This window comes from Xenopus laevis, chromosome 4S (genome assembly GCF_017654675.1).
Source record: "Xenopus laevis strain J_2021 chromosome 4S, Xenopus_laevis_v10.1, whole genome shotgun sequence".
NCBI classification, from domain to species: domain Eukaryota; kingdom Metazoa; phylum Chordata; class Amphibia; order Anura; family Pipidae; genus Xenopus; species Xenopus laevis.
In genome coordinates, this window is record NC_054378.1 from 42,549,208 (window position 1) to 42,816,726 (window position 267,519).

Below are 267,519 nucleotides of genomic sequence, written 5' to 3' on the forward strand. Positions count from 1 at the left end.
AAACGTAAAGGGCGAGTATTAAGTGGAGTCAAGGTGAAGGGGAGGTTTACCTTTAAGTTGACATTTAATAGTATGTTAGATTGGCTACTTCTAAGCAACTTTTTAATTGGATTCCATTTTTTATTTTTTTATAGTTTTTGAATTATTTGCCTTCTTCTGACTCTTTCATGCTTTCAAATGGGGGTCACTGACCCCATCTAAAAAAACAAATGCTCTGTGAGGCAACACATTTATAGTGCATGCCAGGCTATACAAACATCTAATAGATCTACATTATATATACATTATATATCTTTTTCAAATGATCAATTTTGTTCTGAAATAATGTTTTTTGAGTAGCGACATAAGAGGACCTGTTCTTGCCTGTAGCCACATCAGTATTCAGTCCTGATGCTATAATTGACATGAGAGGATGTCAGTGTAGCCACAAAATGGGTAACTTAGCTATTTTTGGCTGGCTTCTAAGGTAATGGACAAAGACAGTAACGTAACTAGAGGGGGGCGGGCCCTGGCGCAGGACGCGCAGCCGGGCCCCCACCCCCCCTCCATACACTATATTTCGCCCAGAATCCAGTGGCACGCAAGCTGCCGGGGGGGCCCTGAAGGGGTGCGGGCCCTGGCCCAATTGCACCCCTGCTCCCCCGTTAGTTACGCCACTGGACAAAGAAAGTTAATTCACTAGGAGGGTGGCAAAATGTTATTGCCAAGTTCTCCAGTGCTCCTGGGGAAAAATGAACAAAGCACCACACCCAAGCGCCCCTCCACGGACTTTCTGATTTTACGCTATTGCAGAATGTCAGTCATTATGGGGACACCTGGGGGAATACAGAATTTAAGGTAAATTATACATTCACAAAAAAATTGTTATAGAATGAGGTGCATCATTTTATCTGGCATAAGAAAGTATCAGTTTAAACATGTCCTTTTTATTTACAGTAGGAGACCTGATCAGTTAATTTCCATTATTTTATCAGAGGTGCTCCTGCCATAAGGCTATGTGGGAACCTTGCCTCAAGCAACATCACCCTGCAAGTTACCAGGGGCACCAGTCTGCTTATTTCTGGTTGATGATTTCAGTTATTAAGAGCCAAATCCAGCTCAGGAAAGGTAAGTGCTGGGGGGAGAGGGGGCAGCATCGCAAAGGTTGTAAAACTTACAACACTCTTTTAAAAGTGTGCATAAGCTTTTTCTGTTGATTCAGTAAAATTGTCTTATTATTTGTTTATTCACTATAAAAAGTACAGGACATACTGTATAGAAAAGACTCAAATTGTGCTGCCCTTGAAATTAGTAGAGAAGGTGCCAGGCAAAAAACTAAAATATTTCATTAATTCTTGAACACAGTTTCAATGGCACTTTGTGCACCTGTAGCTGTATGTGAGTGCGTTGCAGAAAGATCATATAATACAGGTATAGGATATGTTATCCAGAATGCTCAGGACCTGGGGTTTTCTGGATGACAGATCTTTCCGTAATTTGGATCTTTATACCTAAATTCTACTAGAAAATCATTTAAACGTTAAACAAACTCAATAGGTTGGTTTTGTTTCCAATAAGGATTAATAATATCTTAGTTGGGATCAAGTACAAGCTACTGAGAAAGGAAATAATTTTTCAAAATCTGGATTATTTGGATAAAACAAATTCTATGGGAGACAACCTTTCCGTAATCTGGATAATGGGTTTCCAGATAACGGATCCTATGCCTGTACCTAACAATTAAAACTTCAAGGCAGAATATTTACACCTTGTGCTTATTATGACATGATTTTTGTCTAATATATAACTGCTGTTCTTATAACACCTCCCTAACAGTGGCATCTGTTATTGCTTGTTTGCTGTGTCTGAATAGGCTCCCATCAAAGTCCTTCTATAGGTATTAGAACAAATTTAAATCCAGTGACCTTTTTAAAGTAATTTAGCTTTGTGCTGCTATATTATGTAATGCTTTTTTGGGCTATCCTGCCAATTAGGGGTTAAGGGTGTCCAGCTAGTGTATGAGCATGGGTTACACTGTGAAACTACACTCAGGGCGGAGCCTTCGCTAAATGGAAGCTTCCCCTTTAAGATGGTGTAAAACTACAACCCACAGGCTAATTAGTGTTAAAGATAGATAAATTGGACGCCAGGAGGTTCTTAAATAGTGAAACAAGTGAGATGGTTTATTGGCACACAGAGGAGGAAGGATAGCATGATAATGATGCAGCATGTACAGATGTCACTCCCATAGTCAAATAGTAGGCAGGATTTCTCACTCTCAAAGACCAGTCACCAGTGTGAAACAGGATCAAACAAGTAGGGGTCAGGCAGTGCTCTGCTAAACTGAATTCCCTATCACTGAGTTCCCTACACTAAAGGCAACCTTACTACCAAAATCTGGCTATCTCTCTCTCCTAGAGAGAATATTACAGATCTGCCCTAATGATAGCTAATCCTCATTCACGGGAGAGCCTGGTTCCCGACTTCAGCACCAAAGGTACAGGTCCCTTTGGGGTAAATGGCTTACTGGGGCCTTGGTGATCCCAGGCTCAATGGGAAACACCTACAGACACAGGAGCCAAAGAGGAAGAGGCCACTCCCTGCACAACACTATATAGCAGTGTGGCAGGGGAGTGTCATTACACTCTTTGTCCAATAGGTGAAGATGTTACACTTAACCAGTATAAAGGGCTGGGACCAATAACAAGGGATAAGAGAACTGAAGGAAAGGTAGGGGATTATCGCTATAGGAGCCTAATAGATCCTATAGGTCCCTACAATTATTAGGAACTTCTTATCTTTATCATGTAGGTGCAGTGCACATCAGTCTCATTACCTCAAAAGAGAAAGTAGAGTGAACATCGGCCCGATTGTCTGAATTAAAGAGGTTGTAACCCTAAGGCTCAATTATGCTAATGAAATATTTTTTTTAAAAAATTTTAAAGTAAATGTTAAAGTTAAACAACTTTTTATTAAACATTCATTACAAATTTTCAGATGTTTCAAAGTAGCTTGTAACTGTAATTCCTAATGTCATTGTAAGTGAAAGCAGTTATTGCTTGCCCCTTTCTATTCTGTGCACTGTTGCTTTTCACTGTACATAAGCCAGCTAACAGACCTACAGTATTAAGAAGCATGCATGGCATTATGGGAAATTGAGATGACCTCTGTTACATTATTCAAGAGTCAGAGCCAGCAGTGCTTAAATGGACAGGACAGTGGTAACAGATTGATACATATACAGTATCAAAGCCGATGAAATTGTCAAGTCTACTCTACTCCACTTTGAGCAGTCAAACATTAGTTTTGAATGGAGTGTTAGTGCTCACTGCAGCTCAGCAGTAGAGCTGAGAACTAACACCCCTGCAATGCTAACAAGAGTTGTTAAAGAGGAGCACATGGTTATCTTTTTTTATACGCAGTTCAAAATTGACCATACACAGGCCAATATAAGGTGCTAATTTGCCCCCCCCCCTTAAAGCTAATTCACCAACTTATTGACCTGTGTGTGGGGCCCTCATATGTGATAAGTCATATGTGAGCAAATATCAGGTAGATATACTGTATATGGGGCCGGTTAGAAAATCCCATCAAATAAAGACTGCGTCTAGGCTCACAATATGACCTAATGATTCGCCCCCCGGGAGCCATCCACATGCAGGGCATAATTGGGCTTAGATCTGCTCAATTGACAACCTTGCTAAACAAATGGATCCTAAAATATATGGAAAGTTTTAATTTGTTTCAAAGTCCTTTGCTGTTTCTGGGAGATGCTTTATTCAGCTGAAGAACAGTACTGAGAACTGTAACATGCCTCATGAGTTTTGTTTAACATAGGCAACACATGCTATGATTGGTGCAGCTTTATATTTCCTACAAAACAGATATTTCAAATCCTAAGCATTGTCTACTAGCATCTTCCCATTTCATGTCTGAGAAACACCGTAGCCATGGTAATATTCCACCTCTTTTATACTTTGTTTAAACAGCTTATTTCATTTTTATGAAAGGTGATCTATGCATATTATTTTTATTTTCAGCTAACGTTAGGCTTTTTTTTACATACCGCAGAAGACATTTTCGTCTGTTGATTACAGGTTTACAGATTATATTTGAAAGTCAATACTAATAATTCTTTGAATTTACTGCAGTTAATCGCTGAATAGGAAAGTTTCCCGTTTCTTATGCTTTATAGATATGGACGACCATTTTGGGTAAAAGCCCATTCCAGTGTTTGAGTGTAAATCCTTTTTTTAAGATAATTCTAATCTAATAAAACTCAAGAGTGCTCAATATTTTTCTCTATATATTATACTTTAAACAAGAAGTCAATGAAAGTTAGAATTCTAAAAGATGTTGGGATATGGTAACAGGTGCTTCAACAACCAATCAGAAGGCTGCATATTTATGGGTTGTTGACATACATTTCACTATCTGCAGAAGACAACACAATGAAATAGAAAATAGTTTCTAATCATAACTACCTTTAGCTCAAGCATCTTTGTATAATTGTAATGGGCAATCATGGGCAACTAGGGTTGCCACCTGGAAAGTCCAGTTTTTGACCCGGAAAGTCCAGTTTTCAGAAGGGCTGCCCGGGTCAATACGTTCTGCCCGGTTTTACAAATAAGAAAACCAAGCAGGATCCCCCTTGATTGACATCATTGACCCGCCCCTGTCATGCCCCTCCCCGGATTGTGGGCCATTGAAAGGTGGCAACCCTATGGGCAACTTATGACTCTCCAAATGTTATTAAACTGCAGTCTTGTCATCTCTTCAACAGATCACAACTAAAAGGCAGCAGGTTTCTATTTACTGCTATGTTGAGATAATATACATTATTCTTAGATCATATAAATCAATGTATAATTTTGTATGTTTGAATAACAACTTTTATGGTAATTACCGCAGAAACAATGTTCAGAACATTTTCTATCAATTTAACAAATTTATCACATCATGCAATTTAAATGTTTTGAAATGTGGAAAAGTTAAGTTTCTATGGCATCTAAAGATTATACACATATTGACCTCTTATAAGATATAATAAAAAATAATCTTAAGCATTATGAAAATTTATCTGAATACCCAATGTGGAATTACTGGCTATTTTTTTTATAATAACAATTTATTATAACTAATTGCAGAAAAAATAACTCATATTATTATTGTACAGGTATGGGAACTGTTATCCAGAATGCTCGGGACCTAGGGTTTTCCGGATAATGGCTCTTTCCGTAATTTGGATCTTCATGCATTAAGTCTACTAGAAATTCATTTAAACATTAAATAAACCCAATAGGCTGGTTTTGCTTCCAATAAGGATTAATTATATCTTAGTTTGGATCAAGTACAAGCTACTGTTTTATTATTACAGAGAAAAAGGGAAATTATTTTTAAAAATTTGGATTATTTGAGTCTATGGGAGACCTTCCATAATTCGGAGCTTTCTGGATATCGGGTTTCCGGATAAGGGATCCTATACCTGTATATGGTTTGCAACTTTATTTTTCTAATATTAATTGTCATCAACAAAGGGTATATAATAATTGTGAAATATTACTGATTGTACCTTAAAGGAGAACTAAATCCCAACAATATGGCTAAACATCAGGGGTGTAACTACAGAGGAAGCAGATCCTGAAGTGCAGGGGGTCGCAGGAAGTATAGGGGTCCAATGAGGCCCTAATTTTTATACAATTGTAATAAATATTGATAATACAGGTAGATCTCTAGACATTTTAGGGGCCTGAATAACAGTTTGCTGTGGGGACCAGTAAATTCTAGTTACGCCACTGCTAAATATGTCATATTTTATATACTGAACTTAATGGGGTTGTTTACCTTTGACTCTTACAATGATGTATAAATTGCTATTCTGAGATCATTTGTAATTGCTTTTCATTTTTTATTATTTGTGGTTTTTGAGTTATTTAGCTTTTTATCAAAAAGTTGCTTTGAAATGACCATTCTATAACATACTAAGGGGCAGATTTACATATGGTCGAATATCGAGGGTTAATTAACCCTCGATATTCGACTGCCGAATGTAAATCCTTCGACTTCGAATATCGAAGTCGAAGGATTTACCGCAATTAGTTCGATTGAACGATTAAATCCTTCGAATCGGATGATTTTTCTACGATCAGAAAATTGCTAGGAAGCCATAGGCTTACATTGCATCTCGGTAGGTTAGTAGGGGGTCAAAGTTTTTTTTAAAGAGACAGTACTTCGATTATCGAATGGTCGAATATTCGAATGATTTTTAGTTCGAATCATTCGATTCGAAGTCGTAGTCGAAGGTCAATGTAGCCAATTCGATGGTCGAAGTATCCAAAAAAAACATTTTTTTCGAAGTATCCAAAAAAAAACAAGTTTTTTTTATTCTATTCCTTCACTCGAGCAAAGTAAATGTTCCCCTAAAAGTTAACTTAAAGGTGAAACAAACCTTTAATGGACCAGGTTCAACATCTCTATAGAAGTAGTGATTCACACTTTAAAATTTGTCATTTTGGAGTGACAAGCGGATCTGGGCAGCATAGAAATTAAGCTTAGTGATTGTCGTAAGTTACCAAACAGCAAGTTAGGCTGGCCTGTCATGTATTCTGACACTTCTGGGCTGACTATTAAATTCTGATGTTAATTGTGCTGGTTTCTGAGCTGCCATGTAATGAGAATCTGAATAAATAACTAACCCTATTTATATTCTATGTATATACAGTATATTGTGAGTCAGTCCCTAAGCTCAGTCAGATCCCTCGTATCAGAATCAGCAGAAAAGAAGATGGGGAGCTACTGGGGCATCTTTAGAGGCTCATATCTTTACTGCTAAAGGGCTGTAGTTGCCTTGGGCTGGTACAAAATCTTTAGTTCTCCTTTAAAACAGTTAAGAATCATCAGCAAGGTTTCATATTTTATATATATATATATAGAGATAGACAAGCAGACATATATATATACAAATATATATGCAGATGAGTGATAGACTAAGGACAGTTCAAGAGAGAAATAAAATAGAGAGAGAGAGAGAGAGAGAGAGAGAGAGAGAGAGAGAGAGGCAATACAAAGATAGAGAAATATTGAGATAAATGATACGAAAAACAGATAAACATGTAATTAAAATCTGCTTTACTGACTCATTGCTGCAATTTAACAACGGTATAATTTGTAGGATATTCCTGAATGATACAATAATTAGAAATCTAATAATGACAACAATTGATTTGAATTCAGCTGTGGTATAATTGTTTTATTACCACCAGCTGCTATTATTATCATTATCAGCAAAATGCTAAAATTAGCGTAAATTATGCAGTTTGGTATATTTTCTGAAGTAATAATGTTGATCATAAATCCCAATTATATCAATTTCAAGTGTTTTCATGCTGTGATTTGGAATTGTTTGTATTGTGTGTGAATATAACCAGATTGTAAATAATTCTGATTACACAAATGAAACAAAATAATTGATATTGTAAATAGGAAAAACAATATCATATAATTATTTTACAGTTAATAATAACATGGCATGGAAAAATCACAAATGTTTGTTAATATTTATATTATTATTATTATTACTACTTATTTTCTATCAATACTGGTATGGGATCCATTATCTGGAAACTCCTATAAACTCAATTTTAAGCAACAAATTATTTTTCTCTGTAAATAATAAAATAAATAAAAAAATAGCTTGTTTTTAATGGTAAATAAGCTGCATGAATCCATATTGGTGCCAAAACAATCCTATTGGGTTTACTTTAATCCTATGGGTCTTCAAATATGGTGATCCAAATTACAGAAAGATCCATTACCTAGAAAGCCCACGCATTGAAGGAAAGCTGAATCATACTAAAGCATATTTCATATGTCTTATAATTTATCATAGTTAAACATTAAGCCATATACCATATGATATATTAAGCTATATTGGGTCATCTAAAGGTACAGTTAACCAGCAGTGATAAGCACATTTTGACGCCGTGTCAATTTTGGCGCCCGCATTAAAGTCAATGGTCGTCCGAATAATGTTTTTCTGATGCCGGCCTACTTTTGCAAACGTATTTGCCGGCAGCAGAATGCGGAAAATAGCTGCGAATTCGCTCACCAGGGGCAAGGCCCAGGAGGTATAGGTGCCCCATGAGGCCCTAATTGAAATACAATTTAAATAAATATTTGTAAAACAGGTCAACCTCTTGACATATTGGGGGCCTGAAAAACAATTTGCTGTGGGGCCCAGTAATATCTAGTTACACCACTAGTAAATAATAATAATACAAATCTAGGCTTTCTGGTTGCCATGTGATCACAGACCAAGTAAATTGTACCATACTAAAATACAAAAATTGAATTTATGATTTACTAAATTCAATCAAGAAATGGAGGGAAGCCAAAATTCATCAATTAAAAATGTTAATTGATTACAAAATCTTTAAAAATTTGCATGCCTCAGACATCCCGTGGGCTGCACGCTTAACGCGTTTTCGTGGCTACTTGCCACTTCCTTAGTAGATGATTTACTGCCCATTTAAAGCATCACTGTTTTGTGCTATACCACCTTTGCTTCTACCAGCAGAATTAGCAAAACTGGAAAATGGAGAAGAGCTGATGCACATGAATTTGTGATGATTACCTCAGCATAGAGCCTTGGACTTTTGCACAGAAGGCAAATCTAACATAACATATGTATAAAGCCAGGCTTTTACAATATCTGATAGAACACCAATTATGAAACACTTTATTTTATCACTGCTATATTTTCCTCTCCGACAACAGCTAGTAGCTGATGCACAAGTGCTGAGACAGCCTATCAAAATGAGCCTTCTTGAAATTTCAACAATGATGTCTCATGTATTCACTTCAATCACTACCCATTCACCTGCTTAAAGGAGAACGAAAGGCAATTTACAGTAGTGGGCAGGGTTGGACTGAAGCACGACCCTGCTTGGGGGTGCCAAAAGTTAGTTCTGCTCCTATCAGCAGAAAACTGCACTGGCCCGGGGTTCTTCCAGCGAGTACCAGGAGCGATCCTCTTCCTGCTTCTACGGTCTTCTCGCGGCTGCGCATGCACAGTAGAGTAAAAAGCCAAACTTTAACAAAAAAGTCAACTATTTTGTTCTACAGCCTGCTTGCTGTGATTGTGTAATTCCAAGACTGAAGGAAACAAAATGTAAATAATAAATGTAGTTTAAGTAAATTTTAGTAACATGATAGAAAATAATTTTGAATTATTTCTTACGTTGGCAGGTCCCCTTTAATGTATGGTTTGAAATATTCCACCCTTAGAGGATCAATTCGTATAACTTCAAAAAAAATCTAAGGGCATATAGTGGGCCCCTTTTATTGATAATGGGGACATTGCCTTTTACTATCCTACCAGATAAAATCTCTGTTACTTTGGGTTACAGGAGACTCAAAATTCAGAGGCTCTTACAGGACTAATCAAATGTCCAAACTAAGAAGCTGAAGGACTAATCAAATGTTCAAACTAAGAAGCTGATGGTCCTGCTAATGGACCATTGTCATTCAATGAGTAAACAGGATTCAGTAAGTGATTAAAATCCCATTTTCTATGACATCAGAGATCCACTTTGTTGGACTAGAAGACAGAAGAAATGCATATGGGACACATCAACTACAGAAAGTTAGCAACACAGGAGTAGAGTCCCTATTTGTGATTATGAATTTAACTAGTACCTGTGTGTTTCCCTGTGGTAGAAGTATGCGGTTAGAGAACTTACAGCACTTTACAACATAACAGATCATTTGTAAATCCTTTTCAATTGACACTAGGGGGCACATTTACTTAGGGTCCAATATTGAGGGTTAATTAACCCTCGATATTCGACCGTCGAAGTAAAATCCTTCGACTTCGATTTACCGCATTTCCTTCGTTCGTACGATTCAAAGTATTTTAATCCATCGATCAAACTATTTTCCTTTGATCAAAAAAAGCTAGTAAAGCCTATGGGGACCTTCCCAATAGGCTAACATTGATGCTTGGTAGGTTTTAGGTGGCAAAGTAGGTGGTCAAAGTATTTTTTAAAGAGACAGTACTTAGACTATCGAAATGGTCGAATAGTCGAACGATTTTTAGTTCGAATTGTTCGATTCGAAGGTCGAAGTAGCCAATTTGATGGTCGAAGTAGCCAAAAAAAACATTTTTTTCGAAGTATCCAAAAAAAAACAAGTTTTTTTTATTCTATTCCTTCACTCGAGCAAAGTAAATGTTCCCCTAAAAGTTAACTTAAAGGTGAAACAAACCTTTAATGGACCAGGTTCAACATCTCTATAGAAGTAGTGATTCACACTTTAAAATTTGTCATTTTGGAGTGACAAGCGGATCTGGGCAGCATAGAAATTAAGCTTAGTGATTGTCGTAAGTTACCAAACAGCAAGTTAGGCTGGCCTGTCATGTATTCTGACACTTCTGGGCTGACTATTAAATTCTGATGTTAATTGTGCTGGTTTCTGAGCTGCCATGTAATGAGAATCTGAATAAATAACTAACCCTATTTATATTCTATGTATATACAGTATATTGTGAGTCAGTCCCTAAGCTCAGTCAGATCCCTCGTATCAGAATCAGCAGAAAAGAAGATGGGGAGCTACTGGGGCATCTTTAGAGGCTCATATCTTTACTGCTAAAGGGCTGTAGTTGCCTTGGGCTGGTACAAAATCTTTAGTTCTCCTTTAAAACAGTTAAGAATCATCAGCAAGGTTTCATATTTTATATATATATATATAGAGATAGACAAGCAGACATATATATATACAAATATATATGCAGATGAGTGATAGACTAAGGACAGTTCAAGAGAGAAATAAAATAGAGAGAGAGAGAGAGAGAGAGAGAGAGAGAGAGAGAGAGAGAGGCAATACAAAGATAGAGAAATATTGAGATAAATGATACGAAAAACAGATAAACATGTAATTAAAATCTGCTTTACTGACTCATTGCTGCAATTTAACAACGGTATAATTTGTAGGATATTCCTGAATGATACAATAATTAGAAATCTAATAATGACAACAATTGATTTGAATTCAGCTGTGGTATAATTGTTTTATTACCACCAGCTGCTATTATTATCATTATCAGCAAAATGCTAAAATTAGCGTAAATTATGCAGTTTGGTATATTTTCTGAAGTAATAATGTTGATCATAAATCCCAATTATATCAATTTCAAGTGTTTTCATGCTGTGATTTGGAATTGTTTGTATTGTGTGTGAATATAACCAGATTGTAAATAATTCTGATTACACAAATGAAACAAAATAATTGATATTGTAAATAGGAAAAACAATATCATATAATTATTTTACAGTTAATAATAACATGGCATGGAAAAATCACAAATGTTTGTTAATATTTATATTATTATTATTATTACTACTTATTTTCTATCAATACTGGTATGGGATCCATTATCTGGAAACTCCTATAAACTCAATTTTAAGCAACAAATTATTTTTCTCTGTAAATAATAAAATAAATAAAAAAATAGCTTGTTTTTAATGGTAAATAAGCTGCATGAATCCATATTGGTGCCAAAACAATCCTATTGGGTTTACTTTAATCCTATGGGTCTTCAAATATGGTGATCCAAATTACAGAAAGATCCATTACCTAGAAAGCCCACGCATTGAAGGAAAGCTGAATCATACTAAAGCATATTTCATATGTCTTATAATTTATCATAGTTAAACATTAAGCCATATACCATATGATATATTAAGCTATATTGGGTCATCTAAAGGTACAGTTAACCAGCAGTGATAAGCACATTTTGACGCCGTGTCAATTTTGGCGCCCGCATTAAAGTCAATGGTCGTCCGAATAATGTTTTTCTGATGCCGGCCTACTTTTGCAAACGTATTTGCCGGCAGCAGAATGCGGAAAATAGCTGCGAATTCGCTCACCAGGGGCAAGGCCCAGGAGGTATAGGTGCCCCATGAGGCCCTAATTGAAATACAATTTAAATAAATATTTGTAAAACAGGTCAACCTCTTGACATATTGGGGGCCTGAAAAACAATTTGCTGTGGGGCCCAGTAATATCTAGTTACACCACTAGTAAATAATAATAATACAAATCTAGGCTTTCTGGTTGCCATGTGATCACAGACCAAGTAAATTGTACCATACTAAAATACAAAAATTGAATTTATGATTTACTAAATTCAATCAAGAAATGGAGGGAAGCCAAAATTCATCAATTAAAAATGTTAATTGATTACAAAATCTTTAAAAATTTGCATGCCTCAGACATCCCGTGGGCTGCACGCTTAACGCGTTTTCGTGGCTACTTGCCACTTCCTTAGTAGATGATTTACTGCCCATTTAAAGCATCACTGTTTTGTGCTATACCACCTTTGCTTCTACCAGCAGAATTAGCAAAACTGGAAAATGGAGAAGAGCTGATGCACATGAATTTGTGATGATTACCTCAGCATAGAGCCTTGGACTTTTGCACAGAAGGCAAATCTAACATAACATATGTATAAAGCCAGGCTTTTACAATATCTGATAGAACACCAATTATGAAACACTTTATTTTATCACTGCTATATTTTCCTCTCCGACAACAGCTAGTAGCTGATGCACAAGTGCTGAGACAGCCTATCAAAATGAGCCTTCTTGAAATTTCAACAATGATGTCTCATGTATTCACTTCAATCACTACCCATTCACCTGCTTAAAGGAGAACGAAAGGCAATTTACAGTAGTGGGCAGGGTTGGACTGAAGCACGACCCTGCTTGGGGGTGCCAAAAGTTAGTTCTGCTCCTATCAGCAGAAAACTGCACTGGCCCGGGGTTCTTCCAGCGAGTACCAGGAGCGATCCTCTTCCTGCTTCTACGGTCTTCTCGCGGCTGCGCATGCACAGTAGAGTAAAAAGCCAAACTTTAACAAAAAAGTCAACTATTTTGTTCTACAGCCTGCTTGCTGTGATTGTGTAATTCCAAGACTGAAGGAAACAAAATGTAAATAATAAATGTAGTTTAAGTAAATTTTAGTAACATGATAGAAAATAATTTTGAATTATTTCTTACGTTGGCAGGTCCCCTTTAATGTATGGTTTGAAATATTCCACCCTTAGAGGATCAATTCGTATAACTTCAAAAAAAATCTAAGGGCATATAGTGGGCCCCTTTTATTGATAATGGGGACATTGCCTTTTACTATCCTACCAGATAAAATCTCTGTTACTTTGGGTTACAGGAGACTCAAAATTCAGAGGCTCTTACAGGACTAATCAAATGTCCAAACTAAGAAGCTGAAGGACTAATCAAATGTTCAAACTAAGAAGCTGATGGTCCTGCTAATGGACCATTGTCATTCAATGAGTAAACAGGATTCAGTAAGTGATTAAAATCCCATTTTCTATGACATCAGAGATCCACTTTGTTGGACTAGAAGACAGAAGAAATGCATATGGGACACATCAACTACAGAAAGTTAGCAACACAGGAGTAGAGTCCCTATTTGTGATTATGAATTTAACTAGTACCTGTGTGTTTCCCTGTGGTAGAAGTATGCGGTTAGAGAACTTACAGCACTTTACAACATAACAGATCATTTGTAAATCCTTTTCAATTGACACTAGGGGGCACATTTACTTAGGGTCCAATATTGAGGGTTAATTAACCCTCGATATTCGACCGTCGAAGTAAAATCCTTCGACTTCGATTTACCGCATTTCCTTCGTTCGTACGATTCAAAGTATTTTAATCCATCGATCAAACTATTTTCCTTTGATCAAAAAAAGCTAGTAAAGCCTATGGGGACCTTCCCAATAGGCTAACATTGATGCTTGGTAGGTTTTAGGTGGCAAAGTAGGTGGTCAAAGTATTTTTTAAAGAGACAGTACTTAGACTATCGAAATGGTCGAATAGTCGAACGATTTTTAGTTCGAATTGTTCGATTCGAAGGTCGAAGTAGCCAATTTGATGGTCGAAGTAGCCAAAAAAATACTTCGAAATTCGAAGTATTTTTTATTCTATTCCTTCACTCGAGCTAAGTAAATGTGCCTCCAAATAACTAAATCTCTTGTAAATGGCACAACCATGTTACTCTCTGCAGGGTGTATTAAGAAAGAGAATTGAGGTGGTGTACCCAGGTCCCAGAATCAGTCAATGTCTGGGTGGGAGAACCCATGAATTATGCTTAGCTAATGCAAGTTTAGAACCCTTTATTCAGTCACTGTAGGGACATTAAGAGATTGGGATATGGTAACCCAGAAATTTAGACTTAAAGTATCAAAGTTAAGTTGCAACCCCAATGACAGGGTTATCAGTATAAGTGATAGTAATAAGGGTAATTATTACCCCCAAAGTGTCCACCATACTGCATGGCTATCCATATATTGTTTTGCACCATATTGCTTACTGTTTTTATACTTATCTACACACACATATATATATATGTTTGTTATAGTTCTACAAGAGCAGTGACCAGCTCCATGTTGTAGCTCCCACCCTCTCCAACTATAGTCAGGTGATCCCACTGGTGTCTAATAAAAGGGCAGCCAAGTTTGGGAGTTTTACTTTGAAAGCAGCTAGTAAGTTGCAGGTAAAACGTATTCGTCCCTTTTATAAAATGTATAATTAAATCATAGAATTCTTAATGAATCAGATGAAAATTGAGCATAGGACTGGCCAGATATGGGATGACTTTGACGTAGTTGGCCAGCTTAAATATATTGCAATATATGGACAAACAATCCCTGTTTTGTTTAAAGGGTAAGGCATTTTTCAGTAGCAGTATGCACAAAATGTCTCTGTCTTAAATATATTGATAATGGGTTGAGTGCAGAGGAATCTTGTATTTGTCTATATATATATATATATATATATATATATATATATATATATATATATATATATATATATATATATATATATATATAAAAATAAAAGTCCCACAGTGCCTGCACTCAATCCGAAAAATGAAGCCAGAGGTGCACGATCCAAAATATATATAGTATGAATGGAGTGCAGTTGTTTTACAAGAACAGTACAAACTCACTAACTGGTCATAATTAGATGTGTGATTGGAGAACTTAACAATTCACAGTCTTTCTATACTAAGCCATTATATCCTCTTGTTATTTTCTTGTTATCAGCTCTTGTTTTCCTTATTCTTTCAGTACATCAGATAATTTTTTTATGAATGAAAGCAAATCTATCGCTGGAAACCTCGGGACTGCAGCCCTGCAGAGCTTGAAAAATATCACTTCAATAAACTCCTTGTTCCCCTACTGGATCAAGGTTTCCTATATGCCATCACCCCACTGTATATGTCAGATATATGGCTGGATCTGCATGTAGCATCATGCAACCCAGGCAGTGTATTGCATAGGAGCTTCAGTGGGTACAGGAGTGTAAAAAAATTTGCCAAGCTGGATGTAGAGGGTGCGTTGGAATAGATTGGGTATGCCATAAACTGCACAGAACTGATGTAACTGGAAGGAGAAACACCAGCCCTTCCCTGCCAGAAGATTCTTGAACAAAACTACGTTTGTTGTAACAGTGCCTTTTTGAGGTTTTGTTACATACAAACAAGAAAATGATAAACTGCAAACAGGACCAGAATGCAGAAAAATGTTCCCTTCAACTTGTTTGAATGATGAAGATACACTTTCTATTAACTTCTATTTCAACATAGAGTCCTGCCCGGGTTCATTTTTTGGAACCCATACCCGACCCCGTACCCACAACCTTCAATCCGCAACCCGGACCCGCAGCCCACATTCTTACCTGCTTGGACCCGCTACTCAACATGACCCGCAAGTACCTTATCCACAACCCGGACCCACGACCTGCTGACCATCAAGAATCAGAAAGTGCTGTCATTGTAAACCTGAAGTGACATCATCGGAAGACCCGCGGCCTGACCCGCAGAACAGCCGACCTGCGTCTATACCCGCACCCAGAACTTCTACCCGCAACCCGCAGGGTACCGCAGGTTTTTGCGGGTAACCCACGGGTACCCGACCCACTGCAGGACTCTATTTCAACATGTTTTAGCTGTTCTAATATTAATATTAGTATATTAATATTTGATCATTTTGTTTGATTAATCATACAAGATTTTTTTCAAAAAAAGTGTTGTGTATGTTCACAAACACAATAAAGAATTTGTTATGATTTTTCCAAAATCCTTTTCGCGTTTTACCACAATATTTAATAATTTAGCCCCTTAGTATTGGTGTATAGGATATCCCCATGTTGTCTGCATGGCAGTAAGTGTCATTTTGGGCCCCTGAACATGACAAAGGATTTTTTGTCTGCATTGCGACTGTTCTCTCTATGATTACATTTGTGACACAGAACCAACAATTAATTATCTATGAAATCCATCTCTCCCCTCCCATCTCAGGATAACTGATCCTTCCATTGCACCGTTGTTCCACTAGTCTGAGTTTTAGTACAGCAGTATAGAGATGCATACAGTACTTCAAAATGTTTTAAAATGCCTCCAAGACTGGCAGCCTACCTGATGCATGTGACTCTCTCTTCTTGGTTGACATTTGTCAACATACTGTAGACATTAAACATTTAGGGGGTTATTTACTAAAACAAATTTTTTTTTCTCATATTTTACCAGAAACAAACTCGACCTAACTACCATCTACAAATTTGACCAACTTAGTAATAATTAAACTCGATTTATGAATATCCCACATTTTTTCACTTTATATCCTCAAACACCTACAATTTTCAAATTTGTAGGCTTCGAATACCTCAAATTTACCCCAAAACTCCCGAAATTTGTAAAGGTTAAAAACATATTCAAATGAATGAATATCTGTACATGAATTTGACAGGTTTTAGATGGAGTATTTGCGGATTCAGACTTTAAGCAGCTTTGGGGCATAGTAAATCTAGAAAAAATCAAGTTTTAATAAATAACCCCCTTATGGTAGCTCTGAACAAGTAATACTATAAGAGCCCATCTGAAGTTTGGTTACACAGTTTTATTGCCATGAAATGCTAGATAGCAATATGACAGTGCTAGTAAGGACGATTCTCCCTGGAGATTCCTCTTCCATAGTGAGGTCAAAACAGATTTTTTGGGAAGCTTTATATGTCATATATATCTACAGACTTGAGAGTAGAAATGGAAGTCATGGAGGTAAGGATGGAATAGGAGTTGGTGATGTCTTTATGTAGGCTTACAATTCCAAAGACAAAATAGGGAAATGGTGTATTTTAACACAAGAAATATTAAGAAGGCTAAGCCTTCACAACCAACAAAGTCTGAGATCAAGATTTTTAAGGCAATTTCATTTTTTTTAATCACCAGGAAAAATACATTTTAAAATCAGTTAATGTCTCCAATAGTAATTAACGTATTGAAGGAAAGAGAATTACACATTTCATATAAATAGATTGAGAGTTAGCCATTTGTCACTGTGTGCCAAACTCAAGTAATCTAATTAACTTCTGAAACAATACTGACAAATGATAGCAACATAATTATGTTTATCATCTTGGGATCTCCTTCATCAGTAATTCCCCAGTATGGATCAGATGATTCTACATCTATTTATAGATCTGCAGACACCAGGAGTTTTCAGAAGTGGAGACAATACTGTTGATTTAATTACCATGTGCTGTGTATTCCATGTGTTCTATGAGGCAGATGTTATTAAATATGTTGACGTCTGTCTGTTCAAGAGGGAGTATATAATTGAGAAACATAAGGATCATGTGAACTAATATATTGATTTGGCTAATGTGGTACTCCGTCACCTTTTTTTCACCATGAACAATCAAACCAGCTGATCTGCTTTGACTCAATTGTCTAGAATAATTATTGATTTATGTAGAAGAATTTGAAAGACTTTCTGTAGGCAATGCATGTTCAGCATGTTGCACATACTGAGCCTATTTGGCAGTAGCACATTACTATCCTTTATTTGTATGTTGCCAGCTGCACATTGCTAGGGTTACTACCTTTTCAAGAAAAATGTACCGGCCAATGGTGGGGTGGCAACAAAAGGGATGGATCGTGATGTAAAGGGGTGGACCGTGAAACAAAAGGGGCGGTGCCAAGGGGCTGTGGTGCAAAACACGATGGCCAGAAGACGAAGAAAAGGTAAGTTTGGAGTGGAGGGCCAAGGCTTTTGTTAAGGGTATTACAAATTTACCGGCAACTTACAAATTACAAAAACTTACAAATTATAAATTTACCTGGCACATACCTTTAACTGCTGCCTACCCGAGTCCGGTCTGTGGTCCTGTCAATTGTGCGCATGCATGTGCCTAAATTATGGGAGGATGGCGTGCTCTGTGACAAGGCAGCCAGCCATTTGCGCCGTGATGCAGCGGCCATCGCTCATGGACCATGATGCGACTCCATGTTTTGTTATCTTGCCCTAATGTAATTCAACTATATCAAAACACGCATTCTGAAAGTTTTAATTTACTGCTCTGTCTTATATGGCTGCATCTGTATTACTAAACAAGCGGTTCTAGAGTAATTTAAATATCTTATGATTCTTAAATGAGGGTGGATATATTTAAGGCAATGACCATCGAATAGGCCAAATTCGACTTCGATTCAAATTGAAAAACCTTCGAAAATTCGACCACTCGAAAATCGAAGTACTGTCTTTTTAAAAACCGTTAACTTCGACACCACCTTAAACCTGCTGAATTGCTTTTTAGCCTATGGGGGACCTCCTAGGACCCATCTGAGGCTTTTGGGCAAGTTTTGAGAAGTCTAAGTTTTTTTTTAAATCGTTTGATCGTACTTTGATCGTACTTCAAAAGAATACGCCCGATAAATATGCCCCTAAATAAACACAACAGTAGCAATGGGCGAATTTGTCCCATTTCACAAATTTCCCATGAAATTTGTGAAATAGTGAAAATTTTGCGAAATGAAGTAAAGTCAATGGGCATCAAAATAATTTTGACGTGCGTCTACTTTGTCCAAATGCAGTAAAATCAATGGGCATCCGAATAATTTTGACGTGCAACTATTTTTATTTTTATGGAAACCCATATTCCAGGTACCTTGGAAATACCTTGGAAATACGGTAGTGCTATATTCAGTCTCACTGCTAAGACAATTTTTTACCATCTACTAACATCTCAGTGGATCCGTTTACTCATTTCTATAACATAGCTACACAAAGAAAGCAGATATTTGGGTCCCTGTAAAATGCAAAACAAACGTTTAAGAAGAGATTGAAAAGCATCATTGGACAGTCCAGTTCATGTTAGAACATTTTATCAAATTCAAAGCACCTGGCCAGTCACTGGGTATTTACAGGTATTGGCACTCTTGGATATATGTAAGTCTTCCCTTTAGCAGATGTAAGCTTTTTTGGGTGGACATCAGAGTCAAGTTCAAACTGAGAAAAAAATAAGCCACTAAGTGAAACAAACATTTATAATTTACTGCCTCAGTTTATCATGTTCTTACATCCCATCATTTATAATGCAAATAAGAGCAGGAAAATGTAAAGGAAACAAATTCTCCAGTATAGTGAAACCCCTCTCAGGCAAGAGATAAGATTAAATATTAGGAGGACTGAAACAGAAAATTAGCTGTCTGTACAATAACTGGGAGGGGAAAATGTTTTATTTAGCCTGAAGGGATTTTTGTTGCAAACTGACTAAATTAAAATCCAGTCTATTAAATCCTGTATCATACAGGAAAATGGCTTTTCCATGCACTTTTGGATACATTTTCATTTATCTCATTTTACGCATGATTACAATTTTAATGAGAGTTGTGCAAAATTTCCAGGCTAATTTTAAATCTCCTTTCTCTATTTTCCACTTACTGCTTGCTGGATTAACATTTGTGATAAATTGTTGGACCAGAAAAGAGCATTACCAACCTGAAATAAATGAGTTCATTTTTTGCAGCTCAAAAGTGGTAATGTGAGAAAATAACACACAATGTCTAATTATGCTATCTGCCAACTCATTTCAGAAAGAAAATTATTTGTTTCGTGTATCGGAGAGAGTTAGATTCTTTTTTAACATTTTACATAGACATTGCTTTGTAATTCACAGCAGAGAACTCACTTTTTGTTCACTTTTTAAAATTGTATTTTTTTCCTGTATTGTCTACTATTTAAAACAAGAAAAATATACCTGCATTTTTCAGACCACAGAAAAAAAAGAATTTTAATATTAATGAATATTCAGGAAACCAATTTGTTTGTATTTAATTCAGGACTAAAACGATTTGAAGGTTTGCTGTTTGTTTATTTATAATCTTTAGAATTTATCTCTATTTATAGCTGTTTCAAAAGACAACACTGAAATAAACAATGCTAGTGAGAAATAGCAAGTTAGAATGTCCTTCTCCAGAGAGAATGACGTCTGTAGACCTCCTGTCCCTTTTTCATTGAGGTTACAGGGTTCAGGAGAGGAGAAGCAACATACAGTAGTAGCAGCTCTTTCCTTCACAAAGTACTTCTAATTAGTGGTCAGGCAAAAAGATTTTAAACCATGGAAACACTTCTAAATCTATATGGTGCTGTTCATGCTAAGACAATGAAAGAAGAAATATATTTAAAATTAAAAAGCTAAACATTATAAACCTTATTATCTCTCAAAAAAGACATGTGCCTTGAAACCTATAGCGACCAATCAGTTTTTGAAGTTAGAATCCAAAAAACATCAATCTCATTGATTGCTATGGGATTCTAGAACACATTGTTGGCAGATTTAAAAATAAAATATTTGAAAGCTCAAAAACTTCATTACTTCAGCAAATTTGAAAACCGGCAAATTATTTATTTGAAGCCCCTATTAGATTTGTAAATGTATGGACAGACAAAGGACCAAATAACACTACCACTTTTTTATAAGTATATATCTCTGACTAATATAGGTGTTATTCATGTCATTTTGCCATTAACTATAATAGAGTAATGTAAATTTGCCACCCCATATAATAGAAAACACATCCCTCCTTACCTCAATTTTCCTGGCTTCTTTAAAGAGCTCTTCGACATTTTTTTGCATTTTGCACACTGCCTTCCTAATTGTAAATGAGCCCTATGATTTTCTTGGGTCATAATTAATTTGCATTAATTACAGACAATGTTTTAATTTTGCAGTAGCTGAAGTGACAGCTATGACAATTTGTATTTTTATTTTAAGGTCTCTGTAAGGGTACCTGGTGGCCTAGTAATGCTGCAGGGATGCCTGTTCCCCGTCCTACCTACATTTGGTTCCCTTGTCTGTCCAAAACTCACTTCTTGGTCCTCTCACTTTAAGACCTGGCGGCATCCAAGTAGTGAAGGGCTCCTTCAGAAGTGAAAGGCAGCTGTTATAGGCAGAAGCTGTGACCATGGCCTTGGTGTTAGTTCTGGGTTTGGGATACCTTACATTACAGTTTCTATATGCCACATAGTTTGGTAAGCCTATGCTTATTGGTCTCAAACTGTTACGAAAACCCCTGCCATTCATTAATCTTTGTAACAAAGGACATGTGTAGCCCAGGAGTGCCAATCTGCAGTATTTGCCAGGTAGGCTCCTGTTAGATGCCATAGACATTCAACATTTTTGGGGGCCTGCAAGGTTTGTTTGGGCCTCTGTGTATCTGAAATGTTAGGGCTTGTTTTGAATCTCAGTCTAGACCTGGACATATATAAAATGTATGTTTTCAAATGCAAGGAGCATGACTGGTAAAATGGGAGAGCTAGAGGTGCTGGTGCTGGAGGGGAAATATTTACATGAATGTTGTTGCTGGAATATGGCTGAATGAGTCGCATGACTGGGCAGTTAATATGAGTGGCTATACTTTGTTTTGTAATCACAGAGGCAATAGAAAAGGTGGAGGATTAGGATCTTAAAGACAGGGACACAGCATCTTCAGGCAAAAACACAGGTTTACTTAGGAAAACTCTTCCAACATAAAGTCAATGGCATACAGGAACGCAGTTCATCAGCATTTTAACAGCATGCATTCAAAGACTTTTCCCCACACTGGGGTTCTCAACATACAGGATGCCATATGCGGAGGCTGAATTTTTTCCCCCTAAATTTGTGGTGAAACAGGAAAATTCACCCATCACTAGTGGTCATAATGGTCCCATAATGGCTGCATCCCACCTGCACACTTTTTTTTTCAGTTTCAGCCAACACCTACTTGAATAGTTCAATGGAATTGCCATTGGCCATTATATTTTTTGCCAGTAAGTCCTTGCACTAACTCCAAAACCACTTATCCAGGATGAGTTCAGATACAATGTAAGTTGCACATACCAGACAAGCAGGAGAAGGATGAGCAACTGCTTTGTCTCTTGGCCCTGATCTCCAGCACAAACACCCATCCTGGGTACACCTATCCCCCTAACTGTGCTGGGCTCATAAGCTTCCCCAACCGAAATCTTACAAGTTTTAAGTGCAAAATCTCATGATGATGTCACTGGAGTCACCAGGTAGGGATTTTTTCTAAAGACATTAGTCAGCAGCACCCCTCTGCCCCTCCCCCAGACAAGCTCAAATAGATACATTGGTGAGACAAAGGATTCATTTTTTAGGCAAACAGGTTTGGAGAGGCTTAGCCTCTCCAAGCCTTACTGAAAATATGCCTATGCAGGTTGGTTTCCACACTCTGGAATATTCAGGCTTCTCACTAAGCCCCTTTTACTCTCCCCTCCAGGGATACAAATTGACTAGTCTCTTAACCTTTCTTCCCTCACCAGGGATTTAGGCTCACCAGCCTCTGAAACTCTCTTGCTGGCAGCAAGACCTCCTCTGCCAGGTACTGTCTCTCCCAGCAGCACCCACTTCCCTCCACTCTAGGAGGTGTCCAGGGAGCTCTGGGAACACACCCCTTTTACATTTCCAGGTAGTTTCTTTCTCATCTGCCACTTAATTACTTGGCTAAGAGGGAATATTAACCCTACCTGTGCTGGGTATTCCTCTGCTACACATATCATGCAGTTTAAATGCACTCTTTTCAGTTCACTTTCCTCCAAGACAGTGGTGTTACCCTGTCACACTAGATATTGACTGGAGCAACAGTACTGCCAGGACACTTAATGGGAACAAATTATAAACTTGCTGCATGACAATTTTATGGCACAGGTTGTAACAACCAGAAATCCTGCTATACTGGATCTAGTGATCTCTAATGACCCAGGAGGTAAATCAAATGTGCAAGTAATTGAACTCCTGCATAATAGTGACCATAATTTGATTTAATTTAGTATTTGGTGCATTTTGTTTCTGATTTTCTCAGACTTTCTTTCATTTGGTATGGTACCTATGGATTGGAGGAAAGTTGATTTAATATTTAAAAAGGGATTACGATCTCAGCCTGGCAATTGTAAGCCAGTAAGTTTGACATCCATGGTGGCCAAATTATTTGAAGGCTTCTTAAGGGATCACATTCAAAATTTAAACTGAAGTTTAATAGTATTGGTGGGGACTGGTGGCATCTCCTGAGTAAACCCTTACCTATATCCATAGAAGACTCTGATCCGGCAGAGTGGAACTAGATCTACAGACTTAAAGCAAGTCCCCATAAATATCAAGAAATATTACAGATATGGAATATGTTATCCATAAACTTGTTATCCAGAAAGTTCCAAAATAATGAAAGGCCGTCTACCATATTGTATCCAAATAATCCAAATTTTTAAAAATTATTTTCTTTTTCACTGAATTATTAAAACAGTACCTTATACTTGATTCAAACTAAGCATTAACCCTTACTGGAAGCAAAACCAGCCTATTTGGAGTATTTAATGTTTACATGATTTTCTAGTAGACTTAAGTTATGAAGATCCAAATTACAGAAACATCTTTTATTCAGAAAAAGCTAGATCCTGAGCATTCTGGATAACAGGTTCCCGTACATGTACCATATTTACGCTATTCATATTTCTTTTTTTTTAACCCTCTTTGCCATTTAACATTATTAATTATTATTAATTAATTAACAACATTAATTCCTGGAAACTCAACAATAGCTTGATAGAATGTGGCAGTAACTTTGAGCAACAATCCAGAATTTCCATGGTATATTTTATCCCTTATTTGGAAGCAATTATCTGCATCTGTGGCTCCATATTTTTCTGAATAGTAGTTAATTTTTAACATTTCAGTAGCACACTCCCATAACATTTGTAAATGCAGCCAACTGGGAATAACATCCATACTCACTTTGTATTCTGAGCTCTAAGGGAAGCTTGTTTTAACCAGAAACATATGACACAGTTAACTCAGCTCCACTTGGCAATCGGTACATTGGGTTTCCTTTGAAGAAATTCGTTGTGCTTAAATGTATTTTAACAGGGGCTTAGTGGAATTGTTTCTGGAAACAAAAATTATTGCTGCTGAAATAATTATATTCGTTTTTATTACAAACCTTTTTTTTTTTTTTTGCTTATTCAACATTTTGTGCTTCCTGGATATTTCAAAATAGCTGGAAAAAAAAAAAGATCTTGGACTGCAAAGTATATTTAAAATTTCCAGTGATTTACACATCTCTTTTTAACTACATTATGAAAACAATAAAACTAAAGCTTTTAAAATAGAGGTTACTTACAATAAAAAAAAAGAAAAGAATACAAATCACGTGCTTTAGTAGCCCCTTATTATTTATCACTTACAATGAAATTCTCAATATTCGACACACTCACGCACCATTTTCCCATAAACAAAATGTTGCTCTTGTTTTAATAAAGAGAACAAACAGTATCTAAAATAATGCCACATTTATCAAGAATTTGGCTTAAGGGAATGTGTCTTTTATATTTCACATCTCAACTAACGTGCTAACATAACAGTTGCTAAAACAGTATCAGAAGGAAAATGAAATAAAGAATCAGCTCTAGTATCTAAATACAGTGGGTTACATGATAACACTGTTTAGTTTCCAGGAGACTGAATACATCTGGGTTTATGTTATGGAGGAACAAGACTGGCCATTTGCTGGATAATACTGCACTCTCTAGAACTGTTTTGAAATAGATTTTACCCTAAAGAACCAGCATTTGTTTGCCTAATTATTTTCTGCAGCCAAAACCTTAGATGAACAGGGATGCTGGTCCTTCCACTTCAATGGAAAAACAGTTTTAAATGTCCCAATATAAAATGACACATACAGTACAGCAGAATTCTAAGCTGCCCTCTTATGATAACTATAAATTTTACTAAAAACACTATAAAACATAATTAGACTAAACCAAACAGTTTTTCCTGGATAACCATCTACAGATAGCATGTTTAATATCCTTCATTAAATACTTAACATTAAATAAAAACGATATTGAAGAAGAAAATAATTTCCTGGCGAAGACCATGACGATTATAAAGTAGTTTTCTGCCAGGTTAACTTACTCCTTTGAAGTCTCTTGTGCTACATTCTCACATTCTTTGCCAATATTTCAAAGTATCAATATTTTTGTCTGCGCCGCGTCTTCATTATTCTACTTTCACATAAATAAAAAGTGACAGAAAATACCATAGTCTTGATCATACGGATATTTGTTTTTATAGGCACATCATTGCATTAGATATATTCTCTAGACCTTTTAAGCCCATTCCAAGTTCCAGGCTGCATCACATTTCCTGACAGCTGCATTCTTTATTGTTAATAATTGATCCAAGAAGACAAACGCTGCTACTTCTTCGATGTCTCCACCATCAACTCCATGTTACAGAAGTTTGTTCTCTTTATTTAATATATTCAATCTGTTCAATCTTTAATCTGTTCTTTAACCTTCCTTATTTGGTTCTTCAGGTCCTCTTCATGTTGAGTGCAGTGTAAACTATCTTATAGGAATGTATTACTTGTCCCAGTATGGAATACTTTGTCATCTTTATCTAGCTTCAGCTCCTATATGTTCAGTGTACAATTTGAATTGTCAAACTCATTTGCCAATGTGGAATTAGTCTGTTTATCTATTTTCTGTAATAACTTTGTTTTCTTGCTTAATTTTGAACATTTATGTTGCTCACATATACACATTATCTTGATGAAGTTCAATAACTGTACATGGTCCAGACAAGTGAAGACTTTTACAGGAGTTTGGCAAAGTTACATACAAGGCTTCATCACTTTTGAGGCTAACAGGGTCCATACATTTTTGTGTCTTTGGAAACTTCTTTGGTAGACAGCAGTAAAAAGGTTAAATAAACACCTTGCAAAAGGGCTTTCCTTTAAATCACTTTTTTTGTGACCATGGTGAAAAGGAGAGACTCAAGTTTCCTTAGGAATCCATGTAATAGCGTATCCCCTATCTTTGAAATTTATGGTAATATTAAATTATAATATTCGGATTATCCAGTGAGCTCCAGCCTGTGCCATGAGCATAAACATATCTGAAAGATAGTTTACTAACAGACACATATTCTTTACACTTTAACAGCCACCAATAATGAATTCTTAAACCAAAATTAAAAAACTTGTTGCAGCCTTCTTCTCATGTAGTAGCAAGCTATGCTTGAACTTTGTAGCCTTCTTCCCAAATTTAGATTTAGTAATGAGGCAACTGGCAAGTAACATGAGGGATTCAACTGACCACCCTTCAACTTATCTCTACTGCCCATGAAGGAACTAGGATACTTGGTGCTCTACCATTTGTAACTTATGACTCCAAAACTGTGAGGTTACCCCCCCTGAGGGGACCTAGTGGTGGGAGCAATGGAAAAAAATAGCTACTCACTGACATTGTGGGCAGGGAGAGGCATTGGCAGAATTCGCTAGAAAGGGGATTGTGGTTGTGGGTCCCATGGGGTTTGGGCTGGCCTGCATACCACTGGTCTGAATTGATACATTTTAATTTTTTAGAACTTTGCCATGAGCTAATTAGGTTTCCATTCATCAAAGCTACTTACAAAAACATGCACTTCTTGCACTTCTGTTTAGTTGCACTTGGCACCATTCCTCCTCTAGTATTGCTTTGCCTATTGACCAAGGGAAACCCTGGAGCTGCCGTGACCTTTGTACCAGGTCATAGCTTTAGGGTTCCTGCAGAGGCCTGTGTCAATAAGTGCAACACAATGCACCAAAAGAATAGGGTCCACATCTCGCTTTCATGCTGAATGCTTGAAATTAAGAAAACCAAAATTTTAAGCGTAAAATTGCAAGCAAAATTGTGTCAGCTTGTGCCCAGAATTGCACTAGTAAATGAGCCCTAGGGGCAAATTCACTGTGTGCCGAAAATGCGCTAGCGACGAGTTCACCACACTTCCCCAGGCGTAGTTTCCCCAGGGCTGCCCAAATTCACGAAGATCCAAATTTGAGCACAGGTTACCGAACGGTTGCGAAGTTGCGCTAGCGATAATACGATAAGCAGTCCGAAGTTACGTTAGCGATGCCTAATTAGCATACGGCCTATGCTGCACCAACTACATTACACTGCACAAGGCCAGGGAAACTTTGTAAAATTTAACAGAGGTCTTATATTGCCCTACACACGTGCCCAATGTATAGTTTAGGTGCCAAATGTAGGGGGGAAGGAGGGTACCCTAAAAAAAATTTTAAGCCTATGACCTAGTAAAAAACGCCAGCATTTTTTCGGACTTAGAAAAATGTTCAACTTTTTTTTGACAAACTACTATCTACTCTATTGCACTTCGCCTGGTCTGAGCAGGCGAAGTGAAGTCTGGCGCAAGAGGTAACGTTCAGTAAAATCCGCAAGTAGTTACGTCCCTTCACCAGAGCGCAACTTCGTCTGGCGTAAGGGTGCGAAGTAGATCTAGAGTAGGTCTACTTCGCTAGTTCATTTACGCCAGCACCCATTAGTAAATCGGCCCCTAGAGTCTTTTATGTCAATTACAATGCTTTTATTATTTTCCATTTTACTTACTTCCGGCTGTATTTACAGTTCAGTTTTATCACAGAAGTTAAATATAAAAATTAGAGTATGGATTTGGCTTCTGTATTCAGATTCGTTTGTGGAGAATTTCATATTCAAACTAATATTAATAGTATAAAGCTAATAAAAAAGGAAGTTACATTTTTGCATATCCGTTTTTAATTATTGGAACTGGGCATCCATCAATTATACAGTCATTAAAGATTAATTGTATTATTATTAGAATCTGGAATATATTTAATTGCAAATTAAAAAATAAGTTTTAATGAACCACCCATAAAATGACATTGTAGAGGCTCTACGTACTGTACATAATATCTGTGGATTTTTTTGTATTAATAATGTCAGAATTTGCAGATTGTAATAACAGAGAAAATAAGAAATGTGCAGTTTGGCTCCCTGCTTACAGTATATGGTGTAAAAAAACAAGTAGTTAATCTATGGAACAAATGTGGTGTTTAGGAGTGGAAAATTAATACTATAATGATACAAGACAGATTATGTTATATGAAACAGTTTCATGGTATTTAAATGTGTTTATTACTTGCACATGTTAAAGAAACAAAACAGAGAGTATTTGAGCTCTGGCACCAGATTATCAGTATGTAATTATTTCAGATGGAAACTATGAATTGTCCTGACTAAATTGAGGAGGTAAAATAAGTCAGCTAAGCAGAGATGTTCCTAGGCAAGCAGGTCTGTTTTATAAGGTGTTTTAGAAAATACATAATATGATATACAGTATAACTGCTCAGGGGAGAGTAAAATGTATTAACTGTCATACTTGTCTCAGTTTTCTTAAAAACACTTTGACCAAACTCCTGAGCACTTTTTTTCACAGTTTTTATCAATAAATTTTCACAAAAAAATCCGGTGCAGGAAAAGACTTGTCGTGAACAAAATCTGAATCTTGTGATTTTTTTCAGATTTGAAGCCTGGAAAGTCACTTTTTTTCCTACTAAAAAAAATGGCGTTTTTCCCCTTTAAAACCCTGCCCCAAAAAAATGGAGTTTAGTAAATAACCACCTTTATTTGAGAAATCCATGCCATTTTGTCATGCAACAACTGTGACAAACTTTTGTTTCCAAAAGCAGCAAACACTGTAGAAAAGATCCTACAACAACCCTCTTTTTATTTTCCAGCTATTCCAGGTCTAAACATACAGTAAATAAGGCGAAACATTCCGGTGTACTCCTTGCTCCTTAAAAATGGGATTCGTTTCTCTGTGAGGAATTTTTGCCTTTGCTGAAGATATAATATGAAAATGTTGAAAGTAGGGATGCACCGAATCCAATATTCGGTTCGGGATTCTGCCTTTTTCAGCAGGATTCGGATTTGGTCGAATCCTTCTGCCCGGCCGAATCCAAATCCTAATTTGCATATGCAAATTAGGGGCAGGAGGGAAACTGCGTAGCTTTTTGTCACAAAACAAGGAAGTAAAAAATGTTTTCCCCATCCCACCCCTAATTTGCATATGCAAATTAGATTTTGGATTTGGTTCGGTATTTGGCCGAATCTTTCACGAAGGATTCGGGGGTTCGGCCGAATCCAAAAAAGTGGTGTGGGTGTGGTTGGGCAGCATGCCGCCCCTCTAAAATCCTGCCGCCCTAGGCCCGGGCCTTGGTGGCCTTTCCACAAATCCAGGCCTGGTGACATCACTTCCTGCTTGAGTCTCTCCCTGCTCACTCATAGCTCTGGGCTCACATTATAACAGGGAGGGGGAAGCACTGACTGACACATGAAGCCTTAACTAAGTGCTAGATGTTTACATTTATGTAAAATGCATAACCAGTGTAGTTTAAGAACATGCCACTCCAAACCTCGGCCCTGTGCTGTGTACTGGTGATTTTCTTATGCAAAACAGAACTTGCATGACGACAGATCAGAAAAATACTTGAACAAATATCATTGCTCTGACCCATACTGACACCTTTAGCCAACCATAGAATGTATTAAAGTGGAGGCTCACATTTAAGTTAACTTTAAGTCTGAGCAACTTTTCGATTGGCCATTTATTCTTTTTTTTTTTTTTTTTTTTTTTTTTATTGCTTTAAAATTATTTGCCTACGTCTTCTGGCTTTTCCAGCTTTGAAATCGGGGTCACTGACCCCATTTAAAAAATGCTCTGTTAGGCTACACCTTTATGGTTATTGCTACTTTGTATTACTTATTTTTCTTTCCATGCCCTCTCCTATTCATATTCCAGTCTCATATTTAAATTAATGCATGGTTGCTAGGGTAGTTTGGACTGTAGCAACCAGACTGCTGAAACCGCAAACCAGAGAGCTGCTGAATAAAGAGCTAAATAACTAAAAAAAACACAAATAGTAAAAAATAAAACCAATTGCAAATTGTCTCAGAATAGAACGTCATAATCTCTACATCATAATAAAAGTTCATTTAAAGATGAACAACACATTTAATTTACTGTTAATAGAATACAGATTGAATCTGCAATTCTGATAGCAGACTAACAAGGTATTTCTAATAAACATCATTAATGAAAGGATTTCTACTTTCCTGTAGTTTAATTTTCCTGCAGATCATTTGCAGTCATTGCACATTCAAAGTAAGGGTACAGTAATATGGAACATTTCCGAACTTTCAAAGGCCAAAAAAATGATAGAATAAACTTCCAGAACAACACAAATTGCAGTAGAACAGACAGATGCAGTAACATTTTGAACTTGAATTTATCATGGTAAATTATACTAATCATCTATAATCAGATTCCTCTTTCTGAAAGCTAATTAGTCAAAGTTGCCAATGAAATAAGACTTCACAAGACATCATTATAGCATCTAAATTATCGCATGAAAGCATTTCAGATACTTCCCTGTCAGACAGAGAAACAGAATGACAGACCGTAACTCTAATTATCTACCTTATCTATCCATTAATTAGGTGTAAGAGAATTTAAAACTTATATTCGTGTTCACTCAGTAAACAAGTCACAAATACTTTTTAAGGACAACAGCAAGTGGTCCAAAAATTAATTATGCTTAAGGCTCCATTAGCACTGACTGTTTGTTTGACAGTCCTGGAAATACCTGGAACTTCTAGAAACCATTACTTAATGATAAGATCTTCAGTGGTAAGGCAAGAAGTCAATGGTGAGTCTAATGAGAGGAACAAATCATCTTGAGTTCGACTGAATCTTCACTGTAAATTGCTTCCAAAATGCACACAAACATGGACAGGATGCGCCAACATTAAGGGGGTTATTTATTAAAGTCCGAATGCCAAAAACTTGAAACATTCTAGGTTTTTTTTAATATTAAATCTGAATATTTAGTGGGGAAAAAAAATATTATTAAAACCCAAGGATGGAAAAAGTCTAAATCTGAAAATTTGGCATCTCAGACCTACTGAGGTTGTATATGTCAATGGGAGATGTCCCTATCCTATTTGGAAGTTTCTGCGGTCTGCACTGGGATTAGCCCGGAAATCTGACTATTTTGGACTTTTCAGCAAAAATCTGAAAAAAAATCAAGCGAATCTAGAAAAACTAGATTTTTCCAAGTTTGTCCCTGATCTGATTAAATTGTGCTTTTTTAATAATAAATAAGGTCCAGTTGTGGATTCTAGTTTGGTCGGACTTTATTTATTATCATAATCAGAAAAATTCAGATTTTGATAAATAAGGCCCTAGAACTCACAGAATAGTTTGTAGGATTTGGTAAATATTACGAGCACAATTTGCATACAAATAAATTATAGCCAGTTACATTTTCCTGTAATTGGACTGTTCAGGGTGCCTGAAGGGTAAGAGCTGTGAAACTGGTTTAATATGTACGTGGAAGAAGAAACAATAGATTTGAGAGGAATGAATAAACCTGACATAGAGATAGAGAATTCTGTTCGCGACAGGAGTCATGAGTTGCATTTGGAAAGAAGGGTTGTACTGTAACTAAAATAATTTCATTACTACACTCTCTGTCCTGCTGTCAAGTCAAAGTGCAGATTCACCTGTATGTATAAATCTTCAGGTTCATTTTACACAGGGACATTAGTAACAGCTACTTACACCTGTCTGCAAGTATGTATCATTACTTATAAAACTAGAATTGATTGGACGGCAGTAATAAAGCAGTTGAAGTGTGGAAGAGCATTGTGACCAGCACAGTTGCCCTAACATAAAATGTGTTTTAGATGCAACTCTACAAACCAGGGAAAAGTCAGAATTCTTGTCTTGTAGCAAAAATAAAAACAAATAACCAGCATATTTACTCCCCTTCCATAAGGGATGGGATAGGGTGCAGACAAACACCTCAACATCTTGCTATATGTCCTGGCAAAACAGCACAACACTGGAGGCAAGTGCATAGAGTTCTATGGGAACATTTTATAACTTACAGCATATAAAATCAAGCAACATGTAATTGAAAAATATATAAATAACACTAAATATATAAACTTCAATATGTTACCTGTTGCACAAATCAATCTATGCTATTGATCTGATACAGTGATCATGTCAGTATCTCTACTAAAAAAAACGTTGACATTCAAAAAAATCACCCCAGGGGTCCTCATTCAACATTTAAGTCAGTGCACTCATGGTGCAGTCCTCCAGCAGTTTAAAGGGGTTTGTGCCCCATCTTGCTTGATTTACAAACATACCTCTCAGCTGGTTGCTGGATTAACAATGATAATAACACATGATAATAGTGATGTCATTTCTTTTGCATAGATCCTGTCCTGTTGATATTGCTGATATAATCATGTCACTGTCACTTTTAGGGACCATTGCTGAAATATGTCCTGTTTTTTTTCATTCTGTTCAGTACCATCTACCTAAGCCTCTGTTGATCTGTTCCAAGATTCAACTTTGGGTCTTGCTGAGGTGTATCTTTTGAAATGACATCACAAGTCATAGTTGCAACCTGGAATAAGTGAATTCATTAAATCAAATATTAGAAGTCAGGAAAGTGAGGAAAGTGAAGAAAGTCGACAGTCCCAATTAAATGAAAGGTTTCACCTACTAGAGTTACTTAGGAAATGCCAAAAAACAGGTGCCTGCTGCCGTTTTGACCTATAACAAAAGATCTACGAGTCCCTCTGTACTGGTGGAATAACTAATCCTTAGCTCTTTTAAAAAATGGAAAATACATATAAAAGTGTGACATTCCAGTGGGATTCAGGTTCTGTGACACATTTCCACTAGAAACTGTGCGTAATTTGCCATTTCATTGGGGAGTTCGAAAGACGAGATGTAGAAAGTTAATCAAAGTGGAATGTGATGTGGAAGTCAACTAGAATATTTCTCATTATTATATCTCTCCAGTGTTTATAAAGTGCCAACATTTTGCTGTATAGTAATTAAAAAGATGCATATACAGTATAGAGTTTAAAAATGTACATATACAAATATAGGTGGAAACAAAGGATAGTTGGAGCTCTGCAGATGAGAACATATAAAGTGAGAAGGGTAGGCTGGACAGAACTGACAAGCAACAGTTAAATAATAGGAATCTGTGTTAGGTTCTCTAAAAATGTAAATTTCATTACCATATTTTAATGACATGACACTTGATTAAGATGTTAAGATGCAGCTCTTATTTATTGTTTCATGAATGAAGAAAGGACTTCAAGACATAATATTGTCAGGACTTGTATATTGAGCATAGTTAAAGTTTCAGTAAATACTGTATGTTGAATAAATGTATAGATATATATGATTCACAAGACATCCAATTTTGGAGTGATAAAAAGGTTAAAAAGCCACTATATTTTCTGTGGGATCTATTCTGAGTGGGGTTTTGTCCATTGCAGCAAAGATTAAAGGGATATAAAGATATATTGAGCCTAGTCTCAGGTATACTTATGGAACTAATACAAAACAATATAGATTAAAGGGATACTGTCATGAGAAAAAAAAAAAAATTCAAAATTAATCAGTTAATAGTGCTGCTCCAGCAGAATTCTGCACTGAAATCCATTTCTCAAAAGAGCAAACAGATTTTTTATATTCAATTTTGAAATCTGACATGGGGCTAGACATATTGTCAATTTCCCAGCTGCCCCAAGTCATGTGACTTGTGCTCTGATAAACTTCAATCACTCTTTACTGCTGTACTGCAAGTTAGAGTGATATCACCCCCCTCCCTTTCCCCCCAGCAGCCAAACAAAAGAACAATGGGAAGGTAACAAGATAACAGCTGCCTGGTAGATCTAAGAACAGCACTCAATAGTAAAAACCCATGTCTCACTGAGACACATTCAGTTACATTGAGAAGGAAAAACAGCAGCCTGCCAGAAAGCATTTCTCTCCTAAAGTGCAGGCACAAGTCACATGACTGGGGGCAGCTGAGAAATTGCCAAAATGTCTAGCCCCATGTCATATTTTAAAATTGAATATAAAAAAAATCTGTTTGCTCTTTTGAGAAATGGATTTCAGTGCAGAATTCTGCTGGAGCAGCACTATTAACTAATTCATTTTGAAAAAAAACTTTTTCCCATGACAGTATCCCTTTAACTTTACTATGAGTTGTATTTGGCATTTGTATTATCAGTTGATTTCATGAATTCCCCCTCATTAGAATGAGACTCCAGATGAGCTTACTATCATTATCAAATTAACTGCGATACTGCTGTTTCAGATCCAATAATAACAATATCGAACCAGAGCTCAAGCATTACATGAACAAACAAGGCTCAGAAATACTTTTAATTCCTGCCAACATAAAAGAGGCAGAAATTCCTTAGAATAAAATAAAATTACCAAAAGTTACCATTCTGATTTTTTTAACGTGGATCAGGCTCTGGTCCCTTTTTTCCATGGACGACCCTTTTCATGACCCATTGCTGATATCTCTGCGGCCCTTATGTCTACCATGTGCAGGAGTATACGGCCAAATGTGCACGATCAAGGTACTGAAGTGAAAAGGGGTGACCAAGTGCTGGATGGATTTAGAGGTAATTAGATAAAATTTATGTGAGTAGAATTAGGAAGGGGTAAAACATCAGTAAATGGTTTCTCATGCATGGAGTGACACTGTTATATGATTTCCTACTGCACTGGACAAGTAAAGAATACACATTTAACATACAAAAAGTCAAAATAGTGAAAAGGCTTTAGACTTAGACTCATATGACATTAAGGGCTGGGACACACTGGGCGATTTGGGGAGATTTAGTCGCCTGGCGACTAATCGCAGCGACTTTTCTCCCCGAATGCCTCCCCTCGCTCTGCGCCTGGCTAAAATGAAAAATCGCCTGCGCTAATCACACGTGGCGATTCGTTTTCCGAAGTAGCCCGAAGTTGCCTCACGAGGAAACTTCGGGCGACTTCGGAAAACGAATCGCCGCGTGTGATTAGCGCAGGCGATTTTTCATTTTAGCCAGGCGCAGAGTGAGGGGAGGCATTCAGGGAAGATTGGTCGCGGAAAGTCGCGGCGATTAGTCGCCAGGCGACTAAATCTCCCCAAATCGCCCAGTGTGTCCCAGCCCTTAAATATTATGTGTGTGACAATTTTATTGAAGTCATTGTCATCCCAACAAAGGCAAGAGGTCCTGTGCACTCAACCCATTATCAATATATTAAGAACATTGACATTGTGTGAATTAAGCTACTTAAAATGCCCTCCCCTTTAAACATAACAGGGATTGTTTATCCATTTATTGCAATATATTTAAGGTGGCCATCAAACAATCCATGTTTGATCTAAAGGGGATGGTATTTTTAGTAACAACATCCAATTACAAAAAACAAAGCAATTTTTAGTTGGAAAGGAATTAAAAGTCTGAAATATATACATTAAAATTGCAATATACTTACCATATAAAAGATAAACCTACCACAGAGACCAGTGTAACAATGGTAGAGCATTGCCGAGTTATATTTAGATTTTTATCTCCTACCACTTCCAACTGATATGCACATACATTAATCAAAATATAGCTTACATGACAGTTAATGTTGTGCATCTGTGTTCAGGACCTTGAGCCAAATTGTTCCCAGTTTGTTTATCCAAATGATTGCTTTTCACTTTCAATATTATGAGTTTGTCACCTCCCTATCTTAGGGATGCAATTCAGTCAATTAACATGAAATGTAGCTGATTCCCATTATGTTAAATTACACAAGGATGAGCTGGAACAAGTCAACATAACCATTCTTTTTTTAAGGTGGAAGTATGCTGAGTAGTTCTTAAAATCTGCAGAGAGAATGCTGGTACCACCTGCAGCCCTTTTATTTCTATGCAGACTACTTCAATAATTAGCTCCATGGTTAGCATGTTCTAAGCTAGATGTATAAAATGATCAGAAATGCATTTATCATGTGCATGTTCTCTGCTGGCAACAGTCACAGCATTAGGCTTCATGCCATACATGTGCTTGGCTGTTACATGCACCTACTGCTCAGATAGCACTAGCAGTATGAACACTGTGCTCAGCATTTAAATCTGTAAGGGCAGAGACACACACTGCGATTCGGGAAGATTAGTCGCCCGGTGGCAAATCTCTTCTTCGGGGCAACTAATCTCCCCGAACGGCCTCCCCTGCCTTCCCGCCAGTTAGAATGTAAAATGCCGACAGGATGGCACTCAGAGCACTTCATTTAATTATCCGAAGTTGCCTCACGAGGAAACTTCGGGCGACTTCAGAAAATGAAGCGTTCCGAGTGCCATCCCACAGGCAATTTATATTTTGGCCAGTGAGAAGGCAGGGGAGGCAGTTTGGTGGAGATTTGTCGCCCCGAAGAAGAGGAGATTTGTCGCCGGGCGACTAATCTCCCCGAATCGCAGCTGGTGTCTCTGCCGTAAGGAGGCAAAATACATTTTGTATACAGTTTGCACTTGGTTACTTAATGGCAGTAACCCCTATGGTGGCCACAGATAGAAATCCCCTGAAAGATGGGGGCTAGCTTTAGTACCTGTAACCTATATACAGGGATGAAGAGAGAGGATGAACATTCTTGACCTGTCAAAGTGAGAGATGTAGCACCTGTGCTGGGAAATGTTGTACTATATTTTACAACCATGAAGGACTGCCACAAAACTTAATTAATTGTTTGTTTCACCATATCCCCATATTCACAATGTGTTTCATTTAGAGTAAAGGCCAGCAACATCTTTATTCTGACTAGAAATTACCCAACTGCTAACCTTTCCAATCTTTGGACAAACTTGAATGAGATTAAACAAACTTAATCTGGAGGGAAAAAAATGTTAATAATTATATTATTGCTTAGTTCAGGGGTGTCCAAAGTTTTTGCAAGGAGGGCCAGATTTGGTGAGGTGAAAATGTGTGGGGGCCGACCATTCAGCCTGACATTCTTTGAACCATTAACATCATTTAACTAATTTAAACAAGGAATTGCGTAGCCATAGCAGTAATATTTGGGCACATTAATGAAATAATCCACAACTTGGTCTATACTGCTGGCCTGTTATGTGATTGGTCCTTCTAGAGCTGCCTTTGTGGTTGGCAGAATAAAGCAAACCCTGCTCTGTATTTACAACAGGGGACGTTCCCTTTCTGGTTTACAAAGTTGGCTGCCTAAAATTCCAAACTGTTAGTCTTTTTATACAAATGGAAGATCACAGAGACTGCCCTGCTGTAAACCATCACAGCTGTACCCACATGTTCCAGTGACCAGCAGTAGCAGTTTCAACCCTGGCATCATTCGCAGGCAGAACCGCTAACTGCCGACTGGCTACCATCTAGACTCTGAGGAAACCCTGTGATGTTGAAGATACCATGCTACAATAAAGAGCTGCATTCCCTAAAGGAGTGCCCTATGCCCACATCCTCTCTCTGCAAGGTGTTGTGACATTGAACAAATAAGGGCAGCACAGTGGTTAGTGTTGCTGCCTTGCATAGCAGGGGTGTAGGTTTGACTCCAGCTGCGGTTCTATCTGGAAGGCATATTTTATCTTGCGCTTGTATGAGTTCACTGGAAGATTCCAGTAGAAGTTCAGCAAAGTGGAGAGAGGTGGAATAGGGTGACACTAAGTTGGGTTGAAGCAGAGCTGGCATAGGGCACAGCCCAGGGCCAATGGCAGTGTTAATCCACAGGGTACACCAGTTTCTCTATTGTTTCTAAAACACGCAGAAAAGTTAACTGACTATAAGCTCCACATGGAACGATGTGAATAATGTAAAATATCTGTAATGCATTGTAAAATAGGTGTGTGTGTTATATAAATAAAGGATAATATTATTCATTGACTGTGTTAATACCTTGTGTCCACAGTAAACACTAAATGGTCAGATTCTTACTCTGTTCATCGAAAGCATAAAACAATGATGTTATTTCACTGTATTTATCTGAAGCTCAGAAATGGTTCTGTATATAAATATTGAAGCGAAATTGCATCACTGGACATTCCTGGCCCTGCAAACCCGAGGAAGAGAAAAATGTCTTTGCTAATAATTGGAGGTGTTGTTTAGGTGTTGTAACAATGGATATTTACTTCTAGGATCTGCTCTAGTATTCATCTGAATATCAACTCTTTATTTCAAAATCCTTGAGACAGATCTATCTCCTTTAGTTAAAAAGAACCCCATCTCTAAACAGCAAGTGACATTAATGCTCACGTTGTTGTTCAGAGGTGACACAATATAGGGAATATAAAGGGAATGCCCACCTAAATAATGAAGAAAAGAATTTGGCATGCTGAAATGTAATTCTAAGCAGCATATGCATTTGTTTCAAATACTCTGGTGAAAGCAATACAGTATGTGTTTTTACTTTGCTATATCCTTTATAGTATTCCAGACTACAGAAAAGATTTAGCAGAAATCAGCCTTTCTCCAACCAAGACTCTAATATCTACACAGCCTTACTGTAGGTACGTCTGTGATTCTCCTTCTTCCCGGGTTGGTCACAGCACATTAAGATGTTACGGGATTTGGAGTCTTGACTTGAAGACCTACAGTATACAATGTTTCAATGATATGAGTTGACAGAACAAGCAGTGGAGGAAACAGTCAGATACTGCTTTCAATATTCATTTCAATAAAAATGTATATTTTTTTCATTATTTTGGTGGGAATTGTGCTGTATCTCCTTGAGAATTACATTTCCCTGTTTTGTCAATCCTTCTACTTGAAGCACTGCTAAACACATCTCCCTCTTTACTCCACTTCACCTAACTCCACTTCAACTAACCCATCATTTTCCTTTCTACTAGTGGACAGAGGACAAGAACATTCATTGCAAAGGCATTATTGATCAGTCATACACAAGTTTGTGTTTCTTATCATGTCATGCCTTCATATCCAGCATGGAGAATAATAGTAGTACCATTGTGTCAGTTTGCTGAATTGCATGAATAAGATAGATGAGTAGTTGCCGATCCAAGATCGCACATGTTGCTTTACACAATATCTTCTACATTTTAAGAATACTGTGTAAAGCAATAAACATGTGTTTTACAAATATTGCCTTCCTTTATCCTAAATTGCTAGCAGGTGTAATAACTAGTTTATAAGCGTAATTGATGGAATCATTTTCTGGAAAATTCTCTTAAACTGGGAGTCATTCCAAGTACAACCATGAAGCAATAAACAAAATGTGCTGCTTTGTTATGTGGCTTTCTGTTCTAATCTTCTGTTTGAAATATGCAATTTAATTTATTGGTGTCAAGCATTCACCATACTAATCAAGAGCCATTCAATTTGCCTTGATTGGTAAGCTGATGAAAGTTTTGTAATGCTGAATTAAGACTAAGCATTAAGAAATGGCTACTAACAGTGTGTTTAACTCTTTCACAGAAACGTAACTTAGTATGTATCAGGTCTATAAATATATCATTCATCAGAACACATAAGGTGGTCCAGAGAAATTGTGGGTTGCTATTAAAGTAGTTTGCTAAATATAATTTTCATAGCATCACTGATCATACACATGCTTTATGCATAAGCTATCATCCTCTGACATTATTTAGACTGTGTCTTGTACAATAACTCCACCCAAGCATGCATACAGGGTAGGAAGAAGCACTACAGCCACCCATAGATGCAACGATCCAATCGTACGAATTGTGGATTTGTACGATTTTCGGACCGTGTGGAGAGTCCCGACATTTTTCATCCAGCGGAGGTCGGTCGTTTGGTCGATCAGACAGATTAGAAAATTTATGTTGCCTGCCGATAATATCTCTGCGTGTATTGCTGATCGTACGATTTTCAGAGGGAGACTGTCACTAGCTTTGGTCGGACATAACTATCGTACGATAGCTGTCAGGGGCAGAACATTGGCTGATCTGTTCTTTTACTACTTTATTTGATTGGAATGGTAAGACATTGATCTGAATGGTTAGTGGAGGGTCGGGAGATGGGAAAGTCCGATCGTACGTTGATTCGTACGATCGGATCTTTGCATCTATTGCCAGCTTAAGATTTACACTAACAGAATATTTTTATTTTACACGACAAGAGAATGCATTGCTTTTCCGGTCTGGGCTCACTTTGCAGCAGCAGCCGCCTCTTTCCTACATAGAATTGGTTTTTGTTCTTTTCTTCTACTAGCCTTCTATCCCTCGCCCAACTACTGGCAAAACCCCTGAAGTTAGTTGTCTTCCTGATACCTAAATAGCTTATTGTAAACACACACAATATATACAGTGTGTATGTAATTAAATTGCAATGCCCATTATGACCAAATTGGTAATTTACGACCACAGGTGCAGTGAGTAAAGTGCAATTGGCATATTTTTTTTCCTGTAATGCAACATTTTTTCCCCAGAATTCCTGGGTTGTTAATTATTGCGCTGAAAGTTTTTCAAGTCTGGTTGGCATCATTTTCACTGCACCTATTGATGCAAATCACTAAGGGAACCCCACAGCTGCTGCCTGGTCCCGAGGTGGTGATAGCTCTAGGGCTCCTTTGTATCAATATGCAACTGTGCTTGATTCAGTACAGGAGGCAGGAAGAAATGAGCAGCAGTGAGCACAACTATATGAAAGCAGATTTTGATGTAAGTAACTTTAATGGGGTTCTATGCACAACTGACTGTGGGTACATTTGTGCAAACACAACTGCAGTAGCAGACATAAATGACCCCTATAGTTCAAATAACAACCCAATCTCTTAGGAGCACCATACAACTAAAGTAATCTCACAAAAGGTAGAAATAAAACACAATGCATGCTTATTTATTATTTACTTGCCTGTATAATTCCAAAGCAACTCGCTAATAGAAAGAGACCTTTCTATATTACTAGTAAGTAATGTTAAGAAAATGGCTTTATTTGATTTGCCTTCTAGTTTTAAATGAAATCAAGAAAAGATGGGAAAATTAAACATATTTCCGTTTTTAAAAACTCAGTATAAAAGCACAATTAATTGCTTAAAGTCCGGCCCATAAACATTACCATTCCATGTCTTTGTAAAATAAATTGAATCATCCTTTTAAATGTGCCCATGCTTTGTGCTTCACAGCAGTCCAAAAAGATCTCAAATAACGGAAAGCCTCTCAAAATCCCCTACTGGGTTATAAATTACCAGTCTGCAAATTAAAAAAAAAAGAAGAAGAAAAAGCTGTTGCTTGGTAAAGATGAGTTATGGCTTGATATGCACTTGGGCCTTGTGTACGGAAACAGGAGGCAAGCATTCTCTTGTTCTTCCTGCAGCTCAACCAAATAGTAATTCTCTACATGCCTTAAAATGCATTCCTTTAACCAATTTTTTAATTCTAGTAGTTGTGAGGGATTCCTACTAAATTAACTAATCTAAGCACACACACAAGCTTTCCAATGTGTTAACATGTGTGTTTGTTTCACGATAATGTACAAATAGTGGCATATACCATACACTTACGAATAAATTCTGCTGATAGCAAGATAGCACCCTCTGCATGGGTTCTACATTTCATGCCAGCATACACCACAATCAACACATATCTATATGTTTGTTAAAGAAAAAAATCTCCTGCATTTGTTTAGTGGTGCCATAGCTCCACAATAACTAACTAGGCATCAGTTACAGACTGGCTTGTAAAGGATCTCTGTGTTCGTCTCACTACTTGTCTGGATTACTGACCTATTTTAAAATTTGAATAAAGCTCCCCATAGACGCGACGATTCTTCTTGCCGAACGACCGATTTTAGGGAAGCCCGACTAATCCTTCTAAATTATAGTGCGGTTAGTGGGATTCGAACGATCGTACATCTTACGATTTTTCGGCCGACATCTGTCAGGAAATTGATCGGCCAGGTCAAAAAAATCTTTGTCGGTCCCAGTGCAATCGATGTATGTTTGCAGGGCCAAGCAGGCAGCTCCCCTTTGTTTTCCTGGCAAATTGGTCTTTTTAGTTGATGGTAAATTCATACGATCATACGATCGTTCTGAGAAGATCGTGGTCTCATCATGCCAAGAACTACAGAGTGTTCTGCTCCCAGCATCCATCTTGCTGGTCAGTGAGCAGTCCATACACACTGGAAAGCTAAACCGGGATCTTGCAATATCCATTCCGATAAATGTATCCAAGTTGTAAATTTGGTGTGTAGGCAGCTATCTCAGGTCACTGGGTCTGATCATGTGCTTTCAGAAAGAGCCAGCACTTCACTATGCAGCTGCTTTCAGATAAGTTGTTTCTCCTACTCAATGTAGGAGGAGTCATGACATGGGTGAGCCGGACAGTATTTTGCTATTGAGTGATATTCTCAAATCTACCACTAAGTAGAGCATGGGAGCATCTTGTTACCTTCAGGCAGCTATCCGGTTACCTTCCCATTGTTCTGTTGATAGGCTGCTGGAGGGAGGAGGGGAAGGGTTTCATAGCACTCCAACTTGCAGTGCATCAGTAAAGAGAGACTAAAGTTTATAAGAGCAGAGGTCTCATGACTAAGGGCACCTGGGAAACTAAGAACATGTCTACGACCGCATCAAAGGTCAAAATTAAATTTAAAAAAAACAATCTGTTTAGTCTTTTGAAAATTTGATTTCAACGCAGGATTCTGCTTGGGGAGTGTTATTAACGGATATTATAAAGAACACTTTTTATTATAAAAAAACAAAAACAAAACACTTTCTCGTGACAGAATCCCAGTCTGAAAGCTGCCCTTATAAATGAAGGTGACAGCATCTACTCCTTAACCTATGGCTGAAATCCTGAAATGGTCTCCGTACTTACTATTAATAAAGTGGCATTTCTTCTTACAATAGAAGAAATTACATGTCACTTGTAAGTATGGCAAAATTAAATTGTAGGTTTATTTACCTGCCATAACTTCTAAATTCTAATAAAAAAAGACCAACCGAAATTTATTAAAAAAATCAAAGTTTTTTTTTTTTTTGAGTGAATAGGCTGTTTTCGTTTGAATTTGAATCATACGAATCAAAGTAACTTCGTATTCGACCGAAATTTGATTCAAAGTTTTTTCTAAAAACTCCAAATAGGTTCTAGGAGGTCCCCCATTGGCTAAAACAGCAATTCAGCAGGTTTTAGATGGCGAATGGTCAAAGTCAAATTTTTAGTACAGTACATGATAAAGTTCGATAATCTAACTTTTAGTACAGTACATGATAAATTTCGATAATCAAATTTTCAATTTTTTTTCAAATTTCTCAAATTCAAATCGAATTTGGACTATTCCCTAGTCGAAGTACACAAAAAATAAGTTTGAAATTCAAATTTTTTTAATTCTGCCCCCAAGTGTATAGGGCTTTCCTTGTCCTTTAAGTTTTTTATTTTAAGTATCATTTTGAGCTATACAGTATCTTCTTCAACTGGGTCACATTACTCCAACTACACATACAAAATTAAGGGGCAGATTTATCAAAGGTCAAATTTCGAGTTTATGGGAGTTTCTAAAAACTCCCATCAGCTCCCATAAACTCAAATTTATTAAAAAAATCTAATTTTTAATTTGACCCTTGAAAAATCTGCCCCTAAGTATTTCCAACCTTTAGTTGTTGATGTCTGGTAGGTGTGACTAAGATCAAAATGTCAAAATATTAATGGGTCAAAATATCCCTGCAATATATGTTTTGCATAATTACTGCAGCATTTAATGTTCTTATCAATTTGTTCTAGCAGGACAACTGTAGAATTGCAATTGTGTGTGATATCCATTATATTTTGGGGCCCATTTACTTAGTTTCAGTGAAGGAATAGAGGAAAAATAGTTTGAATTTCAAATGTTTTTTTTGGCTACTTCAACCATCGAATGGGCTACTTCGACCTTCGACTACGACCTTCGACTACGAATCGAACGATTCTAACTAAAAATCGTTCGACTATTCGATAGTCGAAGTACTGTCTCTTTAAAAAATTCTTCAACCCCCTAGTTCGCCACTTAAAACCTACCGAGGCCAATGTTAGCCTATGGGGAAGGGGACCTGTTAGGCTTCCTAACAATTTTCTGATCGAAGGAATATCCTTCGATCGATGGATTAAAATCCTTTGTTCGATCGAATGATTATTCCTTGGATCGTTCGATCGTAGGAATAGCGCTAAATCCTTCGACTTCTATATTCGAAGTCGAAGGATTTTACTTCGACGGTCGAATATCGAGGGTTAATTAACCCTCGATACTCGACCCTAGGTAAATGTGCCCCTTTATGTAAGGTAGAAATAACATTTTCTCAGATTTAACAATTTATTGGAGAATGAAGATGACATTTGCAGTGGCTTTAGGAGTATGACAGAGGAGTCATCGTTGCTGTTGCCTGGTATCTTCTTTTATCTATTACACGTATAAGAGGATGGCTGAGGCTGAAAAGAGTTATAGTTCAGCAAAAGCTGAGAAGTAGCAGATTTGACATCCTTTCAACTGAATATTATCAAATGGGACTCATTACTTTTGCATGCAGTAGAGCCCAGTCATTTATATTCACACTTACTACTTAGCACTCTACTCTACAATTGAAATTTAGTCAGGGAAATGTGTGAATTTAATGTCACTCTGAGGTATTTTATATTCTATATTTTTTACTGAAGGAGAACTCATGATTTACACATAACCCTATGTCTTCATTTCTATAAGCATACCTAATAGAAGCCATTTCTTCTATACAATGATACATTATACATAAAAAACACTTGAAATCCTGACTCAGAGGAAATGAGATGCCTTGGGCAGACAAAGTAATAATAAATTACAATTCAAATCTTTTTCACAAAAGGGTAGAAAATGATGACCAAGGCTATCTAGAACATTCAGTCGGCCATTAAAATATTCTCTCTGATATCTAAACCGTAGGAATAAGGTTGTTCTTTTCCATACACACAAAGAGACATTATCAAGGGCTATCACAATTAATTTTTAATGATTTCCAAACTCTGAATAAAAATCAGCCTTGTCTGACCCCTGCTGGGGGAAAATTAGCTTAAAGCCAAGGTGCCTGGAGGAATAAAAACATTCATTTTTCATACATCACCAAACCTATTTATATTCAGAATATATCAATCAGGTACCAGGCATATTGTCTCATTTAAGGGGCAATATTCTGTCCAGTTATGGAGTTTTAAAAGCATTAAAAGGACTGGGGCATAGTGAAAAATCAGGAGCATAGTGCAATTTATACACTATATAACTGGAAATTATGCCTGCCACTGCATGAACCACAAACAGTTGCACTTTACATGGCCACTTTGCTTTTCTACTAAACAGGAGAGTTGGCAAAAGAGTGGGCTCCTATGAGTGGGTAACATAGCCAGCCACAAAAATGTAACCCTTACCTCCCCTTTGTATAGCCACTGGATTTACTCAAGTTTTCAGCAGCACTTCGGGAATTTGTTTTATTTTTCTCCCCCAAAAATAAGTTATTATATAGGCATCCGAGGCCTGCCCCTTAAAGCTGCCACCCTAGGCACAGGCATATAAATATAGAGGAAGTGTCGCACTTGCAGTTCTTATGAATGCTGTGAATTTCAATAGCAGGAGGCTATTATTAATAAACTATAAACCATTAAAGTAAGAGACTTCACAAATTAACAATTCAAAAGTAAAGCAAAAAAAAATAGCAACTAAATATTGTTGCAAATAATACAACGTAAATATATACATTACAACAGTACAAAAGTGCTTACAAAACAGTGCCAAAAAGACATGGTAAAAACCTGAGTGGGAAATAAGCAGAACAAATAAATATCAAGTTAACTGGAAAATAGCTTTTACCCATCGTATTAACTGTCAGCAGGAAGCAGAACTGACCAGATCGTAACTAACATAGTACTGTGTCTATTGATTCATTTACGCAGCACCCAAACCCAAAAATGAGCAATTGTGGACGGATGGTGCACAATGCTGGTTGCTAGGGAAGGTTGTATTTAGCAATGCATCAGATATAACAGCATGGAAGAACAGACAATAAACTTGGATATATATATATATATATATATATATATATATATATACACATACATATATATATATATATATATATATATATATATATATATATATATATATATATATATATATATATATATATATATACACATACATATATATTGAATAAAATACCCCCTTTTGTAAAATATAAGGATATTATAAGTTACCAAGGAGTTTCATGACTATATAAAACTTTTATACAGGTCATGGAACTCCGAGGTGACTTCTTATATCCTCATATTTTCCAACAAGGGCTACTTTATTTTTTATAATACATAAGTTTTAGTGAGTCATGTGACATAAATGACATCACTAATCACTGTTTATAACTGATGGCATCACTAGTCACCGTTTATAAGAATATAATTTACAAGATATTCATGGCTTTTGTGTGTATACAGGTATGGGATCCGTTATCCGGAAACCCGCTATCCAGAAAGTTCCGAATTATGAAAAGGCTGTCTCCCATAGACTACATTATAATCAAATAATCCAAATTTTTAAAAATGATTTCCTTTTTCTCTATAATAATAAAACAGTAGCTTGTACTTGAGCCAAACTATTTAATGTTTACATGATTTTCTTGTAGACGTAAGGTGTGAAGATCCAAATTACGGAAAGACCCGTTATCTGGAAAGCCTCAGGTCCCGAGCATTCTGTATGATAGGTCCCAAACCTGTATACAGGGCAGCCATCAGGGGGGGACAGGGGGGGAGAGTTGTACCCCGAGGGTAAAGGGGGCCCGGCCACGCCACACTTACTTGATTAGCCGGGCCCCCCATCTTTCTGAGAGCTGCTGACTTCGGGAAGGCATGGACGTTTAAGGGGCCACCAATTTTTTTTCTCATGTGGGGTCCTAGCCACCAATATTTTTTAATGGGAATGGGGGGCCCTGGCCACAAATGTTTTTTTTATGGGGGGCCCTGACCACCAATATCTTTTTATTTTTTATTAACATGTGGGAACCCTAGACACCAATATTTTTTTTGTTTTTTTACTGTGTGGTGGGGGGCGGACCTGTGGGGTGAGGAGGGCAGACCTGTAGGAGGGGCTTGCGGTGGGTGCAGCCCAGGGGGCCTAGGAAATTTTGTCGTATGGAGCCCTGCGATTTCTGATGGCGGTCCTGCCTGTATATATATATATATATATATATATATATATATATATATATATATATATATATATATATAAAAGACGGCCAGATCTATGCTGCCCATGATCAGACAGATACAATGAATTGCAGGTTAATCTACCAACAAGCAAAGGCCACTGCACAGGCAAATTGCATGTTTTTGTAGCCCAATCGGTGTTGTTTCAAATTGCTCTTTAGGTGTCTGAAAACAGAATGGAATGCTGAGCTCTAGGGCTTTTGTTTGGTTTTCACCTTGTTCAATACCTGGAAATGGATTTGTTATCTGGAATAGTACAGCTTTGGGAGACAAACATGCATTTACTGTGTATACACCTCCAGGATTACAAAAAAATATTAAGATACAGAAATAGAGCTTTACTAGAGGAATATAGTGCAAGAAAATGAATCAGAAACCGTGTAATTTATATATGTTACATGGCTATGAAAACAGTTAGGGAGACAATTTACAGTAAATCAGTAACATCAAATTTTTTAAAAAAAAATTCGTTAGTATACAACGAAAAAAAACACAAAGACAAATGAAACTTTGAAAGTCTTTATTAAGAAATAACTTACCGAAACTCCGCTTGCGCTCCTCTTCAGAAAAGGCGACAGGGCTGCGCTCGATTTCTCCTCCCTGGCTATCTCCTCTAAGGAAGGCAAGGAGGAAAAATCAAGCGCCGCACGATGGATCGCCTTTTCTGAAGAGGAGCGCAAGCGGAGTTTCGATAAGTTATTTGTTAATAAAGACTTAGCGATTTCAAAGTTTCATTTGTCTTTGTGTTTTTTTCCCCGTTGTATACTAATAAATTTTCCTGTTGTGTAGAATAATATTTCAGACCAGATACAAGCTGGGAAGCTGCCACAGGAGGGACAGTGTACTCATGGTGCAGCTGTCTGATGTACTTGTACAGGTATAGGTCCTGTTATCCAGAATGCTCGGGACCTGTGGTTTTAAATAAACCTAATAGGGTGGTTTTGCTTCCAATAAGGATTAATTATGTCTCAGTTTGGAATAAATACAAGGTAGTGTTTAATTTTTACAGAGAAAAATTGAATAATTTTTTAAAATTTGGATTATTTGGATAAAATGGAGTCTATGGGAGATGGCTGTAGTTCTTGAGCTTTCTGGATCACGGATACCATACCTGTACTAAAACATCAACAGACATTTAAGAAATTTTTAAATTTCCCATTGCTCCGGACCAGATGATGAAAATTTGCACGAATAAAGGGGAGGGGAAAGGGGCGACGAACAGCAGTGGGCCTAGGGGTCGCCCACTATGTAAATCCGGCCCTGAGCTGAACAAGGAGCCAACTATCAGACGTTTTATTTGGTATAACTTTTGATAGAAGAATTTCCCAGATATGATAGACCACTCATTGTAATCAGCTATACATTTTAAAATCTTTTGGGGGGTTTTTCATGTAATTTTTATAGTGGACAATATGTCTCTAATAAAAACTTGGAATCTGTAGTGGAGATTTTTTTTTCCTTGTGGTGTCATTACGGTTTATTCCCTCTCAAAACTGCACACTTGGGGGAAGTAGCTAGAGATGCTGCACATTATGTTTTGGGATACTGCACCAGGCAAAGGGAAGCACAGCGATTTAGCAGTGAAGATCAGTGCTTCTGAATATGCCTCCCTGTAGTGCCCCATCTTCTTTTATGAGGATTCAGTGCACATGTCCATACAGTTGCTGTTACTGTATATAGACACTGTATATAAAATAAAACCCTCATTTTAAGTTTTTCAGGGGTCCGGGAAAATGGTGTAAAATCTGGGAAAATGTGAAATCAGGGAAATGTGTTAAAGCAACTTATTCTTAAGTACTCAGCACAGGGCTCAGTTTTACTTTGAATACAAATATTTACTGTGTTAATAACAAGGATTAGGCATTGCAGCACTAGTGTTACACTATGGAGGGCATGTGCAAGGCATCTCTCTGACAGTCACAAAAAACTATAACTGATATGTATGACTGTATGAGGGGGATAATAATTGGAACTTACTATATGCAGAGAACCATGGCAAAATATGCATCTGGTTAGTATTTGAAACTTATCAATTTCACAAATAACAACATTCACAGAGGACAACCCCATTTTGGGCACATCAGGACAAAATTTTGCTGTAAAATCTAGGAAAACATTATGTAAAATCAGGGAAAAGCATTATAAATTGGTGGGACAAAAAAACAGTTCAAAATGTGGGAACACTTAGGGGCAAATTTACTTAGGGTCGAATATCGATATTAAATCCTTCGACTTCGAATATCGAAGTCGAAGGATTTAGCGCTATTCGTTCGATCTAACGAAAAATTGTTCGATCGAACGATTAAATCCTTCGAATCTTTCGATTTGAAGGATTATAATCCATCATTAGAATGATTTTTCTTTGACCTAAAAAAGCTACCAAAGCCTATGGGGACCTTCCCCATAGGCTAACATTGACTTCGGTAGCTTTTAGGTGGCGAACTAGGGGGTCGAAGTTTTTCTTAATCGAATGGTCGAATAGTCGAACGATTTTTACTTCGAATCGTTCGAATCGAAGTCGAAGGTCGAAGTTGAAGGTTGAAGTCACCCATTCGATGGTCAAAGTAGCCAAAAAAAACATTCGAAAGTCGAACTATTTTTCCTCTATTCCTTCACTCAAGCTAAGTAAATGGGCCCCTTATACATCAGTATATATAGAATATAGTAAAAGTCACAATACAAGGCTGATTAGTAATTCATTCAGATTCTAATTACAGGGCAGCTCAGACACCAGTGCAATTTGCAAGTCAAGTCAATTGGGTTTTATTGTCATTTCAACCATATACAAGTGATAGTACATAGTGGAAAAAAAATAACGTTCCTCCAGAACCGATGGTGCTACATACAGTATAAGACTATAAAATACAAAATTACAATCTATAAAAAGTGGACATGCGCAGCATAAAAAACACAAGACATATAAGATAAATAAAGTGTATGTATGTGACATTTGGATGAGACAAGGCGTGCAACACTGACAAGTACACAGTCCTGCTGGGCAATAAAGTGCAAATAGTGATTAGTGCATAGTGCAAACATGGGCAATACATCCAATAAGTGGTAGTAGACATATATTTGGGTAAATATTTCAGAGGTTATTTCAGTGTCCTTAATTGTGTGTATTTAGTTTAATCCTTGAGAGTTAAGTCACCTGATGGCTTGTGGGAAAAAAAAATGTTGCAGATGACAAGTGAACCTCAGTTTATGTTTGATGATTTGTGATGACACCTAAGCTTAGCTCTTAACAGCTGCTCAGAGCACACTGAGCATGTGCAGTGCCACTGACATTCCCAATAAAATCTAAGATGGTGAACCCCTTGTGCACATTATGAAGGCCTCAATAATTACTGTTATGGAGATTCTGAAATGTTAGGCTAGTGCCCACACATCAGATCTTTGCCATGGACCATCAGATCTTTGCCATGGACCCACTGATACCTTAAATTAGCCCTGCTTGATTGTCATAACATAGACCTGTGCAGTTTAATTGAAAGTCCAACTAAAAGATTTATATGGCACACAGAATGCCCACATATTTATTTCTCACCATCATAATTTTAACATAATCTAGGCCAAATAATGGGCATTTGAACAAAACTGATTTAATTGAACAATGTACTTTTTCTATCAATATAGAAACAGCTTCAAATACTCACATATACAAGCATAGAAGAGTGGCACAGCCATGCAATTATCATATCCAATTGTCACAGGTTTGCATAGTAAAATACATAAGTTTATTGGCAAAAACACAGTGCAAAAAGAAAAAAGATTTTATATATATATATATATATATATATATATATATATATATATATACACCTGACTGATGTCGTTACTTTATTGTTACACTTCTAATACTGTTAATATTATGGAAGTCACTTCTTATATTATTTTTCTACACTTTTCTGTTTCTGTCCTTCAGTTTGATCTGTGCCTACATAACAAACCTCCAGAAAATCAATAGCTGGTTAGGTGTCTGAATGAGTTAAACATTTCTGCTTAAAACAAAATCTGGGAACTATATTCCATTTTTAACATCTTACTGAAAGGTCACTGAAGTTCGCAGTGCATTCATCTCCAGCTCATTTAAAAGCAAACTGAATTTTAAACGTGTTCCGCCTACATGCAGGGTTAATATAATCTACCCATGACCTTAGTAAGCCGTCTTGTTGCACATAAATTTAACTTAATTGTATCATTCTATTTAAATCCCCAACTTGCTGTGGCGTATTTGCATATTAAAATTAACTCTGCGGGCTGTAATCACTTCACCTTAATAAAGCAACTTACTAGGACAAATTTGATAAAGTTATAGTACACCCTTGTGGTGTTACCTTCATACCCCAATAGGACATTTGTTAAAATTACATTTGAAATTATCACAATTCACCAAGCACAGTGGATAAGAAATTAACCTTTTCCGAAATTCAATAAGTGAGAAAAAAATAATAATGAACTATGATCAGTTAAATAAAAAAGAGGGATAAGGCTTAAAAGGAAGTTTAAAATGAATGTGATGACATTTTACTAGGAATTAAGAATAATATAAAACCAAAGATGAAAAAAAATAATGTCATGTCTTTGCCCTGCAGCATCCGAGTTTGCGGGCATCTGCTGCATGTTGTGCTATCCAGCCTGGAAGAAAATATGTGTATATATATATATATGTAAATATATAAAAGCAAGAAAACGAGGCAGTGTGGAGCAAGGCATATTTATATTTTTAATGGCAGGCTACAATTAATGTGAGGCTGGTTTCTTAAAAGAGTCCCTAACAGGTAAAATCAATTCTTTATTCTTAAATGGGTTGGCAAAAATAATGGACCCTGAACTCAGGGTCACACCTCCGAGGCTCCAACCCTTCAGCTCCACTGGTAAGGCTTGGTGGGATTGTTGTAATAATTAGAATATCTGCAAAGCACTCTGTACTTTGCACCATACAAACAATAGTCGAAGGAAGCTGAACTGGAGGATTTTTGTGATGGGCACACGTACAAGGAACATGTAGAGGGGCAATATAGTTACATGGCCTTGCATTCAGAAATTAGCCATTTTATTTAGGTCTGTCACCAAACACTTTAAAATGGTGATCCAAGCCACTTATACCCTTAATGGGACTGCACTAGGCAAAACCATAACAGAAAAGGTCCTTGGAGTCCTTCTCCCCAACCTTTTTTGGACCGGGGTCCGGGGTGGGGTCGGAAGGGGTCAGCAGCAAATTTGGACGTGCCGGCATCCAATTTGGGGCGCCTTGGCGCACCTCGTTTTTGCTCACTGGGCTCGGCGGCCCAGTGCGGGAGTCTCCGCAGCCTGCTTTGGGCCCCGGCCCGGCGGTTGGGGACCCCTGTTTTAGATAATAAACTTGGCTGTAGCAAGCAATGCCAGTCAGCAGCATCAATGGCAAATAAGGTCTTGAGCTGTATTAAAAGGGGCATAGATTTGCGGTAGAAGGGGGTAATTCTTCCACTGTACAAAGCACTGGTAAGGCCCCATCTAGTATATGTTGGGTATAGTTTTGGTCTCCAGCACTTGAGCAGGTCATTAGATTTTGAATTAAAGAGGGTGCAGAGAAGGGCAACTAAGCTGGTAAAAGGTATGGAAAATCTTAGCTATGAGAAAAGACTGGCCAAGTTGGGGTTGTTCACGCTGGAGAAGAGGCGGTTAAGGGTTATATGATAACTAGGTATAAATATATAAGGGGATCATATAATAATCTCTCTAATGCTTTATTTACCAGAATGCCTTTCCAGCTGACGCAAGGTCATCCATTCCGATTAGAAGAAAGGAGGTTTGTGGGTTTTTTACGGTGAGAGCTATCAAGATGTGGAATTCGCATACTGTCGTACTGGCTGATACATTAGATAAAGGAGAATTAAACCCTAAAAATTAATATGGTTAAAAGTGCCATATTTTACATGCTGAACTTATTGCACCAACCTAAAGTTTCAGCTTGTCAATAGCAGCAATGATCCAGGACTTCAAACTTGTCACAGGGGGTCACTATCTTGGAAAGTGTCTGTGACTCAGTGGGCTCTGAGCAGCTGTTGAGAAGCTAAGCTTATGGGGCATCACAAATTTAAGAAAATGAGGTTGGGATTAATATAAACTGCTGCTACAGGGCTGATTATTACATTCTGATGCTAATTGCGTTGGTTTCTGAGCTGCCATGTAGTAATTAGTAACTAATCAGCCTCTATTGTGACATTTCTATTCTGTATATACACTATACAGTGAGTGGGTCCCTAAGCTCAGTAAGTGACAGCAGCACAGAGAATGTGCAGTGAATCAGCAGAAAAGAAGATGGGGAGCTACTGGGGCATCTTTGGAGACACATATCTTTACTGCTAAAGGGCTGTGGATGCCTTGGGCTGGTACAGAAGCTTAAAACATAATGTACATTTTACAGCTACTTCTTTAGTTAAACTTTAGTTCTCCTTTAAGAAGGGGTTGGATGGCTTTTTAGCAAGTGAGGGAATACAGGGTATTGGAAGATAGCTCATAGTACAAATTAATCCAGGGACTGGTCTGATCCCATTTTGGAGTCAGGAAGGAATTTTTTCCCCTCTGAGGCAAATTGGAGAGGCTTCATATGTGTTTTTTTTTTTTTGCCTTTCTCTGGATCAACTAGCAGTTATATATAGACTTAAGAAGTTGTACCTGATGGACGTGTCTTTTTTCAACCTAACTTATTGTTACTGTCTTACAATTACTCTTCACTGTTGCTAATATAGTATAACCGGTTCAATCAGGATACAGGATCCCTGTGGCACATATCTGCAATGGCTATTGGTGCAACCTACTGTGAATTACTTGAATGTCCAGAAGGGTGATAACTCCAAGGTTCCCTAGTATCAATAGCTGTGCTTTTGCATTCATCATTAGAGCAGGCTGGCCAGGTGCATTGGTGTTTAGCTAAAGAACAGGGAACTACAAGGACTGTGTTTGGCCACAAGTGCTTTTTAAAAATATAAATTAACAGCGATAATAATAATAATTTGCATTGCATTTCTAATATTTCTAAGTCATCTCCTACATGCCCTTAGGTACAAAGTAAAACATCAGGAGTCTTGTGCATGTGGCATACAGAGAACCCAAAATAAAAAAAGCACATACACATTTTCATGGCTGACACTTTGGCTGCTGCCCAACAAGCATACCACCTGAGATATATGTGTGGTAAAAGCATAAAAATATAGGTTGACAGTACACATAAGAAGTAAACATTCTGGGAAATCAAAAATGGGTAAATATGTCTCTCTAGCACACACTAAGGGGCACATTTACTATGGGTCGAATATCGAGGGTTAATTAACCCTCGATATTCGACCATCGGAGTGAAATCCTTCGACTTCGAATATCGAAGTCGAAGGATTTACTGCATTTCATTCGTTCGATCGATCGTAGGAAAAATCGTTCAATCGAACGATTAAATCCTTCGAATCGAACGATTTTGCTTCAATCAGAAATTTGTTAGAAAGCCTATGGGGACCTTCATTGCTAACATTGATGCTCGGTAGGTTTTAGGTGGCGAAGTAGTTGGTCGAAGTTTTTTTTAAAGAGACAGTACTTCGACTATCAAATGGTCGAACGATTTTTAGTTCGATTCGTTCGATTCAAAGTCGTAGCCGAAGGTCGAAGTAGCCAATTCGATGGTCGAAGTAGCCAAAAAAAACTTTTGAGTATTTTTTCTTCTATTCCTTCACTCGAGCTAAGTAAATGTGCCCCTAAATCTAAGGTTGTTTCTAAATGTCTCTAATATGTCTCAAAGTATCTCCAATATTTACTTGGGTACAAAGATAAAACATAATACAGGTAAAGGATACCTTATCCGGAATATCCAGAAAGCTCCAAATTACGGAATGGTATTCTCCCATAGACTCCATTTTATCCAAATAATCCAAATTTTGAAAAGTGATTTCCTTTTTCTCTGTAATAATAAGACAGTAGCTTGTACTTGATCCCAACTAAGATATAATTAATCCTTATTGGAAGCAAAACCAGCCTATTGGGTTTATTTAATGTTTAAATTAATTTCTAGTAGATTTAAGGCAAAAAAAGATCTGTTATTCGGAAAACCCCAGGTCCCGAGCATTCTGGATTACAGGTCCCATACCTGAATTGAATTTCAGAGGCATTCTGAACAGTATGATAATCGATATAGATAGGTTTACAAAACTATGGGTTATGTAGAGACCCTGATACAAAAATTTTGCACTTAAAATCAAGAAATCAATACTGATGCAATAATATCAATAAAAGCACAATAACCTCAATCAAAGCAATAAAATATTATCCACCATTGACATCAGTGGTCAATATCCTAGTTCCACTAGTCTGGTTATGTAATGGACACAAACAAGCACTCAATGGGGCTGTGGAACTGCAAATGGAAGTTAAAAAAGCTACATCAAAGCAATGCCTTGTGGCACAATATGGAGGGGATGTTGCTGGGAAACTTCAGATACAAGAACAGGAGCACATGACTTTTGTTGTCCAAGGCCCCTAGGTGGGATTAGGGGCCTTGCACATGTACATCTCCCAGCATCCCCATTCCTCTTCAGTAGGCTGAATATCTCTGCTATGTGTAAGTAATGTGTATAAAACATTTAATTTAGGAAACCCCCAAAAAAGTTGTGGTGTTATTGAATTCTCGACAGAGAAAGGATTCTCAAAAGGACAAGTTTTGCTTGCAATACTGTTATATTGTCTTCAAATGATGCCAGTCCCATCCATTTTTTATTTTCTTTAACTCATTTATCAAGGCAGGAAATATTTCCTGATTCTCATTTCCGCTACATTTTTGTTTCCATGTGTTAAAAGGCTACACTGATACCATCAAGGAACATCATAAAAATCCATCATGGCAATGAACATCAAATTGTTTTTCACGTGAACCAAAACAAATTTGACATTTTAAAAATTATCAGTAATGTCACAGTTAAAGCAGATTACCGCTATCAATTTTCTGTCTGCGTGCAGGCTTCAGTAAATAAGGATGCTTGTAGGCATGCTGAGCTAATAAAAGCCTGGAAAGTACACTAGGGATTTAATATACAAAAAAAAAGGATCTCAAATATCATTCAATGTTATGCATATTTGCTTGAATATAATACCAAGGTGCCTAATATAGGTGCCAGTTTCATATTTTGATCATTAAGAAAGCCTTTTATTAGAGATGTCTGCTTAAGCTATTATTATTTTTTTTCTAGTGGTACAGGATTAATGTTACCCTTTACATCAATTCTGTTGATCATTCAATAAATCAACAACTCAATTCTGGCTATTTATTACTACTCATGGAAGGCAATATTTTGGACTAGGGCTAAGCTCGAAGTCAGGAATCTAGTGCAGGCGCAGAACAGCCAGGAAATAGGTTTTGCTTATAGAACAAAGAAACTCATTTCATCACTTGACTTCAGAAAATGGTTCTTGGTGCACCTCGTGACAAATGAGTACCCTGTCGTTTTTTATTGCCGCTGTAAATCACCAGACTGACAGCAGCTAATAAGAAAGCTTCTGCGTTTTTTTTAAGGGATACTGTCATGGGAAAAAAAAAATTCTCAAAATGAATCAGTTAATAGCGCTGCTCCAGCAGAATTCTGCACTGAAATCCATTTCTCAAAAGAGCAAACAGATTTTTTTTATATTCAATTTTGAAATCTGACATGGGGCTAGACATTTTGTCAATTTCCCAGCTGCCCCCAGTCATGTGACTTGTGCCTGCACTTTAGGAGAGAAATGCTTTCTGGCAGGCTGCTGTTTTTCCTTCTCAATGTAACTGAATGTGTCTCAGTGGGACATGGGTTTTTACTATTGAGTGTTGTTCTTAGACCTACCAGGCAGCTGTTATCTTGTGTTAGGGAGCTGCTATCTGGTTACCTTTCCATTGTTCTTTTGTTTGGCTGCTGGGGGGGGAAGGGAGGGGGTGATATCACTCCAACTTGCAGTACAGCAGTAAAGAGTGATTGAAGTTTATCAGAGCACAAGTCACATGACTTGGGGCAGCTGGGAAATTGACAAAATGTCTAGCTCCATGTCAGATTTCAAAATTGAATATAAAGAAATCTGTTTGCTCTTTTGAGAAATGGATTTCAGTGCAGATTTCTGCTGGAACAGCACTATTAACTGATTAATTTTGAAAAACATTTCCCCATGACAGTATCCCTTTAAAGTTTTTTTTGTAACATACAAAATATCATGTAGGTTAAAGGACCAATAACATAATAAACATATAACATAATAATTTTTTTTTTTGTTTGTTTTTTTTAAAAAATGCGTTCGTATAGAACGAAAAAAAACCCATAAAGACAAAGTAAACTTTTAAATTACTAATTCTTAATTAAGAAATAACATACCGAAACTCCGCTTGAGCTCCTCAGAAAACACGACAGGGCAACGATCCATCATGCGGCGCTCGATTTCTCCTCCCTGGTTATCTCCTATAAGGAAGGCAGGGAGGAGAAATCGAGGGCCGCACGATGGATCGCCAGATCGCCTTTTCTGAAGAGGAGCACAAGCAGAGTTTCGGTAAGTTATTTCTTAATAAAGATTTAGCAACTTAAAAGTTTAATTTGTCTTTGTGGGTTTTTTTCGTTCTATACTAATGAATTTAAAAAAAAAATTTATGTTACTGGTCCTTTAATATACAGCCATTGTGGAATCAAACTGTAGAAAATGTTACCCACTACCAAATGTTGTATACAGGTATGGGATCCGTTACCTGGAAACCCGTTATCCAGAAAGCCCCAAATTACAGAAAGGCTGTCTCCCATAGACTCCATTTTATCCAAATAATCCACATTTTTAAAATGTATCTTCTCTGTAATAATAACTAAGATATAATTAATCCTTATTGGAAGGAAAACCAGCCTTTTGAGTTTATTTATTATTTATATGATTTTCTAGTAGACTTAAGGTATGAAGACCCAAATTATGGAAAGATCTGTTATCTGGAAACCCCAAGGTCCCAAGTATTCTGGATAACAGGGCCAATACCTGTACTTTCTTTATATTTTTTACTTTTTGTAATGGGTTTGTCTCTATAATTATTTTACTTGAAAAATCAAAGTCGCAAGCCTTTCATTATTCACTCATATAAAATAGTATATGACTATGAAGATTTTCATTCATCCAGGTCATGGTATATCTAGTATAGGTAAATCTAAAAACAACTGGATTTGCTGAGTAATCAATCAGCAGCTTCTACACCTAAAAGACAAGGGACACTCCTTTGAACTTAGCAAGGTCCAAATATTGGATAAAGAAGACCGCTGGTTTGAACGAGGCGTGAAAGAGGCGATTCATGTCAAGGTGGAGAGACCATCCCTGAACAGAGACGGGGGCCTTCGACACCACCTGTCTGCTACATACAATGCTGTTCTAACATCTGTACCCCAGCGGTTTTGGAACACTTCACACGTCCATTCATGCAACTCTCACAAGTAACACCTCTTTCTAGGAGTTGCATGACACATTGGATGATCCTATCACAGTAACTACACAGAATCAACACCTCTGTGAATTTCTTCAGATGTCACCTCTTTGAAGAGTTACAATGTGCCATTGTGATTGGATTAGTGGAAAAGTTTATATGCCGAGAACTTTCCACACCAGTCAGTTGAACTGAAGAAGCTGCTCAGATGAGTAGTGAAACGTCTTCATTGATTACTCAGCAAGTCCAGTTGTTTTTAGATTTACCTATACTAGATATACAGTAACATAGTATACTGCTACACAGGTTTCAACAAAACCCTGAATGTGATGTGTTTTCCATAATTTTTTGTAGTCATTTTTAAGAGTTTTGTAAGGTTGTTTATTGTTTCAGGTTAAGTCCTCATTGTGTAGTACAATATAAATTATATATGGAGGTTGATTTTAGTAAGGGCTACAAATGACACCTTTATTGGGGCTTTCCATAGATTTTCGTGGTTTTACAAAAGAGAAGCAAGCGTGTGCTAATGTTGATTACCCAAAACACATTAGGTTGACAACTCAGCCCTCACACAGGGGAAGATAAACTGCAGCTCCCTCTTTGGAAGAGCCTAAAAGAAGCAACCAGGGTGTCAAATGAGATGGGAGTCTGGTCGATTTCCAAAGTCGCCCAAAGTTTACAGACATGTTTTCATTAAAGCCGACAGAAGACACGGGGGAAGCAGTTCGGGGAGATTAGTCGCCCCAAAGAAGAGGCAATTAGTCGCTGGGCGACTAAATCTCCCCGAATCTCCAGGTGTGTCCTAACTCTAAAGGGCAATTTACTTTCATTAGCAAAACTGGTGTAACTCATAAAACATTGCACTAAATCTCCCAGAAATGTGTTTAAACTTTCATAACCTGCCTAATTTTGTAAAAAGGGGATGGTAATTAGGGGGTGTGGCCATAAAATGGGCATGGCCAAAAAAATTGCTGCACCACAACCCCCATATGTAATAAAAGGCACTACGTTTGCCCAGATGCACTAACTCATAGAATAGAAACCAACTCATAGGAACCAACTCATAGAAACCAACAAGATGTTTGTTTTTAAACAAGTGACCAATAAATTCTACCGCTGATTGGTTGTTATAGTTTACCCTTCATTGCTTACTTCATGACACTAACAGTCAGCATGCGCCACCAGACACAGTTTTATACCCTCATTGATAATATACATATGTAGGTTGAAAGAACAAGGAAACCAACAAGGTATTTAGGCTTGCCTGCTATGTTCATAACAATTACTATTGATCTTGCTAGATTTGATACATGATAAACATACAACTAAAGCTGTAGTTTGACACAAATAGTGCATGGGTTGCTATTTGACTAAGCTATGAATTCAAGGTCCCGAAAGGAGTGGAACTGTGATGTGGAAACTTTACTCCTAGAAATATTAACTACTGTATGTAAGCTCAATGACATAAGCAAAGAGCATGGCTAAAAAAAAGTCAAGTAGGCTCAGAGCAGCTCCCATTGACTTCTTTTACTTACCAAAGTTTTATATTACAATTTTTAGGGTTTCAAAGAGATTAAAAAAAAAATAATAATAATTTGTGAAAAAATATAAATTCAAATGTTAGTTAACAGGCTCCTTAGTGTGTATCAGCTTCAAAGCTTTCAAAGGAGTTGAAGAGCTCATATTCATAGGTGCAAAATGTGTACATTTTCAGATGCATCTTTCGTGCATATAAAAATTGGTTGTAACTTGAATATATATACAGGCCAATTACGTCAATTACCTAGTGATTAAAGCCTGTTCATTTTAAACAAACATACTAAATAGATTTTACTGTGGGGATAAGAGATTTTGCCAGATACAACAGCTTGTTGTTTCTGAATTTTTGTTGCCGTCGTGTTTCTCTCTAGTAATCTGAAGAGCTAGCGTTCCACTCATTTAGGGGCTGATTTATCATAATTCGATTTGAGAAAAATGCAGGAAAAAAAAACGTGGATTTGGAAATAAAACCCACGCATTTTCCGAAAAGCATTTGAGAAAAAAAGTTGCAAGACTTTTGTCAGCATTTTTTTTTTCCACGTCCAACTTTTTTTCTCACAAACTGAATTTTTGATAAATCGGCCCCTATGTTGGCACCTACCAGTGTGCAGTGTAGAGTGCCTTCAACCAATTGTGCATTCGCCGGCATATGGCACAAAATACATACATCCCAACAGGACTTTCCTGATTTTGACAGCTCAACCTGCGTCCCGGATTGTTACTGAAATGTCCTGACTTTAGGGCATGTTCACTAAAGGACAAAGTGGCCGACTCTAGCAACAATTCACTAGTAATCCCATCCATAGGTACATCACCAATTTACTCACAGGCGCTGACAACAATTAGCTAGCGAAAGAGACCGTCACTAGAGTACATTCACACTCTATTGCCAGAAGACATTGCGCTCTGGCCAACGGTCGTTACTCTGCAAATTTTACTGAACGTTACCTCTTTCGCCAGAGTTGACTTCACCACCTCAGACCAAGCGAACTGATAAAACAAAGCTACATCTTCAACAAGTCCGCAAGTCATATCCTGTATGCCGGAAATTCATAAATGTAAAAAAAGCTGGTGACTTTTATTTTTTTTAAGCGGGATTGCCTTCAAAAGTCCAAACTATTAAAGAATTTTGTGTTAACGTTTTTTTCCAGACATTTGAGGGGCATTGGTTTTAGGGTGGGCTCATGTGTAGGGCATTATAGAGGATCTTTTATGTCTTTATTATGGTTCATTGGACATTTGTAAAAAAAAGTGGCCACTTCAAGCATTTGCACCAACATCTCTAAGAAATGGATGGGTACATATGACTTTTATGTAGCTGCCCTATTCAAATTGACCGTAAGCGTGAGAGTACTAACGAAGTTTCGCTGGGCAAACATGAACGCTAGTGAAAATTCACTATGAAATTCTCGCACTGCCGAAATAACGCTAGCGGAAATTTGCCATCGTTTGGCTGCTGAGACGCAACTTCGCATTTTAGTGAATTAGCGTAGTGGCAACAAATTTGCGCCTGGTTAAATTGCTCGAATTGTGGCGAATCCATGCTGGCGAAAATTCCCCCTTTCCTGAATTTGCCCCTAAAACTTAATTGGCTTTTGGCAGAGAGCCCAGAATATGTGGCAGGTGCACATTGATACTTTTGAAACAGTTTAAGCAAAGAAACAATTGTTACAATTTAAGATACGCAAGTCTCTTGGGGAAACTGTGACTTGCAGCTTAAAGGGCAATTCACCCTCATTAGCAAAAGTGTAATAACACATAAAAACCACAAAAATGTGAAATACTTTCATAACCTGCCAAATTTTGTAAAATGAACATGCAATTAGGGGGTGTGGCCACAAAAATGTGCGTGGTCAAAACATTGCTCCGCTCCACCCTGCAAATCTTTTTGTCCTTCTTTCTATATTCCAAAATTTGGGAGGTATGCAGAATATAGTGGTAAGTGTACAGGGCTCACAATGCAAGTGAGGAAAGTGCATGAGCATGCTAACACACTGCCTCCTAGATGGAGGTGCAACAATTTGCATCTGACAGCTGTGAGTGAAAAAATGTAGGAGCACTGTGGGCACAATACATGGCATGTAATAAGTTTGCACATTGATTGAAATGAGACCTCTAGTTTCCAATACAGAAATCATAGGTCCTGTAGTATTTACATGTCAGTATTTGGCAAATGTCTGTTATGTGTTTCAAACCAGTAAGGATGTATATAAAAATTAAGAGCCAAACGATCACTAAAAATATCTGCAGATGGAAGAAAGAAATAGAATAGTTTGCCCATTTACTAAAGGGTGATACAATTGCCTAGAACACTGGGAATTTGTACTGCAGAAATTTACTTATGAGGGCTGTTTACTAAAGGCCTATATCATACCTCCCAACTGTACCGTTTTTTTCACTGGACAGTCCAGATTTTGACAGGACCATTTCTCAAGACATCCCATCCTCTTAGCAGGACTGAAACGTTGACCAAAAAAAAAAAAAAAATATATATATATATATATATATATATATATATATATATATATATATATATATATATAGTGAAAAAGGATGGCGGCACTCACAGGGTTTTATTGAAAAAACAAAAAATTTTTTATTATTAAGCCTGAACGTTTCGATCCCCCACAGGGATCTTCGTCAGAAGACGATCGCTGTGGGGGGATCGAAAAGTTGAGGCATAATAATAAAACATTTTTTGTTTTTCACTGCTTATTTCCCATGCTGGCACCCAGGTATTAATTTTGTCCAATAAATATTCTTTGATTTAATTTAAGACCTGAAAGTGCGGATTTTTTTTGGATCGCTATATATATATAGATAGATAGATAGATAGAGCAAAGAAATCCGCACTCATAGGTCTTTTGTGAGGAAAAAAATGGGTTTATTAAACGTTTCGGCTCTTAAGCTCCCCATAGATGCGACGATTCTTCTTGCCGAATGACCAATCCTTCGAAATTATCGTGTGGTTAGTGGGATTCGAACGATCATACATCTTACGATTTTTCGGCCGACATCTGTCAGGAAATCGATCGCCAGGGAAAAAAATCTTTGTCGGTCCCAGTGCAATCTGTTTATGTTTGCAGGGCCAAGCAGGCAGATTCCCTTTGTTTTCCTGGCAAATTGGTCCTTTAGTTGATGGTCAATTCACGATCGAGAAAATTGTGGTCTCACGATGAGGATCGGATCTTTTAAAAATCTCAATATCTATGGCCAGCTTTAGGCTCGAGCCGTCATCAGGAGTCTCGAGTCAGCTCGAGTCTAAGAGCCGAAACGTTGAATAAACCCAATTTTTTCATCACAAAAGACCTATGAGTACGGATTTCTTTGCTCTATTGATATATGTTCCAGCACCTAGGCATTTCCATTGTTTTCTGAATGCACCTATCCAGTAGTTTACAAAAAAAAAAAAATATATATATATATATATATATATATATATATATATATATATATATATATATATATATATATATATTATACTGCTTTTTAATCAATTGCTTTAATTCTTATTTGTCTTCACCAACCTTCCTGGAATGCTGTCGTTTCATATACCATTGAACGCATGTTTATAGTGAGAGGACAATGGAAGAGTGACTGGCACATGCACAACCTGTAAGTCAAAGTTCAGCGCAGCTTACTGGTATACGCGAACAATGTTCCAAATTTTAAACCTTTAAGTACAACAGTTAGTGCCTCACGTGATTTAACAACGCTAATTCTTTGCTTAACAATGTCAAAGGTTTTCGGGGAATTGACTGTATTTCACCAACAATATATTTCTTCTTGATTATCAAGTGGTTAAAATGATTTTAAACCAAGACAGCAAAATAAAGCAGCAATAAAATCAATAATAGGTGCTTAAAGCATTCCTCCTATTAGGTAATGGCATTTAAAGTATCCGTAGCTTGTAATGGCACTTAGGATATGCCCAAAAATCAATGTGCTAAATTACTTATTGAACTAGTTAATTTGAACATTGAGTTTTATATGTACATTGATAAAACAGACAAAAGAAATCAGCACAGCAACACAATCTCATCTTAAGAGCAATATCGCCCTCTAGAGGACACTAGCCCTTCTGTAATTAGACGACCAAAGTGTAGAACAGGTTTTTGTGAAAAGACATCATTATACCAATGTCAGACTGGGACCCCTAGAAGCAACCAGAGAACCTGACATCCAGGGCCCACTCGCTAAACAATGAGATGGTTACAGTGCCAAATGGTATAAATGTATAGGTTTGTGGTAGATATCAGAAAGGGCTACTGGCCATTTTCCTACATTGGAGATCCCACTGAGAGTTCCTATTGTACTCTGATGGCCAGTCTGACCCTGCCTTGTGCTGTATTCTGTATATTGTGCAAAACTTTTTCAATTGCCCTTGTTCACTTTGAATGGAGATCATCTGAAAGTGGCACATAGTAAATAGTTGACTATGTGGGGAGAATGCAGGGAGGGGGAGAATGGTAGTGGATGGAGACTTTCTCACTGGGGTGAGGTTTAGTTCTCCTTTAAAGAGCCAAAAATCATTTTTACTTTACATATATGGCTAACTTAAAGGACTAGTAACATTACAAAGTTTAAATATTTTACTTGTGTAGGGGACTACTAAAGTAGTTATACTTTATGTTTACCTCAATTTTTTCTGGTTTCGTTTTTAAAAGGGAAAAACCCTGGGTGGGATTTATTATGCCCTTAAACTGCTAAAAATTCTAATCCGAAAATACTCCAGCTAAAGCCCATCGAAAGCATGCGGAGGTCAATGACAGATGGTCTCTTTAACAATCCGAACATGATTTTTACCTTCAGGATTCACAATAGTTTCGGGCTGTTGGTGCTAGTTTTCGTTTGATAATCTGATAAATTCGAGTTTTCACAGTGACAATTTGATAAAGTCAAGTTTTCAGATAGACAATTTGCAAAAGGTGTAAGATTCGAAATAACGCTTGATTATGTCACCACTTTTTGTTGATCCAATTTTTTATTGGTAAATTAGGGGGATTCAGGTTTGGGTCAATTTGAGTTTGGTCAATTTTTTTTTTTTTATAAAGTGAGAAAAGTTGAGTTTTAGTAAATAACCCCCTTAGAGTTGCATTATACACTGTGGTAAAGTATTAGTTGTTGGATCATCTATGTCTTTAAAGGTGAACTAAACCTTAAAAATGAATGAGGCTAAAAATGTCATATTTACATACTGAACTTATTACACCAGCCTAAGTTTTCAGCTTCTCAATAGCAGCAATGATCCAGAACTTCAAACTTGTTACAGGGGGTCACCATCTTGGAAAGTGTCTGTGACACTCACGTGCTCAGTGGGCTCTGAGCAGCTGTTGAGAAGACAAGCTTAGGGGTCATCAAATTATCAAGCAGAAAATGAGGTTGGCCTGTAATATAAGTTGATGCTACAGGGCATATATAGCTTTACAAACAAGGGAAAGTTGTGCTCACCACTATATTTTAAAACCATTAGGCGGGGGTGCAATGAGGCTGTGACCACAAAATACATATAGTCAAACACAAGAGTCCTCTGCACTCAACCCATTATCAATATATTTAAGACAGCGACATTTTGTGCATACTGGCCAGATATGGGATGACTTTGACGTAGTTGGCCAGCTTAAATATATTGCAATATATGGACAAACAATCCCTGTTTTGTTTAAAGGGTAAGGCATTTTTTAGTAGCAGTATGCACAAAATGTCGCTGTCTTAAATATATTGATAATGGGTTGAGTGCAGAGGACTCTTCTGTTTGACTATATATATATATATATATATATATATATATATATATATATATATATATATATATATATATATAGATTCAATTTGCCATGCGCACCACCAACAAGCTAGATCATATGCAAAAAATATGTTTGTATCAGTCATATCACATCTACTCAAGGTGTCGGAGAGCACATGGGCTCTATTCTGTTTGTTTCTGCTAATGCACAACTGAACTTGGGAGCTTTGTTACTTTCTGCCCTTCCGACAAAGAAGGGTGAGTGTGAGCGCTTCTGTATGGGTTAAAGTTATTTCAGGCCAAATACTTCTTTCACAGCAACATTTTTACAGTCAGCTGGCCAACTTAGTTTCAATTAATTTAGTATTTAGATACATGCATATAATTGCATAAAGCAAACACCCATGGATGGTAAACTGAGGGTTTTTATTTGGTAACATACATTACATTAGATATTAAAAGTGATAAGAGAATGTGAAGGGACAATCAGCACATGATAGGTCCATCGTATATCCTTTAACAGTACTGATAATTTCCCCTTTAAGCATCCAGTGTTGAAACTAATCCCCTTATCTATTACCCTGCAGGCATATTGGTACTTGCAGGGTAAAAAAATATTTTTCTGAAAGCTTTCCTACTGTTCTGAAAGCTTTCCTACTGACTTGTAGGGCATTATTATCTAACCTTATAGTGTTCTTCCCACAAAAGCTTGACATGGTTGAGATCTGAGGATTGTTTTGCCAAGGCCAGAACATAAAAGACAGTACTCATCCCCAAATACTGTAGGTTATGCATAGCTTAAAGGAGACGGAAAGGTTAAAACTAAATAAGCCTTATCAGAAAGGTCCACCTAAATATACCAGTAAACCCTCAAAGTAATGCTGCTCTGAGTCCTCTGTCAAAATAAACACAGCATTTCTTTCCTTCTATTGTGTACAAATGGGCTTCTGTATCAGACTTCCTGCCTTCAGCTTAAACCTCCTTGCACCGGGTGTGAGCATGCTCAGTTTGCTCCTCCCCCTCCCCCCTTACCTTCTCTGCTGTAATCTGAACCCAGAGCTATAAGTGAGCAGGGAGAGACTCAGGCAGGAAATTATGTCACACCAAGCTAACACTGCAGCTACTATCCTAAACAAACAGAGAGCTTCTAGAGCTTTTTACTCAGTTATGGTAAAACATTCTACATATAAATATAGCATTCTAGCTTGCACTATTGCAGCTAATCTATTGGCAATAAAATGCGTCCGCAGCTTTCCTTCTCCTTTAAAGGGGACCTGTCACCAAGATATAAAAAGCTGTATAATAAAAGTATTTTTCAAATTAAACACGAGATCCAAATTCTTTTTTTTTTTTTTATTAAAGCATTCATAGTTGTTGTAAACTCATTTAAAAATGTCAGATGTCAATCAAATATTACCTGCCCCTCCTCTATGCCTTAGGCATAGAGGCATAGAGGCGGGGCAGACAATTACTTTCACTTTCCATTCAGCACTTCATAAATCTCACTGCTCTCCCCACACTCCCCCTCTCTCTTTACCATTTAATAGTGTAGCCAGGGCATGGGGATAGACATTGGGTCCCCCATTCTGGTGCACAAACAAGATTCTTAGATGATGGAAGGCTTGTCTTAATAACAGTGTCCACAAAATGGTTCTTGCCTGCTTGCTATAATTATGAATTCCCAGACTGAAGGAAACAAGATTGAAATAATTTTTTACAGTGTAATAAAAGTTCTTTTGCTTGACTAATATAATAAAATAGGATTTGAGAATAATTTTTGGGTGACGGGTCCCATTTAAAAGATAAGGAAACCCTTTTTACAAAAAAACCCGTGCCCCCACCCCACGTAGACCCCCCCTCCCTCCAGACTAACTACACCGCCAGGGAAATGCCCCGTACTCCATACTTACCCCTCGGTGCAGATTCTTCCAGCAGAGTTCCACGCATCCATCTTCCGCGTCCTCGGTAAGCTGACTGAGAGATCCACAATTTCCGTGTAATGCCACGCATGCGCAGTTGTCACAAACCAGCAAACTGCTCCAACTGCGCATACGCAGAAATACTGATATCCCAGTCATCTTACAGAGGACGAGGAAGATGGATGCGTTTAACTCAGCTGGCAGAATCTGCACCGAGGGGTGAGTATGGGGCATTTCCCCGGGGGGAGGGGTAGTTAGCCTGGGGGAGGAGGGAAGGGAGGTCTACCTGGGGTGGAGGGGTACGGGTTTTTTTGCAAAAGGGTTTCCTTCTCCTTTAACAGCACAGCTTAGTGCAAGAGGCAGAACTGGCTGACAGGGGGTACTGTGATATCAGGGGGCAAAGGCAATTGGCAGTTTTGACCCCATTAGTCTTAAAAAAAACTGGAGGTTTACATTTACATCGGGACTTTCCAGTACAAACATGGATCTGCGGGTTGTGCTTGCTGTCAAAAGCGGGACTGTCCCGATGAAAACGGGACAGTTGGGAGGTATGCACTACTCAGCCTTTATACCACCCCATTCTCTTTGCTGGCCAGTGCCTGCTTGTAGCACTGTAGCTGCATTGATGACATCCCCACCAGCAGCAATGTCTACCTTTATTTTTAAACTGCTTCATTCCTTGCAGTGAATATGCCCCGACCTGTAGTTAGCGGGATACTGGGGCTGGAACAAAATGTTGATCTACCTGGCAGCAGCAGTTTGTGTGAAGGTGAGGCGGCATATAGCTCATAATGGTATAATTCTGCAGTTAGAGAATAGAACTACAGTCTACGCTGCAGTCACAAACATCTTGTGAACAAAATAACCTGTTTTATACTTTTATTAGACATGTAATTGTTTCATCATCATATGATCCTTCCAACTCAGCTACTGATACATATATAAATATCTAACATCAGACGTTCAAAAGAAAATCCTTCTGACCACCAGACAGGGTTACTACTGCTCGGCGTACTTCTATTTTGATTTGCCTGCAGCAAGATGAAAGTTTAGTCGCTTACATGAGGTCACTTCCGGCGCGCAGTGACATCGGGTTCTAGTCCACCGGAAGTTGTGGAAGCTGTGTGAAGTGTGTGTTTCTGCCGGTTTTTGGTTGTGTGTTACATTGAAGCCGGGAGCGATGCCTGAGCTGGCGGTAGAAAGAGTTGTGGTTCACCCGTTGGTGCTGCTCAGCGTGGTAGATCATTTTAACAGGTAAGAGTGAATGGCATTCTAGTACAGTCTTTTGTATTAACTGCTGCTGACTCATGGGCGGAAGAGGCCCACATGGGAATCACTCGCAGCTGCTCAGGCATTCATGTAGTTCGGATTTACAAGCTCATGCCGGGGTGAGATGCTGATATAAGTGCAGGCTTTGTGCGACAGTGTAACCAAGTACGGAAAGGGATAGACGTGCCAATGTGATGAGCTCTGCGATACTGACAGGTGAAGGTGCTTCAGTATCTAATGGCCGTCCCTGCATCTCCCCTCTGAGGATCCGCTGGTGTTTCTGTCAGACACCAGAGAACCATTACATAAACCAGTTACTTCAAATATGGAAACCCATTCATAAGGTGTATTTAAAGGGGAACTCCACAAAAACACAACTTAAGCCTTTTGAAAAGTAAACATAATTTCAAATACTTTTGCAATATACATCATTTAAAAAAAATATGCAGACTTTTCATGATTTATAATGGTTTCTGACAGTTCCCTAAGCCTAGCTCCCGGCTGATCTGTCTGACTACTTGGCTGAGCTGTCTGACTACTGTTACTTTGTATCAACAGCCAGCTGTACAGAACACATTTTAGGACATCCGGGGAAATCCCTGTCCTACATGCGATGTCCTAAGGCTTAGGAATGCTGCATTGGGTGTTTTTACTGTCACTCAGCGTGTGCTGCACTCACACCTCCGTCCTCTCCCCTCCCTTCTCAGCTGTCAGCCATACGAACCCCCTCCGCCTTCCGTCCTCAGTGCGCAGCCCTCAGTCCTCCGCCTTCCACCCTCCCTGCTCAGCCCTCCACCCGCTCTCCTCAGCACTCAGCCTTGATGACATCACATAAAAAAACGGAAGGTTAAAAAACAGAAGCTTAAGGAAAGGAACATCACAGTGCAATGCATTGTGGGTTATGTAGTTCCTGCATGCTGTCTGTAAGCTGTGGAGAAGTTGTTACAATTTGTAACATCAGTGTTTAGTCCCTCCTTCCCTGCCAGGATTTCAAATGATGCAGAAAGAGAAGAACTGTTAAACAGCTGGATTTCAGCATAGAAAATGGCATTTATTCATACTTTTTGAAATAGCAGTTAACTGTGATGGGTATATTAGGGCTTTCTGTGTTATGTGGGCCTCTTTATCAAATTTTGGTTTGGAAGCCGGAGTTCCCCTTTAACTTCATATTGCCACGGCTGGAAACATTATTGAAATGTATATAATAGAAATGTATGACAAGGAGGCTTATATGTATCACCATAGCACTGCTCTATTGAGTTGTTGCCCTGTCACAGACAGCTGCTGAACTATTGACACAGTGTCAGGATGGTCAGTCAAAACTAATAAGTTATTTTATCACAAAAAAATGTAAGGGGAAAAATAATAAAACCTGTTTATTGAAAAAAAATGTATCCTTTACCGTTTGGGTGCATATTTGTATTAATGACAGTTCTGTTTTTACACCTGGGCCCTCCTGCACTGTCATGGGCAGTTGGACTGCAAATATAGAAAAGATTGGGCTAATAGGTGCATCTGCTCTGCTTTAGTCAGGGCTCACTGTCTTTTGCTTGGCGGTTTTACCCCATAGATCTGTGACATCATTTTTGTTTTAATGTTTATCTTTGTCATACATGCTAGCAATTTACTTTCCACCAGAATAGCTCTCCCTTCACTTTTGTACAGCTTTTATAGCCGCTGAAAATACATGTGTATTGAAGGGCTTCCTAAATATGTCACAAGTACTACATTTTGCTGCAGTTCTGCAAATAGAGGCATACTTATGGAATCAAGGCAACTTTTTCCACCAACTTTGACCCCACAAAACAAAATCATATGCTACAAACCAAAACAGATAGGTATAGTTCAATAACTCACTGCTATTTGTAAAACAGGCTAATTAAAGTGGACCTGTCACCCAGACACAAAAATCTGTATAATAAAAGTCCTTTTCAAATTAAACATGAAATCCAATTTCTATTTTTTATCAAAGCATTCATAGCTGCTGTAAGCTCATTTAAAAATCTCCGCTGTCAATCAAATATAGTCTGCCCCTCCTCTATGCCAATGGCATAGAGGCGGGGCAGACAATTACTTTCACTTTCCATTCAGCACTTCCTAGATGTCACTGCTCTCCCCACATTCCCCTGTTCTCTTAACCATTTAATTGTGTATCCAGGGTATGGAAGTGGACATCGGGTCCCCCATTCTGGTGCCCAAACAAGATTCTGAGATTTAGGGGATTTGTAGTCCTATGCCATCTGATCAATACAGTCTCTGTGTATCTACCTAAACAACGAATCAGTGCATTATCTGTATACAGTTAACATCTTGTTTGTTTATCAATTGCAGAATTGGAAAGGTTGGGAACCAAAAGAGAGTCGTCGGTGTCTTGCTGGGCTCCTGGCACAAGAAAATCTTAGATGTCTCCAACAGTTTTGCAGGTAAGAAGCATTTGTCCTTTCATTTCTAGGCACATCCCTTTATAGATATTAGATCTGCAATGGATGGATATATATACAGTAGAACTTCCATTTTACGTTTTTCAGGGGACCAGGAAAAAATGATGTAAAAACGGAAAATGTTAAATCAGGGAAACATGTTCAAGTAACTTTTTCTACAAGTACTGAAAGGATATAAGCACAGGAGTCCATTTTACTTTGAGATACAATATGTTTATAACAAGGGTTAAACATTGCAGTGTTAATGTTACACTATGGGGGGCATGTGCAAGTTCTCCTTGTCAGTCACATACACAACTAAAGCAATAGGTGTAAGACAGAATTGGGGGCAGACTAATTGGAATTGACCATTTACAGGCAGAACCATGGCAAAATATACATCTGGTTAGTAGTTTAAACCTCTTTATTTTCACAATTTTGATGTAAAATCTGGGAAAACATTACTTACAATTAGGGAAATTCACCCATTGAAATGTATAATAAATTAGTGGGACCACAAATAAAAAATGTAAAATGCAGGAAAACCTAAAATCAGGGTACCTAAAATTGAGGATTCACTGTAATATGATTTTAGTAGTTAAAGTGATACTGACATGCTGCTTTGAATGATGGGAATTACATAAACATGTTACATAAAGCTTTTTTTTTTTTTTATACAGCATTGACTTGATATTCAAGCACAACTTGCAGTTGGTCTTTACATTTTATTCTTTGTAGTTTTTTAATAATTTAACATTCTGTTCTGCAGCTCTCTGGTTCCAAATTTTTACTACTACATGGTTTGCGAGGATCCCACTTAACCTAGCAAGCAGACAGTAGCTTCAGTGAGAGACTGGAATGTGAATAGCAATAATAAAATAAGTAAAATATATTTTGAAGGAGATGATCTCCTTCAGACAACAGCCCTTAAATAATGAAAATAGTTTCCCAACTGATCTAATTTAAAAGAAAAAACTTTCAGGATAAATACTAATGAAACAGCACCTAAGTGATCCAGAAAGTTGCATGCGCCCTCAGATGGGTGTACCCAATCCCTGCCTGTGTCAGTGAATAGGAAGATAGATTTCAGTTCGCATTTGCTTATTAATGCACATACATGGAAAATATGTATTGTATGAACAAGATGGGCAGTAACCTCTTCTATGGGCTGTTTGCAACATGATCATTTTTGTATCTAAGCAGAATATGGTATATTTTTTATGTTATGTATGAATCCCAATTTACCTAAAAACAAAGGTAACCTTTTTTTAAAATATAATCTGAAGCTCCCAAGTCTCATTCATATTTTCCTCCAGCATCTCAACCATGTCAGAATCTGACCTATTGATGTGTTCTATCTCCTACATACACTAGATTCCATCCTAACGAATAGGTCGCCACGGAATTAACCCCTGCAGCTAATAAATAACTGCAGTTTTACTGTGCCAAGTATATCATTAGTGTATATGGCAGCATAATCATACAGATGCTTTCTGCTCGCAGTTCCGTTTGATGAAGACGATAAAGATGACTCTGTCTGGTTTCTGGATCACGACTATTTGGAGAACATGTATGGGATGTTCAAAAAGGTCAATGGTGAGTTCTTTGGTTTTACATCAATTTCTTCTCTACCAGTTTATTGCCACAGAGGTAGATTTAAGGAAAAATTACTAAAGCAGAGAAAACAAATTACAGACTAATCAAATAAATTCATACATTTCCTATCAATGAACAATATAAATAAAAATTAAAAAATATTTTTCACTCTCCGGCACCTGTTTTAACATGAATGATTCATTGCAAAAGGGAAACCATCTGTTTATTTATGCTGGACTTCGATTAAAAACAAATTAAAAAAAAAAAAAAATATATATATATATATATATATATATATATATATATATATATATATATATATATATATATATATATATATAGTTTGCGCAAAAACCATTATAGTTTTTGGTGTAGAAATCATCAATAGCCAAGTATTTTTCATTGGTTTATTATTTAAAAAAAAATAAAAAATAAAAACCAACTCTACATATTGCTGTGTAACTTGTTTCTGTTTTTGCTCTTTTTAGCTCGTGAACGGATAGTAGGCTGGTACCATACTGGGCCAAAGCTTCATAAAAATGACATTGCTATCAATGAACTCATGAAAAGATATTGCCCAAATTCAGTAAGTTTGAAATGTTTCATTATTTTATCATATATTATTATATATACAATGTATCCGTACCAGTTCAGTGAACACAGTGTTCTGTCATTTAAGACGTTATTGGAAACTATTCTTGTGTCACTCACAGATATCCTCATTGAGCCCCAAAATATAAGACTAACATTCTCTACATTTTACTCAGTAAAATTAGGTTTTTTTTATTTAATTCAAAGCAAATCTGCAAAAATTAAGAATCCATTTCCCCATAAATAGAATCGCTAGGTTTGTTTCTGCCTTCCGTCGGCTAAAATGAAAATCACCTGGGGGCAGGCACTCGGAGCGCTTCGTTTTCCGAAGTTTCCTCGTGAGGCAATTACGGGCGAGTTCGGAAAACGAAGCGCTCAGAGTGCCTGCCCCCAGGTGATTTTCATTTTAGCCGGCGGAAGGCAGATCGGGGAGATTAGTTGCCCCAAAGAGGAGATTTGTCGCCTGGCGACTAATCTGCCCGTGTGCCCGACCCTTACGTTGGTTGGCTAAGCTGCTGACTCAGTATGGGGGGGGCCCGAGTCATTCAGATAATACTAGCACACCAACAGCCAGTTTATATATACAGTTGTAGGGTGTCATTTCATTTAGCTTTTTCTTGTAATCACACAGCAAAGTTGAACAACCTGTCTAATATGTGCCCACAAATATAATAATTCTCTGCATTTATAGTTTGTATCCGTAAATGCTGCTGTTTTGTTCGGGGCCCCATTATAAGGTCCAACTTTAGGATTCATAACCACATAACAGGTAGCATAATGAGCTTACCTGAGAAATTTCATATATCCTTAAAGTGGACCTGTCAAACAAACACAAAAATCTGTATAATAAAGGTCCTTCTCAAATTATGAAATCATTACATGAAATCCAAATACTTTTTTTTATTAAAGAATTCATAGCTGTTGTAAACTCATTTAAAAATCTCAGCTGTCAATCAAATATTGCCTGCCCCTCCTCTATGCCTAGGCATAGAGGCGGGGCAGACAATTACTTTCACTTTCCATTCAGCACTTCCTAGATGTCACTGCTCTCCACACATTCCCCCATTCTCTTTACCATTTAATTGTGTAGCCAGGGTATTGTGATGGACATCGGGTCCCCCTTTCTGGTGCACAAATAAGATTCTGAGATGATGGAATTCTTGTCTTAATAACAGTGCCCACAAAATGGCTCCTGTCTGCTTGCTATATGAATTCCCAGACTGATGGAAACACGATTCAAATAATTTATACGGTGTAATTAAAGTTCATTTTGATTGACTAACATGATAAAATAGGATTTGGAATCATTTTTTAGGGTGACGGGTCCCCTTTAACCCTGTTTTGAGGGGGTACTAAGCCTTATATTGTGTGGCACATGACAACTCTACATAAATAAAGGATCATTATTATGGAGTCTTTAACACTGTATGTCTGAGAGTTTATTTCTTCTCGTTTGTATTAAGAGATTCCACTTTTTGTAAAATAACATACATTTGAATTATGACCAAAAAAGTGTAGAAATAGTATGTGATTTATTTTTATATTATCCTAATTGAGTTTGGATGGTGCCAGTAGGCCGCTTTCCAATTCTCTAATCTAAAAATCTTTACTCTAGAAGGATTACAACAACTATAATATTTAGGAGAGGGGTGTGTATTACAAAAAGACCACTTAAAACCCCAAGCATTTGAAATAATAGATACTTAAACTACATCTCCAGCTAAAACCCCAAATACAGCTTCAGTTTTAACTGAATTTGCATGTGCATTGAAAATGACTATAGCCCCCTTTTCTGATTGTGATATCTGCCATATATATGAAATAATAGCAAAAGCTTAATTTCTGTCATGCACCAAAGTTCAGTCATCATTGGGATGCATGATGTGTGTTATTCATGTATTTTAAGCAGTTAAAGATTAATATAAAAGAGAATTTAACCCTTTAAGAAAAAACCCGTACCACCCCACGGATGACCCTCCTCCCCCCAGCCTAACTGTGTCCCCCCTCCCCCCCCCTCGTAAAATGACCCATACTTTATACTCACCCCTCGGCGCAGACTCTGGCATCGGCGTTCCACACAGCCATCTTCCGGGTCTTCGACAAGCTAAGTGGGAGATGGGCATGTTGGCGCATGCACAGTTGGATCAATTTGCCAGTCTGCGACAACTGCATATGCGCCGAAACTCACTAAAATTGCCAAAGCGCTGGTAGAAGACACGAAGACCCAGAAAATGGCTGCATAGAACTCCGATAATGTGCCGAAGGTTAAGTATAAAGTATGGGGCATTTCCCCGGGGGGAGTTAGGCTGGGGGGAGGATGAAGGGGGGGGGTCTCTGTGGGGTGGGAGGTACTGGTTTTTTCCTTAAGGGGTTGAATTCTCCTTTAAGCTAAACAATTTTAGTATTATTAGGATTGCAATATAGTTAGCATGTTGGTGACCCCAAAATAAAAATTTGCCTAATAAAGGAAAACCTAATTCTAAGCAACTTTGCAATACACATTTATTAAAAATTGTACGGTCTTTTAAGATTATGTATAAAAACAATTGCTATTGAAAGCAGAATTTGCTTAACTCCTGGTTGCAAAAGTCTGGGTCCCCCAACAAAGACCAGTCTGTTAATCACCAGTCTGTTAAAGACCAGTCTGTTAATCAACTGCCACAAGGGCAGAGAATAGAATTTTTTGGGTTGACCTAAAAGTATGAGGGTAGGACTACACAGACGTTTTCGGCGCGATCCGACGCGTTGCGACAAAACGCATGTGACAAATCTCATGCAACAGAAATCAGGTAAGAGATAGAAATGTTGGATGAAATCGCAGCATTGACGCAACGCTACTGTCGGATGCAGATGCAGCGTCTGCATCCAACAGTCGCGTCGGATCAACGCTGTGACTTCATGCGACAATGCATTCACTTACCTTATTTCCATCATCGCATGCGTTTTGTCGCAGCGCGTCGGATTGCACCGAAAACGTCCGTGTAGTCCTACCCTGACAGAGAGACTTAGTAATTTGTTTGTAATCATTTTCAATCACGTTAAAATCTTTTGAAATGAAGTGCCTGATTTGATGTTACATTTACTCCTGTCTTTTAGGTGCTGGTTATAATTGATGTGAAGCCAAAAGATCTGGGCCTTCCCACCGAGGCATACATTTCTGTGGAAGAAGTTCATGATGTGAGTGTGGCTAGTTTTAAAGTCTTGCTCATAAACAAGCAGGGTCCATGTGTAGCAGATACTGAAGTTAAAATGATTCACTCTGGATGGGGCATTGTCCCCATTTAGTTCTCACTTTCTGACATCTGTCAGATAATCCATGTTGTGGCGTGTCCATTACAATTGTGGGTGTAAGTAGGTGTCCCTATATCACTGCTTCTGTCCTGAGAGAAGCCATATATGTAGTATACTATTGTGCTAATAGGTACACAAATGCAGGCTTTGGCTGCAAAATTAATTTGCAGTCTGTGTACCTATTAGCACAATATCCTATTTTTACAACCTATTGAGGTGTGATCAGAAACCTGCAATATCTCAAGCTTCACCCCCTGTATTCACAGTGATAAATTACTGTTCGCAATCTGGGTTGAAGCCGAGGATTCGATTATTCTCCATTTATGTGTCCTACAAATATCTTTCTAAATAAAGCTACAATCTTACACATGAATTCACATAGTTCACTCATTTATGACTACAGATGCACAGAATCCAGGCCTTTTTCAGCAGGATTCAGGCTAATCCTTGTGCCTGGCGAACCGAATCCAAATCCTAATTTGCATATGTAAATTAGGGAAGGGAAATCACGTGACTTTTCATCACAAAACAAGGAAGTAAAAAAAAAAATGTCATCAGTTTTTCCTTCCCGGCCCTAACTTGCATATGCAAATTCAGTTCGGTATTCGGACGAATATTAAACAAAGGATTTGGGGATTTGGCATAATCCCAAATAGAGGATTTGGTACACCCCTTTTTATTACACCCATACATTCCTAATCCCAGTCCTTTTAAAGGGGTTGTTCGCCTTTGAGTTCACTTTGAATATGATGTAGAGAGTGATATTCTGAGAAAATTTGCAGTTGGTTTTCATTTTTTATTATTTGTGTTTTTTGAGTTATTTAGCTTTTTATTCAGCAACTCTTCACTTTGCATTTTAAGCAATCTGGTAGCTAGGGTCCAAATTACCCTAGCAACCATGCATTGATTTGAATAAGAGACTGGAATATGAATAGGAGAGGCCTGAATAGAAAGATGAGGAATAAAAAGTAGCAATAACAATACATTTGAAGCCTTACAGAGCATTCGATTTTTAGATGGGGTCAGCGACGCCCAGTTGAAAAGTGGAAAGTGTCACAAAGAAAGAAAAAATGCAAATATTTCTAAAACTATAAAAATTAAATACTGAAAAACAATTGAAAAGTTGCTTAGAATTGGCCATTCTATAACATAACTTAAAGGTGAACCAACCCTTTAAGTCTATAAAGCTTTCAGACTTGGTCGTCTGTAGACTATGGCCCTCCTAATCAAAAACTTTAATTTAGAGGAAAACCTTAAATAGGTGACAAAAGATGTACGACCCGTAGTGCATTTTGTATTTTAGTATCATTTTAGTAACAATATAATTTGCCTGCATGCGATTTGCCTTCTCAACACTGGGCAAATTTGCCCATGGACAGTTACCCATAGCAACCAATCAGTGAATAGCCCTTTAAAGCCAGCTGCAAGCAGAACAATGAACAATTTGATTGGTAGCCATGGGCAAATTTGCCCAGTGTTGATAAATGACCCCCTGTATGTTTACATTAATTCTTACAGTCTCTGGACCTCTATGAACAGGGGATTTACCAAATACATACTGGAATTTCTTGTCACTTATTCTTCTAATTGTTTTATCATGTGCCTCCCTATTCACCCTGCAGGATGGTACACCAACTTCGAAGACTTTTGAACATGTGACCAGTGAGATTGGTGCTGAAGAGGCAGAAGAAGTTGGTGTGGAACATTTGTTAAGGTAATTACAGATACAATATGTATATTGTACAGTATGGTTTTTATAATGTTATAAGGGCCCCAACACAACCAGTCAGCTAACTGCTTTCACTATTTAGCCTAGAATAAAAGAGCTCATAGCTGATTGGCTGCTGTGTTCCTGATTCAGGGAAAATATATTGCACTTTGGCTTTTTTTATAGATTTTTTTTAAATCTATAGAGACATCAAAGACACTACAGTGGGGACCTTGTCACAGCGAATCACAAACCAGGTGCATGGACTGAAGGGACTAAACTCCAAACTGCTTGACATCAGGAGCTACCTGGAGAAAGTGTCCTCAGGCAAACTACCCATCAATCACCAGATCATCTATCAGCTGCAGGACGTCTTCAACCTACTGCCGGACGTCAACCTTCAAGAGTTTGTCAAGTCCTTCTACCTAAAGACTAACGACCAGATGCTTGTGGTCTATCTAGCCTCGTTAATCCGCTCGGTGGTAGCCCTCCATAATCTGATCAACAATAAGATCGCAAATAGGGACGCGGAAAAGAAGGAAGGTCAGGAGAAAGAAGAGAGCAAGAAGGAGAGAAAAGATGAAAAGGAAAAAGAGAAGAGTGAAGCAAAGAAAGAAGAAAAGAAGGAGAAGAAATGAGTCGTATTAATAGTATATTTTTGTTCATGGTATGGGTAGGCCTTATTAAAGCAAATCTTGTAAAGAGAAACTGCTCCGGCTTTTCTTCCCACTGCTGAGGGGTTGGATCTGTAATCGTTCAACATCTGTGGAGGCATGAATGGCACAATGCATTGAAAACGGCTCCACCATTGTGTTCTGTACTACATCTCCCTTTCCAATGTATTCTACAAGTCATATCTACATTCATATCTCCAATTTTGTAGTTTATTAGAAAGATTTGGTTTTTTTTCTTTTTGAGAACCCTGCATGTGATGGAAGAGCAGCGTCTTCCTTGTGCGTTTTGAGATTTAGCTGTAATTTCACTTCTGCGAGAATAAAAGATGCGGTTTGTAATGTGTTCATTTTATGAGAATTTGCTTTTAGGATTTCATTTTCTATATTTTCCTACTCTGGCTGTCAGCGGCTTCAAGAAAATAAACTGCACAGGGAGCTGTCTGCAATAGTGAATGATAATTTGCAAACTCAAGAAAAGTGCCCCAAAAAAAAAGAACTTTTTAACTACAATCCTAAATTAACATGAAAGGGATAGTTCACCATTAAAGGACCAGTAACATAAAACAAAAATGTAAAAAAAAATTGTTTCTACTTAACTGAAAAAAACACCAAGGCAGTTTTAACTTTTAATTCGCAAAGTTTTTATTAAGAAATTGCTTACCAAATCTCTGTTTGCGCTCCGCTTCAGAAATGGCGACAGGGCGACGATCCATCGTGTTGTGCTCGATTTTTCCTCCCTGCCTATCTCCTATAGAAGGCAGGGAGGAGAAATCAAGCACCACATGATGGATCGTCGCCGTTTCTGAAGCGGAGCGCAAGCAGAGAATCGGTAAGTAATTTCTTAATGAAAATTTTGTGAATTAAAAGTTAAAACTGCCTTGGTGGTTTTTTAAATTGTTACTGGTCTATTAAATTTACCTTTGCAACCAGACAGAGGTCTGAATGAGTTGAGAGACTGGAATTGAAATGGAAAGGGCCTGAATAGAAAGATGAGTAACATTGAGGGGGTCCGAATTTATCTCAATATTTTCTGCTACAAACTCTGATCAAATCCGCTCAGGTTTTTTGCGCTTATTTATTATAACATTGTCCCGAAAATTAGCTTTGTGGGAAAAAAATCAGATTTTCAAGATTTTTTTCACTTTTTTTTATCTGATTTTCACGGTTTGTTTTTTTCAGATTTTTTTCAGAATTTTAACCCATAAACTTCGGGGTATTGCACGAAACCCAGTGCACATCAAAAAATCATTGGGACTTCTCCCATTGACTAATATGCAACCTCGACAGGTCTGAGATGTCGGATTTTTAAATTCGGACTTTTCCATCATCGGGGTTTAATAAATCTGAAAAATTCGTGATTTTTTAAAAGTCCGATTTTATCTAAAAACAAATCACACATTTTTTGTGATTTTTGCATTCGAGTTTAGTTAATAACTCCCTAAAATTGTAGCTTTATAAAGCAATCTCTTTTTTTTTTGTACCCTCCCCCCTTCCAGCTGTAAAGAGGATGGAAAAGTAAGGCAAATCATTTAAAACCGTGCATAAAAATGACGGCCAATCAAACCTTAGCTTCAAGCTGAACGACCTCTTTAGGGCTCTTACACATGAGCGTTTTGACCTGCGCTCCCCTGCATTCAGTTTTTTGGCGTTCAGCCGCAGGGGAGCGCAGGAATAGACGCAAGTCATTATTTGAAATGGGGCTGTACTCACTCAGGCGCGTGTAGGCGCCGAACGCAGATTCAGACACAACATGCTGCATTTTTCCTGCGTTCGGCGCCTACATGCGCCTGAGTGAGTACAGCCCCATTTCAAATAATGACTTGCGTCTATTCCTGCGCTCCCCTGCGGCTGAACGCCAAAAAACGGAACGCAGGGGAGCGCAGGTCAAAACGCTCATGTGTAAGAGCCCTTAATAATAAATTCTCTGGAACAGAATTATGTGCTATTCCATTTACTGACCAGTAGGTGTCAGATTCTGTTCTGGGGTTTATTTTTGTGCATTAAACCTATGTCATTCATTTTTTCTTCTATAACCTACCTGTTCTAATCATCTAGGGGCATATTTATCAAGGGTCGAATTTCGAATTCAAAAAGACCAACCGAAATTAAGTTGAAGATTTTTGTGGGTCGAATAGGTCCGTATTCGGCCGAATTTAAATCAAATTAATAGCGCATTCGATTCAAAGTTTTTCCCCCAAAAAACTTTGAATTTTCAAAGTCCACCACTTGATTCCAAACAGGTTCTAAGAGGTCCCCCATAGGCTTAAACAGCAATTTGGCAGGTTTTAGATGACGAATGGTCGAAGTCGAATTTTTAAAGAGACAGTACATGATAAATTTCAATATTCTGATTTAATAAATTTTTTTGCAAATTCGACTCGAATTTGGACTATTCCCTAGTCGAAGTACACAAAAAATAGATCGAAATTTGATTTTTTTTTTTTTTTTTTCATTCGAAAATTCACCGCGACCTTTGATAAATCTGCCCCCTAGTATATAATTTTTTTAAATTAGAACTTTTTATGTTCCCCTGGTTTCTCTTCTTCCCATACACAAATCTCCATTTCAGTCGTTTAAACAATCGTTATTGATACTGTGCTGTATATTACCATTATACTAGTCAAACTCAAGTTCTGAAGCAGAATACAATGTATTGCCAATAGATTAGCTGCAATAGTGCAAGCTAGAATGCTTTATTTATTCTGTAGAATGTTTTACAATACCTGAGTAAACAGCTCTAGAAGCTCTTTGTTTGTTTAGGATAGCAGCTGCAGTATTAGCTTGGTGTGACATCACTTCCTGCCTGAGACTCTCAGTGTTCACTAATAGCCCTGGGCTCAGATTACAGCAGAGAAGGTAAGGGGGGAAGAGGAGCAAACTGAGCATGCTCACGCCTGGGGCAAAAGGTTAAAGCTGAAGGCAGGAAGTCTGATACAGAAGCCCATGAGTACACAATAGAAGGAAAGAAATGCTGTGTTTCTTTTGACAGAGGACTCAGAGCAGCATTACTTTGATGGTATATTTAGATGGACCTTTCTGATAAGGCTTACTTAGTTTTAACCTTTCCTTCTCCTTTAAAATGTTCTATATTTTTATAGGAGTGTGACCAAAAAAAAAATCCAGGCCAATTAAGCCCATCTTCAAAAACCTGTAAATGACTTTGGCAGGTTTTAGGTGGGGAACAGGTCTGGACTGAGAATTTCCGGAACACAGAGGCCCAAACAGCCCCCACCAGCCCACTAAATACTGACTTTCTATGGCACCTTATAGCAGCCCATCTGGCATTTGCCAGAACCCACAGATTGCCAGTCCGGGCCTGGTGGGGAATATATGAATTAGAACTGTTTCCATGGTCGAGGTGTGAAAAATCCTCACATTCAAATTTACATTCGAGTTGGTGCTTTTACATTCGCATTTGTGAGTTTTGAGGCAAAAATATTTAGAAAATTCTAATTGAAATTGATCATTCAAACCTTAATAAATCTGCCCCCCAGACACAAGAGGGCAGAAGTGTCACACAGACAAAGGAAAGTGACCAGCGTGGGATAGAGGCACAATAATCTGAGGGGCGGGTGGAGCAAAGCAAGCTTTGTGGCAGTTGCAGAGACCAACATCAATAGAGAAATATAAAGAAAAGAACTGTAATCTAAGTGTTTGCCTAGAACTGCCTGCTCACACCTGCAGGGCCTTCCTCTAAAGCTCAGTGTAGCTGTGATGTTCATAATGACACCTTCTTTATCCTGATAGGAAATAAAAACACTTGCTCAATATCAATCAAGTCACCCCTTCATTTCTTATATATCAGTGTATTCAATCTTGCTTACTATGCCGTATTAGTGGGCGCTACAGAAACCAGGCAATGGTTATTATGATTTAATTCTACATAGTTCCCACGTGTTTAACCAATTCTTTGCTGCAGTATTATTTCCCATTGACTACTGCTTTCGACGGGTGCCTGCGGATCCTTTGCGCACTGATGGTACAGAATAACAAACGCCCTACTGCTATTTTATTTATAAAGATCAACCTCTACTACAGGGTCTGTAATGAATGTCTCTCTCAGCTGTTAAAGATAGTGTAACATGTTGCAGGCTTACACAAGAACATGTTACTATTTCTATATGACCCTGCCCTATACAGCTTCCCATGCCCAAGTAGCTTCCCAATAGTATCCCAATAACATGCCCTGGTCTCTAAACCCCATATCACTTGGAAGGCCACTCTTCTAAAAGGAGAAACAAACCCCTTATTAAAAAAAACCCTGGTCATGTGCTTTCAGAAAGAGCCAGCACTTTAGGATGGAACTGCTTTCTGGCAGGCTATTGTTTCTCCTACTTAATGTAACTGAATGTGTTGCAGTGGAACCTGGATTTTACTATTGAGTGCTGTTCTTATATCTACTATGGATAGCGTTGCCACCCAGCCGGTATTTTACCGGCCTAGTCGGTAAAACACCTGCCAATGCCGGGGCCGGTATTAAAAATTTTCAGGCAATGTAGCTGCCAGTAAATTTGTAATACCCTTAAAAAGACCCCTCGGCCCACCCCCCAATCCCCTGTAAACGTAGCTTTTTCCTCCGTTTTTGTCCTGGAAGCGCCATGGCCCTGTCCCTTTATGGCAGAACCCCGCCCCTTTTTGTACCCACCCCCCACCAGCCGGTAAAAAAGTTAGCAAAAGGTGGCAACCCTAAAGGTGGCCATACATGGAGAGATCGCCAAACGAGCGGATCTCCCTCCGATATGCCCACCTTGAGGTGTGCAATATCGGGCCCTAGGGCCCAACGATCGGATCCTAACGATGCCTAACGGGCGAATAGATGTGGCCCCGATCCAACTGGATTTTTTGTCCCATCCGATCGAGATCTGGCCGACTTTAGGCCAGATCTCGATCGGTGAAGCCCGTCGGGGGGGCCCCATACACGGGCTAATAAGCTGCCGACACGGTCTGTCGGCAGCTTTTATCGGCCCGTGTATGCCCACCTTAACCAGGGAGCTGTTATCTTGTGTTAGGGAGCTACTATTATTATTATTATTATTAACATTTATTTATATAGCGCCAACATATTGCATAGCCCTGTAAAGTAAATGTCATTATACAACTAAATCACATGAATTATATACATAGAACATATGGAGTTACATACATCACAATCAATACAGGTACAAAAGGTGAGGAAGGCCCTATCACTTGGAAGACCACTCTGTCTGGTTACCTTCCCATTGTTCTGTTGTTAGGCTGCTGGGGGGGGATGGAGGGGTGGTATCACTCCAACTTGCAGTACAGCAGTAAAAAATGACTGAAGTTTATCAGAGCACAAGTCACATGACTGGGGGCAGCTGGGAAACTGACAATATATCTAGTCCCATGTCACATTTCAAAATGAAATATAAAAAAAATCTGTTTGCTCTTTTAAGAAATGGATTTCAGTGCAGAATTTTGCACTTCATAGGACAAAGAAAGATGCGGTTCGCATCGGAGCTCACCCGGATTAGCTGTGTCTGTCTGGTCGCAGCCTGTGCGAGACTCCGGTTACTTCGTGCCGGCATCCATTGCAGAATTCAACATGCTAGTCAGCTTGCACACCCACCGCCAAAACTCTCACCTGTGTGTATGATGAAATAAAGCGTAGAATCTTGCATTTAACGCTGTTGTCCTTGTGATGTCCTGGATCTGCGCCGAATACGCAAGAGCATGTTGAATTCTGCAGAATTTTGCACTATTAACTGATGCATTTTGAAAAAAAAAAAAAAACATTTTTTTCCCATTATAGTATCTCTTTAAGGTCCTACATTTAAAAAAAAAAAAAAAAAAGACCCTCTGCTGGAACTTGCTGATCATGGGTGTTGAGAGCTACAAGTGCTAGAGACAAGAAATTATGGCTACTATACATACCCTGAAGAATCGCTCAAACTGGATCCTGCTGGCATTGAATGTGCCCAGAGTCTCGAAGGCATTTAGAGAGAGAGCTGGCAGGACATAAATGTTCCCTAGAGGTATCTGAAAGAAACAGTAATATGATAAAGAGGGTAGAATTTCAATGAGTGTGACGAACAGAAGCAGAGGCAAAAAGGGGAACACTCACTGTTGATTAGAATTTATAAACATGAACTACAAGCAAAGGAGAACTTACTGTTGACCAGGATATCGACACAAGCATTTTCTACAGCAGCATTAAGGCTCTGGGGATCCCTGACATCTTCTGGGGCAGACAGCCATGACCCTTAGAGATAGGCAGAGAGAAGGGCAGCAAGTGTGAGCATATGCTTGGCATGAATACAGAGCCATCATTTTGCACTGCAGCCGCACAGAGAAGGTCAACTGTACCTAGGCAGGGAGAATAGCCTTGTGGGAAATCAAAACTATAGCAAACAGGTGTATATTTGGTTAGGTTTAGGTTTCAGATGGTCTGGATGCTGGGGTCACTAGTCATAGTAACATATTGATGTGGAGACTGACCGGGGCTGTGACACGGCGAGTCATGACATTGGGGGAGGAGCTATGACAATCATGGGGAATCCTGCCCAGTTTTCCTAATTTTGGAAAACCAGGCAGGAAGTTTTGACCCGGGTCAGAACCGGACAGGTGGCAACCGTAATATCAACCCTAAAACATATCAATCTCTATTTTATGTTTCTGGAAAAAGAGCGATGGGTTTCAAACTCTGCAAATCATGTGATGTCAAGGTATGGTTATCCTCATGTTTCTTTATTTTATTATTATTATTTCAATATCCAGTATGGGTACAATTGTATATATATATATCAATATCTGTGTTTACTGTATTTATCGCTACTTGTATCTGCAATGCTGGGTAGATTTATAATATAGTAACAATAGAAACAAGAAGGAGAAACATGGCAATGAAAAAAACTTAATATACAGAGTAAGTACAATTTGATAAGAGACACAGGAGGAAGGCATTCCCTGTCCCACAGAGCTTACAATCTATGTTGGCAGTTCACTTATAGGCACAAACAGTAGGGCCGTACATGTTACTATTCATAGTGGTTGAAACACTGACCCATAAGTGAAAAGCCTGAATCAGATCTTGTCTTTATCCCCAAAGGGATTTTTTAAATCTAAAAATCCTGTTGTGGAGATGCATGAAATCTCTGACCTATTTGAGACACCATTAGAGTTTAATGCCTCTGTAATGAGCCCGAGTCCCAGGTATTATTATTATTATTATTATTATTATTAACATGTATTTATATAGCGCCAACATATTGCATAGCCCTGTAAAGTAAATGTCATTATACAACTAAATCACATGAATTATATACATAGAACATATGGAGTTACATACATCACAATCAATACAGGTACAAAAGGTGAGGAAGGCCCTATGCAGAAAGAGCTTACACTCTAAAGGGAAGGGAGTAATACACAAGGTGTGGGAGTGGGCAAGATCGAATTCAGTGGGTGAGAAATGTGGTACTGTATGTGGTGTTGCATTTGGTAGTTAGGCAGAGTGAGGGTAGGCTTCTCGAATGAAGTGCGTTTTAAGAGATTTCTAGAAAGCAAAAAGGTTTGGAGAAAGTCGGACAGACGGTGGTATAGAGTGTTCCAGAGGAGGGGTGCAGCCCTTGCAAAGTCTTGAATGCGAGCATGTGAGGAGGTAATGAGAGAAGAGTTGAGTAGCAGGTCAGTAGAGGAGCGTAGTAAGCGGTTGGGTGAGTATATAGAGATGAGTTCAGAGATGTAGGGTGGGGAAGAGTTATGAAGTGCTTTGAATGTCAGGGTCATTCATTTGAATTTAATTCTGAAAGGTAGTGGAAGCCAGTGCAGGGATTGAGAGAATGGCGAGGCAGAGGGGGAGCGGTTGCTGAGGTGTATGAGCCTCGCAACAGTGTTCATTATGGGCTGGAGAGGTGACAGTCTCTGGAGGGGAACACCAATTAAAAGAGAGTTACAGTAGTCTAGACATGATATGACGAGAGAGTGAATAAGAATTTTGGCAGCATTTTGGGTAATAAATGATCGTATTTTGGATATGTTCCTTAGGTGGAAGTGACATGATTTAATAAGTGACTGGATATGAGGAGTGAATGACAGGGCAGAATCTAGGATAACCCCAAGGCACCGGGCCTGGGGAGAGGGGGTGATAGTGGAATTGTTAACTATGATGGATACTTCGGGGATGCTACTGGTGTTAGTTGGAGGAAAGAGAACCATTTCAGTTTTAGAGAGGTTTAATTTAAGGTAGCGTAGCGACATCCAGGTAGAGATAGCGGACAGGCAGGAGGAGACGCGAGTTAGGAGTTCTGGGTTAAGATCAGGCAAATTAATTGGGTAAGTGAGACCTGAGCAAATTTGGGGAACTATTTTTAGTTAAGGTGACAAACTGTGAGATGATAATGATACCATTGTGTAATTTTTGTAGATTCTCCACAAACATACAAAACTAGCAAAAAAGGGCCCTGGTTCTTCCCATGAGACCAGAGGAGCAATTCCTTTCAATAAGCATGAGAGCTTCAAACAAGGAGACACCAGGGATAAGGAAAAGATCCCTGAGATGCAAACTCTATTGGGTAAGTGGGATCCATCACAAACTTCCTGAAATTTGTAGTATAGTTTGTAAGGTACAGATTATGATACCAAACACTTTGGTGATGTGGTGATGACACCATGCTCTTCCATCACTGTAGATTCTCCTGACATACCTGAGCCTCCTAAAAACAAGGAGGAGGCTGGATCTGAGACAGCAGAGAACACAGCGGGCACCATTATTCCCACCGCTTCTAGTGTTCCATCAGCTGTAAGTAGAACCTATGCATTCTTAACAAATGATTCACGTCACCACATTGTCATTGATATTAATTCTGCATATGATCATTAGTCCTTTGCAAGAAGCTGAGAATGTCATAGAGACAAATGCTGAGCTTCAGGGCACTGACAGGTATTGGTTTTACATGTTTTCTGTTGCTGAGCCCTATTTTGCCTGTTACTGTTAGAAGATCATTATAGATTGGCAGCTTTTAAACCTATTCAATCTGTACTAGGGATGTTGATTCACACTTTAGTTCTGAAAGGAATATTAAATATTGTTCTTGCTGTTTTTGTTTGTGATCGAATTACTAATTTCCATCCCTGCTTTATTATCTTTAGAGTTGATCCCAGATCTCCAATGACTCAAGAGTTTGAACCTGGGAAAAGTATTGGGTGAAGGCACCTTTGGAAAGGTGAGCCACTGAGTCCCTTTAAAGTGTAAGTAACATTATAAAACATGCATAGAAACTAAACTTTTATATTCTCTTATTTCAGGTGTTCCTGGCTGAGAACTAGTTGACAATGCAAATATGCACCATAAAAGTCCTGACGAAAAGTACAGTATCATTACATCGAATAGTTTCGACAGGTCAGATAAAGGGGAAAATATAAGGGCAGAGGATCTTGACTCTATCTCAATCCCTTGAGAATAAGATCCCCTGTTCTGGTTTAATGGTGTGACAATCTGATGCTTCTCACCACCCAGTGTTTTCAAGGAGAAGAGGCTTAACAGTATAGAACATCCATTCCTGGATTCAACATGTAAATCTAATTCATTCTTGGAACAGGCATGTTATGTTACCAAAAGAGTTGGCCAAGCAATTACTCAAAACTCATCTTATGTCTGAAGAAGAATGGTGAAGGCTTGGTGTGCCAGGAGGTGAGAGGAAGGCCCAGGAGGGGGTGCTAAGGAGTGGCAGCCCTCATCCTTCTTAGCTGCACAAACCGAACCTGTGCTATCTGACTTTCTTCCAGGTCACTAACCTGACTTCCTGATGCTCAAGGCCTCCTTCATCCTCTGTTCCATTGCCCGCTCCCCCACAGATGTGTGATTAAGCCAGCAGCCGCCTAGCAGATTAGCTATCAGGGTCAGGGCCTACTTAGACTAGGGCAGGCATAGTACTTGCCAGGGGCCCCGTGGGAGGACGTGTTGTTGTGCAAGAGTTGTGCAGCAGTATTGTCCAAAGCTATATTGTCAACTTACAGTTGAAGTGCAACAATAGCTGGAGGGTCGCAGGTAGTTTTCTCTTAGATTCAGGCCTAAACTTCTCCATCGTGAGCTTTAACCGTGGCCCTGTCATGGGGATAAATTGTAGTTGTACTGGAGGGGATGTGGGTTGAATTTATCAGGGGCAGACGCTAAAGGCTAAGCATTGCAACAGTTGCAGTCAGTGGATACTACCCTGGAGAGTGTTTTACAAAGCAGATTACAGATTACTATCGTCATTGATTTTAAAACAGATTGCTAACCTTTAAATGAACCTTTTATTATAACCATTTTATGGACTTGGGATACTTGTTCTTGTGCCGTACGGTAGACAACCCACTATTTTTATCAAGGTAGATCTCCTGATGGCTGCCAGGTGTCAAGAGTAGATCCCATGGTAACAAAGTCTGGGCACCCCTGTATTAATTCAATAAAATAAATGTGTAAAAGGTCTGACGTGTGTATGTATGAGAAACACCAGATGGAGTTAGAAGGTGCCCATATATACTGTGCGGCTTAGAGTAAAAGGGAAACACAGCACATACACACAGATGGCAGCACATTTCCACCCAGTGATACAGAGGGAAGAAGATCTGATTCTATATTACATCCATAGTAACTGCTTTTATTTCTTCCAATTTCAAAGCTGAATAATAAATACAGGGCAGTCTCCCAGGAATTCACCATTGTACCACCTTACAGATCATACGGACAAAGTCACATTAAAGCAGGATTAGAAAAAGTGAATTTAACGTTCTGTAACACTGCTCTAAATACACAGCAGGGGCTTTATCTGCCATTTAAACAATTCCATTCAATCCAAAATGGCCGTATTATTATTTCTAAACTGACTCTAGTTCCTACTGACACTCATGTCACACGAAAGAAAAGTCCATGGACTGCTACTCCCTCACCTCTTTGTATTTCATTTTATGAAGTGGAATCCTAATACTTTCATGTATGGGGGTCACATTGTCTATTTTAGGGGCCTAACGTTAGTCATAACGTTGGTTTAAAGGTTTCATGATCTCCTTTCCTCTAATTACAATCTCATGCATAGACAGCTCCCTGGCCAGCCATTGCTCTGCATGTTTGCAGCTCAACACTTTCCTGCAAAAGAAATTGATTCATTACATTAATACAGGGGAACGATTATAGGGCCAAACTGATGTGAACAATAAATGGGATTACAGGTGTGAACAATGCAGGGGCCACTTGATCTCAGTTCCGCTACATTTTGAAGCTTACACAAATGTAAGCAATCAAAGCAGCCAGACTTTAAAGGAGAACTAAACCCTAAAAATGAATATAGTTGAAAATACCACATTTTACATACTTAATTTATTGCATCAGCCTAAAGTTTCAGCTTCTCAATAGTAACAATGATCAGGGGTGTAACTATAGAGGAAGCAGACCCTGCGGCTGCAGGGGGGCCCAGGAGGTATAGGGGCCCCATGAGGCCCTAATTCATGTACAATTTCAATAAATATTGGAGAAACAAGTCAACCTCTAAATATTTTGGGGGCCTGAAAAATAATTTGCTGTGGGGACCAGTAATATCTAGTTACATCACTGACAATGATCCAGGACTTGACACTTGTCACAGGGGGTGACCATCTTGGAAAGTGTCTGTGACACTCACATACTGAGCAGCTGTTGAGAAGCAAAGCTTAGGGGTCATCACAAATTACCAAGCAGAAAATATGGTTTGTCTGCAATATAAGCTGATGCAACATGGCTGATTATTAAATTCTGGTGCTAATTGTACTGGTTTCTGTGCTGCCATGTAGTAATTATCTGTATAACTAAACTAATCAGCCTTATATTGTGACATTTCTATTATATATATATATATATATATATATATATATATATATATATATATATATATATATATATATATATATATATATAGACAAATACAAGAGTCCTCTGCACTCAACCCATTATCAATATATTTAAGACAGCGACATTTTGTGCATACTGCTACTGAAAAATGCCTTACCCTTTAAACAGATATGGGATGACTTTGACGTAGTTGGCCAGCTTAAATATATTGCAATATATGGACAAACAATCCCTGTTTTGTCGCTGTCTTAAATATATTGATAATGGGTTGAGTGCAGAGGACTCTTGTATTTGTCTATATGTATTTTGTGGTCACACCCTCATTGCACCCCCGCCTAATGATTTTAAAAACTAGTGGTGAGCACAACTTTCCCTTGTTTGTTATAGTTCTACAAGAGCAGTGACCAGCTCTATGTTGTAGCTCCCACCCTTCCCAGCTATAGTCAGGTGATCCCACTTGTGTCTAATAAAAGGGCAGCCAAGTTTGGGAGTTTTACTTTGAAAGCAGCTAGTAAGTTGCAGGTAAAACGTATTCGTCCCTTTTATAAAATGTATAATTAAACCATAGAATTCTTAATGAATCAGATGAAAATTAAGCGTAGGACTGGCCAGATATGGGATGACTTTGACGTAGTTAGCCATCTTAAATATATTGCAATATATGGACAAACAATCCCTGTTTTGTTTAAAGGGTAAGGCATTTTTCAGTAGCAGTATGCACAAAATGTCGCCGTCTTAAATATATTGATAATGGGTTGAGTGCAGAGGAATCTTGTATTTGTCTATATGTATTTTGTGGTCACACCCTCATTGCACCCCCGCCTAATGATTTTAAAAACTAGTGGTGAGCACAACTTTCCCCTGTTTGTTATATATATATATATATATAATTCAATGTGAGACACCTGCACTCTATCCTCTGTAGTTCCTTGCCGGGTGCTCGGTCAAAAGGATATGTATCAATTGAAGATGGACCAGCACTCCGTTTTCTTTATCAAAAGTGTTTATTCAATACACTGTGCATCCAACGTTTCGGCCCGCATTGGGGCCTTTATCAAGGATAAATCCTTGATAAAGGCCCCAATGCGGGCCGAAACGTTGGATGCACAGTGTATTGAATAAACACTTTTGATAAAGAAAACGGAGTGCTGGTCCATCTTCAATTGATATATATATATATATATATATATATAGTATATTGTGAGGTGTTCCCTAAGCTCAGTAAGTGACATCAGCACAGAACATGTGCATTGAATCAGCAGAAAATAAGATGGGGAGCTACTGGGGCATCTGGGAGACACAGATCTTTAGTATTATAGGGCTGTGGTTGTCTTGGGCTGGTACAGAAGCCCCAAACATAATGTACAACATTTAGGCTTTAGTTCTCCTTTAATGGAAGGCCACACAAAGGGGGACTGCCTGGCAGCAGGGCCGCTCCGGCCATAAGGCAAACTGAGAACCTTGCCTCAGATGGCAGCGAGCGGGCAGTTTCAAGGGGTTGCAAAAAGCTGCCTGTAACTTTAAAGGAACAGTTCAGTACAAAAATAAAAACTGGGTAAATAGATAGGCTGTGCAAAATAAAAAAGTTAGTTAGCCAAAAATGTAATGTATAAAGGCTGGAGTGACTGGATGTCTAATATAACAGAACACTACTTCCTGCTTTTCAGCTCTCTAACTCTGAGTTAGTCAGCGACTTGAAGGGGGGCCACATGGGACATTTCTGTTCAGTGAGTTTGCAATTGATCCTCAGCATTCAGCTCTGATTCAAAAGCAACAGATATGACCCATGTGCCCCCCCTCAAGTCTCTGATTGGTTACTGCTTGTTCACCAGGGTAATTAGTCAGTGGGAGCCAGGGCCAGAACTAGGGGTAGGCAGAGTAGGCACGTGCCTAAGGCGGAAAGCTCGGGGCGCAGTGCACATGCTTTCTCTGCCTGCTACCCCATGTCTGGTCCTCTCTCTATGAGCGTCTACTCGAGCATACACACCTGCGTTTATTCGCACATGCGCCCGAGAATCCCAGCCTTTATACATTACATTTTTGGCTAACTAACTATATTAGAAACATTTTTCATTTTGCACAGCCTATCTATTTACCCAGTTTTTATTTTTATACTGAACCATTACCAATTTCTAGGTTTTAACCCAATAAAATCATCTCAGCTAGTGTAGAGAAAGCTGTCTTGCTCATTATACTAGTGATGAGGCCCCTTTTGACCCGCTCCAACACTGATGTTTTAAGTGCGGAGCAGGAGAGGGGGTGGCATCGGGGCTGCTGCCCAGGATCGCCCCTGCATGGTGGAAGCACTGTGCTGTAACATATGAAGGAAGCATCCCTCAGACATGGCAAACCATTTATTTTAATAGGCTGGGAGAAAACTGTAAAGCTCTGCACTTGAAGGACAATTATAAGATCTGTTACTAATGGCAACAGTTTAACTGCGCTCTCAATAGCTGTCGGTTACAGGATCTGCCCAATTACTAGGCATAGAATTTGAAGGAACTGCTCTGACATGAACTCGAGGGATGATTTTCATTTCTTTTCCGTTTTCCTTGTTTTTGTGGCGAGTTGTTTTCCTGTCAATTCTATTTTTAAATGATACAGAATAAATTCTGTCATTGTGTCACAAGGGCTGGTTTGCTTTTTTTGTCCTACTAATGTTCCAAAAACAACCAGCCCAAAACCACAGCGTCTAGGCTTGTTCTCTGAAAAAAAGATACAAAGCTTGTTTCTGAAGAAACTCTCTGCCGCTTTTTATACACGATTAGCTCTGTATTATATGAACAATTTAATGTTTCAGAGAGTACAGCTAAAATAAATGCTCGAGGATGGATCTTGTTGTATAAATACATTCAAATCAATGCAAATCACAGAAGCGTGAGTCTAATATCGAAAGCATATTTTATACAGTGCCCTGCTAAAGTAGGGGGCTATGTAATAAAAGGCACTAAGTTTGCCCAGGAGCAGTAACCCATAGCAGCCAATCAGCTGATAGAATTTACCTCTCACCTGTATTGGTTGCTATGGGTTACTGCTCCTGGGCAAACTTAGTTCCTTTTATTACATATGGTAGTTGGACTCTTGGCCAACTCTTTCATTTACTGAATAACAAATCCACTACTGAAATTGTGGTCTCAGTGGCATTTTTATAGGAAAGCAGTTAAACGTAGTTGTGTTTTTTTTTTTAAAGCAACATTGTTTTATGGTATAACAGCTTACAGGAAAACGAAACCCTCCCCTTTGCTATATCAGTGGCAAGCCAATATTTAATTTAAAACTTTCGAAAAATTGTCCCAAAACATGCTTGTAGATAAAAGATATAAATGTATTCCATGTTATAAAAAATCAAACATTCCCCCTATGGCGCCTAACGCGTTTCATGCTTACCTAGCACTTAAGGTGGCCATAGACGCACAGATAATATCGTACAAAACGAATTTTCGTACAATATTTGTTGCGTGTATGGTGGAAAAAGAGCCGACTGATATCGGCAGAAGACTTGGATGTCGGTCGGCTCGTCGATCGGGCTGGACGGAAAATTTTGATCGGAGGCCTTTGAAGGGACCCAAACATCGGCCTTGTTAGTGCTGAATCGTCAGATACAGGTAGAATTCTATTGTTTCTTCCCGTATATCTACCGATTCAGCTCTACACGTGTGTATTGAAACGAACCATCTTTCTTGGAAAGATCTTTTCCAAGAAAGATCGTAATTGTTCCGTCTATGGCCACCTTTAGTCATAGGCAATTTAATTTAGCCCACGTCTACTCGTCTTGAATTGCAGTAACCGACAACCCAAGGAGAAAACCTCTCAAGACCCGCATGCTCTGATTCTGGTCTATATGAAGTGACGCAGTCAATATGGTGGAGCCTATTTTAATAGCACAATGGTAAAGTATTTGATATGGGCTCTGCAAAACTTTCCTTTCAAACATTCGCCTTGTTTAGCTCAAGAAATAACTAAAACCTGCATGTTTCCTAATTTAAAAAAAATCAGACACCAAAGTATATTCAGAACAAACCCTATTTATTGAGGTAATGTTGAAAAAAAGGGGGTATACTGTCCCCTTCAGTAGTCATTTTGGCCTACTCTTTTATGTTTTGCATTGAGCTATTCAGGCTAATTAGATGATGCTTTTGCACCTCTCTTTCAAATAATGGTAAAGGCTCTCACTGGATTCAGATTAGGATTTTAATGGGGCTGTTATTAAATGTCCACCCTGCGTTATTTTTGTATTATGTCTGGGGCCCGTCTTGCTGAAAGGTAAAATATCTTTCAAGATCCACTTTCTAAGCAGACTGAAATTGTTTACTTATTCAAATGGTATAAAACGGTAAATACAAATAAATAAAGAGAATACAAATGAGCATTTGAAGAAATAACGGCAGTATTATGAACATGGCGAGCTACTATAAGCAGCATCTCACTAGCTAGATGCGCAATAATCCTTTTTAATCTAACAAGGAAAGGGTAACAGTATCATTTCCTAGTCAAGCAATTAATGATATAGAATTAAAGAAAATTTCGAGGAAATGCCTTCAATGGGGTAATATAGGAAGCCTCAAGACTGTAAAAGTCTGCAGATTAAGGGATATTATCACGGGAAAACATGTTTGCTTTCAAAACGCATGCGTTAATAGTGCTGCTCCAGCAGAATTCTGCACTGAAATCTGTTTTTCAAAAGAGCAAACAGATTTTTTTTATATTTGATTTTCAAATCTTAGATGGGACTAGACATGTTGTTCATTTCGCAAGTGACCTCAGTCATGTGACTTGTGCTCTGATAAACTTCAGTCACATTTTCCTGCTGTACTCCAAGTCCCACTCCTTCAGTTACATTGAGTAAGAGAAACAACAGCCTGCCAGAAAGAAGTTCCATCATGAAGTGCTGTCTCTTTCTGAAAGCACATGACCAGGCAAAATGACCTGAGATGGCTGCCTACACACCAATATTATACAACAAAAAAAATACACTTGTTGGTTTAGGAATGAAATTGTATATGGTAGAGTGAATTATTTTCAGCGTAAACAGTGTAACTTAGAATTAAAAACTACACCATAAAAATCATGACAGAATCCCTTTACCTGCCAATACTGGCTTCACTTCCTTATACTCTCAATTCCTGTTACACTGACTTCCTGTCACATGCAACAGCTGAGCTAGCTAATACAGGTTGGGAACACAAAACAGGTAAACTATAAATGGCTGTGCCAGAACATTACTCACTATCCATTCTAGGGATGCACCGAATCCAGGATTCGGCCTTTTTCAGCACGATTCGGATTCAGTCGAATCCTTGTGACTGGCTGAATCTGTATTTGCATATGTAAATTAGGGGCGGGTAGGGAAATCACAAGACTTTTAGTCACAAAAGAAGATTTTTTTCCACTTTTTCCTTTCCTGCCCCTAATTTGCATATGCAAATTAGGGTTTAGTATTCGGCCGAATCTTTCACCAAGGATCCGGGGATTCGGCCGAATCCCAAATAGTGGATTCGTTGCATACCTAATCCATTTTAACAAGATGCCCAGGCTCTGCCACTGAAATGCAGAGTCACAGTATGGTGCTATATGTCATTAAATGCCATTTTTGGGGTGTTTGTGTGCTGGTAAAATTTTTTTTACCATTAACGCATTTCTTCCATTGCAGCTGTGTCACTTTGCCAAGCACAGACCTTGCAAATTTAAAGACAAAGTGACTAATTCAGTCCAAATCAATTTCTCTAAAAACATTAAAATGTATTATTCCAAATTAAAAACCGCAAGAAATCAGTACAGTATATATAGCAGGTAAAGTGCCCACCCTAAATACCTTTCAAGAAGAACTAGCAACAAATGTACATTATGTTTTGTGCTTCTGTACCAGTCCAAGGCAACCACAGCCCTTTAGCAGTTAAGATCTGTGTCTCCAAAGATGCCCCAGTAGCTCCCCATCTTCTTTTCTGCTGATTCACTGAACATGTTCTGTGCTGCTGTCACTTACTGAGCTTAAGGACTGACTCACAAAATATTTTATGTATAGAATAGAAATGTCACAATATAAGGCTCATTAGTAAATAATTCAGATTGTTGGTTCATGTCAGCACAGAAACCAGTGCAACTAGCATCAGAATTTAATAATCAGCCTTGTAATATCAGCTTATATTACAGGCCAACCTCGTTTTCTGTTTGATAATTTGCAATGACCCCTAAGCTTAGCTTCTCAACAGCTAACCTATGTATTTACACTAAATTCTGCAGAAATAGTTTACGAATGCATCCACAAGTGTAGCCGCACTAAAGGGTTATTGTCACCATTCATTAAAGGAAATTACGTCCAAACCCACTCCATAACTTTCTTTACAGTTGCTCCGGGCTTGGAATTACAAGTTGCGTTATGTGGTTGCTGAGGCTTAATTTATTTGTTAGAAACCAGGCAGCAGATATCAGAATGGGAGATGCCTAGTAGAGGAAACTGAAACGAGACATGAGCAGTAAACCCTAACGAACAAGGAAAGGCATATTGTTTCAATATTCCCAGCACACATTAATTAAAAAAGAAAAGCATAAGCTGAAGTGTATGGTGTCCAGAAGCCATTGGAGTTCCACATAAAGTATGTTCCTATTACATTAGTGAGACTATTAAAAAGAAACCACACACTACTTATTTTAAGAATGTGCACCTCTTTAAAGCATAAAGCAGATGTGTCAATCTCCCCAAATTGTAATTTTGGCCACACCAGAGCACTCCACTGTTCCACTGCCAACAGGGACATAAATACACCGCCTAAACATACAGGCAGAGACGGAACTAGGCCCCGCCCCCACCCTCTTCCGTCCGGCGATGCAGCCGCTGCAGTGGGTGCGTGACTGCCGGGGGGCCCTGCGGGGTTGCAGGCCCTGGCCCAATTGCACCCCCTGTTCCCCTGGTAGTTACGCCACTGCATAAAAGAATACCATATAAAGCTTAAAGGAGAACTAAAGTTAATAAAGAGGTAGATGTATGGACTACTCACCGTTCCGGTCCTCTTCAGCAAGACGGCGGCGCCCAGGGCTCCCACATGGCACGTTCTGACTGCAGTGCATCAAAATGGACATGTCATGGCGCCAGCGCGTCAACACGCTGTGTCACCACGCTTGTGTTGGCGCCAAATTGGCCTATATAAGACGCCAGAACGTTAAAGACCTTGCCCAATTATAGGTTCATCTTATTGAGTTCCTGGGTGTGATCTATTGTTATTAACTCTGATTCCTGTTATTGACCTTGGCCTGTTATTTTGACTAAGAAACTTGCTGCCTGGATTTACCCTTTTGCCTGATTACTCTTTTGCTTAACCCTTTGGATACCGCAAACTGTGTTGGACTTGTTGCTTCCTCCTTGGTCCGCAACTCCTAGCAGAGCCTCCGGGCCCTTACATTAGGTTATGTTCAACACTACTTTTTGGGGTTCTCTACAAGCCCAAGGTGACCACAGCCCTTCAGAGGGGAAGATCTATGCCACAGAAAAATGCCCCCAGCAGCTTCCATTCTATTTTTTTCTGATTCACAGCACTTGGCTCTTGGCTATTATCACTTACCTGAGCTTAGGGACAGACTCACAATATATTGTATAATAGACTATACAAGTCAGAATACAAGGCTGATTAGTAAATAGTTTAGATCTTTATTATATGGCAGTTCACACACCAGCGCGATTTGTATCAGAATTTAATAATCAGCCCTGTAGCATCAGCTTCTATGACAGATAAGCCTCATTTTCTGCTTGATAATTTGCCACAATCCCTAAGTTTAGCTTCTCAACAGCTGCCCAGACCCCACCGAGCACGTGAGTGTCACACCTTGTAGTAAGTTCAGTATATAAAACATGGCATCACCATCACACAAATGTCTTGCTGGCGTTACATCATTTGTGTGGTTAAAAACCCTAACCCTGAGTTGAATACTTTACACCTTATTCTGTTGAACTTTATTTAACAGTGTTAATCACCTCAGTCAAGAAAGTTCACGGGGTGCTTTTAGGCAACTGCCAATTAAGTGCATAAAAAAAGGCATTTGGAATTACATTGTTAAAATCATTTTATACAATTTTGTGTTTGTGTAGGACTTTTGAATTATTAACATTTTGCTTGCTATAATTTATACGTTAAAGCATAAAAAAAATTGTTACAACAACATTGTGACATTGAAAACATATTTTTGCATAAGACAGTATAAAAAAAAATCGGAAACTGGAGTTAAAATGTAAAGTCATGTGCTAGATCAGTTTATGGTGTAATCAAATATTTTAAACCACTTTAAATTCAAATTTGTGTTAACTTCATAATTTTATCCATTCACAAAACTGCCAGATTAATAACCCGTATGCATTCAGATATACTTGGTCAACTGCAGAAAAAAAACAGCAGATGCAAAATTCTGATTGGTTGCTGTAGGTTACAGCAACCCTGGGGGTAAATTGAAGTTAAAGAGATACAGGTATGGGATCTCTGATACAGAAACCAGTTATACAGAGAGCTTGGCAACAGGTTGGCAAATGTTACTCACAAATTCATAAAAGTGGTCTATGGAATGACACTAAACAAAGTGCATTGAAAATAAACTGGAGTGAGGATTTTAGACCATAGATCTCATTTACATCAATTTTGCTTTGAATCACCTTAAAGGAAAACTATACCCCCAAAATGAACACTTAAGCAATCATATGAAGTGGCATATTAAAGAATCTTACCAAACTGGTATATATATTTAAGTAAATATTCTTCTTTTACATCTCTTGCCTTGAACCACCATTGTGTGATGGACTGTGTGCTGCCTCAGAGATCACCTGACCAGAATTACTACAACTCTAACTGTAACAGGAAGAAGTGTGGAAACAAAACACACAACTCTGTCTGTTAATTGGCTCATGTGACCTAACAAGTATAGTTTGTTGGCATGTTTGTGTGCACTGTGAATCGTACGGTTCCAGGGGGTGGCCCTTATTTTTTAAAATGGCAATTTTCTATTTATGATTACCCAATGGCACATACTATTTACATGAAGCAGGGTTTTACATATGAGCTGTTTTATGCAATATCTTTTTATAGAGACCTACATTGTTTGGGGGGTATAGTTTTCCTTTAATATATACCCCCACCCTGCACGCAAATGACCTAAAAAATACGTGCATTTGCTGAGCATAACTGTTGTTCTCATTTTAGGCACATATAGAGCTGGAGTTTAAAGAATGTCATGATTTAACCCCTCCACACACACACATACCTTCCCTGTTGAAGAGTATTATGTACCTAAGTCTTAAAATAAAAAGTTTTTTTATTTATTTTTTTTAAACTACCAAATACATGCATGTAGATGTTTTCAAGCTTTGAATTACTTACTACTGCTCTTACACAACATTTTGCAGAGATTGTGAAGACAGCAGAACCAATAAGCTTGTTGCCCTGTATTTACATTCTGTACTATCAAACCTTAGTTAAAACTCCACTTGCAAAAACCTGGAGTATGTTTAACAATGAGTATTACTACGGTAATTGCTTTCTTTGGAGGGGTTAAAAAGTAAATTAGATACAAATTATATTTTCAAGTTTAAGGGAGCATAAGAAAAGGGCATGTGTGATTTTTTTAAGTGGCTTTTTAATAGGCGAACACTGTGGGCGGTTTATACAGAGGAGATGACCGTGCGGTTGTCTCCTTTAACACAAGCGTGCTTTTATACAAGGTGAGACTGGCTGTCAATGCCATCCTTGTAAGGCAGCTGGCTGTGTGTTTGCACAGGAGCTCCTCGCATACTCCACATTTCTGCCTAACATGAAAGCATTTCCTCTCTTACTTGGCACCAGACATAGCAAACCTAAAATGAAGCAAAAAAGCAGGAGGGAAGGGCAATCCTGGGGATAAAGGCAAGAAAAGGACCAAAAAGGAAATGGACATATATAAAAGAATAATAAACTAAGGGGATGTGATAAATAGGGATGCACCGAATCCAGGATTCAGTTCCGGATTCGGCCTTTTTCAGCAGGATTCGGATTCGGACGATCCTTCTGCCCGGCCGAACCGAATCCTAATTTGCATATGAAAATTAGGAATGGGGAGGGAAATCAGGCTACTTTTTGTCACAACACAAGGAAGTAAAAAATGTTTTCCTCTTCCCACCCCTAATTTGTATATGTAAATTAGGGTTCGGATTCAGTTCGGTATTTGGCCGAATCCTTCATGAAGGAATCGGGGGTTCGGCCGAATCCAAAATAGTGGATTCGGTGCATCCCTAGTGATAAACAATGTTTGATTACTACCTCTCTGCCAGTGTTATTTCCAACGGTAACCAGGATTTAAAAAAAAATGCCAACTTTCTAGGAGTGCTTTTCTGAGCACTTCTATTTTTAGTGGTTTCTAAGATATTTGCATGTTTAGATAGCCAATACCAGGCTTTTGCCTCAGCTGGGAGTCAGCAACCCAAGGGTTAACTGTAGACAGTAAGTGCACAGACAATAAGAGTTGCTGCCCCTGTGACCTTAAAGCTTGTTGTTTGAGCTGAAAGCCTGGAAGTAGCAGTCCATAACAGTCTAAAACTGCTAATATCTCAGAAGAAACTAAAAATAGCAAAAATCTACACATGAACTGCAAATGATGTGCTCTCTGAATAAATTTATATTTATTTTGGGAATAGATCTTCTTTAAAGGGATACTGTCATGGGAAGAAAAAAAAATTCTCAAAATGAATCAGTTAATAGTGTTGCTCCAGCAGAATTCTGCACTGAAATCCATTTCTCAAAAGAGCAAACAGATTTTTTTTATATTCAATTTTGAAATCTGACATGAAGATAGACATATTGTCAATTTCCCAGCTGCCCCAAGTCTCCCCAATATCACCCCCCTCCCTTTTTCCCCCCAGCAGCCAAACAAAAGAACAATGGAAGGTAACCAGATAACAGCTCCCTAACACAAGATAACAGCTGCCTGGTAGATCTAATAGTAAAAACCCATGTCTCACTGAGACACATTCAGTTACATTGAGAAGGAAAAACAGCAGCCTGCCAGAAAGCATTTCTCTACTAAAGTGCAGGCACAAGTCACATGACCAGGGGCAGCTGGGAAATTGACAAAATGTCTAGCCCCATGTCAGATTTCAAAATTGAATATAAAAAAATCTGTTTGCTCTTTTGAGAAATGGATTTCAGTGCAGAATTCTGCTGGAGCAGCACTATTAACTGATGCGTTTTGAAAAAAACATGTTTTCCGATGCCAGTATCCCTTTAAGCAGCTTCCAGCTCTCCTTGCCTGGTCAAGGCATTTCAAAGAATCTTTAGACCAATGGCCCTTTTGCAATGAAAAGAAAATATCTAGAAAACATAAGCATATTTCATATCTGTCTACCTTAATGTGACGCTTTGAAAATGCCTGCTCACGTTTCAAGCACACACTCATATTCTTGACACTTAACACCATGAACTGAGCAGCAACGCACTAAACAAATCTCAGCATGTTTATTGCACAGGAAATTTAGCATCATGGACGCAGATCAGTGCTGAAAAAAAAACAAACTTTGGTGATTCATCCAAAGCTCTTGCAAGTGTCGTTTTTTTTTTCAATTTTTATATATAATATAGATCTTCTATATACATTCTATGTACATTTGCTGTTATCCAACACAGTTACAAATATTAACAGATGGCTGTGATTAAAACATACAAAACAACATTCAACAGAGAAAGCAGGACAATTTTAGGAAAGACAGCTACAGTACTTCATCATGGAGGATTAATAGAGTCATATATTTTTTTCCAATACTTCCATACTAACCAACATCCTAGCCAATACCAAAAAGGCTATTATGGTGTTATGAAAGGATATAGTTCAGTTTCTTTAACCAGACCATTCCTTAAAGGGTCATCACATAAGATGGATTATTTCATCACACAAGAGATCTACTTTTATATATTCAGAAATTTAAAAAATGTTAGTGGTATTGGTTGTTTTGCCTTAGTTAACCTTTCTAATTCATCTCACAGTTCTACATACATTTACTAAAGTCCTCTCTAGGCTTCAGACTTCAGACATATAAACAAGATATATGATTATGATTATACATTATACATTATGAGCCTCCCAGAGAAAAGATACTTGTTTTTGTCACAAGCCTTGCGAGACTAGTGAACTGATTCTATATATACAGAAATGGCTACACAACAAAGATGAAAAAAAAACTTCCCTAACAATGAAAGAATATAATGTTACCATAAATTTTTAAAATGCAAGAGAATCTTTTTCCAACAAACCAATCTTTTATAAACACAAATAAAACTTTCAAATATTGATGCTAGTATCCCTTTAAATAAAGAGCATGCCAATCCTTCAATGTTGTTAAATGACTAGTTCCATCATCCTTTGTCAACCAGAGACCAGTTAAAATGGGCCACTAGTTCCTCTAAATCAAAAGTTTAGGTCAGTCTTGCTGCCTTCATGGCAGGATCATCTGAAGATAATTTTGGTGGTACAGGTATGGGATCTGTTATCCGTAAACCCGTTATCCAGAAAGCTCCAAATTACAGAAAGGTTGTCTCCCATAGAATCCATAGTATCCAAATAATCTCATAGTTTAAAAAATATTTAATTTTTCTCTGTTATAATAAAACAATATCTTGCATTTGAGCCAAACTAAGATTTAATTAATCCTTATTGGAAGCAAAACCAGCCTTTTTGGGTTTATTTCATGTTTTTCTAGTAGACTTAAGGTATGAAGATCCAAATTACAGAAAGATCCATTATCCGGAAAACCCTAGGTCCGGAACATTCTGGATAACAGGTCCCATACTTGTACAATATCAGCTTTCTACTTATCTTTCTCCCATTCACCATCTCTATATTTTTAGGCTGCCCCTGAACTGAGCTACAATACTGAATGGATATGGTTGATCCAGTATCGAAAACTCCTCAGATATAATCTAGAAAGGTAATTAAAGATAAAATGTAGAACAATAGGTTACCATAAACTGTATAGAGAGAGCACAAATGGAAGCATTGGTGCTGAATACAACAGAAGCTTATTTGCACAACTAAAATATCAAAATATAGGTAAAGAATCAAGAAGAAGCCTAAGGAAGAGCATTGCGTTAACTAGCCAAAGTCCAAACTGAATCCAACATAATGCAACTTTTTTTGGAACTTTTGATTTTTAGAAACATAAGAACCTGCTGATAAATGAAACACATTGTGCTTCCTAGGGGCTCAGCCTGCTTAAACAGACATACCACACCTATAATATACAGAAATGTCTGTCCCAAATACTACCAGTCAAGCTACACTTATGCAAACATTTAGGCAGGCTTCTTTTATTTCCTCCAGGTTCTTTCATCTTAGATGAGCCATTTTTGATCATTCCTGGCCAAATCCTTCTGTCTCTTCAATGGCAAAAAGCATCTTCTCTTTAAGCTGCTCGTAACTCTTGTAAGGAGGAAGATCCAAACGATTAAAGCTGAAACAGGATGAATGGCACATTGAGTACTTTCAAAAGTGTGCTTCATTTCTGGATGTCATTGCAATAAAAATCCATAAATGAAAAATGCAATTACAGTTGGATGGATACAGCAATGAGTTTTTAAGAGATCATTTGCTTTGCCTCAAATATAGTATTTTTACATGACTGCCATGTATTGCTTCAACAACTGTGAGCAAGGGTAGAAGCTCTGAGACCACTAGATTGCGGAACGCTTACCATGTGTGACTCCGTGGCAGCCAAGTATCTTTACCAACTCTGTCGATGCAAAACTTCTGAGGTCCGTTGCTACCTGCAAGATATGAAAAGTATGGGATGGGATGACACTCAATTAATGATAGTGACAAGACAGGACCAAGCATTAACATAAGAAACGAGAGAGAACAGTCTAAAACAGGAGTGCCCATACTTTACTAATGCGAAGTCTACTTTTAGTGATATTGTCCCATTATGATCTACATCCATAAAAGCATTGTTTGCATTCTGTTCCATGGAAAATAGTATTTAAATATTGATTTATGAGAAAAAAAAGCAATATTATTTCAATATTCATTTATGAGAAAACAACTATTACTTATGTAACCTTAACATAAATATCTGAATGAAAAGCATGAAATAGGAGAGTGATCTAGACAAGCTGTTTGTTGACAGTGTCTTGAGATCTACTGATCAACAGCTAAATGTCTACTGGTAGATCCCAGTCTACTTTTGGGCACCCCTGGTCTAAAACCTGGAATGAAGAGTAGTTTTTCCTAGCGTGGCCAAACTTTTTTTGAAATGGCTTGTATCAAAGGTGAAATCCCTGTACCAGTTTCAGGGGAGAGATAATAATAATAATAATAGTAATAATAATAAAGACTTGCCTATTAATTCTACAAATCCACCCACTGGAAGGCGACATGTTCCAGTTACAAACTGCAGCAGCCGGATCCTTTTTTCATTGTCCATCTCTTTCACCACCTATGATAAGACGTAGGACATTAGGCTACAATATAAATCTACAAGGTAAGATCAAACGTTATGTTCCTGAATTACATGAGGAATTCATCAAAAATTCAGCTAATCTTTATAATATAGATCAGGGATCCCCAACCTTTTTCCACCCGTGAGCAACATTCAGATGTAAAAAGAGTTGGGGAGCAACACAAGCATGAAAATGTTTCCTAGTTAGTGCCAAGTAAGGGTTGTGATTGACTATTGGTAGCCCCTATGTGGACTGGCAGCCTACAGGAGCCTCTGTTTGGTAGGACACTTAGTTTTTATGCAACCAAAATTTGCCTCCAAGCCTGGAATTCAAAAATAAGCGCCTGCTTTGAGACCACTGGGAGCAACATCCAAGGGGTTGGGGAGCAACATGTTGCTCACGAGCTACTGGTTGGGGATCACTGATATAGATATATAGGATCAACAAAAAAAAAAAAACAGATTGAATCTGAGCCATCCATAAAACCACCAAGTAACTTTGCTACTACTTTCCTCAATTCTTTAATATTTTTTTAACTTTAATTACGTAGGCAAGTTATCATTTATCACTTACCTGCCAAAACCACTGAACCTGCTTGCTGTTTTTGGTATAGTGACGATATATTGTATTCTTCTGCCAATCTGCAATATCAATCTCTTGCATGCCGCAGAGCATTAGCTGCAAATAAAAAGGGAAACATTGTTTAACTACCACAGGCATAAATGTGTGATGCCTATGTCCCAAAAACACAAGAGATTTAAGATTTGATTAATACTGGTCTTTGAAACCAAAAAGTTAAGTGGCCTTACACTATAAGATCCTCTCATTTAGTGAGGTCACCAAACGAATGGACAATATTAGGCTTAATCCGATCGTTGGTCATAGGTCATTGATCTAACAGGGAAATCAAACCTGACCGATTGCCAGCTGGAAACTTTATGGCCAGATATCTGTTGGGTGGGGCCTTCGGAGAGCCCCATATATGGGCAGATAAGCTGCCAAATCAGTCCAAAGGACCCAAAACGGCAGCTTAAATCTGATAGTGAACAGCCACCTGTAAAGAAGTATATCTCCTCTAATTATAGTAAATGTGCTGTAGGATTACCTCAAGTTCCTTCTCATCAAAGTACTGGAGCCACTCCAGGGGAACAACCTCTTTGAAGCCATCCAGGAAAGCACTGGTTTGCTCTTCAACTCCTCGAGTGAAACGCCAGTCTGTAAGCAGCCTAGAAAGGTCAGAAATATGATCAGCAAATCAGGTATATTTGTTAAGCCTTCTCCAAACTAATAGTGATGAATGAGTAGAATATTTGGCAATACTTGATTAAATGCAGTCACTGAGGTGTGTCTCAAATAAACAGATAATTTTTGGTTGAGGTTTGTGTTATGTAAATTAAGCAGTCTATCTACTGGCAAGGGGATGCCATTAAAGGAAAACTATACCCCCAAAATGAATACTTAAGCAACAGATAGTTTATATCAAATTGAATGACATATTAAAGAAACTGGAATATATATTTACATAAATATTGCCCTTTTACATCTCTTGCCTTGAACCACCATTTCGTGACTCTATCTGTGCTGCCTCAGAGATCACCTGACCAGAAATACTACAACACTAACTGTAACAGGAAGAAGTGAGGAAGCAAAAGGCAGAACTCTGTCTGTTAATTGGCTCATGTGACCTTACATGTGGTTTGTATGTGTGCACAGTGAATCTTACGATCTCAGGAGGCGGCCCTTATTTTTTAAAATGGCAATTTTCTATTTATGATTACCCAATGGCACATACTACTAAAAAAGTATATTATTATTATAATGGTTCACTTACATGAAGCAGGGTTTTACACATGAGCTGTTTTACTCAGTATCTTTTAATAGAGACCTACATTGTTTGGGGGTATAGTTTTCCTTTAAGGGAGATAACTGGTGACATTTTTGGTTGTCTGCACACTTACCTAATAAATTCCTCTTTGTTTTCTTCAGTCACAAGGATGTTTTCACCCCCTTCCTTCAGCTTATGAGATGTCACTTCACCCAGAATTTCCATGTCCTGCACAAAGTAAAGCTCCAGTTCACATTCCTCAAGATTGTTATCCCTGTAATAAAAATGGTCACCAAATGTTATTTCACATCAACGATGTGAAGAATATGTTACGAATATGAAGAACAAAGAGTAAAACGAATAGGAAAATATCCAAGAGAAGAGTGAGCACTTAAGAAGAAAGCAGGCGCATTGTGATTACATCAGGAGACAGAAGAGAAAGCAGAATGTATTGAATGTAAGGGGGCACAGAACTACATAAAACACGGGAATTTGCTAGTTGGCTACCTTATACAAGGCATTAGGTTAAGTTAAATAAGAGAGAAGTAGCTACTATGTGCTTACACTGGGAGAGAAGCAACCACTAGGCAAGTATACAAGAGACAGTAGGTAAGTACAGAGGAAATGAACCAGGAGCCTAATTAGTACACAGGTAAACATGCAAACAGGCAGAATACAGAAAAAGATAACGCACTGAGTACATTTGCAGAACAGGAGACAATAGGGAAAAAGTAGTACTTACAAGGTTAATACATGGAAATAGGCATAGAAAATAAGTGAACACAGCGGAAGAGAACAAATGTTACACTAAAAGAGAACTGACGAGGGCACAGGAACAGAATCAAGCAGTATGTCCATGTGTAGGAATCAGGCAATAGGGCAGTACATGAAGAGAGAAGTGAGTTCTAGTACTAGTAAACTGAAAGGAAAACAAGTACTCTAAGTACATAGGGACATAATCAAGCAAAGAAGAAAAGAAAAATGTGGCAGATAAGTACAGTACATGGGGAAAGCATAAAGCAAGAGTAAAGAGGAGTACACTGGAACTGATTTGAGGATGTTAGTAAATAAGAAAGGGATAGCAGCTAGGAAGGGAACTGGTAAAAATAAATGATGATAGTTTTTTTTATAATAATGTAAAGTAAAGGCTTTCTATAATAAATACTTGAGTATATGGTATCTGTTCAAGGAAATAAACTAAAGTTCTCAGTGTAATCCAATAACAAAGATAGTGTTTAATGTGTAAAACTGTGTTGAACAAATGATCTAAAAGTAGTAAAATGTAGTATGGCAAAGTAGCAAAGTAGCAAGTCTCCCCTTCTTGTCTTTATTTAGGCTGAACTTACTTAATCCACATAATGGAGTTGTAAAATTCCGGATCGATGGATTCAAGGTCCCGCAAGGATGGTTTCTTGTTTAACATCCTCTTATAAAATGGTAGGGTAAAGCCTGTGTCAATAAACTTCCCATGGTAAAGAGCCTAAAAGAAAAGACAAAAATCATTCAGAGAAGGAACAAAGATTAAGACATCAAATCCCCACCGAGTTCCTACCTACCATGGCAATAAATCGACCAATGAACCTGAAGTAAGTAAGGTGATCAGGGTTAATGGATGAAGCAGGGTTGATCTGTAAACAGTAGTTGTTCTTGCCGGCATACTCAAACAGACAGTACATGGGGTTTAGCACCTCGTGTGACAACAGAAAGAACCATTCCCTGTAATGAGAACATGAGGAAAAGAAAGGGATAGAAAAGAAAGCACAGAAAAGACAGTGAAGACATAAAAAGTATGGAGAAACAGTAGTGGGAAAAAGAATAGGAGGAATGAGAAAGAAAAAATAGATGAGAGTCAGTGAATTTGTGCAGAGTTATATTGACTTACAACATTTTATAGAGCATATAAATCATATATTATGTACAGTCACTGACAGTATTATGTAGCACCATGGTGGGATCTTGCTTTATTAACAACAAGCTACACAGGCAAATCATATCTGCTTCAAGGCTGCACACTGTGTGGAGAGGTGAACTGTTCCATGTTGAGAGCTCCCTGTATCCTGTCCGTGGTTCTACCCTGTGGTAGAACAGCCTGACGTAACCTACCATAGGGTAAAACCACTGGGAGGACACAGAGAGAGGGATAGCAGCCAGGAGCACAGGTACCAGACACAGGAGAAACCAAAAGACCATCAAACCATAGAAGAATATGCTAACAAACATATATGAAAAAGAAAATGAAAAGCTAAACATATACAGAATCTGCATGACTACATACAAATACTAAATAAACTATAAATGAAGACTGGAAGAAAATAGCTACCCATTAAGAAATTGAATGACAAAAACACTAAATGGAAATAGAAAAGGTGGTTGTGCCTTTAGCTGATGCGGCAGCCTCATAAGGTCAGGGAAGTCTCCTGCATCCTACCATTTTGTAGAAACCCTCTAGTACAATTTCAGGGGTATCCTAAAGAGAAATGCCTACCTGGCAATTCCACCATAGTCCAGACCTTCCTCTCCACGCATTATTATGTAGAGACGTCTTCGGAGATCGTATGGCTTCATATTCATTATCTGGTGATACAGTAGGAAAGAACGAAGGCATCATTTAGAGATAACATGAAGCAAAGAGAGGAATATTTAACTATACAACAAAGGGGTTTATTTGTTTTGTGTGTTTCATTTTATGCTCGTTAGTAACAGGTAAATTAAGAAATGGCTTCCTGTATTATATAACTGGTCATTTAGCTGAAACGTAAACTAAATTATCATGCATTGGGTTGCCATCAAAGCCAATGAATTATGCTGCACATTACTGAGAATACTGTAGCAGTGTTAGGTTTGTGTGTAACATAAGTGAGCCTTAAAGCATGGTCAATTTATACATTTAGTGAGACTTAGTCAAACACTTGAAAGAAGATGAATGCAGAAGCTGGAGGTTATACAACATGTGGTAAAAGGATATTTTCTATTACCTGCTGGAAGGAATCCTCAAATAGTGTCTGTCGGGATACACTGATCTTTACATGGCTTGGGAGAGCATTTGACTAAAAGAAAGTATATATTTGAATTAGCAGATATTCACATAAAAAAAGAAGCAGGTACAACCAGGCCTTCAATTCATCTAATGTATCACAAACAAGGATCCATACTTGATGACTTTCAAAATGAGAACATAAGCTAGTTGTCCCTATAATAATTAAAGGGCCCACCTTACCTATATTGTGGTTCCAGAAAAATGTAGATACATGTTTTGGATGTTGTAAAATACATTTAAATATATACAGAATAACTTGGGGCCTTAAAGGACACCTGTTGACTAAATATATTATCCCCAACCAAAGGTACGGGCTAATAGAGCCCACACTCCGGTTGGGGGTAGCAGTAGTTTTTGTTTTAAATGCCCCCTGCCTGCGCTAGGCCACCCAGATTGGGAGGGAGCTCCCGGTTCGAGCAGCCATGTTGGGGCACACACATGAGCATAATGATTGAATGACGCAACTTGCTCACTATGCACATGAGTGTGATGTCAGAAATGCATTATGCGCATGCACTCGGACTGACATGGCCCCTCACACCAGGAGTTGCCTCCAGGTGCAAGTGTCCTTGTGCTGGCGGGGGCATTTTAAAAAAAAAAATTACTGTTACCCCCAACTGGAGTGCAGGCCCTGTTAGCCTAAACATTTGTCCTCCCAGAGGGGAAAAGTTGGGAGGACTTTATGGAGGAGGAGGAGTTGAAAAGAATGGAGAAGGAAGAAGGGAGGGAGGGAGGTTTTGAACTAAATCTCCAAGATGCCAGAGCAGTCCCTGAGCTTCTGAGTAATGATCCAAGACCGTATAATGAATTTATATAATAAGCAAATGTAATTATCTTTTGTTTGTTGTTTATTGATTGTATGTTCTTTCTTGTTGTTAATTTATTATTAATAAAAATTTCCTATTAGCCCACACCTTTGGTTGGGGATAATATATTTAGTCAACAGGTGCCCTTTAAGCAGCACCACTTCTGTATTTCAGGAGGCTTGGGGTTTTAATTTAAACATCACAGCAGCTGCAGCACATGCAAAAGTTAATGTAGACATTATAATTTAATTATAATTAATTAATATAATTTATAAAGTCCAACAGAGGACTTTATAAATGCATCAGCTAAAATCAGTAGATTTCCTTTACACTTCAGTATACTTCCTTTACAATTACCATCATTAAACTTATTTGAGCATCGATTATATGGAGATTTTGTGCCAGATGTTTATGGCACAGCCACTTCTCACAACAGACACTTTATAATCTAAGCTGAAATTGTGGTCAGTGGAAAAACAGACAAAGAAAATATTTCGTCTGTACAAGTATGGGATCCGTTAGTCGTAAACCCGTTATCAAGAATGTTCGGAATTACGGAAAGGCTGTTTTCCATAGACTCCATTTGATCCAAATTTTAAGAAATGATTTCCCTTTTCTCTAATATTAAAACAGTACCTTGTACATGAATTAGACTAAGATACCAAGCCACGCCAAGTAACTTAACTGAATCACTACATTATAAAGCAGCATAAAAGAAGACCTATCCAAAAGCAGTGGAATTATAAACTTCTTTCTTTTTGTAAAACAATTTAAGAAAAAACAATACAACTTTAACTTTATCTTTTATGATGGTTCTTTTGGACACAAGCTGATTTAAGAACTCACATGGCACAGGAAGCGGAACTGATGGTATTTCCAACGGAAACTTCGGTCATATGCTCCAGGTGAGCCTCCCTGCTTGACCCTGAAAGGATGAGGGGAGTAGTAAATAGTATATGTTATTCCTAAGTTTTGGAGAAAAAAAAAAAAAACACAATTGGCTGCCCCATACATTCCTTTGTGTGCATCTCAACATTCTCTTCCTAACTTGTACCTCATTACACACTTCCTTATAATTATCGCTTTCTCCTTATTTTCATCCACAATGTCTTACTTTTCAGCATGGTTGCCAAGCATTTTATTATTATTTCTAAGCCAGTGACTGACACTTTGTATATGGCAGAGCTGCAAATCTCTTTCAACTGAGTTTGCAAAAGTAGGTAGGTTGAAATTTGACAAAATATGGAGCACTAAATGTTGCATATCCCTCAGTGCCTATCTTTATCACTCACTGGAGCTCATTTATAAACACTGGGCAAATTTGCACCTGGGCAGTACCCTATGGCAACCAATCAGATGATTGGTTTCAGTGCCCAACCTACAGCTGGCTGAAAAAAGTGAATCACTGATTGTTTGCTGTGGGTTACTGCCCAGGTGCAAATTTGCCCACTGTTTATAAATGTGCCCCACTGTATTTTTTAAATTGGTCTGTAAATGAAGATTATGGTCACTGTAACCAACCATGTATGGTTTCTTACTATACTGAATAAATGGGTTAAACACCCTTTGTATCTTAAATGCACGTGACTCCTATTTCCAGATATTTGCGTAGATTGTCGTCAACATGAAAACTTTTGTTGGATAGTGTGTGGGAGAACAACTCAGTACTGTTTCTTACTATCTCTGTTATTGAAAAAAAAACCTTATGACCCATTTCCCTGCACTTAACCACCCCATCCTTCCCTTACACATACCCTGAGTCAAAACCTGGACGAGGATCTTTAAAAGTCGTAGCACGCTTGTTATGATCAACAAAGTAGCGTATGCCTTCACTAGTATATTTCATTTCCCAGCCCGGGGGTAGTGCTGGCTCCTGAATCATGCTAAATAAAAGATGGAAATAAGGCTGTCAGTGCAGGCATCAGTGTATATTACTGTGTAATATTGTATGGCAAATGTGATGATTTTTCTGTACACATATATAGCCTTATATTTGATATATCATACCTGTTAATATAGATTTCAGTAACTATTTTCCGAGTGGCCTTTTCAGTTATAAATGTTAATATATTCTATATTGCTCAAACATTATATTAAAACATAATATTGAAATATATATATATATATATATATATATATATATATATATATATATATATATATATATATATATATATATATATATATATATATATATAAAAATATATCTGAGCTGTAACCTAGTTTTGGAAGATGAAAAAATAATACTTCTAATCATTACATATAATATTGTCCATAAATACACAGTGTTCCTCTAACTCACCCCTGAGTCCTTGGATCTTCCCACTGTGTGGTTCGAGTATTATGATTCACGTAATACACCCGGCCATTATCCTGACGCTTCTCTGTTGTTTAAATAAAAAAAAAAAAAAAGTTGAGGTCAGATATTAAGAAGCAACCAGCATAGAGTAGGCATTAAGATATGTGCAAGATTGTGCATTACCAAGGAGCAGTCAATATGTTAAAAAAACATCAGCAGTCCGTTGTATTGCGTCAACCTAAATTCCTAATATGCATAGGGTTATTTGTCCTCATTATTATTATGTTCCTCCTACTTTTTACAACTATTGTAGCGGAGATAGAAGTGATAGGGCCTCAATGAATCTGAAAACGATTGCTGTAGTGTAGTGCAAAGCAGTATCTAACATAAAAAGAACACTGGTTGGGTGTAGGCTTTAGAACTAACTAAACTCACAGGTCTACATGCAGTGGCCTACTTTAGTTGAGCATTGACCACAAAAGCATACCTACAAGAATTCTAAGTTAGCCATTACAGACAAATATGTCTCCTGCTGGACTATATGATATTAAAATAACATATCTAAATGTTATTCAAATAAAAACACATGCATATACATACAAAAGACACACAAATCTCAGATTCCTGCTCATTTTCCCCACATTCCTGGCTCTGACAGAGCAGCATTTAAGTCAGGTGATGAGTGCCGATGCTCATGAGGGATAAGAGAGATTTGGCAGAATCCCAAACAGAAGCAGTCAGTTTATAACTGCTCAGACCTGTAACTTGTTACACAGACATTCTTTAGCATCATGAAGTAAGTCTGGCTCTCTGTTACTCCTCATCCCTCTATCTGTGCAGTGCAGACACTAATGACACAAACAAACAGCTTGGATTTCCCCTGACTCACACTATTCAGCAGCCTTTGGGAAGTATTGCTTTACATTTTAGTTAAAAACAGAACATGAGGCAGCCATATGAGCCGCTCTTCTACAAAATTGAAACCTGCAATTATCTTCCACCTACACGTCTGCTGATTTTCAGGCCTGTGCATTAAAAAATACTGGGGGTAAGATTTAAAATCCACTTTTTCAAAAATGTGCCAGCCAACTGCCTAAATGAGCGGCGTTCCTTTTGCAACGAATGAATAGAATTATGTTTCACAACAAATTGAGATTAAATATACAGTAAACATTGTAACATAAAATAGGACTAACGAGCAAAAAAACGTCACAACAATTATAGTTGTACTGCATGAAAAGATTTCTAGATTTTCAAGTAGTTTTATAAAGACAGATGGATGGCTAGCTAGACTGATAGAACATATGAAAACTCCAACACATAAACGGATCTCCATCAACTGAATAAATACAAGTATGGGACCCTATTCAAAGTGCTTAGGACCTGGCATTGCAGAAAAGGGATATTGCCATAATTTGGATCTCCATGCCTTAAGAGTACTAAAAAATAATGTAAATATTAAATAAATCCAATAGGATGGTTTTATTTTCAATAAAGATTCATTATATCTTAATTAAGATCAAGTACAAGGTACCATTTTGTTAGCTAACTTTTAGTATGTTATAGAATGACTTATTCTAAGCAACTCTTCAATTAGCTTTCATTGTTTATTTTTTATTGTTTTTATTGTTTTTAAATTATTTGCCTTCTTCTTCCAACACTCTCCAGCTTTCAGATAGGGTGTCACTGACCCCCATCTAAAAACAAATGCTCTGTAAGGCTACACATTTATTGTTATTGCTACTTTTTATTACTCATCTTTCTATTCAGGCCTCTCCTATTTACATTAGTTTCTCGAATCAGCGAAAGGTTGCTATGGTCATTTGGACCATAGCAACCAGACGGCTAAAACTGAAAACTGGATAGTTGCTGAATAAAAAGCTAAATAACTCAAAAAACACAAATAATAAAAAATGAAAGCGAATTGCAAATTGTCTCAGAATATCCCTCTTTACATTGTACTGAAAGTTAATATAAAGGTGAACAACCTCTTTAAATATGTGAGTTACTGGATTAAAATGGAGTCCAAGGGACATGGCCTTCCCATAATTCTGAGCTTTCTGGATAATGGGTTTCCAGATAACAGAGCAAAGCCAACACCAAATGTTGTTCATGCTGTTTATCACACAATCTCAGTGGCTGTTTTCTTTATACCAAGTTTCTATACTAAAAGCTAGAAGTACCCACATTCACTGCTGTATTCAGTTCATAACAGAAATAAAGAGGTCTTGTGCGTGGCTAGCCATTTCAGCTAGATTCTAAAATTAAGCTATAAAAACACGAGATGGGGGGAGCATTTGTTCTCCTGGTACTTGAAATGACCTGGTACTTCTATATGGACCTGATAAGTAACAAGCTTCATTCTATTGTCACCACGTGCTGCAGCAGCAGCAGCTATTCCTCAGATTACAAGGCTCCTTCAGCAAAGATTACTAACACATTTCACTCTAACACCGATTGGAGGCAAATCATGTGCTACCGAAGATACTGTGAGCCTTTGGTCTCTTATTAACAAAAAATACCACGTCATATCAAATAGCCTATATTTTATTCTGGAGAAAATGTGGAGAGAGTTTATTGCAGATCAACAAAACTGGAAAATAGTACGGTTGAAGTTTTTTTTTTTTTCTGGAACTAACTTTATAAAATAAAATGGATAAATATTTCCTATAACAATGCTGCTATATATTTTCACACTAAAGGTTTTTATTTTAAGACCCAAACTGTGGAAAATTCCACTTTACAAAAGTAATACCACCCCTCCCTCTCGCCCACAGTGAATTGACATAGGCTGTGGAGACGTTCTGGCAGTAGTCAAGATAACTCCTCATTTTATCCTTTACAAACAACTAGAAAATGAAAAAAAATTATAACCAGTGAATCATGCCAGGAAAAATTAAGCACGATCACTATAAAAAGCAGGTTTCTGTAACATAACAGCAATTAGCCTTAGGCTAGCAAACTCCTTATCCAAGTTATGAGGACATTGATGGAAACCTTATTAGGACCAAGAGTAATTTTTTATGTTCACATCATATTGAGAGATAATTTTCTGTATGTTTCCTAAATTCAAATATTTTATACAGCTGGAAAGAGTCACACAAACAGCTCCATTCAATAATGTAATTCCACTTACCCCATCCATTGGGTAGCGCACCAAGCGGGTCATTGTCAGGAGCAGCAGATGAGGGCTGCAGAGAAATAGCAATGGATAGTGTGAGGGTGTGGAAAGGCAAACAGGTAAGTGCAAATTTCCCCCCTAGTGATAGAATGGTTCAAGACATATGTCTGCTGGAGTGATAGTGAACAGAGCAGGAGATGCCATGTGCTCATCAGATGTCCCCAGCTGGACTCAGCACTCACACGTCCGACGTGCTCCTAAACCAGAGGGGAAAATATTGCAGGCCTTTCAAATGAAATCATTCCCACAAGCCACCAGTAAACGCCCAGCTCTTCCCAGCTCTGGGCTTAGATCCTGGCCCCCCCATCTCCACACAGACCCCCTCTCACCTCCTCCCCTCCCAATCAAGCCCGTCCCTTGGCAGAGCGGTGTGCAAGAATAACCCAAACTGAAGAACATTCAGCAACTTATAGGCAGAGTTGCACCCCCCTTCCCTTAGATCCTGGCTCACAATGTACCTTTCTTCTCCTGCAGTGAGGAGATGCTTAGTGGGAAGGAGGAGGTGTGTAAGGGGGGGGGGGTGTGAAATTGCTGGGAGGTGCAAAAGGGGCGTGTGGCGTGCTAATGTTTATATAACACCCCCTCTCTTACCAGCTCAGAGGCCTCTAGGGAATGAGGACCAGGCTTTACTGTGGAGAGTTTGTATCAAACCCTAAAATGTTCTCTTAAAGATAGTAAAACTGTTAATTTAATGAAAACGCTAGATGTCTGACGAAGGAGACGTGGACAGCTGCCACATGCTAAAATAGCTATGAAGAATGTCTTTATATGTTCTAATGTCATTTTAAGAGTCCTGTGATTTCATCATTATGCCTAACAACACAAATATTGTCCCTGCTTCTTCCCAGCAAGCTGATTTGAAAATTACACTGTTGATAGAATGAGTATCTCATGACAAATTCACAACTCTCTTTGCTAATGCAAAGCATTCTCTGCCAAGGAAAGGTTCGAATTTTCTTTAGAGACCCATTTCATGGCAGTAGTGTTTACTATGCTTTCAGACATTCCAATGTGTTTTATATAATCAGAACTTTATTAGTAGATACAAGGCAATTACACCAGCACACAGAACACATAGGTTCCAATACCATCAATCAAAAAGTGTAATTTGTGTGGCCTGCTATAGCTAATCCTAGACCTATGGAGGCATGCAGGCCCGGACTGGCAATCTGTGGGTTCTGGCAAATGCCAGAGGGGCTGCTGTATGGTTCCATAGAAGATTACCATATAGTGGGCTGGTGGGGGGCTGTTTGGTCCTCTGTGTACTTGGAATGACAGGGCCTATTTTGACTCCCAGTTCAGGCCTGAAGGCATGTGCTGTTTTACCTGATACAGGAAACGCTGGTTCAGCTGTTGCATGGCACCCTGCATTTGATTCCTCTGCGACTGCCATTGCTCATAGTTTCTGACATACTCTGCTGTGGGCCTCTGCCATGTGGTTGTTTGAGTATTGTGGTCAACGTAATAGAACCGACCCCTGTTATCCACACGTTTCTCCCAGCTGCATAAAAAAAGAAAAAGAAATGATAGACACATTTCTGTTAGCAAGATTATTTTTATAGATGTACCATAGATGCAATGACACAGCATGGTGGGGTTTACATTAGCTGTTATGGTGGGGGTCTTACCCGAGGGGTAAGGGTTTCTCCCACGTAGTGCTCTTGGTGTTATGGTCTACGTAGTAAACCCGTCCATTGCTCAGTTCTCTCTGCTCCCACCTAAAATACAAAGCACAGGACTGACCACTGCACTGTATACAGTGAGTGTGTGGCAGGGGCAGCAAAGGGACAGCACACACCAGGCTTAGAACAGAGTATTAATACATCAGCAGATCTGTATTGTAATGGAAGGGTATTTTGATTCTAATATAAAAAAAGAAAGACATGTCCTAGCCAAAGTCATGTGGCAGCTCATTGTTGAATAATTGTTTAGGTGGAACTGGATTCAGTTCATGTTTGAAATGGTGGGTCTCCCCAATGCCCCAGGCAACAAGTGGTGCACGAACGGTGACTGCCCTGGGTCTCTCATGGGGCAATATGCTTAAAGGACAAGAGGTGACAGTAGATTTGGCCTGGAAAAAAAGTTATCTTTTATTTCAACATTGACTATACTTAGCATTAGAGCTAATGAAAAAAAATAAAACAAACTAGTACTGAGGTAGCTGCCAAATGTGACCGTGCGTGTAATCTGTGGAGTGTCTGAAACTGAGGTTTTAACTGGAAGTGTCGTCAAACCAAAGTCTGTAGCACATCCAGCTCTAGCAGAGAACTGGCACCATCATCTGAGCCACTCCATACTCATGTCACATACACTGTGAGCTCCTTGTCTACAGAAACACTGTTCACTGTCCCGATAAGACATTTATTTACACTTGTGAACAAGTATTCTTATCCAGAGTAACAGAAAGCCTGCATCAGATCTGGGGACAAAATACACAACTAATCTATCTTTCAACAGCAAGACACACAATACCACATTAACATACCCAGACCAAAAAATACACAGTGTAAGAACACAAATGTATGGCAGATAAAGGTAAGCATTTGCAGTTATGTTCACAGATCCACACGAACACAGGGATCTTGAAAAAAATTACAGACAAAAAAAGGCCAGCACAAAATACATAAAAAGGCATGGTTTCTGTTGCCCTGCTGGTACAAGGATTCAGCTTAGCTTGTCCACTCTTAGAATCAGGCACAGTACTACAGATTGACTGCCAAGCAGCCGCTCCTAACTGCAGGAGGAAACCGCAGCCCCTGCGCCAGAGCGACAGACAGAGTCTCTTTGTGTGAACTGAAGCAGTGAACAGCAGCCAAGACTGAGGAAGAAAGAATTACCTTGCACATAACACCATATACACATCAGTGACACAGCTACAGACACACAACCCAGAAAATCCATACATGCAAAGACATTGCTCATTCCACACACCAAAGGAATTCTTTATGTCTATCTGTGTGTATATATTATTATTAGCCATGCTGTGCCTATCCAGGTGATGCTGGACTACAACTCCCAGCACTGTAGGTCAATAGTATGGAGGATGCAATCACTGGTAGTTTAGCAATATCTGAGGAACTAGGACTTTTTCCTCTAATATGTACCATTAGATGTAACCACAGGTCCTTACTGCTACTGTCTTTGTTTTACAAAGCAGCGCCGCTTCTGATTCTTTCTATACAACCACTTTGCAACAGGGATTGTGTCGGTCTCGTATTCACTGATATATACCAGACATTCACTGATTTGAATAACAGACTGGAATATGAATAGGAGAGGATCTGAATAGAAAAAGGAGTCATAAAATGTAGCAATAACAATACATGTGTAGCCTTGCAGAGCATTTGTGGCAGTGACCCCGGATTTGAAAGAGTCAGAAGAAGAAGAAGGCAAATAATTAAAAAACGATTAAAAAGAGAAAGTGACGGCCAGCTGAAACGTTAAAGGGATACTGTCATGGGTAAAAAAAATTTTTCAAAATGAATCAATTAATAGTGTTGCTCCAGCAGAATTCTGCACTGAAATCCATTTCTCAAAAGAGCAACAAAATTGTTTACATTAAATTTTGAAATCTGACATGGGGCTAGACATATTGTCAATTTCCCAGCTGCCCCAAGTCATGTGACTTGTGCTCTGATAAACTTCAATCACTCTTTACTGCTGTACTGAAAGTTCCCAACAATGGGAAGGTAACCAGATAACAGCTCCCTAACACAAGATAACAGCTGCCTGGTAGATCTAAGAACAACACTCAATAGTAAAAACCCATGTCCCACTGAGACACATTCAGTTACATTGAGAAGGAAAAACAGCAGCCTGCCAGAAAGCATTTCTCTCCTAAAGTGCAGGCACAAGTCACATGACCAGGGGCAGCTGGGAAATTGACAAATTGTCTAGCCCCATGTCAGATTTCAAAATTGAATATAAAAAAATATGTTTGCTCTTTGGAGAAATGGATTTTAGTGCAGAATTCTGCTGGAGTAGCACTATTAACTGATGCGTTTTGAAAAAAACATGTTTTCCAATGACAGGATCCCTTTAATTAGAATTAGCCATACTATAACATACTAAAAGTTAAATTAAAGGTGAACCACCCAAATTCCATAAAATTTGGGGTCCCTGGACCGACAATTTATCCCCAACGCCCAAGGCAACCTATAGTAGATTAAGTCAAGTGGGTACAGAAAACAGAAAAGGAGAAAACTCCACAAAGGAAACTATGATATAACCCCTCATTGGTGGAAGACCCAAGTAAGGGCATAATTGTTATTAATTAATAATTGCTTATTATTGTCTTTAAAAACTAGACGTGTAACTTGATCCATTGTTTTCACTTTTTGATTAACCTCTGTAAATTGCCTGCTTTTCTTTATTCAATAAACTACCTGAATTTAAAGCTGTGCAAATTTACAAATTCCTTATACTTATATTGTGTGACTGGCTATTAAGTACTAATTTTCATTGCTTGCCCAGAAAGAGAGAGAAATATAAAGTCTATTAACATATACAGTTGTGTCTTCCCATTGGAACGTGAATACAAATACACACAATAATGGGCAGTCCATGAACACATAAAAAAATACAAAGTAAATCACACAGTTTAAGAAACAACATTGAATTATTAATGATTCATACTCGGATGACAAAATGTGTCATTCCAACGAGGCAAACAGGGAGGTGACTCAAGAAAACAGAGGAATTCGCCCCCCAAACCTCCCATGTTCATCATTCAGGAGCAGACGCTCTGCTCATTTCTCTGTTCACATAAAGGGGGTTTTCAGAGTAAAGGCCTCAGTTTTCCAGCAGCTTTGAGCAGGAAGTGCTCAGTGAAAAGAACAGAGCCCCTCACACAGCTCACATAAAGAGCCAGTGAGAGCTCGGCCCTAATTACCTGTGACTGACACTGCTCCCAGCCTCTGACCTCACCAATCAAATAAACAAGCACTCCTGGGCCTCTCTTAACCCTTCTTTGTATAAAAGACATCACTGCAGGTTAACACCCAAGACACAGAACAGAGGCACAAACAAATAGACTGAACTAGAACCTCAACAGCACTAGCCAATGCCAACCTCTGGTTTTCAAGAACTCCCTCAGCTAATAACTATATGCAAAGGTGTTGAAAACAACAAAGACAGCATGATATATATGAAATGATCATTAAATGATATATATGTCCTTGGACTATTTTAAGCACTTAGGAAGTACAATATGAAAACTACATTTCTTTGAAGTAATCATACTCTGCAAGGGTGTTAAGCAAAGTCTCAATGTGCATGAAAAAATAATAAATACAATAATAACGCTGATTCATTAGACTCGGAAAAAACCACAGCGTAGGAAATTTCAGAAAAACCGGTCATCCCGGTATAATCCAAAATCATGAACTGCCCACATAAGACTATACAGAAGCAATAAGTAGGGCGAAGTTGTACTGTAAAATGACCATCCCAATGTAAGCTAGACAAAATTGTCGCCCACCCTAGTGAGGTGAGTTATTGCATAGGATTGTCCCATTTCCACAAATGACTTTACTGTGCTGAAGGAGAAAGATGCCTTTCAGTCGGACACATAATGCTGCATTCATGGCTGAGCAGTCTCCACCAAATCTATACACCACAGTCTTCTTTACACACCAAGACTGACTAATCAACAGGCCTATGCATTTCATTCCTTGAGGTGCACCCACAGATATACCCATTGTTTTCTTACCCAGGTGGAAGGCCCTCTGCAGTGGGGGTCAGAGCAGAAGGCCGCAAGGAATGCGTGTCCTCGTTGTCTACTGAGCGTAATTCTGAGCCCGATGAAGGTGAAGGGCTGTTAACATTGCTGGAAACTTCATCTTGTGCAGACACCCCCAATTCTGATCTCGTTGCATGGGAGCTTACTCCATTGACTGGAAAAAACACAAAAAATACCCCAAAATCGATATCATTTTGCAGTGGTCAGATGAGGTACCGATTAGGACAGCCTATTTTAATTCCAAAGACAGCTTCTTGTAAATTCTATATACTAGAGGGAATCACTGCATCATATAAAAATGTAAAAAAAATCAAAAGAACAACAATAACAAATAAATGATTGGTAGTGCTAAATCTAACTTTCAGTATACAAATAAGATAATATATGAGTCGTGTGATAGTCAAATCAGTTCTTAGAATACTGACTAAAATAGAAGTTATTACATTTTTAAGGAAAATAATACAGTTAAGTGGATGAGGCTATTTTATCTCACTTTTCCTTTCTTTTTGTTTCTTTAGGCTATTGCTGAGACCCACTCAGCAGCTCCAGGGATCAAGTAACAAAGGAGTGTCTGGGTACAATGTTACAGACAGGACTAGGGATGGGCGAATTTTTTTGCCTTGTTTCGCCGCAAAAATGACGCCCATAGACTTGTATGGTGTCGTGCGTAAAAAAACAAATGTCCCGTGACAAAAAATTTTGACGACCATAGATTTGAATGGGTGTCTGCGACATTTCTCTAGTGGCGGATTTTTGACGAAGCGAAACGGGTCAAATTCGCCCAAGCCTACACAGGACTTCCGCCATAATAGGATGTTTCAACCAAAAGCACTTTAGCAAGTGTAAAACATACTCACCTAGCACAGTGATGCTGCTCCTGTTATTCTGGTCCGTTATTGGCTGGCTGGGGCCACTGCTTACACTTTGAGGAGAGCTGTATGAGAAACCATTCTATTTATTTTATTACTACTTTTAAAAGGAAAAGGAAAGGTTAAAAGTAAGTAAGCTTTATCAGAAAGGTCTATATAAATACACCAGTAAACCCTCAAAGTAATGTTGCTCCTCTAATAATGTTGAGTCCTCTGTCAAAAGAAACACAGCATTTAATTCTGTCTATTGTGTACACATGGGCTTCTGTATTAGACTCCCTGCCTTCAACTTAAACCTCCAGGGCAAGGGCTTGAGCATGCTCAGTTTGCTCCTCTCTCTACCTCCCTCCTCCCCTCCCTGCTGTAATCTGAGCCCTGAACTATGAGTGAGCAGGGAGAGACTCAGGCAGGAAGTGATGTCACATCATGCTAATATGGCAGCTGCTATTCTAAACAAACCGTAAGAGCATCTAGAGCTGTTTACTTGGGTAGGGCAAAGCATTCTGCAGAATAAATATAGTGTTATAGCTTGCAATATTGTGGCTAATCTATTGGCAATAAACTGCTTCGGTAGGTTTCGTTCTCCTTTAAGAAGCTGACAAATCAAGAGTCAAAGGCTTGTGGTCCATTGTCAAAGGTACATCAGAAGTAGTATACATTCCTTGCCACTACAATCTGCTGCTATTTATAATATTAGTCAAACTGACTCAGTGAAGTCTGAAGCAAGAAACTCACTTATACTTGTCCATGGTAATGGTTCAAAGAAAAAGTCACCCATAAACTAGGAACTACCCTTTATCAGTTGCACTGAACTACATACAGTATATATTATCTTACCACTGAGCTCTTCCCCATTGCATGTAATAACAACAATGTGCAGCCATACAGAGGTTTTAAATTCACACTTGTTTGTTGGTGCTTTGATATAATTGAAGGCCAAAAATATTTTATCCTTACATAGATATTCGGTAAGAGGGAGTGGCACCGGTTACATTATATATTTGTGTATGAGAGATGCTATGTCCTATGTCTTCATACTTCCAAAGACAATGCCACTAAGTGACACCTCAGTGTAAGGCTGGCCATTCACAACCTATTATCAACCTCTTCTGCATGGGACAACATTGATTTCTTTAGGTTGCAAACCTCTGCATGTGACATAGTGTTTACTTCCTAAACATTATACTTTCAAACTCAAACTTTTAAACTTTGGTCAAGATAAAGCCAACACAGCATTAATACCTTCAGGTTTCTTGTGTGTGTCTCTGCAGGGAGTGAGTGCAGCTCCAACACTCTTCTGCTGATTCTCTGCTATTTCCTTCCCCAATTAAGTGGGCATTAAGCATTTGTAGAGTTATTATTTGTAGTACTATTGGCAGAGCAGGGTAATGTTCAATAAGTGACCCTGAGCAGTGGTAGTTAAAGTGGACCCGTCACCCAGACATAAAAATCTGTATAATAAAAGTCCTTTTTAAATTAAACATGAAATCCAATTTCTTTTTTTTATTAAAGCATTCATAGCTGTTGTAAACTCATTTAAAAATATCAGCTGTCAATCAAATATTGCCTACCCCGCCTCTATGCCTAGGCATAGAGGCGGGGCAAGCAATTATTTTCACTTTCCATTCAGCACTTCCTAGATTTCACTGCTCTCCCCACATTCCCCCAGCTCTCTTAACGATTTGATTGTGTAACCAGTACATGGGGATGGACATTGGGTCCCTGTCCCCTGGTGCACAAACAAGATTCTGAGATGATGCAAGCCTTGCCTTAATAACAGTGTCCACAAAATGGCTCCTTCCTGGTTGCTATAATTATGAGTTCCCAGACTGATGGAAACAATATTCAAATAATTTATACAGTGTAATTAAAGTTCCTTTTGCTTGACTAACATGATAAAATAGGATTTGGAATAATTTTGTTTGGGTGACGGGTCCCCTTTAACAGTAAAACCAAAAAATGAAAGTATCCTAAAGTAATAAAAATATAATGTACTGTTGTGCTGCACTGGTAAAACGTGTGTGTTTGCTTCAGATATACAACTATAATTTATATAAACAAGCTACTGTGTAGCCATGGGGGCAGCCATTCAAAGCTGAAAAAGGAGAAAAGGCACAGGATACACAGCAAATAACTGATGAGCTCTGTAGTATACAATGAAATTCTTTATAAAATCTCTGTTATCTACTATGTGTTCTTGAATTGCTGCCCCATGGCTACAAAGCATTTGTTTATATAAACTGCAGTTGTTTTTCTGAAGAAACACCAGTTTAGGGCACCCGTACATTATATTGTCTTTCCATTAAAAACTTAAATTTTTTTGATGTTACTGTTCCTTTAAGTGCATACGAGAGACAGCTATCCCTTATCCATAATGCCCAGATAGTTATATCAAAAAATTAAAATTCAAACACCAACAATTTAACTCAATTCATTCTCGCGGCACCTGCTGGGTGTGTGCATGCGAGAACCGCTGCTCTCATGCGCATGTTCAAAGCGGCACTCATGCACGCATGTGCGGCCTGCTGCTCTAGTGCACATGCTTGAAGTGATGCTTGTGCGTGCGCAAACTGCTGCTCTCGCGCGCATGCGAGAAGTGCCGCTTGCACGCACATTCAATACTGAATGAATACGGGGGCTAATAGAACACACAGTTGGAGAGGGGACCGGATATGGAGTAGGCGACAGAGAAGTTACGTGCCAGCGCCCCCTAGCTTTTGAGCCATACTTTGCCTACCCCTAATTCCGGCCGTGAGCACTTTCCAAATGAACATAGACATGCATATACATACAATACGCATCAAGAGGAAACCCCCTTGATAGAGAGTATTTTCCTAAAGCATTGGAAGTTCTCCTGACAATAGACTTGCCTATATTTTGCACTATAAATCTAATTTACCTTCCTGCATTTTATTGGGTTTACCAACTCATGAAAGTAAGATGTATGCCTATTTGTTCTTGCATTATTTAAGTGTGTTGAAAGTATACTGCACACCAACACTTTATTTTAGTAGTACAGGTATGGGGGATCTATTATCCAGAATGCTCAGGACCTGGGTAATTCCGGATAATGGATCTTTCTGTAATTTGGGTTTTCAAACCTTAAATCTACTAGAAAATAATTTAAACATTAAATAAACCCTATAGAATGGTTTTGCCTCCAATAAGAACTAATTACTATATCTTAGTTTAGACCAAGAACAAGGTACTGTTTTATTATTTTTTTTCCTTTTAAAGGAAAACTATACCCCCAAACAATGTAGGTCTCTATAAAAAGATATTGCATAAAACAGCTCATGTGTAAAACCCTGCTTCATGTAAATAAACCATTTTCATAATAATATACTTTTTTAGTAGTATGTGCCATCGGTTAATCATAAATAGAATATTGGCAATTTAAAAAATAAGGGCCACCCCCTGGGATTGTAGGATTCACTGTGCACACAAACATACCAACAAACTATACTTGTTCGGTCACATGAGCCAATTAACAGACAGAGTTCTGTCTTTTGCTTCCACACTTCTTCCTGTTACAGTTACGGGGTTATTTACTAAACTCTGAATGTAAAAATTCGTGATTTTTTTATTATAAAATTGGACTTTTAAAAAAAATCAAGAATTTTTCTGAATTTATTAAACCCAGAGGATGGAAAAGTCTGAATCTAAAAATCCGGCATCTCAGACCTGTCAAGGTTGCATATAAGTCAATGGGAGAAGACCCAATGATTTTTTGGCAATACCCCACCAAAATTTTCGGGTAAAAATTCGAAAAAATCTTGAAAATTGGATGAAAGATCTGAAAAAATCGCGAAAATCTGATTTTTCACGGTTTGTTCAGATTTTTTTCTAGCAAACAAAATTTTCTGAAAAGTGTATTAATAAATAAGCTAAAAAAAAACCCATGCAGATTCGGTCAGAGTTTTTTTCAGAAAATATTGAGATAAATTGAGATAAATTCGGACTTTGATAAATAACTCCCTTAGAGTTGTAGTATTTCTGGTCAGGTGATCTCTGAGGCAGCACACAGACCATCACAAAATGGTGGTTCAAGGCAAGAGATGTAGAAGGGCAATATTTACTTAAAGGGGTGGTTCACCTTTTAGGTTAACTTTTAGTATGTTATAGAATGGCCAATTCTAAGCAACTTTTTAATTGGTCTTCATTATTTTATATTATAGTTTTTGAATTATTTACCTTTTTCTTCTGACTCTTTCCAGATTTCAAATGGGGGTCACTGACCCCATCTAAAAACAAATGCTCTGTAAGGCTACAAATGTATTGTTATTGCTACTTTTTTTTCCTCATCTTTCTATTCAGGCCTCTCCTATTCATATTCCAGTCTCTTATACATATCAATGCATGGTTGCTAGGGGAATTTGTACTCTAGCAACCAGATGGCTGAAATTGCAAACTGGAGAGCTGCTGAGTAAAAAGGTAAATAACTCAAAAACCACAAATAATAAAAAATGAAAACCAATTGCAAATTGTCTCAGAATATCCCTCTCTATGTCATACTAACAGTTAATTTAAAGGTGAACAACCCCTTTAAATATATGTTCCAGTTTGGTAAAAGTCTTTAATGTGTCACTTAATATAATATAAACTAGCCTTTGCTTAAATATTCATTTTGGGAGTAAAGTTTTCCTTTAAGAGAATTACTTAGGATATGAGGGAGAAGTAAAGAGACATTATCAGTGGTAGGTTGATTCACATAAATGTATTGAAATAAGATTGTATTAAAGCGATACTGACATCAGCATGAAAAGACAATATTATGATAGATGTAAAAAAGGTTTCATTTCTATCTATAATTTTTCCATAAAAAAATTTGTAGATGCTTTTACATTACCCATCTGATCCCCTATATGGGGGCTGCCATATTTGAGCTTAAGCAGTCTGTTGGCATTAGAAACTCTAACTGACATGTTGAGAAGGGACAGTCAGGTTGACAAAACAGTCCGGTTTAGGTATTTTGAATAATCATTTTTTAGTGCCAGGATCACTTTAAATGCACCCTGAAAATGCAGTGAATTCTCTGCATTTATTTAAAATAAGGAAGGTATTGAGGATGCATGTTACATCTTTGTGAATGCACCTTTCAGTGTACAGGAACCCAACCATGTGATAAAATTCCTGTGGTATGAGCCAAAGAGAACACGAGCACAATGAGCAAATACAGCATCTTACAGTTTTACGTCTGGCTTTGCAAAAAATTAGTAAAAGGAGAAGCTGAAAAATAATAACCCTAATATTTTATCCTTTAGAAAGCACGATGTTGTAACAAGAGTAAACGGAAAAAGATTTTTTTCAAAACCAATGATTTGTTATTTTGCCCCATGTAATGTTTAGTCAGTCATAAAGCATTATGTATTTCAAATTTAACAAGGAAGTACTCGCATTTTATGTTTGCTTGTCCAGTGAATTCCTATTTCAAATGCAAATATTTACTAGTATTCCTCTCATGCTTTATAACCAATATTCTACCCATCTTTATTGCACAGCATAAATCCCAATAGTCAATGCGGAAGAATTAACAGCACTGTTATTAGTTTAAACATTAATCCTGAATTTGGTCCATCCCTATAAACAAGCAATTGCTTTAATTTCACAATAAAATATTTTTTTATTGTGAAATTGTTTTGAAAAATGAAATGAAAATATTTGACCTGGTTAGTGAGGGATATGCTGATATTTTAACAGGGTTGTTCACCTTTAAATAAACTTTTAGGGGCAGAGTTACATAGGGTCGAATATCGAGGGTTAATTAACCCTCAAAATTTTTGACTGGCGAATGTAAATCCTTCGACTTCGAATATAGAATGATTAAATCCTTCGAATCGTTCGATTCGAAGGATTTTAATCCAACGATCGAACGATTTTTCTTCAACCTAAAAAACATTAGAAAGCCTATGGGGACCTTCCCCATAGGATAACATTGCACTTCGGTAGGTTTTAGGTGGCGAAGTAGGGGGTCGAAGTTTTTTTTAAAGAGACAGTACTTCGACTATCGAATGGTCTAATAGTCAAACGTTTTTTAGTTCGAATCGTTCGATTCGAAGTGGTAGGCGAAGGTTGAAGTAGTCAAAAAAATCATTCGAAATTCTAATTTTTTTTTTTATTCTATTCCTTCACTCGAGCTAAGTAAATGGGCCCCTCAGTGTGATGAAAAGAGTGATATTCTGCGACAATGTGAAATAGGTTTTAATTTTTTATTGTTTGTGGTTTTTGAGTTATTTAGCTTTTTATTCAGCAGCACTCCGGTTTGTCACTTCAGCAATTTCATTGCTAGGGCTAGGGTCCAACTTACCCTAGCAACCATGCATTCATTTGAATAAAAGACTGGAATATGAATAGGAGAGGGTCTGAATAGAGAGAGGAGGAATAACAATAAATTTGTAGCCCTACCGAGCATGTGTTTTTAAGATGGGGTCTGTGATCCCCCTTTGGAAAGAGTCAGAAGAAAATAATTCAAAAACTATAAAAAAGAAAAAGTAAAGACCAATAAGCTTAGAATTAGCCATTGTAAAACATACTAAAAGTTAACTTAAAGGTGAACCATCCCTTTAAACATATATTACAAAACAGGATTCGTGCACCAGTAAAATAAATATTTAAGAATGGTTGCTTATGAGTTGTGGCTAGTCATTATTGGTGCTTAAAGGAGAAGGACATTATTAGTTCAACCTACTGACCAAATATAGGGATGTTCCTCCTCACCTGAAAAACAATGTTGTTTTTCTTACATACTGTATGCTTAGTTTTGTCACACTTGCATTCAGAAGTTAGTAAGAATCCACAAAGTTAGTGGTCACCATCTTTAATCCGTGTGACATAATTTCCCCTGCTGCTTTTTCTAACTGCCCATGCTCATTAGACCACACTTATACAGAGCCTTAAAAGAGACTTAATCATTGGTTGTTCGCACAATTCTACTTTGCTTATGGTGCAGGTGCATCTCCATGGAAATGACACTCAATATTGCTTCTTATTCAACCACTCTTTTTGCAAAATTGAATTGTAAAGACAGTAGTCATGCAACTTAAGTGCGCTATATCAACGAGATCTGCACTGATGTTTCTCAATGGAGTAGTGATGGTGGCCAGGAGGTGATCCATACATCATCACTAGAACAGATCAGGGATAGAAACAAGTAAGCATAAGCAGAGCTTGAGAATCTTGCTCTTCACATGCCCCCGCCCTGAAGGATAGATTTTCTTTGGATTACGGGATATGCTCTCACGCCAGCCAAGTCTGCATTTCTAAGTGAAGAGTTTACTTGCTTGCTCTGCCTGGGGACATCAGATAGCTGCATTCTCTATGTAAGGACAACTATTCCAAAAGGCCATTACTATGAACTAACACTTTTTACTTTCATTGTTAAAGTAATGTGCTGCATGACTTGAAGAAAATGCCTAGGTGCTGGTATATCAAATCATATTATCAAACAGCGAAAAAATCACACTCATAGGACTTAATATTCAACGTGAGCTGTCTTCAGGAAGTGCAGGCCAAATACAAACAAAACATTTTTATACACCTAGGGCAGTGGAGAAAAGCTCCAAAAAAGGGCTCAATTGAGTTAGTGACTCACGCCCATTTACTACGTCAATTAAGCACCTTTTTTGGCGCTTTTTCTCCACTACCCTATGTGTATAAAAATGTTTTGTTGATATATATATATATATATATATATATATATATATATATATATATATATATATATATATATATAGTACCCCAGTTATCCATGATAAGCATGTGACCATTTGCCTATAACCTTTATAAGTTACCTTTCTGTTTACAACAGACGCTAAATTATCCCATGTGCAATGTGCAATATGCTACAATATGCTAGTATGAATTTTGGAAAAGTTAAACCAGATCTACAAAAGTGGCATTAGAATGAACACTAGCACCATCAAGTTATATTCCATCTGCGTTCGGCACTTGCCTGTGCAACAATGAGTACAATCTCATAGGAAATACAGGCCTGTGTTTCTTTGTGCATTCCCTTGAGCTCAAATACATGGAAGATCCACTGCAGAGGAATGTGGACAGAAATGCCAATGTGTAAGAGGACAGATTATATCTATTAATGAAGGTAACATTTCACATTTGTACATTTCCACAAAGCCAAATGAGCCTGGCCTGACATTTACCATAGGGACTATGTTTCCCATTCAAATAAATGGGCAGTCAAGGGTGTTTTGACCATTGCAGTTTTACCAGAGAACATACAGCTGTTAAAATACTGCACGTGCCTTGAGCTACAATGTTTAGTGTTATGGCAAGACATTTTAGCCAGTGCCTAAACCTTAACAAACCATGTGGAAAACAGCTTAACCTGATGTTTTAAAGACCCAAATAACACTTAACAACTTGACAAGTTTTGTACCTTTCTGATCCGGAGTTAAGGAAACATTAATGCTGTAGGACAAAGCTAAATATGTGAAAATGCAAAGTGAAACAAAAAGACAGCTTTATACTGTACTACACATGTGCTGGCCTGAGGCAACCGAAATAAGAAGAGGAAGAATGCCGTGCTCACACAGAAATACCAGTTTTCTGCTAACCAGAACACAGGCCTGAGAATCCCACCTGATTTTCCTTCTCCTTTAAACTACAAAGATGAACATAAGAACTACAAGGTGGAGATTCCTGTACCTCTAAGTTCTAGGTTAAGAGAACCTCAATACTCAATTGGAAGAGAACTGCAACAAATTTCTGTAAAAGAGATGCACAATCATGACTGTGAGAACAAACCTCATTTTTTCCAGGGCATAATGACCATTCTCAAAAACCATTTCAGAGTCTGCATTCTCCACTGAAAAGAGAAAGTGAAAAAATTAATGCTATGTCTGCACACATTCATTCCAACATAAATACACATACAGCAAAACCTCATTTATACATACCCTTTATGCATTTTCTGCATTTTTGCTCTATTGATAATTTAGAATGGATTATGGGTGCTTTGTACATCATGTTTTCAAAGATTTTACATTTTTATATTCTCAAAAATGGCTTTGTCCTCTTTGATTGTTCTTATTAGTGAAACAATGAGGTTTAAAAAATTAACCAGGTGCATATTTTGCTATGGTCCTGTCTGTAAATAGTCAATTCCCAGAAGACTGTATCTCATACACAAAATCACAATGCACAAATCACTTATTGCTTCAGGTTGTGACTGTCAGAGAGATCTTGCACATACCCCCATATTGTAAAATAAATGCTGCAATGCTTAACCTTATCATTAACACGCTAAATATTGTATTTCAAAGCAAAACTGACCCCTGTGGTTAAATTCATTTTTTCTGATTTTACATTTTCCTGGATTTTGCACAAATTTTTCCTAGTCTCCTGAAAACATAAAATGGGTGTTCTACTGTATTTATATGGTAGTATATACATAGCAGTTCTAATAATGCAGAAGCCATTTGAGGTCTACTTGAAAATGAGTAAACTTACTTTCTGTATAGATAGGAGCACTCCCTGCTTCCCTGTGCTCATCTAGGGCGATGGTTAGCTCCTCCCCAGACGCCCTGCTTCCTCTGTTTGTTGCTTGAAGGTTAAGTTGCAAAGGTACACTCTTTTCTGTATGGTAGAAGAAAATTGGAGATGTTATTAAATATTGCCAATAATTTTCATAGCCAAATAATGGCATCATTTGCCCCTGGGCTTCCATATTCAACAATATGCAAGGCATGAGAGGTTGGCAACATTATGAGCCTCATTCCCCCTGTACACTTCATTGGACATTGGTGTCATTTTAATCATATTGTTTAAACTCACACACAGGCTCAAAAGTCTTTTTATTGATTTGAAAGAATATTTTTAGACATGACAGAAATCAATAGTTCTAACAGTCTAGCACTAATGGCTTTGAGGATTTGATGTTCTTTTAACTCCAATAATATTTATTACTAAATCACCTCTTCCCCAAAGGAATTTTATAGGAAAACTCCAATTTTACAAAATTTTTTTTACATAGGTCATTGACTGTTTATAGTTTGATTATTTTAGCAGCACATTTCACTTTACTAAACGTGGTCATGTTGACTCACCATAAAAACCACGGGACGTTGCCAACAAGCCCAACATGTGTCTGACTCAATGACACTGTGAATCACTTAATGGGAGTTACAAAAATATGGGGGGGGGTTAGTATGCCCTTTTTATAATGCAATCATACAAACTTAAAATTACATTTTAGTAATAAAAAACATAAGGGAAGGCAAAACAATTTAAGACTTTAATTTGTGCAACCAGGCATAGCTGTATGCAACATGGTACTCATTTATAAGGACATATGGAATGCAAATTGACCACAAGAGATGCCATCCTACAATTGCATTGTCACAGGAGATCTGCAAATTGTGTATCATGCCACCAAAAATAAGGACTTATTAGGAGGGCTCACTGAATGCTCACTATGCATGCACACAGATACTGAAATCAATGAATATTTACTACATATCTGCACAGGCCCTTCTATGTCACTGTATGTTCACTGCATATGTGCACAGGCCCTCCTATGTCACTGTATGCTCACTGTATATGTGCACAGGACCTTCTATGTCACTGTATGTTCACTGTATATGTGCACAGGCCCTTCTGTCACTGTATGTTCACTGTATATGTGCACAGGCCCTCCTATGTCACTGTATGTTCACTGCATATGTGCACAGACCCTCCTATGTCACTGTATATATGCACAGGCCCTTCTATGTCACTGTATGTTCACTGTATATGTGCACAGGCCCTTCTGTCACTGTATGCTCACTGTATATGTGCACAGGCCCTCCTATGTCACTGTATGTTCACTGTATATGTGCACAGGCCCTCCTATGTCACTGTATGTTCCCTGTATATGTGCACAGGCCCTTCTATGTCACTGTATGTTCACTGTATATGTGCACAGGCCCTTCTATGTCACTGTATGTTCCCTGTATATGTGCACAGGCCCTTCTATGTCACTGTATGTTCCCTGTATATGTGCACAGGCCCTTCTATATCTCTGTAGGTTCACTGCATATGTGCACAGACCCTTCTATGTCACTGTATGTTCACTGCATATGTGCACAGACCCTTCTATGTCACTGTATGTTCACTGTATATGTGCACAGGCCCTCCTATGTCACTGTATGTTCCCTGTATATGTGCACAGGCCCTTCTATGTCACTGTATGTTCACTGTATATGTGCACAGGCCCTTCTATGTCACTGTATGTTCCCTGTATATGTGCACAGGCCCTTCTATGTCACTGTATGTTCCCTGTATATGTGCACAGGCCCTTCTATATCTCTGTAGGTTCACTGCATATGTGCACAGACCCTTCTATGTCACTGTATGTTCACTGCATATGTGCACAGACCCTTCTATGTCACTGTATGTTCACTGTATATGTGCACAGGCCCTTCTATATCTCTGTATGTTCACTGCATATGTGCACAGACCCTTCTATGTCACTGTATGTTCACTGTATATGTGCACAGGCCCTTCTATATCTCTGTATGTTCACTGCATATGTGCACAGACCCTTCTATGTCACTGTATGTTCACTGTATATGTGCACAGGCCCTTCTATATCTCTGTATGTTCACTGCATATGTGCACAGACCCTTCTATGTCACTGTATGTTCACAGACCCTTCTATGTCACTGTATGCTCACTGTATATGTGCACAGGCCCTCCTATGTCACTGTATATGTGCACAGGACCTTCTATGTCACTGCATGTTCACTGCATATGTGCACAGGCCCTCCTATGTCACTGTATGCTCACTGTATATGTGCACAGGACCTTCTATGTCACTGTATGTTCACTGTATATGTGCACAGGCCCTTCTGTCACTGTATGTTCACTGTATATGTGCACAGGCCCTTCTATGTCACTATGTTCACTGCATATGTGCACAGGCCCTCCTATGTCACTGTATGTTCACTGCATATGTGCACAGGCCCTCCTATGTCACTGTATATATGCACAGGCCCTTCTATGTCACTGTATGTTCCCTGTATATGTGCACAGGCCCTTCTATATCTCTGTATGTTCACTGCATATGTGCACAGACCCTTCTATGTCACTGTATGTTCCCTGTATATGTGCACAGGCCCTTCTATATCTCTGTATGTTCACTGCATATGTGCACAGGCCCTTCTATATCTCTGTATGTTCACTGCATATGTGCACAGACCCTTCTATGTCACTGTATGTTCACTGTATATGTGCACAGGCCCTTCTATATCTCTGTATGTTCACTGCATATGTGCACAGACCCTTCTATGTCACTGTATGTTCACAGACCCTTCTATGTCACTGTATGCTCACTGTATATGTGCACAGGCCCTACTATGTCACTGTATGTTCCCTGTATATGTGCACAGGCCCTTCTATGTCACTGTATGTTCACTGTATATGTGCACAGGCCCTTCTATGTCACTGTATGTTCCCTGTATATGTGCACAGGCCCTTCTATGTCTCTGTATGTTCCCTGCATACGTGTATGTGCACAGACCCTTCTATGTCACTGTATGTTCACTGCATATGTGCACAGACCCTTATATGTCACTGTATGTTCACTGTATATGTGCACAGGCCCTTCTATATCTCTGTATTATTATTAACAACATGTATTTATATAGCGCCAACATATTGCGTAGCACTGTAAAGTAACTGTGATTATACAACTACATCACATGAATTACATACATAGAATATATGGAGTAACAAACATCACAATCAATACAGGTACAAAGAGGTGAGGAAGGCCCTATGCATAGGCATACAGTCTAAAGGGAAGGGAGTAATACACAAGGTGTGGGAGTGGGCAAGATCGAAGTAAGTGGGTGAGAAATGTGGTGTTGTATGTGGTGTTGCGTTTGGTAGTTAAGCAGAGTGAGGGTAGGCTTCTCGAAAGAAGTGCGTTTTCAGAGATTTTTTGAAAGCAGAAAGGTTGGGAGAAAGTCGGACAGATCGTGGGAGAGCGTTCCAGAGGAGGGGTGCAGCCCTTCCAAAGTCTTGAATGCGAGCATGTGAGGAGGTAATGAGAGAAGAGTTGAGTAGCAGGTCAGTAGAGGAGCGTAGTAAGCGAGTGGGTGAGTATATAGAGATGAGTTCAGAGATGTAGGGTGGAGCAGAGTTGTAAAGTGCTTTGAAAGTCGGTGTCATTAATTTGAATTTGATTCTGAAAGGTAACGGAAGCCAGTGCAGGGATTGACAGAATGGCGAGGCAGAGGATGAGCGGTTGCTGAGGTGTATGAGCCTCGCAGCAGTGTTCATTATGGACTGGAGAGGTGACAGTCTCTGGAGGGGGAGGCCAATTAAAAGAGAGTTACAGTAGTCTAGACGCGATATGATGAGAGAGTGAATAAGAATTTTGGCAGCGTCTTGGGTGATAAATGATCGTATTTTGGATATGTTCCTTAGGTGGAAGTGACATGATTTAATAAGTGACTGGATATGAGGAGTGAATGACAGGGCAGAATCTAGGATAACCCCAAGGCACCGGGCCTGGGGAGAGGGGGTGATAGTAGAATTGTTAACTATGATGGATACTTCCAGGATGCTACTGGTGTTTCTTGGAGGAAAGAGAACCATTTCAGTTTTAGAGAGGTTTAATTTAAGGTAGCGTTGTGACATCCAGGTAGAGATAGCGGACAGGCAGGAGGAGACGCGAGTTAGGAGTTCTGGGTTGAGATCAGGAGATGAGAGATAGATCTGAGTATCGTCAGCATAGAGGTGGTAGTGGAAACCATACGAATTTATTAATTTGCCAAGGGAGGAAGTATAGAGGGAGAATAGTAATGGTCCCAGGACAGAGCCTTGAGGAACTCCAACAGAAAGAGGTAGGGGAGAAGATGATACTCCATTGTAGGAGACACTGAAGGAATGATTGGTGATGTAAGAAGAGAACCAGGACAGGGCTGTGTCACGAAGGCCAAGCGACTGGAGGGACTGGAGGAGGAGAGGGTGATCTACAGTGTCAAATGCGGCTGAGAGGTCAAGCAGTATTAGTAGTGAGAAATGATTGTTGGCTTTAGCGGTTAAGAGGTCATTAGTTAGTCGAGTCAGGGCAGTTTCCTTGGAGTGTTGTGGCTTAAAACCAGATTGTAGGGGGTCCAGCAGGTTATTGTCAGAGAGGAATGAGGTAAGTCGGTTGTAGACTAGGCGCTCAAGTAGTTTAGAGATGAAAGGTAGCAGAGAGATAGGTCGGAGGTTGTCAAGATTGGAGGGATCAAGAGAGGGTTTTTTCAGAATGGGGGTGACAAGAGCATGTTTTAGTTGAGAAGGAAACAGTCCAGTTGAGAGCGAAAGATTAAATAGGTGAGTTAAGGCTTTGATTAGACAAGGATTGGTATTGCGGAGAAGTTTCGAGGGAAATGGATCAAGCGGGCAGGTGGTAAGGTGAGGTGTATGTTCACTGCATATGTGCACAGACCCTTCTATGTCACTGTATGTTCACTGTATATGTGCACAGGCCCTTCTATATCTCTGTATGTTCACTGCATATGTGCACAGACCCTTCTATGTCACTGTATGTTCACAGACCCTTCTATGTCACTGTATGCTCACTGTATATGTGCACAGGCCCTACTATGTCACTGTATGTTCACTGTATATGTGCACAGGCCCTTTTGTCACTGTATATGTGCACAGGCCCTCCTATGTCACTGTATATGTGCACAGGCCCTTCTATATCACTGTATGTTCACTGCATATGTGCACAGGCCCTTCTATGTCACTGTATGTTCACTGTATATGTGCACAGGCCCTTCTGTCACTGTATGCTCACTGTATATGTGCACAGGCCCTCCTATGTCACTGTATGTTCACTGTATATGTGCACAGGCCCTTCTAAGTCACTGTATGTTCACAGGCCCTCCTATGTCACTGTATGTTCACTGTATATGTGCACAGGCCCTTCTATGTCACTGTATGTTCCCTGTTTATGTGCACAGGACCTTCTATGTCACTGTATGTTCACTGTATATGTGCACAAGCCCTTCTATGTCACTGTATGTTCCCTGTATATGTGCACAGGCCCTTCTATGTCACTGTATGTTCACTGTATATGTGCACAGGCCCTTCTAAGTCACTGTATGTTCACTGTATATGTGCACAGGCCCTCCTATGTCACTGTATGTTCACTGTATATGTGCACAGGCCCTTCTGTCACTGTATGTTCACTGTATATGTGCACAGGCCCTTCTGTCACTGTATGTTCACTGTATATGTGCACAGGCCCTTCTATGTCACTATGTTCACTGCATATGTGCACAGGACCTCCTATGTCACTCTATATGTGCACAAGCCCTTCTATATCACTGTATGTTCACTGCATATGTGCACAGGCCCTTCTATGTCACTGTATGTTCACTGTATATGTGCACAGGCCCTTCTATATATCTGTATGTTCACTGCATATGTGCACAGACCATTCTATGTCACTGTATGTTCACTGTATATGTGCACAGGCCATTCTATGTCACTGTATGTTCCCTCTATATGTGTACAGGTCCTTCTATGTCACTGTATGTTCTCTGTATATGTGCACAGGCACTTCCACGTCACTGAATGCTTACTGTGAATAGGCACTTCTGATGTGGTTGCTATTAATGATATGCGGGCCCAACACCCGTGGAGACCACTGTGTAGGTTTACTATCATACAACTTTTGCAGGTGGGTGCAGGCTGAACTTTTCCATGTGCCCATCCCACCATACTATGCCCTGCTTCCACCTCCAGGCTCTCCTCTTTATAGATTTGCGCTTATAAATATGGGGTCATGTCGGGGTTAGGGTTGAGCAAGAAACTGGTGAGTTAGGGTCGGGTGCTCATCAACTACCAGCTCATCACTAGTTGCTATCAGAATTCCACCTTTTCCTAAAGGGTTCCCCATGCCAGGTGAAAATCTGTGACTAAATATTGGTTTTCAGGGACCCTGGAAAATTGTACCAGCTAATGGCCGCATGGCTATGCATACGTGGAAGTATTAAAAGTGTTCTTATTATATGTAAGGCAGCTTTCTAAGAAGTATTCATGGAAAGAGATGCATAAACATGAATACATAGAGCATGACTATAGTCTGTGTGTGTAGCATTGTGCAGTATAGAGGTGTGTCAGGAGGCTGTGAATGGCTCTTTCTCCAGCATTGCTACACAGAGTACATTGTGAGCTGCCCTCCTCTCTCTTAATGACACTAATGGTTTGGAGGAAGTTGTGCTGCCCGAAGCAGACTGCTGCATTTACAAGGTGTATCAAATCGGTGAAAGAAGCCCCCCTCCCCCTCGCTCTCTCACACACACCTCTCTGTTCCCAAAGTTAAATAAACACAACCTAGAAGGGGGGCACCAGGCACAGAGGGGCTTTCTCTGCCCCCCACCCCAGCACACAGTGACGCTCTGTGCAACCCATGCTGCTTACTGTTTGTGGAGCTGAGAAGTACAAAAAAAGTAAAAAAGCCAATTATGGTTTTATTTGGGAGGAGTAGGTATAAAGTTTCCTTCTCCTGCTTCTTCTTAAAGGGGTTGTACACCTTTAAATTGACTGTAAGTATGATGTACAGCGTGATATTCTGAGACAATTTGCAATTGGTTTTCATTTTTTTATTTTTTGTGGTTTTTGAGTTATTTAGCTTTTTATTCAGACGCTCTCCAGTTTGCAATTTCAACCATCTGGCTGCTAGGGTCCAAATTACCCTAGCAACCATGCATTCATTTAAATAAGAGACTGGAATATGAATAGGAGAGGGGCTGAATAGAAAGACGAGTAATCAAAAGTACCAGTAGCAATAAATGTGTAGCCTTACAGAGCATTTGTTTTTAGATGGGGTCAGTGACCCCCCATTTGAAATCTGGAAAGAGTCAGAAGCAGAAGGCAAATAATTCAAAAATTTTAAAAAATAAATAATGAATTGAAAAGTAACTTTTATTGTATAACACACATAGGGGCAAATTTACTAAAGGGCTAAGTGGCTAACGCTGGCGATAATTCGCTAACGAAGGAGGTAGACTCTGGCGCAACTTCACACTCTAGCGCCAGGCAATTTTTCGCTCTGGTGAAAGAGTTTTACTACACAAATTCACTAAGTTTTTGATTTTACTGACCGTTACTACCGTTACGTCGCCAGACTTGCCTTCGCCACCTTAGACCATGCAAAGTGCAATGGAGTAGATAGGACTTACTTGAAATTTTGTCCCAAAATACGCTGCCATCTTTTCCTTTTTACAGGGTGATAGGCTGAAAAAGATCTAAAAATTTTTTTGGGGTACCCTCCTTCCCCCCCCCCCTACTTTTGATAACATATGGCTCCTAAACTATACTGTGGGAACATGTGTAGGGCAATATAACACCTCTATATAATTTTATTAAGGTGCCCTGGCCTTGTGTAGTGTAATGTATTTGCTGCAGCATATGCGGCCATTGTACTTTAACAGCACGCAGTATGCAAATTAGCCAACGCTAGCGTAGCTTCGAACTGCTGATTGTATTTTCACTAGCACAACTTCGCAAGCGTTCGGTACCCTGTGCGCAACTTCGGATCTTCGTGAATTAGCCTTGTCCAGGCGAATTTACCTCTGGTGAAGTGTTGCGATTTGCACGAAGCCAGCGCTGGCCAATTTTCGCAGGTAAGTAAATTTGCCCCATAGATGGTTATTTACTAAAATCCGAATTTATCTCATATTTTAACCCCTATTTGAAAGTTCGAAAGAGTCAGAGGAAGAAGGCAAATAATTTAAAAACTATAACAAATAAATAATGAAAAACCAGCTGAAAAGTTGCTCAGAACTGGCAATTCTATAAAATACTAAAAGTTAACGTAAAGGTGAACCACCCCTTTCCCTCCTCAAATTCCAGAACAATTGGCAAAAAACAAGTATGTTTATTCGTGTAAACAATTCCAATTTACAACACAGCACAAGTGCTGTCCTGCCAAGGTTAAACTATTACGTAACATGAAATGTTGGTAGGGGAGAACAAGTAGACTGCCAAGTGCACATGAGAAGTTGAACACTGCCTGGTGCATGGACAACTTTTTAACATCAGAGCAGGTGCCTTATACACCTGTAAGTATATGGGCCCCTAGAGATCAGTGATCCTTGTAAACTTAGTTTATGAACATGGGAAACAGGGCTTAAAAGTAATCCAAAACAGGAGATATCCACTATGTATAAAGCCCCATTAAAGAGATTGTGTTTTTGTGCTTTTATAAATAAAAAATAAACATACATGGTCATGGGCAATTTGTCAGCCACACATGTATCTGCCAGGTCACAGGCTGCCGCTAAATTAACTGAAATTCCAGGCCAGATACCAGAATGTGACATGAACATGTGGAAGTCGTGTGCCCCAGACTGACTCAGTACTGTGACCTCAGGCTACCTGAAGAAGGCTAACAAAACCCAGTATTGTTCAATGGGTTAGGGGAGAGATTCCTATATGAGGCAGAAAGATATGACAGTTCACATTAAACAGAAACTACTGTGTGCGTGTATTTAGATTCTATGTGTTCTTTACTTTGCACTTACACAATGACTGTTCTGATTTGGCTGCTCCGCTTATCAATAAGGCCTATGTGTTGGTTCAGTAAAAATAAATTCTGTGACATTTTCAACTGATGGCAAATTATCAATGCTAGCCACAGACTTAGAGGGGCAGATGTATGAACTCTTGATGCATAGAAGCAGGGCTGCAGCAACTCCAAAAGCCATAGAAGCTGCTGCAAGGGGCTGGTAATAATCTTGAGTGCTTTTAAAGGGGGTTGTTCACCTTCCAAACACTTTTTCAGTTCAGTTGTATTCAGATTGTTCCCGAGAAATAAAGACTTTTTTCAATGACTTTCTATTATTTATTTTTTACATTTTTTCCAAAATCTTAGTTTAAAGTTGAGTGTTCGTGTCTCTGGTATTTGTCTGGCAGTTCAACAGATTCTAAACTGTTACAAAATTTAATGATACATTTTTTAGCAGCATCTCTGGAGTATTAGCAACTATTGTATCCGTTCTAACAGCTGCCTGTAATATAATCTAAGGATTCTGCTCAGCAGGGACAAAGATAAGAAATGTATCCATTAAATCTATTAATTTAGAACAGTTTGGGGAGGTCAGCGACCCCCCTGCCAGAGCAGAACTGCTCCCCAAGTAATTCAATTATTAATTAATGCACTGCTTCAGAACACATAAATTGCAAAACTGGCATATTTTCACCCCAGATTAAATATTTGAGGCCTGTCTGTTCCAATAACCCTTTTCTTATCACTTGTTTTTGCATTCATCATGAATAGAACTGAGCAAAGCACTTCTGTAAAAAAAATCACCTTTTAGTATAATGTTGACAATAATATTCACAGAAAAATGACAGTGGATATTATGTTTTTCTATTTATTGGTTTGTTTTGTGTTTTGCTTATTTATTTTTAAAAGTTCTCCTGTCTGGCCATGCCTTTGCATTGTGCTTTATGGAAAGAGTTATAATAGAATAGCACAAAACAAAGGCCATTTGCAATGCTACTCTTTACCAAAAGTAAAAGTTAACTTTAAAGCAGTGTTTCTTAACATTTTTTTAAATGAGACCAAGATAACATTCAGAAGTTAACTGCACAAGCCACATATTAATTTTAGATTTATTATGCACCTTATTTCACCTACTATATTTCTAAGTGGCACTGAAATAAAGCAAAACTAAATCCTAAAAACAAATATGGCTAGAAAAGTTGTATTTGATATACATAACTTACTGCACCAGCCTAAAATGTAATAATCTCAGAAATGGCTGATTCCCTGAGGAAGTCATCAACTTGATGAAACATTTATTGATATTTTATTTATATCATGGGTCAGAAATACAAGTTTATGTTCAATCAGCTTTAGTCTACTGGCCCAATTTAGTGGTGTGATAATTGTGTAAAAAGTCGTGATGATGATGTGGGTTTGCTCACATATTCCAATATTTTCCTATGAAATAGCTTTTGAATTGAGTATTCTACAAACTGGCTGAGAACTGTGAATGTCATGCAAACTGTGTAAATTTAGGCATGATCATAAGTTTATAAGTCAGATGTTTTTTGCACTAGATTTAGCTTAGAGACCCAAGATTTAGTTCCAAATTATGTATCTCCATACAACAGGTATGGGATCTGTTATCCAGAATGCTCAGGATCTCAGGCTTTCCAGATAACGGATCTTTCCGTAATTTGGACCTTCGTACCTTAAGTCTGCTTTATCAAATAAACCCAATAGGCTGGTTCTGCTTCCAATACGGATTAATTATATCTTAGCTTGGATCAAGTCCAAGGTATTGTTTTATTATTAAAGAGAAAAAGGAAATCATTTTTAAAATGTGGGTTATTTGGATAAAATGGAGTCTATTCCGTAATTTGGAGCTTTTTGGATAATGGGTTTCCGGATAATGGATCCCATACCTGTACTACTACCACTGGCAGTAAAAACTAAATACATTCTGTTATTGAAGTCAGTAATTACATTATGGGGCAGATTTATCAAAGGTCGAAGTTAATTTACAAATTAAAAAACTTCGAATTTCAAAGTATTTTTTGGGTACTTCGACCATCGAATAGGCCAAATTCGACCTTGATTCGAATTGAAAATACTTCACAAATTCGACCATTCGAAAATTGAAGTACTGTCTCTTTAAAAAACTTCGACTTCTACACTTCGCCACTTTGAACCTGCCGAATTGCTATGTTAGCCTATGGGGACCTCCTAGAACCTAGAGCCAAGTTTTAAAAAATCAAAGCTTTTTTTTTTTTTTTTTTAAATCGTTGCTACGATCGATCGAACGATTTTACTTCGACCAAAAACGGCCAAAATATTCAAAAAGAAAAGTTTGACTATCGAATGGTCGATGGCCGAATTTCTTAAGTTTTTCAACTTTGAAATTCGACCCTTGATAAATCTGCCCCTATATATCACTAGTCTATGCATATATAGGGTTCTGGGGCCTTAATAAATGCAATCTTAGTAGATGAGGGTAAATCCGCCAGAAGACTGAAAGGGGGTAGCAAGCATTGGGAAGCAAAGCCGACATACCTAAATGGTGGACAAACAAAGGCAACCAATCCAGTGACTGCTGCTAGTAAAGAGTGCATGAGTTTGCGATTGATAGTAATGTGTAACACGTAGAATAAGAATCATCCACATATGCTGTAAGCAAATTAACCAACAACTTCAAAATAATATCCAATCCAAACAGGAAACAAGAGGATTACTGATCCCTGCTTGCAAGAGCTTGTAAAATAAATAAAGTAATGGGAAACAGTCAAGTTGTACACAAGGCTCCCTAGACTTCTGCCCAAGTCCATTAGTGTTATAAGGACTCACATGAAGTAGGATAGAAGAAACAATAAACAATAGCAGAAACAGCATGGAACTTAAATGTTTTTAGCCACTAGTACAGCACCAGCATCAATACAAAAATATCTGTATCTATGAGACACAGGGGCAAATTCACTTAAGCGCGAAGCGCCTAGCGTTAGCGCAAATTCGCCAGCATGATGTCATTTCGTTACTTCGCCGATTTACTAATGGGCGCTGGCGTAAATTCGCTAGCGAAGTGGACCTACTCTAGCGCTACTTCGCACCCTTACGCCAGACGTAGTTGCCCTATGGCCAAGGGTCAACGTAACTACGCAAATTCACTAAATTGCGCATTTTACTGAACGTTACCTCTTGCGCCAGACTTGCCTTCGCCACCTCAGACCAGGCGAAGTGCAATAGAGAAGACAGGGATTGCTTCAAAAATAGTTTAAATTTTTTCTAAGTCCCAAAAAACGCTGAAAGGGTGATAGGCTGAAAAAGATCGTAAATTTTTTTGGGGGTACCCTCCTTACCCCCTACATTTCCTTAGATATGGCACCTAAACTATACAGTGGTCACATGTGTAGGGCAAAATAACAACTTTATTTTATTTTATGAAGGTTTCCCATGCTTGCGTAGTGTAATGTATTTGCTGCTACATATACGTCCATTTGACTTTAACTTGGCGCCGTATGCAAATTAGGCATCGCTATCGTAACTTCGCTTTTGCTTGACGAATTAATGCTAGCGAAAATTTGCTACCGTTCGCCTCCCTGAGCGCAAATTCGAATTTAAGTGAATTAGCGGCGCCCTAGAGAAACTTCGCCTGGCGAAGTGCAGCGAAGTCGATGCTAGCGCATTTTCACTGCTTAGTGAATTTGCCCCACAGTATGTTAACAATAGAAGCTAGAAGCTGAAACTATCTAATGAAGTAGCCTTCTATCATTCCATGGTTTGGAATTTGTTCCCAAAGCAGGTCAATGGGGTCATCAGAAGTACATTTGTCCACCATTCATCAGAAGAGACAAGATGGACAAATAAGCAACCATGTGGTACTGCAGAAGCGTTTTTGGATGCAAGTAATAACTAAAATTCCTTCCTCTCCATTGTATCCAGTTTAAATGACCCCTGCTGTCTCTTACTGGCTGCTTGTCTATTTTAAAGGGGACCCGTCACCCAAAACAAAATATTCAAAACCTATTTTATCACATTAGTCAAGCAAAATGAACTTTAATTACACTATATAATTTTTTTGAATCTTGTTTCCTTCAGTCTGGGAATTCAACATGATAGCAAGCAGGCAGCAGCCATTTTGTGTACACTGTTATTAAGACAAGCCTTGTATCATCTCAGAATCTTGATTGTGCACCAGAATGGGGGACCCGATGTCCATCCCCATGTCCTGGCTACACAATTAAATGATGAAGAGAATGGGGGAATGTGTGGAGAGCAGTGACATCTTAGAAGTGCTGAATGGAAAGTGATAGTAATTGTCTGCCCCGCCTCTATGCCCATGGCATAGAGGAGGGGCAGACAATATTTGATTGACAGCTGAAATTTTTAAATGAGCTTACAACAGCTATGAATGTTCTTTATTCTTTAATAAAAAAAAGAAATTGGATTTCATGTTTAATTTGAAAAGGACTTTTATTATACAGATTTTTGTGTCTGGGTGACAGGTCCACTTTAAGTAATACTGACAGTACATTACTGAAATTTCAACAAATGCAAAATTACCCGCAATTTTGAGGCAGTTCTATGTGGAACTGCACTACTGGACGAAGCGATGGACTGCCTCTTATCCCATTATGAAGGGTAACACTGCCACTACCTGCTTGTATTCAGTACTGCCCAGCTAAACTCTCACTGCTTCAAGTAGTGTAGATTTACACTGGTAATGTCTGCTATTATCAGCCAGTGTACATTTACAATGATGCTTTCTGGTTCAATTCAGCAGTGCAGGTTTACATTGCTGTTTCAGGTCATTGGTTAGCAAACTGTGGTGTTGGCTCCCCTAGAGGGGTCACAAGCAGTGACTGGCAGTGATCTAACTAGAGTTGCAAGGGCTCCGTTCCAGGATTTGCCCCAACCCGCTGGACAGATCCTGCATGTCCAACCTCATCCTTTGGAAGTGCACAGTTTACCTCCTATCCTCCATTCTTGCTCCACTGTACCCCATTAGGTAAACAAGCGGTGGCTAGGAGCAGCAGGAAGGCACCATAAAGGCTAATAATGGCGACTGAATGATGTTGTAAAATACAGTTCTTGTTTTTTTTTTAGCCCATTTGAAGTGCTCTGAAGAAGGCAGACATCCTATAAGGAGTGAGTAGCACAAAGGCAGTATATTTATCAAAGAGTGAAGTTAGAGATCACCACGGTCTGCTAGAGTGAAATACCTCCTCTTTATTCTATGGGATTTTTAAAGAGTGTAAGTAAAAGTTCACCATTTGATAAATACACCTTTAAAATTGAATGGAGAGAGGCGGTATTTCACCCTAGAGGACTGTGTGAATCTCTAACTTCACTCTTTGATAAATATACCCCTATGTATACATAACCTAAGAGTAGGACATACTGGATATTTCTGTTTATATCCGGCACTGGAAATCACTTCCCAATGGAGCAAAAAGAAACACAACACACTGAAATAATTCTCTCAATCAATCTTTTCCTGCTATAACTTTGGCCAGAAAATCCACTGCACTATAAATGTGAGGTGTTTAGTTTCAAAGGGATAATACTGTAACCCTTACATTGTCATCTGAATTGTTTTTTAGACTTTTCTAATTTGGAGATCACATTGTGATAACTGTGACAAGTATGACAAAACAGAAAAATAAGAAAGTCAGTACTGACCAACAGAACAGCCATCCCTTTCAAAAAAAGAAGATCAGTATCTACTTAATAAGCATATGGGATCAATGTATTTTTATGTTATATGTGAATATTTAAAGCAGAATTGATTACAACCAGTAAGGTGTTTGCTCAATGGCGAAGAGACCCTACCTATAAATGTTATCACTGAGACCTGGTGGGATGAAACATGTGACTGGACTGTGAATTTAAATGGTTTCACCCTTTTTAGGAGGGACAGATAAAAATGGAGGAGGAGTGTGTTTGTATGTAAAGCGGCTTCACAACCAGGTCAAGTTATGACCATGAGTGACTTCAATTATCCAGACATTGACTGGGGTAATGGGGTTGCCAAGACAGAAAAAGCTAGTAGGTTTGTAAATATGCTGAATGACAACTTTTTATTCCAGCTCGTTCAAGAACCTACTAGTAATAACTCTCTTTTGGATCTTGTAATAACTAATAATACTGAACTTATCTCTGGCATTTGTGTGGGTGAGCATTTAGGGAATAGTGATCATAACATGGTCTCCTTTGACATTCTGTTGCAGAAGCAATTCTATAAGGGCAGGCCCGGACTGGCAATCTGTGGGTTCTGGCAAATGCCAGAGGGGCTGCTGTATGGTTCCATAGAAAGTTACCATAGAGTGGGCTGGTTGGGGGCTGTTTGGGCCTCTGCGTACTTGGAATGGCAGGGCCTATTTTGACTCCCAGTCCAGTCCTGTATAAGGGAGTTACAAAACACTAAATTTCAGACGTGCAAACTTTGACAGCATAAGGGCATCTCTGCAACATATTAAGTGGGAAATGCTTTTCACAGGGTTAATCACAGAACAAAAATGGGAAGTCTTTAAAATGCTGCTTAATAAATATACTTGTCAGTATATTCCCCTTATAAGCAAGGAACGTCGTTGCAAAGCAAAACCTTTTTGGTTCAATAGAAGTGTTGGTGTTGAGGTGGGTAAGAAAAGACGTGCTTTTAAGGCTTTCAAGTTAGCTTGGACAGACAAATCATTTATAAGGTACAAGGAGGCCAATAAATAGTAAAAAAAAATAATCAGGAAGAGGTGGGACCCTTAATATCAGAGGGGGGTCAGCTGGTTGATGAGAACAAAAAAAAAAGCTCAGATTCTGAACTCATATTTCATCTGTCTCCACAAATGAGGAACCAGTTAATGAAGGTTTTCTTCTTAATAGTCCCAGTTCTAATAACACAACTAATAATGCATGGTTCACATGTGAGGAAATTCAAAAGAGACTAGAACATGTTAAAATAAACAAAGGTCTGGGGCCAGATGGTATCCATCCCAGGGTACTTAGAGAGCTTAGCTCTGTGACTGCCAAACCTATTTACTTAATTTTTCAGGATTCATTGAGATCTGGCATAGTGCTGAGAGACTGGCAAATTGCTAATGTGGTGCCGCTATTCAAAAAGGGATCTCGTTCTCAGCCTCAAAACTATAGGCCAGTTATTCTGACGTCCGTGGTAGGAAAGCTTTTTAAAGGGTTAATAAAGGATAAGAAACTGGACTTCATAGAAAATCATAATACTATGAGTTTGTGCCAGTATGGTTTTATGCGTAATAGATCTTGCCAGACTAACTTAATTTCTTTTTATGAGAAGGTGAGCAGGACCTCGATTCTAGGATGGCAATGGATATGATTTACTTAGACTTTGCTAAAGCATTTAATACAGTGCCACACAAAAGGTTACTGGTTAAATTAAGGAATGTTGGCCTGGAACATAGTATTTGTACCTGGATAGAGAACTGGCTAAAAGATAGACTACAAAGAGTGGTGGTAAATGGAACATTTTCTAATTGGACCAGTGTTGTTAGTGGAGTACCGCAGGGCTCTGTACTAGATCCTTTGCTTTGCAACTTGTTTTTTAATGACCTGGAGGCGGACATTGAAAGTACTGTTTCTATTTTTTTAGATGATGTAAATTGTGCAGAACTATAAGTTCCATGCAGGATGATGCCACTAAATGGCAGTGTGTTGGGAGTTTCCTTAAATGAGAAGGATCTAGGGGTTTTTGTAGATAACAAGTTGTCTAATTCTGGGCAGTGTCATTCTGTGGCTACTAAAGCAAATAAAGTTCTGTCTTGCATAAAAAAGGGCATTAACTCAAGAGATGAAAACATAATTATACCTCTTTATAGGTCCCTGGTAAGGCCTCATCTGGAGTATGCAGTGCAGTTTCGGACTCCAGTCCTTAAGAGGGATATAAATGAGCTGGAGAGAGTGCAGAGATGTGCAACTAAACTGGTTAGAGGGATGGAAGACTAAAATTATGAGGGTAGACTGTCAAGGTTGGGGTTGTTTTCTCTGGAAAAAAGATGTTTGCGAGGGACATGATTACATGATTATAGACAAATAGCAGGGGACCTTTTTTACCATAAAAAGGATCACCGCACCAGTGGCCATCCCTTCAGACTAGAGGAAAAGAACTTTCATTTGAAGCAACGTAGGGGGTTCTTCACAGTCAGGACAGTGAGGTTGTGGAATGCACTGCCGGGTGATGTTGTGATGGCTGATTCAGTTAATGCCTTTAAGAATGGCTTGGATGATTTCTTGGACAGACATAATATCAAAGGCTATTGTGATACTAAACTCTATAGATAGTATAGATATGGGTATATATAATTTATGTGAAGGTAGGGAAGGTTGTGCTTACGGATGCTGGGTTTTCATTTGGAGGGGTTGAACTTGATGGACTTTTTCTTTTTTCAACCCGATTCAACTATGTAACCCTATACATACTGCACAAGGCTTGAGTGCTGTCCACTACCAGCAATACATTATTGTATTACACCAGACAGCTTCAATCTAGAAGTACAATGCTGTACTGACATAATGAAAAAGATACTCTGCCCAATGAAACCAATTTTACAATGCACTCTGAAGGCCCTTTGATGAATATCATGGGGCCGTCTCCCATGCAACAGGCAGTAGCCCTGCCCTTGAGACATCTGCTGGTGCAGTTACAAAGGCCTTTTTTTTGTTACTTACCTTTCACGCTGAGCTGTAATTTTTCTTGGGTAAATCCATCACTAGTTTGATTAGAACTTGATGATGCCATTATATAAAACCTGCAAAAAAGTAAATCTGTATGATCCATCATGTTTGCACCAACATGATTCACTCCACATAACGTATTTAAAACTGATGAGAATGTTTTATTTTCTATTGCATATACTGTCTCCACTTACTATAACCCTTATCCCCAGTAAGTAAAAACAGTAAAACTAAAACAGCCCATCTTTTCAATTAAAAAAAAAAGCACAGGTTAGGGGTACTTGGCTGGGGAGCACAGCACTTTCATCTTGTTTTAGCTGCCAAGAATTCCTTATTGCAGTAAGTCCTAGTGTTCTTCCCTTGCGTTTGGTCCAAGCTATGCCATAAAAAACAATCTCCCAGTAAAAAAAATCAGCCTTTACTTGCTTGGCTTAAAAAAGTGAACAAGACCAGGTCCTTAAGTCTTTTTGTGCTCTGCTCTGCTTAAAAAGGTGAACAAAGCCAGGGCCTTATATTTTTCATGCACTTACACCCTTAGTTATAGGCCCAAAACACGCAAGGCCCTGGCCTTTATGTTATCATTTAAGGTGACCATTCACAAGCTGATTGGTATGCTCTCTAACAGATCAGCTCACAGACAAAGAAGGGCCACACATGGTTTGGCAAACTTTTTGTCGTTCCAATTAATTGTGCAAAGAGCACAAACTATTAGAACACCATGAAGAGTCGATAGTTCTTGAACTGTCAACTATTGGTGGACCACCATATACCTAACAATTATTATTCGTGTATCCAGTTATAAGGACAAGTAAGGCTATAGGATAACAAGACCTCCTCTGTGAATACTATAATACTTAAACATTCATTTTATTATGAGCAGATGACATGATTTTTATAATATAGTGAGGGTGCACCAAATCCAGGATTTGATGTAAGATTGAGCCAAGCCATGGTCTTTTTTTTTTTTTTACAGGATTTGGTCAAATCAGGTTTACTGAACTTGAGAATTATTTCAGACAACAGATTTTTAAAAAATGTAAATATGAAAATTAAGGTTTAAATTCAGTTCTGTATTTGGCCAAAATTTTATGGAGGATAAGGTTCAGAGCAAATCCAAAAATTATGGTCTGGTGCATCCCCACAACAAAGCAAAAGTACAAACAGGCAAGACTCCTCCTCAAAGGCAATGTCAATTTTTGGTGCCTAATAAAAAAACAACTTTGCAATACACATTCATTACAAATTGTCTATGTTTTAAGTTATTTGTATATGTATTTGTCTGTCACTTTCTATCCTCTTGTCCTGGTGGCTCAGACTATTGATACAATGTAAGACAAGGCAGCTGATTAACAGACCTGTCTTTGTTGGGGAACTAAGACTTTTGCAACATTGTTTAAAAGTAAGAACTTCTAATCTATAGTGTAATCTTTGAATTTTGGTTACCCTTGGATTGGATTTTTTTTATGAGACCATATTATTATTATTATTATTATTCTTTAAGACTATACTTTTTCACTTAATTTCAGGAACAGGGCCACACACAACCATTTCCTTTACTTAAAATGATATATGGCAGCAAGTTAGAGTTTTGTAAAAAGGAACAGAGGCTCTGAAAGGAACAGAGGAGAAAGACAGAAATATACAGAAACCAGAGTGTAACAAGGAGTAAAGGGATTTAAGGGGATCTTCCACAGTTGTTTCAATCACGCTATACTGGGAGCAACATGATCTTTCCATAGGCTAATTACAAATGAAAACAGTACTCAATTTTTTTGGATGGATCACAGCCCATGGGTGACTGAAACAACTGCAGCACATCCATTAGCGGTGTTGGAGGGTCATCTTCACGAAGGTTTGCTAGGCTAAGGGCAGCTTTGGGGTGCTTTATGCTGCAAATATTTTACATGCTATATCTCTTCATCGATACTGACATGTTACTATGATTTTTACAGGAAAGTGTCAGTATCGCTTTAATACAATTTGGGACAGATACAAATGTTTACAGATAAGCATCAGGCAGCGTGCTGAATCAATAATGTTAATGAGCATGCCATCAGCAGTAATAGTAACAAGATAAGACAGGCTAGATATGGATAGACTACAGTAACTGTTTTTGTGGCAAAGATTTATACGGGGAGGGGGGGATACCTAGGAGTCAGAGATCTAAGCCTTCATGTTGGTGGTTAGTCATACCTCCCAACATTTTGGAAATAAAAAAAAGGGACAAAAAAGTTAGCGCGCACTGTGCAAATAAATTTTGCAGAATATAAAAGTTTGAACATATTGCTGTGTTTTTTTTTCAGTTATTACAGTTTGGCTAATGAAGGTGAATTGCCCTTTAAGATGTGAATCTAACTTCTCCCAAGGGACTTGTTATCTTATATTGTTACAATTACTTATTTGCTTATCCCAAAATTGTTATAAAAGTATCTTATCTGCAGCTGTGGATGTTCTGGGCTCTCTGCCAAAAGCCAAGTAAGTTAGAAACATTGTTTATTTTTCTGGCTGTTCAGTTCAGAGAAAATTGGGACTTTCCTGTACAAATGAGGGACTGTGGGTTGAGCTGTCAAAAGAGGGACTGTCCTTCTGAAAACGAGACAGTTGGGAGGTATGGCGGTTAGTGAAAGGGTTTCTAAATATATCGGAACAGTGTCGGACTGGGACACCAGGGGCCCACAAAAAACCTCAGACCAGGGGCCCACCATCAGTACTATTTTCTTCCTCTCCTCACTCAACCTCTGTTTTCCTAGTCTCTTTTCTTTACATACTAATCTATTATTCCATCTATTTAGCCACTTTGTTCTCATAGAAATAGGGAAGGGCCATGAAATAGGCCAAAAGTTTAGCAGCATGAGGGCCCCCTGACACCTGGGCCCACCGGGAGTTTTCCTGGTATCCCCACGGGAATATTTAAATATATCTGGGTGTCACCTGTATGCAAGTGATTTCTAAGCCAAATAAATTCATGAATAAAGAGAGTAATTTATAAACACTATTCAATTTTGTAGCTGGGCACTAACCAATGGCAACCAACTAATCACGGATTGGTTACTATGGGTTACAGCCCAGGTGCAAATTTGCCCGGTTTATATGTAAATGAGTCCCAGTGTTTACGGGAAAGCAACCTGATGTTTGTGGCAGAGTATTTAAATATATAGTACTCATACCTCCAACTTAACTGGGGACTTCACCAAATTTTCATCTTTCAGGTACAACAGCAAAACCATAATTGACTTATTGCCTTCCCTCCTCAAGCACCTAATATTTTATCATTAATACCATCCCTTCCCCAGATGCCTCCCCTGAACAAAGCAAACGTTCTCTGTACTTTTAGTGTTCATTTCCCACCCCCTTTCATTACAAACGTAATTAAGAGCAAACTGCATAATATATCTCTGCCTGCTTCCCCACTCTCCCAAATCTATTCTACTGTCGACGATCCTATGCTGTCCCACCGAATTGCTATATTGGTATTTACCAGCTACACCACTCTCTTCTTCACTTCCGCCTTCAGCACTTTCGGTCATGTGATCATTGACCTTGTCACGTGACCCGGAAGAAGGTTTAGGTAGTACCGGATGCCGGCCTTCTGCAGTGTGCAGCCATCTTGCGCGGATTTATGTGTAGTTCTTAAACCCGAATTAGTCATTGCTGTGTCAGTACACTAAAACGCTTGGGAGGCATTTATATTCAAGCGGTGTGTGCATCATGCATTCTGAGCACCGTGTTCTTGCCGTGCTGTTGTATTTCACCCTCGTAAAAACAATACATTTAAAAGAAATAAAATGCGTGTATTGGGTTTAATGTATTTTATTTACTACGATGATCTTTTGTACGACTTTTTACATGGTCACTAACCACTGTAGTGTTCTACAATTTGTAGTTCTGAAAACAATGACAGTTCCCTATAGATAGAATAGTCAGAATTTTAGAACCGGAACCGTCCATCTGGCAGCCCCACCGATAATTCCCTATAAATAAGTGGCTATAGGGTAACAGCTCAGATCTGCCACTGTCCCAATAATCTTGTGACCCTCCACTGGCACATACATATATATATTTATTTATAATATGCAAGCACTGACAAAAAAGGGGGTTGTGGGTGCACTGACTCCTAAGGCTAAAATATGTTTAAGTACAATGGAAATGCTACTGATTTGGCCAATTAATCAATGCACATTCAGTATATATATACAAGTGCATGTAAAACAGGGGTTTTTAGTTACAAAGTTATGATCATAAAGTTGATAAGCCACCATAGCACGTCTAGGGTTACCACCCGGCCGGTATTTTACCGGCCTAGCCGGTAAAATACCTGCCAAGGCAAGGGCCGGTATTAAAATGTAGCTGCCGGTAAATTTGTAATACCATTAAAAGGAGCCCTCGGCCTGCCCCAATCGCCCCCAATCCCCTGGAATTTACCTTATCTTTTACTTCTTCTAGTGATGGTGGCGTGGCCCCGCCCCTTTTGATGTCACAACCCGCCCCTTTGTGACCCCGCCCCCAGCAGCCAGTAATACATTTTAAAAAAGGTGGCAACCCTAACCACATCAAGGTTAACCCCACACGGTGCTCCTTAACTTGTTTACCCCTGGTCATAGTTGTATTTCCATTGTACTTAAACACATTTTAACTTAGCCTTAGGAGTGCACCCACAACCCCCCTTTTTTGTATATGCAAGCACTAGGGTTGCCACCTTTTCTTGAAAAAAATACAGGCTTTCCTATAGTTTTATGGATTTTCCCTATTAATAACATTGGGACCAAATTTAATTTTTACCGGCCAGGCCGGTAAAATACCGGCCAGGTGGCAATCCTAGTAAGCACTGACCCAGGGTGGTACAAGGAATCAGGGGGAAGTTCAAATAAGATGGTTGTGCAGCTCTCTAATGAAAATGACCCTGGACCGCTGTGTTTTTTAGGGGAAAATAGCACCAACTCAGGGTTCCAGGTTAGTGATCAAAGTCACTGTGAGCTGCAAAGTGATACCCTACAGTAAATTGTTGTCCTTTGAGTCGTGTGTAACATGGTAGAATACGAGTAGGTAATTAAATGTATTTTGATTTTTGATGTTGTTTTGCATGCAACTTCATGGGGAATGTTGAAAGGGCAACACTGAATAGAACTGTGCAGCCCTGTGCAATACATTTTGAATAATACATGCACCTATGTATGGAAATATTGGTACGAATACACCTTATGTGCAGTACTAATTCATAATGAGTACTGTCAGGATGGCATCTCAAGATAAAGAGACAATCAAAGCATCTTAAAGTGGGCTGAATGTAATCCCGGTTTCACTAGCTTTTATTAATTTGTTCTACTATAATAGTTCAGTTCAGTTGGTTTTTAGATAGATCACCAGAAAGAAAGACTTTTTCCAATTACTTTACATTTTCTATTTGTGACCGTTTTTCTAATATTGTAAGTAGTGTAATTTTTAATTTTTCACCTTCTAAAGCAGCTCTGGGAGGGGGTCACAGACTCTTTATCTGTTCTAATTGGATACATTTAGTTGATATATTTGTTATCTTTGGGCCTGCTGAGCAGATTCCCCGAGTTTTATTAAAGGCAGCTGATAGAATTGATACAATAGTTGCTACTATTCCACAGATACTGCTGAGAAATGTATCAACTAAATGTAGCAAATTGTAATGGTTCAGAATGCTCCTGGATCACTGAGCTGCCAGACTGAGACACTAGAGACAAGAACATAAAACTTTGAACTTACATTTTGGGAAAAAGGTAAAAAAAAAATGTAAATCAATTGAAAAAAGTCTTTGTTTATGGCAAACAATCTGAAAACAACTGAACAGAAAAAAGTGTTTGGAAGGTGAACAACCCCTTAAAGACAGCTAGCAGCACCATGAAATTAAAATACTCAGCATTACAAGCATTTATACAAGATGTTCATCTAATCTGCTAGTTCTGACTATCTGAATCTTTTTTGAGAAACAATAGGTCAGAAATATGGCTGCAGGTTCTTTTGACAGGGATTCTAGGGGCAGCTTAGTAATAGACTGCCGAACTTGTTCGAGTAGGAGAGCAAATATTTTTCTCATATGGCCACACACCCTTTCAGTGCAACCCTATTTTAGGATCTTTCTGACTCATTTTTCCAAATTAACTCTTTTCTGTTGTGCCGTTTTTCCCCTTCTGATCTCTACTTTTCCCATTTCTGTTCTGCATCCAGGCCTGGACTGGTAATCTGCGAATTCTGGAAATGCCAGAGGGGCTGCTGTAAGATGCCATAGACAGTGATTATTCAGTGGGCCTGTGGGGGGATGTTTAGGCCTCTGTGTACTTGAAATGACAAGGCCTATTTTGAGTCCCAGTCCAGATCTGTCTGTGTCTTATCTTTTGTTCTCTTGTCACTTCTCTTGCCATTCTCTTACTCATTCTCTTATTCATTTACCTATCTTATATATGCTTTATGCATTCAAACTGGACCCTGACATTTACACTAAAGACCAAAGAGACCCACAACACTCAAATGTCCAATACATAGGGCCAATCTATGGAAGTTTGGAAGATTGCAGAATCCAGATTGTTAGTCTTGGCCTGACTGAGAGTAGCCCCAACAAGACAGAACAGCAAACTTTGTCTACTTTCCTTAAATGGGAACTGGAAATGAACATTTCATATAAGCTTCATCATACTGTATAAGAAACTTTCTAAATACAATCAATTAACTATGCTGTACTGTTTCTGAAATAATAAAGTTTATATTCACCATCCCTCTCTCAGCATCTGTTTCTCTTCATTATTGCAAACAAGGGAAAGTTGTGCTCACCACTATTTTTTTAAAAACCATTAGGCGGGGGTGCAATGAGGGTGTGACCACATTCATTATTGCATCATGCCGGAGTTTGGCGTCAGATAGTCATTGAGAATTAGATCCAATAGATCTTTGTATTACAACTTACTCTATTAAAATCACCAGAAATCATGTCTCTCTACATGCAGAATTTGTGCAAAAGGCAGTTATTTTGTAGATTTTGTTTGTACTGGAATCAGTTATTTGAGTGAGCTCTAATACATCTGCTAGGAAAGGAAGCTCCCCTGTAAGATATATTGGATCTAACTGTCAATGACTATCTGACACCCAACTGCTGCATGAAGAGAGAATGAAAATAAACAGATGCTGAGAGAGGGATAGTGAACATAAACTTGATTATATCAGTAATGATGCAGAATATTTAATTGATTTTATTTGCAAAGTTTCTTATTTCAGTATGATGGAGCTTATAGTACATTTTCATGATAGTTCCTCTTTAAAATGACAGTGCTTCTATATAAGCCACTAATGACCTTGCTTTACGGGACTTTGGTGTCTTATTTGATAGGACACATTTTATAACCCAGTTGCTCCAAGAAAAGGCTTAAAATGGAGGTTTGTAACTTGTTCCACCATTTAATCACTAACAAACTTGTTAGCTCTCACTCCAGGACAAAAAATGGATATGTAGTACTCTTGTAATCAACTTGTGTTTTGACTTATAAAAACATTATCCATTGGGCCATATTGTAGAGCTAAAGCGTTCAAATGACGCCAATACCCAAATTTCACCACAAGATGGCGATGATCTGGATTTCCTCGGGTTACAAAGATGTGTCCTGTCCACCAGCTTGAAGTGGGTTCGCATTTGATTGGTTAGGGGGCGGGGCGTGTAGGAAGATGGCGCTCACCAAAGTGCAGCACGTTGTGGCTGACGCAGGTGCTTTCCTTCGGAATGCGGCTCTTCAGGTAACAATTTCAATCGAAAACATTAAACCGGATAGCGGTTTAGAGAAACGTCCGCTCCATTAAATATGTTTCCCCCTTAGAATATCGGAACAGATATCTACACCGTGCGGGAGGTGGTGAGTGAGATCAGGGATAAGGAGACCAGGAGGCGACTGGCCGTTCTGCCTTATGAGCTGCAGTTCAAGGAACCGAACTCGGAGAACATTCAGCTCGGTGAGCGTTTGCTCGTGTAATATTTATGATTGTGGCTTATTGTGTTTAAATTAGTGCTGGAGAACTGTCAGTCTGTTTTGTCTTTATTACTTGGTGTCTATGTCAAAGCTCTTCCCCTCTAGATGGTCAACTACAGTTCCCAGCATCCTCTGCTAGTAAACGTACCTTTCCTGCTCTGGAGGGTGTCCATTACTTTTTATAAGTTCAGTTGGTTTCAGATTGTTTACCAGACATTTTGCAGTTGTTTTCTATTTGTGACCATTTTTCTAATATTTAAGTGGAAAGATTCATTTTTCACCTAAAGCAGCTCTGGGAAGGGAGGGGGTCACCGACTCTGTAACTGTTCTAAATTGATACATTTGTTTTTATCTTTGTCCCTGCCGAGCAGAATCCCTGTTTCATTAAAGGATCAGTAACATCAATTTTTTGCTAAGTCTTTATTAAGAAATAACTCACCGAAACTCCGGCTTCCGCTCCTCTTCAGAAAAGGCGACACGGCAATGATCCATCATGCGTCGCCCGATTTCTCCTCCCTGGCTATCTCCTATAGGAAGGCAGGGAGGAGAAATCGAGCTCCGCACGATGGATCGTCGGATCGCCTTTTCTGAAGAGGAGCACAAGCAGAGATTCAGTAAGTTATTTTAAAAGTTTAATGCCTTTGTGGTTTTTTTTTTTTTTTTTTGTTCTACACTAACAAATTTTTTAATAATTAAAGGAGAACTAAACATGCCTCCTAAAGAGAGTCCCCATCAAATAGCTAAGGATGCACCGAATCCACTATTTTGGAACCCCCGAATCCTTTGTGAAAGATTCGGCCGAATACCGTACCGAATCCTAATTTGCATATGCAATGGGTGGGAAGGCAAAAATATATTTTACTTCCTTGTTTTGTGACAAAGTCACATGATTTACCTCCCCGACTTTAATCTGCATATGCAAATTAGGATTCGGTTCGGCCCGGTAGAAGGCTTCGGCCGAATACTGCTGAAAAAGGTCGAATCCCAAACCGAATCCTGGATTCGGTGCATCCCTACAAATAGCCCCATTCACCCCCTCCCCACTTCCTCCCTGCATAGTCCACTATTTAAAAAATTGTTGCAGAAAGTCACACAGACCTTCCCATGCAGAGTAGCACAGCGGAGCTCATGGGCGCCATCTTCAGTATTTTTGGATAGGTTTGCTCAAGGTGCCATCCTCAGTATCTTCGGATATGTTTGCTAAAGGACCACCATTTTCACGCATGCGCAGTTAAAGCAGTTTCCTATACACGTCTACTGCGCATGCACAGGAGTTCTCCATAAATATCCGAAGGGAAGAAGACCCAAAGATGTCGCTCGTGAGCTCCGCTGCGCTACTCTGCATGGGAAGGGCTGTGATACTTCCTGCAACAATTTTTCAAATAGTGAACTATGCAGGCAGGGGGTGAATGGGGGCTATTACATGGGGGACTCTCTTTAGGAGGTGGGTTTAGTTCTCCTTTAAAGGCAGCTGTTAGAATTGATACAATAGTTGCAAATATTCTACAGATACTGCTGATAAATGTATTAAATAATGTAGCAAATTGCACATGAATTACTGAGCTGCCAGACTGAAACCCCAGAGTCATTAAACTTCAATTTTGCAAAAATTATAAAAATTGTAAAGCAATTGAAAAAAACTTATGATTTCTGGCGAACAAACGGAAAACAACTCAAAGGAAAAATGCATTTGGAAAGTGTACAACCCTTTATAGTTACCAGGAGCAGTTTTTTGCTGCTCCTTGTAATTATTTGGTGCTGCCGCCTCCTCAACTGTTCTCATTGGTGCAGGGCTCCTGTCAGTCATGCATCCAGTGTCATAACTAGAAGTCGGTGAACTCCAAAGGAGAATTATTTAGGGCCTCAAATATTCTTTATGAACAAGAAACTATTTCCAAATGCTAACAAACCCCCAGGGCAACCCCCTACCAGGCTTACCTCCCACAGTATGGCACACACAGGAATAGGGAAGGCAGAGAAGGGAGGCAGCATATGGTGGCCGCAGGGGGGGATTATAGGTTTGAACAAATCAGGGTTTTACAGCCTGAGTCTGGGATGCAAACAATGCAGGGGCAGTTAATCTGTGTACTGATACCCTTTAATGCTTACCTGGCAACCAGACTTTGATGTGGGGGCCACACAATAGGGGGACGACACGGGGGCCACCAGTTGGACAGCACTGTTGTAATACATTGGTCTTGTGTTTGACTGACCTCAGCCTGTTCCAGGCCCATATATTTAACTATAATCTGTAATTAAAGTCATGCTAAAAATTATACCTTATTCTGTTGCTAATGTATTTATCCCTATCTGTACCTTTCCCTTTGATGGGCTGAGAATATCATTTGCTGCTCATGTAGTTATGACAGGTTATACTATGAACCTTAGCATCCAACATTCTAGTCATATTCTCTTTTACAATCAGGTCTGTGAACTGACAGTCTATTACACCAATAACACTGTTAACACCAAGGGAATGCCTTTCTTAATAGGTTGTATGATGCTTATATCATTGTAACTTTCTTGCCAGTGACTGAGTTCTCCAAAAAGACAGGAGACTATGCCAGCCTTTCATCTACAGATATTAAGGTTCTTGCTCTCACGTACCAGCTGGAGGCTGAGCATGTTGGGAAGGAACACCTCAAGACAGAACCCTCTCAGAAGGTAATGTAAAAACAATTTGTGAATTGGCAAGGTTTACTCACATATATGGTTTGTGTACTCAATATAATGTCAGTAAGTTTTTCTGTTGATAATGCTGAGATGCTTTTTGACTTTTACTATTATTTCTACTGTGTATATTTTATTGTGCAATTATCTAGTAGTATACTTAAATGGACAGTATACACCTCCTTTTTAACATGAGTATAATGAATAGTGCTTGTGCTGAACATACATTTTATCTATTGTTTTAAATTAAGAAATATCAGTTTTTCTCATTTCTTCTACTAAACAGGAAAAATAAACCAATTTCACTTTTGTAATTCCTGTCACTTCCTGGTCCCGCCAAGCACAGGAAGGACTGATAATTGTTGATATTTACCTGTCCATTGAGAAGCCCTCTGACAATGAGCTACTCAATTACTGCTTAGACAGCGTTGTTTCTTTGGAAAGGGCTGCCTGTGGCGGCTCCTGAATTGCTGCACCACTGCTGCTTACCTTTCTGGGGGGGGGAGGCAGCAACGCTAGTGCGGAGAGCACAACTGTGCTCTCTTGCACTAGTTAAGCCGAATTTCTGGTTTAAAAAACGGAAAATCGGCTACTAAAGGCTCCAGGAGCGTCTTTTTGCCGCCCCTGGAAACCTACCTAGCGCTGCCGCCTGAGGACTCCTGTGCTTAGAGAAGGGAGGGCTTTGTTTTTATTTTAAACATGTAAACTGTATGAAAATACTCCCACTGCATATATAATGCTATGCAGCACTGCACTAGATTGTGTTACAATCAGTAACTAGTCACTGAAACTGCACTGCAAAGCAGGAGGTAAATGTGGGCTGTGTAAATTCATGGGGCCAGTAACTACACTGACTGCTCAGATTTTTAGTGCAAATGTATTGCTGTATTCTCTGCTTGTATTCAGCCAGACCTCTTACACATTTAATGTGATGTTGGCTAGGTCTGTATAAAATATATTCCAAACTGACTGACCATATTGCTTTATGGACCAGCTTAGCTTTTAGCATTCTTGGTGCCGTATAAAGCTATTCTAAACATATATTGAAATTGTAAATAATAGAGATGAAAATCTGTGTGCATTTATTTTGTCATAATAGTGCAGACTCTCTAATGCTATTCTGTGCATTGCAGGTTTCTATCAGCACCACAGCTCGGCATCCAGAGGCTCCTGTTAATGTTGCAGGATTTCATTTCCCTTCTCAGGTAATTTTTTATTTTTTTTTCTTCTTACATTTATTTCAGATGTCAACATACTGTAGGTAGGGATTTTATCAAATTATCCCTGATTTAGATGTGGCCGTGCAGTCAGGTGACACAAAACATCAGTCGGCATCTAGGCTTATAGACCTCTAGGACCTTGTGTGCGTTAAAAAGAAAAACAGTGACGCAGAATTTACCTGCATACATGAAAGCAAATACAACCACTCTAAAATGACAAATGTTATAGATATTCTTCTATTTTTATTGTTTGGGTATCACAAGGTATATGTTACACTGCTGACTAGAGCTGTAGCGGAGCTATTCAGTGGCAATTTAGAAGAGGTAAGTGAGCTTCGGAGCAGCAGTGATTCATTTGCGTGAAATCTGATGTATACGCAGGAATGGTGCCCTGAATGTAGCACAGTACTTTGTATTTCACACTAATGGGAGATTGTGTTTCCCTTAAAGGAACAGTAATTTAAAAAAAAAAAATAGTGTTTTAAAGTAATACAAATATAATGCAGTGTTGCCCTGCACTGGTAAAACTGGTGTTTGCTCCAGAAACACTACTATTGTTTATATAAATAAGCTGCTGTGTAGCAATGGGGGCAGCCATTCAAAGGTATATATTGCACTGCTGTTGCTGACTCCTGAAACAGTGTGAAAGAAACCAACTGATTGGAACTGAATTGGAACAGCACCACTTAATCTTGTTAAATTAAAAATGCCTTTATTGCAAACTTCTAGGGCATTACAGTGACATTTCAGGCCTCACATGGCCTTTTATCACGCTTGACCTTGATAAAAGGCCATGTGAGGCCTGAAACATCACTGTAATGCCCTAGAAGTTTGCAATAAAGGCATTTTTAATTTAACAAGTTGAAGTGGTGCTGTTCCAATTCAGTTCCTGTTATATTTACCAGTGGTAAGTGGCCACTGGGGAAACTGAACCCCGATACAGGAGATTCTACGAGGTTCTGCTGACTATTTTTCTCACAGACACCAACTGATTAACAGGGCTGGAGGAGAACTGACTTCTGCTACATTGCTTCAAGAGTCATTACGTGGAGTAAAGAGAACAAAATGGGATAATATTCAAATCATAATGCTGATAAACTGTTTTTGTGTGGTCACCCCAAGTAGTAAAAATAGAAGCAACAATCTGGTAAACATCTAAAACTGGTTCATTATTATCTGAGTGATACTTTTACTTTTATTCCTTCGATCCTGAAGAAGCATTTTACAGATAATTGGCATAAACTGCCTTATGAATATCTATATTTTTAAGGTGATTGGGAGTAGCTAGTTGAATTATGATTAGCTGGATTGGAAACTGCACCTTTGCTTGGGCCTGTACTCTTGTCACACAGGGAGCATGGAAAATCCCCAATTCCCCAGGCATCTGAAAATACCTTCCCCTGTGCGGAACGTACCATTGAAATTGCACGTAAAACACTTTAACATTTTGAACTGCATTTAATGTTACAAAAAGTAAGAGAAGACTTGCAAAGCTTGTGTAAACAGTGAATGACTTTTATACAAGAGATTTAATTAACAAAGCTGAAACAAAGAGCACGGTAAATTATTGCTAGGCATTGAAAGTGTTGATACATATTTACAAAGTTCTAGAAAATTACTGATTGTGTTATTTGTTTTTCTAAGTATTTCTAGTTATTATATGGGTCTTCATTATATTACACAGAAAATACAAACTTCTTTTTCTATTACTAGACCACAAATAAAAAGGATTGTTGCCCAAGGGAGCCCAATGAAGAGATAAAGTCTGCCTCTCATTTGATGTCCGAAGATACAGAGTTTGACTCTTTCTTGTTCTGGAGAAGCCCTTTACCAAACATTGAGGATGACCTGTTAGAGTTGATGGTATATAATTATTATTATTTTATTTTTAAAGGGGACCCGTCACCCAAAAATTATTCCCAAATCCTATTTTTATTACATTAGTCAATCAAAATGAACTTTTATTACACTGTAAAAATTATTTGAATCTTGTTTCCTTCAGTCTGGGAATTCATAATTATAGCAAGCAGGCAGGAGCCATTTTGTGGACTTTGCCTTTGACAAAGCTCGCTGAGCGAGCGAAACGCGCGTCAGGCGCCTCTCTTTAATTATAGCTCAATTAGGCAGGGAGTTCATTTGCTGAAATTTAAGTTACTTGCGCCTTAACATACCTCAACGCAGACCCGACAGTATCACTGGGGGTGCACTAAAAAAAGGGGGGGTGGCTTAATGGCACCATAGTGGTTGTATTTTCACAATGCCGATAACGTAACCTTTTAAGACAGGCTCTTGCACCTCATATTTCCTGTCGCATGAGGGTGTTTTCGGATAATGTTTGGGACTGATAGAAATGATGCCCACAGTTCTTTTCGATCTGATTAATGATCGCATCCTATATTATTTTTGCACTCACCAGTGAATTAACCCTTTGGGGAATTGAGTGCTACCACGGTTGCCATTTGCCACAATTTATAGAACTTAATGTAGCTTATCCCCATGATGATGCTTTTTACATGATCCTATCAGTTGGAATACGATCAATCTTTAAGCATCTGGGGCAGACTACTGAATCCAGCAAACAATGCGCTCCTCCTTTTTGTAATTTTAATCATTTTTGATTTCTCACCTTTGGTTTATTTTTATACATACGAATAAAGGTTAAGTTTTACCTTCTGTGGTATGGGATTTATGGATTAATAAATGGGGTGGTGCAATGTTTGGGTCATTCTTTTCTTTCCTTTGAACATTTATTATTAACCCTTGACCCTGCACACCATTTATGTGCTTTCTTGATTGGTGGAAGGTGCTTTATACTCCATTCTCTGTATATTGCCATTTTGTGGACACTGTTATTAAGACAAGCCTTGCATCATCTCAGAATCTTGTTTGTGCACCAGAATGGGGGACCCAATGTCTATCCCCATGCCCTGGCTACACTATTAAATGGTAAAGAGAGAGAGGGGGAGTGTGGGGAGAGCAGTGACATTTATGAAGTGCTGAATGGAAAGTGAAAGTAATTGTCTGCCCCGCCTCTATGCCTAAGGCATAGAGGCGGGGCAGGTAATATTTGATTGACATCTGACACTTAAATGAGTTTACAACAGCTATGAATGCTTTAATAAAAAAAAAGAATTTAGATCTCGTGTTTAATTTGAAAAATACTTTTACTGCCTTGCATTAAAAAGGGCATTGACGGGGATGAAAACATAATTTTATAGGTCGCTGGGAAGGCCTCACCCTAACAATACAGTGAAGTTCTGGGCCCCTGTCCTTAAGAATGGAAAGAGTGCAGATTAAACTTATAAAAGGAATGTAATAAATAAACTATGAGGGAAAAACACTGCACCAGCGTTGGTTATAATGACACATTTCTTATAATTGACACAAACTTGCCAGTATCACTACTAATAGTGTTATTCCTCTTCTTTAACATTAAGCAGAATGCCCAAGTTGTGTCTGTTACCCCTAACACTGATCAAGAAGCAGTAGGTCTGAAGGATGAGAGCCATGCTTTAGAGGAATTACCAGAGGCTGAGACATCCAGTGAGGAAGAGGAAAATGATGATGATGGTTGGATCACACCTGGTAACATTAAACAGATCCAGCAAGACATGGGAGTGAGAGAGGCTCCAGTGAATGTTGTTGTTGGTTGTCTGACAACAGATTTTGCTATGCAGGTAATTTAGCTGTTTTATTACAGAGGCTGTGTGTCATGTGGTTTTGCACTACTTAATCTTGAAATAATTTTCCAGTTTTAGTCCATTGACTAAAAGAGACCAGTATTTCTTCTCTTCCCTGAAAGTGAAATTCTCTCTTGCAGAATGTTCTCATCCAGATGGGGCTCCATGTGTTGGCTGTTGATGGAATGCTGATTCGCCAGACTAGAAACTACATTTTGCGATGCCATGGCTGTTTCAAGTCAGTGCCCTCGTTGCTGCTCTGCTTTAACTTTATTTTGAATTTGAATGCTGTTTGAGTGAGAGAGACCACAGATTTGGGTCCTGTTTTATTCTGACCATCCGTAGTATGTATTTGACTGAATACTGGAAATTGAATTGACACTTTTATGAATAAACATTAATTTGTCATGTTTGCTTTTCAATTTCCAAATCTGTGTAATGTCAAAATAAATTATAGAGTGCTGGGGTTATGCAGTAAGTAAGGGTTATGTAGTAAGTATAGGAACTTTGTCTCACCCTGAGTTCATATTTGTGGCCTGGATAAATCTAGATCTATCGATGCACATAGAATGCACTTACTCACTTATGTTATTGACACAGACTTGTGAGCAGTAAGGGTTGCCACCTTTTCTGGATAAAAATACAGGCCTTCCTATATATTTATCTTTTTTCCCTATTAATAAAATTGGGATCAACCATAATTTTTACCGACCAGGCCAGTAAAGTACCAGCCAGTTGGCACCCTATGCACAGTAGCTTATAAGTATGGTGAGAAGCACAGAAGCATGGCTGCTAGACAATGTTTAGTAATATGCCATGTTTTTGATTAAAAATGATAATGGTCACAAGGGATTTGAAACTTATTTAAAAAAAATGCAACTCGCTGCAGTTTAATAGCAGGAAATGTTAATACTTTTTAAGCCCTGAGTGTTGGTGTTTGTTTCCTTAGGACTACCTCTGATATGTGCAAGACCTTCTGTCCTAAATGTGGAAATGCAACTCTAAAAAAGGTGGCTGTGTCTGTCGCTGAGGATGGCAATTTTCACATGCACTTATCCAAAAACCCCAAAGTGCTCAATTCTCGTGGAATGAGGGTAAGTACAAACCTGCAAGTGCAGTAAGGTAGACCTTTCTTGTGATGATTATGGTTGTTAATACTTTAATATTGTGCTACACCAATGCTAGCAAAAACAGAGACTTAAATCTGACCATAATTCTTGCATGTTTGAATTTGCACAGTGATTTAGAAATGTAAATGTATGTCTTAGAATTCTTAAAGGCAGAAGACTGTATGATCACCAAAAAGGCTTGGGGTATAAAAAGACATTTATTTGGGATTATGCAGTATGCTCTGAGCAATAAGTGCATCTGCGAATCCAAGCAATTATCACTGAAATAAATTATTCCAGACTTTTTGTTGCCTGCCCATGGAACCATTAAGTGCTGAAATACATTAAGCCTACGATTAAGCCCCTCTAGTGGCACAAAAGATAGAAGGTTTTTTTTCAGGACCATGTAAGGATGTGGACATATGAAAGTTTTAAGTAGTATGTCTGTGCCAGCCTATTTTTATTTACATTTTTTAACAGACAGTGCTGTGTGCCATTGCAACTTTGTGACTAACCAGAAATTGACATTGAAACCATGGGGCCACACACACACATCTAATATTTCCCTGCATAAGGACAGATGCCATACCAAAATGTGTACCCGTCCCCTTATAAAAGCACTGTTAATGTACAGTATAGCAGTAACTAACAGGAAAAATCCCAATCTTTATAACAGAAGCCAGCGGAATCTTTATACTGGTTCCCCTCAGTCCTGTCTGGCATGTTCTGTTTAGCTATGAAATGACTGCACCCATATTATGCAGAAAATAAACTACTCATTTGTTAATCTCACTGTATTGTCATTTTCTTAAACTACACAGTGTCGTATGCATATATCCAAACACGTAAACTAAAGACGTAATGGGTAGTCATGAAAAGGTATGGAGTAAAAGCCTGTTAACATAGAGGCCAGACTTTTTGATGTTTTTATATGGCCTGTGCAAAGAGCATAACAGATTAAATCAATAAATTATAATAATCTAGATTAATCATTTGCTTTTAATACAGTATCCCCTCTTTATACGGTTCATCTTGACACCAACATTTTGGTCTGTTCTAAATAAAAAGTTAGATCAATGGTGTCTTGGTTGAAACTGTCCCAATTTCTTTTAAAGGGGTGGTTCACTTCAAACACTTTTTTTCAGTTCGGTTGGTTTCAGATAATCACCAGACTTTTTCCAATGACTTTCTATTTGTAACTGTTTTTCTAATACTGAAGTGGAAAGTTTCATTTTTCACCTTCTAAAGAAGCTCTGGAAAGGGGGGGGGGGGTCGTCGACTCTTTAACTGTTCTAAATTGATACATTTAGTTGATACATTTGTTGATCAGAATTCCTGAGCTTCATTAAAGGGGAACTCCGTCTTCCAAACCAAAATTTGATAAAGAGGCCCACATAACAGAAAAACCCCTAATATACCCATCACAGTAAACTGCTTCTTTAAAAAGTATGAATAAATGCCATTTTCTATGCTGAAATCCAGCTGTTTAACAGTTCATCTCTTTCTGCATCATTTGAAATCCTGGCAGGGAAGGAGGGACTAAACACTGATGTTACAAATTGTAACAACTCCTCCACAGCTTACAGACAGCATGCAGGAACTACATAACCCACAATGCATTGCACTGTGATGTTCCTTTCCTTATTGAAATCACGTGCAGGGAATTGTGGGGTTTGGAGGATGCAGTCTAAGGACAGCTGGTTGTTGATACAAAGTAACAGTAGTCAGCCATCTCCGCAAGGTAGTCAGACAGATCAGCAGGAGCGCAGGGGGCTAGGCTTAGGTAACTGTCAGAAACCATTAAAAATCATGAAAAGTCTGCATGTTTTTTTAAATCATGTATATTGCAAAGTTGCTTGAAATTATGTTTACTTTTCCACAAGCTTTTGTTTTTGTGGAGTTCTCCTTTAAAGGCAGCTGATAGAATTGATACAATAGCTGCTAATATTGCACAGATACTGTTGAGAAATGTATCAACTAAATGTAGCAAATTGTAACAGTTATGCTCCTGGATCACTGAGCTGCCAGACTGAAACACTAGAGACTGGAACATTGGACTTCAATTTTGGGAAAACTGTAAAAAATAACGGATGGAAAACAATTGGGGAAAAAAGTCTTTCTAATGCATATCTAATGCAAGTAATTGAACACCTATTGTCCTTGAGTAAAACAATATCTTGTACTGTATTTAAAAAAACAAAACTTGACAATAGAAGGATGTATCATACATACAAATTACTGGCAAATACTGATCAGCACTGGAGATAACGAGGGGTCCTGATCACTATAGATTAGTCTCATTGCTTGAATGTTCTGTTTTATTTTTTCTAGCTCATCTTCCATACTTCTTCCTTTTTTTCAGTATTCTCTGCCAGCCCCACAAGGTGGAAAGCACGCTAAAAATCCTTATCTAGTGGTGGACCAACATTTTCCACAGGAGCGTCTGTCTAAGAAGGCTAAAGCCAAGACTGATGTTTTCAACCCAGATTACATAGCAGGGTTATCGCCCTTTGTAGAGAATGACATTTACAGCCGGGCCGCTAATCTTCAGATCCGTGATGGAGCCCTGGGAGCTGGTCGCAGGCGTGTCAATCCCAACACCTCTAGAAAGAAGGGTGTAAAGAAAAGATGAGCCCCCCCCACACAATACACAGGTTGAGTTGGCTGGTCTGGAGGCTTCTTTCTTATGCAAAGAGAGGATCATATTTATTGGACAAGCTTGTTTTTTCACTGTTGAAGCTGTTCGGTGCTGCCTGTGATTCCGAGTCCAACGTTAGGAGTGCCAATTTGTTTTGTAAATGCAGCAATAAGGCAGTTGGTAATAGTAAGAGCTTGTTATTTTTAGCATAAGATTTATTGTAGCAGTTGAGTTCACATCTTGGCTGTTTTTTTATTGAATATTAAATCTTCAGACTATATTCCAGCGTCACTATATCTTCATCTTTTGCTTGGTTCTTTACATCTAATGACAATATTTAGAGGTGAAAGAATGTTTGCCTCTTCTATAGCTCCAGTGAGCGTTACTGCCTTGTAGTTTTAGTCTTACCTGTCTGGCACAACCTTTATTATTACCGCCTATATCTTTTCTTTTCCTTTATAAGTGACTAGCAGAGGTTGTTGTCCTGGCATCCTGTTGCAACAGACAACACCAGCAGGGAGAAATCCCCAAATTTCTGATATTGGTGATATTTGCATCCCTTGTGGAACAAATTCTCAATTATTTCTAAATATTTTGCATATAAAAGCATGGTGCCTATTAGCCAGAACACGAGGGACTTTTTAAATAATAAAGGGGTGTTTCCTTAATGTGGATTACCAATCCTTAAATCATTTGTTCCCAATCTGTGGGGCCTAGAGCAGTGTCTGGAGTCTCCCATCCTCAAGGCAGGTTAGGGTAAGATTTAGGGGAAATGCCTGTTTGTTCTTCCAGATACTTTTGGAAGCCCAGGTAGAAGGTCAGGTAGGGTGAAATCAGTGTTCCCAATAACAGATTCCAGATCCAACACACACATATAATGACAAACAACTTTTTTTTTTTTTTTTTAAGTAAGACCATGTTCAATCAAAAATGATAGTTAACAGGTCTACTCTATAAACACAAACATACAGTAACCTATCAAACATCCATCATTGAAATTGTCAGTATTTGTATGTTTCTGTATATTATACAGTCCATAAAAATCCTGTATTTATACACAGCCATTAAATTGATTGCTTTTTTTGTTAACAGAAAAAGAAGGCATTTTCATGTTCAGGTCTAATTTATGTAGAAAAGGGGCATAAAAAACATCTGAAATTCAAAAATAAGTATAATTGTCTTGACATAACCTGATTTCAAAAGTCTGCTAGTCTGTCTGCTTCATGGCATTATTCCCCATCCCCCTCATGTACACAGAATAATGTAATCCCTCCCTTGAAGCCCCTCTGCTTTCCTTAGTGGGTGGTGCACAGATCCTTTGGAAAGAAGAGAACCTTCAAACCCCAGAATCCATCACTTAACAATGGAACAAGATGAGGGACTGGTGGATTACACTGTGAGCCTCAGGTGGGGGAACTTGTCTCTGCAGCACGCTGACTATCATGGTTTCCAAAATTCTGTGGGGAAAAAGATTTTTTCTGTTTAAAAAAAAAAAAAAAAAATAGAACACACGCACACTGAAAGAGAGACCGAGATGGAGAGAGAGAGACAGATCGAGAAAACGAGATCAAGAGAGATTGATAGAAGTTCAGTGTTTTTGCACCTTTTTTTTTTTTTTTTATAGACGCCCAACCAACTTAATGTTTGTGTAAATATTCAGTGACTTTTTTTTATTTATAGCATGGTTTTCTGTATAATTGTATTATGCAGAGCAGACACTGTGTTAACTGCCAAGATCTCAAAAGAACATTTCATGGTAACAGGGACACTTTCATTTGCATTACATGAATATATAAATACAGTTCAGGTTTAATCTGCACCACATGATCTTGGATAAAGGTTACATGTACCAAAGTTACTCCAGAATCCAAATAATAAAGTGCTGTTCTCTGATCACAAGCATTCAAATCAAGGGGCCCCATATGACAAATTCTGGGCCCCCTTGGCCCTGCCCACTGCTGCAGGCCCCACCCTAGACCCAACACACCACAGTAAAAAAAGCCACACAGACATAGGCGCTAAAAAACCCATTGGTGGCCATGGTTGCCGCTATAAATAAAAATAAAATGGGTGATAAGGTGCCCCCCATAAAAGTTAGAAACATGTCACAGGTGGTCAGCCCCCCCCTACAAGTTTAAAAACCCATTGGTGGTCAGGGGCCCCATAGAAAATAAAAAACATTGGCGGCCAGGGGCCCCATAGAATATTTGAAATAAACATTGCTGGCCAGGGTTCTATAGAGTATTAAAATAATGCATTGGTGGCAAGGGGTTAAATAACATTTAAAAAAACCACATTGGTGTTCAGTGGAACTTACCTCAGGTTCTTCTTCCTTGTCCTTGGTGATGACCGCTTCTTTGAGTTCCTTTGGCTCCTTTTGTGGCTTTGGGTCTTCAGGACTTAGGGTTTTCAGGAATTCACGCCCTGTCTGGGCATCATGTGTTTTTATAGGTAATTTCCCTGGTAGTCCAGACATTCAGCATTGGGTTTTGTGGAGATAACTATTTATCTATCTAACTTGTTACTTACCCTTCTGCCGGTACGATCTACTGCGCATGCACCAAAAGTACTTTGTGACTTTTGGTGCATGCGCAGTAGATCCGTACCGGCAAAATGCTCCTACTGCGCATGCGCCAAAACGCCGTTCACAGCAGGAAGAAGATCGCGTGGAAGAAGATGTCGTCTGTGAACTCCCTGGACTGGACCTGCGCAGAAGGGTAAGTAACAAGTTAGGGGCATTTGTCCAGCGGGACGGGTAGGCCAGGGGGGAGGAGGGTTTTTGCGCCAACTAGGTTTCCTTCCCCTTTAAATGAGAAGGATCTTGGGATTTGTATATGACAAGTTGTCTAATTCTGGGCAGTGTCATTCTGTGGCTACTAAAGCAAGTAAAGTTCTGTCTTGCATAAAAAAGGGCATTAACTCAAGGGATGAAAACATAATTATGCCTCTTTATAGGTCCCTGGTAAGGCCTCATCTGGAGTATGCAGTGCAGTTTTGGACTCCAGTCCTTAAGAGGGATATAATTAAGGACTTCAAAAAGGCAGTTTAGTTTGAAAGTGAGGTTGTTTAGAAGGCTGCAGAAAGTTGCTTTATTACCCCAGCAAACAAGCAACAGTTTGGAAGTCAGAATGCAAGATGAATAGTAGTTGGTATGAAAGACAAACAATAAAATAATAAAACCTCAGTCTTTTTTTTGGTGACCCTGCCACTGTTTTAAAGGAGAACTAAATCCTAAAAATGAATAGGGCCATATGTTATATACTGAACTTCTTGCACCAGCCTAAAGTTTCAGCTTCTTAATAGAAGTGGTCTCTGAGCAGCTGTTGAAAAGCTAAGTTTAGGGGTCGTCACAAATTATCCAGCAGAAAATGAGGTCTGTCTGTAATATAAGCTGATACTTCAGGGCTGATTATTAAATGCTGATGCTAATTGCACTGGTTTATGTGCTGCCATGTAGTAATTATCTGTATTAATTACGAATCAGCCTTATATTGTGACACATATTACATATTTTCAGTATCTTGTGAGTGGGTCCCTAAGCTCAGTAAGTGACAGCAGCACAGAGCATGTGCAGTGAAAGATGGGGAGCTACTGGGGCAATAGTTTAACCATTTGCCTTCTTTCCCCCAAATAGGGGTCACCCTCAAAGGGTGACATATTCGCCTCTTTTCAGTATAAACCTATCTAATAAATTCACTTTTAGGAATGTTCACAATGCACACTAGTATTTTTCTAAAGATGAGTATTACATTGAGACAGGGAGACATGTTGTGGATGAAGTTCTGATTGTCTCTGTAGACCAATAAATGCAGCAGATAAATCAAACAGAAAGAGGGCTGTTAAATAAACAGAAGCAACAGCATCTCAAAACTTTGAAAGTTTTATTATCGATTTCAGCTCTATACAGAAATATAATAGCAAAGAGTATACAAATGTCCCAATAGAAGCAAAATATCTTTTGTTTAATATTTAACACATTATTACAAGAATGCTAAAAACAATAACATTTCTGTCCTAACAGAACACACTGAGTAGCTGGTATAAAAGCCATCGGAGCCCCTGTAACAAAGCCGCGCACTGCACAACTCAGACAAAACAGGGATGGAAAGAGGCTGGGATACTGGTATTGTACTGGTATTGTACAGTCCTGCTGGGGATTCCTTCATACAAAGTCTAGAGCTCTGTCGTCCCTTGTTTGTACAGTATGTTTCTGGCTGGGGATAAATATGAAGCCTCACTATATGACTTTGGTGATGGAGCAAGCAAATGCCAGTCAGGTAGTCTAGGCTCGAAGCAAATGCCGGTCAGGTAGTCTAGGCCTCGAAGCAAATGCCAGTCAGGTAGTCAAGGCTCAAAGCAAATGCCGGTCAGATAGTCTAGGCTCGAAGCAAATGCCGGTCAGATAGTCTAGGCTCGAAGCAAATGCCGGTCAGGTAGTCTAGGCCTCGAAGCAAATGCCGGTCAGGTAGTCAAGGCTCGAAGCAAATGCCGGTCAGGTAGTCTAGGCTCGAAGCAAATGCCGGTCAGGTAGTCTAGGCTCGAAGCAAATGCCGGTCAGATAGTCTAGGCTCGAAGCAAATGCCGGTCAGATAGTCTAGGCTCGAAGCAAATGCCGGTCAGATAGTCTAGGCTCGAAGCAAATGCCGGTCGGGTAGTCTAGGCTCGAAGCAAATGTAGTCTTGTCACAAAGCAAATGGTGGTCAGGTAGGCTAGGCTCGAGGGCAAGAGCTGGGGGTCACTTTCTGCTTCTCAGCGTTATCCTGGAAAAGTCTATTTAGCAGCTTGAGAAGTGTCAGAGATATGTGGATGTTCAGTTGTCTTTTGCCTGGCAAGGTTGTGACCCTAACTGCAAAAAAACGCACTTTATATGATACAAATACTATTTCCAAAAAGAGCTTACTGGTTTAACCATTTGAGTGCTGGAGGCTCCCTGCTCTGCTGCAATGGGTGCTGCGGATAACTGGAACATGGATACACAGTGTTATCTGTATTATCTACGTCTAATGCAATTATAATTTAAAAATCCCTAAATGCACATTCAGTGGATTAAGAGATAAAACATCTTCTTTGTTATAGTGACCAATACCCAAGCCTCCATTCCTCCATGCTGTGTGAAACAGGGTTGCCAGACAATTGTAAGGTGGTAACTGGTCTTTTTCTATGAAACAAATTGGATAATCCATAGAATACAAAAATATGTGCGTTGTTTAATACTGAAGTGATAGAATTAAACCTTGGTCCCGCGCTAGTTGCCCTTGTTGTGATGCTGTGGGATAACAGAGGATGTTCTCTGAAACAAGAGATGCCGTGTTCACTACCAGGGAACTGTACAACTGTACTATACAAGTAGAAGAAACCAGTCAACCCCAGGATATTTATAGGAGCCAGCTGAGGGTACATACGATGCAGATGACTAAGGCAAATTCTTTAAGCCTGAGAACTGGACAAAAGCTGAACAATCACACTATTATCTGACGTCTTGACCTTGATAAAGGTTAACCTTTTAAAAAATCTCATCACCCAAGTTCTCTCCCTAAGAAGTGCTTAACGTATGAGTGTACCTTGGGTAGAACGAACAGCTGACAATCCTGAATAAGACAGATTAGGCCTCAAACCACCCCCCTTTTCCTTTCAACACAATTTGATAAAGTCTACAGCTCCTGGTCAATTGCCCATTGTACTTTTCTTGGCCTTAATGTGTAATGGCATATCAACATTTTTTTTTTTTTGCATTTATATAAAAAGATACATACCTATATACACGCATACATGTTATTCTTCTTTTTTCACATTTGTGCCTTTCTGGCCATATGAATGTTTGGTGATGTAGTGTGATCATACACTAACAAAAATATTTCCATGGGGCAAAATAACCTTTAGTTACACCACTATTATGTAGTTCCATCACTGCAGATTACTCTCAGTTAAACAAAGAAGAGCAATGTTATTTGTACGCAAGGGTTATCACACTTATAATAATAATAATAATAGAGCAGCATAGGAACCTCTAATAACCAAAACAAAGTAAAAACATGTGCCCAACCTGGAAACCAGCACACATAACAATGGCTCCCACTAAACAGCAAAAAAGTTGATATAGTTAATGAATTCCTGCTTTAGTGTTAGTGAAGACCAGAACTTTATTCAGCTTACTGTTTGTGTAGGGATTTGGAATTGCTCTACCAAAGGAAGGGAAAATGTCTATCTGTATTTGGAAGGCTGAGAAGGCACACAACTGCCTGGTTACATTAGTATATGTGTGTGTGTGTTGTGTGATAGGGAGCTTAGATTGTATGCTCATGTGGTGCAGGAGCTGGTGTCAGTGATGTATAATTTCTTTACAGTACTGCACAAATTGTTGGTGATATATAAATAAAGGCTAATAAATAGTAACATAGCATAAGACAGTGTGGCAAATCGCTGAATTGCATCCAAGAGAATCCATGACACAGGAGATGATACAAAGAAACACCTATACATTGGAATCCTGGGCCCAACTAACAATTTAAACTGGGACAAATGAAACCTCGGGATATTCTCAGTGTTGACATAGTGCTAACCAGAGAACCTGACATCAGGGATCCACCCTAATTACAACCAAATGGAGACAGTGCCATATAGTATACGGCAGAGCTAATGCTAGAGGTTATATAGGCTTTTTCCACTAGAGCCTGGGCCTAATGGAAGAACAACTTCTGGTACTCTGGCAGACCAAAAAAAATATGCAACATCTTGAAAAATGGAGGACACCTGACATTGCAGATCTTTGCTGCAATTAGTATGTATTGGTATGTTACTACACGTTTCAGGCAAATCCCTTTCTCAAGGGCAATATGGTTCAGCCATATTGTAATACTGGAGTTCTAGAGAGGTTTGTTACAATAAAAGATGTATTTAGATTAATGTGCCCAGCAGTCAACTTCCTTTCTATGATACTGGCACCAGACTGAACGGTGTTGCACCCACAATTCAATAATGAATGCTATATAGGTAATATCAGCTGACCCAGCCACTGGTTGTGCTTGTACAACACTAAAGTACAAAAAGACAGAACACAGTAGACTGACTGGTATAAAAAAATAATTGTATCTGGACTGCAAACAAACCTCGCTCTACCAAACCCCCCCCCCCAGTGGAGCAGCACATATCCAGTTCTCACCTTACATCAAATACGAGGAGCCACAGACACAAAAACTTACAAAATCTGCCACATTGTGCAAAATAATATATAATAGAATATAGTATTTATATAAACTTTTAATATGCATATTTATATAGAATTCTGCTAATGCACGTTATCAGTACATCTAGCAATTGCCAGTTGCGAAATACAAAATATAGCTTTCCATAAAATGAAACGCATTCGATTAAAAACCATCCAAAAGTTTAGAACGACCCTAAAACTGTATTCAAAATTAATTTACATGGAACGGATCTCTCTGAGACAGTTCCCTTCATGATGTCTGCAAAAACCCGCACAACTGAAACCTTTAAAAGTCTCCTTTGAGGAGCTATTAATGAAAAGACAGAAAAAAGGAAACAGGAAAGGTAACAATAATTCATATCTACATGGCTCAGGAACAAAATATTCTTTTATATATATATATATATATATATATATATATATATATATATATATATATATATATATATATATATATATATATATATATATATATATATATATATATTCTTATTCTTATTCTTAAAACCCAAAGTGCAGCATTAGTTGTGTGACATGGAGGAGCTTACAACCACCCTCCCATCCCATGTAAAAAGAAGGGGGACAGACAGTGAAATCATTTATATAAGAGACATGAACAGGGTAAGGAATATGTTCCAGCTGGAGCAGCCTGCAGCACCTTGCTTAGACTAAAGGTGCATATTGAAGACAAACACAGGATTAGAAGAAACAGAGGAGACTTCCAGAGCCAGACCTGGGCTTGGGATCAGCTGCCTTGGATCCAGACCTGCTTTACTTAACAAACACTTCACTGACCCATGTGCAATGCTAACTCAGCAGCAGTGACAACTACACGAGTGCCGCATATGTATAACACTGAGCGCTACATGTGACAAACATAGTGTGACATGCTTTTAACGATCACAGCTTCTTAAATGGGCAAAATAGTTTTTGCTTGAGGGAAAGTTCATAGAAAAAAATATATTTTAGAATATTATGTACATACATATTTACACAGAAACCTACTTTACACACGGACATAGGTGAACAATGAACAAACACAATGGTAAACATTACAACAGGTGCAGATGTAGAAAGCAATGACTGCAGAATTCCAGGATTGGAAGCCGACAAAAAAACAGCAGCTACCACAAACCAGGCCTCTCACGGCTATTGCTTTCTGGAGTATGACAATTTATTGGCTTTATAGCCTTGGTCAGAAAATACTAAAGGACACAAACAGGTGACACTACAAACCAATTCTGTTTGGACCATAGTAGCTGTACAGAATAATCCAGTTTTTCTTTGTAAATCTGGCAACTGTCTCATAGTTTCTGCTTTACCTGAAAGAAAACAAGAACAAAATAAAAAAATCTTCAGACACAAATACCTGTAGCATGCAAGGACCAGACTAACATGAAAATTCTAGCTCCTGCCGGATAAAGTGCATGTCATACCCTGTCCTACAAATGCATTAAAAATGTATTCACAACTTAAACTAGTTCTCTAATGCTACCAAATAAAATACATTGAAATTCTGCTCTTAAATGTTTTTCTTGGAAAGCACTGAAACGCTAAAGCATTTTCTTATGTGACATTGGTTTGCTTAAGTATCCAATCCCTATGATTAAGCATCTCAATTTAGAATCAGATATTATCACATGAAAGATCAGGTTTTTTTTTTTTTACTGGGTTTCTGTAGAATATTCAACATTTTGCTCTTGGGCCATGGAGTAGTTACTTTCACCTGCTTTTAAACAAACCATCCCAAGTTTGATTGTTAGCGGACAGTATTTGATGTAAATACTACCACAGCATGAGGCTACCACCATCATGCTTTACTGTAGGTATGGATATTTTTGAGCAATGCAGAGTATTAAACCTGCACACAAATATTTGCTTTGACCATTGGCCAAAGGCCCTGTCTTGGCCTCATCTGACCACAAAATAATTTACTACAATGCAATTGGGACATTCTGGATGCACTTTCACAGTTGTTTTCAAACAATGGCTACTTTTGCCACTTTGCCATACAGAGCAGTGTTATGCAGTTCTTTGATGTGGTTGAGACTTAACTACCGTGGAGTATGGAGGGCTCAGCATCCCGGGAACTGAGTTTTTGTTAAAATAGAAAGCTTGGTGTGGTCTAGTCCAGTGCCTGCTTCCAGCCTCCTATATCTGAGCCAACACTACACTAGATGTTTTGCATGGTTATTGAATCAGTTGGCCTCAGCCTTTGTCCTTTTTTATTATTCTGCAACCTGATTTAGTCTGTCTTCTGCTGTAAGTCTTCACCTGCTTACAGTAAAACAAATAACATTTGCAAGCTCAGAGGCAACATAAATAAGTACAAGGAATAGCAGGAACAGGCCAGATCATACCCAGGAAAAGTCAAATCAAAAGTGTAGTACAGAGGGGGCTAATGAGGAGTGGGGTCCAAAGGTCAGGCACCACAGTCAGGAACATGATCAGGAAACACAGGATACCAGGACAGGAGCCGAGGCTGACTCATCCACTAATGAAGCAAAACAGCTAGGGTAGGGCCCGACCAGATAGAAGGGAAGCAGGCATTGGACTGGCCTGCACCAAACAATTTCAGCTAAAGACTAAAGTATCTAAGATAACATACAATCCAGATATAGCATTGTTAAAACTGTGTACAATGGCTTATCCCCACCAGAGAAATATCTAATCACACATACAGTATATTAATTATGCCAGAAAATTCACTTTGCCTCCCAATAAAAATGGTTAAACAGAAAACATGGGAAAATGCGGAAGATATACTATAATAAATGCTACCGTGGTCCTTGAGGTACCAGTATACAAAAAAGAAAGAATGGACCAACTTACTGGTTAGAAAGAGCTAGGCAAACTGGTCCCCTGGTTCTGCAAAGATTCAAACAAATCGCTGATCTTCTCCATGCTCTGTTCAGAGGTCATTGATTGATTATCTGTCATTTGTTGGGATAGAATTGTTGTTATGGATTGGGCATCTCCTTGAGATTGACCAGATTGTGCCATAGCCAGTATCTGCTCAGATATGGAACCAGCAGCCTGGGAGATAAGCTGATCGCAATCTGAAGGGGGTAAAAAATAAAAAAAATGTTGTAGTATTTGTTTGATAGGTAGGATCTCCCTTTCTCAATATATTGCATGTACACAACCATCTGCTGTTGCTTAACATGAGTGCCCAACAGCTAGTCACACATTTATTGGATAGCTGCAATAGACACCTAGCAGCAGGTATGTATGTGTGGTCCCCTCCCATCCAACAAGGGCCATTATATCTTCATTTTTATTTTACCAAAAGTTTGAATGAATAAAACATTTACAAAATTGAATGTGCTTTATAGTTCCCCTAGGATATATGCAGTGTCAGCCGTGATGCAGTCCAAAACTGGGCTATAATATAATTATATAGGTATGGCTGCCGCAGGAACAGTTTGTTTATTGCCTGCAAAGATACCAGAAAAGAATGTCATTAGATATTTTTCTGTAACAAGCTGAATTCAGCTGGGAACTATACATTACAGAAGGCTTTTCAAAAAGGAAATGGAGTCGCCCTTTTTTCCCCGTTTTCAAAATAAGCTCAATACAGAAAAAGGAAATTGTCATCTTTTTTTCTCAAACAATTATTTTTCAAAATAAACACATACCATTGCTAAAAGTAACACAACTTACTGCTTTGAATCCCAAACAAAAACATTCCTGATGCCTGTGAGGATGATGTTGGCTGACCCTGAATTTGACCCATTGCTCCACCTGTGGAGTTGTGGTATATATTCGACTGCTGAGGAGGAGGCGGTGTACTGCCCTGGATAGACTGTGAGTATATACTGGCTTGCTGCAGGTCTTGCTGGTCCATGCTGCTCTGCAAGGCTGACATTGAAACCGGGGACATAAACAACCTAACATGTTGCTCTGGAGAGGTTGGGGAGGCCTGAACAAGCTGAAGTTGTGGAGAATTATGGAACATTGGAGACTGCTGTTGCTGTTCGTGCTGAGTGGAAACAGAGCTTTGGGACTGGAATTCCATGTTCTGGGAATGAAATAGAGCTTGATTCTGCTGTTCTTGGGTGGACATTGGTTCCTGTCCAGTATTAAAAAGGAGGCTTTGCTGCTGCTCTGGGGATCCCATGTTAGATAGGGAATTGTGTGTGGTGAATAGTATGTTTTGTCTCTGCTCATGAGAAGATGGACTACTCTGAATTCCAACCATTGAGTGAGTTGCCTGGAAAATTGATGTTGGTTGGTTCTGTGGCTGGTATATACTCTGTGAAGCTTGCTGCTGCTGTTCTTGGGAGATTATTGCGTTTTGCATGTGAGACAGTTGGGCTTGCTGTTGAAAGGCAGCTTGCTGTTCTGAGGTTGTAGCAGGTTGTAGCTGAGGAAGTGAATTTTGACTTGTGAAAAAGGAGAGCTGCTTCTCTTGAGACACTGGATTGCTCTGCAGTGAGCTCATAGTGCTTTGGGATAGGAATAGGTTAGAAGAATTCTGTTCTGCGGTGACAGACAATTGGTTCTGTGAATGGAAAAGTGGAGACTGCATTTGATCTTGAGATACAGTGTTCTGATGCTGCGCCATAGTGCTTGTAGAATGGAATAGAGAGCCCTGAGTTTCCTGGTTTATACTATGTCTCTCCTCGATTGTGTTCTGTGAGTGATAAATTGTAGTGTGTGAGTGAGGGGATTGTTGCATGAAGTTACTCATTAACTCTTCAGGGGGGAAAAGCCCACTGCCGTGCTGAACTCCAAGCATGTCTTCATCTGGTGAAAAAAGAGTGACTTGATTCTGGGCTTCTCCACTGTGTTGCATCTGGACCATAGACTGAAACACATTCCTTTGCATGTGTTCTGCTTGTGCTGAAGCATTATCATTATCTGTAGAGCTAGAAGGCTGGTACATAGTTGCACCAGATGTAGATACCTGCTGCTGGCTTGCACTGCTTTCACTTCCAGAAACCGCTGCAGTAGCAAACATATCACACTGCATTGGCATCTCTTCGTTAGTGGACAGTCCAGGGAGTAAGTGAGAACCTTGCTGATGCTGATAGACAGGTGAGTGAATGTTTGCTGTTCCAGAGTTTTGCGTCTGGAAAAGGTCAGATTGAATTGTACTATCAGAAGGAAGAATACTTTGCTGCATCTCTATGACTAGGGCTGCTGTGGTCTCCATGGGTTGTTGTTGATTAGACAAAGAATTTTCAGCCTGTTGGAGAAGGCTGTCGGTTCTTCCCAAAAGCATATTTTCTGATCTGGAATGCACAGATTCAGAGGAGGAAAACAGCCCAGAATTTGCACTGCTTTGTATTGAAGCAACTGGTTGGAATATGTCGGCACTTATCCGCTCCTGAACTTGTCCAACTGGGGCCTGCTTGCTTTCATTTGTACCTTGTCCAGGAAAAAGTACACAAGATAACTGCTGTGAGTCCAGAACCTGCTGGACCAAATCTGCATTTGTATTACCACCACTCACACTGGACTGAAAGTTACCAGACTGTAGCTGGTTCATCGCACTTTGTAATTGGTTTACGCTACTTGTAGAGGTGAAAAAGCCTGTAGTGATTTGTTGTTCTAATGTCTGTGCTTGCTCTTGCATTGTGGATTGCTGAGCTTGTGGAGTGACTTCAGCCATTTGTGAAAGTGTGACAATGGCGTTGTCTGGCTGCATTGTGTCACTGGGTTGGCTATCCATGGTCTGAAATTGTCCAGTCGGCTGCATTATGGAATCATTAGTCTGGCACTGGCTCGAAGAGGTCACGGACTGAAAACTGTCAGGCTGTGCAAGGTCTTGGGTCTGGATGGTGGACAGAGGTTCTGTGCTGAATGACTGCACTTGAATTGATGCTTGTTGATTCCCATCAGCAGGAAGATGGGATACAGTGGGTGAAAAAGGTCTAGCATTTGATGATTTTTCTTGTATAGTTGCTGTCTGAAAATAAAAAAGATAAAAATGTGTAACAATGGCTTTTACTATGCAAAAGACACATTGAGCAATTTATAAAAACCATTTGAGATAAGACTAAGGGAAAGCATCAAGAAAACTTTACTAAGGGGGCACCAGCCCAATACATTAATTGTACTTGATAGTGACATGTGTATCAACTTCAAAGTCAGCGTCAGTTTAATGGCCAAGGCACACACCTTCCCTACCTACAGCTACCAAAAAAAATGGGGATGTTAGCCAAAAAATAAAAACTTAATGAAATAGAAAATATAATTCGAAGCCTTTTAACAATATTAAACATTTTAATGGTTTTAAAGTGATGTGTATCTATAACTGCAATCAGTATCTATAACAAACCAATATTTATCTGCAAGGAGTCCACATAAGGGAAAATTAAGCATTCTGTGCATTAGTCCCTTCCCTGTTGGTCATGAGAATTGACTTGGTTGCAAATACTGACCAGATGGTTTGTTTTTTTTTTTTAGCATTTTTTGCATTTTACATTTTATAGGGTGAAAGAAAACAAAGAGTTGAGATGAAGAGAGATAAGGCAAGGTATAGAAGCAAGAAGCACTTAGTTGTTGAGTGTACATTGTGTTGCATTAGTTGGACACTTCCCTTGCACACCCCAGTAGCCTGACCTTTCTTTGTACAGAAATGTAAACTGCTCAATGGGACCTATCTACTGACTAGACATTTCATTTATCATTCAGCTGCTCACTCTCCATATTATTATAATAAAATATGGAATCAGTGGTCAATATGAAAGTATCTGTGGGGTATTAAAACACCACTGCCCTCACAACCAGGGCCGGACTGGGAGTAAAAAGCAGCCCGGGCAAAAAAATCAAAGCAGTCCACATGTAAACACGCAATGGTCTTGTACTCATCCACACATATATTGGGGTAAAACTGCAAAAGAGTATTTGCATAAAGAGCTGTCTTTCTCACTTAAGTGTAATTAATGTAAAATATGTTAAAGATTCTGCAGCCTGAGCCTTTATGTGGTCACGGAACCCCTCAGTGACTTCTAATATCCTTATCATTTACAGTAGGGGGTACATTATTCCTTATAATACATAAGTGATACTCAGAGTTCCCTGTATAACTCAGCCTGCAGCCTTGTGCATTTATATGGTCACAGAACAACCCCTCAGTGACTTATTTTCGGGAAGTTCAATGACACTAAGGTATGGCCACCAGTAAACCTATGTACTTGAGGGTGTTCACCTTCTTAATTATCTTGCGAGTAGCCCACTTGAACTAAATATAAAGCAGCCCCTTGGGTGAGTCCGGCCCTGGAGGGTCCAACCACAGAGGAGACACGTCATCAGCTGACAGTTACACACCGGCACTTACCACTAATTACTGAAGCAGCAGCGATTCACTGGCAGTGTCGGACTGCGGGGGACGGGACCCTCCACACTGTCCCCCTGGGCCCCCCCCAGCCGCAAACGATACCTCCTCCACCCCCTCCGTATGCGCACGGACGTGCACGCGTGAAGGTAAGTAGAAGAGGGAGACAGTGCAGGAGCGGGTTCAGGGCCCCCAGCTGTAAACTGAGTCTATCTCCTGTATCCCCTCTGCATGCGTGCATGCATACTTGCAAATGTTTTCGTATAGAAGAGGGAGCACAGGATCAGGCCACTTGAACTAAATATAAAGCAGCCCCTCTGGCATTTGCCCAAACAGATTGCCAGTCCGGGCCTGCTCACAACTAAGCATTCCCTAAAAATTTGGGAAACAGTTCCTTCATCTTGAGTCTGCACAGGGGTTTTTTTTTTTTTAGTTTTTAAACAACTGTGGACACACTCTTTCTATAGCACATAAAAAAATACCAAAATCTGACTATCATAGCACAGACTACACCTGCACTGAAATTATGAATTTAATTAAGCAATATTATACAGATTTTATGAAACTAGACTATAAATATTTTTATACTAGTAAAGTATAAAAGTAAATGACTTTCAAAACATGCTGAATTCATATAAAGCAAGTTTATAAGAAAGTCTTATCGACTGACCAGGTGTACTTTCCACCTCAGGATGCCAGGCCAGTGTGTTTCATACAGAAAAGGAATGCTGGTCATTCCTTTTTTCACCTAAGGGAGTCTAAAAATATTGGTACTCATCAGTGAATTTGCCTTTCCTTGTCCTTTAAAGTCTTCTAGCCTTGCCTAATACATCTAAGAATTGCAATGTGTGAATGACACAAGAGCATGATAATTTCTTTGCTTAAGATTCATTTTTAATATTCATCCCCATATTGTAATATGTACAATTAGAGCCCTGTGACCAACCAAGTTGCTGTGTTATCCATCTTTGGTCAAATTGGTGACAATTTAAACATTACATTATTTTCTAGTATGTGGTCAGCAAAACTCAGTTTACAAATGTATGCAGAACTGTTTCGTTTTTTTCATGTAGGGGAGCAGTTATCCAGTATACAACGTTTGTATACTGTGATATGATAAAATGATGGGCCTTTGACGTGGCTGAGGGACACAACAATCTCTTGGAGGGCCACAAGCAGGCATTTTACTTAATGTAAAATGTATGTGAGCAAAAACATGTCTCTCATGTTTTAGCAATTAATCTTGAATGCCCTATACAAAAAAAAAACACACACATATTACCACTGAGTAGATATCATATACTTCCTGGAGATATGCAGAATAGTCTGAGAAGCATGATTTATTAAGAGCTAAACCCACTTTGTACAGAGGGGAGGATCTCTGATCAGCTGTCATCTCCATAGGAGCACTGTCTTCATTTTTAATTAAACCACTTGATTTAAGAGGGAAACCGAGAGTACTTGGAAGCAAACTCACTTGATCAGTGTTGCAGGCAGATGGTGCTGTTGCTGCAAGAAAAATAAAAACATAGAAAAGAAAATCATTAAGGATTAAAAAGATATTTTCAAAAATTGTATTTCTAAATCTGTTGTGACTGGCTGAATTTTTTTTTCAATTCCCATTAAATAAGAAAATATTCACAGTGTGTTCTACCAAACAGTGCCACAGGTGGGATACAGATCACAAACAAAGGAGGCTGCAGAACAAGCAGCAAGATCTTCGAATGACTGTCAAGTATCACCGGTTAATGGCTCTGAAATGAACTTCTTGCTTGCAATATACAAGCTCTCCTGAGTTGAAAGAACATCACATTGAGGCACAGGGAACAGATCTTAGAGCAGAGCTAGCTTTTCTAAGAAATTGAAGGACCAGTTCAAGCATTTAAATTTAGACATATGTATGCTTGTAAACAGACAGTGCTTTGCAAGCAGTACTTAATCTACATTGCGTATCTTCGATGAATCCAGCCCTGAAAATCTTTTCATTCTGGACAAATATTCCTATCCATTGTCCACTTTATTTTAAATTCATCTTTTACTGTGACTGTCTGTTTGAAGAAATTTTTAGGTGAACGTATTTCCTGGCTGGATTGGAAGAGACAGGGGTTTTCTGTGTGCATCTCTGCTTTCCCTGATTTCTCTATGTAAATGAAAAGAATTACAAATAGCTTAGCAAATAGTTCATGTCTGCGTCAATAATCAGAGACTATCCCAGGTTATAACTAGCAGTGTGTGGTTTCACTGCTGTCTGCAGTCAGTAATGCCTCATCAAGCAAACAGAACTAGCTTACATAAAAGTATCTGTCTAGCAAGAAAGCTTTCCGTCAGTGGAGCAATGCATTTATGGACTTTGCTTTGGTTATGGAAATTCCCATCGGTATTTGTAGTTTTAAGCAATTTGTGGAAGCTGTTGGCCCATTTTGCTCCCAGTCCTTTCTTTATTCAAAGTCACAAGTCAACTCCATTACCTCTATCATTCACAAACACACATTCCATAGCTTCATCCTGTGAGAATAAGGAATGCAAATCACTCTACCAAAACAAGTCACATGAGGAGCCTAAAGGGGAATGCTGTAAACAGCTTTTTTATTATCTACAGTTCAAGCTTTGCAAGGATTTCTAATGCATGCACTTGGATAACCCCAAAAGTATATTGTATATTTTTTTTACCAAATGATAGCCGTCATAATTACTAAATTTGTTTTACTAATACCGACCTGCATGAAGGGACATAAGCTGGCCATAGACATGCAGATCCTATCGTACAAATAGAAGATTCGTACGATTTTCGATTCGTGTGTGGAGAGTGCCGACAGCTTTCGTCCGGCGGAGATCAGTCATTTGGTCAGGTTTGATTTTAAACCGACCGATCCCGCCGGAGCCCATTGCAGATAGTAATCGTATCGTTCGGCCATCGGGCCGAACAATCAGATAACCCCCGATATAGCCATACTCGTTAATGGCATACGGGGAAAGATCCACTCGTTTGGCTATGTCGCCAAACGAACAAATCTTTAAGTCTATGGCCACCAGTACAGGGCATTTCCACCATCAGGCAACAATGTAAATGAATTTACTGCTATATGAAATATATGGTATTTAAAGGGGTTGTTCGCCTTCCAAGCACTTTTTCCAATTTGGTTGTTTTTAGATTGTTCCCCAGAAATAAAGACTTTTTTCAGTTACTTTCCATTATTTATTTTTTACGTTTTTTCCAAAATCTAAGTTTAAAGGTGAATGTTCGTGTCTCTGGTGTTTGAGTCTGACAGCTCAGTAATTCAGGTGCAGACTCTAAACTGTTACAATTTTGCAACATTGAGTTAAAACATTTCTCAGCAGCATCTCTGGAGTATTAGCAACTATTGTATCAATTCTAACAGCTGCCTGTAATGAAACCCAGAGATTCTGCTCAGCAGGGACAAAGATAAGAAATGCATCAACTAAATTTATCCATTTAGAACAGTTTACAGGGTCGGCGACCCCCCCTCCCAGAGCTGCTTCAGAAGGAGAGAAATTACACTTTACAACAAAAAGTTGTTATTTCTGGTGATCTATCTGAAAACAACTAGTTGTTTGAAGGTGAACCACCCCTTTAACACATTTACAGTTCTCGTGCGTAGCATTTCAGTGATCTAGCGTACCTTTGAAAAATATGCATACTTTAAAAGTTCCTGGTGTGCACCTGTTTTTTGAAGACAGACAGATAGGATATAATAGCTGGGGTTCTATATGCAATAATTTGAAGAAGGTTGCATACTGTGCCACAACATTGATGCATTTTGAGCACTTGCTCCCCCCACCTATTTAGCAGCTGACCGTCCGGAGTACCCTCAAGGTTACCCAGGTTATGTTTTTGCACCACTCTTTTCCACCTTGTGAGCAATGTTATAGAATGAATAAATCGCCAGACCATAAGTAATGTTATAGCACGGGTTATTCCCCTTCTCCTAAGTAGTGTTCTCCTTAGTAATGATACAATGATACATAAAAAGAGATCCTTTCTGCTAATAGTGTAATGATGCATACTGTATTAATGGCAGTAGAATCAGCAACAAATTAGCAGGAGATTACTCCTGTATGAGGTTGTACGTAAATGAGTTGGAATATATTTTGTGCACAAACAAAACATTGAGAACTTTTGAATCATTATGAAGGTTAAACGTGAAAAAACAAAAAAACAAATACCTTTCATAGTGTCTTCAAAAGTGCAGGACTGTGTTGGGCTGATCTCTTTCTTTATAAGAACATTTACTGGAATGGCTGCAAATAGAAGAATAGAAATGTAACTAAACATGCAAGCCAAACAGATTATGTTATAGAGCTAGAAGTAACTACATGGAATTACTACAGGGAGATATTTAATGTAAGATTACAGGGGTTGCATCACATTTATTAGCAAAGGTAAGCTATACTTTACACTACAGAACTCTTTTATAAAACAAGGGGCCTGTCTTCTCGGTGAGATGGTTCATTGGCAAGTTATGCCGTTTCAAACGGCACCTTGTTATTTGCAGAACATACCAATCTCTGCTGCTGTTCTACAGAAGTCCTATTGTAAAATTAACCATTGGTCAAATTTGTCATAAACAAGTTATAATATATTTTTTGTATGTGTGCTACAATTCCTGTAAAGCATTGCACACTAGAAAGACCAGCTTCTGCCCTGTGTTTTGAGGGATGTGTGAGCACTATTAGACTTGTGCCAAAAACCTCTACTTGTATAACAACAAACACTTCTATGCCTTGACAGTTGAATCATTGCAAAGCTTTTTGGCACACTTCATACTGGATTACTCTTTTGGGTTAGGGATTCTTGAGCTCTTGATATTCTATTCTAGAAAAGGATTACACTTAACTTGGCAATTATAGACCTTAGGCTTGACATCTCTGGTGGGCAAGTTACCTGAAAGTTTGTTAAGGGAACACACTGTTTTGGAGAATAGCATTATAAGCAAGAATCAGCATGGCTTTATGCAGGACGAAAGTAGGCAACTGGATAGCGGGGTTAAAATAGATTTCAGTTGCTTGGATTTTGCCAGTGTTTGATACAGTGCTGTATAAATGACTGCTTTCTAAAGCAAGGTCTGTTGGTCTTGCCAATATTGTTTGTATTGATTTATTAATAAACTAGATAAATGATTGTATACAGAGAGTAGTTGACAATAGTACTTTCTCGAGTAAGGATCTTAGTGGTTACTGCAGAGTTCTGTATTGGGTCTACTGTTGTTTCCTTTCTGTTCGGGGGGCACCTTTAAGCAATGCATTGGTCTATGTAGATGATGCTAAAATATGCATGTCAATTAATTCTATACAAAATGTGTGTTATTGTGAAAGATCTACACAAAGTAGTAATCTAAGCATCTAAGTGGCAGATTAGATTCAGCATTGATAAATGTAAGGGTATTGCTTGGGATTTAAACATTTGCAAGTCAAGTCTTATACCCTTAAGTGGCTTGCAAAGTAGGACTAGTGGGTACCTGAGAATAATTAACTGAGCTGTTGCAATTAATGCCAGTCAGCAGCAGCAAGGGCCAGAAACATTTTGAGCTGAATTAAAAGCAGTATAGATTCACAAGACGAGAGGGTAATACAATCCTCAATTTACAAAGTGCTGACAAGGTCTCATCTTGAATATGCAGTACAGTTTTGGTCTCAAGTGTTCAAATGGAGTATTATTGAATTAGACAATTAAGATGGTTATAGAATGTCAAAGCAAGAAAGGCTGGTCAATTTGGAAATATTTACACTGGCATAGAGGTGCTTAAGGAGGATATAACAACAAAGTAGGGCCTTCCAGTAGACATAAAGGTCAACCACTGAGATTAGATGAAAGGACAGTAACAGATTTTGGAGCAGTTCTACTAGAAGATACATTGTATAGCTTCAAGAAGCGGTTGGATAGCTTTTTAGTAAGGGAGAAAATGCTGGGTTAATGAAATCATCTTTAGCATACAGATCCAGGGGTTTGTCCAGCTGCCATCTTGGAGTCATAAACCATGAAAGCCTGCACATTTTCTAAAATGTTACTCAAAATATTTATATTCACACACACAATCTAAACATTAGTCCATGAGGAGTATATGGGAATTGCAACTAAAAAAGCACAGGGTACTCACATTGATCTGGAGTGTATGTGAAAGGCTGAACTTCATGAGAACGTCCTGCATTTGTCACAACAAACATAACTACTGAAACAGGGGAAGTAATGTGCTCATCGTGGAAAGGAGGAACCTTCACTATAAGGTGATTCTGTGTTGAAATAAACAGACATCATCATTTCAGTATTTCACAAATACTGCAGAATATTTAACTCAATTATGATTTTGCAACAAACTTAAATTTAATTGTTGGAACATAACAGTAATGACACTGTCGCTCAGAAAAATTTTAGTTTTGGCCTGAAAAGTGTACATGGTTTGGTGGATAAGTAGTACTTACAGTCAATGTTCTGCTTTCATTTTTTCTGGCATATACACCAACTGCTTTCTTTGAAGCAGTAATCTGAAACCCTTTGTCCTATTTTATAAAACCTGTGCACCCTAATGATTTGCTTATGCAACAAAAGTTGTAAAAATACAATTATAGTTTCTGTTTTCAATTTATTCCCCACCTTGTAGGCAATTAGACCATTTAGATCCATGACTATGAAGACATAGAATTCTATGAATGAAAATGCCTATAATGTACATTTTATTCAGCATAAGTACTGTTTTCAGAAAAGATTTGCCTATTTAAAGGAGAAGGAAAGGTTAAAACTAAGTAAGCCTTATCAGAAAGGTCCATCTAAATATACCAGTAAACCCCCAAAGTAGTGCTGCTCTGAGTCCCCTGTCAAAAGAAACACTGCATTTCTTTCCTTCTATTGTGTACACATGGGCTTCTGTATCAGACTTCCTGTTTTCAGTTTAAACCTCATTGCCCTGGGCAAGAGCATGCTCAGTTTGCTCCTCTTCCCCACCCCTCCCTTCTCTACTGTAATCTGAGCCCAGAGCAAGGAGAGACTCAGGCAGGAAGTGATGTCACACCATGTTAATACTGCAGCTCCTATCCTAAAAAAACATAGAGTTTCTAGAGCTTTTTACTCAGGTATGGTAAAACATTCTACAGAATAAATATAGCATTCTAGCTTGCACTAATGCAGCTAATCTATTGGCGATAAAATGCCTCAGTAGCTTTCCTTCTCCTTTAATAGCACATAACTCACATATGTGCAAATAGGAAAAGATAAAATACCATGTAAGGAAAAAGAAATTCAAGATGTTTGATATAATGTGAATAATTTAAGATGTAAAATAAATAGATCACTAAGGATAAGACTAGAATTCATATACGGTATCATTCATAAATGGTCTCCAAATTTCTAGTGACCCCAACACCATAAAGGTGCAGCCTGCTGAGGCACACAATATTTAAAAGAGGATGCAATAAATAAAGTAACATTGAGGCTCTCCAGATGTTGAACAGTTACTCTAGGTCTAAGCTCCATCTGGCTGCTTAACTGTGCTCTATTCACTAAATAATATTGCTGATATTACACACTTCATGTAATACTCATAAATCCTATTTGCAGAGTTTTAAAGCACATTTGCTAGTGTAATTTAAAGGAACAAGCAGGAAAGCATCCATAAAGAAATTTTATATAATGCAATTACAAGAAAAATATGGCAGAAATAGCCTAGGCATAAATAATGTGCTCTAAAGCATTTTTTATACTGAATTCACAATGATAAACATTATTTACCTGGTGGAATAACTCCATGTCAATTTCAGCTTCAGCTTTCCATGAATTGTCATCTAAAACCACAACAAAAATAATGAAACAGAAAAGATATTACAGTGTGTAAAACACCCTTTCCTTTATATTTTGCAGGAAAATTATGTTTCGATGGATATATACAAGAAGGACTAAGGTTATGGATACAAACCTGCAATATTCTCTTGGAATACAACTTTTGCTCCTTTCAGAAAGTTTTTGCCAATCAGAAAAACCTCCTCATCCCCTTTCACTGAGCAACTATGTAAACTCTTCTTTAGGATTTCAGGGACACCAGCAGGCTGGGCTGAAGAGTATAGAAATTAAAATATTTTTATTTATTATTTTTAAACATATTTTAAGTGAACATTTTCAAGCAGGCTAGAATCTTGACAATACTGGTATTCCAGTGCACAAGGATGTCCTTGCCATCATTTATTTTTATAACCCAAAGGCATCTCATCTGATAAGAACTTGCCCTTGCTAAGCAGCAAAGATGAGCTTATACTTGTACATACTGCTCATTATCTGTTGAAAATGGTTGTGTTAAAGCTAAGGAATGTAGCGATGTTCATTGCATGTGCATTTTAGTAAAAAGGACAGTCACACGAAATGTTTATGTGTTTAATACATGTAGAAGTAGGTATACTGTACAGAGACTGACCTCTGCATTAACTTCATCGTATTAACTGTATACCCTAAACTAAAGTCAAATCTAGTGCTGACTTGCTTGATAGTAGCGAGAATTGAAACAAGGGGTGAAAGATAACCACATGCGCAGTTAAAACTCCTTGTTGTGTAACGAAAAGTCACGTGATTTTTAGGATTCAGATTCAGTTTAGCCAGGCACTTGGATTCAGCCAAATCCATATTTTGTAGAAAAAGGCCAAATCCTGGATGAATCCTGAACCGAATAAAGGATTCAGTACATCTCTACTTGGAAGCTTGTTAAAACAAGTCTTTCTGCCTCCCTATAGCTACAGGTATTGCAATCTCTTGGTTCAGATGTGTGACTTTTAGTCATTGTAGCACAAGAATGTGAAACTAGGTCATTTGTCAGCTGACTACTCTGGGATCAATTTCACATCAAGATAGAGCACATAGTAGGCTTCCTCTAACAAATGAGCTTTCTTGCATCAAAAGTAAGGTGTGTTGACACATGAAAGCTGTACCTTCTTAAAGCCTAAGATTTCAGTTATTCGTGGCATAGTATACTATATCACAGGAATAATGTCCTGCAACTGCAATATATGTCTGCAACCACCGGCGACGTCCTGAACATATTCACTGGTCATATATTGTGTTTGCCAAGTCCTGGAAGCTAAAATTAATTTAATAAGGTTAGTCTATACTTAACTGCACTCGTTTCACAGTTACAAACATCTGAAAATTCCCCTATGCGAGAAATAATGGATGAGCCAATGCATCACAAAAACTAACTTTGAAATTGGATAAAGTGTGCCGTGCCACACATACCATCTATGACTTGCCAAGAAAGCTTCATTGCTGAAAATCTTAAACAGCAACACTATCCCCAGGACCTGCTGACTTTGGAGACTGCTACCATTGCTACTTAAGTAGCAGTGATAAGTGGGCTACTGAGCTTGTGTGCCTTCTACAGGTAGCCACCACCCAACATTTGAACACAAAAAAAAAAAAAAAAGTGTTGCCATTGTGCAGCTAAACCACTAAGAGAAGTTTTTAATGCTGTTCCTAGCACATCATGCCTGGTGACATGAGCTATACTTATTGAAAAAAAAGTTCATATAACAAGTTCAGATGTATTGCTAGAAAAAATAATCAATAATAAAACCTGAGGAAAAGACAAAGAGAACTATTTTCTGTTAAACACTAGTGTGCAGTTAAGAATTTAAAAACCTGAAAAATTTGATGGGAAAAAATAGAATCATGTATAAGTACTTTGCCTTAAAACTAGGATCATTAAGCAAATTTGCCCATATGAGATATTTATAAAACTAAAAACCCTTAAACTTCTTCCTGTGTAGCTTGAAGTGCTACAAACTTTAGGCAACAAACAAATTCAGTGGTACAAATTATCTTAAAAAACATGCTGTTTCTGTTATATTTGAATGATTTTAAGGAAAAGTAAATCGGGCCCCATAATGATAGGGTCCTTGCCAGATGAGGTTTTCAAACCTGCCTGATAGAGAAGTCTTTATTGAGAAATAACTCACCGAAACTCCACTTGCGCTCCTCTTCAGAAACGGTAACAATCCATCGTGCGGGTGCTCGATTTCTCCTCCCTGGCTATCTCCTATAAGGAAGGCAGGGAAGAGAAATGGATCGCTGCACGATGGATCGCCGATCGCATTTTCTGAATAGGAGCGCAAGCGAGTTTCGGTGAGTTATTTCTTAATAAAGACTTATCGACTTTAAAGTTTAACTTGTTTTGGTGTCTTTTTAAAAAAAAAATTTTTTTGCTGTTACTGGTCCTTTAACACCAGGGAGAAAGCTGTACTCTCATTTAATCTCTTTTATTCTTCTTCTGAGAACTGCCACTTGCAGTTACCTTGTAAATAGCTTTTTGTTCCTCCTGCAGGATAAATGTCACGATCGCCGCCCGGAGCAAGACCAGGAGCTCCGGGCGGCGCAGCTATCACTTCCGACGCCGCTCCCAAAATGGCGGCGCCCATGGCCGCCACGTGGGTAGCGGCGCCGGCGCAGAGACGCCTGCGCGCAAGTGCGCAGGCGCGAAGACGTCACAACGACGCGACGGACGCAGGCGCAGCGCGTCGGTCGCAGACGTGCTGACGCCGACGCAAGGGCGCCAAAAATCCCCTTTAAAAGGACGCCTGAGGCGCCAAGATGGCGCCCGAAAATAGGATCTTGTTCCTGAATAGATTCCTGGGTTCCCTGTTGCTGTTCCTGTTATCCCTGAGTATATTCTTGATTGATCTCTTGTTGTTGACCCCCTGCCTGGACTTTGGACTCTGCTTATATTCTGCCTGCCTTTTGACCTGTTGCCTGAACGCTATTACCCCTTCTGCTAAATCCCTGGATACCACGATCCTGATCCCTCCTGAGGGGCTTCCTCCTAAATCCGGACTACTCCCCAGAGGGAACTCCCGGTTCCCTGACATTATTTTCGGGCCATGGATTCCACTGAGGAAGCTCAGCCAGAAGCTCAGCCAGATTTCGGCAGGGCCTTTCGGGGCCTGCATTCCCGCATGGAGGCGTATGAAGCCCGGCAGAATTACGTGGGACTCACGCTGGAGGCGATCTTGGAAAAGCTCTCCTTGTTGACACCAGCGACCCCCCGGGCGGCACCTCCTCCGCAAGCGGCTGCTGCCATGGCTACCCAGCCCTCCACTTCTGGTCCTCATATTCCTGCTCCGCCTCTCTACGATGGCGATCCTCAAGCCTGTCGAGGATTCGTGAATCAGTGCCAGATTCGATTTGCCCTACACCCCACTGAATTTGACTCTGAACGTGCTAAGGTGGGGTTCGTGATTACTCGTCTGGCAGGGAAAGCTCTCGAGTGGGCATCTCCACACTGGGAGAAGCAGTCCCCACTGATGGATGACGCAGAAGCATTTCTCAAAGAATTTAAGATCGTCTTCGATGCTCCCGGCCGGGTGACTTCCGCTGCGTCCCGTCTGTTCCAAATCCGCCAAGGGAGTCGCAGTGTAGCGGAGTATGCTATTGAATTCCGTACACTTGCTGCTGAGACTCGTTGGAACAACGACGCATACCATACTGCATTTTATAATGGTCTCTCCCTTCGCATCAAAGATGACCTGGTCTCTCGTGAATTACCCACGCAAGTTGAAGACCTCATCGCCTTGGCTGTCAAGGTGGACACTCTTCTGAGAGAGCATCAAACCCTGAGAGTTCGTGTCAGGAAATTTCAACCCATGTTGGCACCTCGCTTCGAGAGGCCTCTCCTGCAGGCTTCTGTCACCTCTCCTGCCCAAGCATCCATTTCTCTTCAGGAAGAACCCATGCAAGTGGGAAGAACCCGCCTCACTGAACAAGAAAGACTCCGCAGACGGATGTCAGGCCTGTGTCTGTATTGTGGCGGACATTCCCACTTCGCTAATGCCTGTCCTGCAAAGGCTAAGAGTTTTGTACCCCGAGGTATGTCTATGGTAACTCATGTAGGGGGCACTACTCAAAAGTCTCGAGATAGGTCTCTGGGGAAGACTCAAGAAAACTCACACAGGTTTCTCCTTCCCTTCCAGATTCGTCTGACCGATAAGACCATCTTCGGGAATGCTTTCCTCGATTCCGGAGCCGGGGGTAACTTCATGGACGCTCTCTTTGCTAAGAACACGGGAATCCCCCTATTTCCTTTGCCTTCTCCCATGAGGATTGTCGCCATAGATGATAAACCCCTGGAGTCTGTACTCACGATGACCACTGGTGAACTATTTGTGCAGGTTGGGACCCTGCATAAAGAGAGACTTTCGTTTCTTATCATCTCTTGTCCCGATGTTCCTGTTGTTTTAGGTCTCCCCTGGCTGCGCCTGCACAATCCCACCATAGACTGGTCCACAGGGCAGGTCTCTCGTTGGAGCCCATTCTGCCTACAGCATTGCCTTCCTGCTAAACCCCTCAAGAAGGTAACTATTTCCTCAACCGAGTTAAAGTCTCTTCCCTCCTGTTATAAGGAATTCTCCGATGTGTTTTGTAAGAAGTCTGCGGAATTCCTTCCTCCACATCGCTCTTATGACTGTCCTGTCGAACTCCTGCCTGGAGCCATGCCCCCCAGAGGCCGCACTTACCCTCTCTCTCCTGCTGAGACTACTGCAATGAAGGAATACATCCAAGAAAATCTCCAGCGGGGGTTTATCCGCCCTTCTACCTCTCCTGCAGGGGCTGGCTTCTTCTTCGTGGAGAAGAAGGACGGAGGCCTTCGGCCATGCATAGACTACCGGGGCCTGAATAAAATCACTGTAAAAAACAGGTACCCTCTGCCCTTGATCGTAGAGCTCTTCGACCAGCTGAAGGGGGCGAAGATATTCTCTAAGTTGGATCTCCGAGGGGCGTACAATCTCATTCGCATCCGTGAGGGTGATGAATGGAAGACGGCTTTCAACACTCGTGATGGGCACTATGAATATCTCGTTATGCCCTTCGGCCTTTGCAATGCCCCTGCCGTCTTCCAGGAGTTTGTTAACGATGTGTTCCGGGATCTCCTAGGAAGGTTCGTAGTCGTATACCTGGACGACATCCTGATCTTTTCTAAAGACCTAGAAAGCCATCGCTCCCAGGTGAAGGAGGTACTCTCTCGTTTGAGGAAGAACTCTCTCTTCGCCAAGTTGGAGAAGTGCGTCTTCGAGGTGTCCAAGATCCCCTTCCTAGGATACATTATCTCCCCTGAGGGATTTGAGATGGATCCCGTGAAAGTGTCTGCCATCCAGGAGTGGCCTATTCCGCTGAGTACCAAGGCAATCCAGAGATTTATCGGATTTGCTAACTACTATCGGCAGTTCATCCGGGGGTTCTCTTCCCGCATTGCACCTATCCTGGCTCTCATCCGGAAAGGGGGTAAACCCAGCTTGTGGCCCCCATCTGCCATTGAAGCTTTTCAGTCTTTGAAAGAGGCCTTCATGTCCGCTTCTGTTCTCCGACACCCCAATCCTGAACTACCCTTTTGCATCGAAGTAGACGCTTCTGAAGTCGGAGCCGGAGCCATCCTGTCTCAGAGACACCCCGCTGATGGGAAGTTGCATCCCTGTGCTTATTTCTCCAAGAAGTTCTCGTCCGCAGAGCAGAACTACGATGTCGGGAACCGAGAACTCTTGGCTGTTAAACTTGCTCTTGAAGAGTGGCGTCACCTCCTGGAGGGTTCTCTGATTCCTGTTCAGATTTACACCGATCATAAGAATCTCGAGTTCATCCAGTCCCTCAAGAGGCTAAACCCCAGGCAAGCAAGGTGGGCTCTCTTCTTCTCTCGGTTTAATTTTATCTTGACTTTTCGCCCAGGTTCCAAGAATCAGAAGGCCGACGCCTTGTCTCGTAGCTTCACTCCGGTGGACCGCTCTCCTGAGAGACAAGAGCCAATCATCCCTCCAGTCAAGATTATTGCCTCCCTGTATCCACAGTTTGCTGATCAAATCCTGGCTGGTCAATCTTCTGCTCCTTCAGATACTCCCATTGGAATGGCATTTGTTCCTCCTGAGCTGCGTCTGCCTATTCTGCAACAGACCCATTGCTCCCGGCAAGCCGGACACCCTGGTCCAGCTAAGACTCTTGAACTCTTACGACGCCTGGTCTGGTGGCCTGATATCCGCAAAGATGTGAAGGACTTTGTTGCTGCCTGTAATGTTTGTGCCACATCTAAGTCAAGCCATTCCCGCCCCAGTGGGTTACTACAGCCTTTGCCGGTTCCTTCCCGTCCCTGGACCCACCTGTCCATGGACTTCATTGTCGAACTTCCTCCCTCTTGTGGGAACACTGTGATCTGGGTTGTCATTGATCGATTCTCCAAAATGGCCCATTTCATCCCTTTGAAGAAGTTGCCCTCTGCGGTGGAGCTGTCCCAGCTATTTATCCAGTACATCTTCCGCCTGCATGGTTTCCCGGTGGAGATCGTCTCTGATAGAGGCACCCAGTTTACTGCTAAATTCTGGCGTTCCCTATGCAAAAACCTGGGAATTGTTCTTCAGTTTTCTTCTGCATACCATCCACAGACGAATGGGGCAGCTGAACGTGTCAACCAAGCCCTGGAACAGTTCCTGAGGAACCACGTATCCCTCTGCCAGGATGACTGGTCTGATCTCCTCCCATGGGCGGAATTCGCTCATAATAATGCTTGTCATTCCTCTACAGGAAGGTCTCCGTTCATGTCGGTGTATGGGCAGCATCCTCAAGCTTTTCCCCAAGACTTTGTACTTTCTGACGTCCCGGCTGCTGACGATTCCGCAGCCCATATGTCTGCTATTTGGGCTGCTACCAAGTTGAACCTAGAGAAGAGCGCTTTGGTTCATAAGACTTTCGCGGATCGTCGTCGAAGATCTTCTCCTCCCTACAAGGTGGGTGATAATGTCTGGCTCTCTTCCAGGAATATCCGGTTGAAGATACCATCTCCCAAGTTGGGTCCAAAATTCGTGGGTCCATTTCCCATCTTGGAGATAATCAACCCTGTGGCTGTCAGACTTCAGCTTCCACCAGAGATGAGAATCCCCAACGTGTTCCACGTGTCTCTGGTGAAACCCGCCATCACCAACCGGTTTTCTGGTGGTCAATCTCCTCCTCCTGCCATCTCTGTGGAGGGTCAACTCGAGTACGAGGTGGAGAAAATCCTAGACTCCAGGATCTCCAGAGGGTCCCTTCAGTACCTCATTCAGTGGAGGGGCTTTGGTCCTGAAGAATGCTCCTGGGAAGGACACCGTGATGTTCACGCTCCCCGTCTGGTGAGGGATTTTCACGCCAAGTTTCCCCAGAAACCTTGTCCCGGTGGTCCTGAGGCCCCCCGTGAGGGGGGGGTACTGTCACGATCGCCGCCCGGAGCAGGACCAGGAGCTCCGGGCGGCGCAGCTATCACTTCCGACGCCGCTCCCAAAATGGCGGCGCCCATGGCCGCCACGTGGGTAGCGGCGCCGGCGCAGAGACGCCTGCGCGCAAGTGCGCAGGCGCGAAGACGTCACAACGACGCGACGGACGCAGGCGCAGCGCGTCGGTCGCAGACGTGCTGACGCCGACGCAAGGGCGCCAAAAATCCCCTTTAAAAGGACGCCTGAGGCGCCAAGATGGCGCCCGAAAATAGGATCTTGTTCCTGAATAGATTCCTGGGTTCCCTGTTGCTGTTCCTGTTATCCCTGAGTATATTCTTGATTGATCTCTTGTTGTTGACCCCCTGCCTGGACTTTGGACTCTGCTTATATTCTGCCTGCCTTTTGACCTGTTGCCTGAACGCTATTACCCCTTCTGCTAAATCCCTGGATACCACGATCCTGATCCCTCCTGAGGGGCTTCCTCCTAAATCCGGACTACTCCCCAGAGGGAACTCCCGGTTCCCTGACAATAAATTAGACTTGATACATTTGTGAAACACATCTCTTATGTTTACTATCAACCTCATCTGCTTATATCAAGCTCATTTATACTAAATAGAAACAAGTAATTGCTGATATTATATTTCATTTGCCCCACGGTGTTTCTTGAAAAGTTGTTCTTTGCTACACTATATATCACATCTCAGCAAATCAATTTCTTTGTTTTATTACAGAATATATACAAACCAGTTCCTGGCACAATAAAGTGGTATACAGCGGGTAAAATAAGTATTGAACACTGCAACGTTTTTCTCAGTAAATGTATTTCTTATGGGGCTACTGACATGAAATTTACACTAAATGTTGGTAGCAACCCAAGTAATCCACACCAAATGCAACACAAATAAATCCATCAATTCAGGGATGTGTATGACATAGGGAATAAGCATTGAACACATGAATAAAAGGAGGTGCAAAAAGGCATGGAAAGCTAAGAAACCTGCTGAAATCTGTCTGAAAGCAATCCTAAGCAAATTAATACCAGTTTAGTGGCCTATAAAAGGTTTTTCATTACCAAGGTATCACACAAGAAGCAAAAAAGAAAGGTAAACGCAAAGAGCTTTCCCAAGACCTTTACAACCTTATTGTTGCAGAAATATATTTACTGAGAAAAATGTTGACATGTTCAATACTTATTTTCCCCGCTGTAAGTGAACTAGACTGTTCTAGGTGAGCTTTGGCAAAGAAAAGAGCTAACTATTGTAATCCAATGTTCCCTATTCTGTCTGTCTATCTCATATTAAAGAAGAACTAATCCCCCCTCCAAAGAAAGAGTCCCCATGCTCTACCCCCGTCACCACCCTCCCTGCTTTTTCCCCACACAGTCCATTATTTTAAAAGGTGTCTCTGAATGTAACGCTGACCTCTCCATGCAAAGCAGAGCAGCTGGGTGCCATCTTCGGATCCTCTTCTTCCCTTCAGCTATTTACAGAGTTTTCCGGCGCATGTGTAATAGGTGCGAATACCAAACTGACTCCAACTGCATATGCTCAAAAATAAGCTCAAAGTCAGCAGTCCTTTAGCAAAAGTACCCAAAGACACCGAAGATGGCAGCCATGAGCTCTGCTGTGCTATTCTGCATGAAGAGGTTGGTGTGACATTCAGACACTTTTAAAATAGTTAACTATGCAGGAAGGAAGCGGGGGGGGGGAAGGGGTTAGTGGATAGGGACTTTCTCTTTAGGGGGGGGTTTAGTTCTCCTTTAAAAAGAAGGCCCCGGCCAAATAAGCATCCTTCTGTTTAAATAGACTTTCATTTTAGAACTGGCAAGGCTTAAAAAATGTATGACTTACTACAAAGAATAGGTGAAGAGAGTGTTTGAAGAGTTAAAACAGAGCCATCTGAGCGAGTGATGTTTACTCGAAACACAAGTCTGGCACGAGTGCTCTTTTTCTTAGAACCTGCAACCCCTATCCGTGTTTCTACATCTGCATTCCGAAGCTTCAGGATCCCAACACAATCAACCCTGTAACAATATACAAAACCTGTTACTACCCAAAACAGTACATGGTTACAGGGTCTTCAAAGAAACCGTTTCGGCCCAAGGCACATGTGGCATTTTAATTTACATTAACACGTTACTACTTAAAAAAGGAACACATATTAATGAAGTATGCAGTGAATATAATATTGTAGGTTGAACAAACTTCTTCTAAATCAGGCAAGAGATCAGCATTTTGGAGATAGTTTTTTTGTATACTATAAAGGATGAAATTATCTGGTTAAGATCCCTTGAAAATATTTAGCCTCATGTGGCTTGTAAACTGCCTTGCTCTAGAATGTATAGCATGCAAAAAAATGAGCTCAACAGGGTCACTCAGTTACATTAGAGCAGAACAGCTCATTCTCGAAGCAACAGAGACCAATGAGTGGAAATTTACCACTTATATAGTGGTTCTTGAATATCTGCATTCTTTCTATGGAACAGTGACGCTAGAATCTTGTACTTCAACATTTTAGATTAAAAAACAGATAAATCAAATTCCTGCAGCAGGCAAAGATGGTTCAACCACACAAACCTGTAACAATAAGAACAACTCATTTACTTACGCTAGTGTCATGTTGCTCTGGTCAAACACAACCTCAATAACTGTTGAGCCCTCTATGTCCACTTCTTTGCAGGGCGTGGTGTTTCTCCCAGTAACCCTACAAGCTTGGTAGAATCCATGCGGCTTCACTCTGCCAGAATCATTACCAACAAACACTTGAAGAACCACAGGCTCATTATGACCTTCCAGCTGGAATAGGAAAATGGAAATTGACATTTGATATATATATATATATATCCCTTTCATTTTAATGTGAGACCTCTTTATATAAAATGGTGATAAACAAACACGTAGAGAGGCATACATCTGTTTTATCCTAATTAATGCAGGATTGTAATACAGCTCTTATTCACAATTGTTTGAGTAATGTTCATTTTCAGATAAAGGGGCATTTTTTTGACACTCTGCATCAAATCATGGCAGCTTATTAGGTCAGACTCCCACACAACTCTTCCAAAATATACAAAATATCAAAAGCGAAATGGAAACAGGACAAAAAGCCTCCACTGGTGTAGTATCAGCAATTATTCTCGACTATTTAATAGACCTACAATTCCTCCACCTACATATGCAGGTAATATAGTGAATAAAAGTACCCCCTATTGTAAAATATAAGGATATTATAAGTCACAGAGGAGTTTCATGACCATATAAAAGCATGAGGCCGAAGGCTTTTATACAGGTCATGGAACTCCGAGGTTACTTCTAATATCCTCATATTTTCCAACAAGGGGTACTTTATATATTATAACACACAGGTTTTAGTGAGTCATGTGACAAAAATGACATCACTACTCAGTTTATAACTGATGACATCACTAGTCACCGTTTACAAGATATCCATGGCTTTTGTGTATTATATTGGTATTAGCATACAAGTAACTTGATATTCAGTTCACGGTGCTTAGACTTTAGCAAGCAACTCACCCTCCATGTGCCTCAATGCTTATTTGATAACTCACTGAATTAGTACACTCAAGAAGAGTTTTATACACTACTCTTATTCAAAACAGATTTAATGGCAACTCCACCAGCCAACATGGATGCTCTGTTTTCTTGGCCAATTTGTTTTTTGTTTCTATTTTGCCTTAACTTTGCATGTACAGTGCAAACCACTCACGCTTTCAAACATTTCAAGAGGATATCCTGGCTTCCTTAGAAGCTGTATAGTGTGAAACTTTTGCTAATAACTTTGCAAAACTCTAGATCACCTTCATTTACAACACTCACAATGGGGATGTCATAGTACATATTTTCCATTACATGGAGTCTCATATATGGCCAGGAAAAGACTGTGCTGCCAATCTTGAATGCTGATCAATGATTTAAAAATGATGGGGTGCATCGTTTTGCATTCGATTCGAATGAAGGCATATTATGGCTCATTATCAACAGAATGGAAAGGTACAAAGTTAAAAAAATACAAGATACAACCTCAGAAAGGAGCCACATGCATATAGCAGTGGATGCCTCCATATAAGTCCTTTCCTTGAGCATCAATCATGCTCAAGGCAGATAAAATGGGTGCCTCTTAAGTCTGTGAGTGCTAAGCTTTGCACATTTTATCATATGCACAACAAAAGCAATGTACCAGCCCTGACATAACTGGTATGCCTGTGCCCAACACATGATTGCTACCATTACAGACAGAAAATGAATTAATACAGACAATAAAAATATATAATAGTTTTGGACTTTAAGCAAATACATGTATTGTTTGAAATTATAGTAGACAAATGATTAATGGTTTTAGGAAAATACCAACCTTTATAGTAGGAAAGCCCTGTTGTGTCCGATCTTTCACAGAGCCCCGACTTCCCTCTGTTAGATACCTGGCGCGGTGCTGGGTTTCTGGTTGTACAACTATTTTCAGTTCTTTTCCCTCAGCTTTAGCTGGATACTGCTCACACAACACCAGGTTCTTTTTTCCTCCCTTTGGAATCTCTGTGGCTCTGAGATCAATGCACAGTAGAAAATTAAGTTTATTTGAAAAATATAAAAAGTGAAAAGCGAGCTAGAGTTTGAAGAAGGAGAACATAGTGGTTAAATGTTACTGGCAAAGTTTATATAAATGTAAAATCTCCTTTTTCTTGTGAAGTTGCAATTGCCTCGTACACTTTAAGGTAAAGGACCTGGGCCTTATATGTACATATTCATTTCATTTTATGAATGGAATATATTGTCAGGCAACAGTTTCTAAAACCAGCTAGTGGAAGCTAAAATACCTTTTGCAAGAGCAAGGGACCGAACTTCTCATACAGATAGGGTCTATTATCCAGAATGCCAGGGACCTGTTTTTTTTTGTATAACTGGTACATACCTTAAATTTGCTAAAAAACAATTTTAGGGTTATATATAAGATAAATGAAAACCCCCTAGGCAAGTATGAATAATATATGGTGTTGGTTTCACATTGTGCTAAAGATTTATATCATTTTTAAAAATGGCACCTTTATTGGAGCACCCCATAGATGTTCTCTGGTCCCTGCCTGTGTTTCAAATGAGGGGTGGGCGTGTCCTAACGGTCCCTGCCAGAAGCACAGTAGGAGAGGGGCAGCCAATCACAGCCCTGCAGTCACACAAGCAAAGACAGGCTTCAGTTCCCTATCAGGTCAGCCTAGCTGTTGGTTCCTATCCTACAGCACAGTGTGCTGAGTGCTGCCGGCTCCACTGCACAGCCTGGGAAAGGAGGCAGCAGAAAGTGGAAGAGATGGGCGGGGCTAGTAGGGATTTAAGACATTTACAATAAACTAAGCTGAAACACCACTTTTTAAAGTACATTCCTTCCATATCTAAAAGAATTTAATGCAGTGGTACATTCTTATTTTTTTTTTTTGCATAATATGTCTCCTTTAACATAAACCCAGTAGGACTGGTTTGGGACACAGTGAAAAACTCATTTTACATCCCCTGATTGAAGTTTTTCTACATTTACAACATTTTTTGTGGGCCCATCACTTTATAATGCATTATAATGGTTGTTTTTCCCCAGACTTTTATACTATATTTTCCCAGATTTGACATCAAAACTTTGTCACAAATCAGATACATCTTACATATGCTTTCCCAAAGTGTAACATTAATGCTGAACTGCTAACACTTTATTATACCTTATGTGTATATCCTTTGAGTACTTGAAGCATCAGCAGCTTAAACCCATTTCCCTGATATTACACACTTTTTATGGTTTTCTGAAAAACTTAAATCGCTGTTCGTTTGTATTTATTAGTGACAAAGACTAATGGTCAATCAATGCCTCAACAAAAAACTATTAAAAGGAGATGCATATTCATTCAGTTAAAGAGCAAATGAGACTACAAAAGGCTGAAGAAAAGACAACTTTAGTTCTTTGCATTGCCGCCAACCTCAAAAAACACATTCCTGTGCTACATGAGTTTAGTCAAAACCCAAAGTTCTATAAAGGGTTAGCTTTGTTTTAACATAAACAATGACAAAGCATCATAATGAATAGCAGGAGGCAAATTTTGCTTGCCATCAATAAATGGAGACAACACAATAAGGTTTGCATGTTTAAAAAATACACAATTCATGAAACTAAGCTCACGCCAACACACTAAAAGGAAAGGTATCCTCAGTCAGTGGCTGTGCCATTTCTGGGACAGATAGTTAGTGACAGAACAGCACTGCTAGTTCTGATTTGTGCAGGACGTGATGTTAAAGATAGAATAACCTGAAAGTAAATCAGTTTCAAAAGTGTCTTAACTCTTTTTTTGAATTGGTTGAAAGAACTCTGCATTATATGTTTATTTCAATTATCTGTGGGAGAATTGGCTGTGCTGGGACAACTGTAGATACAAGTCCTATTCTGTTAACTCTAGGATACTTAAGGTTACAATTATTTAACTTCAGTATTTAAAATTACAAATGACAAATGGGTGACCAGTGAGTTTTTTATGGACCTTCCCAATGTAATAAGCAGCTGATAGGGTTATGAAGTAACCAAGACATTTATACTTGTAATTGTAGAAGATTAATCATGAAACAGAAAAGTTACAGTAGAGATTACACAAGCCTGGGGGTACAAAATAAAGTTTGTACAAAGAATTACATAACATTATATAGAATAGGACAGAGGTAAACTATGTGTAAACAACACTTATACCAACCCATTTCCAGTATGGCCTTTGCTGTCCGAGTTGAGCTGGGAAAGCACATAATGGGGAGCTTTGGCGCTATCAGCATCAAAAACATCCATGTTGGAACCCTGCCGTTTGGCTCCAGGCCTTTGCTTCGGGTTTCGTTTCCGTGACTTACGAGGCACCTCTGTGTTATCATTGTAAGAATGGGTACTCGTGTTGCTAAAATTGGATGTGGAATCTTCCATCCACATACTGCAACTCTGCTCCGACTCCAGTCCATCCCCTTCATCTTGGCAGGACATCTGACTGTTATCGAGCAAATCTTCGGGTGGTGGCGAAATGTTTAGGACTGCCCATCTTAGTGGCTCAGACTGTTGCAGGCCTGCATTACTGGCTAAGAGCTGTTCACTTACCCCTGGTTTACTTACCCCCAGAGCAGAGGAGCAACTCTCCGATTGCATAGTTTTGGTATCGGTGAGTGAGGTAGAGTGAATAGAAGGGCTGGAAGTGGTGGTAAAGGAGCTGCAAGCACCGCCCATTGAGGAAGAGGAGGCAGATGAGGCATCTGTAGTGTACAATCCAAAAGTAAATATACACATTTTCACCTGTACAGGCCAGCAGTCCCAATGGAATTAGGCAATTTTGCATATGTTCCCACAACAATTCCTAAGTCTGGAATCTTTTTAATTTTTAAATACTTTGATTAAAATAACTGGCTGAGCACAGGTGAGTTAAAATTGCCCATATGTAGCTGTAATGTTATTAAGCTGAATTTCAGCTTGTTATATATTTTTGCAAGTCACAAACACCTATTTGGGCATCATTGCTTTTTTTTTTTAAATTTGTTTCCCTAAAACGAGATTGAACAAACAAACAAACATTAACCCCATTAACCACCTGTGCCAATTACAACAGCCAGATCATTTTTTTTCCTCCTTTTGTTTTGTAAGTGGGACTGTCTGTAGCCACAAAATATTAAAATAAATTTCTAACCTATGAAGCAGAGAACTACAGGTCATTTTTAATGCAGACACTCCCTGCTTCAGAGGCAAATCCTGGAATAAAAATATGAGAAAATAAATGAGAAAACAGCTGCTAATCATTCCAGATATCAAAAAAATGTATATAACAAACTCATTGGTTAGCAAAATGGAACTGATAAGCAAATCATGGGGACAAATCTGGGAGAAAAGAACGGAGGATTGGTTCCTTTATGGTGGGTTCTTGCTGACCACCTTGTGATGACTCTATATTGTATTTCCTGTTGATATATGTGTTTGTAGAAGCTAGCTTTTCCCACATATATAGCAGTTTGTTGCATTAGATTGTTTACTGTTGAAGGTGAGCACAACTAGATTTTGTCAAAAGCTGATGCACAGAATAGCTCATAAGGAAAATATTATTAAGGAGACCATCTAAATGAAGCCTGTGGTTGTACTCCAAGGAACAATCTATAGCCAAGACATGCCAATGGCTAGAATACATTGACATTTCTAAAATTTAATTTTTTTTCCTAAATATCTAAAAGTTTTTTCTTACTCTGTTGTGTATATAGATAAGGTGGAACATGTTCTATAGTTGCAGTCTTCTCTAACGCAATGAAATCCTGGCAATCAACCCACAGAAAGCTCATGGATAATAGAAACTCTTTTGGTACAGGCCACAACATTGCCCAAGATTTTCCCTGAGTTCTTTATAAACATCTGTCATCGCTGCATTTTACCATGACCAGTTGTAGGGAAAATCTTGGAGGTAAAATGCCTTAGGGTTTCTTTCAAGGTCATCTAAAAGAAAAACTGGCAGAAAATATAAACATATAATATAAGCTCTCTTCTCCAGATTGTGATTGTTAGTCGACCAGATAAGTCTTACTACATGATTGTCCTGGTTTGCTAGATTGGCGAGCGCAGCAAGATATAAAAGAGGTCCATTCACAATATCATGTATGGTACCACTGCTGACATGTGAGGGGCTGAGCTTGTACATGCCATTAGCATATAGATTAAGCATTCCAATCATAGACATTATAGCAGTAAAAGTCAGTAGTTACTAGTACTCACATCTGCTCTTTTTTTATCACAGAAAAAGCTAATTAGATTCTTACAATATATGTGAGATATATAATCTATATGCTGTGTGAATTGGATGACAAGGAAAGTGTGGAGTCACAGAAATTAATAGTGCCGTTTTTTTCATGCACAGAGAGTGTGAAATAACATAATTGCTGCAAATTAAAACCCCAAACCTATCAGTTCCATTTTACACAGGGATGTGCATTCTGCAAAATTTAGCAGCTGAAATCAAAGTATTTAGTGACTTTCAAAAGCATTCACATGTAAAGAAAATTATATCTTGTGTATAGTTTGCTTTGTTTTTATTAATCATGCATTAATAAAATGCTTAATTGTATATAGCCTCAATAATATATAAATATATATTTATTATCTTTTAGCAGAATTGCAGCCACTTTAAGACCAGCCTTTTTTTTTTATTCCTTTAATCACACCAGTGTGCCACAGACTGCTGTCACTTTAACAATTACAATTACAATCTACACAAAATATACTCAATGCATGGATAGGACTGTGTGAAAAGACTAGGCTATGGCAAAACTAGATTATATTCATAACGAACAGTAAGAGGCCTTCAAATATATCTCATGTTATCTAGCATGCATCACTGGTGCTCTCTAAAGCAGCCTAATAATATAAAGATGACACAAATCAGTAATGGAGGGTAATATATTCCTGTGTTTTATATATCTTAAAGTGATTTTTATTTAAATCGTATATATAACATCTACATTGTCCTTTTTTTTTATAATTTGTGATTACAAATTATATTATTTATCATTTGTGTAATCCAGATTCAATGCATTTTGGGCATATGGTATAAAGCAATAAAAAATTACTTTTTTTTTGTAATGATGATGGAACAATAGCCAACGAAAGAATCCTTTCTTAAGTATTACATCTGACCAACAGGATCCAAATCTAAAAGTTATGGGGCAGGGTTTGCGGCTCCATAGTATTCAGCTAACAATATTTCTTCATTTTAAACCTGTACCGTTCACCAATAAAAGTTGTGTGCTGTTGCGTGTGTGTACAGATTAAATGAATCTCCATGTGCAATTTAAGTGGCTGCAAATCTGAGCTCCAAGCTTCATGCTAAATTCAGGTTACTATGTCTTTCATTGTCTCTTTTTCAGTGTATTTAATTATAAAATGTCAATTTACTATTTACATCTCAAAAAGGAAAAAAAAAAAAAAAAGACATGAAAGAAAACAAATAAAGAGAAAAAAAAGGCTTAGGAAGAAGTCTGAAAACAAGACCGACCTAGACCCTGGGTGAGTTTGGATGGGTTTAGTGTCTCTGGCACTATTTGTCTTCACTATTGATAGACAGACACTGTCACACAACCCACCACACGATGCCTGCCTCTGAGTGGCGGAGCTAGAATGCAAGTTAACTGTATTAATAGAGAAAACAGCTAGCATCCCAGCAAATATTAAAAAAGCAATCCAATTATCACATGGAACATCTTTTGTCAATTTAATGTTAGTCAACATAAATTTTAAAAATATATATTTTTACATACATAGTACAAGCCAAACAAAAATTGATCACCCTGCTAAAAAAAATCTATACTTTGACATTTGTGAACTCATTATTTCAGCACAAACATTTATGTTAGGCAGATTACTAAATAAGCCTTTAAGGAATCTTTTATGCAGGGGGTGACTGTTGTCTCAGGTTTAACCATGTACAACATTATTGTACCACAGTACAGCACATTCATATGTCACCGTTAGGCTTACAAAGCATGATGGATAAAGGAAAGTCCTCATCCAGTATTGCTGTAATCATTTCACCACAGTATACCTCTAAGAAATTAAATTACTTAATTCCAGCCAATTATTTAGAATGAAACATCTTACTACAAGAGAATTGACTGTTAATGACAGAAGACTACTTCAGTGTAAAAAGTAGAATGGGAATTAAGGGACTTAAGTTTTTGGCACATCACATTGTTTTACTGACATAAAGCTGGAGAGCAACTGAGAACATATTTCAGCATGAATATGTTATTATCATGCGTCTACTGAATACATTTATAGATCACATGCCCTTGTCAGATAAAACAGGTTATTAAATATAACCGTCAAGAGAGTGATACAAAAATAAAGCCACAGCAGCAAGATATTTGCAAACAGACTATAGCTGCTTCCAAGGAGCCAGTAAGCTTAAAACACAAAAAGATTTAGATTCACGTTAGTTTTTTTCAAATCATGTCAGAGAAATATATCATTTTTAATGTGTTCCAGAGGCCTATGGAAATTGTTCTTGCATAAGATCACTTCTTGACATGACATTTAAATGTGGCACTTAGGGTCCCAAGAGAGAGGGCCAAAACGCAACTAAGGTGGAAATTCATTGTATAATAAATGTAGTTTACTAACTACTGGGCTGAGCAGTCAAGTAATCATCTACAGTAGTTCTTCAAGTCCAAAAGCTTTAATGATCTTTCACCTTATAAATCTGTGCATACATGCATATAATAAATGTATCCATGCATGCTATTCTTATACATACAGTCATATGAAAAAGTTCAGGAACCCATCCCAGCCTGCATAATAATTTATTCCACTTCAAACAAAAGAGATAGCGGTGGTATGTCTTTCATTTCCCAGGAACATCTTTCATCATTCAGTTGTATGAAATAAAATCAAATGTGAAAACTGGCTGTGCAAAAATTTGGGTACCCTTGTAATTTTGCTAATCTGAATGCATGTAACTGCTTAATACCGATTACTGGCAACACCAAATTGGTTGCATTAGCTCCTTAAGCCTTGACCTTCATGGGCAGGTGTGGCCAATCATGAGAAAAGGTATTTAAGGTGGCCAATTGCAAGTTGTGCTTCTGTTTGACTCTCCCCTGAAGAGAGACAGCATGGGACCCTCAAAGCAACTCTCAAAAGAGCTGAAAACAAAGATTGTTCTGTATCATGGTTTAAGGGAAGGCCACAGGCACAGTTGCTGTTAAACCCAGTTCTGGCAGGCCAAAAAATATATAAGAGTGGCATATGCAGAGGATTGTAAGAATGGTTACAGACAACGACAAGCCACAGTCATTTTGGAACAAAGTGCTTTGGACTGATGAGACAAAAATGTAGTTATTTGGTCATAACAAAAAGTGCTTTGCATGGCGGAAGAAAAACACTGCATTCCAAGAAAAACACCTGCTACATACTGTCATGTGATGTAGGTTCCATCATGCTGTGGGGTTCTATGGCTAGTTCAGGGACTGGGGCCCTTGTTAAAGTCAAGGGTCGGATGAATTCAACTCAATATCAACAAATTATTCAGGATAATGGTCAAACGTCAGTCCACAAAGGCAGAAGTACAATATTCCGGAATGGCCGTCAAAGTCCCCCGACTTGAATATAATCGAAACTCTATGGGATGATTTGAAGCAGGTTGTCCATGCTCGGCAGCCATCAAATTTAATTTAACTGAAGAGATTTTGTATGGACGAATGGTCAAAAATACCGCCATCCCGAATCTAGACACTCAACAAAGGCTATAGGCGGTGTTCAGAGGCCGTTACATTTGCAAAAGGAGGCTCAACGAAGTATTGATGTAATATCTCTGTTGGGGTGCCCACATTTATGCACCTGTCTAATTTTGTTATGATGCATATTGCAGATTTTCTGTTAATCCAATAAACTTTATGTCACTGCTGAAATACTACTGTTTCCATAAGGCATGTTATATATTAAAAGGAAGTTGCTACTTTGAAAGCTCAGCCAATGATAAACAAAACTCCAAAGAATTAAGAGGGGTTCCCAAACTTTTTCATATGACTCTACATTAAACTGATAAGAATACAACTCCTGCTTGCATTGGTTATTGGCCTATAACAATATGAAATACACATATATGATTAAACAGAAGTGATTTGAGAATGTGTAGAATCTGTATTGAACTGTTTCAACAATCATATGTAATTTTCCAGGATATCTGTAGCCTGGAACACTGTAGGGGCACAGGTATCTGTCACATGTATGACTAAAAAATGGAAATGTTGTAAGTTATCTACGTTGTAATACAAAAAAGTGACATAAAATCCTGTTTTTAGGATTTGGAGTATATAAATTCTTAATAATATGTGGTTAATAGGGATAGTCATTAAGACAATACTGGGTTTAACCACAGAATCAGTTCATATGTGAAGGACCCAAACACCAATATCACCTCCTTCCTAACTGGAGTTGCTACAGTTGGAACATTAACTTCCTGAACATGATGTACTCTTATTTATGGTTTTTTTTTTTTTTTTTTTTTGTCACTTACACTCGTGAGTCAGGGCCTTTATAAAACCAGTGATACTTAAAGAAAACGCTTCTTGGTTTCATTAAAAATGAAGCAACAGATATTTTATTCCATGTAATCAATTAGACTAATTGTATTAAAATTAGCAAGCAAATATGGAAAACATCTTAAGTGGGCATACTGTGAAATCGTTCAGTATTAATTTGTCTAATTATACAATATATTTTTTAGAAAAAGCCAACGTTTGCAGTGCTATGTATACCATTCAGGAATAACACAAAAAGCCCACAGACCTAGAGAGAATTACTTGTGGCAACAGTAAAATGAGCAGTGCTGCAAAGTATTTCATTATAAAGATTCCCCAAATTAGCAAAAAGGGTGTGGGCAGGGTTCACAGAGTAGCAGCTCAGTGGCTAATTAACGTAATCTAGTGTTTTCTTATTTGTGACTTCTGTTAAGGGAATAGAAATACAGTTGCCAAAGCTGAGCAGAAGCTTCTACAGAATTTTTGGCCAAAACAAACAGGAGCAAGTAGACATCCTTCTTATATAATACCAGCATGCATACTGCAGCAGTAATGAGAATGCTACATCTGTCAACTCTGAAACATGTGAACATATCAAGCAATTTACTGGCTGTGCTCTGAAAAATAAACCCCCCAAAAAAAGAAATATGCAGACTTAACAATGAACAGAAAGCTGCAACAGTGCTTACAGTTGTGACTAGATTTTAAATAGGTCACAGGAAAATGAGTATACTTTAATCTCTTCTATGTAGAGTACCAAGTGTGATCATGAACCTATTTTCTTTGCTGCAAACATGGATTAGCATTTGCAGATTATAAATGATAAACAAACGAATGATGAGTACATTATGACCACTACAGAGCAATTCTTTGCTGTTTGAAAGCAGTTTATTGCATAAATATGGTGGAATTTTTGGTACTGAGAAATATTCACATTATTTTCCCTCATTTTTAAAGTATGCACCTGATCTTTGACAGCACTGTTCATTTAACCAGTAGCAAGAAAATCAAAACAACTTGTCTATGCAAAAATAATGCCAGCAAGATGCTTACCAGCAGCAATAACAGCCGGAGGAGGTGAGCCTGCCTCACCTCCGCTTGTCTGACTCATTGGGACGACAGATGTTTCTCCTAAGGAGGGCAACTTCAGCTCCTTTGGGAGAAGGTCATATACAAATTCTAGAAAAAAAAGCAAACTCATGTTAGAAAAAAAATCAGTTATCCAATTCAATTCATATTCTTCCGTGAAAGTTCCTTTAGAAGCATCTGTGTGCACATATCCATCTTATCAGAGAGCTCGTTTCACAATGGGTAAAGGAAAAAGAACAGCTGTTCTAAAACATCAGTTGTCCAAAAAAAAAAGAACCTTTTTTAACAATCATGTTGCTGTTTACAGTTTGGTGAGATGTAGTTTCCTTACTTTCAGAGAGCACAATGCATGTGCAGGGGAAAAACTAATTTTTTAATTTGAAATCAGTGACAGCTATTAAAATGCACCCGTAGTGCGATCATTTTTACATCAAAGCCACATGTCCATCACTAGACACTATAAGGTGGAATTTCCGCAACTCCTATTTACTTTGAATGGGTGGGATGAGTAGTTATAGAATTTGTTTTGTCCCATCTCTCCAATCACTAGATGAAAACTCTCCAAACTTCACCATGTACCATTCAATTACGTTCCCCTGCCTACTTAGCAGCCCCTGCTCCATTTGGAAACTATTGCTTATTTTTCTTTACTTGCAAATATTCCACTGTGACTCAACCATAAAAGTCTCTATGAAACTGCTCTGTGAAACACCAGGTATATATAGTCTCAAACAATAACGCCTACATAAAATATACTGGAGCTAATTTATAAGGCTTATTTACTTTTATAATGTAGAAAATGTATCAGTTTTTGGTGGACAACCTCTTTTAGCAGGAGATTGTTTATGTACCAATATGTTTAACAGAAAAAAGTGTGGGACTTAAAGCAGATGGTTTATATTCAAGCACCTAACACATGTTATAGGGACTGTAATACATACAATCACAGTGTTTTTGTTCTGGGATCCATTTTAATAGATATATATTTTTCTTAATAAAAATGACTTACTTCTACTTACAAGTATTTTAACTATGTACATCTGTTTTTTAAAAAACCTGAAATACTGTATGTACTGTTTCAAAAACGTTCAAAAGTTTCAGTATGTTTGCCATTATACCAAGTGAGCGTGCCAAGTAAAATATTTTCAATATATGCATAGCTCACTTTGCATAATTAACCATCTATAAATATATATGGCTAATTGAATTCATGAATTGAAGTGATATTATTAAAATTGGATCTTCATGCTTTAAGTCTACTAGAAAATCATGTAAACATTAAATAAACCCAATAGGCTGGTTCTGCTTCTAATAAGGATTAGTTATATCTTAGTTTGGATTAAGTACAATGTACTGTTCTATTATTACAGAGAAAAAGGAAATCATTTTTTAAAATTTGGATTATTTGATCTATTCGTGTGACCACAGAAAATTAACAAGGACCCATAATAATAACATATAAAACTTTCAAATATATTTCTTTACAAATACACATTTTTTCTAAAACTAAGTTTACATGTACCACAGATACACGTAGCTACACAGGATCCTGTGGCAGCACGGCCAACTTTATGCGGCAAAGATAACCCATATAGAACAATGGTTTTTAGTAGTTACATGACAATAAACAGGGGTGAAATGGCAATATTTCTACTCACCTAAAGAATAACAAACTAGCAGCCATTAACCTCCCTATAGTGCAAAGTCAAACTTGTAAAACCCAGTTTACAACACTTGGGGGCACATTTACAAAGCTCGAGTGAAGGATTCGAATTAAAAAAACTTCGAATTTCGAAGTGTTTTTTGGGCTACTTCGACCTTCGACTACGACTTCGAATCGAACGATTCGAACTAAAAATCGTTCGACTATTCGACCATTCGATAGTCGAAGTACTGTCTCTTTAAGAAAAACTTCGACCCCCTAGTTCGGCAGCTAAAAGCTACCGAACTCAATGTTAGCCTATGGGGAAGGTCCCCATAGGCTTGCCTGAGTTTTTTTGATCGAAGGATATTCCTTCGATCGTTGGATTAAAATCCTTCGAATAGTTCGATTGGAAGGATTTAATCGTTCGATCGAACGAATAATCCTTCGATCGTTCGATCGTAGGATTTGCGCTAAATCGTTCGACTTCGATATTCGAAGTCGAACGATTTTAGTTCCTAGTCGAATATCGAGGGTTAATTAACCCTCGATATTCGACCCTTCATACATCTGCCCCTTAAAGATGTGGTTCACTTTCCAAACACTTTTTTTCAGTTCAGTTGTTTTCAGACTGTTCCCCAGAAATAAAGAGTTTTTTCAATTACTTTCCATTATTTATTTTTTACTGTTTATCAAAAATCTAAGTTTTAAGTTGAATGTCCCGGTCTCTGGTTTTTTAGTCTGGCAGCTCAGTAATTAAGGTGCAGATTCTAAACTGTTAAAATTTTGTAACAAAATTATTTCTCAGCAGCATCTCTGGAGTATAAGCAACTATTGTATCAATTCTAACAGCTGCCTCAGGGATTCTGCTCAGCAGGGACAAAGATAAGAAATGTATCAACTAAATGTATCAATTAAGAACAGTTTACAGGGTCGACGACCCCCCTTCACATAGCTGCGTTAGAAGGTAAAAAATAACACTATACACTTTAATATTAGAAAAACTATGACAGATAGAAAATAGAAAGTAATTGGAAAAAGTTGTTATTTCTGGTGATCGAAAATAGTTGTTTGAAGGCGAACAACCCCTTTAATATAAACAGTAATCCCCTTCCTATTCATTCTAGGCTGCAAAGTACATCATTTCCAATCTCCACAGCTGTAAAATATAAATGTATATAGAAAGGAATAAAGAGAGAAAGAAATATGAATGGACATACCCAGAGACACGTTAGGGAGTCTCTGCTTTTTGCCATTGCTGTATTCATAAGAGAGACGAGGGGAGATACAGTGGCAGTAAGGAAAGGGCTATAATACAACTCATACAATTTTTTATTCAATGTGAATGTGGTCAAGCAATGAAAACTGGGTAAGGCCTGTATCCTTTAAAAAATATTTATTATGCACTCCCTGTTCTGTCATTTTCCCACTTTTTTTTTTATATATCTTTTTTATTTACATTCACTTGGGTGGGTGTGGTAGAGATCCCACTAGTATAATTCCCAAATGCTCAGTTCAACCAAATACGAACACCTTTATTCAAGATTCTGATTATTGCATATCCAGCGTCGGACTGGGCTGGCAGAACACCGGGAAAATACCGAGTAGACCCCAGCCCTCACTAGCCCTACCGGCCAGACAGAATCAATAGACCTAGTTGGTGCTCCTGACCTCCCCCCACCCGACCGTGTAAGGAAGGCACGATGAAGGGGGAGGGACAGGGTGAGCCCGCGACTGGGGCAACGGGGGGTCCTGCTACTGGGGGGGGCCGTGGCGGGGCCCTGATGTGTCAACCTGGACCCCCCCCCTGCAGGCCGACCCTGGGCCCAGATCTGCTCAACATGAACTCCCCCCGTCCAACTGCATAAGGAAGGCACACGTACGATGCACAAAGCAGGTACACACCAGCAGGGGGGCAGGAGCCAGAAGACTGGGGCAGTGGGGGCCCTGCCACTGGGGAGGAGCAGCAGGGGGTCCCTGCTACAGGGCCCTTATGTGTAAGACCGGGTGGGCCCTGCCCCCCCCCCATATCCTTCATTGATGACCAAAACAAAACCTTTCAAGTGACTGTAAGTTTCTGTATAATGGTAAGTGACTTCCTGCATCAGTTATTGGGGTTTTTTTGTACATAATTTGTATGTACACATGTTATTAATAATAATATTGTGTTAAAGGAATAGTTCAGTGTGAAAATAAAAACTGTGTAAATAGATAGGCTGTGCAAAATAAAAAATGTTTCTAATATAGTTAGTTAGCCAAATATGTAATGTATAAAGGCTGGAGTGAACAGATGTCTAATAAAACAGCCAGAATCCAACTTCCTGCTTTTCAACTCTGAGTTAGTCAGTGACTTGAAGGGGGGCCACATGGTACATTTCTGTTCAGTGAGTTTGCAATTGATCCTCAGCATTCAGCTCAGATTCAAAAGCAACAGAAATGACCCATGTGCCCCCCCCTCAAGTCTCTGATTGGTTACTGCCTGGTAGCCAGGGTTACCAGTCAGTGTAAACCAAGAGAGCTGAAAAGCAGGAAGTAGAGTCTGACTGACATGTTATTCATAGAATCACGCCAGCCTTTATACATTACATTTTTGGCTAACTATATTAGAAACATTTTTTATTTTGCACAGCCTATCTATTTACCCAGTTTTTATTTTTACACTGTACAATTCCTTTAATAATAATACAAATTTATGTTCACAGATGCACAGATTTTGTTCCTTGTACAGGCATGGGATCCATTATCCGGAAACCCGTTATCCAGAAAGTTCCAAATTACAATCAAATTAAAATTAAATAATCCAAATTTTCAAAAATGATAACCTTTTCCTCTGTAATAATAAAACAGTACCTTGTACTTGATCCCAACTAAGATATAATTAATCCTTATTGGAAGCAAAACTATTCTTTTGGGTTTATATGTAGACCTAAGGTATAAAGATCCAAATTACAGAAAGATCCATTATCCGGAAAACCCCAGGTCCCAAACATTCTGGATATCATGTCCCATACCTGTATTGAATATACAGAATTCTATTTTTTTGTACCAAATCTAATACTAGTAGGACAATCCAACCCTGCATCCTACAAGCAAAAATCATATTTACAGGAAAATTTGTCAGGTTGGGTGTCGACGGAATAAAGATGTCAATTAAATACAAAACAGCTGATGATTTACCAAAGTGTAAAAAATGGGTGAAAAAAAGAGGACCCTGCAATAGTTCTGTTATATTATACAGGTTTCAGTAATCCATAATATGCATAGGACAAGTATACAAGGTGGGTTGCCACTATTAGATTGCTTATAGATAGCTTAGCTAACTGTAAAATGGTTTGATGTGATACAGACACATTTCTGTAAGTCAGTAAAGTGTCAGCATCAAGTGAAAAGCACATGATTCTAACTAACCCCTTAAAATGAATAGTGCCAGAAATGCCATATTGTATAGATTTAAAAAGTTTAAAGGTATAGTAGATATGATTCAGGCTTTCAAAGTTGTCACTGGAGTTTCACATCTTTGATTTTGTAACATGCACATGCTCATTGGGCTCTGAGCAGCTGTTGAGGAGTGAAGCTTAGGGGTTGTCACAAATCATCAAGCAGAAAATGAGGTTTGTCAGTCAATAATTTGATGCTGCAGGGCTGATTATTAAATAATGCTGCTAATTGTGGTGGTTTCTGAGCTGCCACATCCCAATAATCTCAATTATTTACTTATCAGCCTTATAATGTGACATTTAGTTTGTATATATTCAATATAATACACAAAAGCCATGAATATCCTGTAAATTATATCCTTATAAACGGTGAGTTCTGATGTGATCAGTTATAAACGGTGAGTTCTGATGTCATTTCTGTCACATGACTCATTGAAATTTGTGTATTATAATAAATAAAGTACCCCCAGTTGTAAAATATGAGGATATTAGAAGTTACCTCGGAGTTCCATGACCTGTATAAAAACACTCGGCCTTCGGCCTCATGTTTTTATATGGTCATGAAACTCCTCTGTAACTTATAATATCCCTATATTTTACAAAAGGGGGTACTTTATTCACTATATAATGTAAGTCAGCCCCAAGCTCAATAAGTGACAACAGCACAGAGTATGTGCAGTGAATCAGCAGAAAAGAATATGGTGGGGGCTATAGTGTCATCCTTAAAGGCACATATCTTTACTGATATAGGGCTGTGGTTGTCTTGGGCTGATATAGAAGTCAAAAACATAATATATAACATTTCTGCCCTACTTCTTTAGTTAAGCTTTAGTTCTCCTTTAAGCCACCTCCCAGCCTATTACAACCTGCCTGAGTAGGAAGACCTGTTCCATAATTCACGCTGGACTTTAAGCACCCGATCTTTCTGTAGCTGCAGGACAAAAGCAATACCTCCATTCCAGATTGAGTGACAAAGCCATGTTAGAGATTTGCATTTCAACTACAAGAGTGGTACAGTGTCACTATAAAGCAACTCAACTTTCCCTTCACCTACATAAACCATAGCTGCAATTTAGTGTTGTACAAAGGTGATATACCGTGCATGATTTTGTTGCAAATGGGTGCCCGCACTCTCTTTACACAAAGATAAAGGCGACCATACACAAGTCTATATTTTGGCTGAGCATTGTGCAGTGTGATCATCAATTTGAATGGCACAATGCCATTAGAAACGTTGGGGTCCAGATCAACTAAACTGCCCGATCAAATCCAGGCTTGTATGGCCAGCTTAATCCTAATATTTGCCCAAACAAAGCATAACAGCAAATGATGTATGTGGCAGCAGGTAAGCAGAGCTAATACATCAAGCTGCACAACAGACCTGTACATTCGGGAGGAATGGATCAGCCAGGTCAGTAAAGGTGGTATTTTCATTGGACCCAGAGGACTCCATACCTGTTGTATAAAAACACAAAATTGCTGCTGAAAATTGTTGGCTTTTCTATACGTCCCAAGGAACATTTTTCATTATGATCTTTAATTATAAATGTGATTGTTGTACTATAATTTTTATTAGCCTTGGTTTCCTTTATATATCCTTTAAAGGTGTGAAAACTCTGAGCTCTTCGTTTTCCCAAGTAGACCGAAGTTGCCTCACGTGGAAACTTCAGGAGACTCCGGGCGACTAATCTCCCCCGAATCGGAGCGTGTGCCCTGACCCTAAAGGTGGCCATACACGGGCCGATAAAAGCTGCCGACAGACCGAGTCGGCAGCTTATTGGCCCGTGTATGGGGGCCCCCCCGACGGGCTTCCCCGATCGAGATCTGGCCGAAAGTCGGCTAGATCTCGATCGGATGGGATTAAAAATCCCGTCGGATCGCGGCCGCATCTGTTCGTTGATGCGGTCCCGCGATCCGACCGCCCGTTTGCGAATGCTAGGATCCGATCGTTGGGCCCTAGGGCCCACGATCGGATCTGCCCGATATTGCCCACCTCAAGGTGGGCATATCGGAGGGACATCGCCAAACGAGCGGATCTATCCATGTATGGCCACCTTAAGACTACTGGATATTTACTTGGATTCTTTCTGCTCTGTTCTAAAGATATCCACAACACTCTTAGGGTGGTGTCAGAAAGGGAGATTAGTCACCCAGTGACAAATTGTCTCTATTGCGGGTGACAGCGGATCTCCCAAAAATGCCTTCCTGTCAGCAAGAATATGAATCGCCAGTGGAATGGCATAAAAATCACTTCGGATTTCCGAAGTCGCCCAAAGTTTCCTTGTGAGGCATTTGCGGAGATTAGTCGCCCACAGTAGAAACCCAAAACATAATGTGCAGCATTTCTATCCTACTTCTTAGCCTTTAATTCTCCTTTAAGGAGGGTGATGTATTCACATGACTACGAGGAAGCACAATTCTTTACAATCTATAAAAAGAAACGTTTTTTTCATCTGCTATTTAATCAGCTCTAGAAAACACAAAATCATGAGGCAACTTCGGGTGACTTCGGAAAATGAAGCGCCACGAGTGCCTTGCCGCAGGTGATTTTTCATTCTAGCAGGCGGAAGGCAAGGGAAAGCAGTTCAGGGAGATTAGTCACCCCAAAGAAGAGGCGATTGGTTGCCAGGCGACTAAATCTCCCCGAATCTCCCAGTGTGACCTTACCCTAAGGGGTGTGCTTTTAATACTCATATATAGAGAAGTGAACTGTGAGCAATTAAATTATTTATTCCTTCCACAAGAAGGAATAATGTTTCTGCGCTGCAATCCCTCTTTCCTCTGCTATGCATTCAAAGAAAAGCCAAAAGTGTTCCACTGCCCTCATACTTTCAATAAATTAAAAAATTTCAACTTAAAATTGTTTTGAGAAACCTGAATGTTGTCTACATGTAATATGGTTAATTTGGCTATAACCCTTAAAAATCCCAAGACCAGCCTTGTTTTTTAAAGATCACCCAAGCAAAATACACTATTGTATTTGACAGATTTTATCCCAGAAAATATACCTGGTAAAGTTCACCATAATTTTTTAAACAAAATTCATGATGTTTACAATACAGAGAAATTAACTCATGTGAAAACTGCCAATTTCTTTCTATTGTTACCTCTCATTATGGACTCCCCTGACTGGCTTAAGAACCTCAAATACTAATTCAGTGGTTTCTAGAATTCTGCTTCAACCCCTAATATACACTCCTTGTACGGAACCCATAAGTTTAAAACAGACGCAGTTGGTCTGCCTTGTCCTAGATCTTTTTGTAATTTGGAACACCAAATCTTTAACACTTTTTTTTTAAAAAAATTTTGGGATGGATTTCTAGATAACAGATCTCACATCTGATGGAGGAATACTATAGAGTAATAGAATAGACTGCAAGTAGAGCAATTGAAGACTTATAAGTATAAAACTACATAAGTATAAAACATTTCAATGCAAGTAAATTCAGTCCATCTCCAATGTCCCTGTCTGGAGACCTTGGAACTAGACAACTGATTTTCATAGAACTCAAATCAAATAATCAAAAGGTTTGAGTACACCCTTCTGCAAGCTGCATTTGAGTGCTATGTGAAACACAAAGTTTACAGATCCAAGACAAATAATTGAAATGTGGTTAATCTATAGTTACTAAAGTCATAAAGATCTACCGTGAGGCTTCTGTTTTATTGTTATTACTATCTTTATTATTATTACTAATTAGGCCTTCTTTATTACTAATTAGGCCTTCTCCTATTAATGTCATGCTGCACTTCAAACATTATCTGGTTTCTTGCTTTCTTATAAACTAGCAACCAGATAACAGTTTAAATTCTCAGGATAAGAGCTGAAAATAACATAAATTGGAAAAAAACAAAATAGAACGAAAACTAAAGCACACAATACTAAACATTAATATTAAGTAAACTACCCCTTTATTTCAGATTTATAGTAAATCCTAACAACTTGTCTTTCAACCAATCAAAGCCTAGAATGTTGAACGTTTCAGCTAATTCCTTTATAATGTGTTGCAGACCTTGCTGTGAAATGGGTACATTTTACCCAAAGAGGTCAAGCCAATTCCAAAGCCAACAAAGCATCTGTGGAATGCCGACTATGGTTTGATGCCAACAAAACACTAAACATTAACAACACAGCATCCACCTCCCTTACAGCTACTTTTCATGCATATACTAGGACTCCTAGATACGCAAGGCTTTTTTCTAACTACCCACTCAACAATTTAGGACTGTGTAAGTGCAAAGATATATAAAACCTTATAGTAACAGAGGAAAGACAAATAAACGCATTTCAGGTGATTTTATTTGCTATGGATGTTTAAAACAAAAGAACAGAATTTTTTTTACCTCCCAACTGTCCTGTTTTATGCAGGACAGTGTTCCAAATTTCTGAAAATTAAAAGGATTGGATTTTTTTGGCAGAGAACACTGATAAGCTGCAAATCCATTTGTTTTTAATACTTTAAGATAAGCAAAGAATCAATTGTAATAATTTAAGATAAGCAAGTCTCTTAGGGAAACTGACTCACAGCTTAAAGGACAATTTAAGCTTCATCAGCAAAACTGTTACAACACATAAAACATGGCCCGCAATTTGTAAAATGGACAATTGTAATTAGTGGGTGTGGCCATAAAATGGTGGTCAATTAAATGTTCTGATGTTTTTGTCCCTCTACATTTTTCACAAATGCTTGCTTATGCTCTGCTGATTCTGCTACAGTCAATACGTAACATAATAGAATCTGCATAGAATCTGCTTGCAGTCCACTACATTTAACAACAATAGCAAAACATGGTTTTAATAAAAGTTATCTTCTAAAATGTGACGGTCAATGCACTCCATGACCCTTTCACTATGCAAGCAATATATTTTCTGCAAGTAATTTTCTAATGTCTCCACATGCATTAACACTGTATTTTCCAGCATCCTTCTATCATCTCAATATGTGCTGTATTTACGATGGCAAAAATGTACTTAGAACATAAGCTACTGTTCGCTCTCTGGATGCAGAAGGCCTATTTGCTATAATAGCACTCCAGGCAAAATGCAGATTAAAATGACTGCTTTCTGAGAACTGCACCGCCATTGCAGCAACCCACCAAATAATGTGTACCAGATCACGATTTACTAAAAGGGACATAAGTTAGTTTCTGTTTTAAACTCATTGCTGTGTCTACTGCTAATACATGTTTCTCTAGCTCTTTGATGCAGTAATTCATCTATACATGCCATTATGTAAGTTATAGGCACGTTTTCTGTCAAACCCTCATGACTTTTTTGTATACATAAACAAAACACCAATGGCTACGGATTCTGTTCGGTTGTTAGTTGGCGAATGAAAAAGTGGCAAAGTTTCAGGCCTATGCAAGACCCTTTGTAAGGCCCTTTGTCAAGCCTTCTTTGTCAAGGCTTTTGTTGTATAGTGAAGGCATATTTTTTAAATTTTTATTGGTTTTGGAATACCTGTATTATGCATTAGAAACTTTTGTGTCTTGATATTGTGCAGAAGCACTGCAATGCTACTTTGTATTGTATAACAGAATCCGTGCAACAGAAATGTTGCCCGTGTTTTCATTAAAGAAAAATATTTTATGAATGTATTATTTCAGTAACTATTATACAAGTAACTTTAAAATAATGAAAAAATAATATAAATAAAAAAATAATAACAGGGGAGTTCACCTTAAAATTCACATTAAGTATGGTGTACACAGTAGTGTATAAGACAATGTGCAATTATTCTTAATTTTTTTTTGTGGTATTCAAATTATCAACAGGTTTTTTAATGTAACCCTCAGGCTTGGAATTACATCTATCTGGTTGTTAAGGTTTAATTACTCTTGTTCATAAAAGAGCAATAGGAGAGGACAAGAAACGACAGATAAGAAGTTTAATATAAGAATTACAAAAAAAACTGAATCTTTACTGAATTTTTTTTTAAAAAAACCATGCACTTCAGATAGCATTTTCAGTGATAACATGCAGAATACGAAGATGAATCTTTCCTAATCCATATACAGGCTCTCACCAATAAATAATGAAGCAACGTCCATCTATGACATAATATATTTAAGAAAAAAGGTGAAAATCCCCTTTAATGAAGTCTGCAACGTCTATTAGAATTATAATATCTTTCATCGTGCAAGAAATGTAAAGTGCATGCGCTATACATTTCCCTTTTAAACAAAGTATCTGTACTTTAGTTGCAATCATACTTTCAAAGACAATCCATCACTTCTTGTCAGCTTGTCATATGACTGATTCCATAAAGATGTTAAACTACATTCTGCTAAATCTTCTGGATTCCACTGAAAGATGTTAGTGGAGTTTATGCCATCATCTGTTCTCATACACGAGGGGCGGACTTCAAAACAATACAGAGACATTATCGATCTTGTCTTAAAATGTATATATATATATATTTTTTCCACAAAAACACATACAGGCAGTAATGTAATACAGCAGATGTTAACAACGAGGCCTTACAAGCCTGTGTCATGTGAACTGGTATGAAAGGGTTTTACACATCTGAACACACTGCTTACCAAAGAACATACTTTTCTGAGCTAAAACCTAAGCAAACTAAGCTTGTGGAACTTGGCTAGCACTTCATTTGTAGGAAAGCTATGCCTAAAAACATGTGAACAGGTTCCTTCATAACCAGAATAGAATAAAGCAATGTTAAAATGGTGAAATGTCATTGCTAGGATTCTATATTTCAGATAAATGTACTCATTTACCAAATGCATTAACTTTTTATTAAGATGCTGATAACTTGTATTATTAATTTTTTTGTATACTTAGTTTTTTTCTTTAGTAGCTGTACATTTTGGAATTTCATCAGCTATCTAGTTGCAAAGGTCCAATTTACCCTAAGAACAAGGCAGTTTAAAAGATACACTGGATAAAAGGAAAAGATGAAAAGGAGAGTCTGAATAGAAACATAAGTAATAAAATGTAACAATAACCATAAAATTGTAGCCTCACAGAGCATTTTCTTTTGCTGCTGGAAAGAGGCAGAACAAAGAAAATATTGCAATAAATTTTAAAAAATGAAGACCAACTAAAAATATAGGGCCTCAAGAGTTCTCTTGAGGCAGAACCAAATGTGTAGCCCCGTGAGCTGTAATGCAAGACTCTATAACAATAAACTCCCCCTGATACTAGATGATTCTCTGAATGAGTTGAGAACACTGGTAAAAATTGCATAAGTACAATATTGTAATTTATGGTATACTGCATCTCAATGTCTGCATTAAATGCAACATCCTTGTTTGTTTGTTTTGCTGTGGTGAACACATAAATAAAATCTTTTTTTTTTTTTCTTTCATCTTATTCTGTCATAAATGTTATGTTGTAATTGTATTTTTAAATTATATTTTTTACATTACAAATAATTCACTCTACCGTATAAAATGTTATTCCTGAACAAACAAATTGGTGTGTAGGCAGCCATCTCAGTTCATTGTGTCTGATCCTGAGCTTGAGAAAGAACAGAACTGTTTTCAGATAAGCTATTGTTTCTCCTACTCAGTGTAACTGAAGGAGTTGTGGTGGGGCTTGGGTATTTTACTATGGAGTGATACCCTCATATCTACTACCAGGTGGAGCATGGGAACATTTTTAGCAACACAAGTGGTTCCGTTGTTATCTGGTTACATTCCCATTGTTCTGCTAATGGTTGCTGGGGGTGCTATAGATCCAACTTGCATTGCGGCAGTAAAGAGTGATTTGTAGTTATCAGAGCACAATGACTGGAGGCACCTGGGAAACTAGCATGTCTAGTCCAATATCAGAATTAAAAAAAAAACAAAGAAAAGTTTGCACTTTTGAAAATGATTTCAATGTAGGATTCTACTGGAGTAGTACCATTAATTAATATGTTTTGAAGAAAAAAAAAAAGCTTGCCTTCCCTTGACATAATCCGTTTAAAGGGGAACTACCTTTTAAACAAATCTAAATAAACTTATGTCATGATTCTGTCATGATTTTTATGATGCTGTTTTTATTTCTAAATTACACTGCTTACACTGCAAATACTTCACTCTACAATATTTCATTCCTGAAGCAGCAAGTGTATTTTTTTAGTTGTAATATTGGTGTGTAGGCAGCCATCTCAGGTTATTTTGTCTGGTTATGTGCTTTCAGAAAGAGCCAGCACTTCAGGATGGAACTGCTCTCTGGCAGGCTGTTTTGTTTCTCCTACTGTTTTGTAACTCAATATGTCACAGTGGGACCTGGATTTTATTACTGAGCGCTGTTCTTAGATCTACCAGGCAGCTGTTATCTTGTGTTAGGGAGCTGCTATGTGGTTACCTTCCTATTGTTCTGTTGTTAGGCTGCTGGGGGGGAAAAGGGAGGGGGTGATATCACTCCAACTTTCAGTACAGCAGTAAAGAGTGACTGAAGTTAATCAAAGCACAAGTCGCATGACTGGGGGTAGCTTGGAAACTGAAAATATGTCTAGTCCCATGTCAGATTTCAAAATTAAATATAAAAAAATCTGTTTGCTCTTTTGAGAAATGGAATTCAGTTCAGAATTCTGCTGTGCGTTGTGTTTTGAAACACTCTCTTGAGCGAGAGCGAGCATCGTTATCCAATATTGTCTACAGCACAATTTCGGAAAGAGAATCATGTAGTAAACATAAGAAAACTAGAGCTCAGTTAGATCTGAACTAAAATCTCCCCTTTTGAACCCAATACAGTTCACTAGCACCGGAATCCAAGCTTCATTCATATTTGCATCCGGTTTACTGTCCTGTCTTTGAACTTACTTAATAAAACACATCTAATATTGGTCAATATTCTTATCTGTATAAAGCATATCAAATATATGTAAAAACACTGGAAAATGATTAACAGTAAAACAAAAAAGTCAATTATCTAGCTATTGAAAGGTGAAAAAAATCAAACTGAAGGGATTAACACTGAACATTAGCATTAAAACTTTTGAGACATATTGTGATAACAAAGGGCAAAGATTCCTTTGCTGGCAGCTGAAGAATACCTAAAACATAAAACTAGCACGTTTCCTCTTGCTTTCGGAGATAAACTGGTCCTTGCGCGTGCGTCATCGTTTGCGCAGCCCAGAAAGCAAGTATTCAGATCCAAAATGGGCCCTAAAAGTACATAGGAAAGTGCAAAAATTATATTTTTCTAAGCAATACCACTATCACTGCGGCAAGTCTTAAAAATGTATTCGACTATACTGCCCCATAACACCTGGGATTCTTGTGTAAACAAGGCATTCAATAAAAGCTCCTGTGTACTCTGCATTTTACCTGCTAAGACACTTTGGAGTTTAAAGCTGCTTCAGACCAGCTTATAAGAGAGTTTGTGAGGCAGGATTTATGTCATGCAAATACTATTACAGTTTATACTGAGCTCCATGACGTTCAAATAACAGCTTAACACTGCATAGTGAAAAAGAAAGAAGCAGTCTTGGACCACGTCGATTGGAGAAGCACAAAAATAACTGGCCCTTTCTTTTGGCATACAAGGGTAACGGCCTGCCAAAGAAGCTGGCACTACTTCTGCAATCAAGTCTTCACACTGCCAAAAGAAACCACTACTCACTGAACCTTCGCTGACCTTAGTTTCCAGAGTCACGTTTCACGAATACTGCATGGCCTGAGATCAAGCCCTGAAGAAGTCACTCTGGTTCCATTTAACATTTACAATAGTAATATATAAACAAAATGTACAACCTCCCCCTACAAACATAATTAGTCAATACCAAAGGTACAATATTATTTTCAGAAAGCTTTAGTAGACAGATCTGCCCCTCAATGAACCAAGGGCAAGTCAGCAACATAAATGACCTTGAAATTTAGTTCATGTCCCATGGCAACGGATCTGCCCGCACAGATCCAACCCTCACCTTAATGTCATCATGCCCAGCAAAACAGCTCTCAAACAAAAGAAATATAGATAGATAGCAGTATGTGAATACAAGTTTTAAAAAAAACAAATCCAGCATATTAAAGCGGTTGTTCACCTTTGAGGTAACTGTTAGTATGACGTAGAGGCTGATATTCTGAGACAATTTGCAATTGGTTCTAATTTTTTATTATTTGTAGTTTTTGAGATATTTAGCTTTTTATTTAGCAGTTCTCCAGTCTGCTATTCAGCAATCTGGTTGCTAGGGTCCACATTACCCTACCAACCAATACTATGACTGGTAGGTAAACAAGTTAGGGACCGCCATATGGGGTTTACCTTGACGTGGTATGGTGGCTTTTCAACTTTATGATCATAACTTTGCAACTAAAAACCCCTGTATTTGTTAACACATGCATTTGCATATCTACTGAATTACTTAGACAGGGGCCCAGGGAATGTGCACTGACCCATTTGGATATGCCAGTAGCACTTCCCTTATACTTCTATATATTTTTACTTAGCAATACGGGTGCTCCCACAACCCCCCTTGTGTATTTGCTTTTACAGCCTGTAGCTTTGGCTAAGCTTCTTGTGGCTTGTAGCACCCCCCATACCCACCCCTATTAATTAATAGTGGCCCTATGCTTTTAACTGCACCATATTTATACATTTTTGTCAAAAATGGGCGTTGGTTTGGGCAATCACTCTCTCTTAAAAGCTGCAATTCAGCAGCGGGGGAGGATTTAGCCCTCCAGAAACCAAGGTTCAGCAGACTTTTACTTTTTACTTTACTATTGCTATTATGCAGAGAGACACAGGATCCTCAATACTATGACTGGTAGGTAAACAAGTTAGGGACCGCCATATGGGGTTTACCTTGACGTGGTATGGTGGCTTTTCAACTTTATGATCATAACTTTGCAACTAAAAACCCCTGTCTTTGTTAACACATGCATTTGCATATCTACTGAATTACTTAGACAGGGGCCCAGGGAATGTGCACTGACCCATTTGGATATGCCAGTAGCACTTCCCTTATACTTCTATATATTTTTACTTAGCAATGCGGGTGCTCCCACAACCCCCCTTGTGTATTTGCTTCCACATTACCCTACCAACCATGCATTTATTTGAATAAGAGACTGGAATGTGAATAGCAGAGGCCTGAATAGAAAGATGATTAATAAAAAGTAGCAAATACATTTATAGCCTTAAAGACCATTTTTTTTAGATGGGGTCAATGACCCCCTTTGAAAGCTGGAAAGAGTCAGAAGAAAAAGGCAAATAAATCATAAACTATACAAAATAAATAACAAAGGCCAATTGAAAAGCTGCTTGGAATTAGCCATTTTAGAACATACTAAAAGCTTGAAGGTGAACCACCCCTTTAGGTAAGAGAATGTTTATGTGATATAATTAATTAGAAAGAACGAAATCCCTCCAGTAAAATGTTTCCCAAGTTGACCTTGTCACCACACACAAAACTAGTCTGACCAGAAACTTTGTATATGGAATAACAGAAAAGAATGTTCAAAGCAAAATTATGAATAAATAGATTCAGGATTGGAGGAGAAAAAACCGACATTGGTATCCGTAGAAAGTGGAAATCAACAAAGCAAGCATGTGACACTAAAACAGAAATAGAACCAGTATCAAAATACACAATTGTTGCCTTACAGTCACTGCAAACGGCATATGAACAATTTAACAAAAAGTCCTGTAAATGTTACAGGTAAGCAACTGCAGTGGGCTATTGTTGTATTACACAGCACTGAACTTCTTATGCCAGTAGCATTCCTGACCACAATTGGACCTAATACTGGTCAGTAAAGGGTTAACAAAACTGGGCATCATTGCTGTAGTATCTATTGTGCGCTTTCTCTCAATATTCTTTTTTTTCAAACAATACTTGGTAGAGCTTCACATTCACTTGCCACTAAATCCAATTACCTTGGCAGGGAGAATTGCAGCCAAAGAAAGCTTCAGTGACAAATCTATTGGTGGGAAATGACTCATAATGATCTTCTAGGGCTATTTAACATTCTAAGATGAAACAGGATAAGTTACAATGACATATTTGGCCCAATTCTAGTCTTCATCTTGCCGCTTAACCTTTTCTAGGAAATTGTTAAAGATAGATTATAAATTCACCTTTCCAACACACACACACACATATATATTATATATATATATATATATATATATATATATATTATATATATATATATATATATATATATATATATATATATATATATATATATATATATATATATATATATATATATATATATATATATATATATATATATTCTACAGTCTGGTCATTTCCCTATGGGACCAGACTGTAAATTATATCCTTATAATACACAAAAGCCATGAATATCTTGTAAATTATATCCTTATAAACGGTGAGTTCTGATGTCATCAGTTATAAACGGTGAGTTCTGATGTCATTTTTGTCACATGACGCACCGAAACTTGTGTATTATAATAAATAAAGTACCCCCAGTTGCAAAATATGAGGATATTAGAAGTTACCTCGGAGTTCCATGACCTGTATAAGGTCATGAAACTCCTCGGTAACTTATAATATCCTTATATTTTACAAGAGGGGGTACTTTATTCACTATATAAATGTCGAAACGCACCATTTATAACAGGGGCCCCTGGGTGCGGAATTTGACGCTGTGCGTCCGAATTTGATGGTGCACGTCCGGAATAGGCGACCAGAATTTCGACTCCGACCCCCCCCCCCCACAAAATGTAGATTTATAATGCATAATGTACCCCCTACTAGAAATTTATAAAGATATCAGAAGTCACCTCGGAGTTATGTGACCTGTATAAAAGCACTCGGCCTGCGGCCTTGTGCTTTTATATGGTCACATAACTCCTCGGTGACTTATATTATCTTTATAAATTACAGTAGGGGGTACATTATCCACTATATAATCTACAGTCTGGTCATTTCTCTATGGGACCAGACTGTAAATTATATCCTTATAAACTGTGCGTTCTGACGTCAGAACGCGCCGTTTATAACAGGGGTCCCCAGCTGCCGAATTTGACGCCGCCGTGTATATGGTCACATAACTCCTCGTGGCATAATATCTTTATGAACTACAGTAGGGGGTACATTATCCACCATATACACAAAAGCCATGAATATCTTGTAAACTATATTCTTATAAACGGTGACTAGTGATGTCATCAGGTATAAAGGCATTTTTGTCACATGACTCACTAAAACGTGTGTATTATGATGAATAAAGTAGCCCTTGTTGGAAAATATGAGGTTATTAGAAGTCACCTCGGAGTTCCATGACCTGTATAAAAGCACCTGGCCTTCAGTCTTGTGCTTTTATATGGTCATAGAACTCCTCTGTGACTTATAATATCCTTATATTTTACAATAGCGGGTACTTTATTCACTATATATACAGTAGAACCCCCATTTTACATCCCCTGTTTTAAAGTCTTCCCTCATTTTACATATTGTTGTTAAGCATAATACATTTCCCTGATTTTACACCATTTTTTTCTGGTCCCCTGAAAACGTAAACTGGGGTTGTACTGTATATATTCACACATATATGTGTAAAGTACAAGTGACAGCACAGAGGTGAGGTTCGTAGCTATTTTTAAACTACAACTCCCATTACACAAAATCGTGCCAGTATCCCCCAGCAGCAGAGCATGGGGATTGGACAGGCGTGTGTGCAGGAAGGGGAGGGTATTCACACGCTCCCCATAGCCTATCCAATCCCTATACAGCTCTACCGGGACTAAAACTTGTGCGACAATACGAGCAGTAAGGAAAGCTGTGTAGGGTAGAGAACATGCAGACACCATAACTCACGCCCTCCCTTCAGTCTGCACATCACTGACAGCGGCGGAACCAGTAATCCAAGAAAGTACATAAAACCATAAAAACAGTTCGGCTATTCCCGACCCAGCTAGAAGTTTGGGATCGCTACTTACACCTCCCGCAAAGCTGTCAACTGCAGGCTCCTTGCCTCCTGTCTTACAGAAAATCCCAACACCACAAGCCATCACGCGAGACTGGCGTCACGACTACACAAAAGCGCGGTGACGCATCACGTAGCCGCCTTGTGGGCGTGGCAAGTCGGTGCAGCGCACAGTCAGCAGCTTGCTCATAAGTGCTACTGGTGTCTGCTTTCAAGCTGTACTTTCGTCTGGGCTCACCTTTCACTTCCTACTTCTGTTAAATAAAAAGACTGTTGACATGTCGAAATGTGCTGTGTGATAACAATAACTGTCTGGACACAAATGCTGTTGTAAACAATAACATTTATTGAAGTAAAAAATAAAAAGACTTTTCTTTCTTGTTGGTTGCCTGCCACCTCTACCTTACCCCCCACAGATTAGCCAAGATCTACCCTGGTACCCTGAACAACTGTTATAAATGTGGGGTTGAGGTAGGCACCTTTTTCCATGGGGGAAATTTACTAAAGGGAGAATTGGCTAACGCTGGTGAAAATTCGCCAGCGTGACGTCATTTCAGTACTTCGCCGATTTACTAATGGGTGCTGGCATAATTTCGCTGGCGTAATTTAACCAAGCGTAACTTCGAACTGCTGAACATATTTTTGCTAGCGCAACTACTCCAACTACTCCAGCGTTCGTTCTTCACAACTTCCGATCTTCGTGAATTAGCATTGTCCAGGTGTATTTACGCCTGGCGAAGTGTTGCGACGATGTGCGCAAAGCCAGCGATGGCGAATTTTCGCCGGGTTAGTGAATAGAGTCCATACAACGCTACTGGTCCTGGACTTTATCCACAAGTTTGATCTCCTGAACATACGTTCCCCAGAGTTATGTTTGATGGGCCATATTGAACCTCTTACTCTCCCCCCATACCAGAGATTGTTCTACCTTCAAATGCTATATTATGCTAAAAAAAGGTATATTACTAACATGGAAAGACACCAGCCCCCCCCCCCATCCTGAACCGGTGCAAACAGCTAGTAAATGAAATACTACTCTTGCAGAAAGTGGTATATTTGGCCAGAGGATGTCCGGACTAATTCCAGGCAATATGGGGTCCTTGTCTTGAGACACAAGAATCAGCGACCACTGAGCATCAACTGTCATAATAACATCGATATCTATTTATATTAGTTGGTCGTGATCAAATGTCCCTGTCTGTAGTGCATGCATGTAAATACAAGAAAATGTCTCTTATTTTAATGTTAATTGTTTTGTATTGTCTCAAATATTCAATAAAAACAAGTTTAAAAAAAGGGAGTGGTTCACCTTCAAGTTAACTTTTAAGATGTCATAGAATGGCCAATTCTGGGCAATTTTTCAATTGATCTTCATTATTTATTTTTTATATTTTTTGAATTATTGCCGCCTTCTGTTGCCTCTTTCTAGCTTTTTAAAAGGGAGTCACTGACCCCATCTGAAAACCAAATACTCTGTAAGGCTACAAATTTATTGTTATCGCTACTTTTTGTGACTCAAATTTCTATTCAGTCCATTCATATTTAAGTCTGTTAATCAAATCAGTGCATGGTTGCTAGGGTAATTTGGACTATAGCAACCAAATTGATGAAATGGCAAACTAAAGAGCTGATGAATAAAAAGCTAAATAACTTAAACACCAATCATGATAAAACATGAAAACCAATTGCAAATTGTCTCTGAATATCATTCTCTATATCAGGGGTCCCCAACCGCCGGACCACGTACAGTCTAGTGACCAATTAACGCGGCACGCCCGAATTGGATGCTGGAGTGCCATATTGGACGCCGGGCACCAAATTGGATGCCGGCGCACCAGAATTGCACACCGACCCCCCTGGTCCTTGCAAAAAATTTGCGTCTACATCGGTCCCGGGCCAAAAAAGGGGACTGCTGCTCTATATCATGCTAAAAGTTAATTTAAAGGTGAACAGCCTCTTTAATTGACTATTGTCAGTTACAGTAACAATTGCACAGACAGATCTGCATTATGAAAACAAACATTACAAACACCATAGGCTTATATATCTTAAAGGTGAAGAAAAGACAATTCACATTGGGGCTGCCAAACGTTAGGTCCCCCGAGTGATTATATTTACTTACCTGATACTCCGGGCCAGTGTCCTATCAGCAGAAATCTACACCAGCACAGGGTTCTTCCGGCGAGCACCACGGATGTAACTTTTGGCACTCCCCAGTATAATTTGCCTTTCTTCTCCTTTAACGATACAGGCGTAGCTATAGAGGAAGCAGACTCAGCAGTCGAGGCCCCGCAGCCCCATTAAGGTAAAATGTTTTGCACCAGGGGCCGGGAGCTCCCCGCGCTACTCTGCATGGAGAGGTTTGTGCAACTTTCTGCAACACTTTTCTAAACCGTGGGGACGAAGTGTAGATGGGAGCAAAAGGGGGCTACTGGCAGCAGCTAGCAGGACCTGATAGGAGACTGAAGCCTGTCTTTGCTCGTGTGACTGCAGTGCTGTGATTGGCTGTCCCCCCTCCTACTGTTCTTCAGAAGCCCTATAGGACACGCCCACCCCTCATTTGAAACATGGACAGGGACCATTGAACATCTATAGGGAGCTCTAATAAAGGGGCTATTTTTAAAGATAATATTAATTTTTAGCACCATGTAAAAGCAACACCATATATTACTTATAATTGCCTGCAAAATTAGGATTTTTTTTATTTATCCTTTATGTCTCCTTTAAAGGGCTTTGTTACCTGGCCCCCTATTCCCATCTCACATATCTTTTTTCACCTGGTCCCAGAAAGAAGTTTTTACTGGGCATAGCAGCCACATATGTTCTAAGTTTCCCACTTCTGGTTTAGATCTTCAGCAGTTATGTGAAGGTTTCAGAAACATCTTATATAACACTGTTGGGGCTTGATACCAGTGAAAGAAGAAGATTCTTAATATTAGGCTTGTTTTGAAGATTGTTCTCCACTGTTCAGAGAGTTTAGTATTTAATTCTGATTCCCATTTACACACATAGGAAGGTGAGTTTGGATATTTACAATCCAAAAGAATATCATATAAAATGGATAGGCCATGTCTAATGGGAAGACAACCCAGTATACAAATGTTGTTAAATCCCTACATGTAGCCAAAGGTTGTCCATATGAAGTTATAGCCAATAATTAGGAGAAAATGCCAAGTGTGCCATGAGCCTAAAGGTTATTGCTCAGCCAGAGATGTATCTTTTAGCAGACACAGTGACATGGGATAATGGCTTTGTTCACCATCAAACCCTTATCTTTGGATATTTCTGTTTCGGGAGATCTGCGAAGGTGTGCAAACGTTCACAATTTCTGATCATGGTTTACACAGTATTATCTCTGGTCATACATTTTCACAGGACATTAGTGGATTATATTTAGCCTAAATAATATTTCTTCCACCTTCTATTGACTCCTGAGAAAATTGTTCATAGTAGGTGTGAATGTGATGAGGGGCCAGGGAATCATGTGATAATGTATAAACGATGTAAATCGCTGTGGAATATGTTGAGGTTGTATAAATAAAATATAATAGCGCAACTGCGCAAAACAATTTCTGTTTGTTTATTGTTCCTTTTGAGTAAATTAAGTTATCCTGACCTATAGGAACTTGTGGTCATATATAATTTTTTCTATAGAAAATTTCTAAAGCAACCCCAGCCCACTGGTAGTTACTGCATCCAACGCTCAAAGGCCCGGGCCCAGGGCGGAAAAGAGCTGGAGGCTGCATGACGTCTTTGGCCACAAATGAACCTGTCTACTGCTTCTGAACCCAGTGCCAGAAATTGAGGGAATTGTGAGGGAGGTGAGCAGTGGGTTTTTGCGGGGAAGGATCAAGGTCAGAGGTTGCAAGCAGCCTAGGGCACACCTTTTAGAAATCCAGCCCTGGGCATGGAAGGGGAGAGCCAACTGTATCAATACCCCCACCCTGTTGCACCCTAGGAATGTGTGCCTGCCACTAGTTCTTGCCCAGGGTTGGAGTACAGTTTTGATTTAATTTCCCCATTTACAGAAGGAACAGTGCTGCTCCTGCATCACTCTTTATTATAGGTACAACTGGACTATGGCCAGCTTAGGAAGCACATTTCTATAGCAAGAGGCTTGTGTCTTTGCTTCGTCAGTAATACTGATTTTCATACAGTGTAAAAGACAATCTATTAACTATAGGCAAAGACAGAGGATAATTGCTATGGTTTATTAGACATAAAGCTATGAAGGTGGTATATTTATTTGTTAATTGTAAGGGATAAGCAATATCTATTAACATAACATGTTTATCAGCCTTTCGAATATCTAGCAAGTATGAACTTGATATCTCTGCATGCAAAGGTTGACTTCCGCCTGATACCACTGGTACAGGAGGCTCTTAGCCCAAAAATGTGCAGTAGAGCATTTACAGGTCAAAATGCACCTGTACTAGGGGGGCGGCAGAGAGAGATAATTCTTTGGAGTTGCATTATGAAATTTGGGGTGAATGGTACACTTTCATGGACACCTATAACCAACCTTGATAGAATCTCGAGTTTTTGCTAACACATTGTGTATTTTTTCTTTTCCTTTCCCATTTATTTTCTGTACTTGTACTGATAGCTGACATGTTTATCTGTTTGAGGTTGATTTTATCTGCAATTGTACTTTTCATATTGGGATGTCACCTGCGTGTGAGAAATCATATCCCTATGATGTCGTATATGTCATTGCATGACCATTTCTCTTTTCAAATATTGCAAATAAAACTGAAGTTAAAAAAAATGCACCTGTACTAACTGTGTCAGGTGGTTCTACTGAAGTCAGTGGGAGGTACTAACTTAGGTATGTTTCAGTTGGCAGATGAAAGTGCCCTATGTACCATTAGCTTAATATACAGTACATATCTGCCTTACAAGAATTATTTTACGGTTACATTTAGTTCATTTCAAGAATTTAGCATTCACGGCTCATTTAAAATGAAAATCTATTAAGATATATTAAGATATGAAATTAAAATATATTAAGAATCAAGTGCTATAACTTTAGTCCCTATTAAAAACCATTGCTGACAGCTTCTGAAATGACCAACAAGCATACAACCTAGGTCCCTGGTAAGGCCTCATCTGGAATATGCAGTTCAGTTTTGGACTCCAGTCCTTAAGAGGGATATAAAGGAGCTGGAGAGAGTGCAGAGACGTGCAACTAAACTGGTTAGAGGGACGGAAGACTTAAATTATGAGGGTAGACTGTCAAGGTTGGGGTTGTTTTCTCTGGAAAAAAGGCGCTTGCGAGGGGACATGATTACACTTTACAAGTACATTAGAGGACATTGTAGACAAATAGCAGGGGACCTTTTTACCCATAAAGTGGATCACCGTACCAGAGGCCACCCCTTTAGACTAGAAGAAAAGAACTTTCATTTGAAGCAACGTAGGGGGTTCTTCACAGTCAGGACAGTGAGGTTGTGGAATGCACTGCCGGGTGATGTTGTGATGGCTGATTCAGTTAATGCCTTTAAGAATGGCTTGGATGATTTTTTGGACAGACATAATATCAAAGGCTATTGTGATACTAAATTCTATAGTTAGTATAGGTATGGGTATATAGAATTTAATTAAAAGTAGGGAGGGGTGTGTATATGTATGCTGGGTTTTCATTTGGAGGGGTTGAACTTGATGGACTTTGTCTTTTTTCAACCCAAGTTAACTATGTAACCCTAGCAATCATTTGAATATTCTTCTCTTTTGGCCATTTTTCCATAAATACAATTTAATCCCAACTTTATATGTAGATTCGTTGAATATGCAAACGGCATTCCATATTCAGAGGAAGGAATGCTAGTACCCATATTGGCTTCTGAAGCATACACAGATGCTGGGTTTCTGCCATCTTACATTTATAACTACTATATCAGTTTCATTTCCATTGCAGATAAAAGTATATATTTAACCCTGTCACTGGTGAATCACATTTTTATACTATAAAAATAAAAACCTCTAAGAAAAAATTCCATGGCCTGTTGCTGTGTTGTCACGTAAATTGTTTCAGACTACTGACAGATATATTCTGTAAAGGCAGATAATCCTCAATCCACCAGAATTTGTCAAAACTGCCCACAGTTTTTTCAGTTGGACCAAGAGATACATTTTGAGAAACATTCAATTAAAATAAATAATATTCCTTGCAGTGGAGTGAGTCACACATTTGCTTTTTGAAAAACATATGTGAGCTTTTTCTACATATTTTCAATACAGTATACTTATTTGCTGTTGTGGTATCACAGTGATACACTGGTCCAAGCTAGGAAGAAGAATTTACAGAAGTCCTCTGGATGCACATAGACGCCCAGGACTTCTGTGAGCACTTCAGTCTGTAATTCTAAAGGTAGTAGGGTTAAAGGACTGCAGGAAAGTTTGTTTACGCTGCTACTCCTTCTGTACAGTCACTTACCTCTTGGTCTGGTTCCTGTTATAAGATTCCGTTGTTGGCACCGATTTGCAAGCCTTGGAGCAGAGAAGACGTCTTCAGAGAGAGATCGCATAGCACCTCTGGTTCTCCTAGTATTTGTCAGGCATTCAAGGTCAGAGCAGTGTTTGAAAATTAATAATGCTATTTATTATGTTTTGGATACCAGGAATAGAGGCTCCTTGACGTTCACAGGAACAAAGTACTGGCATGTGCACAGTACAGTATTATCCTGTTATGTCTGTCCTTTTCTCAGTATAAAGTGTGTGTGCATGCAGTTAGATCGCTGTTCAAATAGGTCACACAGCAGCACTCACAAGCTCCTCTTACAGAAGATATTCTGAGACAAGAGCTGTGGATTATTAGAGAGAATTTCTCTGCTACTCTGTCTAAACCTGTCTGGCAGGTCGTGGGCTGTCTCTTTCCAAGTTAAACACATACTGTAGGTCCCTCTGCCTTTTGTCCTTGCTAAAAATTAACTCCTTGCACAACACGACATGTGCTAATATAACCATGCATGCAGGTCCAGACTGAGAATTAAAATAGGTCCTGGCATTTCAGGTACACAGAGGCCCAATCAGCCCACACAGAGGCCCAAACAGCCCACTAAATTCCGACTTTCTATGGCACCTTATAGCAGCCCCACTGGCATTTGCCAGAACCCACAGATTGCCATGCATGCAATCTTCCACCACTAACAGAGAGCCTCCACAAGAGTATATCTTGCAAAAGAGTTTGGAGTCATTCCATGATGAGTAACCCATGCCTGAGCCAGCTAGTGTTGCCACCTGCCTCGTATTTTACCGGCCTGGCCGGTAAAAATTATGGTTGATGCTAATGTTATTAATAGGGAAAAAAGTTAAATATATAGGAAGACCGGTATTTTTTTCCAGAAAAGGTGGCAACCCTAGAGCCAGCCAAAACCTGAACTGCATAGCTGTTTATGACATGATGGTTTGATCAGATGCCAGATGATATCATACATAATTATGTGAACCCGTTTTACCAATACCTTCATACACTGTCATAATGGTACGGCGGTGGGTGCTGCCACAAAAAAAGTCTTCAGAGGGACCTGGCATGCACAGAAATGTACCCATACACAAGAGGCATGCTCATTTTCAAGGACTAGAGTGTATATAGAGGAAACATACTCCACAGTCATGGGAGGTACCCAGGGGGGTCTGCTTCCTCTATAGTTAAGCTACTGCCATCATATAGCTTAGGTTATCAATATAATTGTTTTTTAACATAGATTTTTACTTTCAGATTTAATATCTAATACCATCACACAGTGTTTCATATATACTGGTATATGTGACCTTCACTGGGGTCTTTATCAAGATATCTTTTCTTGATATCTTTTCTTGATATCTTCGCATATTGATTTTGTAGGAAGGAGATTGCCAGAGGGCCCACCTGGTTTTTTCCCGGTCTCCTGCCGGCCAGTCCGACCTTGTCTATGGCCACCTTTACTTTCTGATTTAAAAACTGCTGTCTGGTTGCTAGGGTAATTGATCATTAGCAATCAGATAACAGTTTAACTTATAAGCTTAAGAAGTGAAGAAACAAAATAAGTAATTGAAAACACAAAAAGACTACAAAAATGTAATCAATGAACAGCCTCTTTGAAATCTTTAGATACCTGCCAATCTGGTTGTTAAAAGGTTAACAGTAAGGCTGGAGCATCCCCTTAATTGCTTAGAAATCCTTCTCCTCTCTAACCCACTATGCCCTCTCCCTCAGGAATTTGCTTTGGCTCTTGACTTATGAGCATGCTCAATGCAGATTACTAAACACATCCTCCAGTCTAACAGCCAATGAAGAGATAGCATCACTGGTACCCATAGAATCTCTAGCTGTATGATCCTATTTTTTTCTCCTAACCACCTCTCCTGAGCTCAGCTTAACCATTACAGTGATCAACTCCAGCAGAACTTTAAGTATGTTGCACCTGTGTAATCCTACATTCTGCATTGCATGGATTTTACAGCATACACGTCTCAATGTTACTGATGATGTGTCAGAGGGGAAATGGCCATCTGGTGAAATCGCTTTTTATTTTAGGAAAATGTGACGGAGCTGGCAGATGGAGGGTATACGCAGTACAAATGATGTGGCTTGGGTGGAGAAGATGTGCCCAACTTATATACATGGTAGGAGAATGTAGGCTTTACATGTCCTTTAACCAATTAAACTTCCTAGAATTTTAAAAATATAAATGTTGTATAAAGTTTTATTTGAGAAAAAAATACCTTTCTGTATCTCCAATTGTTAGTGACCATTTTGATCTGATTCATTAACTTTCATTGCGTTTCTATCATTTCAATGTTCCAGTTATACATAATCCCACTGAAGGCAACACTTCCAGTCACCCACCACATTCCTATAGAATTCCAGTCTCGCCCATGACGGGTAGCATGAACAAGGGGCACAGTGAAGGGGCAAGTGGGTGGTAAATGTGTTCTTTGTGTAGTCTGGTATAAGAGATAATGCATGTATAGATACTGGCTATCAAGTTATGATGCTACATTATATCATTTTGATACTTATGTAGCTTTAGGATTAAAAACATGAGTAGGGTTCCAGTCATATGATAGAAAAGCTTTGTTCAAGGTTGCAGATATGCACTACACCCTGTGGATTCACCTGCTTTTCCTCTGTGTGTGTGTATGTGTGTGTGTGTATGTGTGTGTGTGTGTGTGTATGTGTGTGTATGTATGTGTGTGTGTGTGTGTATGTATATGTGTGTGTGTGTGTATGTATGTGTGTGTGTGTGTGTGTGTATGTATGTGTGTGTGTGTATGTATGTGTGTGTGTGTGTGTGTGTATGTATGTGTGTGTGTGTGTATGTATGTGTGTGTGTATGTATGTGTATGTGTGTGTGTGTATGTGGCATGCAGATTGCCAGCCTTGTCTTGGGTGTCAAAGATCCATGTTGGTACTTTCCAAGTGCAAAATAACATAGTATTACGAGTAGCATATCATATGATGCAATAAGAATTCTCATGAGACCATTCTCATTCTGGCTGAAATTTCATACCAGTTCAGGGCAGAGTTCTTCTATAGAAAATTTATATGAACTTAGTCGGTTCTATCAAAGCTAAGAAAGCAATTTCATTAAGAGCAGATGCACAGGATGTCTCTCTGAGCACTTTTGCAATTTTACATTCATTTTCTTTTCTTTAATTTTCCCACCAAAATAGTTATTAAGAGCACTCAAAGCTTTGCTTAAACTTTAAGGGGGTTATTTAACAAGGTCCGAATATCTCAACCTCGAATAATTTGTGGTTTTCGGGGGGGGGAAAAAATATGAATTTTTTGAGATTTATTAAAGTCCGATGGTCTAAAAACTCCGAAATCCGAAACCCCGGCATCTAAAATCTCTAGAGGTCCAGTATAAGTCAATGGGGAAGGTCCCAGTGTCTGCGCTGATGTCCGTACCGATATCCGATGAGTTTGTGGTTTTTGTTTTGTAGATTTTGTGATTTTTTTGTGTGTAGATTTTGGAGTTTTTTGCGCAGAAACCACAAACAATTTGGAATTTTCAGGGAAAGCTCCGAAGTTTGCCCGACCGTATTTTTTCGTGCTCATTTCTTCATAAACAAGGAGTTGCTTGGATTTCTAACTTAGAAATACTCAGATAAATTCGACCTTGATAAATAACCCCCTAATTGTGGACTACAATTCACACAACATGTTTCCTTTCTCCCACCAATATATAATGCATAAATGCATTTCCCTCATTTTACTTTTTTTTACACTATTTTTCTGTGGGTTCTACTGTATTAATTATCTATAACTGATCCTCAGGAAGGACCTTATAGTACCAAGCTGAAAAAAATGAAATGGTAATGTTTGGCTTTTTTGTAATAAACTTTCTGTAGGTTTTCCCCAATTTGAATACAATATACTGATATTAAGAAACAGAGAAGCAAAAAAGCAATAAATTGCTGTTAATGAAATGTATTCAACCATATTCAGTATAAAGTGCTTCTTAATCCCAACAAGAAATCCTCTTATTCTGCATACTATTTATCATATTGATTTTTATGGTTTACTGTGAAAACCAAATAAAATATTTCAAACACAATCCCAACAAGAAAAAGGAAATAATTTAATATCCTGGTACAAAGCTGATATTTTTGGCTTTTGAGGGCTATTAAAATTTAGTTGCAAAATATTTTTAGGAACACATGATTAATAATGACAACACACACTTGTTTTACATTTACTTGCTGGAAACTACAACAGAAAGAACTAGACACTCAAACATTGTTTAGAATATGGGCATCTTACATCCGCTCCTTGCCAAATCACACGAACGCCTACAAAAAAACACAAGTTTGTTTCAAAATATATCTCATTGCATTTTAATCTAGATGTACAGGTATGGGACCTGTTATTCAGAATGCTCGGGACCTGGGGCTTTCTGCATAATGGATTGTTCTGTAATTTGGATCTTAATACCTTAAGTGTACTCAATTAATTATATCTTTGTTTGGATCATGTTCAAGGTACTATTTTATCATTACGGAGAAAAAGGAAATCATATTTAAAAATTGGGATTATTTGGATAATGATTCCAATGCTAATACTGTGCATTGTATCAACTAGCCTGTCTTGCTGTATGAAATAGAGAACTTATCCTATGCTCACGCTATGCTTGGTTCTCTGATAGTAGGCTGTGCCAAATTTGGCGTTATCCACAGAGTGCTCTCTCTTTAACCTTGGCAAGCAATGCAGCAGCAGATACATTCAGTGACTAATCTACAAAACTGCCAAAGTTGCACTCTACGATTGTATGCAATGAAGTCATAGACGAAGACTTTCTCTGGGCTCTTACAATCCACTTCAAGTGGAAATTCCAAATATGCAAATGTTAATAAACAAGAATGTGAGTAAGAAACCTTTTACTGTATCAAGGACCACATTACCATGTCATGTAACTAGCAAGGAGTTGGAAACAGCATAGAACGTACATAAAATTAAAAAATATCTGCTTCATCTTCCTAAAGCTATGTAATATGCCATTGTCCACTGTCAGAAAACGATGCATCTGAGATTGGTTTTAGGGATTGAAACTTTTGTAAAACAAACAATGAAAAGATGGACATTCAGTGCACAAATGAGGAGGAGGCAAAATAGAAATCAAATTAGAGGGACTGTAAAAGGGATTCTGTCATGATTTTTATGTTGTCCATTTTATTTCTAAATGACATTCTTTACATTACAAATAATTCACTCTACCAAATAAAATTTTATTCCTGAACCAAGTATATTTTTTTTAATAATATTGGTGTGTAGGCAGCCATCTCAGGTCATTGTGTCTGATCCATTATTTATTCCAGCCTATTACAGTACACCTCTGATTTGCCGACAAGTTTGTGTCATATAGGCTGTTGTCTGAATGCTAGCCAACCTGAACTGAAATCTGAAAGTTCATCCTAAAAATGATTATTTTCCTTTAAAGGAGAAGGCTAAAATTAAGTAAGCTTTATCAGAAAGGTCCATATAAATACACCCCTAAACCCTCAAAGTAATGCTGCTCTGAGTCCTCTGTCAAAAGAAACACAGCATTTCTTTCCTTCTGTTGAGTACACATGGGCTTCTGTATCAGACTTCCTTCTTTCAGCTTAAACCTCCAGGGCTAGGGCTTGAGCATGCTCAGTTTGCTCTTATCTCCCTCCTCCTCTCCCTGCTATAAACTGAACCCAGAGCTATGAGTGAGCAGGGAGAGACTCGGGCAGGAAGTGATGTCACACCAAGTTAATATGGCAGTTGGTTCCTAAACAAACAGAGTTTCTAAAGCTGTTTTCTCAGGTATGGTAAAGCATTCTGCAGAATAAATATAGCATTCTAGCTTGCACTATTGTGGCTAATCTATTGGCAATAAACTGCCTCTGAAGCTTTCCTTCTTCTTTAAAGAGAAGTCAAATTCAACTGGGCACCAATTTGTTACACATGCCCAGTGAATACCATAATTTACTTTTTACCCTACAATAGGGTACTTTCCATGTGATATTTTCCATCACATTTTTATGGCTTAACATGTGTAGGCCACCAAATGATTTGCTTCTTGGGTAAGTAAACTATAGAAGAGATACTGTTATTACCCCTTATCCTCAGGAACAGAATGTTCTATAATTTCGTATTAATGCAAAAAAAAAAAATACTTAATTTTATGCCAAACCCTATAACTACAGCTATACGTAAAAAGTATGCATATAACATTATTTTAGCCCTTTATTGGAATTGCCTGCCTTGATGACACAGGAACAATAGAATGAACAGATTGCACACGTTACAGTGGCTCATTGTGGAACCAATACTGCACAAGAACAAACATTTACTGTGAAGGATGCCACAACACAGAAGGTGCTCTGTCTCAGAAAGAGAGTGCTAAAGGCATTAAATGGTAAACAAATACTAAAATGAATGAGCTGGAGAGGCACAGAGAGCAAGTGACTGCAGTGGGGTGGGATGGCATTATCAGGTATCCAGGGAGATGAGCGACGGGCCAGTAAACATGTAGGCACAGATACTATCTTCCAAAGGTCTATGTGGAGACCCCAGCCTAGAAATATTTTATTTATTCTTTGCAAAATGACTGCTAGTGAGCAATGGAAATCAGGAATCCACCATCAAATAATATATTGGAAATCATTTATTATGGGAATCACCAGGGGAAGAAAATCTAAATTCTACATTTCTTATCCTTATTTTTTCAGAGCTGTTGTATGTAGGTCTTTGGAGTTGTTTAATGCAACAACTAATGATCTTTCATGTACTGGCATGGCTCCAGCTTTAGAGACAGCTACAGCTAAAGCAGCAGTGAAGCAGATCAATTTCTTGAGTTGGCATCTTGGAGCTGAAGTGGTAAAACAAGAATTATGGAATGTATGCCGTCTGTGCAGGCATTCTCTCTCTCTCTCTGCCTGAAGAACCTGGCTGATATGTTATGCTCCAATCACATTGAGATTCAGCTGCTTCCTTGTCCATTGAATGAAATGCACTGTATACAACAGGCTTCATAATGGAACGGAGAAGAAAAAAAAAAAAAGTAAATTAAACTCAGTAGAGCAGTTAATGCGGGTGCCTTCAGCTCTCAGACATTGATATAATGCGGTTGTCTGGGACACATTGTAGTGCTGTAAAAACTTTTACATTAAGGTCTTTTTAATGCAAACATAGGGATTAGTTCATTTAATTTCCCTCTGCATGTATTTGTTTAAAGGGGCCCTCCACCTCTTTAGCAATTTTCCCAAAATAAATGATTTTAAATAGATTTGTAAATGTAATAATTCATGAAAGAGGTGCCTGTTAATATTTTCTACAATCCTTGATCTAAAGCAATGCAATATAAGGCAGTTAATTATAAGACAAGGAAAAATATATTGTAAATTTAATAAAGCCCCTGCAAAGGACCTTTCTCTTCAACAGCACCACCCACTCGTACTTGTTTATAAAAGGCAGAGTAGCCCAGGAGAGTTGGCAACGGCCATGTCTGGCTGCTTGACTCCTTGACATTATGGGTTGTTTTTTTATCAAAGTCCATATTTATCTCAATATTCTCTGCTACAAACTCAAATCCGCTCCAGTTTTTTACGTTTATTCATTATAACATTTTCCCAAAAATTTGCTTTGCGGGGGAAAAAAAAATAAAATCAGATTTTCACGATTTTTTTTACCTAAAAATTCATATTTTTGCCAGAAAACTTTGGGATATTGCACAAAACCCAGCGCTCATTAAAAAATTATTGGGACTTCTCCCATTGACTTATATGCAACCTCGACTGGTCTGAGATGCCGGATTTTCTGATTCTGACTTTTCCATCCTCGGGTTTTAATAAATTCCGGAAAATTCTTGATTTTTTAAAAGGAGATTTCCTAGGCCCAGAGACTTTTTGGCTTATTGCTATTGCTCCTGGACCTACTGGTTACTTGTTTGGAAAGTGATCAGCAGTGGTTTGTGGTTAAAGGGGGTGATTAACTTTTAGTATGAGGATATCCTCATTCATCATTTTTTAATGTTTTTTTTTTTTTTTAACATTTAGGTTTTTGTTCAGCAGCTTTCCAGTTACATCATCACTAATTTTTAAAAAACAAAACATAAATAAAAGATGTGACACTAATGAAATTATCAGAGCTAAAGAAATTTAACTATTAGTGTTTAGAGATGCGTTAACAATATAGAATTCTGGGTAGGGAATATAAAATAATCATTACATCTCATTAGAAACACTGAGCATTTAACAAGCTGCATCACCTGCATTCAGATGCACAACACATGGGCATCACCAGTCTGACCACTATCATTGAGAAGAGTAGCTTCATTAGTTGTAGTTGAAGGAATGAGGATCAATATTATTAGTCATATAATGAATGATACTTAAAGCAACAAGGTAAAAAACAGAGGCAGCATACTTTGTAGTAGAAATAATAACCCATACCTTGACTTCCCACTGAGTGAAGTGCATTTACTGTGAGCAAGCGTTATTCCCGATCTCCTTTTCAACGTTAGCAAAGTTGTTCAGTCTTCCATCCTAAACAACTTTATGGATATTTTAGAAATACTTTCCAAACTAACGGATGATACTGCAATGCTTTTAAATTGATTGTTTTAGTTTATTATAGAAAGGATATTTAAAAGCACAGGAATTGGATCCTTTATCCAGAAAGCTCAGAATTACAGGAAAGCCATCTCCCATACAGTCCATTTGAAATGAATATTTTTTATTAATAATTTCCTTTTTCTCTGTATTTGTAAAACAGTAGCTTGTACTTGATGGCAACTAAGATGCACAAATCTATATTGGTGGCAAAACAATCCAACTGGGTTTATTTAAAGGTTAAATGATTTTAGAAGGGGTTATGTAATAAAAAGCACTAAGTTTGCAGGTGACCCCTGTTTAAAAGCGAACATCTTATTGACGGTTAGACAGGGCGAACTTAGTGCCTTTTATTCGATATTATTAGTTAAGGTCTCCCCTTATCCAGAAAACCCCAGATCTCAAGTATTTCTGATCACTCCCATACCTGTACCTAATTTCCACTAAAGATAAGTGACCTTATCTCTGAATGGATTTGGCTGTGACAGGTCAGTACAGGATGAATTATTGTTTTACCCCAAAATATATCCTCTCTACTGGTTTTCCCTGTTGCCTTATACAAAGAAAGCTTTTCCCAGAATGTAAGAAGTATTTAGTTGTATGGAGCTTGCTCCACAGTCCATTAGGAAGTATTAGGAAGAGGTCTTGGTCACAAACATAAAAAAGGTTCATATGAGAAATCTGACATATTCATCTGTGGCAGAAATGCGGTAATATCCTTGTGGCTGTGTGTGTGGATTCCGCTTGTTTTATTGTGCATAAGAGACACTGGCAGGTTCTGCTTTTTCAGGAGGATCGGCTATCAACCATGTAAAAACGGTACATGAAACCCAAAAGAACGACTGCTGCTGCGGGGATCAGCCAGCTGGACCAAGAACTGCAGGAAAAACAATGACAGCAAATCATACATGCAACAGATCCCAGAAATATAATGAAACAAACAGATGCAGGTTTATTTATCAAAAATGTAATGTGTAAAGGTTTTTTCTACTTCAAATAAACTCACATTTAAAAAGGAGAAGGAAAAGTTAAAACCAAGTAAGCTTTATCAGAAAGGTCTATATAAATAAACCAGTAAACCCTCAAAGTAATTCTGCTCTGAGTCCTCTGTCAAAATAAACACCACATTTCTTTCCTTCTATTGTGTACACATGGGCTTCTGTATCAGACTTCCTGTTTTCAGCATAAACCTCCAGGGCTTGAGCATGCTCAGTTTGCTCCTCTATCCCTCCTGCTATAATCTGTACCCAGAGCTATGAGTGAGCAGGGAGAGATTCGGGCAGGAAGTGATGTCACATCAAGCTAATATGGCAGCTGCTGTCCTAAACAAACAGTAACAGCTTCTAGAGCTGTTTACTCAGATATGGTAAAGAATTTAACAGAATAAATATAGCATTCTAGCTTGCATTATTTTGGCTATTGGCAATGAACTGCTTCAGAATCTCTTTAAGCACAAGAAATAAAAATTGACGAAAATATTTATCACAAACGCTGTTCATTAAACTCATATTGAAAAGGTGGTATAATGGCCCAACTCACCAACCAGCAGTATTACCTGCAGGAACCAAACCTGTTGCAGAAGGTTATATATAATCTGCTGCACTGGTTATTTTATATCACCACCATAAATTCTATGCAAAGTGTCATTTGCACACTGTAGCTTAAACTAACCCAGATGTATATAAAAAAAGGCAGGCATGTAGTTCAGGCACCTTTCTATTCAATGAACTGTCTTACAGCAACACGGATAAAATCACAGCAATGCAAGAGGTCGGTTACTGGGGTAGAATAGAATAGACCGGAATATTGTATGTGATCACAAAGACCAGAGCATTAGGGACCTACTTATAGTATATTCCACATACTATCTTCTATAAGTCAAACATACATGGGATGGATAAAGCTTTACTACGTGTATATTCATTGTGTGACCCATAGTTATGAAGAATTAGTTACCTGGATGAACTGGAGGATGTGGTTAGTAGAACATCCTAAAGGAAGCAGACAGACATGTATTAATTAAATTATCATTTTGCTTCCAGCACCAAAAACCAATATCTAATTTATTACTCAAAAAAATCCTCATTGACCGACCCTTTACATTTTGTGTATTCCAACAATGTTTATGTTCGCAGTGTTGAAAACGACATGCAAGGGATTCACACAACAACTGCCAGCATTTATAAGGCGATGTTTACCTGGGAATGTGGCTGCTTTTCTAGGCAACTATCTAAGATAAAATCACTTGCAGGGGATTCTACTGTAATTCAATCTGGGTGATTTTGGGATAATTAAAAACACAGTGTTCACAAGTCGCTCCCTGTGCTATTATCCATAGAATGATAAAGGGACAGTTTATTGTAATTACTTTTTTTTTTTAATAAAGTATACAATTGACTGTACTGTTAAATATGTATTTGTCACTGTGATACAATTTTATAGGTTCTTGCAGCTGCGCCATGCTTTTCATGCACAATTTGGCTCGCTTCCCATCGAATACTCTTCCCCAACAGTTGCAACAGTGCCCCATAATCCACAAACAGGCAAGCTCACGTCACGTCTTTATAGCTCTTTGATGGACTCTGTCCCTTCCCCCTTCACTAGAGTCAAACAGAAATGGTTGCTAGTTATCCCCCACCTTAATGATGAGCAATGGGACGATGCTGTTGACGGTTTGTACCGTGACCTTATCTTGATCAGAGATAGGATGATTCAGTTTAAATTGATACATCAGTTATATTGCTCCCCATTAAAATTGCAAAGAATGGGGGTGAGGTTGGATTCCGCCTGTCCTAAATGTCAAGGGCTTGATGCCTCCTTTTTCCACCTAATCTGGGAATGCCCCTTAATCCTTGAGTTCTGGAAAGGGGTGCTCCGCTACCTGGTCGATAATATTGCCTTCCCGAATGTCTGTAGCCCTGAGTTATGCCTTTTAGGCCTAGTGGATGATCTTCTACCGCTGAATAGGTCTAGAACACTTGCTAAAACATTACTTTTCAATGCAAAGAAAATAATTGTAATGAACTGGATGGGACATACTGTGCCGACAGTGGAACATTGGGTCAACCTAGTTAATAAGATACTCCCTTCTGTTCGACTTACATATGAAGCTCGAGGATCCTCTGGGAAATTTGACGCAATATGGTCCCCCTGGCTAGATATTCATACCGTTGAGGATGTGGGCAATTAAACTACTGTTTAAGCAAAGGGTTCAGATACAACCGGTACTCTAGTACTCGTCGAGTCTCTGGCAGTGGTGTCTGACCACTAACCTTCACTGAACTATACTGTGAAACATATGTCAATACATGTATCTTGAACGATTGTGCATACAGCTGTCTTGTATTTTCCTTTCTTTCTTCTACCTCTTCTTTCTTTTTATGCCTTAATTGCTTGTATTGAAAATGATAAATAAAAACTTTAAAAAAAAAATAAAAAATATGTATTTGTCAAATACTGCTTACATGCATACATAGTAAGTGCTTATCTAAATTCATTTGCCTGGTGAGAGGCCTTGAGATGACTTCTAATATACTTACAGCAGGTATTACAGGTATTCTAATATATGAGGATATTAGAAGTAACCTCGGAGTTCCATGACCTGTATAAAAACACTCGGCCTTTGGCCTCATGGTTTAATATGGTCATGAAACACCTCGTGACTTATAATATCCTTATATTTTACAATAGGGGGGCACTTTATTCACTATATAATACACATTTCAGTAAGTCATGTGACACAAATTACATTACAAAGCACTGTTTATAAGGATATATTTTACAGGATATTCATGGCTTTTGTAAATTATATATTGGGAGAAGTCTCTTTTACACTCAGCCAGGCCCTTTTTTTTGCACCAGGTTTACAACAGGACTCGGACCATTCCTGCCAACATTTTGGAAACAAAAAGTGGGACAAAAAAAAGTTGGGGCGAGTAGCATGGCAATTTTTTTGACCATGCCCATTTTGTGGCCACACCCCCTAATTACTATGTTCATTTTACAAAATTTGGCAGGTTATGAAAGTTTGAACATATTTCTGTTTATTTTTTTCAGTTATTACAGTTTTGCTAATGAAGGTGAATTGCCCTTTAAGCTGTGAGTAACTTTTCCCAAGACACCTGTTATATTATATTTTTACAATTACTTATTTGCTTATCTCATAATTATTACAAAAGTATCTTATTTGAACCTTGTGGCTGTTCTGGGCTCTCTGCCAAAAGCCAATTAAGTTAGAAACTTTGTTTCTTTTTCTGGCTGTTCAGTGCAGAGAAAAATTGGGACTTTCCAGTGCAAATGAGGTACTGTGGGTTGAGCTGTCAAAAGAGGAAATGTCACTCTGAAAACGGGACAGTTAGGAGGTATGGACTCCTGCCTGTCCCTCCCAATAGTAGCTCTGTTGGAATTGTTTTTGGCAAATTAATAATCGGCTACTGTCAGAAATCAACTTTACATCATACTAAGAGGTCATGTGGCCCTTAAGATGGTCATAGATGCAAAGATCCGATAGTTCAAATCCTCAAACGATCAGACTTCCCCAACTCCTGACCTGCCATTAACCCATTCAGATCAAGTAAAGTAGTAAAAGAACAGATCAGCCAATGTTCTGCCCCTGACAGCAATCATACGAAATTTATGTCCGACAAAATCTAGTGACAGTCTCCAACTGAAAATCGTATGATCGGCAATACATGCAGAGAAATTATCGGCAGCCGACAGAAATCTTTTAACCTGTCCGATCAACCAAACGATTGACTCTCCATACACGGTCCGAAAATTGTACGAATCCTGGATTCGTACGATCGGATCTTTGCGTCTATGGCTAGCTTTACACAAAGCTGGTTTGTTGGTATGTCTGTCTGGGGATAAACAACTGCATGTTCTGTTGAAAAGACACTGAGAAGGAAGAGAGGGATTATTTACAGTATCATATTGCCATCCATTCGAAGGACAGAAATACACGTGTTTGGGGGGCAAAACAACACAACATTTCAAACACAGCAAAAAACAGTAATTATAAAGGATTCCAATTATAAAGTTGAAAGTCATATTTAATCTCTTCTGGGCTGACAGCCAACAGGGATAACAGCATATTAGGCAGATGGGCAGCGGGTTTCTTCATTTAGCTTCCGTAATTACTGGCAGTGCAGATAAAAGACGAAGGGATCGCTTCTCAGAATAAGACTATAATTAGAGAGTATCATTATGCCTGGAACTACTTAAGATTGTCAGGAGCCTTGTGTCAAAGAACAAATAGTCATTTTGTTATATTCACATCACAGATCAAAAATATGGCTATTTAGATAAGGTTACTTAAAATGCTAAAGAGTTAAAATCCTTTATGCACAGGGAATGCCCACATTGAAGTGGTTGATATCGGGCTGATCCGATAGTTGGCCCCAAGGGCCGAAAAGATTCGGCCGCGATCCGACGTGTTTTTCTAACCTGCCTGATCGGCATCTAGCCGACTTTCGGCCAGCTATCGATTGGGAAAGCCGTTGGGGGGCTCTACACACAGGCTGATAAGCTGCCGACTTGTTCGCCAGCTTTTATCGGCCAGTGAATGGGGGCCTTTACAATGTGAGACATGTATATTATGTACACAAGATATACTCATGGCATTATTGCATGTGTCCATTCAGTGTTAACGAACGCCACATCATCAGGAAATAATGTAGTAGAAACTAGCAGAGATCCCTATGAGAGGGTCTCTGCACACACTACACTTTTATACACTTAATTCTGAATTCACCCAGTTGGCTCAAACAGTGCACAGCAGTGAGCCTATCAGTGGGGCCATTGTGCTCCAATCCAGCTCTACACAACATAGGTCCATAACCAGGCTATGCATTATATTGGAAACGGGTGGAAACTGGTAGCGCACTCGAAACTGGAAGGTTCGTTCCTCCTTTGATCACGCCGATACTCTCCTATAGTTACGCAGGGGGTGATATGGTTGTGAAGGACGGTGTGGGAGGAAGTAGATGACTCGTCAGGGTATGCCAATCCCTCCTCGCTGTAACCTTACCTGAGTTGATGCTAATGTCAATCATGTCCATGTGCATATGTACCTAATTACAGGCATCTTTGAGGAAAAAGGTGCGTGTTGCGGTACTCTGGCTTAACGCCAACCACGCTGGGTACAATTTTAAGGTACCAATTTAACCCTTAACACCACCCGTTCCACTCACATACTGTGGTTCACCAGCATTTACTGCAGCTGAGATTGATGCTTGGAAACAGTTACTACTGTGGTTAAAAACTCATACCACTATCTCAACTTTCAAATACCGTTTATTAGCTGCTGACTTCGTGTCCAATCAGCTTCCGTACCTAACCTTGTTTTTCATATATATAATTTTCTTTCATATCAATTTTAGGTGGTTATTAGTAAAAGTTAAGTTTTAATTTAGACCAGTGGGAGGGTGCAATGTTATGGGACATACTTTTTTCTTCTTTTTTTGTAATGATATATATCATGTGACCTTGCACACCACTATTTTGTATTAAATTTCTATCAATGGATGGTGCTACCTACAACCTTTCCGATGTATCTATGCATTATATTGCTGGCAACTGCCTCTAAGTGGCATGAACAGTCCCTGATATCTGATAAACTATTTCTGATTTCTATGATCTTGCCCAGAATCAGTTCTCAGTCTCTCCAGAAAGGGTGCTTTTATTTCCCCTTCCCCATATCCGTACAGGCAGTGCGAAGACCAAGGTACAGAGGGGATGGTTTAGCTGTGGTGAAAAGTACAGTTGTGCAATGTACACCAACAAATTTCCCATACAACTTTGTCCTTTGTGGATATATAAAAATTAAGAAGATATATCTGTGGCAACACAATCACTATGGTGCTGATATTACAGCCTAACATACCCACACCCTTATTAGCATGTATGTATCCAAACAGGGGTTGCCTACTGAAGGAGAGACTTGAAGAAAGAGGTATAATGCAAGCAAACAAATACTCGTGTGTGCAGCACCTCTCAGACACTATTTATATGTATCAAAAAGAAGCTCCAGTCATATATAGGCACAAGCCCAAAGGGAGAGTGCTTTTATACAGGTCATGGAACTTTGAGGTATGCTATTGTGAAAAAATAGCATGGCCCATGGCCGCCACTTGGGTTGCGGCGCTGGAACATTGACTCCTGCCTCCTGAACTTTTGCCTGAATTCCTGACTACGCTTATACTTAATCCCTTTGGCTACCGTGAACTGGACTTTGTTATTTTGTGCTTCCTCCTTGGTCCGTACTCATCTGAGCCGTAAGGCCCTGACACTAAGGCAACCTTCTGTACTCTAACTTCTTTATCTACTCTGATAGCACGTGGAAATGGATGAATGCATTTCAAATAGTATAGTACTATAAAAAATAGGAATGGAATGAAAGAACATTCAAGAATTCTGAAAGAATAACTTTTGAGTATACTTACATTTTTTCCTTGATTTTTACAGTCATCCTGTCAAAAACAAAAACATTGAGTTAACTAAAGACTTAATTTTACAGCACTGTACAATAAATGGGGTATACATGCACACATCCTACAGGTGCAAGAATACAGCTATATTATTTTAAGTGGGTGCAGGTAAACATTAATACATGCAGCTACTGGTTCAAAAAAACCCACCAGCTTACTGTATATTGCTTCTACAAAACTCTACAATGCACATTTGGCAGCTGAGAGCGGTGCAAGCAATCAAGATGGCAGCTAAACAATCTAGTACTCTGGACAAGTGCATTTTTTTTCGAAATTGCTTGTTGTTGGCCCTTTAAACTAATTTATAATGAAGGCTACAACAAGCTGTACTTCTTGCCTGAACATTTCTAATAATAATAATAATAATAATAATAATGCTTACCGGATGTAAATCTCCAATGTAATACTGTTTCAGCATCTCCCTGGCATCAATGGAATGGCCAACATCTTCAAAGCTCTCTGTGGCATCTGCCCCTGCCTGCTCAAACAGGACCTCCTCCCCACCTGGGTGCTGCCATAAAGAAATATAAGATTACAATAGAATAATATTAATCAGAATATATTGCCCTCTATTTTACGGTTTTAATAGTAATCAGAATAATACTGGAACATTTTCTATGGGAGTTCAACTGTATATAGTACATAGATATTGGTCAGGATGGTAGACCACTAGAAACATGGCAGTAAATGCATGGCCAGCTTTAACCCTAGCTAAAGGCACCACATGCCCCAAACCTTCCTCAAAATTACCTGTGCTCTTTGGTGACATCATTGAGTCTGACCCTATCTGATATCGTTGGTGCCCACAGAGGGGGTGGGGCAGGCTACAATAATTACATCCTCTCTCAAACTTGGGCCCCATTAATATAGAAAACAGTGCATATATGTGTATACACACACACACACACACACACACTTTCTGAACAAATCAAAATGAGTAAATATGCTGATACTTAAATCTAAACATTTTTGCAAAGGTAGTTGCTCTTAGAAAAAGTTCAAAAGTCTACTTAAAGCTTACGCTTACCTACATCCTATCTCCTATTGTTCTTGGGTACAAAGTGAAAATATTATAAAATTACATTTCATGTGTCTCATGAATACTTGGCTACCACAGTTGCATATGTTTACCAACAATTTCTGCAATGTAGAGACCCAAAATATGAATAGCATATCATTTTTTCATCCCTTCAAACAGAACAAGCTGCTTGTGTTTTATGTATTTTAAATTCCCTCAACAGTAACAGTTTGTATATTTTATCTTCCATTTTTTTTATTCAGTGGTTTGCCTCCGATTTAATCTATAATTGCTAAGTATGTGCTCAATTTACCTTTTCTTCATGAGTCTTCTGTCTCAGACAAAAGCCAAGCAAGCATTTCACCATTTTCTTCTTAAATTTAGGCACTAGACAAATGTATTAAGTTCTCTCATCAGAACAATTATGATATGAATAACCCCAAATGCCCAGCTCTCTCTGCTGAATGATATATATATATATATATATGTTATGTTTTACTGATCAATTACAGGAAAATAAAACTAATATAATGTATATTGTTTTTCTAGTTCTACACTGCTTCAAGGTGTCGGAGTTTACACTTCTTTGGCCATGACTTTGTTATTTGGCCATGACTTACAGAATGACCATTTCTGAGCCTGTGTTTTGGCACAATTTATTCTGCAATGCCTTACACTGGATAATTTGCTGCACATATATGTTGAATAAAATTAGCTCCTCAGCTGCACACAATAAAGTAACATAAATATAAACATATCAACACACAAACAAACAGGAACGCACTGTGCACCACACCCTATTAATGAGATTCACAGAGAAACTTGAACCAGGTTAGTCCTTGGCTACAAAGGGCAAAGCTAAGGATTGGTTAAAAATTATCATCCCTCTGATGACTAAAATCATAGGATAAACACAAAAAAAGAGATTTTCTTACTGGTACATAATCTTCTGGTATGTCTTTACTATCACTGCAGGTAAATTTCACTTGTGCAAACTGGCTCACTCCTTGCTGAAGACAAAACTAACTAAATACTGCAATTTGTAGTATAAACATTTCCTCTTCTCATTATGGCCCTACATCTCAGTGCTTGACAAAAAAAAATGTGAAAGGGCTGGTGAACACAAACGCTAAACATAAAATATTAAAAAAAAAAAATACATGGAAGCAATAACTGTGACAGGGAAAAGGTTTAGCCAAATGTTTCCATTAAAAAAGTTAGAACTGTGCAAGGAGCTCCATGTAGTTGCAATTCAATCAGTATCCCCAGGCCAACAAGGTACAGATATTCCTGAAGAAATGAAAATGTATTCACCTACAAAACTGACTCGTTTCTAGCTTGGCCTTGCACTTATCTCACAAGGGTTATTGGGCAAGTCCAATTCAAAGGCAGGCTCCTGTTCTCATATATTTCATATAGTTGGGCTAAAGGTGGCCATAGACATAGAGATCAACTTGTTGGCGATGTCACCAAACAAGCGAATCTCTCCCCGATTTGAAGTGGGTGATATCGGGCTGATCTGATCGTGGGCCCAACGATCGTATCATTATGCATCCGATATGGGCGATCGGATCGCGGGACTGCATAAACGCACAGATGCGGCCGAGATCCGACGGGATTTTTTAACCTGCCCGATCGAGATCTGCCCGACTTACGGCCAGATATCGATGGGGGGAAGCCGTTGGATGGCCCCCCCACACACGGGCCAATAAGCTGCCGACTCGGTCTGTCTGCAGCTTTTATCTGCCTTAAGTGTAGAGTAAGGGAGATGAAAGAGAAGTGTAAAGCAACACAAATGATGTCACCATCCAGATGTCAATAAGACCAGTGCTGGGCAGGGTATAATAATGGAAGCACCTAGGGTTGCCACCTGTTCGGTTTTGACCCAAACAGTTCGGTTTTTGTAAGGCCTGTTCGGGTCTCAACTTTCTTATCAGTTTTCAGCCTTATGAAACCCTAACAATGATCTGGCCAATACATGTAAAATATTTAAATACTAAGTGTCAGGGGCCTGACAGCTCTCAGCTGAGGGGGTAGTCCGGACCAGGGAGGAAGCTTTGGGGGCAATATCCAAAATCGAAGTACAGACAAGGGTTCAAGAGGATGGCACAATCAAAACTCCAGGCAGAGATCAAAAAGGCAGGCAGCATACAAACAGTGTCAAAAGTCGGCGTCTCTGCGCCCACGTGGGGATCCTGGTCGCTGCCATCTTGGATTCGACACTGGAAGGGAGAGCCGCGCCTACCGGCGCTGCTGCTGCTTCGGGTAAGGAACCTGACACTAAGATACCCACCCAACATGGCTTAGTTATTATCAAGTGCAGTTAATTTCTTATTATTACAGAAAAAGCAAATCAAACAAAAATGTTTTTTTTCTAAATTAGCATTGCTGTATTTCAGAGCTTTCTGGATAATTGATTTCTGTATAATAGATCTCATGGGCATCAACACATTAAACATTGACAGTGGCATCTAAGTGATGCAATAGCCTTACCCAGGTGTCATAACTCCACCAACATCATTGTGCCCACCTCTGATGTCATCATGCCTGTTCCTACCTCACTGCCCCACCCCAAATGCTATCTGCCCCGTCCCCCCCCTGTTCAGGTTTAGCCATCAGCAAAGGTGGCAACCCTAGAATCACCAAGGGAAAAAAGAAGAAGAAAAAAGACTGCCTCTAAAGCATAACTAAAAAACAAAACCAAAAAAAAAAAAGCGTAATAAGACACATGTAGTTTTAAGGAGAAGTGAGGCATTCCATCCAGACAAGAAGAGTTTCTGTATTGTAGTGAGCAAATGAAATTAGTCTTCCTGCACAGACATGTAAAACTGTACAAAGAAACGTTATGCAAATGTCAGAGAAACTATTAACCTTACCCTAAAAATGGTACCCTTCAGCCACTTTACTATGAAACTGGTTAAGTAAACACACATTCAGGAATACATTTAATAAATAAGATTTCCATGCAGACAGCTACCTCTTGTGGCAAAAGCTTTTAACATACACACCGTGTTTGGTAATGGACAGTTTATAAAAATAGAAACCATTTTCTTTCAGGTTAAAGAGTTTGCGCCAGCTGTTTAAAAAAAATAAAAATAAATAACGAATGAAGGGGTTGCCTGTACCTGTACTTGGATTAAATATTAAAGTCTTAAGGATAATTAATTGGCTTAAAGGAGTGGTTCACCTTTAAGTTAACTTTTAGTATGTTATAGAATGGCTAATTCTAAGCAACTTCTCAGTTGGCCTTTGTTTATAACTTTTGAATGATTTGCCTTCTTCTCATTCTTTCCAGCTTCCAAATGGAAAAAAACAAATGCTGTGCAAGGCTACAAATGTATTGTTATTTTTTTATTACTCATCTTTCTATTCAGGCTCTCTCTTATTCATCAATCATGGTTGCTAGGGTAATTTGGACCCTAGCAACAGGATTGCTGAAATAAAAGATAAAAAAACTCAAAAACCCCAAATAATAAAAAAGGAAACCACTTGCAAAATCTCTTATAGATTAGACTAAAGGACATCTAACATAATAGCAATAACCCTACTTCCTGCTTTGCAGCTATGATTGGTTACCAGTCAGTAATCAATCAGTGACTAAAGGGGGGTCATATGGGTCATAACTGTTTGCTTTTTGATCCTTAGCATGCAGCTCAGATTAAAAAGCAAACTCACTGAATAGTTATGTCCCATGTGGCCCCCCATAGAGTCGCTGATTCAGCATTAGAGGGCTGTAAAGCAAGAAGTAGGGTTTAGCTTCAGATTACTATATTAGACATCCAGTCGCTCCAGCCTTTATAGTAATAAATATATCACTATATTAGAAACATTTTTTTTATTTTCCATGGCCTATTTACCCAGTTTTTTTTAAAATGTTTTACTGAACTGTTCCTCTAACAACCCATTTAAAAACCAGTATTATTAAATTCACTAGCTTGAATTTATTTGAAATCCATCCAAATATATGGAGAAATGCTAGGAGTTTTACTAAGCAAGCATCTGGGCTCCCAAGATTAACAACAACTTCAGTAACACCTTCCCTTTCCTCAAATCTACTCCCCTCGACTTTCTTGTGCTCTTCCTTTTTGATCTGTTTCTTTCTTCTGTGATTATTGTAAAGGTTACACTAATGGGTAACTGCTTCATTTCATACTAAGTTTACAACATTCAGTAGCAGCATAAAACCTGAAAGGAGATCCACTACTACAAAATATGGCTAGAAGGGCAATATTTTATGAATTGACTATTATAGCTGACCTACAACGACTTGATAGGGCATCTTTTGGCTTAAAGGAACAGTAACACCAAAAAAACAGAAGTGTTTTAAAGGAATGACCAGGGCAGGATTTACATAGCGGGCACTAGAGTCCTGCAGCGGGTCTGGTACCAGTGGGTTTCCCACAAAAACCTGCGGTACCCTGCGGGTTGCAGGTAGAAGTTTTGGGAGCGGGTATAGACGCAGGTCGGCAGTTCTCAGGGTTTTCAGGTCGCAGGTCTTCTCAATAGCGAGTTTAGCTCCTTTTTTTCCTGATCACGACTATTTCTAATGATGTCACTTCCGGTTTACAATGACAGCACTTCCTATTTAACACCTTTTTCTCTGATCACGCCTACGTCTAATGATGCCACTTCCGGTTTACGACAGCACATCCTGTTTCTTGATGGTCAGCGGGTTGCGGATCGGGTTTGCGGATAAGGTACTTGCGGGTCGGGTAGCAGGTCCAAGCGGGTAAGTATGCGGGTTTGGGTTTTACAAATTGGTTCTGCGCAGAACTCTAGTGGGCACCCCTAGGCCCGCTGTCGTTCGCCACCCCTGTCCCCTCCCCTTCCCCTTCATTCGTGCACATGTACATGCACAACTTTCCATCATCAGGTCGGGAAAACGATTACATTCTATGATCAGCCCCAGAGCCTCTGAACCAATGCCGCCCCCTAAAATCCTGCCGCCCTAGGCCCGGGCCTTGGTGGTCTTTCCACAAATCCGGGCCTGGGAATGACAATAAAACGTAGTGTTGCCCTGCACAGGTAAAACTCATGTATTTGCTTCAGAAACACAACTATATGGCAAGCCCTTCAAGCACAGGATACACAGTAAATAACAGAAGAATCCGATTATATACTACACGGCTTATCTGCTCTCTGTTGTGTATCATGTGCCTTTTTTCCTTTTCCAGCTTTGAATGGCTGCCCCCATAGCTAAACAGCAGAATGTTTATATAAACTATAGTAGAGTATCTGAAGCAAATACACCAGGTTTTACCAGTGCAGCACAACTGCACATTGTATTCTCATTACTTCAAAACACTTTAAGTCTTTGGTGTTGCTGTTCCTTTAAGTGCTAAATCTCTATGGTGCCCTTGGGCATTCCTATTCGCCCGCCTCCAGGTCAATACTGACCACGTGACTGTCGCTTTCTGTCAGCCCAACCAGTAGCTTCTATAAAGCCCACTCACCTCTTCCACGAATTTAGTGATATCATACACTCTGCCGTGTATCACTAACCACAGCTCCTTAGCCGTGTTCCTTTTTCTCACATCCTCTAACGTGTACAAATCAACCTGAGGTTCTTCTGATTGCGTATCCCCATCTTGCGCCATGGCCTCCGACAACCACTCTGTTAAAAATGATCGGCAAGACACTTGAACGCCTTCGGCTTCCGTCCCCTGGCGCAACACAATCACCTCATGAACACAGGCGTCGTTTCCAAGGCGATAACCAATCCCTTTACCAGTCACAAAAAGTACAGTGAGCGTTTGACCAATCAGAGGGCTCGAAGGGTTCCAGCCCATCATAAATAGTAAAGCAACTAAGCGTCGTTTCATGTGACGCTAGAGGGCAAGGTTTTGTGGGTGGAGCGAGTTTGTTGCAATGTGAAGATAAAATCTTAGGAAAGAAACGCGGTGTAAATGATTGTTGGAATGCTGACCTTTGTAACAGAATGTGTGGATTGAAGCTATTATAACTAACCAGTGCTATTCAGATGATCAGATCTGTATGTCACAGAGTATGGTGCAGTAGCCTCAACTAGGATTTTAGTTTTTATTGCACAACCAAGACCAGAAACATCCTATCTTTGTGGCCTGCCAGGACCATGGTGATACGTGTCTACATCCTGTATCCCTTCCCACTCTCCTAAAACAAAAATAAGTTGCTTTCTTTTGACTATATGTCATACTCTTACTTCACTTATATATAGCCTTGCATTTACCAATGTAGCTGCTGGTAAACTTGTAATACTCCTAACAAAAGCCCTCGGCCTGCCCTCAACCTGCTCAAAATGTACCTTTTTTGCTGTCTTCTGGCCAATCATGCGTTCAGGCCCTGCTCCTTTACATCACAGCATACCCTTTTTATGTCATGACCCGCCCCCTTTTACATCACACCCCACCACCAGCCCGTGAGCATTGTATAAAAAGGTGGCAACCCTAACAAGAGCTTTGGGGGAAAGATGGCCTATAGGCTACACACCATATTCACCATAAATTCCATACTCACTCCCTGCCATTGCTTCAGCTTTCCCTAGGAAGGCAAGCCCACAGTTTCAAAGCCACTTTATTAGCCTAAGTGCTATGTGACAGCAAAACTGGCCTGACATGCATGCTGCTGAGTCTGTGTAATTGGATCATTAATGGAGGCCTGCTCCAAAAAAATAGCAGTATAATAATAGCTTGTTCCAAATAATATCAGAGTGTGGTTCAATTCTGTGAAAAAAACAGGCCCAAAGAAGGAAGGCAACAAATGATGTGCATGCTGCTTATATTACATTTTTCTCTGAGTAAAATGGCTCATTGCAGACATTGATCAGAAAAATGGAGTATTTTGATTAAAAAGTTGATTGGAGAGGAGAAAACATTTAAAGAGGTTCAGAAAATAATAGTGCTGCACCAGCAGAATTCTGCTCTGAATCCATTTTTCAAAAGAGCAAATAGATTTTTTATATTACATTTTGAAATCTGACATGGGGCTAGACATACTGTCAGTTTCCCAATTGCCCAGTCATGTGACTTGTGCCTGCACTTTAGGATTGAACTACTTTCTGGCAGGCTGTTATTTCTCCTACATAATGTAACTGAATCAGTCTCAGTGGGACTTGGCTTTTACTATTGAGTGCTGTTCTTAGATCTACCAGGCAGCTGTTATCTTGTGTTAGGGAGCTGCTATCTTGTTACCTTCCCATTGTTCTGTTGTTAGACTGCAGGGGGGGGGGTGATATCACTCCAACTTGCAGTACAGCAGTAAAGAGTGACTGAAGTTTATCAGAGCACAAGTCACATGACTGGGGCAGCTGGGAAACTGACAATATGTCTAGCCCCATGTCAGATTTCAAAATTGAATATAACAAAATCTGTTTGCACTTTTGAAAAATGGATTTCCGAGCAGAATTCTGCTGAAGCAGCACTATTAACTGATGCGTTTTGAAAAAAAACATGTTTTCCCATGACAGTATCCCTTTAAACTGTAAGCTCTACAGAGTAGGGATCTCTTTCCTTTTTCTAGATATTAACACATCTTGAATTTATAAATTATATATAGTTCTTTATTTTCCAATAATGTGCCATTTGAATGTATACTGCTGTGTATACTATTTCTGCTATATTATCAATACAAAATTACACACATTCATTTCATAGAAGCACTATATGTTTTCAGGTGCAGGGACTTCAGTATTGTTGATTTCCTGGATTTGAGAAAGTCAGACTTCACTTCCTATCCTAGTGGTATTTCCCTTATAAAAGGGCTGAATTTACAAGGTTATTGTAATGTTACTAGTATGAAATATTAGACTTTACAAATTAGCGATGAGTATCTGACTTCATTTCAGACCCCTTTAATTTATGGAAATCAGTGTTACTGTAACGATGACTGTTCTATCATATATATTCATATTAAAATATTCTTTTAAGAAATATTTGCTATCTGTTTTCCTTTAAATACAATAAAGGCCACAATATTATTTGTACAAAACATTCTTCTCTTCATACTACTTCACATTTACAAATTATAAAATGTTTTTACATGGATATATATCAAAATAATATAAAATATGTACAAAAGAAAATCAGAAATAATGCTATCTGCCAACCATAACCTTTGCCCTCTTGCTAACCATTTTTGAGGACAAATACAATGCAGATAAACTATACAGGTACAATAAAATATATTTTCAACTGTTCATTTAAAACCATTACAATTACAGTTGTATTTTAGAAAACCTGGAACACTTTGCCATACCCAGATACTCTGGCAAGTCTTAATAATGGCTCTTAGGCAGGAAAAAAAGGAAACAGAGGTGATTTTTTTTTTAAAGGGTCGTTCACCTTTCCGTTAACGGAGTATGATGTAGAGAGTGATTTTCTGAGAAAATTTGGAAATTGGTTTTAATTTTTTATTATTTGTGGTTTTTGAGTTATTTAGCTTTTCATTCAGCAGCTTTTAAGTTTGCAATTTCAGGCATCTGGTTGCTAGGGTCCAAATGACCCTACCAACCATGCACTGATTTGAATAAGAGACTGGAATATGAATAGAAGAGGCCCGAATAAAAAGAGGAGTAATAAGTAGCAATAGCAATAAATGTGTAGCCTTACAGAGCATTTGTGTTCAGATGGGGTCAATGACTCCCATTTGAAAGCTGGAAAGTGTTCGAAGAAGACAAATAATTTAAAAACCATAAATTGAAAAGTAGGGATGCACCGAATCCACTATTTTGGATTCGGGAAAGATTCGGCCGAATACCGAACCAAATTAGGGGTGAGTAGGGGAAAACTGTTTTTGCTTCCTTGTTTTGTCACAAAAAGTCACACGATTTCCCTCCCCGCTCCTTAATTTGCATATGCAAATTAGGATTAGGTTGGGCTGGGAAGAAGGATTCGGCCGAATTCGAATCCTGCTGAACACCAACAAATGAAAGTGTATTAAATTAATTGAAATATAATGCACTGTCGGCCTGCACTGGTAAAACTGATTTGTTTGCTTCAGTCCCCATGAGCAGATTTGGGGAAATCAGTCGCCTCTTCTTCAGGGCAACAATCTCCCCAAACTGCCTTCCCCCTGCCCTCCGCCGGCTAAAATGAAAATCGCCTGCGGCAATGCACAAGCGGCGCTTCGTTTTCCGAAGTCTCCCGAAGTGCAATTTGGGGAGATTGTTGCCCCGAAGAAGAGGCGATTTGTTGCTGGGGTGACTAATCTTCCCGAATCCTCGTGTGGACTGACCTTAATACAGTTTATATAAACAAGCTGCTGGGTAGCCATTCAAAGCTGAAAAAGGCACGGGATAAACAGCAGATAACAGATAAGCTCTGTAGTATACAATAGGATTCTACATAGCTGATCTGTTATCTATACTATGTGTCTTGTGCTTGAATGGCTGCCCCCATGACTTCACATCATCTTGTTTGTATAAATTATAATAGTCTTTCTGACTACACCCCAGTTTTACCAGTGCAGGGCAACGCTACATTTTTTGTTTATTACTTATAAACACTTTCATTTTTTTTATGTTATTGTTCCTTTAATGTTTTTGAATTTCAAGATAAATATACCTTCTGTGACTAGGAATACATGTTCTGCACAGGTCAATCAGATATATTTAGATAGTACTTAATCCAGAGGCCTTGTAGTCTACTAATGAAAGTACTGCAATGCACTTTGGTAGAAATCTTGCTATTAACATCCACTGAAATGAAGGTCTGTTCCAGTGATACTGCAAGACATCCAAGGATAAAAGTAGGAAGGAACACAATGTTTCTTTCGGGTAACAAAGTTAATCATCTGGCACAATCCCCAGTTTCTTCATGGTCCTCCATCTGTCCTTTACCATGACGGAGGTACGGTTCTGGAAGGGGTATTTCTTTATGATGTCTTTCCAGTTGCCTTCACCAAATTTTTTCACCCCTTGTATGATCCATTCAGTCTCCTCTTGTGTCCATTTCTAAACAGTTAGGAAATATGGTTACGATTTGCATTTTCCCTTAACAATCAAATCCACAAAGTGATATAACTACATATTTGACCAATGATTAAAAACACATTTTATTTGTCTTATAAGATCTACATAGGTAGAAATCCCTTCAGTACATATATATATATATACACGTATATATAGTATTAGCAATCACTATAATAAATGAGACATTTACAGTCCCTAAATTAACTGGGCAAAGAGCGAAATTAAGTCATTTTGCAATTGGTTTTCATTTATTATTATTTGTGGTTTTTGGGTTATTTAGCTTTTTATTCAGCAGCTCTCCAATTTGCAATTGGTTGCTATGGTCCAAATCACCCTAGCAACCATACACTGATTTGAATAAGAGACTGGAATATGAATAGGAGAGGCCTGAATAGAGCGATAAGTGATAAAAAGTATCAATAACAATATATTTGTAGCCGTACAGAGCATTTATTTTTATAGGGGGTCAGTGACCCCCCCATTTGAAAGTTGGGAAGAGTCAGAAGAAGAAGGCAAATAATTAAAAAAACAAAAAAAATAAATAATGAAGATCAATTGACAAGTTGCTAAAAATTAGCCATTCTATATCATACAAAAAGTTAACTTGGAAGGTGACCAACCCCTTTAAAAAAAAAAACAAAAAACCTTATAACCTGACAGTGGTTTCTTAGTGTATTAAAAAAAAAACCAAGAGACTAATCCCCAAGTGGTAACGTGATGCATTAGATACACACACTCACACATATTTAACAGCCTACACTCACTTGTGAGTGAAGTATTTTAGAGAAGAGACAGGTCTGCACTCTCAGGTCTTATAGCAATTATATGGTATTTTATTTCAGGAGACTATAATTTGTGTTTGAATAAAAGAAATTTGATTCACAGTATAAGGTTTTTCCTGAACGCAGGATTTCAGTGACATGAGTGCCAGCTGCAATCTGTCTGAATCATGAATAATTCAACATTTATCCGCAGTTACATTGGACAGTCCCATATGTTTTACATGCAACAAAACCCACTCTCCTGGTTTACATGCAACAAAACCCACTCTCCTGGATTACAAGGTTTTTTTCAGACACTTTGCTGCCCACAGAAGTGGGGATCTCCGAAGGATGACAAACCACTAGATCTGTCATTTCCCTTTGTCTTGGGCAATGCATATCTGTTATTGGGTTATCTAGAGTCTAAAACGTTAACTATTACTCTTTAATAAAGTCTCAGCTGCCTAATAGACCTCATGTTTACATTTAAATCTGAAGAACCAGTACTCACATCAGTCAC

The 267,519-nt window shown here is 38.7% G+C and overlaps 6 protein-coding genes and 1 long non-coding RNA gene across 27 annotated transcripts in view; 3 read left to right on the forward strand and 4 right to left on the reverse strand.

The window, feature by feature from the left end:
* Positions 1–68,955: 68,955 nt before the first annotated feature.
* On the forward strand, positions 68,956–79,783 carry psmd7.S (proteasome 26S subunit, non-ATPase 7 S homeolog). The gene is made up of 7 exons (XM_018260544.2): positions 68,956–69,145; positions 71,492–71,583; positions 73,084–73,176; positions 73,665–73,762; positions 76,864–76,944; positions 78,681–78,772; positions 78,972–79,783. The coding sequence occupies exons 1-7, from the start codon at positions 69,072–69,074 to the stop codon at positions 79,402–79,404; spliced, it is 963 nt and encodes a 320-aa protein (XP_018116033.1). The 5' UTR covers positions 68,956–69,071; the 3' UTR covers positions 79,405–79,783.
* A 22,928-nt stretch (positions 79,784–102,711) lies between these two features.
* wwp2.S (WW domain containing E3 ubiquitin protein ligase 2 S homeolog) lies at positions 102,712–155,085 on the reverse strand. Of its 3 annotated transcripts, none has more exons than XM_018260547.2 (22): positions 155,066–155,085; positions 150,638–150,717; positions 132,925–133,050; positions 132,220–132,280; positions 123,445–123,521; positions 122,558–122,741; positions 118,476–118,565; positions 118,174–118,348; positions 116,803–116,857; positions 113,670–113,751; positions 113,122–113,250; positions 112,214–112,292; positions 110,500–110,571; positions 110,010–110,098; positions 109,081–109,240; positions 108,871–109,004; positions 107,658–107,798; positions 106,805–106,925; positions 106,273–106,377; positions 105,599–105,695; positions 104,955–105,027; positions 102,712–104,714 (listed from the first exon to the last, which is right to left on the reverse strand). In XM_018260547.2, the coding sequence occupies exons 2-22, from the start codon at positions 150,705–150,707 to the stop codon at positions 104,615–104,617; spliced, it is 2,220 nt and encodes a 739-aa protein (XP_018116036.1). In that variant the 5' UTR covers positions 150,708–150,717; positions 155,066–155,085; the 3' UTR covers positions 102,712–104,614. The 3 variants fall into 3 exon arrangements, with proteins under 3 accessions (XP_018116036.1, XP_018116034.1, XP_041417099.1); XM_018260545.2 differs by lacking the exon at positions 155,066–155,085 and adding an exon at positions 154,122–154,275; XM_041561165.1 differs by lacking the exons at positions 118,476–118,565; positions 155,066–155,085 and adding an exon at positions 154,122–154,275.
* A 3,216-nt stretch (positions 155,086–158,301) lies between these two features.
* Positions 158,302–170,216, forward strand: nob1.S (NIN1 (RPN12) binding protein 1 homolog S homeolog; the record flags this gene model as incomplete). The annotated part of the gene is given in 11 exon segments (NM_001089279.1): positions 158,302–158,389; positions 158,470–158,602; positions 161,150–161,283; positions 162,423–162,494; positions 164,223–164,372; positions 165,950–166,058; positions 166,061–166,067; positions 166,069–166,186; positions 166,330–166,427; positions 167,139–167,283; positions 169,661–170,216. Coding segments are annotated over 11 exon segments (1,324 nt in total), but the record flags the coding sequence as incomplete, so codon positions are not given.
* Positions 170,217–173,606: 3,390 nt separating this feature from the next.
* LOC121393245 lies at positions 173,607–174,442 on the forward strand. Its single transcript, XR_005960893.1, has 2 exons — positions 173,607–174,213; positions 174,245–174,442. It is a non-coding gene; the product is annotated as an uncharacterized LOC121393245 (long non-coding RNA).
* On the reverse strand, positions 173,803–239,532 carry nfat5.S (nuclear factor of activated T cells 5 S homeolog). 16 transcript variants are annotated; one of them, XM_018260550.2, is made up of 15 exons: positions 232,738–232,756; positions 220,255–220,328; positions 213,759–213,884; positions 206,375–206,912; positions 204,013–204,199; positions 202,249–202,436; positions 201,492–201,664; positions 192,351–192,485; positions 192,167–192,219; positions 190,542–190,674; positions 188,611–188,685; positions 185,786–185,934; positions 180,804–183,054; positions 179,973–180,199; positions 173,803–178,462 (listed from the first exon to the last, which is right to left on the reverse strand). In XM_018260550.2, the coding sequence occupies exons 3-14, from the start codon at positions 213,814–213,816 to the stop codon at positions 179,976–179,978; spliced, it is 4,164 nt and encodes a 1,387-aa protein (XP_018116039.1). In that variant the 5' UTR covers positions 213,817–213,884; positions 220,255–220,328; positions 232,738–232,756; the 3' UTR covers positions 173,803–178,462; positions 179,973–179,975. The 16 variants fall into 16 exon arrangements, with proteins under 16 accessions (XP_018116039.1, XP_018116048.1, XP_041417100.1 ...); XM_018260559.2 differs by lacking the exons at positions 220,255–220,328; positions 232,738–232,756 and adding an exon at positions 239,161–239,532; XM_041561166.1 differs by lacking the exons at positions 220,255–220,328; positions 232,738–232,756 and adding an exon at positions 239,161–239,530 and having other exon boundaries at positions 185,903–185,934.
* Positions 239,533–247,782: 8,250 nt separating this feature from the next.
* On the reverse strand, positions 247,783–262,129 carry cyb5b.S (cytochrome b5 type B (outer mitochondrial membrane) S homeolog). Of its 2 annotated transcripts, XM_018260560.2 has the most exons (5): positions 261,746–262,129; positions 255,657–255,785; positions 255,230–255,256; positions 249,744–249,778; positions 247,783–248,664 (listed from the first exon to the last, which is right to left on the reverse strand). In XM_018260560.2, exons 1-5 carry the CDS (start codon positions 262,112–262,114, stop codon positions 248,574–248,576), a joined length of 651 nt encoding a protein of 216 aa, XP_018116049.1. In that variant the 5' UTR covers positions 262,115–262,129; the 3' UTR covers positions 247,783–248,573. The 2 variants fall into 2 exon arrangements, with proteins under 2 accessions (XP_018116049.1, XP_018116050.1); XM_018260561.2 differs by lacking the exon at positions 249,744–249,778.
* A 3,568-nt stretch (positions 262,130–265,697) lies between these two features.
* terf2.S (telomeric repeat binding factor 2 S homeolog) overlaps positions 265,698–267,519 on the reverse strand; it is a 125,802-nt gene continuing 123,980 nt past the window's right edge. For all 3 annotated transcript variants that reach the window (XM_041561176.1, XM_018260564.2, XM_018260563.2), the window contains one exon: positions 265,698–266,220. In XM_041561176.1, the coding sequence (XP_041417110.1) occupies positions 266,053–266,220 (168 nt within the window). In that variant the 3' untranslated portion in view covers positions 265,698–266,052. The remainder of the gene's footprint in view (positions 266,221–267,519) is intronic.

Coding starts and splice junctions, on each gene's coding strand:
- psmd7.S (XM_018260544.2), top strand. CDS start 69,072: ATGCCTGAGCTGGCGGTAGAAAGAGTTGTGGTTCACCCGTTGGTGCTG. Junction 73,177..73,664: donor GATGTTCAAAAAGGTCAATG/GTGAGTTCTTTG, acceptor TGCTCTTTTTAG/CTCGTGAACGGATAGTAGGC. Junction 73,763..76,863: donor AAAGATATTGCCCAAATTCA/GTAAGTTTGAAA, acceptor CCTGTCTTTTAG/GTGCTGGTTATAATTGATGT.
- wwp2.S (XM_018260547.2), bottom strand. CDS start 150,707: ATGGCATCATCAAGTTCTAATCAAACTAGTGATGGATTTACCCAAGAA. Junction 133,051..150,637: donor ATTACAGCTCAGCGTGAAAG/GTAAGTAACAAA, acceptor TCTACCATACAG/AAAAGAGTGTACCTTTGCAA. Junction 106,378..106,804: donor TTGATGAGAAGGAACTTGAG/GTAATCCTACAG, acceptor TTTTATTTGCAG/CTAATGCTCTGCGGCATGCA.
- nfat5.S (XM_018260559.2), bottom strand. CDS start 239,251: ATGCGATCTCTCTCTGAAGACGTCTTCTCTGCTCCAAGGCTTGCAAAT. Junction 188,686..190,541: donor CACATACACTCCAGATCAAT/GTGAGTACCCTG, acceptor TTCTATTTGCAG/CCATTCCAGTAAATGTTCTT. Junction 183,055..185,785: donor GATCCTCCCCTCTGTACAAA/GTGGGTTTAGCT, acceptor TTTTATTTTCAG/ACAGCAACTATACAAGAAAA.
- cyb5b.S (XM_018260560.2), bottom strand. CDS start 262,114: ATGAAACGACGCTTAGTTGCTTTACTATTTATGATGGGCTGGAACCCT. Junction 255,786..261,745: donor TCACTAAATTCGTGGAAGAG/GTGAGTGGGCTT, acceptor TCTTTATGGCAG/CACCCAGGTGGGGAGGAGGT. Junction 255,257..255,656: donor ACATTGGAGATTTACATCCG/GTAAGCATTATT, acceptor TGTTTTTGACAG/GATGACTGTAAAAATCAAGG.